This window comes from Acanthaster planci, linkage group LG14 (genome assembly GCF_054643075.1).
Source record: "Acanthaster planci isolate LZ-2023a linkage group LG14, COTS_SCS, whole genome shotgun sequence".
Lineage (NCBI taxonomy): Eukaryota > Metazoa > Echinodermata > Asteroidea > Valvatida > Acanthasteridae > Acanthaster > Acanthaster planci.
In genome coordinates, this window is record NC_141790.1 from 11,674,102 (window position 1) to 11,917,201 (window position 243,100).

At 41.8% G+C, this 243,100-nt stretch overlaps 22 protein-coding genes and 2 long non-coding RNA genes across 41 annotated transcripts in view; 10 read left to right on the forward strand and 14 right to left on the reverse strand.

The window, feature by feature from the left end:
• Positions 1-2,785, forward strand: part of zrsr2 (zinc finger CCCH-type, RNA binding motif and serine/arginine rich 2) — a 5,847-nt gene extending 3,062 nt beyond the window's left edge. Inside the window, exons 6-10 of the mRNA XM_022243019.2 lie at positions 315-421; positions 615-828; positions 963-1,128; positions 1,217-2,339; positions 2,596-2,785. Of these exons, the coding sequence (XP_022098711.2) occupies positions 315-421; positions 615-828; positions 963-1,128; positions 1,217-2,339; positions 2,596-2,707 (1,722 nt within the window). The 3' untranslated portion in view covers positions 2,708-2,785. The remainder of the gene's footprint in view (positions 1-314; positions 422-614; positions 829-962; positions 1,129-1,216; positions 2,340-2,595) is intronic.
• Positions 2,786-8,287: 5,502 nt separating this feature from the next.
• On the forward strand, positions 8,288-15,666 carry LOC147796855 (uncharacterized). Its single transcript, XM_087145895.1, has 8 exons — positions 8,288-8,502; positions 9,537-10,562; positions 11,065-11,203; positions 11,405-11,569; positions 13,008-13,159; positions 13,318-13,394; positions 13,600-13,828; positions 14,474-15,666. Exons 1-8 carry the CDS (start codon positions 8,376-8,378, stop codon positions 14,533-14,535), a joined length of 1,977 nt encoding a protein of 658 aa, XP_087002021.1. The 5' UTR covers positions 8,288-8,375; the 3' UTR covers positions 14,536-15,666.
• A 1,168-nt stretch (positions 15,667-16,834) lies between these two features.
• LOC110983589 (allatostatin-A receptor-like) lies at positions 16,835-21,734 on the forward strand. Its single transcript, XM_087146038.1, has one exon. The coding sequence runs from the start codon at positions 20,036-20,038 to the stop codon at positions 21,026-21,028; it is 993 nt and encodes a 330-aa protein (XP_087002164.1). The 5' UTR covers positions 16,835-20,035; the 3' UTR covers positions 21,029-21,734.
• A 1,075-nt stretch (positions 21,735-22,809) lies between these two features.
• LOC147796856 (proton-coupled folate transporter-like) lies at positions 22,810-28,142 on the reverse strand. Its single transcript, XM_087146037.1, has 6 exons — positions 27,499-28,142; positions 24,518-25,522; positions 24,155-24,289; positions 23,627-23,710; positions 23,358-23,517; positions 22,810-23,172 (listed from the first exon to the last, which is right to left on the reverse strand). Exons 2-6 carry the CDS (start codon positions 25,476-25,478, stop codon positions 23,061-23,063), a joined length of 1,452 nt encoding a protein of 483 aa, XP_087002163.1. The 5' UTR covers positions 25,479-25,522; positions 27,499-28,142; the 3' UTR covers positions 22,810-23,060.
• Positions 28,143-31,401: 3,259 nt separating this feature from the next.
• Positions 31,402-37,223, reverse strand: LOC110983553 (NXPE family member 3-like). Its single transcript, XM_022242876.2, has 8 exons — positions 36,784-37,223; positions 36,360-36,410; positions 36,134-36,202; positions 35,725-35,787; positions 35,261-35,355; positions 34,436-34,993; positions 34,200-34,252; positions 31,402-33,932 (listed from the first exon to the last, which is right to left on the reverse strand). The coding sequence occupies exons 1-8, from the start codon at positions 36,877-36,879 to the stop codon at positions 33,127-33,129; spliced, it is 1,791 nt and encodes a 596-aa protein (XP_022098568.2). The 5' UTR covers positions 36,880-37,223; the 3' UTR covers positions 31,402-33,126.
• Positions 37,224-37,797: 574 nt separating this feature from the next.
• On the reverse strand, positions 37,798-41,432 carry LOC110983555 (NXPE family member 1-like). Its single transcript, XM_022242877.2, has 6 exons — positions 41,287-41,432; positions 40,886-41,067; positions 40,317-40,444; positions 39,470-40,039; positions 39,222-39,274; positions 37,798-39,096 (listed from the first exon to the last, which is right to left on the reverse strand). The coding sequence occupies exons 2-6, from the start codon at positions 41,057-41,059 to the stop codon at positions 38,294-38,296; spliced, it is 1,728 nt and encodes a 575-aa protein (XP_022098569.2). The 5' UTR covers positions 41,060-41,067; positions 41,287-41,432; the 3' UTR covers positions 37,798-38,293.
• Positions 41,433-42,460: 1,028 nt separating this feature from the next.
• On the forward strand, positions 42,461-55,203 carry LOC110983603 (sodium/hydrogen exchanger 9-like). The gene is made up of 15 exons (XM_022242970.2): positions 42,461-42,979; positions 43,659-43,879; positions 44,211-44,288; positions 44,523-44,599; positions 44,797-44,897; positions 45,044-45,149; positions 45,308-45,434; positions 45,941-46,046; positions 46,135-46,337; positions 47,473-47,584; positions 48,260-48,413; positions 50,138-50,192; positions 50,440-50,522; positions 50,914-51,007; positions 51,568-55,203. The coding sequence occupies exons 1-15, from the start codon at positions 42,634-42,636 to the stop codon at positions 51,769-51,771; spliced, it is 2,067 nt and encodes a 688-aa protein (XP_022098662.1). The 5' UTR covers positions 42,461-42,633; the 3' UTR covers positions 51,772-55,203.
• A 253-nt stretch (positions 55,204-55,456) lies between these two features.
• LOC110983559 (uncharacterized) lies at positions 55,457-65,172 on the forward strand. 4 transcript variants are annotated; one of them, XM_022242888.2, is made up of 17 exons: positions 55,457-55,563; positions 56,517-56,623; positions 56,855-56,968; positions 57,326-57,440; positions 57,648-57,684; positions 57,895-57,998; positions 58,166-58,261; positions 58,372-58,406; positions 58,736-58,874; positions 59,170-59,317; positions 59,846-60,070; positions 60,320-60,435; positions 60,701-60,792; positions 61,025-61,659; positions 62,064-62,453; positions 62,646-62,759; positions 63,211-65,172. In XM_022242888.2, exons 2-17 carry the CDS (start codon positions 56,565-56,567, stop codon positions 63,465-63,467), a joined length of 2,676 nt encoding a protein of 891 aa, XP_022098580.2. In that variant the 5' UTR covers positions 55,457-55,563; positions 56,517-56,564; the 3' UTR covers positions 63,468-65,172. The 4 variants fall into 4 exon arrangements, with proteins under 4 accessions (XP_022098580.2, XP_087001775.1, XP_087001774.1 ...); XM_087145649.1 differs by having other exon boundaries at positions 62,646-62,841; positions 63,211-63,310; XM_087145647.1 differs by lacking the exon at positions 55,457-55,563 and adding an exon at positions 55,609-55,821.
• A 7-nt stretch (positions 65,173-65,179) lies between these two features.
• On the reverse strand, positions 65,180-94,919 carry dhx33 (DEAH-box helicase 33). 6 transcript variants are annotated; one of them, XM_022242893.2, is made up of 23 exons: positions 94,803-94,919; positions 75,429-75,698; positions 74,441-74,491; positions 73,808-73,879; positions 73,389-73,442; positions 72,871-72,926; positions 72,475-72,592; positions 72,274-72,372; positions 71,707-71,792; positions 71,298-71,386; positions 70,834-70,916; positions 70,641-70,738; positions 70,179-70,277; positions 69,997-70,071; positions 69,715-69,805; positions 69,450-69,515; positions 69,154-69,242; positions 68,803-68,869; positions 68,479-68,583; positions 67,320-67,453; positions 66,596-66,662; positions 66,142-66,251; positions 65,180-65,676 (listed from the first exon to the last, which is right to left on the reverse strand). In XM_022242893.2, exons 2-23 carry the CDS (start codon positions 75,621-75,623, stop codon positions 65,595-65,597), a joined length of 1,986 nt encoding a protein of 661 aa, XP_022098585.2. In that variant the 5' UTR covers positions 75,624-75,698; positions 94,803-94,919; the 3' UTR covers positions 65,180-65,594. The 6 variants fall into 6 exon arrangements, with proteins under 6 accessions (XP_022098585.2, XP_022098582.2, XP_087001778.1 ...); XM_022242890.2 differs by lacking the exon at positions 94,803-94,919 and adding an exon at positions 76,693-76,848; XM_087145652.1 differs by lacking the exon at positions 94,803-94,919 and adding an exon at positions 76,747-76,838.
• On the forward strand, positions 76,872-85,582 carry LOC110983560 (scavenger receptor cysteine-rich domain superfamily protein-like). Of its 2 annotated transcripts, none has more exons than XM_022242889.2 (13): positions 76,872-77,008; positions 77,601-77,721; positions 78,333-78,553; positions 79,080-79,200; positions 79,391-79,585; positions 79,851-79,991; positions 80,156-80,321; positions 80,812-80,981; positions 81,178-81,507; positions 81,899-82,225; positions 82,738-82,919; positions 83,313-83,442; positions 83,785-85,582. In XM_022242889.2, exons 1-13 carry the CDS (start codon positions 76,895-76,897, stop codon positions 84,030-84,032), a joined length of 2,466 nt encoding a protein of 821 aa, XP_022098581.2. In that variant the 5' UTR covers positions 76,872-76,894; the 3' UTR covers positions 84,033-85,582. The 2 variants fall into 2 exon arrangements, with proteins under 2 accessions (XP_022098581.2, XP_087001777.1); XM_087145651.1 differs by lacking the exon at positions 76,872-77,008 and adding an exon at positions 77,023-77,177.
• Positions 90,498-92,272, forward strand: LOC110983563 (beta-4C adrenergic receptor-like). The gene has a single exon (XM_022242894.2). It carries the CDS (start codon positions 90,635-90,637, stop codon positions 91,631-91,633), a length of 999 nt encoding a protein of 332 aa, XP_022098586.1. The 5' UTR covers positions 90,498-90,634; the 3' UTR covers positions 91,634-92,272.
• A 424-nt stretch (positions 94,920-95,343) lies between the features above and the next one.
• On the reverse strand, positions 95,344-99,227 carry LOC110983588 (UDP-glucuronosyltransferase 2C1-like). The gene is made up of 4 exons (XM_087145654.1): positions 98,232-99,227; positions 97,382-97,604; positions 97,067-97,286; positions 95,344-96,819 (listed from the first exon to the last, which is right to left on the reverse strand). Exons 1-4 carry the CDS (start codon positions 99,150-99,152, stop codon positions 96,555-96,557), a joined length of 1,629 nt encoding a protein of 542 aa, XP_087001780.1. The 5' UTR covers positions 99,153-99,227; the 3' UTR covers positions 95,344-96,554.
• A 6,184-nt stretch (positions 99,228-105,411) lies between these two features.
• On the reverse strand, positions 105,412-108,894 carry LOC110983587 (UDP-glucuronosyltransferase 2C1-like). The gene is made up of 4 exons (XM_087146046.1): positions 107,866-108,894; positions 107,286-107,508; positions 106,971-107,190; positions 105,412-106,690 (listed from the first exon to the last, which is right to left on the reverse strand). Exons 1-4 carry the CDS (start codon positions 108,790-108,792, stop codon positions 106,438-106,440), a joined length of 1,623 nt encoding a protein of 540 aa, XP_087002172.1. The 5' UTR covers positions 108,793-108,894; the 3' UTR covers positions 105,412-106,437.
• A 1,547-nt stretch (positions 108,895-110,441) lies between these two features.
• On the reverse strand, positions 110,442-111,817 carry LOC147796857 (UDP-glucuronosyltransferase 1-2-like). Its single transcript, XM_087145816.1, has 2 exons — positions 110,802-111,817; positions 110,442-110,450 (listed from the first exon to the last, which is right to left on the reverse strand). The coding sequence occupies exons 1-2, from the start codon at positions 111,726-111,728 to the stop codon at positions 110,442-110,444; spliced, it is 936 nt and encodes a 311-aa protein (XP_087001942.1). The 5' UTR covers positions 111,729-111,817.
• A 1,756-nt stretch (positions 111,818-113,573) lies between these two features.
• Positions 113,574-115,753, reverse strand: LOC110983586 (UDP-glucuronosyltransferase 1-2-like). Its single transcript, XM_022242940.2, has 2 exons — positions 113,760-115,753; positions 113,574-113,630 (listed from the first exon to the last, which is right to left on the reverse strand). Exons 1-2 carry the CDS (start codon positions 114,684-114,686, stop codon positions 113,574-113,576), a joined length of 984 nt encoding a protein of 327 aa, XP_022098632.1. The 5' UTR covers positions 114,687-115,753.
• Positions 115,737-121,071, forward strand: LOC110983599 (UDP-glucuronosyltransferase 2B17-like). 2 transcript variants are annotated; one of them, XM_022242961.2, is made up of 5 exons: positions 115,737-115,848; positions 116,065-116,326; positions 118,755-118,977; positions 119,251-119,470; positions 119,790-121,071. In XM_022242961.2, exons 2-5 carry the CDS (start codon positions 116,120-116,122, stop codon positions 120,079-120,081), a joined length of 942 nt encoding a protein of 313 aa, XP_022098653.1. In that variant the 5' UTR covers positions 115,737-115,848; positions 116,065-116,119; the 3' UTR covers positions 120,082-121,071. The 2 variants fall into 2 exon arrangements, with proteins under 2 accessions (XP_022098653.1, XP_022098652.1); XM_022242960.2 differs by lacking the exons at positions 115,737-115,848; positions 116,065-116,326 and adding an exon at positions 117,288-118,372.
• Positions 120,451-155,979, reverse strand: LOC110983600 (uncharacterized). Of its 2 annotated transcripts, XM_022242965.2 has the most exons (5): positions 155,685-155,979; positions 141,134-141,216; positions 134,301-134,376; positions 124,735-124,857; positions 120,451-121,955 (listed from the first exon to the last, which is right to left on the reverse strand). In XM_022242965.2, the coding sequence occupies exons 4-5, from the start codon at positions 124,855-124,857 to the stop codon at positions 121,299-121,301; spliced, it is 780 nt and encodes a 259-aa protein (XP_022098657.1). In that variant the 5' UTR covers positions 134,301-134,376; positions 141,134-141,216; positions 155,685-155,979; the 3' UTR covers positions 120,451-121,298. The 2 variants fall into 2 exon arrangements, with proteins under 2 accessions (XP_022098657.1, XP_022098656.1); XM_022242964.2 differs by lacking the exon at positions 141,134-141,216.
• A 7,216-nt stretch (positions 155,980-163,195) lies between these two features.
• On the reverse strand, positions 163,196-164,237 carry LOC147796858 (uncharacterized). The gene is made up of 2 exons (XR_015427663.1): positions 163,639-164,237; positions 163,196-163,492 (listed from the first exon to the last, which is right to left on the reverse strand). It is a non-coding gene; the product is annotated as an uncharacterized LOC147796858 (long non-coding RNA).
• Positions 164,238-169,171: 4,934 nt separating this feature from the next.
• On the reverse strand, positions 169,172-179,839 carry LOC110983625 (uncharacterized protein C5orf34 homolog). 4 transcript variants are annotated; one of them, XM_087145646.1, is made up of 10 exons: positions 179,707-179,839; positions 178,703-178,853; positions 177,461-178,440; positions 176,864-177,071; positions 176,636-176,701; positions 176,181-176,372; positions 175,892-176,040; positions 175,548-175,652; positions 175,211-175,251; positions 169,172-171,355 (listed from the first exon to the last, which is right to left on the reverse strand). In XM_087145646.1, the coding sequence occupies exons 2-10, from the start codon at positions 178,760-178,762 to the stop codon at positions 171,123-171,125; spliced, it is 2,034 nt and encodes a 677-aa protein (XP_087001772.1). In that variant the 5' UTR covers positions 178,763-178,853; positions 179,707-179,839; the 3' UTR covers positions 169,172-171,122. The 4 variants fall into 4 exon arrangements, with proteins under 4 accessions (XP_087001772.1, XP_087001770.1, XP_087001768.1 ...); XM_087145644.1 differs by having other exon boundaries at positions 175,892-176,037; positions 178,539-178,853; XM_087145642.1 differs by having other exon boundaries at positions 178,539-178,853.
• Positions 179,840-180,006: 167 nt separating this feature from the next.
• rubcn (rubicon autophagy regulator) lies at positions 180,007-197,617 on the forward strand. Of its 4 annotated transcripts, XM_022242966.2 has the most exons (21): positions 180,007-180,449; positions 181,225-181,387; positions 181,870-182,092; positions 182,525-182,631; positions 183,502-183,525; positions 186,598-187,597; positions 188,529-188,638; positions 189,108-189,360; positions 189,558-189,623; positions 190,067-190,180; positions 190,860-191,044; positions 191,587-191,661; positions 191,875-191,916; positions 192,877-192,950; positions 193,147-193,211; positions 193,357-193,595; positions 193,827-193,888; positions 194,212-194,365; positions 194,506-194,599; positions 195,183-195,258; positions 195,916-197,617. In XM_022242966.2, exons 1-21 carry the CDS (start codon positions 180,403-180,405, stop codon positions 195,995-195,997), a joined length of 3,255 nt encoding a protein of 1,084 aa, XP_022098658.2. In that variant the 5' UTR covers positions 180,007-180,402; the 3' UTR covers positions 195,998-197,617. The 4 variants fall into 4 exon arrangements, with proteins under 4 accessions (XP_022098658.2, XP_022098660.2, XP_022098659.2 ...); XM_022242968.2 differs by lacking the exon at positions 191,875-191,916; XM_022242967.2 differs by lacking the exon at positions 183,502-183,525 and having other exon boundaries at positions 180,008-180,449.
• A 345-nt stretch (positions 197,618-197,962) lies between these two features.
• Positions 197,963-203,473, reverse strand: LOC110983585 (prolactin-releasing peptide receptor-like). Its single transcript, XM_087146101.1, has one exon. It carries the CDS (start codon positions 202,848-202,850, stop codon positions 201,894-201,896), a length of 957 nt encoding a protein of 318 aa, XP_087002227.1. The 5' UTR covers positions 202,851-203,473; the 3' UTR covers positions 197,963-201,893.
• On the reverse strand, positions 203,474-208,332 carry LOC110983584 (galanin receptor type 2-like). Its single transcript, XM_022242938.2, has 2 exons — positions 207,318-208,332; positions 203,474-204,194 (listed from the first exon to the last, which is right to left on the reverse strand). The coding sequence occupies exons 1-2, from the start codon at positions 208,276-208,278 to the stop codon at positions 203,860-203,862; spliced, it is 1,296 nt and encodes a 431-aa protein (XP_022098630.2). The 5' UTR covers positions 208,279-208,332; the 3' UTR covers positions 203,474-203,859.
• Positions 208,333-219,477: 11,145 nt separating this feature from the next.
• On the forward strand, positions 219,478-225,689 carry LOC110983642 (uncharacterized). Its single transcript, XR_002598755.2, has 2 exons — positions 219,478-219,637; positions 222,065-225,689. It is a non-coding gene; the product is annotated as an uncharacterized LOC110983642 (long non-coding RNA).
• On the reverse strand, positions 222,806-233,820 carry LOC110983641 (photoreceptor-specific nuclear receptor-like). Its single transcript, XM_022243064.2, has 6 exons — positions 233,452-233,820; positions 232,164-232,397; positions 228,391-228,804; positions 227,624-227,973; positions 227,216-227,339; positions 222,806-223,038 (listed from the first exon to the last, which is right to left on the reverse strand). The coding sequence occupies exons 1-6, from the start codon at positions 233,453-233,455 to the stop codon at positions 222,806-222,808; spliced, it is 1,359 nt and encodes a 452-aa protein (XP_022098756.2). The 5' UTR covers positions 233,456-233,820.
• Positions 233,821-243,100: the final 9,280 nt, after the last annotated feature.

Genomic DNA, 243,100 nt, shown 5'->3' on the forward strand with positions numbered 1-243,100 from the left:
TCTAATGACATAAACTTGTGACATTTTGTTGCATTTGTTTCTTTAAGACCTGTAAAAAATAGTCACCTATCTATCTTGCATGTATCTTGCTACCTTAGGTCATATGTGTCATTGTTGAGCATTGTATCCATTCACCATGTGTATTCTATCATCTGATGTAACAATTCAAGTGAACTGTTTCGTACAATACAAGAAAACAAAAACACATAAAGTTCCTGTTTTGAAATAGTATAAAAATCTGTCATGGTTGTATTTATTTTTACTTCTGTAAAATGCTCCCAACGGTGGATCCTAAATTTGTGTTAATTCTTCAGGAAGATGGACCGACGCATAATCCAGAAGCACCACGCCAGCCACAACATGTCAAGCAGGAACCTTGCTCTTTCTTCCGTAAAACTGGAGGCTGTCGCTTTGGGGATAGGTATCCAAAAGCAAATTGTTTCTATTTTTTGCTCAATTGAGCTGAGGCATTGCTTACTTCACTTGTTTTATTGAAAGTCTCACATCCTTTTCTGTCCAGTCTTGGCTCTGCATTATATCTGCCTGAGTATCATTCAGCACCTGATTACCCACTGGACCTTAGCATTTCTTTGATTTCTTGCTTAAATTAACAGGTGCTCCCGCACCCACATCCCACCTGAAATCAGCGCCACCCTCCTCTTCCCCCACATGTACACCGATTTCACCCTCGAGCAGAGCCACAGAGATGAGTATGACACTGACATGGGCTTGGAATATGATGAGGGAGATGCTTATGAGAGATTCTTGGAGTTCTATGATGATGTATTACCAGAGTTGAAGGACTTTGGAACGGTAGTTCAGTTCAAGGTACAACATGATCAAAAGCTTTGCAGAAATTATTCCCCAAATTTTGGTCTTCCCTCTAAGAATGACCAAACGTACTGAATTTGGGGTTGTTGTGTAAGGAAAGGTGGCATTCCAAGCAGTTGTTATCTTTCCAGGTGTGCTGCAACTGGGAGCCTCATCTGCGAGGTAATGTTTACGTCCAGTTCAAGACCGAGGAAGAAAGTAGCAAAGCAAGGGAAGCTTTCCACGGCAGGTTCTATGCTAGCAGACAACTGTCATGTGTCTTCACTCCAGTTAACAGCTGGAAGGCTGCTATATGTGGTAGGTGTATCCACAGCCTTTCTGCTGAGTAGATATTTACTTACAGAAAGAATCCATTCACAAGGTGTTTCCTCTCTTTGAATTTTAGGCATGTTTCAGCAGAACAAATGTCCACGTGGCAAGAACTGCAACTTTCTGCATGTGTTTCAGAACCCGAACCGTGAGTTTGCAGATGCTGACAGAGACTTCCAGGGACTCAGTGGCAGAGTTGGGCAGAGTCAGAGAGGCTGGAGATACGATCGTGACAGGAGTCCAAGGAATCGTAACAGAAGTCAGAGTAGAGAGAGAAATAGAGACCAACGACGTAGAAGCCGTAGTCGAAGCCGACACAGAAGGAAAAGGTCAAAAGAACGTAGCAGAAGCAGAGAACGTAGACTCCGATATTCTTCATCAAGAAGGCACAGATCTAGGAACCGTGATAGAACTAGGAAGAAAAGATCTCGAACCCGTAGTAGATCTCCAAGTAGAAGTCCCTATCAGTCATCCAGAAGACATAGGTCAAGAAGTGGTAGTAAGTCCAGACAAGGCTCACCAAGAAGTCCTGAAAGCACTGGAATGAGAAGCCAGGATCAATCATCAAAGCACAGCTCCAGGAATCAATCAAGACACAGAGAATCAAGAAGCCCTAATCATCCTAGAAAGTCCAGGTCCCGAAGTGTCAGTCCCCCCAAAAGTCAGGGCATGTCCAAGAATCAGAGAAGTCATAACAATCCAAACGATGATAAACAATCATCATCTGACAGTGATGATATTAACCATGCCAGGACCGAATGCCCTGAGAAGAAATGTAAACCAGTCCAGGATAAATCCAGGATTCAGCACCTTGAACTTAGCCCTGGAGAGACCCTGAACCACGAAGTAAACACTGATGGCGAACTTCGAATATCGAAGGTGGAGTATCAGCAGCAGAGTTCAACAAATGGTGATCATTATAGCAAAGTGTTGAAAACGTTCACTGATAGACCCCTTGTCAAGTCTGAAACAGCTGATAGATTGGAAGAAGATGGAGAAATGTCAGCTGATGAAATGAAGCAAGATTTATCTAAAATCCCTGGAAGTGATTTTAAGGCAGCTGAAGACACAGGCCAGTCTGACCTGCCAGAGAAAGGTAGTAGAGCTGGACTATTCTGCTCCGAAGGGGGGTCAACGGGGGAAGATTCCGAAGGAAACTCAGAGGATTTGTCTAAATCACTGGATATGAGCAGTTCAAGGTAATATTTTCAGCATACTTGTATTTTGCCTTTCCGGGCTTTTGAGTGGAAAGTAAGATTGAGGCTTAGCACGAAACCTGGAACATTTGCTTCCAGGGATGGAAAAGCTGATCAGTATTTTCCGATGTAAAAAAGTGAGTGTAGGAGACACTTAGGCTCCATATCGGCCAGGTTCCAACTTGTATGAGACATTTAGAAGACGAGGCATTCTTCTTATCTCTGTGTAATACTTAAATCATGTTTCTTTGTCGCACAGATCACCAAGCAAAGAAAAGCATCCCCGTCATGGCCATAAAAGGAAACACAAACACAGTCACAAGAAACATCACAAGAGACGCAGGAGATTGTCACCACCTTCAGATGTTTAACCCTTGACCTAGATAGTAGCCAATTAAATTACAGCAAAAGAACATGGAAATTATCCTAATAAGGCTACCTAAATTATGTTTGCTTTGTGGATTTGTGTTTGTTTCTTTGTGATTCAATATTCATGAAAATATGAGCTGTTTTAAAAGTGGGATACAGTCTTTTTATATGTATATTGTATGCTCCCAAGAACTCTTGGTATCAATTTTCTTAAGATGCAGACATAAACAGTTGAATTGGTACAAGGCTTTCAAGATCCACGGTGCACAGTTGATTGAACGACACTGAAGGAGGTGAAGGAAAAAGGGATAACACGGGCAAGTGGCAGCTAGTTTGTTCTTTAATGCAAATATATCCAGACTTGCCGTGAATGGCAGGCTAAGTGTACATATTCATACACAGGATCATTCACAGAGACATACAATCCAGTCAAAAACAAATGGTTTGCGGCTGAAATATACAAAAAAAACCAAAAACCGAAAAAAACACCAAAAATCAACGAAACAAGAATGAAACAGCTTCATGATAAATTGATCGTCCATCTACGATTAATGTAAAAGTAGTCTCAGTTGCCACAGTTCGGAATTCAGAGAGATATGCTCAGCTCGATATTCATCGTCGGCTTTTGTTCAGTGTAAAGGTTTTAAATAAAGGAGCAGTTACATTTGTGTGTCTCCACCAGTTACGGGTACAAATTGAAATATTCCCCCAAATGTTTAGGCTGTGTACCATGTTCCGTACTGCGTTTCGGTTAAGCCATCTGAAAATCGCATTAAATTCACTGAACTGCTTCACGAAACGGGCTCGTTGCATTAATGTCCAGGAGTGAACGAACACGATGACCTGCATAATTTTTGTATTGAGTAGCGTTTTGTTTCGCAAGGAATTATCTGCATGTTGGCCATACAGGTATGTTTTCAAATGATCCACCTGGCCAGCCTTGGTTGAAACCATCCTGATCACAATTGGGCCATCTGGGGCAACTTTGTCCCCACTAGGTACATGTACTCTATTTCCAACATGGCTTTCAGCAGTGACCCTGGAAAGGAAACTCACCGGTACTGTATCCAATGCAACTGTCTACAGCGAAGAAATGATTCTTTTTTTCATGTTTTCAGTACATGTGCATGCACTTTGCCTTTTAATCATTCTGTTCTTTATTTTGGTCTTGTACTTATCAACAAAAAGGAATACATGTACTGCATATTGGTTGGATGGCATTTAACCTTTTACCTTTGAAAAACTCGAGCTCCCCTATCGATACGACACACCGCACAAAATTGGCTCTTTTTTAATCAGTGTTGTAGTCGAGACCACCACAAGACCAGGCACAAGACCAGTTACAAGGTCCTTTTATATAAAACAGATATAAATTGACACTAAAATGTTTCAGGTTCAGCTTATTTGGATAATCCTCCTTTTTAAATTAAGGCGACCCTACGAACTAAAGTTTTAATATTTTGGGGCACGGTGCGTAACTGCCATTTGTGGCGCATTAGTGTCGGAAATTGATTGGGGGGATGACCTGCCCAGCCATGAAACTTTGAAGTGCGGGGAGCGGTAGACATCATACAATATATATAGGTCGATGTCCATGATATTGAAGCACATCTTTAATATGTATTCAGAATGACATATTTATGGCTTTTCAGAATTGTTTTCTGGGCCCTTTTTGAGTGACATTAAATTCATTTTAGTCACTGGGAATCAGACAAATTCTTCACGATTTTGCTTTCAATTTTTTGCTCACCATTAAGATGGGGATGATTCATCCCTCCCTAAAAAAAGTGGGCATATACACTGTACATGCATTGGGGACTATCCCTCATGGGATAGTCCGCCCACTCACTTGCACAGCGACTCCTCAATGCAGTAATCAAATGGATGACGTCACAATTGAATGACATTTGCACTTCCCTTATCCAGTTATCAGGCCTCACTGAGCAATTACAGTTGCCGATAACTTGAGCAAACTGTCAAGTGTGGCGTCGTGAGGACGGACTTTTTTGCGCTTGGTAGACTGGATATGTATGTGCAAGACGGCGGACATGTGGAATTTTCGTCGTGCTGCTTGGGGATTAAGGCTTCCCTCTTGGCTGCCATTTTATTCAGCCATTGCCAATCTTTGGTGGATTACATGTTTTACATCCCGCAAATCGCTGAAGGTAAATGATATGTGGCTAAACCAAATAACTGGACGAGTTTTTACAGTATGTAGTACGGTACCACCACAGAGGATTAAGAATCTTACCCCGTTGCCCGCGATCTGACTGCGTCTACGTGTTTGATAGTGTTCAACAGACTTATAGATGTATAGGATATATATGCACATGTATACCGGAAATCACGCCCCTTTTTCAGTAACCTAATGACAATAACCTAAAGGCTTTGATACGACCACCTAAACACGGCCTTTTACGCGGAAATTTTCGGCTGAGTGATGTCATGAACTTTTATAATTAATCAAACGAAGCTGTTGATTGGCTTCCCGAAATGTTTGGGGAAAGGAACAATGGGGGAAAAAAAATGAAAATCATAGGCACTGCCGAACAAATGTGCAAGACTTGTGTTTGTCGTACACCAGTTTGGTAGAGCCAACTTCTAAGTTCACATTCGTCACACGAGATGTATTTGTGACACCAAGGACGAGGAGTTATCAGACGAAACTTTGCATGTAAGCTAGGGATGGAGTAGAGTTTGGAAGCGCAGGAAGTAGCTACATGTTGGCCATACAGCTATATTCCATTCAAAAGATCCATCGGGAAAGAATTGGCTTAAAATATTCAATTTCTGGTCACGAAACAGGAGAATGCAGGGTACGCACTTGGCGCACCGCCTTCTTTTTTAAGGGAGCTAGCTAGGCACCTTTTTCTTAATATCCCAGTTGTGTTTTCTTTTGCTCCATTTCTGTTATTAAATCCCTGCATTTAACAACCACAAAGACAGCAGTTGTCACTTAAATTTGAGTTCAACTCTAATTCGTACTTCTAACTTTGTCGTATGTCGCCGGGCGCCACTCCGCCTTTTATTGCGTTCGCCTCAAACCCTGCGCGCGCATGCAGCGATCACCACTGAATACAGATTGCACTGAACTAAATTGAAGCCCTGTTGAAGACAATGTAAAATCGACCGCGTTTGCAGCCCCTTGCAAGCAAAAAACAAAGTGTTTAGCGGTCATCCAGCTTTCAATTTTTAGTGGGTTAACCAATGAAATTTTATTTATCCACCAAAAATAAACTCAGCCTACCCTCCAGAGTGTGAACGATCCCAAGTCTGTCAGCAGCCATTTTTAAATGACATCCCTCCACTTGTTCAGGCTCTTGGGACAACTTTTCAGTAGCATTTTTCTATGCTTTGCCCTGGGATGGGAGCTCTTGAATCTAGGGAGTTCATTCTGGGCCACTCTTACACAAACCCACAATTTAAGATGGGCCACAAAATCTCCTCTTTTTCAAATAATCTGTAGGGGTACTTTTTGAGCGCGATCGGCCTGTTGGAGAATTTTCCTTGATTGGGCAGTGCACCCACAGCAACCAAATAGTCCTATTAATTGAAAAGTTCATAGGTTTGGTGTAACATTACTTCTATTATAGTCTTTTCCTTGTGTTTTTGACCTGTCTGTGAGCACTGATGTATGATTCAAGATGGCGTGGACTTTTCGCTGCGCATCCTTGGGGATTATCTTCTCCGTCTTGGCTGCCGTCTTATTCAGCCATTATCTATCTTTGGAAGATTACCACACCCCACAAATAGATGAAGGTAACTGGTACGTGGGTATAAAACAAGATATTAGACAAGATTAGTTTGTAGAGCATGCGGTTATAGTCCCGCCATTTCAGTGTATTATTAGTAGGAGTAAATTAAAACATTACATAGAATACATGTCTCATAAATAAACTTTTCATTGACATTTTAGAAAAACACATTTGAACTATATTCATACTCTCCAAGAAGCAGCATAAAGCTTTTTTCTCCATATTTTCATATTATTTGGAATAACTTTTAATTTTTGTCCAATTCAGCCAATATTTCATGTAATCCTCAAGCTACGAATAAGTCTTGATTAGAATGCAGAGCCCCTTTAATCTAGCCACAACCACTGACTAGAGTACAGCCTGTTGAAAGACCAGTATTTCCAAGCTGCCCATAGCCCTGTGCAGTAAACTGGATTGCTTCGTGTCCATGTTTGTGTCGCCCAAGCACTACTGATAAGTCTGTGAACAATCCTGGTCCTTTTGAGCTCCCGTACACCAGAAATTGCTATCTGTTTTCCTTCCTCCATGGTATTGGTGTGGATGTGAAGCAGAGTGGCACGGTCAGTGTAGTGGGGGGGGGGGGCGGAGCGTCTGTGGCCAGAGGAGGGGCCAAGCAGTTATTTCATCCGGTAATTAAAGTCACGCCTGAAAGCAAAAGGGACAGTCAATTGCTGTTGTGTAATTGTGCTGTGTGTGTAATTGTGACCGTTATTATTGTAGTTATACACCAATATTATGCAGTGTAAGGGGGGGGGTGCTGATTGTTATTATGGCCGGTTCATCTATGCAACAGTCTTCGGCGGCTCCACGTAAGTCATAATCATACCTGCCAAGTCTCACGCATTAGGCGTGTGACACTCGCATTTTGAACGAATCTCACACTCACACGCATCAAGCTCAAAATCTCACGCATTCTGCAAATGATCACGATAATTCACAAAAACTCACGCATTGGACAACAAGGTCGGTCGCGTGCATCAATTTGCTCTCTACATACTGTACTGCACGCACGCACTGCATTGTATTTGAGTATAGCCTTCAGTCAAGGCTCACCTGGACACAAGGCGCACACATGTGGAAGACAGGCTGTGCAGAGCGATTAGCAAAGTTCGTGAATTGTGTGCGTCCTGAGTTTACGTGTGGAGCTAGTCACCACGCGCGCCTTGACCAACGACTGTGCACTACTGATAACTCACGCCACGTGCAGTAGGCCGTCTCCGAAACCGACTTCTAGAGCTTCGGCTATGTCTATTTTCTAGGCGTCTCCGCGAAGAGCAAAGACCTGGACCTCGGTCTGAACAACAGATCCGGATGCAGCATAAATAGATCGGCAACGAATGCTGTACTGCCGCGCTATAAATTTTCCGTTCCGTCGTAGACGAGCGTTGTAGAATGTAGTAAATGGGCTGTGCACTCAAACTTTTTCCAAATGTTTTTATTGACATTTTGTATAAATGTTAACTTGAAAACATCATTTGCACGACACAGTTGAAAACATATCGCAATGTGGTTTACTTTTGTGATTTTTAAAAAAGAATTATAACGAGCCCCGAAGAGATCCCAAGCATTTCATGCCTCAGTTAACTTTCATTTGGTTTTGATGACGTCACCATGAATAGTTTATTCAAATTATGACGTCACGATATTATTATGCATTATAATGGACGTGAGTTTCAATCGGACAAAACAATCTCACGCATTGGAATTTATGATACTTGGCATTATGATAATGCCGGGCGCCCCTCTGCCTTTTGTCAAGTGTTTGACCTGCTACCAAGTACATCACAGCATGCACTGTTGAATACAGAAACTAAAGGCCTATAGGAATATTCGTAGATGAACAAAGTGTGGAGTGCGATCATATCTATTACATGTAGCTATTTTGTTGTGTTTGACCTGTCTGTGAGCATTCAAGATGGTGGTGACTTGGAATTTTTGTTGCGCATCCTGGGGGATAATCTCTTCCCTTGTGGCTCTTGTCTTATTCACCCACAGCTTATCTTTAGAAGATTACATGTTTTACGCCCCGCAATTGGCTGAAGGTAAGCACAAAATTTTAGACAAGTTTGTTCAGCTGCCGTTAGTGTCCACCATGAAGTAATAGTTATTGGTGTCCCGCGATCTAACTGCTCCAACGTGTTTAATTAACAGCGTGAAGAACTGGCTTCAAACGGTTGCAGTTTGCGCTGTTCCAGCGTAGAACAGTTTTGTGATGTTTTTGCGTTTTTTTTTGGGGTGGGGGTATTTTGTTTGTTGTTTTTGTTGTTTGGCTGCACGCCTTTTGTTTATTAGTTTGTTTTTTTTTTTTAATAGCTGTAAAATGGACCAGTTCTTATTTCTTGTGCCGCTTGAGAGATAGATTTCTAATATCGACCGTTCTAGCAGCGGCGATTTTTTTCGAAAATTGGGGGCGGCTGCGGAGTTCATATAAAGGCTGTTTCACTCAGTTACAGCTGCGTTTGTTTGTGCAGGGTGGGAAAAAATCAGCGGGAAAAGCCTTGCAAAATGATACTGAGTTGCAGTGGGGATTTTGGCTAGAATGCGCTTGATCTGAGCGGGCTGCTCGATAGTTGGATGAGTAATATCCAAGACTCATAACTCAGTGGATCTCCTCGCTGCGTAGTGATGTTCCGCAGTATACTGCAGTAAGAACTTAATATAGTTTGAAATCGATGCCTCCGGATCAACTGAATGAAAGTACAAATCCCTACACTCTGCAGCCTTGAGGTGTTCTTATATCATCCTCTCCTTTGCCCAAAAGGGCGCATTCAGAAGCAAAATTGGGGGGGGGGATGCCGAAAAATTCTGGAGATATTTTCATATAACTTGAATACCCTTTCCCAGGGGTGGGGCTTTTGAGACGTTTTGGGAAGGGAGGGAAATAAATAGACCAAAAAATTTGCCTTTCGCATTGAGATACTATTAGAAAAAAAGCAAACTCGAGCTCCTATTTTTAGGTGGGGACATGATGCCCGGTTCCATCCCTTTTGCCCACGGATATAATCGCTGAACTGATTGGAAATTGCCCTTTGTGTGTTGATAATTTGGGCGTATATATCTTCCTGCACGAAACCAGGTGTTATAGCGATTCTACTTCTCATATCGTCCCTGATCGCCTTCCACATCTCGTCCCTTCGATGTTCTGAGAGCCACACGCTAACCAGTCTACTATTGTCCTACAAACGACACCAAGGCGAACGACTAGCCACGCCCTTCATCTGGGCAAAGGCCAACCACATGTGGAAACATCCACGAGAAACCCAGGAAGATTTGATTCGAGAGCTGACTAAGCGACATGCTAAGACGGAGTACGGGCGCAAGAACCGTCTTGAGGAGATCCAGTCCTTGGATGATCTTCGTAAAAAGCATCCCCTGACCACCTACGATCACTTCAAGGATTACATCCAGCGACTAGCTGACGGGGAGGAAGGGGTCTTCCTTGACGAGAAGCCCATACGATTTGGTGTCACCTCTGGAACCACCGGCATCGCGAAGAAAATACCATTGAATAGCTTCTTTATGGACGGGGATTTCCAGAGCCGACAAGTTGCACGTTTGGCCACTTACCAAGGCACTAACACGCCAAGCCCAGTCCAGAAGCGCTGTTTTCTCTACACCCATCCCAAATTCTCACTTACCAAAACTGGTCTGGTTGTTGCTCCTTACACCTACATCCATCATCGGGACACCTTACGTTTATCTGATCTCAGCTCCCCTCCGCCGGCTTTCACCATCACCCATGAGCCATCTGCGGTGTACGTTCACATGCTGTTCGCGATAGCTGACCCCAATCTGGCTCTGCTGTCTACCATGTTATCATTACGGCTGTTTCGAGCCCTTCAATATCTGGAAGCCAATTGGCCAGCAATGTTGGAGGATTTATCTACCAGTTTGATCAATTCCAAGATCCTACTGGACCCCGATGTGCGCCAATCCCTCGAAGACTATCTCAGACCAGACCCGGCCCGCGTCTCTCAGTTGAGGAAGGAATTCGAAAAAGGTTTTCATGGCATAGTGAAGAGAATCTGGCCTCATCTTGTCGCCTTGGAGGGACTTGACATCCTGGATTGTCGGAAAAAGCTTCAAGAAACATACAGCCCTGGTAAGGATTAGCTTTGAAAGAGACAGTCATTGTCTGTGTTCTCGAATGCCTTATGCTCTAACAAGGCATCATAGTAAAAAAAAAAAAAGTCGAGATTTAGCCATAGTCGGTAACTAACAATGTTTATCCGGGCACATGCGCAGTCACATTTTTTTTAACTTGGAAATTCTTACCTTAACAAATCTTAGTCTGATTTTGCGCCGACGTAGTCGTTCTGACTCCTTTTTCACGAGGCGGGAATCACACCGTTTTATAGTTTGGGACTTTTACCGAAAAAAGTCCTCTAGACCCACAAATCAGGAAAAAAAAGGTACTACTTTTTAATTATAATCTGGAGTCAGTTTACAAATAACAAAGAGAAAAGTTCATATTTTGTTTGACGAAAAAAAGGACGACAGCTACGGGGGTGTATTATGTGACGTCAAGATGTGCGTGCTATTCACATGACCACCGAACTTGCTTGGGATTTCTTAGGAATTCTCTAACTCTTTGTTTTTGGAAGGAGTTCCTTGTGTCAGCTGGGCATATGGCGGCACTGAGGGAGGACACCTCTCGATCAACTTAATGATACATCAGAAAGAACCACAATATATTTTCTTGCCTGGTTCAGCTGTCTTTGAGTTAATTCCAGAGGAGAACTGGTATGACTAAAATATCTTAAATGATCAAACTATCATTGAAGTAGTACTGTTTGAGTATTCTTACTTTGTTTCTATGTACAAGGCTTATTGCATCAAAAGGAAACAATGGTAACAAAAAGTACACCAAAAAGAGCTACGTACTGTAGATGATCGAAATGGTATGAACCAAAGAGTTCCACAAGTCCTTGTTGCTTTTTGTAGTTTGGATGAAGATCCCAAGACTCTTCTCATTGATGAGGTGGAAGTCGGTGCGAGATATGAACTGGTGATGACCACGCGCTCTGGACTCTACCGCTATCGAAATGGAGACATTATTCAGATTGTGGGATTTCACGAGGACTGCCCTGTAATGCGCATGCTCTACAGGTATTTACAAATGAGCGCGTTCGAATTCTTTCCTCTCGCGAAGTCTTGATAGCATCCGAAGTATGTGGTAATGGGTTTTACTACACCTCATATATATTCACGAGCAAATTGGCCAATTTCACCTCGCGTCAGGGAAGTAGAAATGATACGCGACCAGGTGACGTAGCTGTGAGTATCCACCTCGGTGCCGTGCAATAGTTTTTTCTGGTAGCATAAAAAAATCCCTCTGGAACCTTCCGCGTAAATATGTTGTCTTTGTCATGTAATCCTTACGGAGCCAGGTTGGAGTTGTATCCTAATAACTATTACAGTAAAGACCCCAAACGTCTGTCAGCACCAGACTATCGAAGCCCTGCTTCTATGCACATCTGCACTCCACTATCATTACGTGGAAATTTAGCAGCTGAGAAACCAACAATTGCGTCTGTGAGTACAAGTAACGTGAGATTTCTGTTTGAATATTTATGAAGTGTATTTAAACAAATACAGCATGGTTTATTTCAGGGAAATTGCAAGGATTACTGCTCCCTCGGCGTAAGCTGACCTACACCTCGGGACCTGTAATTCCCACTACTTCCCCTCGAACCGTATTGTATTTGTATAATCCAAGTGCCATACTGGGTTAAAGGTCCCGCAGATATTAAATTTTAAAAACAAATTTGAACCTACGAAAACAATGGATATTAACACGCACACACATATATGGCTTTTATTTAAGATTACTTACTTGATTTGAGCTAGTTTGCCCCAGTAAGCAACCGTACCCTGAAATGATTTCAACTGCAGCGATTTTCATTCGTATTGTGTGGCAAGCGCAGCCTGCCCGATGCGTCCTGTTTAATATAACATGTTGACTTCACAAACTGCTTAGTTTAGTGGGCCAATGGCCCAATGGTTGGGTTGTTTGATAATGATTAAAAGCGGTATTTTTCCAGCAATCATAACAACGTCAAATTTCGGGGTTTTTTTGAGGTGTCAGCGAATAAACCGCCAAAATTTTGAATTGCATTGGGGCATACTTCCGCAAGTAGCTTGCTTGGCGGCGTGTCGGTTGCTGCCAGTCCTGAGTGGGCGGGAAAAGTCTCGCGAATCAAATTGCAGTCGAATTTACAGAGTTAAGTAACCCTACATGCTGATTGACAATGAAACAAGATCAGACATTTGGGATTGCAAAGACTGACAAATTAAGCAACGATTAGCTTGAAATACTAACTCGGAAAAAATGGAGGTACCCAACCTCCAACTTGAGACAGTTGATTTCCACTCATTTCGTTAAACTGCAAGACACTTCTGGAAACATTACCTGTTAGGTTAACTCCGGAAAAAAGAAACCCTGTCAGAAGTAAATATGTCTCTGCAAACTGTTGGTCAGCAATATATCAAATGAACCGTAGCCTATAGCCTTGTGGTACAGTTTTTCTTGTCCCTGCTTTTTCAGGAAAGGAGAGTATCTAAATTTGGTCTACGAGAAATTGAATACCCAGATTGTCGATGAAGCCATAAGAGTCACTGTTGAAAGTTGGTCTAGTGGAATTGAGCTGGTCAACTGGACTGTCGCCGAAAGCCCAAGATATGATCCTAAAACCTCGGGTAAGGTGAATCAAAAGTATCTCTATATCAAACCGTCTGGATGAAAGAGCATTTTGTAATGCTTACAAAATACTTCAAGGATACACTTGGAATCTGAAAATTTAATGGAAAACCTCTATCCTTTTGTCTGTCACTGTTTCCATTTTTCTTTCTGATAGAACTGTACTACATTTTCTTTGTTGAGATCGATCCTGGCGAGGGGGAACTGAGTGTTACCCAAGAACAAATGGCCAAGGTAATTGTGTCCAATTTATTGTCATTTTCTTCTAGCAGATTTACAACTCCATTTCATGAATTCAAAATGGACGTGTAACCGTATACACCGTATGTAGGGATAGGGTTTGAAATTATTTAGACGAAGCAGAATTTAAACACAGTGGTTCCCATTTTGCAGATTGTTCGAAATTGGGAGCTCTGATGTCTATTTTGTTTTCGTTTAGGTTGACGAATGCCTCCAGCAAGATAATTTCGACTACAAAGACTTGCGTGAGTCCAGCATCATTTCTAAGGCCCAAGTTAAACTTGTCAAGCCAGGCACCTTTTTGGAGTTGCGGGACTTTATTGTGTCTCGTACCGAGGCCTCTGTCAACCAGTACAAGACACCACGAAAGCTGAGAACACGAGAGCTCATAGAGTGGATGATGGAGCGGGTGACGAGTCTGGCGCGAGGTAAAAATGCCAAGCAGTCTTCGTAAGGCACCCAATGAAGAAAATGTTTTGCAAAGTGTACCAAATAACGCTATGGCATTTAGCACAACCTCCCCTAAAATCATTATACAAGCTACCTCCCAGTCTAACAGGATTTTACACTGCAATAAATTAAAAATCAAACTTTACTTTTATCCAAAGCGCACGTGGTTAAAAGAAATTAAAGGAGATCCTTTCCGACCCATGTCCACTTAAATGTTATTGTACTCCAGGGTGCTATATGCACCATGTGAATCGCGGGCTGAATTGCGAACTACCTTCAGACGGGTCTTGTAAATGTAGGCGCCTACTTAAAAGTGTCTCACTGTGAATCGGACTTGAAAAGGTTTTTAAAAGAGGAGTTTTAGGTTTATCGAAGACAAAAGTGAATAAAACGTGCACCAGATAAGAGCAAGTGACGTTGAAATCTGTGCCCCTGTACATTTTCAATGAGCCGTTCAAGCTTGTTACCTCCGCTTGCCGTTTATGCACATGCACTTAAAATAGAATTTACTGGTAGTGAACTGGTAATGCAAATACACTATTGACACAAGACTATGAGAGACTTTGCGCTGGAAGGTCAAAGGTCTATCATATCAAACGTGTTTGCATTCTATTGCTTTATAGGGGGTTTATATCTTCAAAAGGTTTACTCAAGCTTATATTCCGATATCGAACAAAGGAGTTGAACTCTTGGGGATGGCAAGCCTTCTTTCCTCGCCTTCCACCTCTGCGGTCCGGGTTCGACTTCCGGCCCAGTCAAGTAGATTGAGTTTTCAGTCCCTACCTGACTCCGTGGGTTTTACCAAGACTGTTTCTCTGGGGTTTTCCTCCCACCCCTGTAACATCTTCTTACTGTCTCCCCAATACTGATGTCGGTGCATGTGAGTCGTATGGCGGCTGCCCGAGGTGCCCTTGTATGCCATCGGCTGAACCACGTTTGCGTGTATTCATTGTTCTTGTACATCGCATTTGAACATATCTATATGAAATCTGTGCTTTATAAAGGAACAAATAATTATAACAATACCTGAAAGATGGCTATAATGTAAAACTTTCATTGCTGGTATGTACATGTACGCACCATCCAGATATTGGACAAAAGCGTCGAGCAACTATAAGCTCTAGCGCAGTGTCCTCAACGGGGGATTTATTTCGTCAACTTGCCGAGAGGATTTGGCAAGTCACTGATCTAATACTCCAGTTCACGTGGCCTCCTTGTATGCACTAATTTTAATTATATATTTTTCTTTTTGTGAACTTTGCATTCCTTATGTGAGTCAATCTTCATATATAAATGTGAGCTAATTTAAAAGTTCTTGGGAATCTTTTTAGATAATACTGATAATTCTGTATATTTTCATCATACACTTTGGATATCATTGTTTTAAAGATGCAGGAAAAATCTGAATTGGTAGAAAGGAATCTTAAATTTCTAAGGTAAAAGCTTTTACTTGGATGACATGTTTGACACGTGGGGGATCGATTGTTAAGAAGGGATATTATTGGACAGTATCTGGTTGCTTCTGAATGCAGATATTCTGCCCTGAATGATAAGCCCAGTGCACTGTGTTACACATAAATATTTACAGAAAAAAATCTGAAATAAAGCAATAGCCATCTGCTTTAAAATAAAATAGTAGATGAAGAAATTAACGAGGTTTTATCAAGAAATTGTTTACTTTTATTTTGCTGTAAATTTTACGTGGTTGTTTCATCTCAAGCCTTAAAAGAGTTTAATTTAGTTTCAAATAAATTCAGAACAATATTCATCCTCAGGTTCTGTACAGTGTAAATTAAAAGTTACATAAATAATTATAGCTTTTTTGTCTGTTTAAGTTGCACAAGTGAATCATTCCCCAAATTTAATATTGATTGAGACTTATACATTTTTGTGTGGGGGTGTATGGGGTGGGGGTGAGTTTGTATTTCCATTCAAATGAAAACTCTGAGCGATAGAGGACAGTAGGGTCCCCGATTCACTGACGGTTCTTGATTGACAGTCGTGTGTGGAAGTGTTTGTTGTACAGCAATTCAAGGGTCGTATTTAATTCACATTTGCAACACGAGACTGAAAATTTCTGGCTCATTAGCATTAGAAGTGCCCCTACAGTATGTTTTGAAAAAGGAGATTGTTTGGTCCCCAAAATGGTGAGATTGTGTGAATCGTTGCCAGGATCAACTCCCTGGGTCTTTGAGCTTTCATATGAGGGCAGAAGGGCTGAAAACTACGGTTGAAAAATGGTCCTAATTAAGTGCCCCAGAAAGTTGAGGGTTGCCACTTGAAAATGGCTGCAATTGGAATTCAGAAAAATCGCTTTTCGGGGGGGGGGGGTTAATTCTGTTTTGTGGGAATAATTAAAAATGTAATTGATTAACCCACAAAAAAATCGAATAGCAATTGAAAGATTAGGGACTAGACAATAATTTCATGTGTGTTTCTGAAATCTCAGGGATGTTGGCGTGCATGTTATTGGGCCCTGATGTGCTGATTTTACACTGTTTTCAATAGGGCTTGAATTAGTGGACTGTACCCCGAGACGTGTACGTGACACGGTAAGGTCAAGGGGACAACAGAACGGCCTTTACCTATACGTTGCATTAATGATTAAAGGGATGTGTGGTGTGTTGTAGCGGGAGAGGAATTAGTTACGTACGTGTTGGCCACTCCGCGTTCAAATGATCCATGCAGAACACTGAGCATTGGCTTTGCTTTAGACCAATGCTGTCTTGATGCATCAATCTTTAGTCATGCAGCGCAACGAAAGGGGATTGAGGAAGGAGAAGAGCACTGGGCGTAAGCTCCTTTTGTTATTTGCATTCATGCATTCAAGTACCTTAAGGCAGCAATTGCCACTAAATTGTGTTTGGGATGGATCTGATTAGGATATATGGTCGTAAAATAACACCAGGCGTCCCTCTGCAATTAGCTGTCACATGGTGTCGATTACGCCACCCTGCTTTTCAGATTTCCATGGCCAGGTAAGTCATCCCCCCGCCTTTCCTCATCTCGTCCCTTCGATGTTGTGAGAGCCACACGTTAACCAGTCTATTCTTGTCCTACAAACGACACCAGGGGGGAGGACTAGCCACGCCCTTTATCTTGGCAAAGTCCAACCACATGTGGAAACATCCACGAGAAACCCAGAAAGACGAATAGATGACATACCAAGACGGAGTAAGGGCGCGAGAACCGTCTTGGGGAGATCCAGGCCTTGGCTTCCTCTGACCACCTATATGATTACTTCAAGGATTACATCCAGTGGCTAGCTATCGGGGAGGAAGGGGTCTTCCTTGACGAGACGGAAGCCAATATGATTTGCCATTACCTCCGGAACCACTGGACTGGAAATAAAATACCTTACGTTGGTTTCCTGCTGGTGATGCCCTTAGCCTGAACATAGAACGTTTGTCAGTCTACCGAAGAAGCAATTGGCCACAGGAGCCCAGTGCAGAAGCGATTAATTCTTGCTGTAAACCCATCCCCAAGGTTGGGTCACCAAATCAAGCCGCGTTGTGGCTGCTTCATACGCTCTTTAACCCACCGGCCGGACATCTCATACCCTGGTTCGAACACAGCTCACCTCTTGCCGCTTTCACCATTTCCAATGAGCCGACGTCGCTCTACATTCAAATGCTGTTCACGATTGCGGACCGCAGTCTTGGTATGTTGTGTGCTGTGTTTACATCCGTTTGCACCGCGCCTTCAGTGTCCTCGAGACCGATTGGTCAGCGATGTTGAAGGACTTATATAACGGTGTGCGCCAGGCTCTCGAGGACTACCTCAGACCGGACTGTAGCCTGAGTGTCTCATTTGAGAAAGGAATTTAAGAAAGGTTTCAAGGAATCGCAAAGAGAATCTGCCCCTGGATGCCATAGACATCTCAGGATTCCGCAAGAAACACCAGGACCATTATGCAAAAGGTACCACTTGTTCATGCATGCCATCGGAAACAAACCTCAAGGCCATTTGAATGGATGTTCTCGTCGTTTTTTATATGGCATAGTTAGAAATTGAATTTTAAGCTGCTGCATTCTCTACCGCTATACCGTTCAGGGGATATCATCGAGATTGTGGGCTTCCATGAGAAATGCCCGCCCTACCATATGCAATACAGGTAGGTTGTCGACTTCTCTATTGGCATCTATCATCTTTGCGACTCGTTGAATTCCTTACTTCAGCCATAAGGTGTAAAACATCAAGATCCATAGATTGAGCGGATTGGTGGAATTTAAATGGGGCTATCTAAATAAAGTTAGTGTGTCGATAAAACAAAATTGTCAAACAAAAGTCTGTCTCCTCTTCTTCAATGAGTACCGGTAATGCGTCATGTAGAGTTGAAGCCTGGTAGTTCTTAGGACAAGTTTGGATGTATGCAACGCGAGTGGGTCCAGTAGTAAGACAGTTGGAAATGTCAACCCTGAGCTGGACCAAGAGAGGGCGCAATTTTCAAAGCAACGGAAGCTCCTTTGGTGGGAATTGCACTTCGCTGGTTTACGAGCGACCTCGAAACTTACCCGTTATGGTCGGGGCGTTGCTACAAGAGAAACACTCCCCACCGACCTGGCTCTTTTCAACTAATAAGGAGGTTGCTTCTGCTCCAAGCGGATAGCTTCTTCTCACTCAAAATAACATAGGATTTAGGAACGCTTACGTTGCAAAAGTCGACGTTACTGTACCTTTGTATTGACCGTCTTTAAGGTCTGTTTTTAATTTTGTTGAATTTACTTTTTGAAATAAAAAGAAAGATGAATAAAGAAGAAATTGTACATCACATTTTTAAACTTTTAATTAAATAGTCAAGGGAACCGGTGGCGTAACTAAAGCAATTAATAAAATTTAGCACCCAGCCGTTTTTCCTGGGTGTGTTTTCTTTTTTTCGTCTAAAAGAGTGATACTTTTTTGTCTATGTTGCATTTTGATTTTTCCCGAAAAGAAACACCCAATTTTCCTGAAGACTGCCAGCTTTGGGAAGGATGGAGAAATATTTGCTTTGATATTTAAATGAAATCGTCTCCCTTTTCTGTACAAAATTACCTCCACCCAAAAACTGATGCTTAATTTGAACTATGTAATATTTTAGAAAGTGGACTTTGTTTCACCAGACACCACTTTGTAATGCCTCACATATTTGATCCAAGATGTCTCAATGTTTTGTTCGCCTTATTTTACATCAATGATTAATCTTTAAAGAGCACTCTTAGCGACGCCAAGAATCAAACTTTAATTAATTCAGAGCTCAAGCAGAATGATTTCAGGTACTTGATATCAATTTAGAAAGAGTGAGAAGATGTTAATTTTGGTGTGAGCACTTTTTTATTTGAAATGAGATAGTTCAATCTCCATTGCATTTAGACTTTATACTTCACTCGAAAAAGATTTAATACCCGCACCCTGGCTCACAGGAAACATCAGCAATTATTGAAAGCCATGCGGGGAGCCGTAGTCCCTAGACACGCAAAAAAGGTTGCAGTTTAATCATTCACCCTATTTCAGACTTCATCCAACCAATCAGATTTCCGATTGCATCAAGCGCCAGTGTGGTTCTCTTTATAGGATTTGCTCTAACCTGCTTTGTGTGAGTATCATAGTGGCCCTGCCCGTAGCAAAACACATCGTAATACAGAGCATTTCAACGAGAGAATCATGCCAGAGCATCAAATTAAAACACGCTGGAATTAGTCGCATTTCGGAGTGACTATCGCTGGGACGCGTGGCACTCTAATTGCCTGGTAACTCTTTCATCAACAATTGATCGTATGCAACAAAGAGATATTGCGTGACAAAGAGCTTCAGTCGGCTATTGAAGGACCTGAGATAAACTGAATTCGTGGACATGTGCACCTAAGCGTTATTCATTTCTGGAAATGACACCCAAGAGGATAACTTCCTTTTCTTATTGCAAGGATCTCCAAATTCCAGATTGATATGCCACAAATTAGTTGTTAATGCAAGGATCAGCTGGAGTTACGTGGTGGTAATTTGAGCCCAATTAGGATAAAAGGCTTGGATATTATGCATCTACCGTAACTGGTCCATCAGCAAGTTGCCATGAAAACCAAATCGATTTCTTTAGCAAATGTTTACCACCTCCAAACTGATACGCACTTAGATCATGCATGCGTATAACGTCATGTGGAACCGGTACCTTTCAAATTGAACTCTAACAACTTGGGATTCGAAGCAAGATGGAAGGAGATCTCGTCTTGAGAATTGTGCGGACCATCGTGGGATGTCTCGGTATCGTTGGAAACGGTCTAGTCTGCTTGGTCATCGCTAAGGTGTCCGTCATGAGGACTGTTACAAACGCTTTCATCTTCAATCAAGCTGTCATCGACTTGCTCGCCTCGCTATCCCTGATCATTAGCAGTAACTGCTTCTTCGTGATGCCCAGTGACCCAGCACTCGCTGTCTTGTACTGCTATATCTGGGAGACGGGCTACTATCTCTGGGCATTCTTTGTCGCTTCCTCCTTTAATCTCGCGGTGCTCACCTTAGAACGTTACGTTGCCATCGTCTTCCCGTTCAAATACGTCAAGCTGTTCGGTGCAAAACAAGTCGGCTTGATCATCGCTTCTGTTTGGTTGACCTCCGTGGGATACAAAGCCTACTTGTTCACCACTCGAGAGATCACGGACCACAAATGCCTGCCTCGAGATGTGGCGGCGCCGGAGCTGCTTGGCGTCGCTACCATTTGCATCGAGTACTTTTTCCCGCTGGTCTTCATGGGCTTCTGCTATTTCCGGATCATACTCTGTTTGAAGCGCGGGGCGGCTCGTATCGCCCAGCAATCTTCCTCGCCTCGACACGGTGGGGAGTCGCTCAGGGGCTCGCTGGTCCGAGCTAAGCGCAACACCATCAAAACATTGATAATGGTCTTCTTGTCGTACACGGTGTGCTGGTCGGCCAATCAGATTATCTACCTAATGTACAACCTGGGCTGGCCGCTGGATTTCACGGGCACTTTTTATGTCTTCTCAGTCTCTCTTGCCGCCTTCAACTCTTGCATCAACCCTTTCATCTACTCCATCAAATACCGTCAGTTTAAAAGAAGCGCAAGAATCTTATTGATGCCTTGCATCCCTACCCGGAGAAATCGCATCGCGGTGGCCTCAACGTCATTAAATATTGCAACCAGAGGACGAGGAGGTTCCCGAGCAGTGCCAAATGAACCTGGCTGAAATCAAGGCAACATGCTGCAGAACTGGTTTGCAAAATACCCTCTAAAAGTCGATCTCATGTTTTTTCATCTTCACAATCAGTTCATTGTGTACATTTATGTAAAATACTCAACTGTGTATCACAGCGGAATGCCAATACTAGATTGTTAGATGAAAATTATGTAAGATTAATTGTTCAGGGTTTTTTGAAACAGTTCTTATGTATACTTTTATATTATGCCGGTACTCTGACTCGTTTATTGTGGAGAATCAATGGTCGATGAAACTGGGCACAGATGGTATGGTATTTTGTGTTGCAATTGTTGCTTGTTTACATTGTCAGCGACAAATTGGAAAGTGTCCGGTTTATTTGGACAACCGCCACGTAGCTACATCTGAATGCAAACATGGATTACCTTTAGACATTTCAAAGTGGGGCAGTGCTTACATTATGTGCGGTAAAATATTTTACAGAATTTACGGCACTGAGGCGAGAGCCTGTTTATAGGGTGACATAGTACAAAAAAGGTTTCTGTGATTGACACGTTGGGTGGAAAAGGATAAAACTAATCACACAGACATACTTGACAATTCTTGATATCCAACGATTTATTAAATCAGGATTGTAAAAATATCATATTTGGATCAAATAAGTCACGATCCACTTAGTGGGAGAATTTCCACACGAACGTTCATTAAAGCAAGTAGTGTGTTTGGAATAATAAAAGGTAGGGTGCGTGACGCTTATTCACAGTGCAAAAATGTAGTGCAATACCATTTTTAGCCGACTCATGTCAGTTGTACTCTGCGGTTCATTAAATCTACAGAGGTCGATAATGCTCGCCCGTTTATGTTGATTGCCTCGGGGTTCACTGTGGAATTTTATTATCGACGGGGATGTGGGTCCGGGTTCTGAGCTTCTAGCTTTAATCCCTTGGTACTGCGCTCGTGATGTTTGGCTCATTTTAAAATAACACGCAGTGCGTCAAGTTGGATTATAGCGGTTTATGGTTTTCCAAGTTGAACAGATGAATTTAATGAAGTTGTTCCTTGAATGTTGTCAAAACTGTAGCCAATCAAGGTTTATATCTAGAAATGCTTAGAGTATCACTACAGCAGAGACAATGGCCTTTAGAATTTGGTCGCAGATATCAATTCTGACGGCAGCTATTGGCAGTTAGTTTATGTTTCATTTTAAATAAGTGAGCTCATGACATGGAAATATTATACAACCAAAAGAATTGTCTCAGACGAAAAGAAAGAAATATGATCTTTAATATATTACTCGGTGCCTGCGCTAATCATAGAATTTAAGAAATACGATTTTAATGAGTTTTCCGTCTGGCCATTTTTCTAAAGTGCATTCCCGCGAGTACTTTATCTTGCAGCCGGATAATACTTGAGACGATTTATATGTACATAGGCTTGTTATGATTCATTTGTCATCTAACGTCCATTTCAGAACTTGTTCACGTGATTTCTTCTAACAACCATGTAGAACCAATGGACAGAGTTGAGAGCAAAGGCGTCCTTTATTTTGTGTGACGCCAAAGCGCTGATAAGCTTTCTGGTTTACTGATGTATGGTTTACTGATGTTTATCTTATCGTCAATTCAAGGCAGGTCTGTTGTTGAAATAAAGCACTTAATGAGGTATTTTTGCCGTGAAAAGTAATTCTGTATGATGTGCATGTAGCTATATGAAAAAGATTTTAGTTTTTTAAGTCCTAACAAGCTTTAATAACGTTATTATTTCCAGTGAGGATGTAATATATATCACCTTTCCATGAATCCAAGTCTTCAATGCTTGCATCTCGACATTAATGACTCAACACTGATGGAATACTCGATGAGATGAGTTTTTTCATGGTATGAAAATCTACAAGAGTACGTTCTAATATCCATTCATATGTAAATATACCACGCTTTAGGAAATCCTTGATATGTCATTTAACTAAACCGAGCCAAAATCATGAAATGTTTATATAGATTATATTTGTGTACAGTTAAATGCAACGTTTTGCGTTAGACGGTTGGCAGCGACCAAAATACGTTTATAAATTGGCCACATTGTGAGTACTTCTGTCGAATTTATGTTCAATGCCGCTCCCTTCTCTTGCAACGTTTGGCTGAAAACCATCCTTTGGCTCCAAAACGTGCATTACTCTGGAATACAAAAATGGAAATACAAAAATTACAATGAGAGTTTTCAGAAGCAATGGTTACAAAAACTTTGCTTGTGTATGTTTAAACCGATGACGGTGTGCCTCTTTAGGCAGATAGCCCCGAACGTTTTAAAAGAGTTTAATTTTCCTCAAAACTTTGTCATTATTTTGGACTTTAAAACTTACATAGTGGGTATGAAAACGAGTCCTGTTATACCAGCCATGACGAAGAAGATATCGACAGCGTGACCACACTGGACAACTAAGGCGTACGTGTAGCTCTCAACCACCAATGAAACGGCACACGATGAGGACACGACCAGTACGTACATCGAAAATAATGCCCCTAGTGAAATAAGAGCCAAACATGGACGGTGAGTATATGATTTTACCTTGACCAGTGCTCTTCGCAAGAGCGTTGGTGACTGCATTCAAATATATCATGTGTTGCTCACCGTGGCTCCTTTGTGCAACCAATTTTGTCATCAGAGAAACGAACACAGGTTGGGAAATACCGTAGAAAAGGCCGCCCAAGGTTGCTACAAACAAAACCAAACAAAAAAAGATGAGGCACATTTGGTCCTACGTATAGGCCTACTGTTCACCCTGATGTAACTATGTAACAATTCAATTTTTAATAAAGGAATGGTTTGTAAACTAAATCTGTGCTCTGGTAGAATTTAAACTTCTAGTCACAAATATTCAGATTGGCCCAGTAATTGTAATAGTTTAAATTAGAACCAGTTTCGGTGTGTCGAAACCTTCAAGTTATTCTTTGATAATGCAACGTACAACGGCAGTCGATGAACAAAATCTATTCGCTGCTGCTGCACGAGCAATGTGTTTCCTTCAATTCCTTATCCGTTTTTTCTTAATTCTATACAAATTTAAATTTGGAGACTGGCTATACATGGCAGAATGTTATAACATCACTTCCAGGAAGCGCAGGCATTCGACCCTCCCCCATAATTACTGTCTCTCACCTCCATAGATCAAGACTTCGTTCGTTGTAGCTGTCGCTGTTATCAGATACTGTGCTACTCCACAAAAGGTACTCAAGTAGAGGATCCAGTAATCGGAAGCAATTTTTTCAAAAAACCAAACAGCGAAAGGTGCCACTACGGAATAACAGAGGAAGATGAATCCCAATTGTCTTCTATCTTGGGTCGGTTTATTGTTATTAACACCTCAAACAAGACTATGCGTATATTGAGTTGAATATTGAAAAATATTCAATCCATATAGATAATAAAACTAATAACAAACAAAAAGAAAAGTCGCCATTGGTGTTTAATGAATGAACTGTGAACTGAATTGGTTTCTGAAAGGCTCTGCTAGAGAAATACCTGTTGCATTCGGTACCCCGTACCACAACGCAAAAGTGCCGACAAGTGAGGGCGTCCAACAGAAAGGCTGGCCCAGTGCATACAGATTGACGGTATTCTGGAAGCCGTAAGAGACGAAGTAGAATGACGCCGAGCAGATCAAGTCCAGCACGAGTCTCCACCGCCGTCCTTCAGTGGCACCCACGAAGAGGTCCTTGATATCTCGGGGGATTTCCCTCAGCAGGTTTCGGAAATCGACAGCCTTCTTATTTGTGGATTCTTGGATGATACATGGCGGTAACATCCACAGGAGAGCGAGCAGAGCGAAACAACCGATGATTGCATAGATAATAGTGAACGAACAGAAGACGCCCAGCAAACTGTTCAAGATAAGAGGGGCCAGATATACAACAATATACTGAATGCTGTAGATTGCTGCTAACGCAACGGCCCTCTTCTTGGGATGCACAATATCTGTTGCATACAGCAAACTAATCGAACTTAGGAGAACGAACCCACCAGAGCAGCCATACACGGCAGAGCCGATGAGAGTGTAGTAAACAGAAAGCTCGAGGAAAGATACAAGTACGAAGGTTGCGGCCATAACCAGGGGACCGAGGCATGATAAGAGGAATATGGGCCGGCGACCGGTGAAGTCAGACACCGCTATGAGAGGCAAACCAGTCAAGACTGGAATTAGGTCTGTCAGGAAACTTTGATATGTTGAAAACAGAGCGGTTTCGGCCTGGATTTCGGTCAGTTCGCGACTTGTGTTGGTGGCAACGCAAGCGTTACCATCCGCGGGAAGCGTGAAGTTGCGTTGACGGGCGAAGGTGCAACGCACAAACTGAACGCTGAGTGTTGCCATCACTGTCTCACCCGGAACTAAGATTAAAACCTGAAAGATGAGAAGAAGCACCACTGAAATCCAAGTGGGCCTAACTCGGACGCCAAGTAGTGGCGTGTCCTCCGAATCTGGCATACTGTGACAGAGAGAGCTGTTGCTGCGTCGGGTCACTGCAGAACCTGAAGGGGGAATCCATAACAAAAATGAGAACAGTGACTCGGCATATTCTGTGACATTAAACTATTTCTGTGACGTCACGCATTTGTTCAGAGTGTAGTTTTTACGAATCTACAGCAAACTGTAGATTACGTTTACGAATAGCCGTATATCCGTAACAATATTGAGCCATTTCATGCAACAGCGTCATTTGAAATGAGTACCGTTCCTTGACATGTCATAAACTGATTTTATTGATACCATTTCACCTTACTAAATTCTACACTATTCGAAAATCAACTGAACTTTCGGTTGATTAGTTTTTAAACAATGTATTGCTGCAACAGAATAAAATCACAGCGAACCTAATTCTTAAGTTCTTAAATCTGGCTTTAAAAACTTGTGCAAGCTAATGACCATCAAGATGGTCTTCAGTTAAACGCTGGCTTCATATTCATGTGTTTCACATTCTTGTGAAAATCCCGACTGCAAGAAATTATGTCTGAAAAGGAGGTCACGTACGACGTGCGTCATATGCATATCACAAATGTTGATCCTTTTAAGGATATAATTAAGTTGCGGGTTGCAGCCACCCGGCCGGTTGCAACGGTTTCACATTGTCATGAACATGTACACTACGTATTTTATGCGTTCTGAGCATAAAATGGATGATGCACAGAGCGTTCTACGTGATCTCCCTTTTCCAACTGCCATTTTCTTGCTACCGATACTAAGACAAAACGATACGGGCGTTTCACAATAGTGCGCCTCAAAGAGTTAGCAACGTGTTGGCCAATCGCAGTGTGCGTTTCGAAAGGGTCGACAGATTTGGCGCGTTATGATTGGCCAACGTGTTGCAAACTCTTAGAGGCGCACTCTTGTGAATACAGTCGCATGTGAAATCAACCTTGAATTATAAAAATAGAAGCACGGAAGCGAAGCGACAATACCTTTTACCAGTAGTTCCGGATGCATTAGGGAGTTACAGCACGTAATATGTTTCCTTGCACAACTCAGTTTTGCTTATTGGTCAGGGTCATACACTGGAGCACCAGTGAGCTTTTGTGATGGAAACGAGACTTTTGCTGGGTTATTTTGCGAGTCAACGATCTTATGTAATCAAATATGCAGTAGTCTTTTTCGAGCAGTGAAATTTCGCTTATTTTCTCACTTCGTGCAAAACAAATCATGATATTCTTGCAATCGGGGGGTTTCACAAGAATGTCAAACATATCAATATGGAGCCAGCGTCGAACTAAAGGCCATTCTGATGGTCATTAGTATGCAAAAGTTTCTTGAAGCCAGATTCACAAACTTTAAAATCAGGTTCGCTGTGATTTTATTCTGTCACAGCAATACATTGCTTAACCGATAGTCCAGTTGATATTCGAATAGTGTAAAATTTAGTAGGGTTAAATGGTGTCGATAAAAATTAGTTTATTTGTGGCAAGGAACGATACTCACTTCTAATGACGCTGTTGCATAAAATCAATATCTCTTTTGAAAAAAAAGTTGTACTTTTGGCTTCATCATGTGTGTCATTACAAACGTCCATTGCAAATATATACCGTATATGGCGCATATCTTCAGGAAAACCCTACAAGAAATATTTTCAACGTTTTATGTTGTACTCTATGTTGGCAACACGCGATACGGCGTCTCCGTGTGAAACCACGGCATGCACAAGTATCGAACACTGGCTACGGCCCTCCACCGCTGTCTCCTTTGATCAAAATGCGAAGCTGTATCGCAGAAGACAGGGCCGGATTATGGCTACCCCTATCATGCGCCGCCCCAAACAGTGTCATGTATTAACTGTATTGATCAGAGCTGGGTGAATATATTTTCAAGATGTTTTTTCAAGATGGGTGAATATACGTGACTGACGTGCAGTACACTAGAGTCTGATTGATATGGGTATTCTCATAAGTTGTTGTGCAGGCCTGCGAGGTTACCCAACTGTGGCTTTCAAAAGTTCACGTACTCTGAGCGATCTTACCTCAATCACTGCCACATGAAAAGAGAAACGGTTGAAGTATATAATACCTCCTGGTTCCAGTGTTCAAGTATGTGCTGTACACTACTATGCGTTACCTACACATGGAACTGAAACGCCAGAATCCCACTGAATGCTTTCTCCCTTCAATGGACGGATATCGCGGTTCAGCGACTACAGGACTGCTTTGCATGCAGAGATTCGGACATCTTTGTGGACAGTTCAACAATCTTGATGAATGGACTGGTCGTAATGATTCTGTGAGGAGATTTGCATTCCAAAGAGAACTGTAAAAAGATCCCCTATTGATAAATCCTGGTTAAACTGAGACAATACGTGATAAACTTTGTGCTCAAAAGAAGGCTGCATTTCGGTCAGGTGATGTTTTGGACTTTACGAGGCCAAGTACATGTATTATCTTTTCACCCGTATTCTGGTATGGAAACTGTACCGTGGATGTCAGGAACTGAATCAGTCTTGTTGTGAACAATGCCAGCAATATAATTGGTGGTGATCTACCTTCTTTGGACAAACTTCATGAAGCTTGTGTCCTAACGAAAGCGAAGTCAATTATTGCAGACACATCTCACCCAGATGTAGGTCAATCCGAGTCGATTCCAACCGTACCTTAAACAGTTTTTATCCAAGCGCTGCATGTTTATTAAATGACCAAGTGTGATCTCATGTTTTATTTTTAGTTTTATGGTTCTTTCTTTAAATTTGTAACCTTGTATTGTAATTAATGTTAATGTGGGGTTTAATTGTTTTAATCAGTCGACGCTATAAAGCGTCGTATTGGGATCCCGCTATAGAGTAGTTGGTTGCCACCAAGGAGTCTGTTAGAAGAATGGTGGTCTGGGCGGCGTTCAGGCAGAGATTTCTTTATGAAGGGATTGATACGAACCTGTGCGACAAGAAGTCAGTGATCGGTGTTGGCAGAGGCTTCAGCACCGCGATAAACCTGGAAGACTTCAGGCATCTCCGGTCGTTGACAAGTATGTGGTCAAGCTCTTTGGCTGCGTGACCGTCATTCGATATCCAGGTGAGTCTGTAAATGTTCTATGAGCCTGAGATGGCTGGGCGGTGAGCAAGACCGAAGGAAATCATGCAAATTAAGTTTCACTTACTGCACCGTGGCCAAAGTTTCCAACAACATGTTCAAAGCCAGACTTATCGGAACCTGAAACCGCGTCAGAGTCTCCGAGTACAATAAACTTGTCATGGCGAGGAACAGAGGAGGCAATGAGAAATTAGTTGACCATAAAAGGAATCCTTGTCTGAGTCACAGGCAACCTCAGAGGGAGCATACACGACAGTGAAGGTGCTAACCCCATGCCGGTGCTTGAGTGTGACAGACAGCAGACGTTCGGAAATGGCCTGCCAAGACAGTATGCAGCCGCTGGCTGTCTTATTGAGGAAAACGGCTACACCAATGGTGTGACCGGATCCACCGGAAAAATGATGGACTCGTGACATACACTCATGGTGCCCTTACCCGGAATACGGGCCTCTGTGAGCCCGGCGATCGAGGTTCCGAGCCTACACATGTGAGAACATTTCCTGTGGCAATTCTTGCAACATGTCGAAAATTGATTTGGCCTCCAGCAAGGTCCCAGTCGATGAATGACCTTCCCGAGGGCTTTGAGTCGTTCATGTCATAGAAGCTGAAGCAGCAGGGAAAGGTGAATGGATATCAGCAGAAGCAGGGGCTGGAAGCCTGGTGCTAGTTTTCACTTGATCCAAAGGGGAGGAGGTTTACCCAACTATATATCCTTGGGAAGGGGAAATGGTAGCGCAGTGGAAGAGCCACACAAACCGACACAGGCATGGTACCTCCTCCTAATCTGGCACACACCGTTGGCAGCAGGCTCATCCGCTGGTGCAAAAATCCAACCTTAATGTATATCTCCCCGGCGCAAAACCATCTTTGAGCTGTCCGCAGTACCCACTGCTACATCCGATTCGAACGAGCCAGCTGACACCGGCAAGCTCGGTGGTCGAGTGGTTAAGGCGTCTGCACTAGTAAGCAGGAGGTCGAGAGTTTCGAGTCCCACACGAGTGCGCTTGTGGGTTTTTCACAAGCCCTCGGGCCATACACTGAGCGTACAGTGTTAAAAAACACGCCGGGCAGGGCAAAAATCCAGAATTAAAGGAACCAGGAAATAGAAAATTTTTTATAAATTTTACTAAAAACCCTTGAAATTGCATCTTTGGGTTTCAATTAACCTTATTTTATTTTTTGTTGTTGTTGCAATTTTAACCCATATTTTGATGGTTTTTTTGTGTTTTATGCTAATGCTATTTGCATATTCATGAGAAGAACTATGATGTCATCCAAGGCACCGAATCTCAATGTTGCACTGATTTGAGCACAGGAAATTTCTATATTTTTAACCACTGAGATGGCAGATTTCATTTTCTTTGGCAATTTATGCAGTGTAAGTATATGGCAATAATCCAGCAACATCTTTTTCACAGAAATGTTCCCAGTTAGAAAATTTGGGGTTCACAATTTAAACATGAAAACACGCAACCTGAACCATGTCTTCCTGGATTTACATCAAAGCAAAAGCGCCCTCACTTGTCCGGAAATGCTTGGTCGATTTTTAATGTTTGAAAAAGAGCACCATTCAGTTCACGTAACTCAAACAAGATGACAAACAGTCTTCATACATGGAAAAAGAGTACAGAAATACACAAAAATTGATTCTAAGAAAACTTCATTTCCTGGATCCTTTAAGGAAATGGAGCTGCTCAATTCTCCACACCACCCAGCACATCCTAATTCTTTCTTTCCCCTTATCTCGACTATCAGTCTGTCAAATAAATCGTTTCAAAGACAGACACGTTCAACCACACTGTGTCGATCCCATTGTAAATTCTGGACCTGCCCTTGATTTAAGCAAGTAAGCGAACACTCTGAAGCAATGGTATTTCATGGTGCACTGCTAAAACTGTGCTGTTAAAAACAAAGCCTTTGGTGTTATCAGATGACCACACCATAAGATGTTGCTTTAACTCCTCTTGTAATACTTTACACACCTACAAGTGTTAAATGCACTAGAGATTGTTACGAGTAACAAAGTGTTGGAATAACACCAACAATTTTAACACCGGTGAAATGTGTTGGACTGATTCTCCAATAACACTGGAGGTGTTAAATGTAACGTCACAGTTTTTACAGTGTGCCACTGTTCGAAATGTCTTTTACGGGCAATTCACAATAGTGCGCCATCACGTATTTGCAACGGGTTGGCCAATCACAACGCGCGAAATCTGCCGACTTTTTCCCAACGCGCTTTGGTCGATAGATTCACGCACAAGCACAACATACACAAGCAGATTTTTTTGTAAGCGTTGCTTCTGAAATATCTCATTGTAATGTTTGTATTTACATGTTTTTTGTTAAATTCCAGAGTAGTGCACGTTTTGGAGCCAAAGGATGATTTTCAGCCAAACGTTGCAAGAGAAGGGAGCGGCATTGAATATAAACTCGACAGAAGTACTCACAATGTGGCCAATTTATAAACGTATTTTGGTCGCTGCCAACCGTCTAACTCAAAACGTTGCATTTACCTGTACACAAATATAATCTATATAAACATTTCATGATTTTGGCTCGGTTTAATTAAATGACATATCAAGGATTTCCTAAAGCGTGGTATATTTACATATGAATGGATATTAGAACGTACTCTTGCAGATTTTCATACCATGAAAAACTCATCTCATCGAGTATTCCATCAGTGTTGAGTCATTAATGTCGAGATGCAAGCATTGAAGACTTGGATTCATGGAAAGGTGATATATATTACATCCTCCCTGGAAATAATAACGTTATTAAAGCTTATTAGGACTTAAAAAACTAAAATCTTTTTCATATAACTACATGCACTTCATACAGAATTACTTTTCACGGCAAAAATACCTCATTAACTGCTTTATTTCAACAACAGACCTGCCTTAAATTGACGATAAGATAAACATCAGTAAACCATACTCAGAAAGCTTATCTATCAGCGCTTTGGCGTCACACAAAATAAATGACGCCTATGCTCTCAACTCAGTTCAGCGGTTCTACATGGTTGTTAGAAGAAATCACGTGAGCAAGTTCTGAAATGGACGTTAGATGACAAATGAATCATAATAAGCCTATGTACATATAAATCGTCTCAAGGATTATCCGGCTGCAAGATAAAGTACTCGCGGGAATGCACTTTAGAAAAATGGCCAGACGGAAAACTCATTAAAATCGTATTTCTTAAATTCTATGATTAGCGCAGGCACCGAGTAATATATTAAAGATCATATTTCTTTCTTTTCGTCTAAGACAATTCTTTTGGTTGTATAATATTTCCATGTCATGAGCTCACTTATTTAAAATGAAACATAAACTAACTGCCAATAGCTGCCGTCAGAATTGATATCTGCAATCAAATTCTGAAGGCCCTTGTCTCTGCTGTCCTTGTCTCTGCATTTCTAGATATAAACCTTTGTTTGGCTACGGTTTTGACAACAGTCAAGGAACAACTTCATTAAATTCATCTGTTCAACTTGGAAAACCATAAACCGCTATAATCCAACTTGAGGCACTGCATGTTATTTTAAAATGAGCCAAAAACACGAGAACAGTACCAAGGGATTAAAGCTAGAAGTTCAGAACCCAGACTCATATCCCCGTCGATAATAAAATTCCACAGTGAACCCCGAGGCTATCAACATAAACGGGCGAGCATTATCCGCCTCTATAGATTTAACAAACAGTAGAGTACAACGTGACATGAATCATGACTTATATGATCCAAATATAACATTTACACAAGCCTGATTTAATAATTCGATGGATATCAAGAATTGTCACGTGTGTCAGTGTAATTATTATTATTTTGTTTGGTACTGTGTCACCCTAAACAGGCTCTCGGCTATGCCGTAAATTCTGTAAAATATTTTAACGCACTTGGCATCAGTAATGCCCCTCTTTAAACTGTTTCAATCCATGTTTGCAGTGACTACTTTAAGTCATCTTGCTGTTAGTGCTGAATGTCAACGTGTCAGTACTTTTGAATTGGCCGGTAGGCTTATATGAAGCAGCAGCAATTTGTCGAGGCATTGCCTTGATGCCAGGCTAGACTTAAAGCCCCCAGGGATAAATGCACTGGAGAGCGTTAAAGGTAACACCAAGAGTGTTGAAATAACACCAAAGTTTTGACACTGATGAGATGTGGTTGACTGGTCCTCCGATAACACTGGCGGTGTAAAATGTAACACCACAGTTTTTGCTGGGTATAAATAAAAGGGACTGACCTCCCCATTATTCGAAATGTGCTCTCGTTGAAACCTATCTCGCTCGTGCGTCAAACCTTATCCTGAATGAGCGTTGGAGTTTCGTCTTAAGAATCCTAAAATCCTCTTCCATTGCCTTGATTTATGGCACTTAATTACGTTCGTAAAGCTTCTAACAAGACAGGGCAGCCACCCAAAGTTATTTATTAATACACACACTGAAGCATTTTATTACAAATGACAAGGAACACTTGGGAAAATAATTCTTGTTTTTGACCTTTACACTTCTCAAATAATGTGTTACATTATTTCAGAAGGCCCTTCAGTACTGATTGCTTATTGCTGTCTCTATCCTGTATCGCCTTCACCACAGACGTAGGATAAAAATATGCTGAGTTCACCTTGTATCACCTCAGTGGGCATGTGAAGCTTCTTGCTGGATGGATAGCCAACATTCAAGTCCCACCGATCCAAGTACAAGGCTCCTGATTGGCTGAAGGCATCTTCAAGGATCTCCCCCATGTTGTGGATAATGAGGTCATTGACATGAATCCGGGATTCCTTGTTGGGCTGGCTGAGTGGATGCGGACCGGCTACCACGACCTTGGCGGCCGGGCAGTTGGTCTTCAATCTCACAACGGCTTCCCTGAGCAACCCTACGCGTTCCACGAAGCTCTCTCGGGTCCACCGGGAGAAATGTGCCCATGAGCCCATTGCCACGACGTAGTTACACCCCTTGTTCCTCATAAAGTCTAGGATATCTGCCTCAAATATAGGTTTTAGGTGCGGTGTACCTTTTGAGCTAAAGGTCAAAGATTGTAAGAGGAAAGTCAGCGAAGAATTAAGCGAGGGCAGCTTGATGTGAACATCCTCATCCTCAGAGGCCCTACCAAGAAAGGGGAAACCCATCATTCCTGACAAAATCTCCATCCATCTCCGCATTACAGAGTCTCCAAGAAAGAACACCTCCTTCGACCTGAAGCACTCGCCGATTTCTGAAGGGTTGTTCCAGCTCTCTTTCGTCCTGCAAAGATGGGAGTGCCAGATGTTCTTCTCCCAGTAACCCAAGCCGTGGCTAGGGGAAGACTGATCGGGCTGGCAGGCAGGAAGACTTTCCTGATCTCTCATCAGCTTCTTCCGTCGGTGTTCAGACGCTGAAAATGATCGTGATCGAGACAATGTCATCGTTTACAGATGTTCCCTTTAAAAACTCACTTTGAGAGCTGGTTTCCCTGTTTCCTCAAGAAACAAATCTTAAGAGTTATTACACCGTTTCTGTCTTGAAACTACACGTAATTTTAATAGAGGAAGGTAGAAATTCAGTGTAATTTAATTAAAGAAGACGCTTTCAATATCAAAATGGTCTACGTCTGTCTATTTTCAATTAAAAAGGTTACGAACCTGAAACATGTCATGCGTACCTTTGATTAAAAGTTTGCTCGGGCCACGAGTAAGTCTCCTTTTAAAATAGTCCCTGAAAAGCGGAGTCAAGAAAGAGGGAACATTAGTTTTCATCAAAACCAAATCAAAACAACGATTTTTGTTATTATATCCATATAACCATACTTAAGTCAAAGCAAATGAGCCATCATTCAATGTGCTTCATTCTGATTTGCAGAAACTTCGAGAGGATAACGTGAACTATTAATAAACTCACCCAGAGAAAACTTGGTAGTAGTTCCGGGTGAAGCTTTTGATTCTGTCATTGACGGCAGTAAGGTTAGGATAGAGGGCGTTCAACCCGCTGCAAGGGATCCCCTTCTCTGGGGCATCACACACCAACACTGTCTGTCCCATAGCCTTTGGGTACGTCATGACACATTCGCTAATCAGAGGCACGTACTGGCGCCTCAATAGGCATCGCCTGTCTGACTTTATGGTCGAATTTGGCGCCATTTGAAATCGACCTGTCCACTCCACCCGATCCCGTTCGTTCCAGATTACACTGGTCATCACTGCAGCCACGTGACTAGGGTGCACCAGCGTGACTTCAAGAGCCACGGAGCCCGGCCAGCCCACCGTGAAGTACGCGCTGTAGGTACCGTTGTCGTGGTCCATGATTCGGCCGGCTGTACCTGAGCTGTTCTGCTTGGTGGCTAGGGTGGCAAACCAGAAATCGCCCCCTTCTTCCCGGTCTTTGCTGCGACTGTCTCGTGCCTGGATTACCACGTGCAGTGTATCTCCCAACTGGACGTTCTGTCTATCACCTTTAATTCTGTGAGTAAAATATTACTCTTTCATTAATCAGAAAAATAAATGCTGGTAAAAATCCAAGACAAATGGTTAATTTTCGCCACCAGTTCCTCACCTTAAATGGTCATACAATGATGCATGAACAGACGAAAGACAATTCTCATTAGGGAAATTTACAAGTAATGATGTATGTCAATACAGTAGTGAAGAAAATAACCCACTTATAATGAAAATATGACGCACAATAATTACCTTATGCCAGCGACTGTGCAGCCAATAAAACACTTACCTGTACGAACTTTTGGTAGAGCTCGTAAGTTTACTGACATCCCGCAAGGCGTATTCCTCCGGATAAACTCGCCGGATAGCATCGAATTCCACTCTCTGTATAAATGGTTACAGATTCAAAATCGATAATGTTCATTCCCCAACGTCTTTCTGAACTGCAAAGTTTCCAGACTTTTCCTCCTGTAAATGATCCCGTTTTCTGACGCTACAGCGTCTCCAACTAATTAGTGTGTGCTGGCTTTTAATCAGCGTGCCAACCTTTTGAGTCCGGAGGCATGAAAATCGTCCCAATATTATACCTCTTTCTCTTCCCTCGTGGAACACAAAAGCCCTTCAAAGGACCATGTAATAGAATTATTTTTACAAGCCTTGAAATGACACCTTTGTGTTACACTTCAATGCCGTCAAAGGTAACTGTTCCTTTAGCTTGCGTTAATATGTGAAGTTTAGTAACGCGTACAGCACCTCCTCTTTCGGCTGCGCCTTAAACTCGCCATCTACCGGGGGATCCACGATTTTCAGTTTGCTCTACAAGTGAAAGAAATACAAAAACATTCCATTTAGATGATCGATATTTAAATCTTGTCTAAAAAGAAGTCCTTTTGCGTGTAGGCTATATGTGCTTTGCAAAAACTGTTTAAACGGGAGGAAAATTCAACATTTTTTCCAACTGCCACTTTGAAACTTGGAAAAATCAGCTTGTAGTGGCCAGATCTTCGTTTGGCTCAGCAGAAAATGAGTGCGACATTTTAATGCGTTTGATTTCATTGCATTATCCCGAGAAGGGGCACTGTTCAAACATTTACAGTAATTTTCGACTATGCTACGAGCAGCAACCTGGCACATGTACTAGCAACTGCAAAACAAAGCGAACCTTCTGTCTCAGAGACACGTCTCTTGTAATATCTTTGAGCACGCTGAGACCTCTCTGACGATGTCCAGTCTGAAAATTATAAAATAAAACAAAACCATGTCATTTTAAATGAAGGTTACCCTGTTCATTTGCCTAAAGGCCTGACGACCTAAAACCATTATTTTTACCTTATCCAAGCGTTTTTCATCCCTTCCCACCACCACTCACGGCCACTTTCACTACTCACCTTTGCTCCATACTGCTGTTCCGTGTATCGAGTTGCCCCGTTTACCATCATCTAAAAATGAATAAAATGACAACTTCGTTAAGCATTCGTTTGATTTGATCATGGGTATATTATTTTAAATACAGCTTGGTCGAATCTTTTTGACATGATATGTGTTTTGACTAGGCACGATGCCGTTGTGTACTGCGGTCGGTATATGCTCAATAACATTGAGCTAAACTCATTATAATATACAAACCCTGATTACCTTAATCTCGAACATTACTGTATTTAAAACGATTAACAATGGCATTTCATCCATAAGCATACGCGTTATCGACACCGCCACACACTCCTCGTTTGTCGTCTTATATGATTACGGTAACATTATGCAGGCCTCAACTAGCAAAATTTGGTTACATCACATGAGCACATAATGGCTTACCCATAAGCAGTAGATAGACACAGCGCCCGTACCGAAGACCATCATCGCTACCCACAGGATCTTGTAGGAAATACTAACAGTAGCCGTTAGCCTCATTCTCAGTCAGTTGTCGTCATTCAAAGAACAGCTGAGTTTTCATATTCCGCGCTCAGTCAGCCCTAACCATGAAGAACAACAGTACAGACCGTGGGCCTAAGCATTGACGATGGCTATTCTACATGATGCCAGCAGATACCTCTCTCCGTTGATATCGAGACCACCTTGCGACCTCAGTGGTTTTAGACTCAAAAGCACATTACAGACTCGAAAGTTAAGGTTCGACAAACACGTGTTGGTAATCTCAAAAATGGAAACAGAAAAGCACGTATACCTGGTACCACTCTTCGACTGACACAGAACTCGCTGATAACTTGTTCCAAAACGCACTACGGAATGGAATGGAGTTAATAACCAGCCGTCTAGTTTAGTATTCGATCAAAGGTCACTGTATAGTAATGTGGGATATTGTACAAACAGTAAATATTGTGGACTTAACGGCAGCGCGGCAATTGCTTGTTGACATTTCAAGCGATGAAATACAGTGTAGTGGTTTCATGTCCCAGAATTTTTTGTGAGAAGTACAAGTATAAAATCCACGGTCTCCAATATACAGGTGTTTAGGGGCTGTTGAGTAATGCTTAACCTAAACAATGGTTCGAAATAATCCTTGCAAATTGATATCACGCGCAAAACCTGTAATTTATTTCATTAAAGTGATCCTGAAGCGATTTGCACGATATCAATCAGCACACTGAAGGTTGGATTTTACCTGTTTGGGTTTGTTTACGAATTATAAGACATTTGGGATTTCTACTAGATTAGTTAGGAAGCATAAAAGGAATGCTGCTGATTCGGCGCTTTGCTATTTTCAAATGACGTGTTAAAAATTAAATCTATTCTGTATGTTCGGTAAGTTATTAAAAACAAACCATACAAGTCTGACCAAAAAGCAATAGACAACACGACATGCAAGACTGAAGCTGTACGGCATTTATTGCTATAAAACGCAGCATACTTCTAGGCTGCTATTTCAATTCAAAGAATATTATATTCATATCGAACAACACCAAGCCGAAGCTGACTGTTACCTTAATTTCAACTTCTTTGTATCCCAACATGACATACAGGCTATACAATAACCATCGATGTGCTCTTTTGAATTGAAACATTTCGAACCACAACCTGAGACTTTTATCTGGTTAAGCTCCATGCATAATTTAGCCTTGCCCCTTTTGAGAGAAAATTCGTGAAACTATACATGGAATCTTCCCAAGTCATGCTCGTTTTTCTAGCTACTTACTTTTTCCTCTCTGTTCATTTAGACGACTAGTTCCACTGCTCTAAGACAACTAGAAAAACAGCCATCTCGCTATTTTTCCTCGGAAATATCAAATGCCCCATTGAACAAATATAGTATACACAAATCAAAATTTGCATACACATGTGTATTTATCTTAAACGATATTTCAGTTCATTCAGTATACTTTTTTCGGTTCTGACACACGTACGACATAAACAGATTTACTCCCTGTTGAATAACCTCATTGGGCATGTCTCTCTTATTCGGGCTAGGGTACGCCAACCCCATGTCCCAGACGTCAAGGAACGAAGCACTCGAATACCGGAATATCTTTGCCATTAAGTCCCTTATCTTCAGCAGCAAGATGTTTTCGGCATATGTGGATGATTTAAACGTAGTGTGCTCCACTGGATGTGGACCTCTGACAACCACTCGTGCCTCGGGGCACCTGACCGTGAGGCGTTCGATTGCGTCTTTCATGAGGTTCAGTCGCTCAGTGAAACTGGCGCGATCCCAGTTTGTATCCGACCACGGACTCAACAGGACGATGTAGTTACATTTCGTATTTTTGAGGCTGTCTAGAAGGTCCACCTCGAACTGCACTTCCTCGAATGGGACTAGAAATGAGGTCATCAGCAGGGGACGAGCCTGGTACAGAACGGATAGGTTTAAAGACGGGTGATGGCGGAAAAACCTGTAATGGGCATCGTCGTTGCGCAAGAAGAACTTTAACCCGATGGATTCTTGGAATGCCTCAAACCACTGGCGGGCCGTCGTGTCACCTAGGAAGTACACCTCTTTGCCTCGGAGGCACCAAGAGGCCTCCTGGGACTTGCTAGCGTTGGCTCCCCACTGAAAGTTTTGGCAGCGGAGGGAATGCCACTGATCGTTTAGCCAATAACCCTCCGAGCTGGGGGCTTTAAGTCCAGGCCGGCACGGAGGCAATGCTTCGACAACTTGCTGTCGCTTCATACCTGCCAATTCAAAAGTAGAGACGCGTTGGCATACAGCAATATAACAGCACTAACAGCAAGACGACTGAATAGTCACTAACGGAAGAACTCTTCATTCGCATGAAAGAGCTTAGAAGTTTTCCTACCTTCAATTTTGATGTGTTTCGGTCCATCTTCAACAATCTGCATTATGTTCTCGCTGAAAGGGAAATTTCAAAAACGACATCTAACTTTTTCAACTTACAGCATGGGTAGATGTCAAGTATATGACAATAAAAACTATCATAGAGGTTATCAAGTTATTAAAGTACTGTATAGCACCTTTATAATGGCGACATTGCAACTAGTATTTCCAACTGCCATGTCGATATATATGTATATGTAGTTTTCTTACTTATCAAATAAGTACTCCTTGCCCTCGATCAGCTCCGAGGCAGCCAGTTCGATCCGCGCATCTAGACTCTTGAGGGCGTTCAGGTCGTTGCACGTCCATCTTTTCTTGTCGGTTGGCTTTCCGCATATGAGGAGAGTCTCGCCGATCTGTTTCGGGTACCAGTACTCGCACATGTTGCCCCAGTCTGTCTCATTACGTCGTAGCACGCACGTCTGTGTGTACTCTTTGTTTCTTGGTTCTCTCTCGGCCTTGTACGTCCCCAGCCACACTACTCGATCCTCTGCCGGCCACACTTTCTGCTCCACGAAGGTGCACGCCTCTTTGGGATGCACCAGGATTATGTCGATTCTGGCCACGCCCTCCCAGCCGACGTAGAAGGTGACTTCATACGTGCCGTCACCATTGTCCACCACCTTACCAGCTGTACTTGCTTTGGGATTGAGCGAGTTCAGGGTAGCATACCACATGTCCCCGCCCGTCGTTGTTCTTTTTCCCGCTACATCTCTAGCCTCGATCACCAGCCGTAAAATGTCTCCTTTTGAAACTACCAGGCCACTTGAATGATCAAATCTGTGCGAAAGTTCGAAACAAAAATCTAAATTTATATTACTAGGCCTACATGTATTTCGATGGTATGCAGGTGCGATCGAGTCTGTATTGTGTCTCATCTGGGTAGTGATGCCCCGGATTCGATAATAAAAGTCTGACGAAAATCTTGACCTGGGAATTTTCGGATTGGGCATACACGACCCACGCATGGCCCATCGAGGAGAGCAGCGACGTATACGAAGAAAGCATGATGCTTTACTAATAATGGAAGAAATCTTATTTCCTACATCATGCTTACCTGTATATTGAGCTCTGTGCATGAGTGATGTTTGATGGACTCTTGAGGGTCTTCTCTTCGATGTTCAGTCTGTGAATGTTGTATTGTCCCATGTGCCAGGCTTTCTTCAAATCATCTATCGAGTGGACCTATTTAAAATGTGCAAAGGGGGAAAATGTTGATGTACAGATTTGATGTGCAGAAATCTCTGGTTGCCGCGATTTGGGTGGCAAAATCCTCACTGTGTGCTTGTGTGCATATGTAATAAGCTTCGATTATCCGATTCCACAGAAAATGTATGCTGAATAAAGGGTTTCTTCTTCAATTTCCCGTACTGTTAATGCAAAAAAAAAATTACGGCATATTCTTCTCTTTTGTGGTAGCAGAAGACCCTCTTTAAGTTTACGGTGGTTTTTCTGACATTCTGAGCATACTGGTCTACCAATTTTACGCTTTTCCTATACTGAGACTGGATGCATTATACGCTATAGACGTTCAACATACATGCTTCTAGTTTTCAAAGTATAGCCTACAGTTGAAAGGCATGATAGTTTCTTAAATGTCACGGGATTAAGATAGTAAATCTTTACCGTAGATCTTGGCGAGAGTGCGTACAGGAAGACGAAGGTGACGAAACAGAAACACAGCAAGAGGAGGACAACAAATCTCGACTTCCTTGGCAACGTGGTCAAGAATTCGGTTTCTTCGTCCATCTTGGCCAGAACGGTCAGTCCCTTCCAGGAGAACTCTCGGACCTGCTCCATCTAAATACCTTGAATAGATGTGATCACAGAAACCCTGCAATGGCGGCAGCTCGATTCACAACAAACGAACTCGGTTTTGAAAACACTTCCTAGCTTTAGACGGCTAATTTTTGTCAGTAGGAAAACATGGCAGTGTAAACGTCAATTGCCATTTCGACGGCATCCAACAAGATTCCAATCGGTCTGTTTGGACAAATGTTCTCAATCTTTTGGCTTCAAGTACTTACGATCATCATCAGCATCATAATTTGACTGAACAAGACCGGATTTCCAGCATGATCACATACAATAACATCTGCTTTCAAATGAATATAGCGTGACTCAGGCGAAAAACACTGAGCTCGTGCCGTGGGTGTGCAGTCTGGAGGGTACAAAGTCCATTAGGCTCACAAACGGCTGTTTGTAAGGAATGAAATGCCTCACACACAATGTTTACATTGTCGGATTTCACAGGACTCGGGCAACTCTTCAAGTGTGATATTAAAAGAAGCAAAAATTAATGAACTTATGCTGGTTAAAACTTTACTGTTAATAAAGAGGGTGTCAGGACCTGGAATACTTGAATTTGTCCGGAAAGTTAACAAATTTGAGATGTTACTGATACCTTCAAGGTGGATACATTAATTATCAAACTTAAACGTGGACCGGCTTCCCTCAACCTAAGGTTGCACTACACCAACTACGCGCCCATAGAAAACAGTGCAAAATCAGAACGAAATAGCGCCGCCTGTTGACTCTCGTGAAGAGGTTAGCCTTCGTTTTTCACTGGAAATTCAAAATTATGCCTTAAAATCACTTTTTGTTTCTTTTTTTTATTGGGGTTAGCAACGAAAAAAAATTTTATTCGCCTTTCCCCGAAGATACCTCCTAAATATAGTATTGCGCTCAGCTTTGAATGTAGCCGCTCGCCTCTATCCAAAATAGGTCCGCAATTCGTCGGGGCTTTTTGCCAACGCCACCCCCCCCAAAAAAAAAAAACTGAACCAAATTTTATTTTTAATCAACGAAAAAAAGACAAATTTTGTGTCTGTTTTATGTCTTCCTGAAGCGTGTAGAAAGTCCTCAAATAATAGCCTTACTATCCAGCAGAAAGGCCATGATCGATGCTGGGTTACCGAAAACATGTTCACATTAGATCTAGCCCCCCCCCGAAATTTGATTCTGGATCCACCCTTGGTAAGGCGGGTTTGGGGAATAAAACGAAAATAGGTATGCTCTTTGATTCAGTGATCTCAAAAGCCATTTTGTTGGCTAGGGCCTAGGGTACAGGGTGCGTGACGGGTGTCCAAAAATAATTATTAAGTTTTTTCAAGTGAGGGCGCTCTGCCATCTCGTGATACTTTTAATGATGTGTCATCGAAAACATAGATTAGGGGTTTCAAAAGGGCGGAGTCGTGAAAATGTTATTTCCACGAAGTAGAGAAATATTAGAAATAGTCCAGACATACATTCATTATCTTGGATTTGGGAAACGATCCATCCCAATGTGGCAACAAGTTTTTGACTTATGATCACTTGTTTCCCCAAACCCAGTTTATAAAATAATGCAATGTTTTCGTATCTCCTTTTAGACCATGCATTCTACTTTCGGAGTGCGGCATCATTATTCGGTAGGAGGGGTTCGTGACAAGATGGCGATTCACAGGAAAATTTGTTCATTTCCTCTCCCAAGATTGTCGGCTGTTTTCCTCATTTTGGCACGTGCTCTTTGCGCTCAAAGTCAGACGACAGTTCCAAACGAAGATATTAAATGCGACCCAGAGGAAATCGAGGAAGATGAAGTTTTGAATCAACATCGATATGATAGCTTAAATTTGTTGTTGTTTCTGTCGCTTCTGGTGTTGACAATTTTGACGATCTGGCTGTTTAAGGCCCATCGATTCCGGTTTATTCATGAGACAGGCCTAGCAATGATTTACGGTAAGTTGTATGAGAAGACCAGTATTCCGAAGTTGCCTTATGAAGACTGGTGAGATCATGATTTGTTGATAAATTTTGCCATCAACCATTGCCTTTTCTTTCTTATTCATAGTTGTGATAGATTGTTTCCTAAAAGGGAATTAGGGCCAAAAGTTGGAGATTTCCTGTCATATTGGCCTGGGATCGACCAGCTGTGCATCTGTGCAGAGCAATCAGGCAATAGTGCACATTGGCCAATCGTGCCATATAACCATTCAAATCTAAAAATTAAGTGAATAATAAACACTTATTAGTACATACATGTACAATGTACAGGGCAGTAGGTTGCATACAGTAGTCAAAGGTTTATGATGGTTGTGCCAAATATCCGAATATTTGATCAGTTATCAAACATTTGAATATTATTTTCCGAATTTGAATATTTTAATGCAAAATTCATGATAAGAAAGGGAGAATTTTCTTTTGTTTTAAGCAGATTCAAATGAAAAGCGACAGAAATCTTAGAACAATTAAAAAATTAAATTATTCATTAAACAATTTAAAAGGAATAGAAATTTTCAACAGCCCTATTGGAGGACTTGGTGATAGCTTGGCTGCCTTGTTCCAATTCATAGCTTGCGGTTTGTTTTTGTACAAACAAAGAAAGGGGGAAAAGAAAACACCAGTTATTTTTTCACAGGTGCTGTGGTGGGCGCCATAGTCTGGAACACAGCTGAAATCAGCGGCCAGGTACCATTACGCTTTGAAAGCAGCGCCCCGGAATGTGATGTCGTGAAAGCCAGCTCTAGCATACATGTGGCACTTCGGTATCCTAGCAACGATACCCTTACCTTCCTGTACAGCCGAAAGGGTATCATCAAGGAAACTAATTATTCCGTACCATCTGCATTCGTTGAAAAGGTAAAGAGTTTTCCTCGGGAGTACTGTTTGTTGCAGAACTTAAGCTTAATGTAGTGTGTGCTCTTTAACGTGAAGGCACCTGTCAAAGGACTTATTGGCTGGCAGTCCAGACAGATCAGAGTGTCAGTAATTTACAAAAAAAAGCCTGAAGTTCTGATGTATTTATTTCATGTTGCAATAAGTGTTAGGGAATATGCATAGAAACACGTAGACATGGATGTGTATACAGGCATGGGCCTGTCACCCACGTGACACAATGTCTATAAAGATTTTTTTTTAAATGCAGTTCACTTTTTTGAAAACTCATCTATGATGTGGCTCTTGTCCGTAGGTGAACTTTGACCCGGAAGTGTTTTTCAACATGTTACTGCCACCTATCATCTTCTACGCAGGCTACAGCCTCAAACGGGTGAGTGTGTGGAGTGATCCAAACAGTGGCAATTGCAAACTCTCGGTGTCGGACTAAGTAAGAAAAATGCCTTCTGTGTGCTTTGATCATGTTGTTTTGGGGGAAACAGCTTGCTTGAAAATGACATGCTTGTTGCTTCTCTTTAGTTCGTCTGCTGTAATTTGTCCGCATTATATTTTACTAAATCAAAGTGTAAATTGAGAATTGATGAATATGATATTGTCTTCTCTGCAGCGTCACTTCTTCCGCAATTTGGGCTCAATTCTAACTTATGCCATGATTGGAACCGCTATCTCTTGTTTTGTAGTTGGGTGAGTGAAAAGTAACTTCTGTTCATTCTTTTTGCAATGAAATTTTTGGATTAATACTGACCTCTTTTCTTAACCCCCACTGAATCATTAGCAGCAGTCCCAACAGACCCAGGAGGGATCAAGTTTGTATCCATGCATGTGGTGCAAGATCAAACAGAACTTTTTTCCAAATTTCTTCTACATTTTGTCGTTTGCAGAGGCATCATGTTTGGTCTGGTCTCCAAGGCAATGGGACGGACAGATTTCAGCCTCCAAGACTCGTTCCTCTTTGGTGCTTTGATCTCGGCTACAGACCCGGGTAAATTTGAGAACTGAAGGGTTTTAATGATAGAAAGCCAGAGTGCTTTACAGGAAACATCGCATATTTGTGAAGCACGAATACAGCATGTTTTTCATGTAAGATGTAAGTATTCTCATCAGCATCAAAACATTCCTCTGTTACAGTGACTGTTTTAGCAGTATTTCAAGATCTGAAAGTCGACGTGGACATGTTTATTCTGGTCTTTGGAGAAAGCGTTCTTAACGATGCTGTGGCCATCGTCCTCTCAAGGTAGGAAGAATGACATATGCTTTGGCTGACGGGTCTTTTGGGGGTTTGGAAGTGAGGTACGACTCATTCCATTTGTGACATATGAATATATGTACGTGTATACCAGACTCATTGGTATGTGGTAGACCAGACAAAAACCCCTCCTTTTGATTCCACAGGACAGTTCAGTCCTATGAGAGCGACACCTTTGAAGCTGGTCCCATCTTCAAGTCTCTGGGAATCTTCATTGGGGTCTTTGTGGGGTCGTTTGCCATTGGATCGGTCATGGGAATCATAACAGCCTTGATATCCTTTTTACTGGACTTGAATTATTTTGGCTCGGTAATTCGTCACTTATACCCACTTACTTCTCAGCCAATGGAGGCAGAGAATCTGTAACTTCTTCACACTTCGTGACATGCGAAATATCTTTGAATTCTCATTGAAAAAAATGGTATTTTCTAGATATCCAAGCCCTGCCGGGTGTGTAACGGCCTCTAAGTTGTATAATTTTGCAGAACTACTTGAAAACAAAAGAAGACCCTTTCAGATAACTCAAATTTGAAAAAAGCTGCTTGGGAAAAATACAAGTTTTGGCATGCGAAATCTTTCTGAGCTGCTGAAAATTGTGTAATCTTTGGCCTTGGATATAGGCTTCTGGCCATGCAATTCTGAACGTTCTGTGCTTTACAGTTGAGATGTGAACCTGTTACCTACGAAAATCCTGGTCTGACACACAGTAATGACTTATAACTGTTGAAGCAGAATTTTCATTGGTAGTTGGGCTACTTTCCTTAACGTACTCTTCTCACGTCACAAAATTCACCCGGATCCGTGACTTCCCTCTACTTGAGACTGGCATCTTTTTCATCATCTCCTACATGTCCTACCTGATCGCAGAGGCTGCTCAACTAACTGGTGAGATGAACAGCAGATGGAATATCCAAAATATTCTCTCGTGCCAGCAAATTCAATCTAATGAGCTCATCTCTTGTTTACCCGGTAGGAATCGTGGCGGTGCTGTTCTGTGGGATCATGCAGGCCCACTACACCTACAATAACCTCTCAGAGGACTCCAAGAAGCGCACCAAGGAGGTGTCAGAGCTGACCCAGTTCCTGGCCGAGAGTTTCATCTTTTCCTACATGGGCATCTCTATGTTCAACCCAAGGAACCAGTACTGGGACGCTGGCTTCATCTTCTCTGCTATCGTATCCTTCAGAGACTGTCCAGAAATCGGATATCAATGTTACTGTCATTTTTCCCCTTCTCAAGGTTCCTACAGTCATGAAAAATCCTGACAACTCTTGGGAAAATGTTTTTTCTGGAAAGTCATTTAAAAAAATTGGGAAAAAGAAGAAGGTTTCCCAGAATCCTGTTGTCAGGGAAAAAGTTCTGGAAATCAAGATCGTGATAGGGATTTTATTAGTCGCTTTTGGTGTGATAATAGAATAATGCTACATTTACAGGCTATACTTGTCAGTCTGTAGTAACGGATATGACAGTCATCTAGTTCATAATACTTGTCATCTGTAGTAACGGATATGACAGTCATCTAGTTCATAATACTTGTCAGTCTGTAGTAACGGATATGACAGTCGTCTAGTTCATAATACTTGTCAGTCTGTAGTAACGGATATGACAGTCGTCTAGTTCATAATACTTGTCAGTCTGTAGTAACGGATATGACAGTCGGCTAGTTCATAATACTTGTCAGTCTGTAGTAACGGATGTGACTGTCGTCTAGTTCCTAATACTTGTCAGTCTGTAGTAACGGATATGACAGTCATCTAGTTCATAATACTTGTCATCTGTAGTAACGGATATGACTGTCGTCTAGTTCCTAATACTTGTCAGTCTGTAGTAACGGATATGACAGTCGTCTAGTTCATAATACTTGTCATCTGTAGTAACGGATATGACGGTCGGCTAGTTCCTAATACTTGTCAGTCTGTAGTAACGGATGTGACTGTCGTCTAGTTCCTAATACTTGTCAGTCTGTAGTAACGGATATGACAGTCATCTAGTTCATAATACTTGTCAGTCTGTAGTAACGGATATGACGGTCGGCTAGTTCCTAATACTTGTCAGTCTGTAGTAGTCGATATGACGGTCGGCTAGTTCCTAATACTTGTCAGTCTGTAGTAACGGATATGACGGTCGGCTAGTTTATAATACCAAACAACTCTCCTTTACAAAATGACATTAAATGTAGTTGAAACTGTCATGTGCATTGTAGTCCTAAAAAGTCCATGAAAAGCCACAGACTTTGGTTTTCAGATATTTGAACCATGGTTTCCGAGCAATTTGAGTTCTGTTTTTGCCTTAACTCAAAAGTGTTATCAGTTTGCCATCCTCGTTGGTCGATGCGTCAATATTTATCCGTTGTCCTTCTTGCTAAATCTCGGTCGAAGGCAGAAGATACCATGGAACGTCCAGCACATGCTCATGTTTTCAGGTCAGTGAATTACAGCAACCATTGAATCCTTGACCTCGAATCCCATTTCTTGACCTCTGACCCCTGACATGTATGGCATCAGAAAGATGACTGCCACTTCACTACTGTAGTTTTGCACTGTCATAAAGTGAACACAGTAACACACTCTCAGCCCGATGCATCTCTGTACAGCTTGCTACAGTTTAAGGTAAAGCTTGATCGTAAGTTGAGGTGTGGATAGGGCATGAAGTTTGCGAATAATTAATCTCAGTGTGTGAAGTAAATTGGACATTTTTTCCATAGAATGTCAGTGTCCTATTGCTGAATTTCAATTCATGTAGTGGAAAACTGTCCTGTGTAAAAGTTTTGCTCAATCAGGTATTGAAATGAAAGTGACTAACATTAAGCACACATTCAAGGCTACTTTGTATTCCATTCACTTGCTGTTTCTGTTTAGGCAATGCAGTTTTCCCATACAGAGACTTTGAAGTAACCCCTAGCTTATTTTTCTAAGCATTGTTATTGCAACTAAGTTCAGAGTCCAAAGACATTATGCTGCCATGCATCTTTTTCTCTCTTCTGAAAGTGATCAGTATTCAGTGGACATTTGGCAGGCTAGAAGTTAGCAGTAAATGAAATTGAAACTTCCAATAATTGCACAGACTGTTTTTAGACATGATACATTTTTCCCTGCAGGTTTAAGAGGGGCCATAGCCTTCGCTCTAGCCATCCGTAACACCGCCACGACGGCACGGCAACTGTCGCTAACGGCAACCCTCGTCATCGTTCTGAGCACCGTGGTGCTGTGTGGCGGCATGACAACGCAGATGTTGACGTGGTTGAAAATAAGGTACATCTTCATACAAAGTCTTCTAACGTTTATCCTGAATTTTTTGTCGGACAAAATTCAGCACAAAACAAAATGCAGAAGACGAGCCATTTTAAATGAATATTAACTGGAATCACAATCATTTCACCAGAGCTATCATGATCCTGAAAATAGAAAGTGACAGGTGCAGCACTCTTTGTTGTGTGATCATTGTGCTGTAGGCTCTTATTACCCCTGATCACCGGGCCTTTGGACAGTCCTATTAACCTCAGCTATCGCAAGAGTACCTGACTCAAGATGAACTCCCTGGTATTTCTGAATACCACAAGCACCGCTTTTCATGTACCTCGCTGCTTCAGCATTGTTTTGCCAGTGACGCCTCTCGAGAGAATGCTTCAAAACTCTAAATATTCCTGCGCTGTTTTGAAATGATTGTAGAGATTGTCACCATCTAAAAGGACCGGTGGTTCTCCTGTTGGCATTCATAGATCAGTGTTCCCATTTTGGGGCATCTTGGGTTCTCAGGCTGCTGTCAGTGGGACTATAGTTTGTGCTTTGAATGTGCAACAAAGCTGTGTCTGACGGTATACTTGTTTTGTTTTGAGTTTAGCGACATTGTCATGCCCAGATGACCTCAATTTTTGTTACCTCACAATTTCTGTATTAACATTTTTCCACAGTCACATTTCTTCTGCCGCTAATCAAGTTGGCTAACCGTCTCACTGCCTTTCACTGAGCATTCATTGCTTTTTAACCAGTTGCATATGGCACATTGTATGTGGGGTAATGGAGAGCTTTCATGAGAAACCATCTTGAAGGACAGATGTGTTATTTAGAATGCTGAATTGCTGATACAGTAATAATTTTATAAGCATATGGGAATCATAACTTCTGGCAAGGAGCGTGAGCTTATACTTCAACATGTCGCATATCCAGTCAAAGTGCCTTGGAGCAATCAGTTCACAAATATCACGCAATCGTCCTTGCGTATGTCTTGCAGAAATACCCCTGGTTGTTGGTATCCAGCAACTTGTCGTTAAGACCAATCAAACCATGATCTTGAAGAAATCAGTTCATGTAGATTGTCATGGAAGCTCTCTAACTGTGGTGTTGTATATTAGGACAGGTGCCCTCTGTTGATTGCCGGCTTTAGCTCGCACCCCCCCCCATAGCCCTAGGTTGTTTGTTGAAAGGATTGCATTGCGCAAGTCATTGCAGTTGTGAGATGTATCTATTTTTATACACCAAAGTGCGTTAATGGGCTGCCGCAGATTTCAAATAGAGCGCCCTTGATGTTCCTTATCACAGCACCCTCAATTTCCCCATTCACAATGATGTCCACATACACCAAGGAGCCATCTTCATATCACTGCTAAAATGACTATTAGACACACTGATCACAATCTCCTCTTGAGAAGCACAGTTTATCTTGGAAACCACTCACCTTCATAAATTGTTTTGCTTGCTGAAGGCATCGAGCCCAACTTTTCATGTGCCCTGCGGATGTGCTTTGGTAGCAGTTGTATGAAGTGGTTCCCTTGTGTGGCTGGTATCGCCATGTCTATCTCTGTCTTCCTCTCTCATTCTGTCTCACTCGTGCATGCGTGCCTTTGCTATTAACTCACAAGGGTCTCAATCCGACATTCGGGGTCGTTCTGGGCAGACCCCGGTGAGCCATCTTGGAATGCCGTCATGGTTGTTTCCGAGGAGGGAGGCAACTCAACTTCCACTATGATTGTTTCTAGGGTCGGGGTGTCGGACGAGGATACGACCCAGCCCGGGATGCAGGTCGTTGGGTCGGTGAGTGCTTTGAGCAGAAATGCTGGATCATTTGTTGCATCGAACATCAAATACCGACACATTTTGGAAAATTGGAATTTCGAAAAATTAAAGTGAAGCTTTCAAAATAAAGTATTGTTGGTTGAGATTTTATAATCAGACTAATTGGGCAAAAGATTCAAATTGAGAAGTTTTTTCCTGAAGTCTTACGACATTTATCATTTTTAGACTGTGAAAGTAATCTGTAGTGTCTAATTTGTCATTGTAGCAGCAGACTGAGCATGACGTAAGATTAAGGAAGAGATATGAACAAGCCTGGATTGTGAGACAGTGGTATGATGTAGACTACAAGTATCCTTTGGGAAAAGTATTTCACTTGCATTGGATTGAGTATTTAAATTGTCATTTACTGGTTTTGTCCCAAACAATTCATTTCCTCGACATATTGACTGTTCTGCTTGTGATGTAGCTGTCAATGGCGTAAAAATTTGAGCACTGTAAAAGTGATGTCATCAATTGTATAAACGCCAGTTGTTAAGTCTGAAAAAAATGGAAGTGTTGTCGTTTTTCCTGTCTTCTGCTTCATGTATTCAACGATTCTTTGTTATTAATTTTCAGAGGTTCAGCAACGGTTTATGCAGTTGTTAATATTTGTGTTTTTTTCACAAATGTCCAACTTATGCTTTAGCAAGACCTCCACCTTAAAAAGTGTAAAGTAACAACTCCTGAACCACATTTACAGATTTTTCAAACCCATCTTCACAAGGAAAGGTGCAGATCTGAAGGAGACACTACCTACCTGCTGTTATCCCATTGCTAGATGTCTCACTGTGAGGGTAAGATCTTGGTTTCATTTAATACATCCCAAGAAATCTAGGCTAAGAATAATGAATATTTCTTTCCCAAAATGCCTCTGCATGAACCTACCCCTGAGGTACTTTATTTTGTAGAAATCTGTTGAATATTTCAATTTTCTTGGGGAATCAACTCCCACTAAACGTAAAAGTACCTGGGCTCTGCTTGTACCTTCCTCCGCCAATCAAAACTTCATAATGAATAGGGGCGAACTATAGTTCACCACCAAGTGGTTGCCACAGAGTGGCCATTTTTCAAATATACGGTTGACGAAAGCGTGGCCGCCTTGCTGCAATTTGCATTTGAGCATGTCAGCAGACGTCTTGGGGATATCTTTGGAGGATCTTCTTCCTCGACAGACATTGATAATAATTTCTCTACGCACAGCCGGAGAATAGAAACTCTTGACATTTCCCACAATGCACTGAAAAATGGCTTTTTTGTGGCAACCTCTGGATGGCGCACTCTGATTTCAGTTGCCGTTGTCATAAAAGATATCAGAATGTTAGTTCTACACATCATGTTATTCTTTTTCCCCTAGGATGAGCACATTGATGAAGACAGCGACAGTGACTTGATCCTGGAGGATAATAGCTCCTCTGCAGAGCAGCATTCGACCTCCCAAACCGACCCAAACCAGACAGCCAATCACACGGAAGATGACACAGGATTGGACGGTGACCTAGGCCTGGGAAACATTCAGATTAAAGGCCTGAGTCTACAACAGACACCCACTCAAGTATAAATTGGAAATACTCACGCCAAACAAATAGTAGTATCTATAGTGTATTGTGCTTGTTATTTTATGGTTTTTTTGTATCATGTTATGTTTGCAGATATTCTTTAGGAAAACTTGTATTGCCAATTGATTGAACTTGATTAATTTTGTTGTCAGAGAGGCTTGATTCTTTGACTGGGAGACGTGAAGAGGCTTGATGGTGGCAGATAGATGGGTCCTTTTCCACAGTTGTGCACTTGCTTGCCCACTCCCAGAACTGGCAACAGACCCAATTTGTCTGCTGCCACTAAGTGTCTCAAAGTCTCCCATTAGTGTGTACACACAGACTAGTCTGGTTCCCTGCCCCAAAATTCCCTGACGACCCTTGATAAAGAATTTTAGGTCAGGCATCACCCACGGATATAAATTGATATGATGCAAGGGTTAGAGGTCACAAGTTGAAGCCCGGATGTTTTCGATTTCATTCCCTTACTTGGTGGGTTCCAAGTCAGCTGAGTGTTCCCTTATGAGGCGCACTTGAAAAAATCTCAGAAATTTCAAAATCATACATCAACATGTTTGAAATTCTTCAATCAGTTCTTGTACAGCAACATTCCCTCCACGCACACACCAATCAACAAGTAAGTTGTTTGTAACTTTGTTAATATATACCAATGCATGATTGTCGACGGTTTACGTTCAACAAGCCCACCTACCCGACAGGGATTAACCGAACATCAACGGTACCGTTCGGTACCGAACATGCAGAATGTAGATGGGACAACTTTGGAATATTTCGGCAATTTCCGGAAAACTGGAGGAATTCCTCCAGTCCTGGTCACATGACATCGGGTGATACCAGACCCTTGATTCGTCGTCAGAATCATCGGGTCTGGTATCCAGACTACACACAGACATAAAGAAATTATCCATACTTGTGAAGACATGATACTGTTGTCTAAAACCAATCATTTTAGATCTGATTATGAGTCACTCATTTTTAACCTCATGCTAAGGTTCTTTTGTGCCGTCCTTCAAATATTTTGTGAATCCACAAGCAAGCAGAGCTTTGCTCAGATCCTTCGTGGTTTGATATTGCCAAAAGTCTTTGTAAATGTGCAACACATTTATCATAACATATCATGGCCAATGAATCATGTTTATGTAACGTTGCCCTTAGGTGTGTTTGATAATATCATTGGTTGTGATGTAAGCACTCGGCAGCATTAATGACAAGTTGTTTGTAACTGAACTGTAATTCTCAGGTTTGGGTTTTGCTGGAATGGAGAACATCCAAGTGAAACCAAAGTATTGTATAAAGGCAGAAAAGAAGGAAACTTGACAAAAAAGCTTTATTCTTTTTGTGAATTTTTTAAGGATTAAACCTGTTATATATTTCATTTTAGTTCTCGAAGTTAATGACATTTTTTAAGACTTTAGAATTCGTACCTCCCTGTCCTTGAACCGTTTATGTTTTTGTTCTTTTCCTGTGAAATTCATAGTTTTGCCTATTTTGCTTTACTTGTTTAATTACTTGCCTCTTACTTGTTCAAAAGCGATTCAATTTGACTTCTTAACTTGACTTGACATGTTGGATTTAGGGGAAGGTTTGTGTCACTAAAAACCTTTCCTAGGAGTAAATTAAAAGTCGAAGTTTAATTCACAGTTTGTCACCCCATTTGCTATTCTTTGAGTATCATTATTTTATCCCCCTGCACAGTGATTTGTTATTTAGTTGTCATTCCATTCACTGTTCCTCAAAGCCTTTACTTCATCATCCGCTCAGTCTGCAGAAAGGTCTCGCAGAAATAATGTACTGTATGTAAATAGATTTGTGCATACATGCAGATTGTGTCCAAATGACTTGGCTGTGGCTTGAAATTACACATGAGATATGGTAATGGCTGTAGCCTCATCCCGTAGAGTCGTGTAAATTCAAGCCGCATCCAACTTTATGTGCTATTAGCATATGTCTCGCTATTTTCTATTTATCTGTCGACTATGTAGCCATGTATCTCAGCCAAAATAATGGCTTTCAGATTAAAACTGAATGAAGTGTGCTTGCCTTTTCATTTGGTTTTACGTTGATATATGGCAGTGTAATTACCCAAAATGATGAGATGTGTGTACATGTATATGACCTTGGGTTATTTCTAGTCGCAAATTAAAAGGAAAGAGGAATTGGTAGACTAGTTTTTACTCTTCTGTATGCACAAAAGAACTGAAAAAAGGAAAGCCTTTAACAACAGTCCTAAAATCCCCCAATCTTCGTATGATTTTACTTACACTTTAGGAGGTTAGTGTTAATTAGTAAGTGGCTCTGCTCTAGCCTTCTGTTATTGTGAACATGGTGAAGGTCGTAAAGATGGAGATCCCTTCTCCAATGGCTATTCTGATTGGCTGTCAGGGATATGCATATGAATGAGAAAGAACTTATACAGATGGGAAAGGACACTGTTTTGACCATATGATATGTGTGCATCTAGGTATAAAATGAAATGATGAAAGCAGCTGTGTACAAACAAACTGCCAAGGAACAGTTTATGAATTTCACTTCAATGTTACCAACTCCACTGAGAGTTGACTTTTAGTTACTATGGATTATAATATTATAATTATTCATAACTACCCGACAGATAGCCATTTCTATTGGTTGAGAGCCCATCATATGGCTGGTCTTAAACAGTTGATAAAGCACCGGCTGGTTGTGCATTGCCTTGTGCAGTAAGTGCCGCACGCACACAGGCGCCATATAAAGGAATTATTTACAATTTCTCTTGCGAAGAACATACCATAACATGGTCAGGGGGTGTTTTAAGATACTGCATTAAAATTCCTTAACAACCTCGTTGGAAATTTATAATTGTGACTCTAAAGGTCTTTATGATAAACAGTCAGGAAAATGGAGGCAGTATCCCTCAGCTTTACCGTCCTTGAGCATTATGAGTTTCCTTTGTCCTGATATAGTCTTAACTGAACATTTTTAGACCAAACAAGCACCTATACAGTTCCCAAATTGAATGGATGGAAAATACCGGAATGGGATGTGTAGTTGATCTTTTCTGAATCATCACAGTGCTAAGCCAGAAGCCACATTTTGCAACCATTGTCTTTCTGATGTTGGTATGATCTTGCTACTTTTATTATTAAAAAAAAATTGAAAATCATGAAAAAATGATTACGGAATGTTTTCAGAGCTCAGTACATGTTACGTTGGGTTCCAAAGCTCACTTGTTATATCTATCTATGCATTGCTATGTAACGGTAGAAAAGGTGTCCTGAAGTGATTAATTGAGCTTAATTATATGGTCATCATGTGACAGTTGTTATACTAATGTGACACGGTACTTTATGTAATTAAATATGCATTGCTTAGTTGTTAACACATTGTATATATGAAATGTGAATATTGCTATTGTAAGACATGGCAAAAAAATAAAATGTGTTTGTTTATGCTAATGAGTGTGTGTGTGTGAATTTGTGTCAGTTGTCATTTTGAAAATAAATATTTAAGATGTCAATTTGAAAAGTTATAAATGTCCTGGAATGTGTCACTGTGATAAACCTAAATAACATTCTTTGCATGATTTGTGTAAATCTTTATCATTGTCAAATCAATCATTTAAAAAATATTTGAATAAGTTTGATCAGATAGAGTTGCTTGACTTTTTATGAGACGTTTTACGATGACATCATGATTATTCATCGTATGCAAATATCAGGCGCCATTTTGAATGTTTTGAATCACCTGGCAGCGAAATAAACTTCCGATCGTTGTTGGGCCATTCACGGATGAGAAAATTGTTTTCGTTTCATCGGGTATGTTTTAATAGAAGATTTTATTGATGTTTAAGGATAGTTTCACCTTCTTGTTAAACGTACTTTTGCTGTTATTGCTCAGGAAATCTTAGATTGCTGTCTGATGATGTTCAGTTTTCAGGAACGTTCGGGAACGTGGGGGAAATCAGCTTATCTTGTTTATGCCAAAAGCTTGTATTTCCGACAGATAGGCAACCCTTGTCAGATTTTATTTTGAGTATAAAAGCAGTCAATACGGACGGGGACAACTAACATCAGGTATTGTATATTTGGGGACCCTGTTCCTATAAGAGAGACCTACACTTCAACATGTTTGGATTCACATGGTTTATGTAGACATACATGGTAGATGAGTCTAGGCCGAGGTCTGTCTTAGTGACTACTCTGACAATGTTTTTTCAATTAACGCTTGGCAAATGATGGGGGATTCAAATTTGCATGGCTGGTTTATAAGAAAGTCACATTTTCTCACATTCTTAGTCACCATTTCCAATAAAGAAGAAAATAGAAATAGGGTCAGCGCAAAAAGAGAGTGTTGCCTTTGGATTTCTTGGGAGCTGACCAGTTTTACGAGATTAAAATTACCAAAAGCCGAGTGTCCCCAAATATGCAATCCTCCAACAGTCACCTGACTAGATTTTCCTGTAGCGACATATTGTAATTAGCCATCATAAAGGGAGAAAGCATTTTGGTATTGTCAGCCCTCTAATGTAAAGTTTTATAGGTCCAGTTTAGACCTAGCACTGAGCATGCCCAATGCAATATTCCCAATACTAGCAGGGTCGGTAAATGTTTTAGGTCTTACATGTACGTGTAAGTTAGTCTTTACATATACATTAACTGGTTAATTATTAGAAATGAATGGCAGGCTTAAGGGTTTTGGGCCAGCCGCTTACTGTCAAATGATGTCCAGATATGGTTATGGAACTCTTTCCTCTTTTTTTTTTCCAAAGGAGTAGAGAGTTGAACTTTGTGCATGAGAAACGTTTGACTGTGGTAACATGGCAAGCCTTAGGCCATTCAACACATCCACCAAGGATCCAACTTCCTTCAGATTCAGGCGAGTGATGTTACATGTTGCTTGGGTAACCAGAATGTGGCCTAGCTTGTACTTGTCTCTGTAAATGATGGGCTATAAAAACAAAACTACCCCTCCCTAAGGGACAAAGATTACCCTGGAGAATAGACATAGACTGTTCAGTGTTTATCAATAATGTTTATTATCATCCCTAGTTATTTTGTTACAGGCATTTAAGCAAGCAACAATTACCTGTATTTTTGGTGTATTTAGGAACCCTCAACTATCATCCAAGGACTCGGAGCGCTTGGATACTGATAACTACAAGATGGAAGCTCGACTAAGAGAATTGAAACTAAGCATGAGACGACAGAAACAGGAGAGGGAGTAAGTAGAGTTGTGACAAGACTGTACAGTTGCTCAGTAGGGGTTGGGCTTTAGATTTAGTTTCAGGGTTTTATTTATTTTATCTACTGACCTGCTATTGTGGTGGGCATGAGCAGAAATCAAACCTGAGGGAAAGTGGTCATTACTCGTTGGCACCAGTGGTCACTTCATGTCCACCCCCCAGGCTTTACAGTGCTCGTCCTTGCTAACTGCTTGTCATCGTCATGATAGAACAATCAACAGCCAAATAGACTGGTTACTCGGAAGTTCCCTCAGAAACTGTCTTGTGTTGTAAGCAAATCCTTGACTTTCCTGCCATGAAGAGTGTTATATTTTGCCGTGTCTTCGTGGTGACAGGAACATGCATTCTGATGGATCTATCTGGTCTTCTGGTAAGCCAGGCGCTGTCACAACACACGGCAGTGACTTGTTGAAGAAAGAACCAAGCAAGCCCTTGCACTCTAAAGGAAAGGTAGGCTGTGTAGATCTCGGAAAGAAATGTCATCTTAATGTCTTGGTCATACCTCGTGTGACTGTCAACATGTAAGAAATTTTTATATCACGTTTAGTTTGGCAGATTATAGTCGTAGTGTTTCATGAGCATCAAACTTCATTCTCAACCAAGCTTGACCATTGAATCATGATTGTTTTTACTGAGTAATTTTTGCTTTCCTTTTAGGCTAGAAAAATCAAGGTGCTGAAGGATTCACCATTAGGTAAGAGTATGCTGATGGGTAGAGTTGGAGATGCCTAAATTGACTTCTTTGTGCAACGCTGATAATTGTTTCAATGATCCAGTCTGCAAGAAGACTGCTTTAAACTTAAAAGAATGCTGCTTTCCATTCAAACTTGTTATCAGGAAATTGATTGGATGCGTCTTTTGTTTGAATCAGTTACACTTTTCCCTTACATTTCACTGTCTTTAGATCTTCCAAAACGTGCGCCAGTAGCACGTTCTTTTTCTGACTCAAGTCCACCAAAGTTGAAAGGACCAGCTTGCGGACAGTGTGAACACAAAGCTGTTGCCTTGGTGAGTTGTCTAAAGCTTTTTGGCCGCTTTTAACCCTGTAAACTTCGCTGTGGTTGTGATGTATGAACCAGGTTTTCTGATGAGACTTCAACTTTCAAATTGAGGTGCCATGTTTGAAGAATTTAAGGTTTGGTTTTGAGTTAGAAATTTTGTTTATCCTTCTATAGACTTGCATGGAATGTGGAGAGAACTACTGTACAAGTTGTTTTGCCAAATTCCATCTGAAAGGAGCCTTGAAAAACCATCGCTCTGTGCCCTTCCAGGTAAATTTATGAAGTAGGTGGTCTAGTATTTGGACATCCAAACTTGCAGAATTTGTCTCAGATTTTATTTGTATCTTAATTTACAAGAAAACTTGTTTGTCTTGTTACAGAAACACAACAGCTCATCTAACTCCAGTTCTCTTGAGTAAGTATACTTTCTCTAACCTGACTGGCATAAATGTTGCTAGATTAAATTTGGAGAAGAACGTTTGAATCTTTTTGATGCAATTTTTTTTCTATAATAGTTTCTTGTTAATTTAGGAAACAAATCAAAAGTATGATAAGTGTGTGATCCACAGACCAATTGCATTTCTAGGTTTCATGGCTTCCAACAAATATCCACAGATCAAAGACATTGATTGGATGGATCTCTCCATAGGTCACCAGTCTCAAATCCTCTTTTAATTTGACTTTTCCAACTGGCAGTTGATTACTCTTTAATTTGATCAACTGATAACGTCTCTCTTTCTGCAGTTCAAGTAACGGAATGACACCGTCCCCCAAGAGCTCAACAGATAGCTTACTCCTAAGACCTTCCAGCGCAAGCCGCAGGACCACCACATCAACAGATGGCATCTCTGAACAGGTTAAGACTGTCCCCATCAAACTCAAGGTGTGTTGAGAATATTCTGGAAAACTGGGAGGTTCTAAGAAGTAGGGATAGGCTGAAAAACTTGAGGTACTTGTTGCGACGCAGTATTTTGTACAGTCAAGAACATGCTTGTTAGTTTAAACAGATTCCATCTTCCAACTTTTCTCCTGTTGTTGTAAGCACACATCAGGTTTGACTTTACCCATTCGCTTGACATCATATCATATCTGTTTTATTCAGCAAGATGTGTTCTTTATATACATGTAGATCCCTTTCACGTTACCATCGACTGATTGAATGTTGTATCACTTCCTAGGCCTCCAGGGAGATGGAGGGAGGAACCTTTCTCCAAGGCACATTCAGCGAGGAGGAGAGCGCACAATCCTTTGCCCAAGCCTTAGCAGAGTGGAGAGCTGGCAGACAGAATGGTGCCCCGGCTAGACAGAAACAGGAGGTTAAGACAGGTAGAAACGGCGGCCCTCCCTGACAGTTCCATGAAATCACTCAAAAGGGCTCAGTGCTTGGTGAATGTCTGATTTTGCAGCGGCAACATTCTATAAATTTGGGGTCCAATCTCCTGTGCCACTGTCACATCTGATATGTGACTTTGTAAGTTTAGAATACATTCTTGAATTTCCAAAAGTGATGAAGTAATGTCATTTACCATGCCAAACAAATAAAAATGTTTGAAGTCAATTACATGTACATTGACATTTCTGTGTTTAAATTAGACTGGAGTGGTGTAACGGGCACACAAATATGTCCACTCCTTGGACCCTAGATTTATATAATGACCCAGCATGACATAAGTGGTCAAGTTAAATTGATGCAACATGCCTCAGCTTAAAGTCCTCCATTGCCAGAATCCCAGAATATAATTTGGAATAATGTACTAGTTTATTTCATTTGAATACAATCTGTCAACATTAGTAAGATTGTGGTACTGTCTTCTCTAAAGGCACAGAGTGACGGATTTTTGTTCTTTACTGCAGAGAGCATTGCGAGTGGTACGTCCACCGAACCCCAGCCCATTGAGATCAAATTTCAGGAAGACACGTCCATCACCTACGCAGATAAACTACTCATCAAGAAGCATCGCCGCACGGAGCTGTCCCCTTTGTCTTCACCTCGACTCTCAGGCGATGAGACAAAGGAAACATGCTCACCGAGGCAAGAAAACGAGATGCTGACAAATGGACAAGTGGACAACTTTTCAGGTACTTCCTGGTAGATTCAAGTTGTCATAGATGATAGAAATTTCTGTATAATTTGACATGTTTTTGATAATTTATTAATTGGTAGAGGCATTCAATGGTGTGATTTGATGAATTATAAGTGAAATGTGTAAACTACACATTTTGAACCTCATTAATAAAAGCAGTCAATAGGTCCGATTGTGAAACACAAACATGAAGGAGTAATCACAAAGAAACGTTTTAATGATCACACCTGTCGTTATCTCGCAGATGATGAGAGTGAACTGCAGGAAGAACACCAACGTTACATTGGCATCTTTAGTAAATCCAAGACACCAGATGAAACTAGACTAGAGAGTGCCCTCTCCATAGTTGAAGTGATTGAGGTGAAATTAGAAATGATTCTTCCACAGCTGCACATCTTTTATAATTTGTATCACTCCTGTTAGCCTGACCAGTAAAAACCTGAACGGTTCCTAAGTGATGTCTCTCTGAAGCTTTTGTTTTTGTGTGCTTTTTATTTCTATGAACATTACCTGGTCACGATCCTTCTGACGACAAGTGCCATCGAGATGCTGTCTTTAAACAGGTCCCTGTGCACTATTCTTGCAGAAAAGTTTGAGACTATTAAATGCTTCTCAATCTTCCTAGGCCCCAATTAATGACGTCACGGAGGTGGGTTCAGTGTATAGTGTTGAAGAGGTCAATGACCCCAAATCACCAGCATTGGATCAGTTTGCAAGGTGAGGAGTACACTATGTTAGTCTCCTTTTTATATTAAGTAAATGAAAAGTAATGGAAGGAATTATAAATGGTTTGCATGGTGGCCATCTTGCAGGCCAGTGCTTTTGTTCCACAAGGTATGCATGAAGGAGATTTCCCTGTGGAACAAAAGAACTGCCTTGCAAGATGGCTACCATGCAAAACCTCTATTGGAGATGAAACGTTGGTGAGCTTTGTATTTGTGTCTTTCAGAGGGGACAGTACCTACACACCTTGTGACATCCACAGCCCTGGAACACCAGCAGAACCCCTAAACACACAATCAGAACCCTTAATAAGATCCGACGAGCTCAAGACTTCTGGTCAGTCATCAACAAGGTTATCATCATTTCAGAGAGAGCAACACCATCCAGAAAGCAAGCCAACAAGACCTGGATCAACTCCGCTGAGAGGCAACCCCACAGGCAAGCAGACGACAAACAAACAGCAGCGTTCAACGCCTGAGCAGTTTGATGCCTCCATGAGTCTTGCATCCATACGCTCCGCAAGAACAAAACCCGCCCAGGAGAAAAGTCCCACCAAGCTGAAATCCAAGAGTGCGAACCCCAGAGCAGCAAGTAGACCATTAGCAGAGACCTCGGGACTGAGAGATGCTCCTGAAAGCAAAACACCAGTAGGGAGCGTTTCGGGACTGACAAGCAGCCCATCCAGGGAGCTCGTGACAACCAGTCATCTCTCCAGGCATCCTTTGTATCAGTACAAGGCAGGTCTAGGAGATTTCTTCCTGGCTGGGATGGGAGGAGAGCAGGTTGATGTGAGCACAGAGGTTGGCAAGGATGGTGGAATGATGACGCCCATCAATCAGCTTCCAGAATGCTCCTACAGGGGTATGTGTACACACATTCTGAGAATATCCCACTACAGAGCAGTGAACGCAAAGAGATTCCTGTGCCAGATTTTAAATCTGAAGTTCTATCTTTTTGAGGAAAATCGCTCTCATTTTATCAAACAGAGGCAAGCTCTTTTCTGAACAAAGCCATCTTTAAAGAGAATGCTTCAGCCAGCAGCCTGTATAGAGTACATTTGTTTCAACGTAGCTTTTCGGCAAGATTGCTGTAGAGGAGATATATACTATGAGTGTCTGCTGCTAGGGAGTGGTTTTGCAACATTTGTTTTCACAGCCGATTTCAAAACTACCCCTTGAATGGCACAGATCAATATTACAAGTAAAAAAAAATTACTGTGGGATTGGTCGATGTCATCTTTGCAAACATGTTTCTGTCTTTTACAGGTGCTGTAACTTCATGGCGACCAGACAGCAGCCTAGCAGTCGCCAGGCCAACCCTCCACGAATCCCTCCAACCCTTCTCCCCGTCTCCTCCGCCAAAGAGCAGTCGTCAATCCCAACGCAGTGCTGCCAAGTCCCGCCTTGTCAAGCCCCCGAGGGCCCAAGAGCCCGGGGGCGCGGAGATCCAAGGTCGCATGGCAAGACTCAAGGGGGAAGGGTCTGGTGCCAAGCCACGCCCTGATGCGGACAACACCATCTCCTGGGTACTGAGTGAGGAGCTGTCCAAGAAGGGAAAGAGATTGAACAACAATAACAATGAGACAATAGGAAATGAAGCACAAAGCACTGAGCAAATGGAACCTGATTGCAGTAGCAGCCGCATCGCGGTGGATGGTGAGTTTTTACCGGACATAACTCTTAACCTTTCTCCAGTTTTACTATTCCTAACTTAAAAGTATCATTATTGACGGCTTTCTGAGATCTTGTCAGAATTTTCCTCATCAGTTTGCTTTGGTGGTCCCGAAGCTTGAGGGTGGTCGGTCAGCAAATCTCACATCTAATTCCGAGCCATTTGGTATCTGGCAGGAGACGACATGACGGTTTATGACAACGTGGGCAGGGATGATACGGAGATGGCTGATAAAGAAACCCTCGAGCAATTGACCTGGGAGCTAGCCTCACAGTCCGGTAGAATCACAGGTAGTCAATCACTCAGTGATAGTTACTGTCACCGTGATGTTAATTAATTACAGCACCTGTTTTGTAGGCAGTGAGCAAATAGGTAGAGTACCCTGGTCATTGATCATCAGATCATGGTTCAATCCCCACTTTAGTTATAACTCTTTTAACCTCCCCTCAAATTGTATTTTGCAATCTCTTCCTCTTATTATGAAAGCCTTTTTTGGAATTTAATTTGTTTTCCCCCAATTTTTTTACCCATTCTGAATCCTCCAACAGCCAGGCGGCGATGTAGCTGGGGTACAGGGCACTTGGGAAGCCTTCATTTTCTAGAGGGGGCACTCGGTGGGTTTGGTCACTGTTAAAACAATGACAAAGTGGACTATCACTCCATCGTTTACCGTTCTCTTATTCCTGAGTAGCCAAGACCTGATGGGATATTAAGCAAAATGATGTTAATTACTCATTGCAGCGGATGGTCGTCTTACCAGCATGAGCCTTCCGGATCCCGACGATGACCACGACAATGCTGATGACATCTACCGAGAGAACAGTTTCAGCCAAGACGCCGAGCTGGGCATCCTGCAAGACGACGGCATGGGATCGGGACTTAGCACACCCTACGACTTCCTGACAGGCGAGAGCATCAGCTCCGAGGAAAGTGACGAGGACAGCCAAGGTTTCTTGGAGATGCAGAGATACACAGCTGAGGTGCAGGCATTGAATTAGTCAAGGCTGCTGAGTCCGGGTACTTGTAAATGCCCTGTCTGGTTTTTCCTTGAAGCAACCCCGAGCCCTTGTCCTTCGTAGTAGAATCATGTATCCAGTACCATTTCTCGTCACTCCTTAAGGACAGGCATTAGCTTCTGAATAGTCAGAGTGCCAGAACACTCCACAAACTGAGTGGGGTTTTAGCCAGCAGTCTTTAAATTTGCTTTGAAGTGAACAAAACAAGGCATCCAAGTTTCTGACATTTTATTTATCCAAAATTTATCAAAATGACCAACAGGGTTTCTGGAAGACGTCAAGACAAATTCCTGGCTAAGCCCCTAGCATTGGAAAGATAATGACACGTAGATCTCTAGCTCAGGAAAACAAAGTACACCTTTTTACCATGCTAAAATCAAGAGAAAATAATGCTGAAGCAGTTACACCAAAAGCTGGTTTGCTGATATCCATTTATTACAAAATTTTTTTACCACGGATATTAACTGCCGTACTTGCAGTTACATGTACCAAAAGTTTTCTCTTACAGAAAATCCTCCTTTTAACACCAAAAATACATTCACTTAAATACAAATTTTACATTTGAATGTTTGAGGGAAAGTTACGTTTTTGTTAACACAGTCCAAAATTGGACATCTGTCAGGTCTATTGTTGGAGATCCGTCCAGACTTCACTTCACTGTCTGTGCATAACATTTACTGAGAAACAAGGTCTTCTGCCTGCAGAGAAATTCAAACTTAAAAGGTGATAACACGTACATGTATACACTGCTTTCTCAAAATGTTAAGGTTTTCCGAATGTTCAGGTTGAATATTGATAGAATATATTGCTGTTTTCTGTGACATTATTGTTCTTTACACACTGATTCCATCCCTTGTAATTGTTGGATTTTGTTTTCTTTCATTCTGTCCAATTTCTTCCAAGAATGAGGTACATGTATATAGAATGTTGCTGTTATTCTGTGTATGAAACGGAAAGTGTTTAAATTATATCTGAATTGAAAATAGTTAGTCCTGACAATAAATAGTTCTTCCTTGTACTGAATTCCTACATTTTTATGGACCAGAAATAGCGTGTCCTTGATGTCCATTGCAATGGTACTAAATACAATTGAACCTCGTTAATAAGAGCACTCTTAATACAAGATTCTGCTTACAATGAGGAAATTGTTAGGTCCCACTCCTTTGTTTTGCATTGTTTTCATCCCGGATAATGCAAGGTTCCTGTATATAACAAGGTAATTTGCCAAGTCCAAAGAACTCTTTTTAACGAGGTTCGACTGTAATGCTTAATGAATAGGCTGCTTTCATAGTTATTTGAATGCAAAATATATTGCAATGAGTATCATCAGTTCCAAGTTCCATATTTTGCATACACCCTAGGGGTTTGTAGAGTTTAGGATACAAAGTCATTTCAATAACCTCAAGATTGACTGGATATTCTTCTAAAATTGGGACTGTGCTTCAGCGTTGTCTAGTAAGAACGAGATAACTGTACATTACGATTTCACTGTAGGCGTATAATGTACATTGCGTACTAAAAGTTTCGTTGCAGTAATTCCAAGTTAAGACTTCCACTTGATTCCTGTTCAGGTATTTTAGGAAATTGAATTCCGTAAAAAGTGTACATCAAAAACTCTAATCCTGTGCTTCGGACGTATGGAAAGTGTTGTATTTTCGTAGGTGAAATAAACTACATTAGAAGAAGAGATGTGCTTCATTCTGTTCATGTTTATAGGACAATGAGGAAGACTGAAATTCTCATTTTAGATTTGAAGAATAAAAATGTGTGTGAGCACATAGGATGTGAAATGGCTTGCAGTTAGGTCAAGGTCACTATGCCCTGGGCACACCAGCAAATGCACATCTGTGGTGTGAAGGCACTTACATGTGCTTGCACTACAAATTGACAAAAACTGAACTGTGAATCAAGGATTCGGGATGACAGGGTATGAATCTAAATTGGCTAATCTTGTGAGGCACTGGAAAGTTATTATGGTTTGACATGGGCCCTTGTCAACAAAGCTGAGTTTCCATCGTATTTGGGTCACCGTGCATCGAACATTTTCTCTCCCCGAGTATAAGCTCAAGTGGTTAAAGAATCTAGGTCCCTGTTCTTCGCATCACCTCATCACCTGTTCCTAGCCACTCTCTGTCTGAAGTAATCTGGGGCGACATCATAGAGCCACTGAGGGTCGATGACACACACATTTCTAGGAGGAAACAAAAAAAAGTTACCCCAATTATCACTGGAACGATGAAAACCCGGGAGAAGATTGGAACATGTTGATGGTTCAAGAAATTATCCTGGCCGGGATGGTTTTGAGATCACATCACCTGTGTGCTGCAAAGAAACAAAGTGATCACTGTTCAGAGTTTTTGCTGGCTTCATTCGTCACTGGTCTTGTGCTTGCTTCATTTCAAACAACTGTTCTCGGTGCTTGACGGTATACTTCATTATACAATCAAGGATGCAACAAAACAGTGGCAAAACCATATCCAAGGCTCTGGTTCCTATTGGTCAACTATTGTCCAAGCAATAGTTGAATAATCAGAGTTTATACTTGAACTTCATAATGTACTGTAAACTTTTTGTGGCATCACGTGGGTTAAGGAATACAGAGATGCTGTTAAGGTTTAGATTGGGGTGGATCAGATGAAGATAGGCATGAAATCACCTCATGTAACACTTGGTGGTTTGGACGAGTTCACCATAAAGGAGGTATGCTGGTTTGCATTGGAAGAGACAGGATGAGGGGTGGATGCTGACTGTCTGCTTGCGATCAAGCTGCAGGAAAGGTAGAAAATATACGTCTCACAGAAAACTCTGGTTTAAATGGCTGAAAGCAGAGTTGGGAGGGTGTGTCATGATGCACCTCATGCATATGCACAATGTGGCTAGCTTTTAATTTGATTGACAGGTGGATGATGGCGGCAACATGATTTTTGCACTGCACATTTGCAGCATACAAACTGTTGGATTTCCAAAACAACTGACAACTTCGTTATTAAAGAACAAAATCATTAAAAGTCACCCTAACAAAGTCTGTTCAGCTGAAAACAAGCTCAGACTGGAGAATTTCAATGGCTTTAATGTTTTTAGCCTAACTGATGATGTGTAAAGTGGCTCACTGTGAAGTACGTGCCATCTCTCTGCAACTCAGCAGAATTCATGAACAGTCCCTGAACAAGGCATTTCCTGAAAGACATGAAGGGAAACAGCAGTGTTGTAACGAGTCACTAAATTTGGTGACTCAAGTCATTTTAACATTGTGACTCGAGTCATGTCATTAGGTCAAGTACTGAGCTCAAGTCAGGTACTGAGCTCGAGTCAATTTGAGTCACAAATTTTTGAGCAAAACACAATAACACAATTACATGCAAGTCATATTTTGGTTTGTTTAGTTTCATTTAGACACACTATGTATACATCCTGTGCTACGTATTCACAATCGATATAAGAGCAGCACCGTAACTCTGATTTCAAATTAGGTTTTTTGCCAAAAGAATTTTACTTTTAATTTTTTAAGACTTGAGTCTTATAAGCTTGTACTCAAGTCAAGTCTCCATGAGAGATTTGAGTCGAGTCATTAGGTCGAAGAGACTCGAACTGAGTTGAGTCATTTACCCATCAGGACTCAAGTCGAGTCATTGAGTCGAGTCATTGACTCGAGTCATGACAATTCTGGGAAAAAGTTGAATATCTGATGCTGGAACACAAATACCTGAAACACAATCACTTATTCAGACCGGAAGGATTAAAGTAACCAAAACAATTGGTAAGAATTATCCTAGGAAGGAATTGATCGCATGGAGTAGTCTTTTCAGAATCAAACTTAAAGAAGAAGCCCATTACCTGACTGGCGTGGTGTCCTGACCACATGACATGATGGGCAAACCAGCCTTGACACACAGGTCTCTCAACTGGGCCCGAATCTCCATGGCATGCCGCATGTTACGTTGATGCACAAAGTTTTCAAAACACCACTCCTGTAGGGACAGATTCAGAGAAATGAGGTACGTCACGTTCCGTCCTTACGGTGACTGACAAGCCACAGGGTTTTGTTTTTGCAAACAAACCCCCAAATTTTACGTTGTGCTGACTGACGTGCTTGGGCAATGTTAACCTTGTTACTCCCAGGAATTTGATACTAAGTACAGGAAAAACCCTGCTCAGCAGATACAGGTTACCAATCGAAATGCACGGTTCATGAGTGGTTCTCGGCAGATACAGGTTACCAATCGAAATGCCCGGTTCATGAGTGGTTCTCGGCAGATACAGGTTACCAATCGAAATGCCCGGTTCATGAGTGGTTCTCGGCAGATACAGGTTACCAACCGAAATGCCCGGCTCATGAGTGGTTCTCAGCAGATACAGGTTACCAATCGAAATGCACGCTTCATGAGTGGTTCTCAGCAGATACAGGTTACCAACCGAAATGCACGGTTCATGAGTGGTTCTCAGCAGATACAGGTTACCAATCGAAATGCACGGTTCATGATTGGTTCTCGGCAGATACAGGTTACCAATCGAAATGCACGGTTCATGATTGGTTCTCGGCAGATACAGGTTACCAATCGAAATGCACGGTTCATGAGTGGTTCTCAGCAGAATACCAATCGAATGCACGCTTCATGAGTGGTTCTCAGCAGATACAGGTTACCAATCGAAATGCACGCTTCATGAGTGGTTCTCAGCAGATACAGGTTACCAATCGAAATGCACGCTTCATGAGTGGTTCTCAGCAGATACAGGTTACCAATCGAAATGCACGCTTCATGAGTGGTTCTCAGCAGATACAGGTTACCAACCGAAATGCCCGGTTCATGAGTGGTTCTCAGCTAAGTTTTGCTCAATATCTCATTGTATTTACTTATATTTTCTGCTTACAAGTTCCATGGCAACAGGTCCTGGACTCTTGCAGAAGCATTGCCCAAGACAATGCTCACATACCTTCAAAGACCACCCTGTTACGATTTTGAAACCAATTTTAAGATTAATTTGTTCCCCTAACCTTGTTTCCCTTGACTGCTTTGTAAGCTCTGTACATCGTCAGCAAGGTCAAATGATCACCCTCACTGGATTGGAATTTTCTCCAAGCAACCAAGGCAGCTTCCCTCTGTGATAAAAACAGTCAAAGTAAAATATTAATCTCAAAGTTCAAAACGAATCTCTTTAGAACAATAAAGAAATTTACCACTCGGTGGCAAAATAAAGCAAATTCTAATCTCTGATTACCTCTGCTGTTTGTGACTGTTCAAGACTTCTTCATTTTGGGGGTTGAAGTTGACGTTCTTCAAGTTTATTAATCTTCCTCAAACACTCATCTCACTCTTACCTTGTTCTGAGGCGAGTGTTGGATCGACTCAACAGACAGCAAGGACACAATGGTCAAACTTTCCTCGCTGTGATGAAAAAAACAGATTCAGGTTTTCAAATATCACAAGAAAATTCCACAATTTAAGATTATGACTTAGTTGAAACTGTTCATGTCAGAAATCACTCTAATTTTTACATTCCATGTCATTGGAAAATTTCCAATCTTCCTTCATTGACTTTTTCTCACTTCTCATCTTGCCAACAACTTTAACTGCCTATTTCTGAGCTTTGACATTTTTACAGCAAACTCACAAATTTCTACGCTATTCTGAGTATCAGTTATTTTTACCCAATGTTTTCTTCAACTTACAGACAACCATGCTGCTTGGAAGCTAGGATGACTCGAGCAAGTCTAGGTTCCAGAGGAAATACTGACATCTCTCGGCCAATGGGCATCAGCTAATGACAAAAAAATTGACTTCTGAATATTCATACCATTATACATATCCATAACCTCACACTCCTATACATGTCATGGATATTCAAACCACACACCTCCATCATGAATAATTGTAATATGCATATTTCATACACACTTCCCAACCATATATTTTTATCTAATCTGATATACATATTCATATTCTCATACACATTCATGCATCTGACCTGTTGATTGTTTTCCTTATCCACAGCACCTAACAGTTGCAACTGCTCCAGTGCACTGTGTAGAGACTGCAATAGAAGAAAAGAATACAACTCAAAAGGCTTAACAATAAAATAATGTTTAGACTAAATTTTAATAGAACCTGTGAATGGCAGTAAAGCGCCCTCGGCCGTCTAGGTGCATACCCGATGACCAATTTAAATACTGCAGAGTGCTTTAGATCATACCTCATTTTAACTAACAATTTGTACAGGTGTTTCTTCTCACCTCTTTTGATGGAGGGTCCATGAAGTCAAAGGTCAACACGTCACATATGTTCAGAGCAAGCAGCTGTAACACCACGTTAGCAAGGTTACATCTGCAGTTTACAGACCAAAAAGATGAAGCATAAATCCTTCTATAAAACACCCTGAACCAAACGTAAAACCAACAATAATGAATTTGCTTCAAAACAAATTGAGCACATATGACAAAGGGTCACAGTAGATAGTCTTCCATGCAGCCTGTTCTTAATTTCATGACTTCTAGTTTGTGTTTTGTTCAGAGTACCTCTGTATTTCTGGAATAGTGTTGACGGGCAGACGAGAAAACTCACTCTCGGTGTACAGTCGCCAGCAAGTGCCACTGTTGACAAAGAGTGAACGGTTTTGTTTAACAGTTAATCTAAACTATTACTGCTTAAATAGACAAAAGAGTGCCTTCTATGGTTCATACATGCAGGGGATACTGACCTGTCCTCTCGCCCTGCTCTGCCCGTCCGCTGCCAGGCCTGAGCCTGAGAGACCCATTGAACTTTGAGCATATCCAACCCACTCCCTGGCTGGTAACTCCTGGTCAAAATAAATCCAGCAGGAACAGATTTAAGGCAGTGAAAAAAAGACAACTGGCCCATTAATATATCAGCTTCTTGAAACCTGGGATTCTCTGCTGGAAATATGAAAATACAAAATTTCAAGCGCACCATTCTCATCCACGTAAAATTAATTTGAGGCCCTGGACAAAAGATTCACAGATAAAAGAGGGATTGGTGATTTCATGTCAGAAAGTTTGATGGAAGTATAAATAAAGTAGCTTGAATCAGGAGCTGGAAAGAATCAAGTAAGTGGAGATTATCAAGCTTGTTTACTCTTGGTTTAAAGCTTTCAGCAGATTCTAAGGTTGCGTTATTGAGAAAGACAACCGCAGTCACTCACTTTGCTTTGACTTTGCCAGTGTCTATCACATGCTTGATACCTGGAATAGTCACCGATGTCTCCGCGATGTTGGTGGAGAGAATTATCTTTCGTTTGCCCTGAAGAAAAAACAAGGAGCAGTTTGAAAATAACACTGCTGATTCTTCCAGCCAGCCTAGAAAAACAGGAATGAAAGAAAAGTTCTAAAACTTACAGGTGGAGTAGGCTGGAAGACTTTCAACTGCAGATGTGATGGTAAGGCTGCGTACATGGGAGTTACAACCAGGCCAGGACAATCTACATGGTGAAATAGCATGGAGGACAATGTTGAGAGAACGCTAGACATAGAGATGCCCTCATTTCATGAAAATGTTTATCACGTACTACTCCTGAGAGGTTTATAAAAGCTTTAAAATAATATTCATTCAACCTCTACAGGACTCTGGGTACATTAGGAGTAACATTTTAGGAAGCATCTTGGGGGTGTGTGATCTTGGGACACAGACTAGAGTTTCATGATCAGATAGAAAGCCTCCAACAGCTTCCAAGGCAGATCTCGACAAGGTCCAAAATCTCTTCTAGACCTTGTGAAATGGACTTGAGATTGGGCATACCAGGATAGGCTTGGGTAGGTAGGAGGGCAGGAGTGAGTGCAGGGATCAGAGGTAGGTCTCCTACCTGACGGAAGGTCTCTAGCAACTTCTTTGATGGATCTCACAAGGGTTTCGATCTCCTCTTGACCCGTCAGAAACACCAGCATATCCTCACTTGAAATGAGACAAAATAAAAAGAACAGTACCTGGTACATTCTACTTCTGTATAAACAGAACACAATCCCAAACAGCTAAAGAGTCACTTGATTGATTTTGAGAACTACATGTCCTTTTTACCCAAGTTATCAGTTACAACAGGGGATCGTCAAGAGAGGTTTACAACAAGTGTATACGTAAATGGACAGAAAGAAGTACCGAATCCCGTCTGATTCAAAATGGCAGAAAATCACAATACAAAGGCATTTTATGAGTTTCTATGACGGCATCTGTTCGTTCTGTTAGATGCTAAGTGTTTTAATCTTTCTTCGGCTCACCTCGCTGGCTGCTTCTGATGAATCTGAAAGATGGCCACCATTGCGGCAAAGAGGTAGTCAGTCTGGGACTCGCTGGAATAAAGCAACTACAATCAAATGACAAACATGGCAGCCATGTCAACTCTGACTCCTGACAGTCTGACCTTGTCCCAGTGAAGCGGCTGCGGCTAGCTATAACCAGCCTGTGGGAAACACATGTAGCCACTACCTGCAGGCTTTTATGGCTGCAGGTATCATCTAGCCACAGCCAGGAATTGGGACAAAGCCTCACTTGAAGGATACCATTTGCATACTTCATAAGTGAGCTTACATCCAGCCCAACTTCTCTCTGGTGTGCATAGCCGGCAGCTTTCCAAATCTCCTAAAATCCTGAACTGAGCATAAGCCATCATCAAACTGCGCTACGTAAGGTAACAGTTTATGGTATGTACAGTCCTCAATTCAAGGAAACCCAGCCATTCCGTCAGATTGGAACAATTTAGGCTAAGCTTGGGGATAACTTGGATCTTCTACAACAAGGCAATGGCAAAATGTGAGAACACATAGCTCTGAGAGATTGGTTCCAACCTGTATTGGGTGTTGTCTTCCTTGAAGGTAGAGAACAGGAGCATTGTTGAAGTACAGGGAGAAATGGTCGACGTCCATCGTCGCAGACATGACAATGACCTTGAAGAAAAAGGTGATGAGGGATGCTTTTGGAAACACTTGTAACATTTCAGTCATCTTTATTTTTTCCATAAAAGAGAGTTGCTGGATGCCTTGCCTTACCTTCAGAGTTCTGGCCTCGTTTCCAGATCGTTGCTTCTGTGCCTTCTTGACAACACCAAACAGGACGTCGGTGTGGACCGTTCTCTCGTGAGCTTCATCTAAGATTACAATGCTGTATCTGACAGAGAGATGGAAAAAGTTTACCCAGTTATAAAATCGAATGTGTTAACATGGCAAGTCTTGTCTGTCTTTCTGAATGAAATCTCTCCTATAAATTGAACAGATGAAGAAGGTAGATTTAGGTTTTAAAAATTCAGAACAAAAAACTCCAAAACAAAGGATATTCTTCGAAAGATCAAACTCCAAAAGCAATATAGCCATTTTCAATTCAACAAACAGAACCATTACCCCTATTTGTCTCATGCTCTTTTTTTGAGAAAATGACCACGTTTGTACCTGGAAAGTTTAGGATCTAAGATGGCTTCTCGTAACAGCATGCCGTCCGTCATGTACTGTAAAACAAAAAATGCAACTGGAATACTTAAACCGCAGGAACTAAATTGCCTCAACAAACTGACAAAAAATACATACTGAACTCCCAAGCTGACAAAAAATACATACTGAAATCCCAAGCTGACAAAAAATACATCCTGAAGTCTTTGTTCAAGAAGTCCCTTTCGTGATCAGTTTCCAAATTGTCCAGTTAAGTGAAATACAAATTGACATCAGTGTACATGTAATTATGTGTCACTAGATAAATTACTCAAATCCAGAATGACCATTTAATATTAAAATCATTACTATAAAAATTCTTAGGAAAGTAGGACGCCTGTAGGCTTGCTTGTAAACAAGGCAAGTGTTTTTTTACCAGCATGCAAAAAGTTGAACAGAATTAACCGGCCTCCAGAAACTTCCGAAAGGGGGGGGGTGTGTTGGCATTTAAATGTGAGAAGCAGTATACAGGTACAATGTACCTTAATTTTGGTCTTGGCAGATGTCGTATCATCGAATCGTACACAGTATCCAACCTGTCATAGTTCAAGATGTACAGTTAGTGTCTGTCGCAAGGGAAAATCTGCTAAGAGATAAGTCTTCAGTAAGCTAGAAAGATATTCAATATGCCATGCATTGTCACCATGGTTTCATAAATAATAAGAAAAGGGACTCTACAACTGAATTCCAACACATAACTAATCAAGAACTACAAGTTGCAACAAAAAGAAATCAGAATTGGAAGTACGACATGTGAAATATTTGAAATTCATTTCCTTCTGTGGAAAATTTAAGGCTAGATGTGTGCGCACTTTGGATATTTAGTAATTCCCAAAATACACATAAAAAGAAAATAAACAAGACGCCATCGTTGCTTTTCAAATTGTGGAACGACACGTACCTCCTCTCCAAGATTTGCATTCATTTCTTTTGCCACACGTGTTGCTATGGAGATGGCTGCCACACGACGAGGCTGTGATTGAAAGGAACAAAACAAAATTGAAATTAAGTGCTGTGGAGCCAAGTTTGTCAAGAGTATTGACGTCCCAACTCTGGGAAAAAAGCAACGAAGACGGCCAATGTTCTTGTGAAAACAACTATGGTTGCAGAAGTAGACATTTAACTTGCAAAGTTCCATTCGACATGTTTTTCTTAATTGATTTTTTTCAAGAAAAAGTGAAGCCCTACACCAAGCTCTAGCCACAAGATTTGAAGGGGCCATACACAAAATTTAAAAAACTAAAAACTAAAAGGTTATAAGAAACATACATGGACATGCACCTGCATGTATTCTTGAGGACCTGATCTTAAAAGTATTCCAAATATTTTCAAAAAACAAAATAAAAAGTCATTATTTGATAAATGTAGAAACATTTCAGGGACTCTATACCAAAATGTTTGTCTTACTAGCATTTAAAGCAATTCGTCCAAATTTATTAAAAACATCATTACTGATAGACAAAATGAAATGCTTGTTTTCAGGCAAAGTTTATGAATTTGAATAATTAATGAACTGTCCAAATTTGTCACATACCTGGGTGCAAGCTACCATACCTCCTTTACATACGTTGCCTTCAACCAGGTACTGGGACAAAAACAAATGGAAACGGTTTGAAAAATCATACTTACAGAGGGATTTCACATTAGCGCCATCTGCATATATCTACATTGAAAGCGTTGAAAAGTGTTGAACTTCATCACACGCGCCCGCGGAGTCGACACAGTACATGCAGTATCCGGTTCGAATGTACAACGCCACTTCAGTTTAAACCACGCCCACTGCACAAGATACACGACCATCGCAGGTACGTTAGTTCGTGGTCAATTGCCGTTCTTTTTTCTTTTGATTTTAAGTGTCAAGTCATCCTAAAAGACTCTTTCACAAATATTTGCAGCCTGAAAAGTCTGAATTTAACAACGTTTACGTATTTTGTGTCTTGACTCCTTACTTTTAATCCTCTGATCATATTAAGAACTGAAGTTGAATACATACAGCCTCGTTTTCAAACGCGGAAGTGCGCAGATCGACGCTAAATGCGTCATATTTAGATCCCTCGATATGTTGCAAATTAACTCCCTGAGTCTGACAGGGAGTGCCAAGTTTTGCCACAAGCACAGACACAAGTTTATAATTAAACCCTAACCAGGCCCACTGCTCAAAGTAGTCTGGAGATATGACACACAGAACAGAGTGACACACAGAACAGAGTCAAGGCACCAGGTAAGTCTTAGGACTAGAGTTTATCTTTTGAAGGAGTCATGGACTTCTTTCATCTGCCAATCTATTTTCTTGTATGGCTAGGGCATTCTTCTTACTGTTTATAGTTGTAGGACTCACATGAACTGAGTAGTTGGAGTCCTGAGTTTCTGGATCAGTTTGAATGACCTATGACCTGTGAATATGGGGAGTGACGTATGGTCCATGAGAGGCTTGTGTTGTCAGGGGTGGGGGGGGTGAGGCAGGAGGACAATAGTGGAAGAGGGTAGGAGAGGAGCCTGATGGCTTGATGGATCCATTCTACCTGAGGGATCTGTGTCGTCTTGCCACTACCGGTCTCCCCAATCACGATGGAGCTGGCATTCTTCTGCAGTTCTCTCATCAGTTTCCCCCTGGCTGGGTAGATAGGCAGACTACAACGATGCTGGTACAAATCCTGCAGTTGCTCCACACCACTGTCTTGGGAGAACTTCCGACGTTTGGGTGTTTCTGAGTTCATGATGGTGCCTTGTTTGATTTTCCTTGGTTGATCATTCGCAGGTTGTTTCCTCACCAATGGTCATCTACATACTTACTAATTTGAAACAAATACAAATTGTCAAGCATTTTTTAACAAGTCTTATCAATGTTGACCATTAAGTTAACCACATTTGGTGTGTGCAAAATTTTCCTGAAAAAGAGAAATCATGATTTTGATTCATCAGGGCTATTCAGTGTCTCATCTAGGTTGCACTAGGAAGCCATCTAAGCAACCTGTCCTAGGGACAGGCAAAAATTTGACAGGTAGAGTTTTTTTCTAGTAAAAACGTCAGCACTTCTGAATAAATCATTAGATTTTCATCCAGAGCAGTGGGCACAGTGGAAATATGGACTCAGAGAGCATCCAAGGGGTAACAGTTTCACAACTTTTGCCAGGGAGACACATGGTGGGAAAGGACAAACACGAGTCAGAAAGGTTAATCCTCCAAAACATTTACATTATAATATATACATAACACCCCGTGCCTCAATCAGTCGAATCTTGAGAGTTTTATGTCAAGTTCATGTCTCCCTACAGACAAGAGAATGATACTATCGGCCTAGATGCAGCATGGACACGTGATGGAGGAAGCCATGGACACCGCTACAGCAACTGTGATAATGTTACGCCCCAACTACAGCGTCTGTCCCAACTATAGTTGTCCCAACTATAGTTGGGACAGTCCCAACTGTAGTGCCCAACTATTGTTGACCAATTTCTACAGAAACTTTCTCAACCTTATCCAAGTTTATACATTTTGCAATTGACACAGTTCATCTAAAATACGGCACTTCATCTATGACATTGACACTGTAAACAATATCACTTTGGCACATGCTGGACATATGTACAATGGACCCCTGCCATGCCTATGCTGTAGTTGGGCCGGCCCAACTATAGTACTCTAGTTGGGACTGTCCCAACTATTCAACCACGCCCTAGCTCAACAGTTTATGGCGTGCGCATTGGCCATGTACTAGGCCTTGGCCCCATTTCAGATTTTGGTCCGAAATTAACGGCTTATGAAAGCATTAATGATAATCTTTACTTGTGGAATCGACATAATCTCCTCTGATGAATAACAAGGATACACTCTATTTACATAAAAATTCATCCACTTTCTCCAGATTCCCAAATTCGAGCTATGAAACTCGACAGGACTTCTTGACTGGCTGCTCTCCAATGCCACCTACACATACAAGGCAATTGTCCTTGCCTGGACTCTTACCATAATAAAGTCGTTGAAGTTTATGACAACAGAGCACCAGTCTTTTTGGGCGTTGTGTTGTTGGCATTCGTGCTTTACTTTTGCTTTAGTTTTAGGCTACAGTACGCTACGTTTTTTAAGGTTAAGAAGGAATCGTGTGAGTATTTATTTCTTAAACGAGCGTAGCTAATGTTGATTGTCCACAAAGGAAAGTTAGCTACCTAAAGACTGAAAATTCCACCATGTCCATGAACACGAGATTACTAATTCTGTGCCTCTGTTGCTAATTGAAGATGGATTTGTGACGGTCATGACCACTGATGACGGTGTGTTGATGGTGATTTAAACCCCATTAATTAAGTTGATTTATCATTATCAAAATCAGTGATATCATTTCCTACCTCCATGGTTGATGCTATGGGGAAAAGTGAAGTTGAATTGTTCTGTTAAATGTTGTTGGCTTCTTATTTTTGTAATCATATATTAAACCATGGATCTTCCATGCATGATTAAACATATCATCTAACTTATCATTCTTGGATGTCCCAGAAATTGGATGAATATTTTTCTGAAACAAAATATTTTATAGTCCTGATTTGTGTAACATAGGGCCTAAGTGTTGTATATTTTGGCTCAAACTGCCACCGTGGCCGCCATATGGCCTCTCTGATTACATTTTTTTCAGTGCTTTGTCGTGATGTTTTTACCCCGGAAAGAAATAATGAGCTATACATTTTCCTCTCGTGCAGCAAACATATGCTATGCATACAGCAGAGTTTCACTGTTTGAGGAAGTGTGGTTATTGTTGTCTAAGCTTGGTCGTACTTCTTGTCATCACATTGGTAATTTCTTCTAGTGGACAGAGGATAGGTGAGTGAAGTCGCAACGTTCTAGGCTCTCAGGTTTGAAGGGGGAATGTTACTCTCCGACACATTGCATTCTAACTACAGCATCAGGTCCAACTATTTGCTATACAGAGCTATAGTTGGGCCGTGACCTTTACTTTCAGTACAGCATCTGTGTAATGTTGTATTTATCATCATGCTCACTACTGAAGACCCCTGATATCTGTAAGTTTCATTAAAGATAATCATCAGTGACCAAAATCTTCAAAGTACAAATGAAAGTTTAAAATTACATCCCCTGATGAAACATTTTTCAATATCAAGACTTTCAAGCTCAAGACCTAATCAGCTTCAAGAAAACTAGGTCTGGTTGTTAGATAGGGAAGATCTCCACACCTGTTGATTGTCATTCCCAGAACTTTCATTGTTCATTTCATTTATCATCAGGACTGGGTCAGGTTCAGTTCAAGATAAGTTGAACTTTAAAAAAGTAGATTTTTAAAGGTATAGGCCCCCTCATGAAAAGCTTCCTCTGAAGGTTACTAAAATTGTCACCTGAGTACAAATCAACACCAAATAAACATTGTTGGAAAAATTTGTTGATCTGAATGTTCCTGGTGGTTCCTTTTTCTCCAGACCAGTTTGAGGTTCGTCTTTCTGACGGGATCCTAGGCCCTCATGAAGGAAGACTGGAGGTGTATTATGCATTGGGAGATAGTTGGGGCGTAGTCACTAGCACGGGATGGGGACTTGCTGAGGCCAATGTAGTTTGCAGACAACTCGGTTTCTTGGCTTCATTTCCTGCCGCTGTGGGTCATACATTCAGCACAGATCTACGTACGTCTGTTGTGGACAGGGTCAGATATAATTCTTATGATTTCCCATCTCTTTTGGTGTTATTTATTTGTGAGAGATGCTTTATTGTTCCACCGCTAGAGCCGATCCAGGGATACCCAGTGCGAGTCATAGCCCCCCCCCCAAAAAAGAGCCCTTTTTTTCTAATTAATGAAAGCAAAATTTTCGGTCAATGTCATTTTCCTTCCTTAAGAAGTGTGTATTAGTCCCAAATTTTAGTTTTACAACTCCAAAAGGCCAAAAAGATTACATGCACATGAAAAATTTTCAGATTTTTTTAGCTCCCTGCCCCAAAACACATTTGCCTCCACCTTGACAATTTTTTTTCTGGATCAGTCTTTGTTCCACTGAGAATCACTTTGAAGTTCAAACCACCAAACCTGCTTTTATGAAACAGAATATTCCATTCCCAATAACGCAATTCAACAATCCACCCTTATCAAGCCCGACAGCCTCTCATCCAGCCCGTCACAAAGATCACTGACAATGCCTTCAGTCTTTATCGGTTCCATTTTTTCTCATTTGTAGATTAAATGTAGTGGCAGTGAGACCCGACTGGACCAATGTGTCAACCGTGGATGGCTGTGCTCTGGTGATTGCTCCAGCGACAATCATGTTGGGGTCAGATGCCTCACAAAGGCGTTACCACGTATGACTGACCTTTTTTGAGAACATCGTATATAGGTCTAGCTTTAGGACCAAGCTCATAGTTGTGTTAAGTTTGGGTTAAAAAAAGGCCATCCTGTGAACGGAGCAAGATAAACATTTTGGTTATCTCACGTTTTTGAAAAAGGTAAAAAATATATTTGAAACTTAGCATTTTTGGTTATATCTGACAGAACAACTCTACCAGGTGAGGTTGACAGGCAGTACATCACAGTTTGAGGGTCTCGTTGAAGTCAGATATAATGACTACTGGGGTCCAGTCTGTGGTACAGGGAGTGCATTTGACTTCCTGTGTGCAGTTACCATCTGCCGACAGCTAGGCTATGGGCCACCAAAACATTACCGGATCTTGAGCGAAACAGACCCAGGTAAAGCCAACTAACAGTTGAGAATGCTGACTGATTCATTTGGGACTCTGTATAAGTGAAGTCTTTCTGTTTACATGTATGTTGTTAGATAGTCAGAACTTTTGTTCAGATTCTGTGAGTAAAATGACATTTTGCTGGCAAAATTTGTATAAGTATGAAGTCAGGTTGGTTATGTCATGAAGCCTGTGTTTGATGTCACCAGATATCAGATACTTCCTCATACTGACTGAGTTTGGTTTTTGTAATATTTCTCTTTTTTCCTCAGAATCCAGGCCCAAATTGATTCACAGCGCCTCATGCCACATGTGGCATCGAAGCCTTTTGGACTGTGAAGTGAATGGCGCTGACGGAACTGTCTGTTCACCATCTCACCCAGCGGCTTATGTAGCCTGTAACAGGCCCGCAGGTACCAGACTTACTTTATGCGGTCATATCTGGCCACAAAATTTTGCTCACGTTAAGTTAAAAAGGGGAAATCTGTAAGTTCAGAATTCACTTTTATTGGTACGTATTTTGAAATCTGTCGTAAATGCCGTTTTTGTTTAAATACATTTGCAATCTCATTCTCAGATCTGTATCCCCTCTATTTGGATTCTCTCTCAAATCGATATGAGGGCGCTGTTCGCATTTACTCTGACGGGCAGTTTGGAACCGTTTGTAATACAAATTGGACCCTGACTGAAGCTGAGGTTGTTTGCCGTCAACTGGGTTACGGTTTGCCTGTTGGACCAAATGTGTAGGTCATTAGTGTTAGTGACAAAGCCCCCCCCCTCTTTGAAAAATGCCAAGATTAAAAATAGTTTAATCCACCAAAACAAAATTTGATACCAGAGCATAGTGTCGTATAAGTTTCAGTGTTTCTGATGATTTTTCATACAATTTGTGCATCTCATTTAGCTGAGCACTTATTGCGCGAATCAATAGTTAAATGAACGTCCATCTCATCAACTTCCATTTTGCACCGATTTTATATTTGTATTTTAAGACCCTCAAAGATAGCCATAGAGAAAGATTTAAGGGTTTGAAGGCCACAATGGAACCCCCGTCCTCCACCATGAAAGAAAAAATTGAAAAGTTGTACCACAAAAAGAGAAGACTGATTTGTTTTGTAAAGTCCACTGTCTTGAGAAAGACTTTGGTTTCCTCCCATATAAGGTTAATTTTGTACGGAATCTCACTTGAGAGTTTACCTCTGTTGCTTTGTCAATATTCTTTGATTTGTCCAGTCCTTCAGAGAATCTTGCCGGACCAAGTTACGAGCCCATTCTACTTGATGCTGTTCAGTGTGACAGCGGCGAGTCCTTCTTAGCAGAATGTAGCCACAAGCCATTCAGAGACACCACCTGTCAGAAGCAGGACGAGGCCTCGGTACAGTGCCAACGGCCAGAGCTAGAGGGTTAGTAGATCATGGCCTTATCCTTGAAAAGTCTTGTTTCAGGTGCAGCATTTCTACGTACTCTATCTTGGTTCCATTTTTTCACTGAAGTTAAGTCAAGTGCAACAACAGTTTGCCAAGAATACTTTTGTTTTATTATTTGCAATTTTCCCAAAAAAATGTAAAATTGTAATTTGTGATTATTTCCATTGGACAGATTTTAGCCTTCGCATTGCTGATGGTAATGCTTACCAAGGTAGGTTAGAGGTCGCCTTTCGTGGCCAGTGGATGGCCATCTGTAACGACACCTGGGACCTAGCTACAGCCAATGTCTCCTGTCGTCAGATCGGCCTGGGGCCGGCTCGCTCAGTATCGGCAGAGTTTGATTTCCAGCCACAGTTTGTGGTGTGGAATGAGGTTGCTTGCCAAGGAACGGAGGAGCGATTGGACCTTTGCAAGACCTCTCAAACTGGCCAGTACTCCTGCAGTAGTGGCAAACCCGCCGGAGTAACCTGCAGTCCTTACAGAGTGCCCAACCCAAATGCAGGTAGACTATGAAAACAGAGAGGACTGGGTAGTTCCCTAGCACTTGAAATTGGAAAGAATTTTGGTTTGAATAAACCCGTTGAAAATAAATGTGTTCAGCAGAAGGTTTAGGAGGGGAATTGATTTTTCCAAGCTGTTGTTTCGAATAATTAGGACAGGCTGAAATCTGCCATTTGCCCTGTTCAAATGGAAATCGATTGAGCCAATGCAAAATTGTTTCAGAAGCTTATGTGTACATTCCTTACTGGCCAAAGACTTGAGTAAAACAGTAAATATTTGTCTTCATTTCTCCAATATAAAGCTGCTGCTTAAATGCAGAAAATCTTCTATTTTCCCAGGTTGAAGAGGGCCTGATATTTAAGACCGTTGATCTGTGTTTTTACCATGCACAGATAAAATACGTCTGATTGCTGGGATCCTGCCACACGATGGGGCTGTTCAGCTCTACAAAAACAGCATCTGGCAGGCCGTCTGTCCATCGGGGTGGGATAATAGGGATGCAGTCGTTGCATGCCGGCATTTGGGCTACCACGGCGCTGTACACAACAATGCATTTAATACAGAAGGCCCGTTCTACATGGACAACGTAGCGTGCCAGGGGTCAGAGTTGAACTTGACCAGTTGCTCTCACTCTGTCTTGACCCCAGGGGCAAGGTGTGAGGGCGACATTCAAGCAGGTGTCACTTGCAACCCGTTTACTGGTATCAAAAGCCTCACAGGTACAGCTTTGTTTCATATTCCGATATGTAATTCAATTTTCATATGTTACCAGAACAAAATATTTACTGACAATTTTCTCTCTGAAAAATGCGTTTGACTCAAGTTTGAAGCAGCATCCAATGACACTACAGTCAGTTTCTGAACTTTGAAAGGCTTAAAGCCTTGGAAAAAGAGAATGAAGAAAAGTTAACGTTCAGTTTCAGAGGAGAGGGGAATACATGTACCCTGGGTATAAATTCCAGGGAAAACCCACAGCGTCGGGTGAAAACCAAATCCACACTTTAGCCTTGGTAGGATTTGAACCTGGGTTGCACAGGTGAAATGTGATGGAAGTACCTCCTTATCACCCTTGCTTATGGTCGTTACAAACCTTTGACATGGTAACAGAAAGTGCAGTGAATAGAAAGAGTAAGCCAATGGTGATGTTTCACATAGGGATCAAAACTACGTAGAAGTCCGCCATTTTTGAGTTCTCATTTTTTTCTGTGACAACCCTAACCCTCCTCATCAGCTACAACTCTTCGTCTCGTTGGAGGAGACACCTTACAAGAGGGGCAACTGCAGGTATACTTTGCTGGTGTCTGGGGCACAGTGTGCAGTGATAAAGCATGGGACATGAATGCCTCCCATGTTGCCTGCCGTCAACTTGGTTACGAGCGAGCTGAGAAAACTGGTACCGGAAACAAGGAAAAAGTGAGCTAAATAATAAATTGTATTAAATTCAAATCCAATACTTTTAAATAAAAATTAATACTGAGTAATTTATTTATCTAGTCCTAACCTCTGAAAAAACCTTTTTGTGAAGGCATCTATCATTTTTCGCATACGATCTGGAGGCAGTATCCAAGAGTATATTAGATGAATTTTGCTCGTATTATTTAAAAGAAAACCCATTTTGGGGCAATTACAAAAGTTTCCCTGATGTATTTTTGATCCAGTATGTTAGATCCTACCTGTCGTAACTTAGCCCTTAAATCATCATCATCATCAATTCGTGTTTGGTGTTCTCCCCCTACAACCAAATTGCTCTAGAAGCCGCATGTAGGTCACACCTCCGTTCAATTGATGCTTTTCTCCATTCCACAGGGGATGGAGTTCTTATTGGGAAGAGTGGAGTGTTTAGGGACAGAGTTGATGCTGTCAGCTTGTGCCCATGCTCCGTGGGGGCAGGTTAGCTGTCCACCCAATCAGGCAGCTACAGTCGTTTGCAAAGATCGTAAGTAGATATTTGTGAAAAAAATCTGTTTTGTGCGAACAGGTTATGGCTGTTCAGCATGGACCAGGCTCAAGTTTAACTCTTGCCACAAGACATTTGTTCACAAAACTGTAGAAAATTTCCAGAAAAATATCAAGCCACTGAATTGTCCACGCGAATATAAGTGAAATAATAAGCTATGAATAATAGAATTGATAAATTTGGATGGCTGGAGAAGATAATGGTCTAAGGTTGAGGCCAAATTCTTAATACCAAAAGGATTAAGCTTGGGGAGTTTAGACGAGGCATGAACTCAGTGCTGGTATTTGCTGAGATCGTCATTCCTTGATGTTTGTTCTTCAGGTCCTGGCCAGAAAATGGACAGCGGGGTCAGTGAGTGGTTGTACATCGGTATCGTGATCGCTGTCATTGTCATTGTCCTGATCAGTGTCTTGGCCACCTGCATCACCTGGTCTATGAAGAAGAAGAAAGCCGAGAGGAGGATCCGGGAAGGGCCCGACCATCACAATGTCCGACATGAACACCTGGAACAAAGATCCGCTGAGCCAGAGGCCAGAAGGCAAGAAACGGCCGAGACAAAGATGTTGTGAGAGTACCGCTTGAGGTAAACGCCTGTAGCATCTCAAACTTAATAAGAAATGTGAGCATCCAGGCAAACACAATCTATGGTACTACCCAAACTACCTTGTTAACAATTCAAATTGATTGAAATACAAGTCTAGTGTGAAACCATTCCGGGGGGAGTGTCATGTGAATATGATATAGAATATTTGTCAGCTACTGAATGTGATACATTGTGTTAAAAGTGAAATGAAATAAACCTAACCGAAATTGAAAGTGAAAATTACTGTGTTGCAGAATGTTAACTATATTTTATGACTTATTCTTTTTATAAAAACCAGTAGGTGATCCACTGATAATATTCAGATAACTCAATATTATGCAGACTCCATAAAGACTAATGAAAGCCATGTTTGATTCAATATTTCATTCTTTATTCATTCCTGAAGATGTTCTGAATAAAGAACGAAATATTGAATCAAACATGGCTTTCATTAGTCTTTATGGAGTCTGCATAATATTGAGTTCTTTTATAAGATTGCCATATCTTTTGTAATACCAGGATTTTTTTATAGTAGTCAAAGTTTATGTAAAGTTATCATATGTCATTGCTTACATATGCCGTTGTCACGGTAAATGTTTGCTGTTTAAAAAGCAGAAATATTAAGATACATATATGTGTGCTGAATTTTTGTTTCTGTTTATTAATTGAATGTTTTGATGTGTAATGTTGATGCTAATTTATGCTCGGCATTAATTTAATTATGCATGAAGTTGGTTTTGTGTAATGAATATGGTCATTGTTAGAGTTTATTCAAGTTTATGTAATTGGACTGTGTGATCAAACAGATTAGGATGTATAATTTGTGTAACACAAAAGGTTTGTTTTCCAATCTTTTGAATGCAGTACGTCATTATGTCGAAAGTATGTGGAGGTGTGAAATACAGTATCCGCCTCGATCTCGAGTGTTCATTTTGTTGGTAGCGATGCGATCGTAACACGTTCATTTCATAGTCGTGCGTGAACCAGCGAAATGCGGTTCCGACCAAAGGAGCCTCCGTTGCTAAGAAAATTGCGCCCTCTCTTGGTCGTGTTTGAGGCTCATCACGTGTTTACATTGCAATTTCTTCGCAAACAGGTTTTATGACAGGGTATTCGTGGAATGTAATTTATTCACTTTGTTGATAATTTAATTAGGAAATACATTGCTTCGGTGCGTGTTTAAATGAAATCTTCATTTTTACTTGAGTATCTACACATTTTGTGACTATTTATGAACATATTTGAATGCATACAATGCATGTTCATGATTGTTAGCATATGTTTGATTATTTGTCACTACCTTTCGCATGATTGAATTTCTTGTGTGCCTTTATAAGGCAAAATATTCGTCTTGATGTCTTTCAAAAATTATTTTGTTTCCTTATTTTGGAATGAATACAGTGCCATACACCCTTGCCGCATGCTACGTCTTTCTGTTTGCAGTGTATATATTTCAATTTAAACAAAGAATTCTAGTATCAGAGCATGAAATAAAGTATCGTTTACAGTCATGGCATGTAAGACATTTCAATTTAATATTTGCCATTGCGTCTTCATATTATTCCTTCTGCATGATATTGGTACATGTTGTGCAAGTCATGGCTTTTTTTCGGTCAGGTCCACGGTAGATTGGACTTTATGCTTCGCCAGCGCTACAAGGGCGAATGGGGGCGCGCAACGGGGCTAAGTTGGCCCCCCACACACACACACCCATCCCCCACGCACACACCAAAAAGAGCTCTTTTAATTAAGCAAAAGTGAAAGACGAAGTTTTCAGTTTTTTATTTGCATTCTTTCAAAAAGCCTAAAAGCTCCAAATGTCTCATCATTCCGGCAATAAAAGTTTACTCGAAAAAAAAATTTTTCCTCTCCCGAAAACACCCCCCCAAAAAAAGTGGTTCTGGTTCTGTCCTTGCGCTGGGATGGATATCTCTCTGGCCAATAAAATAAACTCACGACTGTCATCAACCGCAAAGGGTGTGAGGGTCGGTTTGTGTTTAGACGCTGTTCAACTCGCTAATGGGCGCGTTATAAAACTGGCCAGGTTAGTATCCGGTTGCAAATTTGATAAAGATTTGAGAAAGTGGTCAATCCGAGGGTTTGTTGCTAATTGATTAATGGACAAACCGAGCCTGCTCTGGATTACAATGGATTTAGATAGGTCCATTTTGATATCTTAAAGGACAAATTGAAATATTGCATGTTTGTGGCTGAAACGCAAAAATCCAAACTAATGGATGACTTGCACTGGAAATGGAACAGGTCGGTATAAGGGGCCTCGCCTAAGCAACGATAAAAGCGTGATCGGGCCTTCCATTCACGGATGTTGGCCCGTATGTCACAGAGCCGATCGTTGATAAATCCCTTTGACATCTATACAAAGGGATAATCTGAAACTTTCACCTGAGATTGTCACAATCAGTATCAGCGGAGACCAGACGAAGGCAGATGTTTCCCTTCAAAACGAGGCTCTTTGAAGATTCTTAAGAAACAAAATTAATTACGATTTTGTTTGTGACTGCCAGGCTTGTTTTCATAATAGGGATCGTGATGGCGCACATCCGTCGTTGACAGTCGAAGCTGCATTAATGATGCAAGCCAGCTTGTTTGACGACCGATCGAGCACACTCAAAAGAGACTGACGGGACCACGCTATGCGATTAGACTCGTAATGCGTCATATATTCCAGTCATGATGTTAATACAAGAAGCAATGAAGCCTGAATGAGTGCACTGGAGATAGCCCGTTCCAAGAAAAGAAAATGGATTGGCTTCTTCATAACATCGATGGCGATTACAGACTTATATAAGAAACGCTGTCTGGATGTTTCAATCGGATTATCCTTCATGTTGTTGTCGTTTTGTTTTAATGACGCTTTCAGCTACTCAGGCTATTTGAGCCAATAACTGTACGATTATTGATAACCATTATTATTCAACAGCATCACATTACGGAGTTAGGAAGGAGGTCTAGTTTTTGAGGTAGGAGGAAACCGCCGAGTACCGGGCCGGAGAAAACCCGCCGCGTCAGAGCGGCGGTCGGAGAGCGACTATGGACTGGAAACCAAATGCACTTGAAGCCTGGGCAGATTTTCCTTCATTCATATTGCTGCATATTTTATCTCACTATCTTTCCGTAGGTGAAAAATTCGGCTACATATATTGTACATGCCGTTTGTTTGTTGGTTGGTTGGCGTGTTTGTTTGTTTGTTGTTTTTTTCTCTGTTAATTTATTGTATTGGGTTCCTCCAAGGCCCACTTCTGAGTGTTTGACAATAATGTTACCCTACAACTTAGTACAAGGAAGGATTACGCCTAGGTTTTGGAGAGTTGTATGTGCAGAATCTGGCAAGAAATTCTCCGAATCAGCCCGGCTAGACCGGCGCGCCGGATCCAAGAGTTTTCACTATGCACGTATTAGCCTTTCGTCAAGGCCTTCATGGCTGTGTGTAACTGCAAAGCGACTGGACCGGAGACCACATGCCCAAGTGGCGCAGCGCCACAGTGGTCCACCTCACCTGACCATCCAACGATGGAAGAATTCCTCTATGATCTTACTCACCCATAAGTCTAACGAGCAGGGGGACAGACCGTCCCATGGTACCTCCAAGCTATTCTTTCATCCCAATATTTCACTGACTGAGGTCTCAAATATCCGGAACTACGTCTCCGTGCAACAGGTCCATGACATGTGTGATTCTGATTTATTTCCTTGAAATTTAAAACCACGGGCCACAATACTGACTCGAAGACTTTCGATTTAGACAGGATTCCGAGCCGTTTTCCTTTATGTAACATCGGATGGAGTGAGGCGTCCATTGAGCTTATTAAAATGGTGTTTTGGGGAAAGTCGACCCGTTAGCACTTTCAGTGCTAGATGCCATGGGTGACTCCAGGAATCCGTGATCCGTCAAGTAGAAAATAACCAACTCATTTTGCTCTGGCCTGTGGTGCAGTGCCTTTGTTGAAGCATGGAGGAAGGTTCTTTCCTCCATGGTTGAAGCTTATGCACGGATGTTCTGTCGGGGAGAAATGAGGTTACGTGTTCTAGGTATAAACACAGCTACAACGAGACTTTGAATAATTGGAGCCAATAAAATTAATGGCGCAACAAACATGAGCGTAAACCCATGCTCAGTACAAATAAATGAAGTACATGTATTATGTAATTCCAATTGCAAAATTTCGTAAAAGGCTCGCGTCTTATACGGGCTTTTGATGATAGCATCTCCCATGACGCCATTAAGTCGACTTCTCATGCTATCCAGGTAAAGTTGCAATTAAAGAATTCCTCCTAGTTTTTTTTTACAAATATACCCCGGCATTAAATGATTAATACAGCCTTGAGAGAAACTACATCAGACAGTTCAAGTTCTCAGGGGTGACCTCCTCAGCGAGACATTTCGACCGGAGATAATGCCACTACGCTGACAAAGTATTCATTCGCATTCCAGCTCTTGATGGGAAATGCACATTGCGACCCGGTCCTGATAAGTTACGCGGTTAGTGACCATTCGATATACCCTTAAGCTGGAGCTGGACTTGTGTGCTGGGATTACAGGTTAGTAGTATTGGCATGCGGTTCACGAATGATTACGGTTGCAATTTTCCGCCTGCATGCATGCACAGAAAAGGGGTAGCCCTCCGCGAGTTAGACACGTCGTCTGAATCGTTCTCTTTAAAACAATGCGATTAGCAATTAACACCGGTTGAAGTTTCTTCCTTTTTCCTTCCTTTCTGTCTCTCTTTTCCTCATTGTACACCAGGCCTTGCTTTCATCTTGGTTCCATTGGTTTCTCAAGCTATGTGGTCACTTATGACATCTGGAAATGGCATAAGTGAAACGAAACCTTACCTTGGACTATTTTAATTTCAGAGCCGCAAAGCAAGCCTGTGACACGTACTATTCATCATCAAATTATCTATATACTGGCCGTTCATGGTGTTGTACTTCGATCGACATCACGCCCACTGATCGCATTATAGATTATGGCCCGGTAATTATGAGCCGTTATAAAAGTCGATACTATACTCAGAAATGCCGCCGTTGCAGTCCCGCTAACCAGTCACGTACATCAAACAAAGAGGGCCCAACGACACGATGGCCCCCGTGGTCTGAGAACGGTGAGTCAAACCGTGGCTCGAGGTAGAAATATTTGAACAGTTCCCAGAAAGCAGCCCTAACTGGGACACAGGCGAGTGGTGGTTCATTGTGACCACGTTTATAGAGCGTCGCCTTCACAATGGACGAATTTTTGACAGCAGTGTCGTGGGTATGGGACGGCACGTATTGTGTTTATCCCACTTTCCCACAGGATTATTGTGTTCTTCGGGGACTTCCTGCTCTGAGGTATTCGGCCATACCTCTCGAAGCAGCCAGAACAAAATTAGACCATGTTTACGAGACGAGAAGCTATAAGGATCATTTTTGTTAATAAATACTCTCTTTGTTCGTTATAGTTTAACCAGGACCACACTACGTAATTACATCATAATGGGATTAAGATTAAAAATAATAACATTATGTGCATGTTGAAACCAATCTCCATATAAAATATAAAACAATGTAAAGCATGTATATAGGTTTCTTATTACATGAGCAGAAAATAATGAGATAAGAAAAAAGAAAGAGGTGGGATGTAAATAACATTAAAAAAAGTAAACCGGTCAAGGAAAGCGTGAAGGGTTTTTGGCCAGTGTCTGACAAAATCTGTGTAAAACATTGGGGTGCAATTCCATCAAATTTCACCGTCCTTTCAGAACCAGACGGATCAATGTACATGATAATTTCTGCGTCAAAATGTTCCAAATCTAAGTTAACTTCAAAGTAGAGATTTCTCCTTCTAAGACCACATCCTTTTGAATCAAAAGTTCTTCCCTCTTAGAAAAAAACTAGACAAAAGCAGTTTCAACCACATAATCTGAAGGCTCAAATTTCAAGTCAGAAATCATCTAGCGGAGAATTCAGATCAAGTAACGCCGTCAATGGTACCGATAACTAATTGCATTCGAGAGTGTACACGGCATACGATGCAATTATACGATGTCGTGTCGGTACTTTAAAGGATTTATTACTTGGATGAAAGAGACAACACCAAACAAAACGTCATGAATGTGCAGCCTGGGTGCCATTGATTTATTTATTATTCCTGAACATTGGCCCCATGGTTACTGAAAGAGGGGAAACAAAATAATGTGTAAAAGGCTGAGAGTGAAGATAAATCATCAAAGTCTCATTATGGGAGGGATGTCTTCCATTACTGAAATAGCAGCTTCAGTAATTGGCAATTTCTTGCCTCGCCCCTAAACTCTTGGAGTACACGTATTCCCGCCTGTCAACCCATGCTTATTAAATTTCAATTAATTCATCATGACTCCATTAAAACTTAATTCTTCAAAGACCTTTTCCGAGAATCCTATTCCCTCCTTAGGGGTAACAAGACTTTTTTGTAGTGGTTCCACTAGCTATGACGACGTCATCGATTATTTGGAGGCTCTTAACGCTGTGGAGTGAGCGTTTATAAACCAAGCAACATCGGAAACTCCACCGCATGGCGCGGCCACAAGTCAGTTTGGATTCAGTCGAGTCATGAACGGGACAAACTTGACGACTGAAGAAGGCAATGTCGGCCTGCGGGTGGTGGAAGGTGTCACTTTTGTGATCATTACCCTCCTGATACTCATCGGCAACTGTCTGTGTCTGCTTGTCCTACGACTCGCTCGGAGCATGAACAGCGTGACCCGGGTGTTACTCATCTCACTCACGGCAGCTGACCTGCTCATGGGTACGGTCGTCGGCGCCCCCATCCTCGGCACGGTCATTGCAAATGAGTGGCCTTACGGGTACGTCTTCTGTGCCATTTCGGCCTCCGGGAACCAAATCTGCGCTACCACGTCTCTGTTTTCACTTCTCTTGATCAACGCTGAGCGGTACGTGTGCATCTCTCGCCCCTTGAGGTACTCTGAGATTGTCACGGTCAATCGCGCCCGGGGAGCTGTTGTCTGCGTTTGGATCTTTGCTCTGTTCTTGGGTCTCTCAAACTGCTTTCTCCCGGGCAGGGTGGCCAACTACCACGAGTATCTTCACTCCTGTTTTTTCGACCCTTCGTCCGGTAATCCAGACGTCATGGGCACGCTGTGCGTGATTCTCTTTGTCTTTGCACCGTTCCCAGTCCTCATCTTGATGTACATTCGCATCTTCGTCATTGCCCGACGACACGCAAAGGACATGGAAGCTCGGGCCATCGCGATGTACGAGCAGGCTCAGCGACTCAGCCTCCAGGAGAACGGACGGATCAGCCTTGACCAGGGACGCCGGCGATTCTTCCCAGAGTACAAGGCGGCCAAGACATTCGGTATCATTACTTTCACGTACGCTGTGGCCTGGATGCCCTTCTTCTGCATTGTCATTTATGAGAACCTCACCCTTACCAAAGCCCCACGTGGTTTGACTGTCACGGCAGCGTGCATGGCCCTATCCAACAGTTGGCTTAATGTTCTCGTCTATTACGTTCGCAATGCTCTTTTCCGTGATGCAGCGAAGGACATATTGTCGAAATGTTTCCATGACAGACTGCACAGGTTGTAATCTTTTCACTTTTAAAATATCATTTCTTACGTCAGTTTTAATTTGACGGAACTTTTTCTTGAGCTGATGGGTTACATCTTTGATTAATTTAATATAGATTGAATTTTTGATCTCAAGTCGATTGGTTCTAAATTTCATGATGAACGACGCATGCAAAATAATTGTCTGTGGAGGCATGCATTTAGACCACTATATGGCTTTTTTGTTGCACGCGTTCAGACTTTTAACTGAGACAAGTCAGAAGATATAATGAACTGCCACATTGCCAAGCTTCAATACGGAACTACAAAAGTGATGAAGACAACAACAGTATAACCCGCAGTGTGAACGAACAGAATGAAATAAAAATGGCGACTGTTTGGAAGTCTTTCCTTTCACGTAATAGAAAGATGAACCCAGTGTATGAAGCCTATATTACTAACTTGCGACCTTACATCGGCTACAAAATCCCAACACTAAAAAGAAACCCGCATTTTCCACAAGAACTATATGCCTATTGGACTGTATTTTGAACCATGCTTTTCGGAATTCTGTTCCTCTTGGGGTTCATGGAGTAGTCACAGGCTTTGTGCTATTCAAGGTTGACTTAGATTGGCACTGTAATTTCATTTTGATTAAAAGACCTCTGCGATAATTGAATTGGTGCACGAGTGTGTTACTCTCTCCAATGACACATCGCGTATACAAGGCTCATTACTGACCACTACTGGCTTAATTAGATTTTTAATGTCACCCACGGTGTTAACTAGTACTCCTGACGACAAAATGACCGTAAATCCATCATAATGTTAAGATTTCTTGACAATGCATTCAATTAAAAGATGCATGGCCCTATGGTAGAACCCATGCCTTTTAGGTGACGCACTGTTGCCAGTGAAAGTGATATAACACCGTTTAATAGAAATTCGCCCACGTCGAACCAAAACCTCAACTTTTTCCCCAAAATTGCGGTGTCAAATTGGTGTTAATTTAACACCCTGGGTGTTATTAGAGGATTACATCTTGCCTGTTATAATCCTTTGATATAACACCGCTGGTGTTAAATTAACCCCACACTTGTTACAATGCAGTCGCACACGGTTTATCGTTTGGCCAAAAGAAAGGTTGATACATTTGCCAGATGGAATTTCATGCACTTTGGCGAGGGAAACCTTACTCTGACAGTGATACATTGTGACACCGTGAAAAAGTATAACCATTTCCATCCAGTGATGTACTAACATTATTTATAGATATTTGAAGTGATACTGGCAGTCATCATAAATTCAGGCTTCTTCATAATGGTTACGTTTTGTCATTTAAATACAGGTTTTTAAAAGTCTTTAATAGCTTTTTAGTGGACTTTTTCTGTGAGCTATTGTGAAAGATTGACATAAAGCCTCTTCTCAGAAGTTGTCCGCTCAACTTTTCCTCTTGAAATGCCAAACAAAATTGTGTTGGCATCCGGAAGCATCCTTCCCATGGTAGAATCACAATCGGGATGTACTGATGTGAAATGAATTCGATTCGATGGAATGCTAAAAATATTTTATTAGTAGGCGCGCCAACACATTATGACACAGCGGATAATTACAGGAATTGGTAGTCCAGAGAAGGAAACCGTTATCATGGCTGACATTCCCGCGATTACATCTCTAGAGGCGCGCGTTTTCCGGTTTGGAAGGCCTATCTGATCGGGTCCTTTGTAAAGTTCAGATGGCATGGGTTATAAACACACTATAGTGTGGATTTTAATTTGATGTTTACCAGTGTTTGCGGGGATATATCATTTTTCTCCGGTAAAGTTCGGCACAATACGCATGTTTTTGCAAGGTAATGAGCATTCCACTAGGCTTGATTCTTCTTTCCTTGTTTTTTTGTATTTTTAACATAATAAGCATGGTATATCTTCTGTACTTCTATTGTAGCAGCATAGTAAACTCACCCATACAAAGTACAAAATTTTGTATGACAATTTCAGTGTATGACATTAACTTCGGATATAGGGGGCGGCCTCCAGAATTAGGGGACGGGCCAAACTCGGTTTTGTTTTTGAAATATGGATTTTTATGAGCCTTTCAGACTGTCGGGAGTTGAGACTACAGTTGGGTTTTTTCAAATGCTTTTAGAAGAAAGGGATTTTGTTCTTCAAAAACAATGAAACAATTTTGCTCATTTTTGTGGGGGAGGGGCTGTGGCCCTCTTCCAGCCCTGCCCCCATCCTTATTTCAGATGAATGTTACCGAACCGTCTGTACTATCAGATGTACACCCTTCACATTTCTCTAAGCGTGCACATTAATCAACAAGAAAATAGGCCTACAAGGAAAATAAGGATACCATGATATTGGATAAAACCAATGTTTGCAACTGGTCTGGTGTACTCTACTCTCCTGCCTGTCTATTTCTAGAGCAACAAGGTATAGCTATAGGCTTAAAGCATTTCTGCACCTAGAGCAAGCATTGCGTAATTAATTGAAACAGGTGGCAAGTCTTGGAGAACACACCGAGTTGTTCATTTTGCCAAGAACGTCATTATCCAAAAGTCTGAAGGACAATAGGTCCAATCTACCGCTGATCTTTCAATTTGCCAAGAACAATGAGGCATTCATTATTATAACGGGCGTGATTGGGCTTAATTTGAGAGCCTACACTGCGATGAGAATAATATTTTTTCTTCCCTAATTAGCTAATTTATGTGGCAAACGCAATTCTGATTGCTGGATTGGCGTGAATCTACAACCTCAGAGCTAATAACACCCCCGACTTATTTTTCCATCTTGGAGTAAAGCTGCATTCAGTGAGAGTTCGACTATGAAAGCCCAGTTAGTCTCCGCTCAAGCAAATAGTGAAACCTGAAGCCGATTGAGATGAAGGTACCGACCAACAGTACAACCTGTAACATGGAGCTGGGTATTCTTTGGCGTTGAATACAGCTATTGATGTAAGCCAGTATATATAGGTTGGTGGCGCTATTTAAGAAGCACGTGGCAACTGAAATCGCACGAAATTGGCAAGAACGTTTAACGTGTAATTTTATTCTTCTACTCTGTGTGTTTCTTTTCAAACTTTGTGGCAATTTAATTTCAGTTTAACCTTACCTTTAAGTCTTTGTTTTAAATATCCATAATAGACAACATTAATCATCACGGTATAACTTTACAGAACAAATCGATCTTTTGGAAACTTACCAATCGATACTTCCCAGATGATATTTCCAACGCATGCATTTTCCAGACGATACGATTTTCTATGGTGACCGAGGGATTTCGTTGAGTAAAGATGTAATTTCAACTTGTTGTAAACGTGACATAGTCTTCATCTGAAGAGTGAATGGTGGTTCCCCGTATGAGCCGCTCGCCAACTTGCTTGTTGGTGATGTAAAAAGTCCTCAACTCAGTACAGTCGAGTCATATCGATAGCATTTCATAACTTAGCATATTTCCAAGGAGTCTTGTAAGTAATATATATAAATCTATTTGAACTTGTCGGGTAATGAAGACAGTCTGTGCGTCCTGCGATCCACTGATGGTGCTGACTGCATGCCGTTGTGTGATGACTTTGCATGCACGAAGCACGTCACAGGGAGAAAATAGTTGTGCACCCAGTTGCACAATTAACGGCTGTAAGCCAGGAGTAATATGGCTAGCCAAGGCTGGACCAAAGATCGAATTAAATCTCGCAGCTCAGAACGTCAGTAAGAACATTTTGTTCTCTTGGACAATGGACAAGAATGGTGGGAGGGACATTGTTGAAGTCAGAGAAACAACTCCAAAGATGGAGATTCTTTGATTTGAATAGACTCACATGCTTCGCATTCTCCCTGATTCCAATCAAAGAACCTTCATTGTTTTATTGTTTCTGCGAGCGGAACCCAAATGCCCATTAAGCAATTTGCTATTCAACTAGTTTTCTCTTACAACGTTGTCAACATTCCACTAAAATCCGCGTGCATACTTCGGGCAAAAGCAAAGCAAATTTGGCCTCACGAAACATTTGCAGCGAAATTCGCCAAGTCTAGTTGAAATGTGTTCAGCTGTTGCAAATCTACAGCGCGAATATTTTGACCTGACGTGACGAAATTCTCGCTCTTTTACGCTTTTATTCGTAGAAAGTGTAAACCACAGTTTTGCATTTTATTGTGAAATACTTCCCTAGGTTACCAGCTCGGCGAGATGGTCACTTGGGCCAGGCCGGAGTATATAGGCCCCCCTTATCTATAGTCCGTATCTGGAGGTTCTGAAACGGAAATCAATTTGCTTTCCGTTTATTGATCCAGCCTCTTACTGTTCTGAGTGACCAACGCTCAGTAAAAGCAGAGCGATAGTTCAAGCCAAGTGACTGGCGGACGGACGGACGGACGAATAAACACATCTAAATTCAACAATAAAACAGGCCCGTGAACGTATCTGGCAAAATCAAAAGGTTCATTTAAATACCGAAGAAGTCCTGCCGACGCCAGGCTACGACCCCGCCCTTACTAAGCGGAGGCCTTGTACCAACAAGTAAACCAGGAATTAGTCGAGGCCGGCCATTAACAATAACAGCTTTGCAAGTGTTTTACGACCGCAATCATAACCAGTGATGAATATCTTATGGCTTATTCCGAAGGATTTAATTGACGACGATTCACTTCTCTCATCGTTTATAAAGAGAACCAGCATAGATCTAGTGCATTTAAACGCAAAATGTCCGTATAAATCAAAGCACCGTACTTAAGACCAAAGAAGTGGCGAATAATACACCCAAACACCTGCATATCTATCTACCTATAGGTACCAGCATAATACACAGCGACGGAAGACATAAATTGTCCTATTTTTTACATGCCTGGGTATCGTTGGTCACACGGATCACAGTAAATTAATAAATGCTATACGACCTCTCAAGGTTTCTCATCCTCCGGCATGTTGCAATATTGCAATGTTTGCAGATAAAAGTTGTCAATTGCTCCAAAACATATTTCTACGAAACACTGCACAAGCCCTAGCAACACAAAAGCACATGATGGTAACCATGACGACAATGATTGCTATAACATCCAGCAGGTAGTACTGAACGAACGATAGTTGCATAGCGCGCGGCTTAAGGTGATCTGTACCGTGTCGCACGGCATACTCCACCCAGTACGCCACCTCTTCCAGCCCTGTCATTGGCGAAGCTCGATCGCGGGCCATCGCAGACATGCGCAACGCGGTTTCCTTGTACCTGTGAATGCAAATGGGAAATAGAGGAAAAAGAAGGGCTGAGGTTGGCATTGCAATGACCTCTTGATTACACGAGGAAATCAAGTCCGATTTTCAAACTGTTAAACGGAAACAGAAAGCGTTTCCAAGCAATGTGAATTCGAAATTATAGGCACTCCCACCTTCATTCGTTTTTAAAATCCTTTCATACCGATTGTAATCCAAGGCTAGAATACGCTCTTGGAATTTGAAGATGATGTCAAACTCACGTTTTGTTATAAATGACTTCCACTGTAGCTTCATAGATAGATCGTTCTGTCAGCCGGCGAACATCAAGAAGGACGGCCATTCCTTTCGAGTGTAGTCTCACAACGTTATCCATTTGGTCCCCGAAGACTGGGATTCCCACAACTGGAACGCCGTGGTAAATGCATTGGTGTAGACTGTTCAAGCCTCCATGGGAAATAAAAGCTCTCATATTTGCGTGACCTGCAGACAGAAGGGGGAATGGACTGAGTCATTTATTGACGATTTATTTTATTTACCCTGGGTAGAAAAAAACCCACGCGTTTATTACATCTTACCAAGCAGATCATTTTGTGGTAACCACTTGACAACCTTGGTGTTGTTGCCTAGAGTCTTGGGCAGTTTTCCACTGTAACTCCAGGCCACCTTCTGGGAAAGCAGCGCTAGACTTGAGGCGATGCTCTCAGCTTGTTGGTCCGTCAGTTCATCGCTTATCAGAGTGCCCAATGTCATAATGACAATACCATGTTCACCGGCGCCATCAACAAACGACTGCCACTCCTTTTAGAAGAATAAACAGATCATTCACATTAACGGACCAGCTTTTTCAAAATTGTAGATGTTATACAGATTAAATATGAAAGGGGTACAGAGATATTCATTAGGACAATGCCATGATAGCACACAGTGGCGGCGGATAGGAAACAGCACCGTTTTAGATGGGAGACTGGTTCAAGACAAGGCAAGCCCGGTAAGATACTGAGGCAATCCGGTATCAGAACGAACACGTTTTGACTCAAAAACCCCTACTGTTAATGCCTAACACTCGGCGATCCACCCCGGTGCTCTTTGCAAGGGCTTTCCGCGAACATCTCCGACCATCTTGACACACTGGTGAAGGTATATGGGTCATTTCATGATGTTGGGGCACAATTTGTGACGGCGTCCTTGTTACATGGGCAACTGTTACCATCTGTCATGACCAGTAGAGTAGGTCATTTACTCGCTAAAACTAACACACATTTCTGTATTTAGCCTTGCAAGATGTTCATCAATTTGGAATCCACATGCAGAGAAATAGCTGTTCATTTTTACAGAACCTCAATAATGAAATGAACATCGTCACAATTCTTGCCCCAACCTCATGGAATGACCCATACATCAAAATCGTATCGTGAAGCGAGTTACCTCATCAAGTGGTTTGGAAGGACCCGTCAGGACACCGCCGACGAACTTGACGTGTGGACTGAAGGGTCGTGGGAAGTCAAACACAAAATCGGAGTTGAAAATCCACATGGCCGCTTCGGAGAGGAGCTGGCCAAAGTTGGCATCTGGTCTGATGTTGCGCTTACGCAAAACATCGTCCATTGGTGTCAGCATGTAATGATAATAGAAGTATCCCGTGACCAAGTATAAGAGGGCGTTTGTTGTGCGTTCTCGGAAAGTCATGACATCGGTGAGCGAGCTCAGACGTTCGGGCATGTAGGCTGAATAACTTGGGTTGAAAGCAAAGCGGTCATGCTGCGATGGTACCATAGAAAGCACGCTGTAGTGAATGCACGGCACGTTCAGAACTTGGCTGAGAATTACATGGTATAAAGGCACCATATCACCGATTATCATGTCAAATCCTACTGTCTTTAGATTCTCGATAACTTCCTTGTTTCCAAGCATGTCGTTGATGACGAAACTGGACGCTTTGAAGACGTCAACCTTTTTGCCACCGAGGCGCTTTTCTATCTCGCGATCCTCGGCTTCAGTACGATACTGCAGGGCCGAGTTGGCCTGGCTGTACCGCAATTGCTTAAAAATGTATCGCCGAAGGTAAATGTCTGCGTCCTTGTGGGACACAGACATAAGCTTAAAGAAAACGATTCTAATCTGATCGGGGATTTCTATACGGCCATGCACGTATGTGTTGTAGGTCTCCTCTTCGATAATGAGCCAGACTCTATTTCCTCGTGCGGACAAAGTCTTAGCAATCTCCAACCCAGAGATCAAATGACTGGACATTCCAGCGGTAGCAGCGACCAAAATCTTGCTTCCCAATACCGGTTGGAATATTATTGTGCTTAAAACAAGGAAACCTACGGCCCGAAACACAACCATAGTGAATTACTTCAACTGTTGTACAGAAGAGTTTGTAGCACACTTTTCGCCTGGTACCCCTGTCTCTTCTGAAGTGATCTCTCTCCCTTCATTCCTCAAATGTGGGCTGTTTTATCCTAGGTTCCGTGTTTGCTTAGCATAATACAATATACCCATAAATATTTCAATGCTCGCCGCATTTTAATATTAAAATTTACAATTTTGAATTGAACTTTAACCCTTTCTTGACTTTTGGGTTGTGTCCAATCGGAATACGAATTTTACTGTTCATTTTAGTTTGCAAATCCTGGCATATAAGGTAGGGCCAGTTCAATGCAGATTTAACGGATTCAAAAACGGGGTTAAAATTGGTAATGATAAAATAATGGATTTAACAAATTCACATTTTACCCAGTTAACTTGAAGTAAATACTTTGTAAACGACTTGAACTATGCCTTCTGATAGTTTTAACAACAATTCATGACCAAAACAAGTAATGGACGTTGGAATAAGCAGTACTTTACTATACCATGCAGGTTATTAATACTACGTAGCTGGTATTTCCGCGTCTAATTACAACACAGGGCGAAGATTCAATGCACGGCCAGGGCTACTACTTGAAAGAAGTGAAAACAGATTAATCTGCCGGAGGAGGAAGGGCAGGTTAATTTTTTGATATCCTTTGCAACATTTCAATCTATACCCTTCGCTGTTGGATTTTTTGGTGCTTACTTTAATTATTCGCCTTCACGGCACGTAGGATACAACAAATTACATAAGATTCGACTGGTAAAGCACCCAACTCATGCTTTCACAATGGACTGAGCGAAGAAGCCTGTAAGTGACTCTGAAATCGCAAGACTGATGATGACATACTCAAATATCTAACTTCTCATGGAGTCACGTTTATTGTGTACTCTCTACACGTGTAAATGCGTCAATGTAAAGCTCCATGTGGGCACTCCACTCCAATGTACTCCATGCATAATCAAACACTCCGTGAACTGAAAATGACACTACTTAATACATATTTGTAAAATTAGTAATGCCAATTAATTATCAAACAATGTACCCGTCGGATAGATGGATTCAGCCGTGGTTAAGTCTTGTCTCATTCCCGTACATTTAATGTTTGTATAGTCCTTGTCCTTGTCACTCCCAGGTCGGGGTACAAAAGCTTTTAGCCTCACCTAGTTATCTAGATGTTGCCCTCTGTTTTTGTGCTCAAGTGTTAATATTAATTGTTCAGTGTAATAATTTAATTGTTTAAATGCATTTTGAATCTAATAACGTACATTTTGTCATAATCAAATGGGACAAGATTGCACACATGATAGGGAGAGACTGCAGACAAAAATTCTACTTGTGCTCAAGAACCAGTCGTAAATACTGTTAGGACCTAAATACATGTATATAGTAGACATGATTCAAACCCCCCCAGCAGCAGTACATTTAAACTGAGCTGTTCCTGTGGTGAACCAGTTATAGCGCCCTCAGGATCGAGAACTGCCTCCCTCACGCCGCGCTCGTGCAAATAGATTTGACACTCACCAAGAGCCTATACTCCAGCCTGGCCCAAGGGACCATCTCGCCGAGCTGGTAACCTAGGGAAGTATTCCACAATAAAATGCAAAACTGTGGTTTACACTTTCTACGAATAAAAGCGTAAAAGAGCTAGAATTTCGTCACGTCAGGTCAAAATAGTTGCGCTATGAATTTGCAACAGCAGAACATAATTTCAACTAGGAGAATTTCGATGCAAATGTTAGGTGAGGCCAAATTTGCTTTGGTTTTTGCATTTGCCTGAAGTATGCACGCGGATTTTAGTGGAACAAGGAAAGTTGACAACGTTGTAAGAGAAAAGTAGTTGAATAGCAAATTGCTCAATGGGAATTTGGGTTCCGTTCGGTTGATTGGAATCAGGGAGAATGCGAAGCACGTGAGTCTATTCAAATCAAAGAATCTCCATCTTTGGAGTTGTTTCTCTGACTTCAACCACGTCCCTCCCTCCACTCTTGTCCATTGTGCAAGAGAACGAAATGTTCTTACTGACGCTCGAACTGTGAGAATAGATTCGATCTTTAATCCAGCGTTGGCTACAATCCTGGACAAATCTCGTTGAAACATGCCTCCCCCCTCGCCCCCTGTCAATGTTGTTTGTCATTGAGTAAGCCGGGCCGAATCTTGGTCCAATAAATGACCGCAACATGTCACTGAGTTGAAACATTTTGTGCAAGTTCCTATGGGAATGTCTCCCAAGTGACCCATTTTCGGTAATTATAATATCCTAAGTAATTGTCTGTACGGTTATCAAAGTCATCACTCTACACATGCTATTCTTAACTTTGTCGATAAAGTAACAAATGCTCTAGATAACTCTGAGCACACTCTAGGGATATTCCTTGATCTTTCAAAAGCATTTGATACCATTGACCATGATATCTTGCCATATAAACTCTATATGTCTCATTATATCTTGCTATATACTCTATATATCTCAGTACGGTGTACGTGGGGTAGCCCTGGAGTGGCTCAGAAGTTATCTTTCAAATAGCAATACATTTCTGCAAGTAGCTTAATTCAACTCGAATGACTCTAAAATGTGGGGTTCCACGGGGGTCAATATTGGGTCCGTTGCTTTTTCTGATCTACATTAATGATTTTGTTGCATCATCCCATGTATGTTCATTCATCTTATTTGCTGATGACTCCAGTTTATTTATTTCGAATAGCAATCTTTCAACCCTCGTTAATACAGCTAATCATGGGCTGAGATTTATTTGTAATTGGTTTGCAGTCAACAAATTGTCTCTTAATATTAAAAAAACAAATTTATGTTATTTAGTACACCTGTTATAAACTTCCAATAGACATTAAAATAATGTGTCCATGGAAAAAGTCGATTGTATTAAATTAATTTCTGGGACTTTATATCGACTCTAAATTAACCTGGGTCACACATGTAGACTACCTTTCTAAAATTATTGCAGGAAATATAGGAGTTATCAATAGAATCCAACATTTCATCCCTCCTGTAGTTTTAACTTCCCTTTCCCATACTTCAATATCATTGTATCTTAATAATGGTGTTCTCGCATGGGGAGCATCCTCCCTAAGTAATCTTCACAGACTTTTTCCTTTTTCAAAACGAGCCGTATGAACTTTACTGATTTCAAGGCTCATACTGATCCTTTATTTTCCAAACATAAGATGTTGAAAATCAAAGACATTTACTTTCACCAGTTAGGATCCCTTATGCATTAATTTGTTACTGGTTCCGTACCATCTTCAATTAAACTGCTTTTCACCAGGAATCTAAATGTTAATGCTCATTATACTCGTCAAAGTGCAAATTTTCATCTGTCATTAATGCGTACATCTTTGGCTAAAAAACAATCAAAAATGAAGGACCAAGATTATGGAACTCTTCGAATGAGAATCTGAAAGCCTCATATTTAATGATTGGTATTAATTATTATTGACTGTTGAATTGATTAGCTTTATAATATAATCTCCTAGGGTTCTTATTCTCTTATTTTTTATTTCAAACTTAGGTAATTGGTAACTGACATGCAGAGTAAGTGTCTTGTCTGTCTAGTGTTTGTCTTTTGTGTGTGGTAATTAATTAACAGTAACTATAAATGCTTTAAAGGCCCACAATCATAAGCTTTGCTTTTTAGTGGATACCTCCACAGCTTTCCCCGTATTTAAATAGTGTCTGAAAATTGAGATTGTATGTATGCAAAACTGTGGAAATAAATGAACAAAACAGTGCACAATGCGGAACAATATTATCTGGGAAGCATCGATAGGCAAGTTTCCAAAAGATCGATTTGTTCTGTAAAGTTATACCGTGATAATTAATGTTATCTTTCATGGATATTTAAAACAAAGACTTAAAGGTAAGGTTAAACTGAAATTAAATTGCCACAAAGTTTGAAAAGAAACACACAGAGTAGAAGAATAAAATTACACGGTAAACGTTCTTGCCAATTTCGTGCGATTTCATGGGCGCGTATTTAGTGCAGTGCACCCGTGTCGGTCCGTGGTAAGAGCGGGAAGGCGCTGCCTCAAAAACTCAACTAATCGAGGTCCTGCAGTTGCCGCGTGCTTCTTATATAGCGCCACCAACCTATGTATACTGGCTTACATCAATAGCTGTATTCAACGCCAAAGAATACCCAGCTCCATGTTGCAGGTTGTACTTTCATTCGGTACCTTCACCTGAATTGGCTTCAGGATTCACTGTTTGCTCGAGCGGAGGCTAACTCGGCTTTTATAGTTAGTCTCCTTAACTTCCCCTCATTATTCATGAGTCATGACAACAGGCAATTCATTAGGAGATATTTCCATGAAATTATGTGTGGACTAGTTGTATGTTCAATGAAATGAATTTTACTGTTAATGCAGATGAGATCACCTTCAACTTGAATGAAGAATACTGACCACCACCAGCTTTTTTCACTTCGACTTTTCTTTTGTTAGGTAGGCCTACACATTTTGAACTACTAATGCATGTGCCATCATCTCTGACAATCCTCCATTTGAATCTGTACTTGATTATAATGATTAAATTGCTTCTTCAAAATGGGAAAGGAATGAGGATCAGTGTGAGCTGGGTTATTTTGGTCTATCTCGCACCGAGACTCTACGTCCCCCTGCAAGGACTCGGCTGTAGGCCTACTACCATAGTTGCAACTTGAATTGGGCTTGACATTGGCCTAAAGATAAAGACACATAGGCTTATCAAGTCCTGGTCTAGACTAGGACCAGACTACTGGACTCCCAGTAGACTGGCCTCAGTCTTGAGCTAACCAAGGCTATGTTGATATTTGGCCTAGCCTCCAAATCCAATAGGCTTTGGTTGGTTGGGCCTAACGTTAGGCCTACTTTGTTACGTTCTGATGTTGGACGTGTTGATCAACAATGGTTGAGGGCCTACTGTTTGATCGGGCTCTTGTTTCACAAACAGCAAAAAAAAAAAATCTCAAACTATACTTGTTCATTGGAAGAAAAACTCACAAATTGTGGCTGGTAAGGCGAGCCGAAGGCTGTACTTCCTGAGGAAACTTACGGAGTTCTGAGTGGACAACAGTACCATGGTTCTGTAGTCGGTAATACAGAACAACGTTCTTACGTTTAGCTTTTTGTGTACCTTTGGCAACCTATGATCACAAGAAAGCATTAAGAAGCTTGAAAGACCAAGGAAAATTGCTCAACGAGTAATCCAAACAGATCTTCCTTCTATTTGTAGTTTGTATGAGAAACGCATTCTTTTGAATATTCATAGTATAACGCATGATCCCACACACCTACTTCACGCTTGTTTTAACTACAACTGGTCAGGTATTCGACTGTGTTCCTAAGACAAGTCGTTGTCGTTTCACGCAGTCATTCCAAATGCCATCCATGCTTTCAATAGCAACGTAAAACGAGAAGTTAAGGTTTTCATTGTTACTGTGACGTAATCTGTTATCTACTAAGCGCGTCTCCCACTGTAGCGTCTTGAAGGAGTTGTTTATGGGGTTCCCAGCGTTCGTACTGCTTTCTGTTTCTTTTTAAATATTTCATCCTGTAATATCATCCAAAGGTTAGGCTGTAGGAATGTCTTTGGTAATTGTATACTTAGTATTTATTTGTTTTAATTTTTTGTCTTTTTGAGGTTAGGGTGTGTTGTGTCAGTTTGTGAGTGTAAGTTTTGCTAGTATCTTTTCTTCATTTATAATATAAAATTTGACTGTTCGACTGAATGTGTTACTGAACCCTGGCGAAGAGGGCTTTGCCATGAAATTCTCTCTCTTTCTTGGCGCAGGAGGCCAATTAACTAGCTTTAGGCCAAACCTATAAGCTCTGCTACCGCCTTGCCGGATTCAAACATTTCAATTTTTAAAGTTCAACACGGTAATAGCACGGCTTTAACGCAATAGCACGGCTTTAACGCGATTCAGCTCAGCAAATTTATTCGACACGGCAAGCCCTTTAGCATGTATCGTTTCACCAAATGTGCATCATTGGATTACTTATTAAGTAATTTACGTGTTGACTCGAAGATTTATCAACAATTTGGCTCTAATGATTGTCTGATTATCTAAGGAAAGGAGACAGCTATAATTCCTTACACATATAATTATGCAAGTCTTGGCCACATGTTCGTTTAACTTGTTTGATTGGTTGTGCGTGTGTTGAAATTGCAAGTCTGCTATATACATGTAACTGTGCCAAGGTGTAATCTGCTTAATTAGGTTTTCCTTTTCCCTTTCTTGGTATACTGGGGGGGGGTTGTTTGCACACATGTTTATTTCACCATTGCCCTAAAAAGACACAAAGTAGTACAACACTATACATAAAACATCCCATAATCCTTTGCTTATAATCGTCACTCAAATCCTATACAAAAAAAGACGGTTGGTCCAAGGCGTTCAGTTCTTCTAGTGTTTGAAAAACACCTAAAGACGTTATGAAACCGTGATCCTGAAGTCCAAGTATTAGACATTGTCAGAATGTTCGTAGTCTTGTCTTTTTTTTATTGTGTCATTTTTCAGACCCCACCCGTACTAAGCGGAGGCCTTGTACCGGAATTGGTGAGTCGAGGCCGGCCATTATAACAGCGTTGCAAGTGTTTTACGACCACAGATGAGTATTTCATGACATAGTCCTCAGGATTTATTTGTCGATGATTCACGTCTCTCATCGTTAACACAGAGAACCAGAATAAACAGATCTAATGCATTTAAATGCTAAATGTTCGTATAAAATCAAAGATACCGTAGTGGTGACAGACGAAGTGGCGAATGATACACCCAAATACCTGCATATCTATCTACCTATAGGTACCAGCATAATACACAGCGACGGAAGACATAAACTATCTCATGCTTTACATGCCTAGGTATCGATAGTTACTTGAATCACAGTAAATGAATAACAGTTCATACAATAACTTGATAAAATATTCTTTTTCGAGATGTAACGGGGTTTTTTTTTGGTCATGGGAAAACTAGCCCTCAAATCATATTGTTTTACCGCGCCGAAGTTCAGCTTTCGTGACCAATGAACGCTTAATTACGAAAGAGCGAGATTGAGATGTGAGCCCAAAGCATCGTTTAAAAAATGTCATTGGAAATTTTGGAAAATTGGATGTGTGACCAGTGGGGAGGGGGAACCGTCCTCCCCTCCCGCCCAAATGTCTGTGATTTCCTATAAAACTAAACAGGACTGACGTCAGGAAACTACACCTATACGACCTCTCAAGGTTTCTCATCCTCCGGCATGTTGCAATATTGCAATGTTTCCAGATAAAAGTTGTCAATTGTTTTTAAACATCTTTCTACGGAACACTGCAAAACAAAAGCACATGATGGTAACCATGACGACAGTGATTGCAATAACATCCAGCAGGTAGTACTGAACGAACGATAGTTGCATAGCGCGCGGCTTGAGGTGATCTGTACCGTGTCGCACGGCATACTCCACCCAGTACGCCACCTCTTCCAGCCCTGTCATTGGCGAAGCTCGATCGCGGGCGATCGCAGACATGCGCAACGCAGTTTCCTTGTACCTGTGAATGCAAATGGGAAATAGAGGAAAAAGAAGGGCTGAGGTTGGCATTGCAATGACCTCTTGATTACACAAGGAAATCAAGTCCGATTTTCAAACTGTTAAACGGAAACACAAAAGCTTACGTTCCCAAACAATAAGAATTCGAAATTATCGAATAAGGCACTCCCATAAGTGTTTTTAGAATGAAGATAAATTCATTCAGTTTAAAATCATTTACAACTTATAGTAATCCAAGGCTAGAATACGCTCTTGGAATTTGAAGATGATGTCAAACTCACGTTTTGTTATAAATGACTTCCACTGTAGCTTCATAGATGGATCGATCTGTCAGCCGGCGAACATCAAGAAGGACGGCCATTCCTTTCGAGTGTAGTCTCACAACGTTATCCATTTGGTCCCCGAAGACTGGGATTCCCACAACTGGAACGCCGTGGTAAATGCATTGGTGTAGACTGTTCAAGCCTCCATGGGAAATAAAAGCTCTCATATTTGCGTGACCTGCAGACAGAAGGGGGAATGGACTGAGTCATTTATTGACGATTTATTTTATTTACCCTGGGTAGAAAAAAACCCACGCGTTTATTACATCTTACCAAGCAGATCATTTTGTGGTAACCACTTGACAACCTTGGTATTGTTGCCTAGAGTCTTGGGCAGTTTTCCACTGTAACTCCAGGCCACCTTCTGGGGGAGCAGCGCTAGACTTGAGGCGATGCTCTCAGCTTGTTGGTCCGTCAGTTCATCGCTTATCAGAGTGCCCAATGCCATAATGACAAAACCATGTTCACCGGCGCCATCAACAAACGACTGCCACTCCTTTTAGAAGAATAAACAGATCATTCACATTAACGGACCAGCTTTTTCAAAATTGTAGATGTTATACAGATTAAATATGAAAGGGGTACAGAGATATTCGTTAGGACAATGCTATGATAGCACACTGCGGCGGCGGATAGGAAACAGCACCGTTTTAGATGGGAGACTGGTTCAAGACAAGGCAAGCCCGGTAAGATACTGAGGCAATCTGGTATCAGAACGAACAAGTTTTGACTCAAACCCCCTACTTTTAATGCCTAACACTCGGCGATCCACCCCAGCGCTCTCTGCGAGGGTTTTCTTCGAGCATCTATGACCATCTTGACACAGTCAAAATCGTATCGTGAAGCGAGTTACCTCATCAAGTGATTTTGAAGGAACCGTAAGGACACCGCCGACGAACTTGACGTGTGGACTCAAGGGTCGTGGGAAGTCAAACACAAAATCGGAGTTGAAAATCCACATGGCCGCTTCGGAGAGGAGCTGGCCAAAGTTGGCATCTGGTCTGATGTTGCGCTTACGCAAAACAGCGTCCATTGGTGTCAGCATGTAATGATAATAGAAGTAGCCCGTGACCAAGTATAAGAGGGCGTTTGTTGTGCGTTCTCGGAAAGTCATGACATCGGTGAGCGAGCTCAGACGTTCGGGCATGTAGGCTGAATAACTTGGGTTGAAAGCAAAACGGTCATGCTGCGATGGTACCATAGAGGTCAAGCCAAATTGAATGCACGGCACCTTGAGAACTTGGCTGAGAAATACATGGTATAAAGACACCACATCACCGATTATCATGTCAAATCCTACTGTCTTTAGATTCTCGATAACTTCCTTGTTTCCAAGCATGTCGTCGATGACGAAACTCGACGCTTTGAAGACGTCAACCTTTTTGCCACCGAGGCGCTTTTCCATCTCGCGATCCTCGGCTTCAGTACGATACTGCAGGGCCGAGTTGGCCTGGCTGTCCCGTAACTGCTTAAAAATGTATCGCCGAAGGTAAATGTCTCCGTCCTTGTGGGACACAGACATAAGCTTAAAGAAGACGTTTCTAATCTGATCGGGGATTTCTATACGGCCATGCACGTATGTGTTGTAGGTCTCCTCTTCGATAATGAGCCAGACTCTATTTCCTCGTGCGGACAAAGTCTTAGCAATCTCCAACGCAGAAATCATGTGACTGGACATTCCAGAGGTAGCAGCGACCAAAATCTTGCTTCCAAATACCGGTTTATGTTGGAATATTATCATGCTTAAAACAAGGAAACCTACGGCCCGAAACACAACCATAATGAATTACTTCAACTGTTGTACAGAAGCACACTTTTCGCCTGGTATTCCTGTCTCTACTGAAGTGATATCTCTCCCTTCATTCCACAAATGTAGTTTGTTCTATTATATAGGTTTCGTGTTTACTTAGTACACTATACCTGTAAATATTCACTACTCATGGGATTTCAATATTTAGTTAACCTTTTCTTGACTTTTGGGTTGTGTCCAATCGGAAGGCGACTTTCATCGCCTGGTACATAGAGACAAGACAAGCTCAAAGCAGTGTTAACGGGATCCAAAAATGTTTATTGTACACTGTGGTTTAGAACGAATAGATGATGTCTAAGCCGCCATTGTTCGAAGTTTCCAGGGCCGTAACTTTTGTGCGTCTGCAATTTGAATTTTGTTTTACCACTGTGGTCTATGGTACGGTCACATAGTCTGTTTGTAAAATGGCAAGGGAAGATATTTTGCATGTATTGTACTTACCATTTACGACCAATTATCTGTGTGAAAATACAGAGGAACAGGTTTTCACTCGGAGTCACGCGCTTTGTTAAGTCCAACATTTTCATTGCATTTATTGACCTTTGGGGTAAAACGCACCCTATCATAGCGGAACAAAACGGACCTTGCTCCATTTGACCCAAATGGTTGAGAGCGAGCGGTCAGTTGAAGTGCATAAATACATATTCAAGTAAAATAAGATAAATTATCTGATCAAATCTGAAAATATTTCAATAAAGAAATGACCAGACCCCTTTCGTTAAAGACTGATCTTCAGGGAGTAGGCCTACGACGTTTGTGAAATATTAAATTGCATGCCTTACGTTATGCCTACTGTTGTCTAGAAATAGTGGATCGAGCCTATGCCAGCTACTCTTTAAAAATTGTGAACTGGATCTTGCCCAAGCCAACTGCTCTTTAAAAATATTAAGTTCTCACCTATCTTACTCTTGTACTGTGTGTTATTGCTTTGAACTGCACTACATGTATACATGGCATACGAGAAAGCACACGTTTTATAATAGGGAAAAACGGCACAAGGGTCCTTTTTACCCCACACGGGTGGTCCGTTTTCCCCTACCTATGGTGTAAAAAGGACCACCGACATGAAATTATAAACTTCCCTGTAACTATGGCAACGCTTACTCAACATGCTTGGTTCTTGTGTGAAGATCAGCAAATACAGTTGCGGTTTTGTACACTGATTTTTTAGGCTCTTGGACGTTTGTTTTTAAATATTAAAGGTCTTCAAAGTTAAGGGTACCGTGGGACGACAAATTTAATGCACCGCAACTCCGCCAGGGGTACTGATGGAAAGAAGTGAAAATAGAGTAATCCCTTAATTGGGACGAGGTAGGACGGGATCCCCTTTTGGGGATTCCTTTTCTCGATATCCTTCGAAACATTTCAATCTGTACCTTCGCTGTTAGATTTTCTTGTGCTTGCTTTATTGATTCGCCTTCACGTCACTTAAAGGATAACAAACTGCATAAGATTTGACGGGTATAGCACCCAACTCATGCTTTCTAAATAGGATTGGGCGAGGAAACCTTATTGTTTTATTATGTACATCGCATAGGTCCTGTAGAAAGCGGCTCGTGGGGGGGGTAGAGCCTGCCTTCCTTCCCTTTTGCTGTTCTGTTGAATGGCCCCCTTTGATTCTACTGGTACTGGGGTTCGAGGGAGAAAATGAATGTGAACGGTCTGTTTTCAGAAAATAAAGTGCTCTTTATGCTTTGGAGTGCTGGTATACATTTAAGTTGCATTTAAACACCTGTTCTTTTTACAGAGTACTCTCAGTCAACGATATGAATTTGTCACCAAAGGCAATCAACTTACGCACTAGTAATCTCAGTCACGTCAGGGAGTTTGGAATTGACAGAGTGGCGTGTCTACAATGCCAAGAAAGAGAGGGAACTTCATGAAAGGTACTCTCCAACAGAGCCTTTTCATGAAATTCTCCGACTATAGTAACATTCTGGCAAATCTATACTGAAAAATCTTATCATGAAGCAAGTTACCTCATCAAGTGATTTTGAAGGACCCGTAAGGACACCGCCGACGAACTTGACGTGTGGACTCAAGGGTCGGGGGAAGTCAAACACAAAATCGGAGTTGAAAATCCACATGGCTGCTTCGGAGAGGAGCTGGCCAAAGTTGGCATCTGGTCTGATGTTGCGCTTACGCAAAACATCGTCCATTGGTGTCAGCATGTAATGATAATAGAAGTATCCCGTGACCAAGTATAAGACGGTGTTTGTTGTGCGTTCTCGGAAAGTCATGACATCGGTGAGCGAGCTCAGACGTTCCGGGACGTAGGCTGAATAACTCGGGTTGAAAGCAAAGCGGTCATGCTGCGATGGTACCATAGAGGTCAAGCCAAATTGAATGCACGGCACCTTGAGAACTTGGCTGAGAATTACATGGTATAAAGACACCATATCACCGATTATCATGTCAAATCCTACTGTCTTTAGATTCTCGATAACTTCCTTGTTTCCAAGCATGTCGTCAGAAATAAAACTCGATGCTTTGAAGACGTCAACCTTTTTGCCACCGAGGCGCTTTTCTATCTCGCGATCCTCGGCTTCAGTACGATACTGCAGGGCCGAGTTGGCCTGGCTGTCCCGTAATTGCTTAAAAATGTATCGCCGAAGGTAAACGTCTCCGTCCTTGTGGGACACAGACATGAGCTTAAAGAAGACGATTCTAATCTGATCGGGGATTTGTATACGGCCATGCACGTATGTGTTGTAGGTCTCCTCTTCGATAATGAGCCAGACTCTATTTCCTCGTGCGTACAAAGTCTTAGCAATCTCCAACGCAGAAATCATGTGACTGGACATTCCAGTGGTAGCAGCGACCAAAATCTTGCTTCCCAACACCGGTTTATGTTGGAATATTATCATGCTTAAAACAAGGAAACCTACGGCCCGAAACACAACCATAATGAATTACTTCAACTGTTGTACAGAAGCACACTTTTCGCCTGGTATTCCTGTCTCTACTGAAGTGATATCTCTCCCTTCATTCCACAAATGTGGTTTGTTCTATTATATAGGTTTCGTGTTTACTTAGTACACTATACCTGTAAATAATCAGTACTCATGGGATTTCAATATTTAGTTAACCTTTTCTTGACTTTTGGGTTGTATCCAATCGGAACTTGGCGACTTTCATCGTTTATTTTAGTTTGGAAATCCTGGTACATAGAGACAGGACAAGTTCAAAGCACTGTTAACGGGATCCAAAAATGTTGATTGTACACTGTGGTTTAGAACGAATAGATGATGTCTAAGCCGCCATTGTTCGAAGTTTCCAGCGCCGTAACTTTTGTGCGTCTGCAATTTGAATTTTGTTTTACCACTGTGGTCTATGGTACGGTCACATAGTCTGTTTGTAAAATGGCAAGGGAAGATATTTTGCATGTATTGTACTTATCATTTACGACCAATTATCTGTGTGAAAATACAGAGGAACAGGTTTGACTCGGAGTCACGCGCTTTGTTAAGTCCAACATTTTCATTGCATTTATTGACCTTTGGGGTAAAACGCACCCTATCATAGCGGAACAAAACGGACCTTGCTCCATTTGACCCAAATGGTTGAGAGCGAGCGGTCAGTGGAAGTGCATAAATACATATTCAAGTAAAATAAGATAAATTATCTGATCAAATCTGAAAATATTTCAATAAAGAAATGACCAGACCCCTTTCGTTAAAGACTGATCTTCAGGGAGTAGGCCTACGACGTTTGTGAAATATTAAATTGCATGCCTTACGTTATGCCTACTGTTGTCTAGAAATAGTGGATCGAGCCTATGCCAGCTACTCTTTAAAAATTGTGAACTGGATCTTGCCCAAGCCAACTGCTCTTTAAAAATATTAAGTTCTCACCTATCTTACTCTTGCACTATGTGTTATTGCTTTGAACTGCACTACATGTATACATGGCATACGAGAAAGCACACGTTTTATAATGGGGAAAAACGGCACAAGGGTCCTTTTTACCCCACACGGGTGGTCCGTTTTTCCCTACCTATGGTGTAAAAAGGACCACCGACATGAAATTATAAACTTCCCTGTAACTATGGCAACGCTTACTCAACATGCTTGGTTCTTGTGTGAAGATCAGCAAATACAGTTGCGGTTTTGTACACTGAATTTTTAGGCTCTTGGACGTTTGTTTATAAATATTAAAGGTCTTCAAAGTTAAGGGTACCGTGGGACGACAAATTTAATGCACCGCAACTCCGCCAGGGGTACTGATGGAAAGAAGTGAAAATAGAGTAATCCCTTAATTGGGACGAGGTAGGAAAGGATCCCCTTTTGGGGATTCCTTTTCTCGATATCCTTCGAAACATTTCAATCTGTACCTTCGCTGTTAGATTTTCTTGTGCTTGCTTTATTGATTCGCCTTCACGTCACTTAAAGGATAACAAACTGCATAAGATTTGACGGGTATAGCACCCAACTCATGCTTTCTAAATAGGATTGGGCGAGGAAACCTTATTGTTTTATTATGTACATCGCATAGTTCCTGTAGAAAGCGGCTCGTGGGGGGGGGTAGAGCCTGCCTTCCTTCTCTTTTGCTGTTCTGTTGAATGGCCCCCTTTGATTCTACTGGTACTGGGGTTGGAGGGAAAAAATGAATGTGAACGGTATGTTTTCAGAAAATAAAGTGCTCTTTATGCTTTGGAGTGCTGGTATACATTTAAGTTGCATTTAAGCACCTGTTCTTTTTACAGAGTACTCTCAGTCAACGATATGAATTTGTCACCAAAGGTAATCAACTTACGCACTAGTAATCTCAGTCACGTCAGGGAGTTTGGAATTGACAGACTGGCGTGTCTACAATGCCAAGAAAGAGAGTGAACTTAATGAAAAGTACTCTCCACCAGAGCCTTGTCATGAAATTCTCCAACTATAGTAACATACTGACAAATCTATACTGAAAAATCTTATCATGAAGCGAGTTACCTCATCAAGTGATTTTGAAGGACCCGTAAGGACACCGCCGACGAACTTGACGTGTGGACTCAAGGGTCGGGGGAAGTCAAACACAAAATCGGAGTTGAAAATCCACATGGCCACTTCGGAGAGGAGCTGGCCAAAGTTGGCATCTGGTCTGATGTTGCGCTTGCGCAAAACAGCGTCCATTGGTGTCAGCATGTAATGATAATAGAAGTATCCCGTGACCAAGTATAAGAGGGTGTTTGTTGTGCGTTCTCGGAAAGTCATGACATCGGTGAGCGAGCTCAGACGTTCAGGCATGTAGGCTGAATAACTTGGGTTGAAAGCAAAGCGGTCATGCTGCGATGGTACCATAGATGTCAAGCCAAATTGAATGCACGGCACCTTGAGAACTTGGCTGAGAAATACATGGTACAAAGACACCACATCACCGATTATCATGTCAAATCCTACTGTCTTTAGATTCTCGATAACTTCCTTGTTTCCAAGCATGTCGTCGATGACGAAACTCGACGCTTTGAAGACGTCACCCTTTTTGCCACCGAGGCGCTTTTCTATCTCGCGATCCTCGGCTTCAGTACGATACTGCAGGGCCGAGTTGGCCTGGCTGTCCCGTAACTGCTTAAAAATGTATCGCCGAAGGTAAATGTCTCCGTCCTTGTGGGACACAGACATAAGCTTAAAGAAGACGATTCTAATCTGATCGGGGATTTCTATACGGCCATGCACGTATGTGTTGTAAGTCTCCTCTTCGATAATGACCCAGACTCTATTTCCTCGTGCGGACAAAGTCTTAGCAATCTCCAACGCAGAAATCATGTGACTGGACATTCCAGAGGTAGCAGCGACCAAAATCTTGCTTCCCAATACCGGTTTATGTTGGCATATCATCAAGCTTAGAAGAAGATAACCTGTAGCCCTAAAGCCCCCCATAATGAATATTTTTAACTGTTAATCGGAGAGGACGGTTCATGCCTGATACCGGCTACAATTGTCTCTCAGAGTAATAAGACGTGGGCTGTTTTAGCGTTGGTTACGCGTTAGCTTAGTATTACGCAACATGCCCGCAAATCCTCGTATGCTTACGGCATTCTACCCTTCATTCTAACCTTGAAATGAATCAATCTGTGAAAATGTATTTACTTTTGGGTTGTGCCCTGGTCACTTTCATCGTTTATTCACAGTTAACAACACGCAAACCTTGTATTAACATTTTAATAATACCCGCCGAGATCTGATAATGCCGGCTTCCTAAAAAAAACGCTATGGCACCCGGATATGAGGCGGATTAATCCGGGCCGTTTTCCAATACTCAACTTCGTCTCCGTTTCAGGCTTCGTTCCCAAAAAGTAATCCCCGATTGTGGGCCTGAAGCGTTTAAATTACATTGAATTACTGTAATTTTTGGCTTTCTTGCATCTTATTTGATGTTTTGTGGCACTATTAGACTGATTACTGTGCTTACCGCTTCAAAGTCAGCTAGTAAAAAAAAAACAGTTGAAGCCTGAGACGGAGCCGAAGTTGAGTATTGGAAAACGGCCCATCCCTATTGATCAAGAGTCTGCCTGCGACGTGGCACGTAGAATGCACCACGCGCGCGCCAAGTCCATATATATGGAGAGTCTTCTGGATAACATGCCCAACAAATATACCATAAAATGAACAAGGGTGTTCGGGAAAATGCCAGTAAATACCCAGAACAAACTCGTTGGAAATCTATCATATATTGACTTCTTTTGACTCACTAACTAAAAAAAATGTATTAACGAACGGAAATAAATATGTGCTTGGCCGGTCTTAAACCTTGTTGAAGGCCGGCAAAGCAGACATTAAATTTAATTCTGTCTGTTTGAGTCCTGGTATTGGTACAGGGGCACGATCTGCGCAGTCGTAACGGGATCAGTATGATTCGACCTCATGACATGTGAAGTGTAACAAACTGCATAAGATTCGACTGGTATACCACTAAATTCATGTTTCCACACTTTAGTAAGCGATAGACCCTTAGCGTAGTGTCTGTAGAAAGCGTTTCGTGCCGGTGCATTACCGCGTGGTTTCCTTTCTTTTCTGTGATTTACTGTCCCTGTCTTTGCTGGTAGGGGCGTACGAGTGTCAGTGTTCTGTTTGTTATTTTTTTCAGACAAAACTGCTCCTTACGCTTTCGAGTGCCAGTAGCCATTAAACGAGCATTTAAAATCTGCGTGTAGGCCTTGTGCTAATTTGCGGTTTTTGTCTGCAAATATATTTGTCTCCCACCTGCACCGATTTATAATTTATTTAGAAGTTTGCTTTCACCTTCACCATGTTACAGATACAAAGAGGCCGTGCAACGTTACTCTGCGATTGCAAGGGACCGTGTCACACCGATGACAGCGCTGGAAGAGGTGGCGTACTGGGTGGAGTATGCTGTGCGACACGGTACAGATCACCTCAAGCCGCGCGCTATGCAACTATCGTTCGTTCAGTACTACCTGCTGGATGTTATTGCAATCACTGTCGTCATTGTCACCATCATGTGCTGGTGTGTCGTTAACGTTGGTCGATGCCTGTTCAGAGGATTCACACCACCTGTGGTAAGAGTTCCGGGTATCCCGGTATCCTAAAGCCAGAACAAACAAAAATGCTTAGAAGATCTTATTTTTTTCTAAAAAATTTCATAAAACAGAAGAAGTTTTAATTCAACGGCGCTTTGCTTTCAATCTCTTTTGTCAATTTTGATTCGGTTGTAACTATTTCCTCTTTATTTACAAACAAGTTTGCCTTACCTTTCCTATCTTTTGTAATAACAGGGCTATTCTATTTCAAGCTACAATCTGTATGACCAGTACAATGGTCCATAAAAACATCAGCCAGTCGTCAGTTAACCTTAAGTTGAAATAATATGAATAATAGCTATCTTTACAAGTGCTGGGCATGCGATAGGACGACCTCAACGTTCTATCGTTCACCCGCTCGCTTGCCGAAAGTGAAGCTCGACAAGCCGTTGCGCTTTCCGAAGGTCAAACTGCTACCGAAAGCACGCTTGTCGTCCTGAACCAGGGCGTCCTCGTCGTATCTGTCAACATCTGGGATAGCCCTCTTGCCGAAGGTGAAACTGCTGTCAAGTCCCGCCCGTTTTCCAAAGTTAAAGGACGAGAGGCCTTATCCACGCTTCCCAAACGTCATGTGCGCTTGGCCGGTCTTAAACCTTGTTGAAGGCCGGCAAAGCACACATTAAATTTGTTTCTGTCTGTTTGAATCCTGGTATTGGTACAGGGGCACGATCTGCGCAGTCGTAACGGGATCAGTATGATTCGACCTCATGACATGTGAAGTGTAACAAACTGCATAAGATTCGACTGGTATACCACTAAGTTTCCACACTTTAGTAAGCGATAGACCCTTAGCGTAGTGCCTGTAGAAAGTGTTTCGTGCCGGTGCATTACCGCGTGGTTTCCTTTCTTTTCTGAGATTTAATGGCCCTCTTTTTGCTGGTAGGGGCGTACGAATGTCAGTGTTCTGTTTGTTATTTTTTTTTCAGACAAAACTGCTCTTTATGCTTTTGAGTGCCAGTAGCCATTAAACGAGCATTTAAAATCTGCGTGTAGGCCTACTACACAGTGTACTCGGGTCCAAGTTTGCGTTTTGTCACTACAGGCTATCGACTTACACATTATCTCAATCACATCAGTGAGTCAAGAATGGACAGAATGGCGTATCTAAAGCCAGTTTGTTGGCTTCTTGCTGTGACTATGATCGCTGATGGGTTATCTTCTGAGCGAGATTTTAGAAGTAAGATTTTAGTCACTGCTCCAAGCGTTACATGCAGCCACCTGTTTTCATCCGCTGAGATCGCAAGGACCTTGTCAGCGAGGGGAAATGATGTTTGGTTTCTTATAGATGAAGAGTTGTATGATCGTCACGCCGCTACCCTTGCGTTACCAGAGCAGATGAAAGTGGCCTTTTACAAGACTGCTCTTTCTTATACCGAATCAGAGACTTACGTGCGGCGTTACGTCTCCAAACAGTTACGAGACAGCAGCGCCAACACCGCCAAACAGTATCGCCTGGAGGCCGAGGATCGCGAGATACAAGAGCGACTCGGTGGCAGGAAAGTTGACCTCTTCACTGCGACGAGTGTAGGCACCGATGATATTCTGGGAATTGAAGAACTCATGCGGGGTCTGAAGGCAGCTGGCTTTGACATGATCGTTGGCGATTATACCGCACAGTTCTACGTGATTTTGAGTCAAGTGCTGCAAGTTCCGTATATTCATATCGGCCTAACGCCCATCGCACCCTCGCAGCACGACCGCCCCGCCTACACACCGAGCCATCCAGCTTACGTCCCGGAACGATTCAGTGCAGTGTCCGATACCATGACCATCCGGGAACGCCTGAAAAACTACCTTCTTTATTGGGTCATGAGTTACTCTTATGATAAATACGTGTTAACGCCATACGACAAGCTTCTGCAAAAGCGAAACATCCGACCGGACGCTAACTTCTTCCAGCTTCTGACAGAGGCTAAACTATGGATCTTTAATTCAGATTTCGTAGTGGATTTCCCGCGCCCGCTCAATCCACAGGTCAAATTTGTAGGTGGATTTCTAGCCGGTTCGGCCAAGCCTTTGAACCAGGTCAGGTTTATTGATTCCGGAATGTAGATTTTCAAACTGTCGAGCAGGGCTTGCTAACTATGCTATGTTGTTGTTAGTTACAAGGGTGTGGTCGAAATTAAACTTAATAAGATGACGAAACCAAAACGTGTGCCAACTTAATTTCTATGAGGTCAACTAGATATTCAACGTTTCATTTACAATATGCCAGTCTGTTTGTAAAGTTGAAGCAAGGGAGATAATCTTACCCTTGTCGGTTTCGGAGTAACCCTTATTGAGGTCAATATATTTCATTTTAAAATCGGTGGGTTTTTCTTTTTTTTTTTGTTGTTTGGTTTGTTTGTTTGTTTGTTTGTTTATTTATTTGTTTGTTGTTTGATTGTTTTTGTTTTGTTTTTTTAAGGAGTGGCAGTCGTTTGTTGATGGCGCCGGTGAACATGGTATTGTCATTATGGCATTGGGTACTCTGATAAGCGATGAACTGACGGACCAACAAGCTGAGAGCATCGCCTCAAGTCTAGCGCTGCTCTCCCAGAAGGTGGCCTGGAGTTACAGTGGAAAACTGCCCAAGACTCTAGGCAACAACACCAAGGTTGTCAAGTGGCTACCACAAAATGATCTGCTTGGTGAGTCTCACAATATTATGAAGATCAGGGTGGGGTGTTTAAAGTAACATAACTTTTCACTCGAGGAAAGCAAACGCATAATTCCATCGAGAGTAGTAAACTATCAATCTTTTGCTGGTTAAATATTGCTATTGTAATTGGAAAATGTGGAATTTTCTTATCATTTCTTGAGTGACTATCTGTTATTCTGTTACTATCTTAACATTGGCTTTTTTTAATAAAAGAAGTTGCCATAGAGTAATTCGACCCAATTTCGCTACTGCTTCTAATCAGGTCATCCGAAGACAAGAGCTTTTATTTCCCACGGCGGTCTGAACAGTATTCACCAGTGCATATATCACGCTGTGCCAATGGTGGGAATCCCAGTCTTTGGAGATCAGAAGGACAACTTCATACGTCTTGGCGCTAAAGGAATGTCAGTGCTTCTTGACATCCATCAACTGACAGAACGGTCCATCTACGACGCCACTGTGGAAATCATTTATAACGAAACGTGAGTCAAGAAAAAATTGCTGAAATAATTTCTGAGGTATTTCCATGTTAGGGCTCTTATTTCCGCGTCTTGCAGCTCTGACACAGAAACAAATACACAATTTTCTAATATCGGTGAAATAACATTAATAATATAACAACAGTAATCTTGTTTTTTTCTCTGTATTTTCCAGTCAGCAAACAAAAGGCAGAACAGAGTTGATATCGTCGTGGCCTTGTGCTAATTTATTTGCGGTTTTTGTCTGCAAATATATTTGTCTCCCACCTGCACCGATTTATAATTTATTTAGAAGTTTGCTTTCACCTTCACCATGTTACAGGTACAAAGAGGCCGTGCAACGTTACTCTGCGATTGCAAGGGACCGTGTCACACCGATGACAGCGCTGGAAGAGGTGGCGTACTGGGTGGAGTATGCTGTGCGACACGGTACAGATCACCTCAAGCCGCGCGCTATGCAACTATCGTTCGTTCAGTACTACCTGCTGGATGTTATTGCAATCACTGTCGTCATTGTCACCATCATGTGCTGGTGTGTCGTTAACGTTGGTCGATGCCTGTTCAGAGGATTCACACCACCTGTGGTAAGAGTTCCGGGTATCCCGGTATCATAAGTCGAGTAACAGGTATTTAACTTTATTTTAATTGAGAGAATACGCGTTTGCAGCAGCAGCAGAAATGGAAGCAAAGGGAAAGAGAAAGACACAGATACAAGCATTAGATTTTTAACGAGTTGAATATTTTGCAGCATCCAAATTTTGTGATGCCGTCTGCCCAGCAACAGCTAGTGCGTATCTGAAGAAAGTGGCTTCAACAGCCAGTCAGCTCAGCCAATCCAAATCGTACAGGCGTAGTCTTTATCATGTAGGATGGGATATCGAGCACAATATCCAAACTATATTAAATCAGAATGCAAGATCTCGAAAGAAAAATTAAAGTATGAGACAAAATGTACAAATCAATAAAATGCTACCAGACGCGTCTTTCTTTTTACTTAGACGTCAAATAATTTTAATAGTTAGCAGAAGCTTCTGTCAAGCAGTTCCTATTTTTGAATTTATATATAAATCTTGGGAGGAAGGAAAATTTCTTGAGAATTTCATTGATTAATACTCTATATGGACTCCAAAGTGGTCTTTGCCAATAAAGTGATAAAATTTAAAATGAACATTAGGCAGGAAATGTTTATTCAAAATTTAGTTTCAAAATAGTTTAGTATTAATGCCAGTTGTCTATCATGATTATGTTCTCTTAACGAACAGTACTGTAGTTATTGTAATAATTCCAAACTGACCAGTAAGCATGCGGTTGTATTTAAACTAAAGCTTCGCAACTCATTTTGAAAAAAAAAGATAGCATTGTGAATGACAAAGTTAATCTATATTTGTACATTTGATTGCTTTATCGCATTTAGCTGATGATATCATTTATGTAAAGTTTACGTATAATTACAGTACTGTAGAATTTATTCAAAGGAATGCAATCCAATCCTTGGCTGGCTTTCTGACCCTAAAGCCAGAAGATCTTATTTTTTTCTTTAAAAATTTCGTAAAACAGAAGAAGTTTTAATTAAACGACGCTTTGCTTTCAATCTCTTTTGTCAATTTTGATTCGGTTGTAACTATTTCCTCTTTATTTACAAACAAGGTTTGCCTTACCCTTCCTATCTTTTGTAATAACAGGGCTTTTCTATTTCAAGGCTACAATCTGTATGACCAGTACAATGGTCCATAAAAACATAAGCCAGTCGCCAGTTAAACTTTAGTTGAAATAATATGAATAATAGCTATCTTTACAAGTGCTGGGCATGCGATAGGACGACCTCAACGTTCTATCGTTCACCCGCTCGCTTGCCGAAAGTGAAGCTCGACAAGCCGTTGCGCTTTCCGAAGGTCAAACTGCTACCGAAAGCACGCTTGTCGTCCTGAACCAGGGCGTCCTCGTCGTATCTGTCAACATCTGGGATAGCCCTCTTGCCGAAGGTAAAACTGCTGTCAAGTCCCGCCCGTTTTCCAAAGTCAAAGGACGACATGCCGTATCCACGCTTCCCAAACGTCAAGCTGCTGCCGAAGGCCCGTTTGCCGAAGGCGTAGGACGAGAACGGGTCGCGTCTTTTCTCTGGGCCCCACGCGTCCCGCTTGCCGAAGGTCAGCGAGTGAAGACCGCTCATGTACGGTCCACTGGAGCGCTTGCTGGCATCTAGCTCTTCCTCCAGACCGGTCAGCTCTTCATCTCGCTTAGACACGCTGTACGGGTTGACCTCAGCCAGTTCTCGCTTCTGGTACTGGTAGGGGATGAAATACTGCCCTCTCTTGCCAAAAATGAAGCCAGTTGGCCGGCCTGGCACGTCCGTTCTCCTACCGTATGGGTAGAACGGCTGCTGGGCTGCTAGGTCTATCTCGCGTTGCCTGTCGCTTACATCCCTCTTGGTGGCGCTGTGTAGATGCTGCTCGTCATCCATCATTCCATTTACGTCTTTGAAACCATGCTGTATAGAGCACACGTAAGTGGGGAAAAATAAGAAAAAAAATTAAAAGGTAAGAATTTGGAAGATTATTGAGTAAGTTAAAACATTTCCGACTGTAACCAGCAGTAAAAGAATGAAGCATAGAACGCATGTCGCAATGCAGTCTATCTGACGTCATAGCTGCCAATTAGCTCCAATTACTCTGCATGCTGAGCACTTGCAACACGTCGTTGTTTGAGATGGCAATCAGCGTACTGCCCAGCTTAATTGTTATCGGGCAGATTTTCCCCCGAAACGTCCGCTGAAACAGTAATAATTACCCGAGCATGCTTCTGTCGGGCCGTGTGCGGTTCCTTTCATGTAATGGATGCAATGGCGTCGGTCTATCAAAGCCAGTGTGTATATAAGTGTGTGCCTCGAACCTCTAGGAACCAGACGACAATAACAGAGGACGGAATGGATCCCACGGCCATGTGGCATGTTAACTTCACTCAGACTCACCACTATTCGCCTGAGGGTTGTGAATACATTGGCGACGAGCAGTACGTGTTCCTCTCGACTAATTCGTATTTTCACAAAACAAGGGCCTGATCAGTCGAATTTTTGTAGCTTGCAGGCGTTTTTAAGAACCCAATGTTTCTCATGAATTCCAGATGCCTTGATTAAAATTTCAGAGCAACCAGCAATTGTTTTGCTTTCAAGATTACCCAGATGATAGCAGTAAATAGGAAGAATCGCTTTAATAATCACACGTTTTTGGCCCGCCAACACTCAGGGCATAACGTTATTGCTATTACACGGCGATTCCTTAATGACTGGCTAAATCGTTGGACCTGTCGGGGGCTCTTGTCTAGGGGCCGAAACGGCTCAGCGTGAATCGCTGGCAAATTACACGTTTTACCCGCGCCGCACCACTGCACCACGCCAATTATAATCAGGACAATATCCGCCTCGGCCGCTGCATGCTGGCGGCATTTGGAATTACCCTCCAAACCTATTTTCATTTTGAGCCGTGGAAAGCCCCGAGTTAGTCCTGCTCTCAGTTCAAATGCTTTCAACGATGTAGGACAGAGTCTAGGGCGAGGAAACGACCCGTGTTAACCCCACACAGTGCTTAAAATTGACGGGCACCAGTGACGCAGTCCCGAAGCAATCGCGTGTGAATAATTATTATATATTTGCTCACGGCCATTGAAGTGAGTTAAAGGCTGGTTTGAGCGGCATGAGGGCTTAATCACATCAATATTTCGCACATGACTTCAAGGAACCTGACCAAAATGCCGTCAGCGTCTGCCGTCTGTGCACCGGAGTGAATTTATTGGTTAATATTTACAGAATAAACAATGGCGGGCGAGGGTTTAATCTGGTTGATTTCCATTATGTTTCTGAACACGAGCATAAATCACTGTGTTGTATCTGAATGAGAGCTGAATTCAGTGAAGAGACCAACCATCCGTCGATACAAGAAAACAATTGGCTTAATTGCTTTACCCCAAAATATAAACAATGTCCTCAATTTGAATCTCTCCGCATGACTTGTTCTTTAAAACAGAGGTCCAATAAAAGTCACTCACGTACGTTTTGTTGTGTGCCTTTTACAAAGGGGTTCGTCTTCAGAGTTAATGGAATCAGATTGAAAGGTATATTTCTCTTTTGAATGAAACCAGCATATTTGTGGTCAGTGATCTATAGTCTACCTACACTTTTTAAGTCACAGTCGTAATTTTGCTTATTAGGGTTGGTAAAACCACGGCTGGCCGTCAGTATAAAAGCCAAAAAAAGTAAAACATCTCACTAAGATATCAAATCACCATTGATAAATTCTGTCAAGATGGACCTTCTTTAAAAGTAATGGAGCAATTAGCATTTCAATATTGTATCGGACACAAAGCAAGGATGATACTCTGTAGACTTTGGCTATATTCATAAGAATGCTTGGTAATAATGAGGGATAATGGGATAAGCAGGTGTTGACAAGACAACGCTTTGTCTCAAAAGGATCAAAGAAACAATTAGGCCTTATCAGCAAGTATCCATAGTCACGGATTCGAGGGGTCAAGATTTGAGCATAACTCGCCACCGCGAATACGCGGGTTTCCGTCCCCGTCACGTCGCACGTACGCGGCGTCCCCACGGCCCGCTCACCGCAGGGTGGGGGGTGGCAGCACAATGTGCGGGAAAGCTTTACACAGCTCAAGGGCCGATCACTTCAGTTCAGAATGGCCCCATCAAGCCTGAAGTGACTGAAGAGCCCCCATGGCCTTAATACACACTCGACCAAATGCCTTCGGTCCATGATTGGCAGAAGGCAGTGTTATTATTGCATCGATGAACAGGCACAACCTACGTGGTTCAACTTGTTGCGATAAATCGCACTCTCAAAACTGTGTTTAGCAATATTTTTGAACATGTTGAAATGCGAAAAATTTGATGTCCAATTTCTAAACATCAATATCCAGTGGCTAAACTCTATATCCATCAAAATTCTAAACACGTTCAGCAATTAAACACGATGAGAACTGATAGAAAGAAAGTGTTTAGAAGGTATAAAACGGCTTTTTGCATTGACTTTTTTACTGTCCGGTTTATCATCACTGGTCTGGAGACCGATTTTCTGTGTTTGGTTTTGGAAAATGATATTCCTGGTAAAAGTCATAGAAGGATGCACGGTACCCATGCCTTTCTTTTTCTGCAACTATCAACGCGCACACTCTAATGGCACAAAGAGTATAACGCGTTGATATCAACTTGTTACATGGCCTACTGCATCCCACTTCTGCTACCAAAAATGAAGTCTTACCGCCCTGTCAGCTGGGTATAAGTCCTTGAAGTCCTCCTCTTCCTCCACATTCGCGGCATCTTGACCAGCTGACCGGCATACTAGCAGGCTGACTATACCAAGCAGGGCTATGAGTCTCATCATCTAAGAAATGAATCCAAGAGTAAAAACGAGAACTCTTTAACACGAGGCACACCACTGATACCCACCATATTTGTGGCAAGCCAAGAGCAGGGCGTGGTTTCAATTCTTGTGTACGGTCATTTTGTTTCTGATTCAATATGTCACCATCACAAAACATGATGAAAAGTGAGTATATTTATGGATTTTGGCGCAAAAACTGCTGAGCTCACTTGAAACAACACAACAAAGCCTGAATGAATAGAAAATGAACCACATTTAAAACAATTCTGTTGAGACAGTCACTTAGAAGATGAGGAAAAGATTGCTCTTTATAGAAATCGTGGAAGAAGCAACTCTTGGAAGAACAATTCCGTGAGACCACATTAACAAAGGCTTATACAGATGTTCAATAATGATGTTGGAATGTACCTTTATACGTGTTGTACCCATTTCAAAGATTGTTGACGTGTCAAAGTTAGTCATTCACACAGCCTTGAGGTCTTCCTGTTTTGTTTTGTTTTGTTTTGTTTTTTCTTATCAGTTCTGACAAGTCACGCGCGAATGGCTCCGGTACCGAAAACTTTGAAGCTTGTGTCGTAGCCCGCGCTGGATCTTGTACTGGGCCGCGCAGCGCAGCCATGCGTGATTAACTCGTCCAAGCGATCGATACTATCGCTGTTATCTCCTGCCTATCTCGTTGAGGGCTAAAAGCATTATTTCAAACCGTGAGGGAATCAAAAGATGTCCAGACCGTCGAAAGACGGGAGGAGTAAATGTATCTGATGACGTCAATGAAACATACCATGGGGCACATTGGCAAACATCATTGAATAAGAATGTAAGAATGGTGGCATTTGTTGCTCAGGGAACATAGTGGAGTCTCACCAAATGCCCACCTCACGAGAGTATACCATGCAACGACTCAAAATAGTACCACACTGTACCGATAGTTGGTTGTCTGAAATCGCCTTCTGAGTTCGCTGAACACGCACGTCACGCACTCGTCAAATTTCGAGTCACTCTGGACAGTGATTTTTGCTATGTTCGTCAGGCCGTCGTCGCGTATACGTAATGAAGCAAGTTGAATGCAAAACGTATTTGTATGTTTGCATTTAGACAACTACACTTTTAGGCACTTTTAGACACCATCCGGCGTAAACACGTTGCGCAACTTCTCAACTACTGCGTGGTTGCCGTGTCTTCAGACAGTCGCATACTTTCATGTTGTTTCTAAGTCCGCCAAAATACGTCATAAGATTCCTCAGGATTCCTCAAGAGTTATTAGTCTCCTTGGACGGAGATGACAAAAAAAATGCTTCCTTCTCCTTTTTGGGGTGAAGATTTCTCACAGATTCCCAGGAAACGGTACGACAAAGCAAACACTTAAGCTGAAAGGCAGCCCGGAGCTACGGCGGGAAATTCTGGGAATCCCCAGCGATCCGAATGAGTAGTGCTCGGTACTCCAATGAATTCTCAAATGACGTTAATCAGTCATAGTTTTTCATTCTAAATTGAACGCTCTGGTAAATGTTGTCGGAACCAATCAGTATTGCGAGTTGCTTTCCTATGGCGTTGTAGGCATGTTTTTTTTTATCTAACGCGCATTCATTTAAGTACCTTTAAGTTGGAGGGGAAAAAAGATTCAACTTCAACACTCTTAATGGTAGGAGCTGATTTTGGCACAATGAAATTTTAAAAAGTTTAATAGTATAATCAAGAATGAAAAATATCGATTCAAAATTGCGATACAATACATGTACTGCAATACTACAGATACTAAATTTCATAGTCTATTTGACGAGCAACGTGTACTAATAAAATGGGGACGCTCCCTATGCAAAGAAGACACGATAGTCCTCAGATAACTAGACGTGTTTTCATTGCTTGTGGTGCGACTTCACTAGGGATCTTGCTAGATTTATCAGGTCCTGGGGAAAGAAGTGATATTACTCAGTAGAGAAGTGCAATGACATGATATTTCTTGATTCTAATCTACGCTGTCAGGCATCACATGTTTTTTTTTCTGACAGAGGAGGGTGTTTTTCAGTAATAGTACAGAGTACGTTGAAGTTCCATTTTCTGTTATCTCGAGTTGTGGCTACGGTGAGTTCCCTTCAGGACGTTCAAAAATAATCACACCTAGATATACAGCGACTATGCGCAAAAACGTAGACTTAGCGTGTTCTCAACGTTTCTTGTGCCCCGTACAGTAACTGTTTTTTTTCTGGCTCAAATGTAAACTATGGCAGGAAGAAATGATGTGGTGTACACAGGTAGAGTCAGTATTGTAAGGTATGCGTGCAAAACAGCCCGAGTAATTCTCATACCACTAAATGAAATTCATAAGGCACCCCAATGAAAGCCCCATGACCCATACTACCCATTGGCGCGGATGCGATTGCGCACAAGCAGTTTCAAGTCCTTTGCCTGACAGGGAAACGTACCTGAGCATGGACGCCTGATTCAACCTAAACAGCGGACCGTAATTGTTTGGTTTAGAGGGCGTAGTCACGCATGCTGTGGACTATGAGTGGGCTCAGGTCCAATCATAGAACCATTTTGCTGAACTTGAACATCTGTCGCGCAGTACAAGTAAAGTATAAAAACAGTCCAACTTGTTCTCTCAATATTACCACTCGATCTTTGAGTCGAGATTCAGGGTCGGACGATAACAATCATCTTTATATCTTAGCCTCGTATACTCTGGAGCTGTAAGACATTGACGATGTTATCGTTCTTGCTGCGGTTACACAATCAATAACGGTGATAGAATCGAGAGAAAAGCTTTCAAGAGGGCAAACATGTTTTTTTTTTCTTCCCCTGAGCGGCTGCCTCTTTCTGTCAACCTCGTAATGCCGATCAGGCGTGAGGTGACGGAGCGAATTTGAGAGGAATGGTGTGTCCTTAACGCATGCTGAATGAAAAACAAATCACATTCAACATGTTATACATCAGTGTTATTGTCAAGTCCGTCAAATAATCTCTCAAAGTACCTTGCAAGTCCATACATCAAAAATCCCCCAAAAGCCTTTGAAAAGTCTATCACATCTCCAGCAGTGTTAGACCAAGTCACAAGCTATTCAAATAAACTGTGATAAAAGCATTCCTTCGTCGTCATCCGTTGCTTTGCCTGTGGCTAGACTTTGTAAAATGGTTCGTGATGCACTCGACTATAACACTTGGCAAGTTCGATCAGCTACAATTGGTTAACCACAGGCCGATTTTGCCTGAAACCCGGTGTATATTTCATGCATAGGTTTACCAGCCAAAATCGATCGACCACTGGGTGACAATCAATCGCTGTTTGAACTGGCTAACTGGAATACGTGTAGCTTTGAAGTTTTCATTCCGATCGCGAAACACCCTGAACTAAACTCTGTTAAAAAGCGCAGTATTTTCAAAATTCGTACAAAATAATTGGACTTAAACAAAATCAGGAATGCTTCTTTCTAATTCCGCTTTTGGCTCCCACACAGATGCTTCCTTTCACATGATGTTCTTGTAAACTTTAAGATTAACATTTTAACATTTTTCTTCACGCAGTCACTTTCAGCTGGAGACTAAATCGGGACATATTCATTTTCCGCCATTCATGTCCAAACATCACAGGCGTGCAAATGTATGAGCTATCTTCAGTTCCAAGTGTATATGTCAAACAATTGAAATTGGACAGTTTAAAAATAGATTTTGCATAGCTTCCAAAAAACGTACAGTTATTGATTGAAACGGTTAGTTAAAAATCGATTGCCATTCCTGATCATGACCAATGAGGCGTCCTTACCTAAGAGCTAAGTCTACCAATGTATATCACAGTTTTTTCTCTCGACGAGATCGTTCGTAAAGTAAGTGCCGGAAAGGACTGCTTTAGAAGAGAGAGACATTTCCTTTTACGCCTGAGTACGGCCCAACCTCCGTAGAATCATCCATTTAAAGGATGACTCTAATTTGAGGGAAGCAATGGCGAGGCAGATAGTCCAAAAGTACCACTGACTTTTTGAGCATGCACTAGCTATAGGGAAAAATGGCTGACTGACAGTGGATTGGACATAATTAATGCAGTTAACTATCTTTATAGGTTTAAAATGGATGTAGGATGACAATTAGTTATCAAAATAATGAAGAACACGCAGCAGTGATGGAAGCTATAGTAATCAACGTGATGTGGTGGAGGCCCAGTGCTGATACAACGCTGTCAAACAAAATAACCGAACGGAAAAATGACATTGACTGATAATGGAGGCAGTGGTTAAAATGATCCAATAGTTGCTCGTGCTGAACGGCAAAGACGTTGTTGGGTCATTTAGGGCAAGCAGCAGGTTTGGAAGAGTTGATAGATACGAGGGTATGGATGGTATAGGCTAAAGTTTCAAGTGGTGGTTCTGATGGGGGACGGTGCTTTCCTCGTCCTGTTAATAGAAAGACGGTATAGGTAACAATATTACTCTGGCTGGTGTGATCCACTGTACAGTGGGTGCTGTGCCTAATTCCTGTGACATTACAAAACGTCAATAACGAGCAGAACACGAACGGCGCGACTGAAGAAAAGCTACAAAAGAAAGTGCGTCAGTGTCTCCATTTTATCGCAGATAGGATGCCCATGCTTTTAAACAGTACCTCCACCGGTACCAACCCGATCGCAGACTGAGTGCATGAGACGGATACGCGGGGGAAAATTAAATGACAGGCGGCAATCACTCGTCCACATCTAAAAAACAATCGGTGGAGGGCAGAAATAGACTGAAGCCAACGCCTGAGGTGTTGCTTTCTTTCCATTAAAGCGCCTTACGATAACTCAAAGAGAAAGAAAGGAATAACGGCGGTACAGCGTTATCCATCACCCTCAGTCCTCCGATTAGAAGCGAGTGAGTTGCCTCTGTCAAGAGTAGTTGATCTTTATGACCCCTCGTGGCGACAAATTCTGAAACACTTTGTGTAAGGTAAAGTAAAGTAGGACAGAAATCGGTCAATTTTTGAGGGGTACGAATCGCCTATTTTGGCATATCAGCTCTATTTTCAGATGCTTCACTTTTCAGAATTATTTAGTTTTCCAGAATTCTTTAAGTGGTTCATGTAAACGCATTGCACGGTTGACTGAAGTCTTAACAAATCATTATTGTCAAAAGGACAATCAGTTACATTAATAAGCTTTTACTCCATAAATATCCAAGGCATAATTATAAAATTACGGTGTAGAACTGAACTCTTTCACACCGACTTCTCTTTTCAGCCCTTGTCTTTCCAATTCCTTTTAGTTAAAATAAAAGCCATTTATCTCCGGCATTTTTTGCAGTCCCATAAAAAGCATAAACAGGCAGGGGTGCTTTCATTTATTAGAAAGTCATGATGGTCACCATCTTTCACAAAGTCATTCAAACTTCCTGCTCACGTCTTTATGCCGTTAAGGAAATGGGAAAAGGTGTAGCAATGTCTGCCTCGAGAAAGTCATCAAACAAAATGTAACTTTCATAAACCTTTATTTAACCAATGAATGCCCACTTCCGGGCACCATACGTCTATAAAGAAAATTGCGTCAGACTTGTTTTGTGGAGCAGTGCATAAGAGTTATCTCATTCACATAGTTAAGAGTGATGATGCGTGTTGATGAAATGATGTGTTGATTGAAGTCCGTGTTCAACACGGTATAGAGGCGCGGCCTTAAATCTATTCCAAATCGATTGCACGTTACTGGGACAGTAACACGCACGCACTGTTTATCAGTCTTTTTCGCCCGGCATAAAAATTCATGACAACCCAATTTCCACACAACAGCCTCGCAATTTAATTTCCAGACGTTATTAAAAACGCATTTGAGAGGGCGTTTTATCTCCGACGACACCCTCCTCTCCCTCGCGCTCCACTGAGGTGGATTATTGGCAGAAATAACGCGCCACATTCAATTCAAGTAGGCAATAATTGTATGAGACAATATTTGCCAGCGAGCAGCCGAGGCCCATTCGGCAACCGCCCGCGACGACCGTTTGAATGGTGATGTCCCCTCTTTAGGCACGATAAGCCCTCATAATATTGGATGCAGGTGTAGACCTAAGTCATCTCCTGATGAATACCAGCGGTATGGCGGCCGTTGCCGCTTCCAAGGAGCCCGATTAACTCATGTTTTCATTCCGGCTCTTCTTGATGTGAAAGGCACCGCTTCGGATGCCTGGGATACACCATACCTCACAAATGAGAACTAATAATAACTTGGTAACCAAAGAAAGCAAGAGCGTAGTCATATGGTCAAACGGGAAACGATATGAGAATGCACACATACACTGTCAGATCTCATTCTAAAGGCATGGCATGAGATCTGGTGAGACTTGACGGAAACTACTTTCGTCCTTGACATTTTAGTTTTTTGTCTGCAATCGTCTTTTATCCGTAGGCAAAGGCGAGGCGAGTCATATCCTACAGACTGACTCTGAGAATAGAAATGATAAATCTTCTCGGGGCGCACCTTGGAAAGAAGCACGCCACTGATCTTTCCAACCTCGGCACATCTTCTTACTGATTACAGCGATAAGAATGAACCAGGAGATTTAAGTCAATCTCTGGAAGGGAAGACATCGGATTCTGGAAAGCGGATTTTCAGACGAACGATCAGTCGGCCCCAAACTCAGTGGGCGATCTGATAAGTGCTCCGTGGGGCTCGACATCAAGGACCCGCCCTTTTCTTGAAGTCAAGGACGGACAAAGAACCACGTCAAAAATATTCCGTTTCTGCAATACCTGACGAAACATATCCTGGATGGAAACATACCCAATGAGCTGAGACTGAAAAGATCACTTTCTATCCACTAAAAATCAAGCAAGACGATTAAAAAATTCACCAGGGTTCATAGAAAAAGATTTGTTGTTAAAAGACATCCAAGTTTTAACCTCCGTGGAACACCGGATGGGACAGCTGTTAAATGTTGCACCAAGATTCATTCTATGCTTTATTAAGTGAAATGACAGAAACAAGGCCAGCTTCCAAAAAAAAAGGGATTTGGACGGAATGAAAAATTTGTAAATTATGTAGAATAAGCACATTAAAATCAGTCGTATGACGTAAATCGTCCTGCTGCGTTTATCGTCAAAAAAGTAATAAACAAGTAGTCGGTCGAAGTGAAAATTCTGTAAACTCTGTAGAATAAGCACCTTATAATCAGCCCTATGACGTAAATTGTCCTCCTGCGTTTATTATCAAAATATTTACAAGGTAACTTATAATCTGGACAGTGTCTAAAACAATATGCCGGCTTCACAACTCACAGTCCGCTATGGAGGACGTCATAACGATGTCTGCTATCCACTTCCATTGATCCACACGCATAAAGGCAACTGATATGTCTTTTTTCCAAGGGTGTTAAGATATTGCTTATTTGATCGAGGCACCATAAGCCAACTACCAAAAAAAAACGCGTGGATGTAATAATGCCTGGTGTTCATCGCCAAGAACATACCAATCGACCGGTCTGTCCTTCCAAGTAGGGAAGAAGGCCCCTTTGGGATTTCCATCTCTAACCACCGCCGGCCCACTCTCTGCTCAGAACGAAGAAAAAAACAGGTCGACGTGGCATGTTGTGTTGTTGTCATTACCGGTACGTGTTCATTATTACCTTTCGTCCCCTCGCCTGATCTCCTCCTGACGAGAAATGTTCATCGGTTTTTTTTATCACCTCCGGGCGAGACATCCCCATTGGAGTGCATTAAGAGCACGTGCAGAGATTACATATGTATCGTAAATGAAGTTTCCAGGCAGATTGCTTCTAAAGAGAACTATAAACGTAATGGTTAGAAGGGAAACCTACTGCAAACTACATCCTTCTTTAATGTCCACACCAGAAAAAGTTTCATTATATGAATGGTTGACTCTTTCCCCGTCTCACACTTCTCTGATTCAGGTTCGAAAGCAACTTAGGCTGATATGGCGTCCGCAATGTTAGCCGTGTTTGATTCTAGATTCTTTTAGGCCACGTGTATAAGCTGTCATTCCCTCCCTTAATCGGGTCCGGGCGAATCAACCCAACCAGAATGCTGGTGGAGGCCTACAGCATCTCCATCGATTCCCGACAACCGACCCTTGATATCAGCAAGCAACGCTCAGGGGACCCATGCAGCGTCCCCGCCTGCACGTCAGAGTTTCCCGTTGAGGTTGTTTATATTCGGACAATGCTAACGAAAAAAGGAGCTGGGATTGCGGCCGTTGATTGAAAACGAACGTTTACATAGTCATTCGAAATTTAATTCCGGTTCTCAAAGATGACTCGTTTTTGTTTTATTTTAGCTGTAAGTTGTGACTCTGGGGGGGGTAATTCAAACTTCTTCAATCTGATTCGCTCAGATCTTAAACCGCGCAACCTAACGTTTTACCTGCAACACTTGTAAATTTGTTGGCCTTTTTGGACAATAAACTGAGTTTTAAACATGGCCGGTGAAAGGAATGAATGAGGAAATTAGCATGGTTTACGCTTAATCTTCACTTACTCCCCGTCAAGGTTTCCAGAATGGCCAGTTTGCACAAGAAGATTGAGTTGGGTAAAAAAAAGTCTACGATTGGTGGAGGGCTCGGGTTCACGAGCCGAACGAATCTTTTCAAAAACACCTTGGTGAAGTCAACAAGTCACATTAGAATAATACTTTAATGGCAAGGCCATGATGTAACAAGACCGTAAAAAATGATGTGGCTGTGCGTAAAAACAAGATTTAACGACGTCAAGACGGTATCTATACTGCCACTCGGCCGCAATTATTACTTAATGGAGCGCACTGATAACAAAACTATAATATTCAGAGGACATTGCTGAGTTAAACAAGCAATTAGGTTAATTAATCCTCAAGTCTAATGATAAGTCTACATGCTGGAGCAATACTGCCTATAAGTGACAACAATGTACATGTACGTGTATACTGTTTGACTACTTTTAAAGGTACACCTGTAAGAAGGCGGAAAACAAAATATGGACAATATACATCAAAAGGAGACTCTTAATTGTTTCCTTTTGTGATTTGTCTCACCCTTTGTCTTTTTATTGTTGATCAAAAGAGAGAATGTAGGCATACATAAGTTTGCCTGTCATGGAAAACTTCTGAGGAGCTCAAGGTTTGGTTGAACTTTGAGCAATTGTCCATTATGTTTGAAAGGTACTGCTAATGAAAGCCCTAATTTCGGCCATGATAAATCATTTCGTATGCTTTCTGCTCCTGAACAGTAAACAATTGTTAACAGCATTTGGTACCTTGGTGTCTCCTTCATCAAAGACTCTGTCACAGCCAAAAAGCTAACAGCACGCACCAGCGCCGTTGAAAGTTCCGGAGGCAAACGTTGCACAGATTAAAAGCGCGCACCGCCAAAAGCTGAGGTCGGCTATTTTGCTAAAGAAATTTATGCAATGAGAAGCTTGTAGACTGTACCTGGAATACTACTACCGTCGAAAAGTACCATTCGCTCTGGAATCGGAAGTTAAATCGTAATAAATTCTTACCTTGAAATTCAGGTTCTTGGCTGTAACCTCTCTAATCGTTTTCGACAGTAATTCTATCCTTTTTCACTTCCTCAGTCTGCAAGAAATCAGAAAGTTCCGCCTTTATAATGCAAGCTATAATGCACGCTCTATACCGCGTGCTCTGCTGAATGGGTGCGTTGTATTAAGCGACGTATAGACCACAGACCATGAAAACACTACGCCGTTTAAAAAATTTATTAAGAATGCGTAGGAAGGGGCTTCTATGGTTCCACAGAAGTAGATGTGCAAGTAAATGCCAAGCTTCATTAAATGTGACAGGTAGGTCTAAGGGCTTGCATTGAAGCTAAATGACTAGTGGAATAACAGGTATTAAGCTACAATGGGCCAGTTCGGTATTCCAAAAAGGTGAGGTCGGTCGAGAAAACATCACGTGTTTGACCACTCGGATAGGGCAGATCTGGGGCCCGCCTGCCGCTGTTCCCGAATGACCTCGAACGCGCTTCATTTTAGGAATGCACAGTTGGAATACCGAATTGGTTCATTGATGCTATATTGGCAACTACTTCGTAGTTACAATACTGTGTCACATATTCACGCCTTGTGGATAGTACATTTGAGTACAGTGAGCAGAAAGGCATCATTAATATGCGCACTGCATCGCTGATCATTGGGCCTTCTGACATTCAAAACTTACTAAAGATTGTGGTTTTTTGTGCTGTCATACAACCTTGACAAGCCAAAACGACGAAACGTCCTTAATAATTGTCACTCGATGACGCTAACACGACACCTCTAACACAATTTTCCAATTACAGATGTTGTCATGCGAGGCGTGTGTCGCATGATGGATTAACACTAAAAGGCCGGTGTCAGTTCGTGTTAATAACACCGTACGGCGTTTAGCAAGAGCGTACACGCAGATGGGGCTCTAAGCACACTGCAGATCTCGTTAGCCGAGGAGAGGCAGCTTGGCTAATTTCGCGCCAAATTGACGGAAAGAGAAGGTCATTAGCAGCTTGGAAACCACCTGATTCCTGCTGAAAAATGTCTGGCAACATCTGAGGCTGTGATTGGAGAGAGGATGTGATTTGTAGATGCGCTACGACACGAAAATCAGTGACGAAAATGTGGAATCAAATCGAGGAATCCATAAAACATTTCAAATGTCATATCCCTTTTCATCAGTCCCAAGGAAAATCTGATTAAAGTTTCCAGCGTAAGAGCATAACCAGAAACGACGAAAGTAGCTCCGCCTTTAAAGAATTAAGAGAAGGTTTATGTATGGGTTGTCTAGCGACCATGAACGTTACTTATTTGTAAAGAGGTTGTACTCTCACGGGCGTCGCTAGACCAAGCTGCCATCATCAAATTTTGTTGACCAACGGTCGGCAAATTTCGCGTGTGTAATAGTAGTGTGATTCCCCAACCGGACACTCACGCAGTCCCGTCCTCTCCCCTTCCTTCTCCATTCTTTCCGACATTATTATGATTTTGCCAACATAAGTGACTAACGGGGGGGGGTGTTATAACCCCTACCCACTTTTACGACGCTCGTGTATACTCATTTCCAATTCTACACTGTCCTTACTTTATTATATAGCATTTTCGACTGAGGGAAGCAAACAATGTTTGATGATTTCTGAAATAACGCTGTAAGCAACTGATAAAGTCCGTGTTACCGACTCGGTAACAGAGTGTTGTTGTTGTTGTTGTTGTTGTTGTTTAAATAAACAGGAAAAACTAACTTCGCGACGGTGAATATCGGCCATCGTACAGTTAACAGTGGTCTTGGTATATGAGAGTGGTGCAACATTGACTAATGTGCGATAGTTGGCACTTTCCCCCTTTTTTTCATTTTAAACCAGTCTCTATAGGTTATTCTTGCCACTCACGACACCTTGTCGTTGATTTTAACCACGAACTTCGGCCCACCACATGAAGTCCTGCACGTGTAATTCCATCAACACGCCGTACATCAGCGATCAACTACACATTTACGCACATGGAATACGAAGCGTGTATGACCAACTACGCTCGCAATGTGCCAGGAATGATAAAATATTAAATTCGCACGAGTCGCTGTGATGGCTGCAAATGAGCCCAATAAGATGGGCCCATCGTGCGACCAAGTCAAAAAGCATCCTGTTTATAAACAGATGATAGCAGTGGGAGACTTTGGGACGGTGGGGACAAACCCGTCTTCTTATTTTTTCTGAGCATGCGCGCACAGTTCTCAGCAAGCGTATATAAGACCTTGAAAAAGGACTGGTATGTCTGCTGCCACCAACGTTTCAAAGTCTCCCATACTATTAGAACGATGTAGTTTACTGCCCAGAGATTATGCTTTTAACCATAACAGGTGACTGCTGTGAAGGGGAGAATTGTGGATTAACGAACGTCTGTATCAGACTCGACCTTTTGAACTCTCTCTACGAAGCAATAGCTCCTACCTCCATGAAGTTTTTGGTAGGAACACGTGTTTCTACGCCAAAGTTTTCAAACTGTGACTGTTTTGTCACCGATCGCTACAAGGCTGTGATTACTGTTTTGAATTGCTGTTTACTTCGAGTGAATTGTGAAAACCGTTTAGAGACCAGAAAAATGATAGTTTTACTTGCAATTGACATGAGGAAGGTCAATATTTACTTGCGGTATATGTCGTACTCTGCTACATTACCAAAACTCTGTGTGAACCATCACGGCACCCATCCGTGAAGTGTTTGATATTACATGCAGCAGCGGAGGGAATTATCCCAGCAGCTTGGGAATTCTAAACGGTTCACTAGCGCCTCTCCCGCCCCATCCATCACCCTTGTGATTGGAGTATAACACCTCGTTAATTTGACACCAGGGACAAAAATGCCCCAGTGCGAACATTAGACGTTAAAAGCTATCATGCACATGCCCGTGTGTCTTTCTGTGGGGGTTCTTTAAAAACGAACGCGGGAAGCAAGCACCTGCGACGTGCTTAAAAACTGCAATCGGACAATTTTGAAGGGTGAATAAAATCCACTTCAGCTTGCGTCTACAAAAAGGAGGAATGTATTTACTTGACTCTTAAGGAATATGCCCTTAGCGTATTGAACCCGATTGGCGATTGGAAAATCATGTTGACGGGATGGCTGTTATTTCAGCAAACGCCAACGAGAGGGGCACATTCATTTACTAAATGGATGTTCGGAACTCTCGTGGGAGGGAGACGACCGTGTTGGGGTAATTTTGCCAGGCTGTTTGTGCTTCAAATGCACGACTCACGTGAAGTCTTACATCATGAAGCCTGCAATGTAAGCTCTTGACGGTCATCGATGAAGTGGAATTCCCTTGTACATACACTAGTTATAGGCCTGTAGCAGCTGCTATACACGCAAGATGGTAACACTCATTAATTCTCAGTGTTCCGTTTGCACTGTCCCATCCTGTGATAGTGCGTTTACTTTGTTAGAGGCGAATTTAGAGATACTAACAACTTCGATGTCATATTTGACATGTTTGCAGTTGCAACGTAGCGGAAAGCCAACCGTTTGTAGAATCGATACACTCCAGTCTTCAGATTTATAGAAGTCGCGTATTTCAATTCTAATTTCAAAAGGGCAAATGATTCCTGGAAATATAATCACTCTGAAATATTGTCAGCTTTTGAATAAATTGAGCCAATTTAGTCATGCTAACCTTAAAATTTGCGCAGTTGAAATTAAAAGAGTTGCGCGCATGTAACCAATGTCACCAGAGAGCACTCGGTAATAAGAAAGGGAGAACGTGCTGTTCTATTGAGATTTTAGCAAGCGGGTGACTCTTGCGTCAGTATTACGTATGTTTGCTACCAGACACCGATGTCTGCTCACATTAAGTCGAAGAAATGAACCAACCAATCAGGTCTTGTTTAGCCTACCATATTGCTTTGGTACCACACATTGATGACAACCAACCATTATTTTTCATTAACTTCCTTCCGGCTTGGAGCAGCTGTACCAGCAAGTAGGTGGGAAAATGGTGTGAACATTTCCTCCAAATATTGGATACGGAGCTGGAGACAAGGTTTCCAAGGAGACAGTGATGTAGAACTTTACCAGACGACGATGACACCCCGTGAGCCTTGCCATTTGCAATGGCCCAGAAACGTACAAAAAAATCTATATTTATCTATTATTAGGAACGAAACTACCATTATTTTCACGTACATTGAGACATCAGTCACTTTGAGAATGATGACACGATCCAAACAATAATCTAAATTCTAATTTAGAATAAGAATAAGTCTTCAGTTTTGCACTGTTAGCTGTACAGAAAACACAAAGTTCAGTGTGTTGAACCTCCAATCCTGCGAAAAACAATAAACAACCCTTTTGTACTTTTAACTAAGTAATTATTATTAAATAAGTAATGAATATTTTAAAAAATATCTGGAGAAAAGGTGAGCTCAATCTGTCTCCACTGGAAAAGGCAAGACCTTACACGACTAGGAAAACGCACTTGTAAGTCAAAATAAATAAAGAATATCAATCGCTGATGACGCATGACAAGCAATTAGGCCTACAGACAAAAATGTTCGCTCCTATTCGGCGATCGTACCGCGCGCGTCTTTCTTCTCGATCTCGTGCGCTTAATGCGACCAGACGTACGAAAAGATCTCGTGTTGCAGTGATGCGCCTGTTAAGTGATACAGGGTAATGTAGCGTGAGATGCCGGTGTTGGATGGATGGACGTGATGGACATGGAGACAACGCTGGGCTGAACCAATGGCGGACCCAGTTACCTCCAGATAAAAATTTTTAAGACTCGTTCCTCTGGCGTACCTTACAAAAACTAAGTGTACAAGATGTCTTAAATTATTGTTGTTCGTGACATCGTTACCCACGTTAATCTTACAACGCTTTGTTATAAGCCACCACTATTCCCACGTGCAGCTACTACCTTATTTCATTTTATATTTCAACAGACTGGCTGACAGCCTTTACAAGAAAAGGCCACTAGAAATGAAACTATTTCAGTCGGAATGGATCGGTTCTCAGTTCACAAAGGACATGGCAAGGTCCACAGCAGTTTATTATCCCTCCTATAAAAACAGTATTCTTAATAGAAAACATATACCTGCTCCTGTCTTGTAGTCTTTCTTAAATTACGATTCTGTTTTCGGCGCATGGACGAGTGGGTAGTGTTACACTTTGACAGAACAGTGTAGTCACTCTTATCTGGTTCGTAAGTGTGGTGTCATTTCAATTTCAACCACGCCCACTGCACATAGGGTTACATGCATTGATTGCCGTTTACGTGAAACCATGGAACCGGAAGCTAACGCGCAGCTTCAACGATCGTCCAATGGGAGCCTGCAAATAGTGGCGCGTCTGCCTTTGTGACGAAGTCACTTACGGACCGGATGTCACGTATCCGTTTTGGGTGAATGCGTAATTGTGAATAACAGAAGAACATAATTACCAGTTACCTACCATCAACTTCTTAAATGATTTCAAATGCATGGACAAATACCAAATGCGCCGGCAAACTCTGGCAGTGCAACAGTAGGAACGGAAAAGATCGGAAACAGCAAGTGCTTGAAGGCCATTCTGCACCTTTCCTGCTACAAGGACCTGGTTCTGCGTGACTGCCAAAATATTGCACGGATTCTCTGTCTTCTTCAAGACAAGACGAGAGTCGTGGAGAGAAATTAAATCGAGGATCCCGAGGCAGCGTCTAATTCGAAGCTTTACGTGAATCCGCGAGAATAATCGGGGACGGTTGCACAATTTTTTATCCTGTTATCTTTGTCGAATCAGCCAGGGAATATCTGACTGTGAAGAGGAGTCACTGAAAACCAAGTTATATCCTCGCTGATGGTAGCCTCTGATTAGGTTCGACATAGGGGTTTTATCAGCGTGTCTAGCCACTTTCTTTCCCCTGTGGCCTCAGGGCAGGATCAGCTTCTGGACACGCTATTTAATTGATGTCACCGTCACGATTTTTGGAAGTTTGACTTTGATGTCCATTTTGGGGGGCTGTTTGTTGCTTCTAATTCGGCCAATATGAATCAGATAAAATATCTGGGATTACATTTTTTATATATTGCTAGGAATTTTATGTTGGGCAGCTCGATGCTGATCACATTATTGGATAGTCGCATCTCGTTTATCACGGTCAAAAAACAGACTCAAATCCAGATAAAAAAAAGATGAAAAAAAACGGAATGCCAAAACACTCTCAGATGAACGCTCTTGAATGTGACACAAAGTCTGATGCATATAAAAACCTTTCACAGTGGCAATCTACTGTATGTGTTTTGATGGAAACCTTCTCTGTTGCGAATCAATTTCAGCAATGAATTAGTTCGCATTCGATGATGTCTGTGTTCGAAAAAGTACGTGAAGGTTGAACGACATAAAAGAATAACCCCTTGACAATGGGCCAAGCCCTGTAATCTGATAAATAGCGGGTGTAATTTCATACTGGGATAAATCGACGAGCGTTTTTCTCGATTTTGCTTCGGGTCCATAAAGGTCAGGCTTTCACGATTACCCAGTCAAACGGCACGACCTGCGCGTGCCTCAATTAAAGATCACAGTTGCACAACGGCAACAATAACCGGAGTTGCCTTACTGGACAATGTTTATGAACAGGAAACGCCTATGAAATCGCCGCGGGCTAAGAGATTGGACATCCAACACGGTAAACATCAAATACGCCGAGAGGGTGGCGGGAACCAGGTCGTTGCGAGGACATTAATTCTATTAAGCCATGCACCTGAGTCATTTTCCTAACCCTTATGATAAATACTATACCGACGCTGGATCTGTGCAATATATGATGAGATATATCAGTGTCAAGATGAACTCTGGTTGTGAAAACGGAGCTTCACTGACCTGTATTAGATCGAATGTGTCCCGGTGTGAGTCGACTTTGACAACCTCGGACCCAGAGTTTTGTTTTATGAGTGTACTTGTACCTGGAGAAAAAATCACGACTTTTTAAATCATAGAATATATTTTGGCGTATCTGTGCGGGGTGATACACTCATGCAAACTTCCGACATTGAAAAATGTTCTACAGGTCTCATCCCTTTCTTCCTTAAACCGTTCATCAAAATCACCGCATCTGCTACATGAGACTGATCAGCCTGAGGGCAACACGCATGGCGAGTACTGTGAGCGCTTATTTAAAGTAACATCTGGACAAGCGCTTCCGATTTTTTCCGAGGCTAGAGTTCTTTCCTCCTCGGCTGTTAATCCGCGTGCGACCATCGCACTACGTACACTAACCCCTTCAAAGTTTCCTCTTGATGTTCCCTTCAAGACGCTTGGCTTTATAAGCTCCTGTGAGCAGTCTGTGTTGAGGCAGCATTATCGTGACATTCTTAGGCTGATCCAACGATCAGCCGGATGTTCTAACGTTCACAGAGACAAGAACACCGCGAGAGTACCCATCCCTGAGATGTGTTTAGTCTAAGCCCAACCCTGGTAGGCCACACAAGACGCTAATTACATTACCACTGTTAACTTCTCCGAAGCTAGTTTCACACGACTTCGGTCAAAAATCCACGCGATCATTATAATTCTGCTTAATTATGAGGAACAACAAAAGAAAAACTTCCCCACTTGAAACCTTGGAATAAGTCTGTAGCAAAAGTCTCCCAATAAAAAGTACACGTATATAGTCATTGGTGGTTTTATAATAAATATATTTTTTCAATTAACTTTCTAAATTATTAACATAACACAGGTGAGAAGCAATTGACCAATTTCATGTCAGATACGCAAAGTGCTGTGTAATGTAGGACAAGACCTCACGAAGGAATTGCATAGGCCTTTTACAAGGAATCGATGTTATGTATGAGCCACCAAGCTGGACCAAGAGAGAGCGCAATTGTCCTTGGGAGGGAATTGCACTTCGCTGGTTCACAAACGACTATGAAATGCATGTGTTACAGTCGCGTCAGCTACCAACGTAATTAACATTCCAAAGTAGGACGGCTCTTTTCAACCGATGAGGGGGTGCTCCTGCTCAAGGCGGACAGCAGCGGGAAGTTAGGCCGCTTTTAGGTTTCTACAGATACCGCACCTTGTACTCTTCAAAACTTCAAGTTCGAAAACACACCCAGGTGCCCATGACTTCCACGAATGTCTGAGACTCAAAACCTCTGCAGACAGAGGATTATGACCCTTACCTACCGGATGAGGGACAACCTTATCAACCATCGGGGCCAGGGGGTACCACACCACCACGAAAGAAAGAATTATCGGGTTATGAGGGAGCGAACGGGGACTGGTTCGATCTTCGTGGGGTGATTCTTATCGAAGCCCCCGGTGATAGAGTGAGACTAAGCACGATTCGTTTAAAGAGGTCTGGGAAGAAAATCCATTCAATACTTTGCATTTCAAGCTCCGAATGTACGTACTTCGATGAAACAATTTGTTATACCAGCTTAGTACCAAACCATGACAGCCGAAACCTTCTAAATACCAATATGACCTATTGTACACCATCCGATGTTGGACTTTGAAATGCAGTCGCACCAAACGGTCAAACACGCTCTTTCAAATTAATTTCTTTTTCTCAATTTAAACAAAAAATTGCCAACCAATATCTTTTGGGGCGTTTTTATTTGCATAGTATTATGGTAGACCAAACTATTAATGGTATGCAATCCCTACTGAGCTTCTTTGCTAGGAAAACAAGTAGAAAATTTGAAAAATGGGTGTCTGCTCGGCTTTGTGTGGTAATGAATTGTTCATGAAAGTTCCAACCATAATGTGTTTTCTGCAGTAGTTTGATGAATGCCTCCTTTAAAACACGAAAAGCTATTGTCAGAGACGTACGAAGCACTGGAGTATAAACCACATTGCCCCGATATATGAATGTAAGGGTAATTATTTTTGAATAAAACATGCTTTACGGTAAAGTATATTGCTGTAACAATGGTGGAAAATGAATGTGCTTTCAATATGTCATTTCATTGAGACAGTTGTCATGGATGAAAGGCATCAGGCTGTCAGCAGACAACCTCTTTGCATGAATTGACTTGGTGAGATTATTAATGATCACAGTCTGCTTTGATCTTTCTACCAAATGGCATGAAATGTTTAATAATTCATCTCTCGTGCTTTCCAATCCATTGAATGCCGCCAACGGTGCAACAATTAATGGTCTCAGGGTTTACAGAGAGGATGGAATAACGGTCTGCTACACTGCGCACCACTCAGAAATGTAGAAATATCAACATATTTCAACTTCAGTAAATTATAGGTTTTAACTTCACTGCCAACAATTGCCTTCCTTTCCTCTTCTTTTTGCCTTACAACCAAAGATCTGGCGCGTTATTTACACTCTATTGCAACACGGCGACCGAAAATAGATGCACAGCAATCTGTAATTTTCGATCACTAATTCAGACTTACCCCAGAGAAAATTCCCAACAAGAAGAACAGAACAGTCCTGCCATATTTCCAGGATCATAAACTGGCGTTCTGTGTTTTTTATGCGCACGCAAAACTGGCGGTCATTTTTAGGATGAACCCCCAAAACACAGCCGGTCATCAACAGTTGTCCCGTCCAATCAACGGATCTGAGCAAAATGGACGGCATGGTCTACAAGAGTGATTGATCTTCCAGTCAACCGCGCTTCGGGCTTGAATTTTGAGGAACTCAGCCAGAGCCAACCCGAATCCCCATGGTAAAAACATCGAATGCTAAGAACTGGAAACTTAAGAGTTGAATGGAAAGCAGGCAGCATAAGCCACTATATTTTCAGGCTAAAAATGACTGGACCAAATCTTCAGATGGCGCCTCCTTTGGGGACGCGTCTGTTGAGCTGCTGTGGTACGAACCATAGGGGATTAACTTTACCTCCCCACGAAAGACCAAACTCCTTACACCGACTTTCAAATAGGTTTACATGTACATGAAGATAAATGGTTTGTATTATCGATCCAGCTGGGGTATTTGTTCTACTCTCTCCCTATTCTATAAGATTAAACAGAAATGACAGAGTTAGTCTGATGGTATTTTCTAGCTTGGATTCTTTCCTTAACGCATTGCCCATGAATTTTTAACACAAACTCTCTTGGAGCTGTCAAGAATTAGTAAGCTGAGAATCTTACTGAAACAAATCCCCAATGCATACGACAAAGATTCTGCTGTGATAGTACAGAGTTCAACTTCCACAGTTTGGTATAGTTTCTAGTTAGTCAAGATAAACACTCCAAAAAACCACTTCTTAGTTATAACAGTGGTTAATCATAACTTTTGATGTTGGAAATTATTATATCGTCATCACTTTAAGCGAAGGCCAAATGATTTTGCACAGGGTACAAGAAGAAATGTTGATTTTTCAGTGAAGCTAGAGGCACACAGCTGCACGCGCAGTTAGCGAATATTAGCGTTTGAATACGCAGTCTTTTATTATGCGAAATTAGAACGGAACAATAATTCGCAGTTTTCATTTCGAATGAGAATTGGTACTTTGTAATGATGAAAATCTATCCCAGAACAAGACCAAAGACCCCAAGAGGCACCCTTAAAAAGGGAATAGGATACTCCTATGTGAGTATTAAGACGCAGCAAATAATCCTCGCAGTTCATATCTGTGAAAGTGTTCCATTAGTCATCCGTGTTTTCAACAGTAATCGGATCCGACGCAGGCTGAGGACAGTCTTGTGTCTTCATTTGATACCATGGCAGTCGATTGTCTTAGTATATTTCACTCGACACAATTTTGTATCTACCAGTAGGATCTAAAGCACATGGTTTAGGCCTAGGCCTGGATCTTGCAAGATAGTCGAATTTGGCATAAGGAGGTGATTGCACAGACCTATCAATCAATCTTTTCTGCTCGTTTGTTTGCTTGTTTTTTGTTTTTCAAATGAGGAAAGAAACAGTACATGAGATTTCCAAATAGGAAAACCACCAGCCGAAATTTACGCAGAGCCATGTCAGAGATAGATGGACCTTTTGTCCGACATGTTGCAGGAATTTGGACCTCCTTGGGCATTCAATGGTTTCAACAAAACATCTACATAGGGTTTTCAGTACTTTATGACCAGTCAGATCCACTGTGAAGCATTCAACTTCTCGCTCTCCTCTAGTCAGATCAGTGATAACTGAAGTACATCTGAACCTGTTTATGTGACAGAAGGCAGGTGCACACGCTACGGCCAGTAAGGATGACTTATTGTACGTCATAAGTCAGAGACAAAAACGGGTCTTTGGTATCACTGGAAAGAACCTCTATGATTGATGACCAGCAGAGCCAACGCCAGGTGGGCGAAAACGGGGGAAATGGCGCTACCCTCGGGCTAGAAAACCGACGGACCAAGTCGGCGACCTCTTTTAATCTGGCCATGATGACGGCATATACTTCATACGATTCTAATTTTGAAGAACGTCTCATAATTATGAAGTAGCCATTCTGTGAGACTTTACGTGATCTGGCGGCGGGGTTTACACTCCCTGCAGGCCCTGCATTTTGGATAACCAACACGCGCTAAGATGCACGCTCCGTTGGGATATATACAAAATTAAAAAAAAAAAATTGCCGAGTAAGCTCACACGGTTCTTCGCAAACGACACTCGCGTTACAAGTCCCATACGGGCAGAGATAAAATTTTGACAGCTAAAATCAACGCCCACAACTGCAACGCTTTGAGAAATGTCAGTTTCGATATCCTTGGACTCATCTTTGTCATCCCAAGATTTTCTGGTCATTTGAACTGCCAACAGGCAGGCCCAACGCAGAATAAAACCCAAAAGTTTCCTTCTCATAGCTTCTATATTTCGGCTGACGAGGGAGGTAGGCCTAAATTAATTGCAAGGCTTGCATTCATTATTATAATTTATATCATTACAACCCAAAACGGGCAGGTGATTCTAGAAACTAACAACGTCAAATGTTTATTTTGAGTGGAAATTGGTTTCGCTCCGTTTACGTTTCCACAGCAAAAATATCTGTCATGTTTTTGGCCATTCCCGTCATAAAACATTTTGCTATTTTGAAAAAAACTGCCAACTTTGCTTAGTGATGTAAATATTCATAACGGAGAATATTTCAAGCAGAGACAGCCGTTAGCCTTGGACATATCAACTCCCCGCTCTTCGATAAATGGTATCAAATTGCTTTGTCCTTTCGAATGCATACCCTGAAGTCACACTTCAGAACACCTGGTTGAGTAGAAAAAATCCCGAAAGATTGAATGTGTCTGGACTGGTAACAATCATAGGTAATGGCCGATTTCAATCATCCTGAGGGACATGTCACAACACCGTCTACATACACCGCGCTATCGACGTTTTGCTCCTCATACAATCCACAACAACAACAATGTCGCCCTTGCAAGCTTGCCTAAACCAGCAAGGAGCATCTAGTGTGCATGCTTGCCGCTGGTGTTTGTGGCGATCGTGATTAATTTCCAACAACGGGATTTCTCGAGCGCACGAAATGAGCGCGGTATACAGAGCCCTTTTAAAGGATTGTCAAACTCACCAGAAAAGTGCATATTATGCATTCGGTTCCGATACAATTTGATAGTGTGGCAATATGAGACGAATTAAGATATAGGCCTGCTCCCATTTCCGCGTAACTTTATGCGGAGGGTTGTAAATGTGTACATGCATGCAAACCACCATATGCAAACCTGTCAAGGTATTCGTGTTTGCCACTGTTGGAAGATATTTTGATAACTGGTCCTTTTTTCCGTACTTGGGGCAATCGAAGCATTTCTGTTTGATTGTCATATCCTAAAAACCGTCAATAAAAATGAAATTAGCCTCACCAGGAACAGATGTTTGTGAAAACAACTTACGCTAATATTAATCCTTGTGCGTGTCGGCACGCACACAACAAATATATTCATTCCAACTTAGTCATCGTTCAATTTGAACAGCTTGCCCGAAATCAAATGCTATTTCGTCTAAATTCCAGCCACTTTAAAAATTCATATGCAGAAGTGGCGCCTGTCGGGGGTAGCTTGTTAGGTCACAAATCGTGGTCCAAAACAGCCTGGGCTCTCAATCTCATCATTTTCTATTCAACGAATTCCAGCGTACTACTAAACGTCCTCTCTCTCTAATCCAACATCCAATTTGGCCCCGACCTCTCCACCTCAGTTTAATTAAATCGATTTCAAAGATAAACGGGCCTCAATTGAAATAAAGTCTGGAGGAGGAAGGCGTGAATGTGCCCGCCCGGGTACTGTTAGTTCAACCACGGTAGGTAGCGTTTGCCATGACTATTATTTACTTCTGATACGCGGATAAAGGCTTCGTGGACCTATTTTTCCGGGCGATTGGCCTCGTATTTCAGGTTGCGTTATTTTCCTCCTAAAGGGTTGGGTGGTATACGCTGTATATGCTGCACGATTTGGCTCAGTTCATGCATAACCTGTTTAAAGCCGTCACTGTGATAATAATGACAGAAAATATCCACTAACGGTTTTTGTACGTTTACCTAAATACTCCTCTTAGTCGCTGAGCAAAAGTTTCATCGGGACGGTTATTTTACTGGATTACAGTGTAAAGCAAATCTTCAATTCTTCGGGCTAAACTCGATTCACAAATATTCAATCAATCTGTTTCTGTTTGGTTTTTAAAATACAAAGGCATCTTAGGTTTTCTATATTGTGCTTTCTCTTCGCGTGTAGCGGCAGATATGGATAACTCAGCGCTGTATCACTCGCTGTTTGATATTACACTATAAATTGCACGATCCACTTGACGGATTGTCGGCGACATTTGCCATTTAAGTTAATCAAAAATATTCTTCACCGGCAAAGAAGATCCACGTTCGGTATAGGCACAAATCCATTTCTTTTCTGGCATGTAAGTGCAAGTACCCCTTACTTAAGAATTGATCCCGCGCAGACGAAGCAACATTTTCTTTTCCATGTTTTCCGACTTGGAGCGGGTGTCATAAAGATGTGAAAATCCGTTGCTTCAGTTATTTTTCCGTATAACCCAGCTGCGTTCCAATCTACTTTCATTTCCGGAGGAGGACACACCTTGTAACAAAACTGAGCTTTGAAAGGAAGAGGGAAGGACTTCAACTTTGCCAAGAGGGACAAGCACGAGAGCGATCCTCAGCTAATTTGTCAAGGAATCGTACGTACGTACGTACGTACGTACGTGGTCAGACAACGCTTAAAGGCCAGCCATCGTAGGATGGGAATTGTAGCAGATGTATGGCATGCCTAAGCTGACAATACTGACCTTTCAGGCGGACACGAAACCATTTTCTTACTCGCCCGGGCGTAATCATGACTACACCGGACAAGTTTGGCCCCTACGGCGGTCCATAATCTTTCTAAACTGTATCGCCTGGTCGTGCAAACAATCATCGGATACGTCTCCGACACAACTCATCCTTATACAAACTGATGACATTGCTATCAGCAAGCGCGTAACACGAGTCTAAGTCAATGAGCACGTCAATTATTAAGTGATGACTTTCTGGTCAACGTCGGGGCTTAGGGATACTGTCAAACTCAGCAAACTGTACTCAGTTAATGATTGCCTTCAACAGAGGGAAATCCTAGACGCTGACGCGGCTACCTTGACGAGAACGAAACATCTACGTTGCATGGGAATTCGTAAATGGGCGCACTAATGTAGCTCTGCTTCTTGTAACTGTCAGCCTGCCCAGATAATGTTTCGGTGCGTAATTGCGCGCGAAAATTAACACGTGTCAATTCTTTTGTGCAACTGACGGAAGATGAACTTACGAAGTGCTGCAACCTACGCTCTCCCGCATGGGATAACCGACGAGGCCTGTTACTTCATATTGTCTTGTGACATTTATAGTGGAAGGATATGTTTCAATCACGGATGTAAAACTAGAACGCAACACTCCAGACTGTCAGACTTGAAGGCTCTTTTGCCGATTGACAAACGTACAACTGCAAATATGGGTTTCTAACTAACAACAGCTTTAGCTTGCAGCAAAGTAAGGATGATGCCACATCGTAGACAAAGGTTGAGCGCGTGACTGATCAATAAGAGACATACTCGGGTATAACATACATGTAATTGAATACCTCATTAAAAGAATTAGACAGGCCCAACTCCACCATTTTGGCCTAGGAGAATTAATTGGTTTCTTTTGCAACTCCCTCAAAAATCTTCAGTTATTTTTCTGTTGAAATCAACAAAGATTTAGCTAGAGTTGGGCCCTTCTTTCAAATAGGTTTTCAATTAAACATATACAGTATATTAAACATATATCTGCATATACAACACGCGTGAGCCAAACGCCAGAGTGATACGTATACATTAATATGTGACATTTACAAAAACTATGTAGGCCTAAAGTAAAAGTGAACACGGAACCTTTAGTGACGTATTGATGAATTAACGTGGCTGCATAGTGCCTGTAGGCTTATACTGGTTTATATTATATGAAGAGTATGATGATTGTCGTGAGGACGGTGCATAAACTCCTCTAAAGATGTATTTCTTAAGACCATGAGCAGGACCTACCGGTAACTGTTTACAACCGGAAAAGGGTACATCTTCAGATGTGAGTATGTTTATTTTTCTCTACGGTTCTTTGTTAAGGAGGCGGTTTGGGGTTACACGTCTTTATTTTATAACTTTGGCGCTCCAGGGGAGCGTGCACGCAGGTTATACCAATCCATTATCGGTTATTTATCATCATCAATCTATTCCATTGTGTCACATGTCCCTGTCAAGTAAATATTGAGCTTTGTTTCTGAAACCACACTTTACCAATTCGGGCTGAATCACAATCCGAGCTGCGGTTGTACCGTAATTAACCGATGCAGTCACTTTTATGGCGTAACATTAACGTTTGGTTGCCGTGCAAGGATTGACCAATCAGGATCAAGGATACAAAGTCTCCCATCAGGAGACAATGGAGTATAACGGATACTATAACCCTGGGTATCATTATATTACAGTCGCTATGACGCCATCAATTCAGGCATTGTGCCAAACTATTAAGTATCAGTTCACTACTTTACTCATTTCCCAAGCACAGGTATGATACCCGTTAGGTGGTTTTAAAAGTTTACGGAGGTAGCCTACACTGTAGTGTTTGTGTTTGTGAGCTAGTAGATCCGTAGTAACATCACCCGACAGCCACAAGAATGATAACAGTAAACTAAGTAAATCGTTCGCAACCTGTACCTACACGTCACATACCTGCATGTTAGCAAGCCCATGAAAGCGTCAGAATGACAAGGTAGGCTATCCCTTGACGCGCTAAGACCAAATTGTGTGAAGAACTCATTTGCTCAAATTACACTGCTAAGTGTAACCACTCGGCTGATTACTTTACCTACAAATAACTGCCATCCACCAAAAACATTTCTATAAGCATGTTCAGTGTAAGAGCACAATGAAAGTAACAGCCTCATATTTGTGAAACTTTGAAAATTCGCGTATAGAACATTGACGGATCACAACACGTTATGCGTAATCTCTGAAGTAAATGTTTCTTTAACATCTCCATCAGCCCTCAAGGGGGAATATTTTGGGAATGTCTGTATAGGGAATTTTGATTTTCCAAGCACGAGGGGTCCGAGATCGCTCACGTCACCACCGTTCCACGGTGGGTCCGAACTGAACGCTGCATGCCGACCCTAGCCAGATCACAAAGAGGCGGAAAGCAGAAACTTTATGGCAAAAGAGGAGAGCTTTTGCCGGAGTCGAGCTTGTTTCATCCATAACTCTATGCCAGAAATACCCAGCCCCAACCTCCCTGCACCACCAAAGGCTGCATGACAAAATTGACAGCGTTTCAAGTTGAGCACTCTATACGCGCATAACCCAATAAGTCCCTCCATATCGTCTTGCAATCTACTCCAATGATTATTTTCGTCCACGAAGGATAAAGGTTTCTCAGTCTTTCTCCTTCTAAACCAGCCTCATCCCCAGTGAGATCGCGTGGCTCTGTTGCGAGGAAAAACATGTCATTGTACTTAATCAAAAGGGGCCCTATCAATTCCGCTGTTTCGCATAGGTTCAATTGTCAGGTAATATTGAGAGTGGCCTCGCCTTTGTCGATAGTCCCTGGAGCCTGGAAATATTTGGGATGAAACATTAACAGGAAGTGGCATGAATGTAAACCCACACAATAAATGCATCCGCGATATAGTCAGAAATATATGTGACACCTGGTTTAGCTTACAAATGGCACTGCAAACACAAGAAATGCCCAAACAGCCCTTCGGGAAATTCTACTGCAGTCGGTTGACTCATAAAAAAGCCTTTGTAAATATATATATATACTTTTAAGACATTATCACTAACCGGTATTTTTTTTCGAACTGCTTTAGTACTTATGGCCTTCAAATAATTGTGCAAAGCATTTTAAACAAAAGAACAAATATACGAAGTATCTCAGCAAAACAAAGAGGGTGGTTCAAATTATCCTGTATCTACAACTCGCTCGTAAGCGATACGGTTATTGTCTGTATAACGTTCTCCATTCTCCTGGGCGCGCTAACGAAATAAAACCCGAGTAAGCATGCTAAAAACATGAAGTGCAGCCCTGGAAAACCATTACCAAGTAAACATCATGCCAACATATGGATCGACCTCGCACGCACTCAAACTTTCCAAACTCGGCACAGCCAGTGCTTAAGTGCTTGCTCGAAATATTTCTAAAACTATTAGTCAATGCCTTCTACATATTGTGCTGAATAAAAGACTCTAATTGATATTTTACTTTTTTAATAAAACACTTCTAAGCTAAAACTTTTCAAAGGTGACGCGCGAACAAAGAACAAAATTTACAACCTCGCATTTCTTATGTCATTAATTTGCTGGGATACCATAACAACGTTACGGGAGCTCATTAATACGTATCTGGATGTAAATTACTCGCTGACAAGTAACCTATTGATGTCATATATGAAATGAATTAGGGTGGGTTTGGGCTGTGGTAATGTTCTTTATCTTGTGGGTTTATATTATTACGCAGTCGTTAAACGTGAAAGCTCTTTCAAACAAAATGGTTCAATTTACCAAAAACTCGTTCATAACGGCCATTTTTGCTATTAGCATTTAGCTTTATTTCCACAGAGACCACGTCAATAAGATTGTATGAGCTTGACCTAAGGCTGGGAATTCCCTTGCGTGAAAAATAATCTGGCCATATACATGCCACACCGAACCATTAGCAAACGAAAGAAAATAAATTTACCCGTTAAAAGAGAAAAATAATGGGTACTAATTTTATTATTTTTTGTCTTACTTAGCAGGTAGAATTCTTCGTCATTTCTTTTTCAGTGATCAAAGCATACCGCCCCAAGGCAAAATTAATGACTTCTGACTTCGCTGTCAAATAAGAACAACGAAAGTACCATAAAAATCAGTCTACTTATATCGCTTTGGGAATACAATTTCGATCTTTTATTCTCATGTCTGTCCTTATATGTGAAATACTACATCATTGAATAAGTTTCCAATTGGAAGCTGATGAGGAAATGTACCTGTTCTGCAATACATGGTGAGAAAATTACTTCATCTTTAAAGTCCAGTCGTTAAAATGGGAAAACGAAAGAGTAACGGTTTTAAATGGTAACTATTTTGCCACTAGGATAGCAGTATTAAGGGAAACTAATACTCAATTGCACGGCAATAACAAAATTCTTTGAATTTCTTATGTTTAATACCAAAAGGTCGACGGAAAAATGTTTCCAAAAGCAGACGGTAAACCGTATCTTTGCGCCCTGTTGTAGCGTCTTCTGTCTAAGAGAGTGCACGTGAGGCCCCTCCACATCATCAAATACCCCATTAGAACAGTACCGTAATGACCTTGTACCTAGCCAAATGGAGACATCAAGCCGTTAGAAAGCCTCGTCCTTGTTTCCTCTAACCTTGTAATTACCAATCTATTCAATGATTTTTATTCATGACATTTTGGTGAACTGCTGTGTGGCATATTTGCGTGAATAAATGACTTCATATTTCAACATTTATATCCGTATTTTAATATACTCTTTAGCAATTCTTTTTCCTATGATAAGCAGTTTTGGCTAACATGTCCCATTTTCGTGTTTTTAATGAAAGACAAACACAATGAAAGTGGCCATCTGATCCCAAAGAGATCATCACCATTTGTTTTTCTCTATTCATTTTTTTTTATCACCACGACAAAAAGTTGGGAAATAAAACCTTACAACAGATACCTTGGTTACCCTGAGATGAAATTCAAAGTTTGCCGCGTTTTAAACGCGGCAATACGCGTCCTTAAATGATATTCTAAAAGTACCATCCTTGAATCTACTTTACCATGTTCAGTGCAGCTGCAAACGTTAAACGGGGAAGAATTTCAATTCCGCCTAAGCGAAATATTTTCAATTATTATTAGCTATAGGCCTACAAGCAATCATTTGCAAGGAGTTATACAGAGCTTATGATTGTGTTATCTTTCCTTTGAATGACTACTGAGTTTGTAATTTGGCGTTGATAATTAAGCTTCAGGTGCCCCTATACAGCTTAGGGAGTTCGAGAAAAAAGGGAGATTTGGAGTCAACCACATCCGATTCGTCTAGTTATGAACAAGTTTCAGCGCGATAACCACATTTACACAAGTAAGCATAAATGCCAACCTTTAGTCTTTGCATTAGATTATCCCGGATGATACACCCCCATCCCCTGATCACAAAATATAAATTCATATTTCATGGATGCCAGTTGTTTTGCTGTCCTTCCCGTGAGCCAACAGCATCTGAGGCTATGGCCCATTTTGTCCGTGCACCAACGTTTTTTATAAAGTCGAACACGCAACGTCAGAGGTGACAGAGGTATCTGTGCTTACGAGATGCTACCACTATGCATGTTATGGTCCTGGATCGCAATTACCGACTTCATATTTCCCCACCAGCACTGGGCATCCCTAATGTGCGCATTGACTGTAAACCACATCTTGGAAGAATTGGTGCGGATACTAATGCACCAAAGAGAGCGTGAGAAGAACCTCTCAGCGACGTTGAACGGCGGGATTCAGAAACAAAGACAAAAGTCGCCCTGAAATGTCGGATAATATACGGGCAGTGAAGTTGTGCACGCGTATATCACCTAGGTAGCAGGTAATGAAATTTATCTTTTGTACATTCTTCAGACACGTTTTCACACAAGTGAACACGCCTCGCACTATTTCAGCATGCCGAAGGGTGGACCTGATGCGTTTCAGAAAAACACTGTCATAACAGCCAACTTTGGAACCCACAAAGCAGATTTTATTTCAACCGAATCTTCAAAATCTTTAAATGGAAATTGCTTCAATAGCACGCTTATTCAAAGGGTTTTTACTAAGCTACCACTTACTTTGTACCACAATACACTCGACGGAGAGTCGGATTACGGAAATGTCATACTGTGCCCCATTCCAAATCTCTTCAAACGGGCTCTGAAGATTGGGTCTTCAATTCCAGACAATTGCCGATGACTGGAGTTTAACACATTACTTCTCGGGGGTTCTCCTTGCATTTCAGCATATGCAATGACAGTCGTAATTTGTCGTTGCGATTAATAATTGTGAATTTAAAGACACTATTTTAATTCAGAGAGAAGGCTGCTTGTTTTGCTACCAAAATGACCAAAAATATGGAAAAGAGCACATCAAAGGACTAATTAAATTGCGCACCTTGTCACGGGCCTCCCATTGCATTTTGCCAACCAAAGTGAATTCCAATCGTTTCTCTTTCACTTTCCTTTTCATCCAATGCAAATACTGCATAACTTCCAAAAGGAGTAAAAAATGTATTTAAATGTGTCATTACACTCTCTAATGACAGAAAAGTAAAGAGTGCTTTAATATGTATCTTTAATTGGTTACTAATCTTGTCAGTAATTTTTCAAACGCTGTTTTTTAATATGAATTCCACAAGAGCACATAAAAAGACCCAGTCAAACTTTCACAACTTCTACGATCTTTGCCTTCTGAAAGAAAGCTATTTTGGCCAGGGGAATCTTGGCCACGTCCTGCAATGTGGTTGGTTAGCAGCTCACTAAATCGTTAACACGACTCTATATCAAACCCTCAGTGGCCAAGGGCAAATACAAAAAGTTTAACCAAATTGTACCAATGTACAAGCATTCGCAGCTTGGCAAAGAACGAGCTTTGTATATGCCGGGACATAGGCAGAACGTGACTTTAAACTTTTTCACAAGAAAGCTTGAAATTACATTTCGCCCCAAACCTCTCGAATGGAAGCTTTTATAGAAGCAGCGACGTGCACAATATACAAGCAGACCCGCAAGGCCACCTTAAACTTTCACCTTGAGGAACATCGTAAAATACTCGGGCACCGTATGTGGCTCTGATTTGCTTGATAAAGTCATTGAGACTGGATGAGGCATGTGTCTTTAGTCTGACTTTTATAATCTCAAGTGCAGGCGTTTAATTTTTGCACCGAGGATCAGTAATTACCAATTTATCAGGTCAGCAGCTGCACTTACCTTATGCGTGACGTGCCTGTAGTACGTTTCACAACCAAAGCCTTGTGCCTCCCGGCTTGCAAAAAAAGAGACTTGACAAGAGCCAACAAGCACAGTGAAACTTCCAAATCACCGCTTTCTTCCACTTCGTCGCCAAAGTGTTGGACAGAACCGACAACACCGATTGGTAGCTTGCTGTATTATGTCGCACAACACCGCAGACGATTTGTCCGTGCGCAGTGACGTTTGCCCCCCTGTCTGAGCCGCGACTGGCCACGGCACGGTCCTTAAGAGTCGTTCTGCTCCCAGCCTCCCTGACAACTGCACATGTAGGCGGGCGACCCAACGTACGACAAGGACGTCACCTGGCGGTGGTGCGAAATCTTCTCGGTTCCGACGACTATTCGGCGCAATGAATTCATATCAAAATTGGTTGGACGCGTCGGACGAGTCGCCTCATTGGTCCACTGGCTAGTTGTAGCAAAGGCAGTGAGGGAAGGGCGCACTTGCGGTGCATTAACAAAAGAAAAACAAACTTATGTGGTCCAAATAGTCCAGCTGGCCATGCCTGCATGAGACTCGGCATCTCAGAACCCCTAAGTACAACAGATTCTCTCAGTGGAGAAAACAGTGACAAATTATTCCAGCGATTCTGCCTACTATTCTATAAAGCAACATCTAAATGGAGGATCGGTTATCATAATGTTTTGATACAACAGCTTCGTGTGGAGAAATGATGGAGGCTATTCACGCGTAAAATGGAAGTGGGAGAGCCGAGGGCGATGAATTCTTCGGCGATATACAAACACAAAATCTTTACTCCGATGTGAGCTAGACGGTAAATTAAACACAAAACAGCCGTCTGCATAAGCTGTCAACTCATCCCCATCGTATCAACGTAATCCTTTTGATAACTCACACGGCACATCTACATTCAGAAAACTTGTACGCCTAAAGGTGTACAAGGTTACCTTGACAACGAAGGAAATATTTGCCATGGGACAGCGAATCAATCTGAGGCTTGAAAGACATTCGTTTGAAGGAGAATTGGAAATAGAAACAGCCAATTGTCAAAGTTGACCAGAATTCAACCTAAGATTTTAGTGCGCAAATACAGGTATAGGATATCAGTTTTTCCTCGTGACGTTTAAATTAGAATTTTTTCAGGCCATGGCCTTCACAATCTTGTTCGATTGAAACGATCGTTCGGTCTAAGCGATGTACTTGAAAATGAAGAGACCTTTGACTTTTCAGATGGCCAGAATTATTGTTTGAATCTGTATGGATTGCAAAAAAGATGTAGGATTAGCCTAAATAAGTAGAGTGTGGTGTAGTTCGATAACCAGAACTAGAAGCCATTACTGCGGTGGCACAACGCTCGTGGACAGATGGAACGCGCGCGTTGCATGCCTCTTCAACTAATAGGGTGTCGAGATTTGTCAAATGTACGTGCGCGTCAAGCTGAAGAATGCGCATGTGAGTGCGGCACCACTACAGTCACGGCGTCTAATCTGACTAGTCTTTACCCACACCAATTCAAGTGAGGCACCTACTTCCCTTTGAAAAGCCATCTGCTTCTGGTCTTGACCTGAGGGGCCAACCTTCAAGGGGACCTTTGAAATTTTTACATGGACCATCTCATATTTCGTTTGTTTGTACATTTGTTTAACTCACTTGAAGGGTTCAGTGTTGGAGAGTTCAGGAGGGGGAAGCGCTTATAATGACAAATACACTGATGAGCAGTTAACACCAGCTTCTGAATTCGGCCACTGCGTTGATGGAAAAGAGCCTTAGGAGGCATTATCATCTTACACAGGACAGAAAAGACACCCAGTTGGCTGCAAAACAGCCAGCCCTCAGCCTTAATGCCTGCATAAAAAAGAAATCTAGCACTTGCAACTCGTGTTTCGAATTGAGACAACCAGCCAACACATTCATTCCGCTATCAATTTTCATGTGCCTTTGATCGAAGTGGATTTCAAGGGATAGGAGAGTTACCGGTGGATCTGTTTCCTCTCTCCCTCAGGAGGCAATGGGCTTGCACTATAAACGACTCTGAACAAAAGCGACGCCAAAAGTTCCGGCTCGTTGGGACGATAGCCAAGGGACAAAGACAGCAATTCCCGGCCAAGTGTGTATCACTATCACCAGGATGTGTAAGGAAATCGATACGGCAAAGCCTAGATTCAAATAATCATTACAGGTCTATTTACTGGAAATTGATTTCAGTAATTTATAAGATATAAATACCGACCTCAGCTAACAACATCGACAAAACCATATCTACGAGCAATAACTATAGAGCCTCCCTAAATGCAGGTCAAGAAAATCCGAGTCCATATTCAACAGGTACATGTGCTTGACTTTCCTGAGAATCCAAGACTCTACTTCGTAGGAAGGAGGCAACAGTAAGCCAATAAACAGAACTTCTGAGCGGCGAGCTGAAACTAACGTGACATGGCTGCTGAAACTTTGTCCAAGAACAATCGATGTGATGACAAAGAGAGAAACTAAATCGAGATAGAACGATCAAATTCCGCATTTCAATCAAATCTACACCAAAACCGAAAAAAATTGTCAGTTAACTCACTAAATTAAATTTGATACGTTTATGTAAAGCTGATTTCATCTAAACCCATGAAAATTGAGGAGTGTGTCCGATCCAATTGCGTCACTAGGACTTGACCAGCGTCGCAAGAGTACGGGGGCAAGAAATGTTAAAGATCGATGCAAAATGTCAGCGCTATCTATGGTCGGACAAAACTTCGATCGATACCTACGTTGGCCTATTTTGCTTCTCAACATAACAGCGTGGAGAAAAAAAAATCAAAACTTGTTTTCATTATAGCAAGTAAGCTTTATACAGTTCCGTCTCCGGGATCAAAATTTGAACGTCAAAAGTTTAGCATTGCCATTGTTGAACAGAAGCTTAAGGCATTCTTCAGAATAGACCCCTCCTGAAAATGCGCTGATATTAGCATTCAAATTCGTTTTGAAAAATCAAACCATTTATGCAGCACACATTGCACAGCAGGTGGTTTTTCAACAAAAAAGCCAAAGACGTCGACCCACTAAAAGCAGTTTTCTTCATACGATAATTTACCAAACAGTGGTTAAAAGGAAAAAGAGAAAGGAAAGCAGCCTGAAGGATATAGAGCTTTCTAGTTTGACGCAGATCTTTTTTTACATTGCCAAGGGTATTTGTTTCCCAAAGAACTGCGTTGAATGTTTGTTTGAGAAAGAAAAAGATGGAATTTCAGCCACGGTGACATTTAATCACATTTCTGTGCCTCTTCGGGCGCTGCGCCCCTTAATTACTTCTAACCCCTTCGACATCGCGTTATAATAGTCAGTCCTTTAATAAAGGAATTCATTTGCGCCGCTCTCGGGAGAGACATTAACTAAAATCCAATTTCCAAGTGCAGAAAGTAATAGCGTCCATACCGGTACTCGATGAATTGGTAATGCATTTTCTGCAGTCTCAAATTATGGAGCTACGCAACTACGTACATGGCATCCTTCGTTTAAGACTAAAGTGGGACGTGACTGAATGGCAACAGTGACCGTCCGCTCCAACGTTACATGTTGGTAGAGTATTCAAAGACGCCCCTCTTGGGGAAATAAGCATTGCTATAAATTTAAAGCCTTCCCCCATTTCCTGGCAGTTCATCGTTTTTATGTCGGAATAACTCCAATTCCGTCGTGATCCAATTCTTCACATCCGATTCCAAGACCCAAGAGGTGCGGCGAACGATGCACTTATGTTTGTTAATACTGCTTCTGTCAAACGGTTACTGATTGTGAGCAAGGGGTAGTGAAAAAAGACGAAAATCAAACTAAGAAACAAAAATACTGAGGTCTATACAAACACCGAAACATGCAACGATATGGGTTTTAGATAAGCTACACGTGACATTTTAAGAGGCAAGTGTTCCATTGCACGTGCTCCTGTATGAAACAAAATCACGTGGTAACGTAAAATGATTGATACCTTAGGTTTAAGGGGAGAAAGTATAATATCAAACATAAGATAAATGGCCTTAATTAATTAACTGTTTAGGTCTCTTGCTTTTAACAAAGTCGTGTGTCTCCAAGGCACCAGGTCGGGCATAGTACATTGTGTTCTTGTTTTTAACCTCCTGGTTTTGAGGAAAGGCATCACTCCAACGAGGCAGGTGTTAACCTGCAGCGTTCAGGTCGCGAAGGCACTTATCCGGATATGATCATAAATTGGAGAGGCACACGCGTGCCTGTCTCTGATGACACAATTCACGTCGGGTCAAGCCATTACATGTCCTAAGTGGAACGGTAAAGGGATGACATCAAGCATTCTACACAAGCCCGATTTTGAAGATGTGGATGCCATTCACGAACATCAAGAGTTTCCGATTTCTCGAATCAAGTTCGATTTCAAAAACTATTTCTCGCACGGACGTAATTAGCATCACTTTGCGATTAAAACAGGGGCCCGAGTTTATACTTCAATTTGAAGATGAAGGACTTTTAAGGGAAAGAGAGCCACTTTAATGTGCATCGGTAACTACTCAGTGAGGATGAACTTTTGAAAGCAGTTCGACAAGTTTGATAAATAGGAGGCACTGCCCGACATTCAAACCGGTTTCCATGCACCTGCCTTGGAGACCTTGGATTCAGCTTCACAAGGGCTATTTTCATCTAATGCCAAGCCCACAGACGCATGTACCATTTTTCTTGTGATTATGAAAAATGAGTGTAGGGAAGTCGAAAGAATACTTTCTTTAACTCATCGAGGAAAAAACTCCAAATTCTGTTTCGTTTTCATGGACAGCTGTTAGAGACGTGAAACGGAAAGACGTTCCCCATGATCTCGAAGTCAACAGAAAAAAGGGGGAAAAGAGAAATATGTAAACTGGAAAGTTTCTCGGTCCTTCAGTGGAAACCAGCTTTACTTTTAGAGCACCATTCTTAATGTTGAACATGTATTAAGTCCCATTCAATTCTCTGCGACCAAAGCAGATCGACAAATTTCTCATCATCAGTTGCTACTAAGCAAATGGAGAAAGTGATGTAAAAAGTTGCGCATGCCAGCCATGGATGTCTAGGTTGCATACCGCGCGTATAAATTGTTGTATTAAATAGACACTCAATACCAGAAAGTAAATAGCATAAAAGGCGGCTCAGCCAGGGACTAGGCGTCCTATTTATCAACGGGCTATATCATAAGACATGGCAAAACGCTGGTGGAGGATGCCTCCAGCTCTCCGTGGGATACACAACATTCCATGTTTGGAGTGTTGGCCAGCGGGCTACGCACGGCTGATATTTTGCCTTGTCGGTGTCACACGTGCGTGAATTGGCGAGGATCTCACGACCGTGGAGCGAGAAGAATCTCCTCCCACCATACCCATCAATTACAGCCGCTGACGTTGGCCAGACAACTTCAGAAAGGTTTCTTCTCGATTTTTTTTTTTACTTTCAGGGTTAATGGATATTTTCACGTATGGATATCGACACAAGGAGCGAGGCGCCGGCGTGACGTCTGCCGATTCTTGTAGTATTGTAATAACCGTGATGGTTGGATTCGAATAAGAGGGTGTTGGACGAGCACACCCTGGGCCTCGTCTGTACAGAATCCCCTTCACTCAAACGGCCTTGTGCACTTCCTGCGTCATATTAACGCGATTTGCCAAAGATTTCGCTTTCGCAATTCGCCTTGATTAAAATGAAACATGTGAGCACCTCAAAGTGTCAGAAGCTGTCAGGAATGAGGTCAGATAGGCCACAAACAGGGGATCTAATACCAACTAAGCCAGGTAGATTGTGTTCTGATAACTGCTTTAAAAGCAATTTCATTTGAAAACCAGACGGGGCAGAAGACCGAATGTGATAAAGGCTTATGAGTGACACCTAGCTCTGTTGTAGACGAAATTGTGAAAACTTGACTGTCGTAGTGCTCCACGGCTACAAGTCTTAGTGTTACAAAACAGCCTCGTGTGAAAGAAGACTAGGCCAGATTACTTGGATGTCAGGGGAATACAGCCAAAGCTTCACCCTCGCAATGCAAGTAAAAAAACATTGCGTGTGTCTCACAAAAAAGGTTGCTGATTTTACTATTTGAAAATTCCAGGAGTTCTTTTAATTTAACCCAGGGAACACTAAAAAGGTGTCAGTTTTGATTAGGAAATTACATGTAGCCTTATCAAGGTGTTTTTCAATTGTTCGGAAGTTCCAAAGTTATTCATGTAGGCCTACTTCAGAAGGTGGGATGCTAAGACAACCACTGATTCACACGCAGCGGAAGCTGATTTCAAAATAAAATGTCGAATTTAAGGGACAAGTTTGGGCAACTTTGTTCGACTAATCATGACAAGTTGATCAATCTGCGTCCCCTCCCTTAAAATGACGCTTAAACTCACGAGAAAACTGCAGTTAAACAAACCTGAGACACGAGTATAATAACTGTTATCTTTTATTAGACACCGTGTTTAATACAGACATTAAAGGTTTACGTGATTTTGGCGTCACTATTTTGGCAACATTCCTTTAACTCAAATACCGAAGCAAAATGTGGCTACCTTCAATCCTAAGTTTCGTCTCCTTCGCCTTTAAGTCAATGTGCCTTGCGGGGAACTGATCTTCACATGATTCATTGCCCTTAATCCACGTCAAAGAAAAAACCGTCACCTTTTTAATCTATACAGCCTAACTCCCCACGAGCCAAAAATAAAACCCTCAATTCTATACGTGGTGGGATGTTTGGTGAAACAAACCCTCGCCCTCGTGAAATTTATCATCTACAGACCCCGTGAATATCGAGGTTACCACGAATACATGGCCAGGTAAAGTGCGGTTTCACACTGACAAGATAAGTGGACAACCATCGATCCTTAACCCACTCGTTGGCCCATTAGTTTCCGCCGACTCGTATCGTTACACAGAATGCCGATAGGATGCCACTGTGCTGATCCAGGTATCTCGTTCATTTCAAGGTTAGGCCACCTTTCTCAGATTGTAATCTTTCGCCTACGCATTTTACTGAAACAAAATATGTAATGTAAATACATGTAAACACACCAAGACAAACAGAGGGGTCAGATACAAAATCCCCGAGAAACACAAACCTTCCTTGTCATTATACTGATCTGACTTGTAGCATCTGTTTCCGCATCATGCGGGGGTACTGTACCGTGGTAGCTTGCTTAAAACTCGAATAAAAGTTTCTCGATGAGTAATACTGATCATGCATTTTTCTTTTTTGTGCAATCGTTCATTTATTAAATGATGTTGATTGACTAATACGAAAAACAAACCGCATTTTTTTAATCATCTCCTGATAATCGGAAAATTTATTGAAGTATACACAACTAATTTCTTCTACAGAATAAACCATACCGATGAAAAGTAATGTATCCGACTCTTTTAACCGGTAATCTTATTAAGCCCGATTAACTTCGTTCGATAGATGTCACAGATGGAATGTGAATTGTGGGATGGCGTGGTTGGAAGTTGCGCAAGCAAGACATTAATAACAAATTGACAAAGCAAACCAAGTGTTCAGAACAAAATTACAAATGTAGTTTTAATTCTGTGAGGCTTTAACAGAAATCTTCAGAACATATAATCTTCAAAATAAACGGAAAAATAAACGAACATGAATGAATTGCGAAACGAAATGAACAAGCTTTTGCAACTGCAAAAAGCAAAATCAATTGAAACGTAATAATGATGGACAAAATTAAACAAATTGTAACTTATATACAAATCCAAAAAGAAGAAAAAAAAACAAACAAACAAATTAGTGTCGATGGATTGCCTTCCTCAAATCTGAGCTGAGCCCAAGCCCGAAAACCCTGCGTGTTGGAAACCAAAAAAAACGACAAACACGCACTTAGCAAAATGAAACTTTTGATTGCATCAACTCAATTAAACATAAGGAAAGCATGCAAAAATGCAACAAAATAAAGCCATGCAAACAATTGAACAAAGGTTAACTTACAGGAAGCTCGAGAGTGCCGGACGTAAAAGCCCCTGGTCTTAGCCAATTTGAGGAAGTGTACAGATATAAGTAATTAATTGACACGAATGGTGGGTATGTGGTGGCGGTGGTGGTGGATGCTGGAAGGATTCAGTGTAGCTCCTGCGGTAGCTAGCTGTCCGGTAGTCTGTGGCCATCAGAGTCACTGTTGCCAGGCCGTCCAAACACCACCACTTCCCACCGTGTCAATGTGGCACTCTGCCGAAACTAGGCATGCTAATCCTTATATACCCACTATTTACACAATAGGTATTTACCCCATTCAGAAAGATCCAATTAAAGTACAATAAAAGAACACTTAAGAGCTGAACATTACAATTACAAGAATTACAAGGGTTAGGAATCTCAAGACTGGTAGGCTTGATTGAGGTATTCAGCCCAGAACAATAACCACTGACCCATTCTGTGTTAAGTAGATCTACAGGTGCTATGCATTCCTTACATTGAATTCTTAATAATGGAGAATCTGGCATGAGTTACAAGTCCCAAATAAAATAGACTTCAACATTCATCACCAACTTTTCTTAATTAAAAAAGTATAGTTGGGACTATTGACAATAGATATCGACTATTTTTAAAGCACTCTTTTTGTCTATCCAATGGAATCCTCTCTACTAGGGGTACGGAAAGGAAAAAAAGTTTCCCCTGCATACAGAATGTTTTGCCTGCATGTCCGTGTAAAAATCAAATAAGGATAGATTAGACTTATCCGCGCTGCGGTATAACCCCACTGATGAAAGAAACGCTGAAATGATAATTGATAAATGAGCGCATGTGGGTTAAAGACATGCATCAAAATGGCCTAATTCGAAGCAGTTTCGGTCCCGTTGGCGTCAGAAGGATGTTTTCCCGGCTGCTTGGGGCTTTTAATTCCAGTAACCAACATTGTCTCTAGGGAATACTCACACAGAAATCCCCATTTTTCATTAAAAATGATTTTGATGAGTAACATTTTTTTAGTCTTAGCCGAGGAGCCTCACGTTATGTGTCTCTGCATGGGTTCGAGACATAGGCAGTCATGTTCTAGTACGAGTAAACCTGCCAAAACGGCTGTCTCTGGTAGTGCGATAGATGTGAAATCGTGCTTTATGAATTAACGGCCGAATGGCGACGGCTGATGACAAAATTTGAAAAGCCAACATATTTAATCTTGCCAAGTGATATCGAGCATGCACGAGAGGCATTGTAGGGTTGACGGATAATGGTGACGTGCTAGTTTAATAGCCAACAAGACACATAATGCCAGGACACAATATACGGTAAGAAAAGGGGTTAAATCGCACGCAAAATCATGTCCATTCGTCGACCCTGGCCAGATGTCCGGTTTGGCGTTAACTGTTTTAGTTCTTTCTCTGGTCTGTGTGCACTGTTTTCTCGACAGGGAGTAAGGGAGATCCTATACCAATGATGTCTGACGGTAAACCTCGAAACGATTTAATTAATTGTTACAAATATTGACGACATATCCAATGGCCTGGTTTACTAAGGGCTTTTATGGAAGATCTACGAAGACTGAGCGAAAGCAGATTAACACCTTTTGTAACAGTGCACTACGATGTAAAAAATAACAAGTCAAACAAAAGATGTTCACGATCGAAATCGGGAACAGCTAAATAGACATTGACAGCTTTTTACATCCAACTATTCTCCAAAGTCCTGGGTGGATAGAGGAATTAATCTGACATCACGAGCGAACCATCCTCCGGCTCTCACCAAGGCAACCACGATCCGATCAAGAAAGGTGTGCCGACACTCCAAAGCAAACAACGGAAATAGGCCCACATGATACATGACTTTCATCATGAGGCCGGCGACTTCCAACTGCCCGCCCAGGTCTCCCGAGGCCTTGACCAATTGTTCTTGGGCGTTAAGTGGCGTCACCATCTTTCCCCCTCAGCCAAGATAACACCTGTGTCCAGGGAAAAAGTCATTTCCTGGATGCATGGATTGGGTTCTCTGGAAAGAGCCGCCACGTGTGAATATGGAGTAGGGGGCAAAATAATAGTTGGCCATCCTGCACGTAAACAGATGGTTATAAACACAACAGGTGCCAGCTTCCACCAACATGTGTGAAAATCGTGGTGTAGGAAATAGCAAAATATTAACAAAGACAGATGTATCTCACACCTTCCAAAATGCAGGTATTCAAAGTACCTCTGAGAAAACAAAAGGAAAGTTAACTCCATACCCTAAATATAAACCCAATGGCTAATAACGGGTACGGGTGCATGCAACAGGCTGATGCTGATCACATTATTGTAACCAGACGAAACATACAATCTCAGTTTCAAACTGAAACAAATATTTAGCGATTCCAACAACTTTAGACGGACTTGGAAGACATATCTTAATGTAAATAAAGCCAGTCAAACACAGACATTTCTTAGTGGTTTTGTTGTTGCTTGCTGTCTTGCTTTTTGTTGTCTCTGTGTAAAGTTTGTTTTGTCCAGGGCTTTTCAATACAAGCCTCCCGGCTTCTGAAAAAGCCCCATATTGGTTTTCCCTTTACTTATATATTTCTTTTACTCTATCGTTCTTGATTTATTATTTATACTGTTATTATTTACTTTTTCTGATCTTCACTAATAGGAAAATAAACGTCATACTGAAAAAACTACTAAATGAAGGGTCGGTGCAGCTTTCAAATGTCAAGAAAACTCCTGAATCCATGCCACATCACTCACAAAATATACCAACTACTAAATCTTTCAATAGATTCATCTGAAGTCAACGCTTCGGCAAAAAATTCGGCAAAAAAATATCAATTCAAAAAGACATACTCACAATACACTTCCTAAGCATTGAGAGAGACGGAGCTTGAACTAAAAAGTCAAAGTTCATTCTTGATATTAACAGCAAAGACAAAATCACAATGGTAAACACGTCCAACGATAACTAACAGAGCCAAACATTTCCAACGATGCATCGGATCTGAATCAGATGAAACACCTGACCCGCTTGTGATTTGTTTAACCGATGAGTGTCAGACTTCAAAAGGGAAAGAAAAAAGCTGACAGGGGCCAATGGTTTGCTCTTTTATCTTCATTAAGAATTCACGCCAGAATAACGGGATTATGAGGGCTTGATTAATAGCCTATTGTTGGCAAAATGTTCAACGAGAAGGTCAAAAATGATGGAACAACAAACAAACTGTTCTCACAAGCGGGTTAATAAAATGAGTTTATCCGGCCGATACACCCACCTAAACTTCGTGGGCTGGCTCTCTCAGGTTCTACCGACAAAGGAACCATAACAAAACAACGGTGCCAGATTTAGCTGAGACAAATTTGACAAAGACGGCAAAAGCTGAAGGGAAAATGCATCAAAAGGTCCGTGCGTGGGCTCCCTCGACCGGTCCGCCAACAATCACCAAGGTAAAGACGAGTCTAATACATTTTTGATGTGCCCCATGTCAATATATGTTCCGTGCGTCCCCTTTGAACAAAATACCACAGATTTCAATAGACTGTCGCCCATAAAAGGTCACTGGATATCTTTCCAACGACACCACAATTGAAACAGCGCAGTATGATGTAGGAATCAGTGTAATCCGAAACTGTTGTAAGAGGCTGAGAGTTTATTGAGAGACATTTATAAGGCTGAACAGAGAAAGGAAACGCCATTTTACCTGTCGCGTATCCCAATTGTCCTCTAGAGCACTTTGCGGTTTGAGCACATTTTCTTGCAACCCACAGAGGTCGGTTACAGAATATAATAATAACCAAAATGTCGTTAATTACCGAGTTTTCTAAAGTGACGTCATTCCTCAAACGTTGGCTTTGGGTTCTGCTTCCAGGCTTTTAATCTAAAGCCCATGCATAAGGTTTTTGATAGATTGCCGTAAGTTATTTTTTAAAATTTATTTTACAAATTTATCATTTGGGGGGGGCAAAAGGTTTAAATCTAACCCATAAATTTGTACATGTACAATTTTCAAACAACCAAGCCAGCTGAAGAAGGGCGTAGATTAAATCGGAAAATCTGCTTAACGACAGTCCAGTTGTTCAAGACAAAAGCTTGGTCAAATTCTCTTACGTAGTTCGATGACTCATTCAAAAGTGCCCTTACAGTTTGCAACAGGGATTCAAACCACTAGGACCTAACAGCCCAAACGCGTACATGAAACGAAAACCGGTATCACTTGCAGTCAGCATTCTTAAGACGAATCTCAAGTTCCTTCATGTTTACGTACGCCAAGATTAAGGTGAACATTTGAATATCGTAATACTTTCAACCGTAGTACGCCCATGTGTCGACAAAATTGCTCACCAATATAGTTCTTTTGAAATCACACGTTGTGACACCTAGTAGGCAGGAAATGCCGAGTACTTGGTATAAGGACAAGCATATTCATAATACGACAAGATCAAAAGCTAGCCCATTAAGACAACCTGATATCACTATGAACAGATAGTCATCAGTGCATTAACGGATGCGCGACACAAGTGAACTGGTCAGAGTTCGTTGATACGAAAAGCGCGCAGGTGTGTCGTTGATGCCGGCCGAAACGAGCTGAACCCTTGTACGGGGTTGCACTTTGCTTTCCCGTGGCCACAGCCCTATAGGTTGAATGCTAGAATGAATTATGCTTAGATCCAAATGTCTCTCAGAGGGAAGACATTTTTGGATGTCACAATCTGTTACAGTGATTTTTTGTTCGTTTTCTTTAGGATGACGACTGCCTATAGTTCCTGACCGACGAGTGGTCGAAAAACGCACCTGGAAATAGACTGGTGCCTATAATCGGACGCTAACACAACAACAAAGAACACACTAAAACACAACAAAAACTGAAACACAAGCAGAGACTATTCTGATTGGAGGCTGAGAAAACAAATTTTTCTCGCAATGTGAACACAATACTATAGATTGCGGCAGATGTTGCTTTCCTTTCAATTTTGTAGCAATTTACCCCAAGAGTGCTTTTAAGAGAGGGGCAAACCTTGTGTAATCAACACTAGGCTGATATAATCTGCTTGGCGAAGACCAATTTTGTTCACGGGTCAATACAAAGACAGTAAGGTTAGAGAATGCACAAATTATTCCCGTTTCGTTGACGCGTATAAAATGTTCTTGCCACAGCCGTTTCATTTTTAATAGGTTGGGCCTGCGGAATCAATTTTGGCACAATCTTGAAGTAAACAATTACCGGCCAAAATCGATGCTTACCTTTCATAAAAGTACAACCGAGAAAAGCATCTGCAAGCATACAGGGTATACTAAAAAAAAAAAAAAAGACTGTGGTCACTGCTGCTAATGAATAGGAAAGTTCGACATTTCAAGGTCATCTGAAAACAAAGCACGCGCATGAGTTGCAGTGTGGCAGCGGTGATAGGGCAGACAATCGTGTGCGCGTGCTGCTGTTCCCGAATGACCTCGACGCGCTTCACTTTGGGCATGCGCTATTGGAATACTGAACTGGCTCAGTACGCATTTGTGTTTAATTTCTTCAGGTGGAGCAAACACTTATTTGTAACGAGACAACACTGAATCCTCAAGTTTGACGCATTCTGATTTATTTTATTGAAAGATTCTTAAGCCTATAAGGACCGTTAAAAGGGATGCCGAGCCTACAGTTGTCCACATTTCCCTTTAATTTGATCTGATGATGGCCACCTTTCCTTCAATTTGTCAACCGCGACATGAAGTTCTATGACCCAATGCATTCACAAATTGGTATCTACGCAAGGTGTTGACTACATAGTTTGGGAATCGACCCCCTAAGGCAGCTAATCAGCCCACGGTCCATGCATACAAGGTTAATCAACCAACTCGAACTTCAATATTTCAAGACGAATGGATTCAATAGTCACGTTGTAACGCCTCGTATGACCCGGGGCGTTGGCTTTCATCGATAAGTGGAATGTAGTTATTACAATGCTGCTGACGATTATGTCAGGGGGATTTACAACTACCGGTTCCTGGTAAGTTATCATGGCCCTAGAGCTACACTGAATACAACAGGTGGGCAATCAACGCGCAGTTTTTGTAGAGACAATTAAAAACGTTCGACATGCAAAATTTTTACAAAATGAAATTGACTTCAATCTACTGCCTAAACTTAAAGAAAATGCGATACACTCCAAGTGGGATATGAGACTGGCTCACTCGGACCGCGTCCTGACAAGAACTAGGTCTAGCCCAGATGATGAAATTCAACAAACACAGCCGTGGCTCTCGAATGTCTCTTTGGACGTGGCCTCACCTGACGCAGTGATTGGCATACCATGCGTGTGCATTCATTTACACGCGCGTACGGACATACTCAAACGCGTGTACTAATAGCACGCACGCAGAGCAACCAATGATTTTAAAGGCAATATACCCAAACATGCGGCATCTGCGCACCAGAGGAGCGCAACTTAGTGTGGGTGCACTGCTGCAATTATGTGCTTCAAACACATCCATGAAAGTAATGTTCGGCATGTCTTGGACTAGGGCATTATATTGGTGTGTGAAATCCATACGAAAAATGACAAATCACACGCATGTTTCACAGGCAGACTTGCCAGTAAACGGAGAAAGTGCAAGTAGTTCACATTTCACATGAACGCGTCACTACGTTTCTTAAATTAGTACAGCCTTTGAAGCTCAGAGAATGGTTTCTATTTTATGACGCACGGAGGCCAGCAATCACAACATCGTGTAAGATTCCGAATGTTTCAATTTTGGATGGCTCCGAAAAAACAATACATATCAGTATCCAAAAGTTTGCAAGTAGGCTACACAGCAGTCATGGCAGCGATTCCTTTTCTATGGGGTATTGACTATAAACCCTACATGTACTTAGGTCATGCAGATTGCATACTTTAATGATACCAGGGTACATTCGGGGGTGCAGCAACCCCCCCCCCATCAATTCTATTCGGCAAATAGAGCTTTGGGCGGCAAGTGAATCCAAAACCATAACGTTGGCTACAAGACACGAGGCTGACAAACAAGTTACAAGTCGGCAAACTGACTCTGGTACACCCCCCCCCCGAAATGCCTTCGTTACGCCCCTAGGTATATTCCCTTTGAAATTGTTCCAGATTAGTCCGTTTAGAACACAGTCACTCATTGAAAACCATTTCTAAGTTAGAATTAAATTCCATTCTCTTATGGAAGTGATAAATTTGGCCCTGCACGTAGGCCTATGACGTTTCCAGCTCGTGGGTACATTGTGTATGTTAATCAGAACACAACTTCTTCCGCTTGGCCGTATCAAACTTTGAACAGCTCCCTTCGACTATGTCAAATGGCTTCAGGCTGCGGGAAATAACACACATGTGGACTCCAGTGACTACCCTTTTTATAGGCAAACGTTACATGTACTTGTAGCTGTATGGCTGCTTACATCCGGAAGAGAGGCTTAGTCACTTTTGGGCTTACAATGCTCTATGCCAATGAAGTGTATGGAACCGTCATTTTACTGAGAGCTCACCAGCTCCATTCTCAATCAGTCCTCAAAACTTATCCAGCAAGGAATCGATGTTCTGGATTGTGTGACTGGTCCTTCGGAGTGCGTCTACAACAAAGTCGGGGGCTGTGTCCGCTAAGGTAAGGTCATCCGGTTCATCAGTTGGCGGCACACTCCTGCTTAAGACATCCCTGGAAAGAGGACCGTCCGTCCGGCTAATGTCACCCATATCGCCAAGTTTTCGATCCGCATCAGGTAAAAGAGCAATATCAAGGATATCTGACCAGCAACATGTCAGGAAAAAAAATCTAAAACAGTATGCTCCAAAATGTGTCTGGGTGACCCATCTTTGGCATATTTATACATGTAACCTTAGGCAGTAAGACACTGTAATCATCTGCCATTTTCCCGTAAAAATGACTTACAAATAAAGAGTGATGTGTCCATGCACTGCAATGATAAACCTACGTAACTTTAAAGTGTCATTTCGGATACTTTTACTGCAATTCAAGTCTCACACCTGTTTTCGTTCATAATATTGCATCGCCATGATAGGCCCTATCTGCGCCAGAGGGCACGAATCTAGACGTGCTTATATCACTTCCTAAGTTTTTAACCCTTCGTAACCTACATCACATCCCCAAAACTCTTCTGCAGTCTGCCATCTCTGGTATCAGGCCATGGCCGAATCAGGTATTATTTTAAATGGGCTACGTTTTCGTTTTTTCCCCAATACAAAATATGCGCACCGCAGTGAGTCGCCGCGCCATAGCCATAAAACACGCAGAAATTACACATACAACATTCACACACAACTTGATGGTGAAAAAAGATCAAAGGGGTACGAGGGTGTGGGGGAGTTTTCCTTATTCTTTCTTTTTTGGGGGGGACTGTTAACATTAAAAACCACAACTAAGTCGACTGTACAGCAATTACACTATTTATTTTATAAAGGTTTACCCGCATTCATTTAGCGTGGGCTGAGATCTTTTCATCTCATCTCACTGTGCCGGCGTTCAAAAGACTATGCCTCCCGCAAATGGCATTAAACATTCTGGGGTGCAAGCTAATAATGACAAATTCATAATTCCGATATTTTGAACAAAGAAAATAAGCCGGGCAAGAAGCTTCTTTAGCGGCATTCTGATTTGTGTATTTCCTTGGAATACACTCCATTCGGTGACTCTCTTTACATCCGCCCCCGGTTCTGTCCCCGATCTTTACCCAAATATCATCTTGAAGGTGCTCCAACACACGAATCATCTCAGAGGCAGGGAGATAATCATCTCTGCCCGCCCGAAGGAAAACAAGCAATGGAATGCTTCGAGCTGCTGGGTATAGGACCTTGCATGCTGCCTTAATAAGCTGTGTAATCGTAATATAGGATTCACAGTGGCGGTATTCAAGTTTAAAAAATACTTCTACAACTAGGCCAAGGTACGTGGATAGGCTTGTCGAGATCAAAGAAAGTTTGAATCTTAAGTCAAGAGAAACACAATATAGTGTAGGAGGCCTAGGTCAGTGGCTAATGCGAATCACTTTCGGAGAGCTAGAGAATGTCGGAACTTAAAAGTAAAACATTGAATTTGTTAATTTGTTTTAACATGTCAATTTTGCAAGCATTTTCTACAGCACAAAACAAGATTTTTTAGTCTGTCGTCGGCTTTTCCAACCCTTTTTCATGGCAACACAGAATGAAAGGAAAGCTACAGAAGCTTCAGGAACACTGTAGGGAAACTTTAATACGTGCGATTACGAAAGCAATGCCACCTCAAATATTCAGCAGAAAAACATATACCTGAAAACATCAAGTTTCATTTTACTTAAATCCCAAATGATACCGGTACCCTGGAAAGGAGGTTAGGTATCAAGATTGCATCGCGAACGTTTGAAATCTTATTAATTTTTCGTGCATGCAATATCAGAGAGAGGGTTGTGCTTTTGTGTCACATGGTGCCAAGGGAACACATTGGTTGATGCAGACAGAGACATGAAGGTAGCCAACGTGAGAAGGAAAAGATCGTGAGTAGGAGGGGTACCCTCGGGGAAATTAATAAACTTAGTTTTTCCCCATTTTGGAGGAGAGATCCTAGACGGTTTGTGGAGATAAACCAGCGCACATTTGGCCTACGGTGACTTCAGAGGGGACAATCATCAAAAATAAACTTAAACACATCATTAATGAAATCGACTATGCGCACATTTTCGATTGTTCACTACATTATAGAGACGTTCACTACATTGTAGAAAAATTCAATACATGTATTGACATTACTGTTGACGGGGAGACTTGGAATTCGCGAGGGTAGCACTGCGTGTGTCGTGTCAGGCGATGTTCTGTTCTGAAGGGGCAACTTGGACGGGGGAGGTGTTTGCAAGTGGTGCAGTTTATCATTGCACGAACAACACACAAAGAGAGCATCTGGGCAACTGGGCAAACAGACGACTCGAACAGAAATGAGTGCAACGCATTGTGTAAATTGGTCATATGGACTTACAGGGAGAGTTGTCTATGGACCAATATGTTGGCCTAATGTGAAAAACTACACGTACAGTGTATATATACCGACACATACGTTATCATTATGTACATACATGTACACTGTAGGTTAGAAAACACATGGGTTGGACAGCTGTTCGGGGGTTGTCAAATTTTAGTGATGAGGAGTTTTCTACTACATTGAATCACCAAAAACAAGATGTAACGTACCTGGCATTTTGTTTTCTGGTTTCACAACAGGATTTTGTTGCGTTTAAACTATTTCATCATCCAAACTGAGCTTTATCGTCATTCCAATTTTGCGTTACTAGGGGTAAATTCTGTTTTTAAAACTCCACCATGCAATCCCCCTTCCCCGTCTTCAGGCGCTATTGGGCTTTCATACTTCCAAGTCTTCTCCAGGCATTCGTTATGATACATGTATATTGTTCTAGTCTAGTGCAGATACTGGTTGAAAATGAAGAGAAAGCTTTCTTTACCGAAAGACACTTTTCATGTTAATGTGACGCCAGCAGTGATTGGTTTTACGCATTTGCGAACCTCTCGGTAAAACCTATGGGATGGAATTCGATTGAGGTGAGCAAACGGCAGGTTCAAACATATAGGATAGTCAAAATTGGATATAGAATGCATGTATTATGGTTTATCTTCCAGATGAGGCGTACGTATTGGCTGATAACAATTTCCAGCGAGGTTTGATTTACTGTTGTTTTCCATAATGAGAGTGACTAACGACATTACCCTGGAAATCTCACAATCAGCCGAAAAGTAAAATGGCGAGTAATAAGGCAGAGGAAAATTTGATGTGCTATTCCACATCCACTATAATGACACCCAACCCTGGACATGATATCTTGTTAACAGGCGCACCTGAGACCACTGGGTTCGTTTGCATGTATTTTTTTAAGGCATGTGAGAAAAAAATGCAGATCTAAAACAAAATCAGAAAAAAACACACTTCCAAACATTAACATCCATACATGCATTCTTAGCTTAAGATCATCAGAAACACAAGTTTCAAACATATTTTCCTTCAACCTGCGATATATAGGCCTAACTGAACTAACGTCACACGGCTAATAAATTGAATCGACCTAACTGAAGAACAAACGCGCGTTAAAGTACAACTACGCAATTCAGAAGTTTCGCAATTTCCCATTCAAACACGACTTCTGCGGTCTGGACAAGGATTTTCCTTGAACTATACAGTTTTATTTCGTCGGCGACGTCAGCTTCAGCCTTGCGTATTAAATCATTGCATGCTCATTCCCGGAAAAATGCGTGAAGACTGACGTGCTGAAATGAGTGATATACATCTTTAGATTTGCGAGGGGGGCAGTTACGTCTTTCGTTGGTGCTATAAACAAGTAAACAAAACAAGCGCACATTCACTACAATCTTCTTTGTAATTACCCCCCCCCCCAGCATTTGTTTGACGACTTCTATATTTCAGCTCTGCTGGTCTGGTTTTTGCAAAGTTACTACGTGTATTCCAAATGGCAATCAACAGCTGTACTACCCCGACAGCTTCATGGTCCTGATTCAGCTACAGAGGGCGCAATATAAATTTACAGCACAAACTTATGCAAAATATATGCTTGTTATCGTAACAATTTCACAAATTCAAAGGATACACCCAAAGCATTTTATTTTCTGCAGCTCTTTCCGGACAGCCCTGATGAAGGGAAAAACGGAGGTTCAACATCATTGACAATTAGTCACTCTTTTGACAATTACATGTAATATTATTTTGATTTACTCAAAAACATTCATAATGAACACATTGTGTTTGAAATTTTGCCATGAATTATTGACAATTTTTGGTGTTGGGGGGGAATGTTGTTAGATATGCTGGTATATATTCATCTGTCAGTTAATTTTATGAATTGAAATTTGATGGGATGGGATATATGTCAGTCTTGGTTGCTTTCTGGGTATGTCAGCAACTACCATTAGTATATTAATATTTACCAATCATGCTGGGATAGAGAGGACTCATTAATTGCGTAGAATGCGACTCTTTCTTCGGGAGAGCTTGCTACCCAGGACGCCCACTCCACTGCAGCCTTTACATACCTGCAAATAAGCAATGACCACAGATGAATAAGAAATCATTTGAAAGTTACCTCTTTCCTAGGGCAAGCCAATTGGTGGCAATGGTATATTACATACATGAACGAGCGCTGTTCCTCCAAGTCAATGCTTCACCAGAAATCAATTGTAATCCCCCAACAGATCTAGATATCATATTTTGATAATTTGAAGGGATAATCTAATACCCAAACGGCTCTTGAATCCATTACAGCATCCTTTACCTTTCATATTCTTGTGGATTGTCAAGACAGACTAGTTTATAGTCACCGTTTGGTAAGAGAAGCTGACAGCAACCCTTCTGAAGAATGGACTCAAAACACGACTTCCTTATTCTGGGAGCCGGAGCCACTGGATGATTTTGCACATTCTGCTCAAAGGTAAATTGAAAAGGAGAGAAACAGTAAACCAAAAAGTCTCACACAAGCTCCATTTTGATATACTTCTCCAAGAAAAGTGACCGGAGAAGAAATTTAGAAAACTAAGGACAATGATCCACGTGGATTTACGAACCTTGTTCTGATGTTCGCCATTTCCTTCAACTCGATTTCTGAAGTCCCATTCCATGTCAAGGGTGGTGCGGTCACTGAACACCACTCGGACCTTTCCATTTGAGAAAGCAATAAACTGGCCAAGACCTTCAATCTTGCTCTCCTCAAGGACCACCGTGGTATTTGGACTTTTAAGCAGCCAGCCAGAGTTTGCCTGCAAGTCAGAATTGAAACTATATTTACTCTTCATACAATTTCAAATCAAATCAAAAAGTCTGAATGGCTTGATAAAAGTAACATACATGTTGTACAAAACAAAACATGCAAGAAAGTTTGGAAATATCAGTTACAAGTACAGTACATTTAAAAGACAGCATGCAACTACGTGAATGGAAATATGGGATATTTTGCAAATGTTTGTATAATTTTTCAAGTCAAAATATATCATACTCAGATGAAATAAAAAAGTTGCATTACCTTCCAACAGCAATTTTCTTCTCCAGATATCAAACCCAGTTCTGCCTGCATTGTATTCTGCAAGAGCCTATTGAAAAGCATTGAAATCGCTCGATTACAATGAGACAACCTGACTTGTCCTTTTTTTCGTTAAATTTTATCAAGTATCCTTAGAACAAAATCTGTGCCAAAGAAAATGGTACATGTAATTAAAATGACATGAAAATTTGATGAAAAGAATTTGACTTCCCTTGAGGCTTTTCTTAAGACTCCAGCAATGGAGTACTTAGCTCCTGGACAATCTGGTGGTGGATTCCTTACACACAACATTCTTTCATCAAGACTTCCACCTTGTGGGATAATATGTGTGAAGAACCCGCCTTTTCCACCTGTTGACTTGATGACAGTGCCATCCCCCGGGTAGATTTGGACGGATGGATGAGGGGTCCTGGACAGCCTGAGTCAATGGCATGCAATAAAACGACTATCTTTGGTATATAATTACTTTATTAGCTCCCAATGGTCAAAACAAAATTTTATTGTTCTTTCTCTTTGAAAAGACAAGTTGAGTAGTGTGAAAATCACATATAAAACCAAACCAAAAGGCAAAAAAATTATAATACAGCTCAAGAACTTCTTTAGAAAGGATTCAATCTAGACATGAAAGTGCTTTAACTGAATTAACCCTAACCCCAAGCATGTATTAAAATCATATTGGACTCAGAGGATTGAGGACCGCTTTATGGAAATACATGTACAGTGTACCATAGTTACATCAATGCAGCGACCTGTTATTGGTCATTTTTATGACAGAGTCATGTTGTCCAGCTTGCTGATTACACATACCTGAAAATGTGTCCATTAGAAAACCAAACTTTGATACTCTTGCCAACAGGAATGTCTTCCTCTCTGAGATCCACTCCTCTAGCACTTGCATCTTTCCTCCACTTATGGAGGTGGCTGGCCCCACATGAGAGTGGTAGTGGATCAGGGAGAGGTGATGTGACAAGTTCAGCATCCATCAAGGGTTCTCCCGGAGAAGTTGGCCCCTGGAGGATCTTTTTGTCTTTCTTCTTTCCAATGTTAACATCTCTCACAACTCTCCTTTCTGCAGGGTGTTTATCTGAGGACCCAACATCAGCTTCAAATGACACTTTTAACCCTTTCTTTTCTGGAGGGGTCCCAGAGTTCTCTTCTGGGACAAAATTCAAAGCCAAATGCAATGGGTGTCTCCAGCACTCTGGACAGTGTTCAACTGCGTGGTGCTGTACAACCCATGTGTAACCATGCTTGATGGCAATCAACTTTTCAATTGCTGGGCTTTGACCTTTTACACCTTGAGGACATTCCATCTTACTACAGGAACCTGTATCATTTTCATCATAGCCATCAGATGACACCTGACTGCAATATCTGAAGCATTTAGATTTCCTAAGTGACTCTTTCTCTTTGACTAGAGTCTCCATGTAAGGGCTGTCCTGTACACAGACAGTTTGGGAGAACTGCTCTGATGAGCCCCCATACACTACTCTTTCAATATTTGAAGCCAAGTCCATCACAGTTGTTGGTCTTTCGTCATCTTGTGGAATCCTCACAGACTGTCCTTGAATGAACTTTGCCTGCCTTTTCACTGGCCTCTTCGGAAGTTCCTTTTGACTCAACTTACAGAGGAACTCTACAGTGAACTCTTGTTTATTTGCTGAGAGGAATAAGGAGGCGCACTCATCAATGGATGTCACTTTAACAGAACCATCTGCTTGTGTTTTCCATGGAAGGTTTTTTGCATGTTTTGGCCACTTGACAGCCTTGATATCTGCAAAAAGTTGCTAAAATGAAAACAAAAAATCAGAAACAGTTATAGCTATAACAATGTTTGCTATAAGGTACAAACTCACATGTGATTTGGAAACAGCCAGATTTTTACCAGTATTGTTTCATCACACAAAAAGAGATGACAAAGATATGGATGTTCAGCAAAGCGGTTCCGGCATTCGAGAGCTTGACGGACTTTATCTTTAAACTCGTTTGTGGCAAACTCTGTCCTTTGCTGAATTCTTTTTTCTCCACCAAGGGCATGCTGCCCTTTACCAGTAGGTTGTTGGCACACGAAACTTGCACCGCATGGAGACAGCTCCAGTTTAGTACCATCAGAGAAAGTCAGCTCCGTTGCATCATTGCTAAAGATGATCACACTTGTCAATGCTGCAGCAGGTTTGGAAGTCATGTCTCTTAGGGTCAACTAAACAGAAAATCCGGAAATGCCAACATATGTGTATTTATTGTTACTTGTGAATATGACATTCAGACACATATTCAAAATGTGTAAAACTCAAAAATTGATAAAGAGGTAACAAAGTTAATGTCAACCAAAACTATGATAACGATTTTACTTTCAATATCATACCCCACTGTAGCCTACATGCCATAGAATCATTATACATAAAACCAGGAACAGTCTATCTAGAGTAGTATGCTATTTGCTAGAGAATTGTGAGAACCTAGCCAAGGCCTATCATTTGGATGGGGTCAGGAAAGCAAAAGATAGGAGCTGTGTTGCGATTGGTCAAGCTATCACACAGCTGGCAATTATTGATAATAGACATGCTGCTGATTTTCTGTAGTGTGGATGGGCAAAATGCTCAAGAATTTCACCATTTTAATGAGGATATAAGCCTAAGGTGAATAACCCCCCCCATCAATGTCTGATAATACTTTTCCAAGAAGGCATGTACATATATGAAATTTGGTTGCAAAAATAGCGGTGACGGAAGAGTAAGTTGGCACAATTAAAACAGCCAAAATGTGTTTAGACCTATATGGGTGTTTGTACATGGCTATCTGTAAAGTTTGTAAAAACCTTACAGTTCGAATGGTTCTGAAACGTGTGAAAGTAGGCCCTACCACTAGCCCAGGTGGACTCCCTGACCGTACTCCGTCAGTCGTAATGAAATGAAGACAACGTCCAACCTGACTACCCCTAACACATGTCGAAACCAGGCAGCCTTCGGCTTTATGGAGGAGGTAGCCTAGGTAAAAATACATGTAGGCCAACTATTTTCCACCTTGGACATGTTAAGCACGAGCTAACTTACCTCATAATAGTCTTATCTTTCTTGAAACTCAAGAGTAACTGCTGGCACTCAGTCCGAGTGCTAAATGCCGGGAAGGATACCGTGGCAGCGCAGACGAAAAGTCGTCAAAATTACGCGCCAGTCAGTCCAAAAAGGCACTTGCAACCTTTTGTTATGGTTTAGTTCTTATGACGTCTGGGAGCCAGACAGTACACGTGACCTTTAAACTTTATACTAGGTAGTCTGCTTCACACCTCCGCCCATTTTGGGATAAAATACACGTTAGCTCATTGGAACTTGTCCCGGTTGAGCGGCTGTAACCAGACTGACTATTAGAGGCTAATATCTGCGTTGAACGTTGAAGGCGAAGGTCACACTCGCACATCGATCACAGTAATCGTTTTTTACGGATAACGAGGAATTTTCTCGTCACATTACGGTCATCCATGATAACTGCAAGATTACTCAACATGCAAATGAAGTTTTAAGATGGCTGAAGTTGGTCTGTACTGTCTTACTCTTAGGAAAATCGGCCACCAATGGTTTGGATCAACCATCAGTGACTGTGTCCGTCATGCATGTTCGTGTTTGAGAATTATTAGATAGATGATACGCAGTTTGCCAAAAAAGCAAGATGGCTGATTATTTCCGGGGTAGGCCTACTAAGACTAGAGCCCTTTGAAGTTGTAAGACCAGATTGATCCAGTTTTGAAAAACATGTCGGACGAGCAAGGTCGTCATTCTAGACTCAACGAAAATGACAGGTAAAGTCAAAGTGTGCTGTTTTCATGTCTCATGGTTTTACTTTTACGAATTTACAAAAACAGACCATCATCTTGATCATCAGATCATGACATCACATCAGTGACGATTGTCATTTGATAAGTTTGACTGAATCATTATCATGAGTACAGTTATCGATGTAGTGACTAATCATCATTCAGCTTGATATTTTAATTTATTCACTTACTGAGCACAAATTCCATGCAGAAGACCTGTGTTTAAACATGTTGTAGGCCTAGGGCCTACTTGAAATTGAAAAAAAGAAATTAAGCCTAGGCCTACATAAAAATTACAAACAGGCCCAACTGAGGGCCTATGTAGATGTAGGCTGTAGTAGACATGCTTTGTAAACTTTTGACAGGCTAGTGTTAACATGGTCAGTGGTCAAGACAAGTACACAATATGGTCCCCGAGTTGGACCAAGAGAGGGTGCACTTTTCCTGGCCATGCAGACTCGTACTTCTTTGGTAGGAAGTGCACTTTGCCGGTTCACAGACGACTATGAAATGCACGCGTTACGGTCGCATCGTTACCAGCAAAATGAGCGCTCCTGACCAACATGGCTCTCTTCAACTGCTGAGGGGGGTTGCTTTTGCTGGAGGTGAATAGTTCGCAAAGTACCATATTTGATGTGTCATATAATTTTAAAAATGTGTCATCAAGAATTTCGTTCTGTTCCCATGGAATCGCCCAGCCAGAGGTTTAACAAATGTGGTTAATTGTAGTTGACTTTACTGGTTGTTGTGATTTGAACAGCCATCAACAGCACCAGCAGCTGTTGTGGGGGCTCAAGTTCACCGTTGAGGGGTTGTTAGCAGCGCATACTACCAATGTGTGGTCTACTTACGGTGGACTTACAAGGCTGTGTAACCAAATAGACAAAGTCATGCGACATGGTCTCAAACAGCCAAAGGGAGCTGTAAGTTTTCAAATTTGTTTTCTTGTTCAGATATGAATGTTGTGTAATCTGCACCTTAGAGAAGCAAATTAGCAAAATCATTTTTCCTTAACAATTGTCTTGAGTACCTCTAAACCCTCCTTTTGATGCAACAGTCACAGAATCAAGTCAAAAAATCGTTCTACTTGATTTGCCCCAATACGCAGACACATTTTAACTGAAGATAGGACATCTTTGCATGCATCTTTGCATAGGAGGGTGGACATTTACACACATGCATGCGCAGAATTGTGCTACTGGATATGTACTTCAAATTTGTAACAACGAGGATACTGGATTAGTCTCTGCCATCAACATCCCCCCCCACCATTTTGACACACCATGTTGTCGGTACATGTATTTTTACAGTAGCAATTACAACTGATCACTGCAAAGTGAAAATGAGATGTAACCAAATTCTGATTGTACGTATCATATGGACCCTGAATCATTTGCTTCTACAGCCGTACTCATCAATGAGTGGAGATTACTGGGACTTTGTCATGGGGTTGCGTCGTCTGCAGCCTGTGCTAGCACCCTCTGTCGATCGTTTGCACAGACGGTCTACAGAGCAGGGCATGGATGCAGGAAGTTTGTGGCTTCACACCAGTCTGGAGGCGCATACCCTCGCCAGCCAGCTCAGGCTCCTAGTGGACGACAAAGAACATCTCAGCAGATATTATCATGGTGAGTGGATGTTGCTTGGTAATCCACAGCCACTTCTATAGCAGGGTAATCCATAGCCATTTCTTGGCCGAGTAATCCACAGCCTTTTCTGTGGCAGGGTAATCCAGAGCCATTTCTTGGGCGGGTATACATCCACAGCTGTTTCTGTGGCAGAGTAATCCACAGCCATTTCTTTGACAGGGTAATCCACAGCCGTTTCTTGGGCGGGTATAAATCCACAGCTGTTTCTGTGGCTGAGTAATCCACAGCCATTTCTTTGACAGAGTAATCCACAGCCATTTCTTGGCTGGGTAATTTACAGCCATTTCTGTAACCTTAGCTTCATATCCAGCATTGGCTGTGCTAACTCCCGAAGCATCTCATGATTTTTCCTGACCTTTCCTAATAGCCTCACTATCTCATTGGATCTCTCCTCATCTTCCTCTCTGCCAGATGATGCCTTTCTTTGTAGTGAAGCCCACTTCAAGGCACTGTACATTTGCCTCCAGTCTGTAGAGCAAAACAATGCTTCACTTCTAGCTGATATGGATCCAATGCTGGTAAGTCTTGTGGATTTGTTTCTCTCTATTTACATTTATGCCCCACCATCCTGTATATCAAAAAGCCTGAGCTTGTTGGATCTTTGAAGTCTTGCCTGGGAATCACAATGTATGTTGTGCTTTGTAAATTTGCCCAAAATGTGCTTTCAAAAGTACCCTTGATTGCTTATGATAATGTGAAGCATTTAAAAGCTACGCAGGTTGATTAAAAATTCCTTCTCTTTATAAATGAACTCATCGTGTCAGACTGATTTTAATCGAAACTGAAGGAATTTATGATATACACGTATATTGCAGAATTTGTAGTGAAGATATTTTTACAAATCTTTTTATATGTCATGAGTTACGGCAAGAAAACCCTTTTTTACTCAGAGAGCGAGTTATTCAGAATAGATCATTTCCAAGGGTTAACGGGCTACCTCTGGTTTACTGGTTAACCAGAGTTAATATTTTAACTGTGGTTCAATGACTTCATATCAGAATAGTTTAATCAACTAAAGCACATTTAAAAAGATATTCATTCATGTAAAGTCTGGAGCCAGTTTCATAGAGCGAGAAAAAACCTTGCTAAATAAACAAAGGTTTACCAGCTCAAACTTTATCTGATAGTCATGCTAACCAAAAACCAGCTAAATACAATCCCCAAACAGTATATACCTCACATGGAGTTTTGGCTGGTTACCTGATTTAATCAAGTAAGGTTTTCTCAAGTAAGGTTTTGTGCTTAAGCAGCTCTATGAAACTGGCCCCGGTAGTGTGCAGAGATACCTGTCGTGCTTTGTCCACTAACCTTCCATTCCAGAGGCTTGATAAAGCAAAGAAGTGAATTTCATGTTGAGTAAATTATGTTTTTTCTACCTGACATGTTAGCTCTCTTGTCTGTACTGTCATGTGGTAAGTTTTTGGCACAAGTTTTGATGTTTCAATATTGTTTTTGGCAAACCTGAAGTTTGTTGTGCAGGTCCTGCTCTTGTGAAACTTTTGTGTATGTTTGTTTTGCTAGTAATTTCAGAAAAGAAGTGAAAAAATCGCATAGACTCACAGTACCTACATAGATTAGCATGCTGTGTGCTTAGTGGTGATGCATCTAACATCCATGTTTGATGAAATTTTGCCTGGTCAAATGCCTTGGCCTCCAATATCCGCCCCGAGCTGAAGTGTAACCCCAATCGGCGAAAGAAAGACAAGTGGTTACAAGCGGATTCTTGCACACGTTCTGCGTGTACACAAAGGCCATACAAGCCAGAATAAATTAGTTACATGTAGGCAGAGTGCTCCGTGTTGAATGCGCATGTACTTGGGCACCTCACGGCGCGACTATATGGTGAGTGCCCAAAAAACATGCCCTGTATTCAGGTATTGTTCCACTTGGAGCGGATCTTCTAATGGTCTTAAGGTTTAGTTGGAAGTTTTTAGGATACTTTTTAGCCCGTTACAGTTAAACATGTTTCCAGAACGTGCTATCATGTCCTCAAAACTACATTCCAAATCTTCGTCCATGCGTAATCTTCCTCCGGTGTTTCTGTACTTTCTTGGGTCATTATGTTTAAAGTAGGAGATCCATTGAATCGTAACTGATAAGGATTATAAAAACATGATTTTCTTTGGTTCAATGTATATGTACATGTACCTTCAGTCTATTTTTAGAAGTACGTGTATAAGAGTTCACATGGACTTCCTGTGTGTGAAATGGATCAGCCTTTGAACAGCCTCATTGTATTGGACTTTGTAACTCTCTGAACCTTTGGCTGAGAGTTTTCCTAAATTCCAAAAGGTTTCCCTTTGCATGACAGTCTGGGTGTCATCTATATATACATGTAGAATTGAAATATCTGCCCGTCCGTTTCCAACCAAGCTTATAAACAGCCTGTCCGCTCCCAGACAAGGTTCTGAAACTCACGCCCCTATCATGCCTTTGTGCCATATGGCCATATTTCCTCTCTGCCCAGGATTTTAAAAGGATATGATGAGCATGTACATGTATATGTGAAGAATTGTTCAACAGTGTGATAGACACATGAAAAATATTGGGGCATGTACATGTAATTCTGAACAAGCAAAAACTGCCCTTCAACAGGTGTTTTTTTGCCAGTCCTCAAGGCGGGCGGTCAGGTGACTTGATGAAACAATGATGACAGTCCATCCCCTTGTTCTTTTTCTACTGAGAATCCCTCCCCCCAGGAAAAAAATTATCTTAGTGGCTGGCAGGTTGGGTTCCACCAGCCTGAATCCTACAAAGTCTTTCTAAACTGTCTGGTTGATTTGGAAGGATTAGTAAGGGTAGTAGCAGTTAAGGATTTATTTATTCCTACTTTCAATTTCTCTTTAAGTTTTATGTGGAATACATTGAAAGAATCTACACTGTTGAACTTGTAACATGCTACACTATTACAGACTAAAAAAAATGAAAGTTCATGAGATGATGGTTTAAAAATTGTAGTCTTTCTGTCTTTTACTTTTGCATACAAGAATAAATGATATTTCACAATCTGTTATCTATTGACATATAGGTATCTGGAAATACCAGATAAACAACATGGATGAAGCTGAAGTGCTTTGTCTCTCAATTTCAGGAAATCACTCTCTGTCCGTGTCATTTTGAACGGAAAAAGTATTTCGCAATGCTAGAAAGAATTTCTGTTGCACAAGCACATGTCCAAGTGGCCATAACTCAATTTTTAAAAATATTTTCGTGCTGATATAATTGTTAAAAAAGTAAAGATACATTTCACAATGCTTGATGGAATTTTCCATTGTAAATGTACACGTCCAAATGCCCAGAGCTCAATTTTAATGCAGGCATCATTGTTAAAAATTAAACTGCTTTTTTGTCTCTAAATGCACATTTTGGAGACCCCAATTGATAGATCCATTTAAAATCAATGCCACAAGAACACTTTTGGGTCATTCCAGAAATTAGGGGTCCGGTGAATTAATGCAAATTACCTACCAAACAAATAGTAATAGTTTGAAATCAATTCTGGTGATATTTCCCTGTCAAATAACAAAGGTCAGATGTAACAGGGACACAAAAATGTTACACTTTTGGAGCCTTAATTTCTGGAATTACCCACCTGGAAAAATCATTCATTCCTTGTGAATATAAATGAACCTGTTTCAGTGACCCAGCATATTTTTTTACCAATCAGCATACAATTGAAGTTAAAGTGAAACAGGTGTACATGATATACAAATACATGTACATGTACATTCTGTGTGCTGTAACATGACTACCTGTACATGTGACCATGGGTACTTGTACATACTGTATGTAAGTTTGCAACTGTGTTTGTGCCAAGTACATGTACATTGTACGTGTATGTTGTACCGTACTGGTACCCCTGTTATCAATTAATGTTGCAATATAATAACGTAATATGAAGGCAAAACGTGAGTCAGCAGTTGTTTCTTATGTATTGATCACCTGTTGTATTTTTAGGTAGAATTCATGAGCATGGTTTGACCCTGTCGGTGTGGCTGTTGTATTCATGTTCAAAGCGTTTTGAAAGTGCAGTGTATTTGCAAGGGAAATGACAATTATTGCAATCTGTGTTGGCTGACGTCACAAAATCTGTCTTGTTTAGCTTTCACTTGAAAGTACCACCATCACATTAACCAGCCTTTGTACAGCATTCATGCCTGTAGAAGTACAGTATTTCCCTCTTTATTTTTGACTATTATCTACATGCATGCACGCGTACCTGCAAATTAAAGCTGTCTACCATCATGCATGACTGCCTCTGCATCAGAAACTACAATGCAAATGGAGTACTAGTCGTAGTTGCATTGTCAAGTTTGCTTTTCTTCTCTGTGTCATGCGCTGTTAAACAATAACAATGTTATGTTACAGGACATTGAGGTATGATACATGTACTTGGATGCTTTCCAAGTTGTGAGACGCTTGTGTATTGATGTATTTCCTTTGATTCAGGTTGTTTTTTCACATCGCTTTGTGTTTGGCTGCAGTTGCAAGACAGCATGCCGTCGGCAAGCAGTGGAATGAGGCGCTCATCTCTTGTAGGCCCTGCGGTGGACAGGAGCAGTGTTGACCAGCCTCACCGGAGGAAGGTTTCAGCGGAGGAGATTCAACCCCCAGCCTTTGCCTCGCCCAAAACTGAGAGTGTCTTGTCGACATCTGATGAGCATGCTCGGCCAGACCCACAGACCCTTAAGAGGCACCAATCGGAGTCTGCTCGCACGATGCTGCTGTCAGTATTGGGCAACTCCAGTCCGAACGGGTCCATCTCAAGAGACACGGACCAGCTCCCCAAAACAGTGAACGACCCCTTGATGAATTTGGAATTCCCCACCAGGGACGGCACCACCTCCCCACCCCGGAGAAAAATCCTAAGGAGGGCCAGGACAACGGGCGATTTACTGGTGCCAAGTTCAGTGTCTCAGAACAAAGAACCCAAACTGCCATTTGAGTACAGCTCCTCACCTCAAGCTGAGAAGCTCCTTGATAGTCTTGGGAGTAGCCCTCTCGAATCCTTACATGAAGAAGACAGTACCAGAGAAAACTGTCAATGCAATAGCCAACCAGCCTCCCTAGGAGATTCAACCAACCAGAGGAGTGAAATCTCTGAGGTCAAGAGCACAGACTTATTAAGTGAAACTACCTGTAGCATCTGTGGAAAGAAAAGACGGAGCGAGATGAGCAGTGTGAGTAAACTCTTGAGTAGGACTTCTTCCAGTTTGAGTCCACCACAAGCGAAAGGCAGCATGTACACCAAATCCGGCCGACCACTGAGACACTCGCAGACCAGTCTGAGCCTAGCAGGGAACGCTGCCAAGAAGAAGAGGCTCTTAACTCACTCACGGTCACAGTCAGATCATGCCATCAAGCCGCCGCTAGCATACATGGCAGAGGCTTCAGCAGGCATCAGATCAGCTGATAAAACCAGCAACTCCTTACCAGCAGAAAGCCACCTTGTATCACCACGCAGAAATAGCTTACTGGACTCGGGTAAAACTACAGTGTTTCTAATCCGTGATTGTTCTTTTCCAAAATGGCTCTGAATTTGAAGGGCCCTGACAGTGGATTTGATGGATTAGTTCTCCAATGCAGTTTACTGTCAAAGAAGTCCCCATATATGTTACCTTTTGAAATTTTAGCTCCATCAGTTTCCAATGTTTTCTGAGGAGACAAGATGACACTTTCACAAAAACCTGGCCTCATGTTTGGCAAGTAGATACTTAAAAGAGAGAGCTTCATTGGCCTTCATAGTCTTAAAGTTGAAGCCAGACACCCACGACAGGGATGAAGCCAAGATTTGGAAAAGCCCCAATACATGTAGTTGCTCAAGCAGATCTATCCTCAGCAAGTTGGTGCTCCTAAATTGGTGGGCTTCACCAAGCTATTTCTGGAAAGTGGCTTGTTCAGATGTACACGTACCGCTTGCATTATCAGCAGATTTCTTTTATTATATTGTAATGCGTGTATGAATGATTCATGTAAGGCACGGTACTTTATAGTCATTTTGTTCATATCTGAACTTTCCTGAAACCATCTCAGCTCCCTTTAGACTACATGTAGCCCCATGCTGCCATATCAGGCTCAAACATCTGAACACTGAAAATACATCTACCAGTACCCAATCAGGTACCCATTTACTCCTGGGTGGAGAGGGAGGCACGTAGGGCTAAAGTGAGTTGCCCAAGGTAACAACTTGTAACCACTGACAAGTATTCAATCCCCTGACCCTATGATGAGAAGCTACAAATCCTAACCACCAGGCCAAATGTCTTACATGTACATGTTTTGCTGGAAAGGGTTGACGAGTAACTGTTTCAGCTAGACAGAGATGAATCATGCGCTGCCCTTGTGCAACAGGTGAAGGTCTCTGCCTCATTTTTCAATTAACTTGTAGCACCTTGTGCATAATTCTGATTTGCAGGTGCCATTTCCCCAGCCACAGAGTGCTATTTCCCCCAGCCAGCCCAGGGACAATCTCTAATGAGCTTCCTGTCTTCCAGAGACTTTGAACGAATCCCCGAGTTGGACAGGGTATGTCATACAGTGTTGGGATAGCAGAATACAGCTGTTGTAATGTAGTCAATGAGAGACATCTAAATACTTTCATTTGTCCTGTATTCAGATGGCGTGAAATAGATATGTTACTGAATCAGGATAAAGTACAAATGGCATTTATTATGCCCCATAAGTACATGTAGTATACAAGTAGAAGATACTGCTCATGTTGTTATATTCAAATGAGTGAAAAATTATATAATCTGTATTTCTCTGATTCAGTGTTATTTTTCGCCAGCCTTTTCTTGTTTCTCGAACTGATGTTATACATTGAACATACAGAACATTTCCTATTAATTCCAATTGAAACTGTGAATTGTATTTGTAAAATCCTATAGGGATTGGATCCTCACTTGATCCCATGAAAAATTACCTTGAAGAAGTCCATTGAAGAATCTGGTGTCATACATTGATGACCACTTAGCGAATTTCTTCATTGTTTTAGGAGAACGCCCACTTTAGCATATCGGAAGCGATCATTGCGGCTGTGGAACAGATCCGATGCAAGCAGCAACTCACCTCAGTCTCAGATCATGAGTCAGATGCATCAGATGAGGAGATCCAACACCTGAAGCAACGCATCAGGCTGCGACGTAACGAGAAACGACGGGACAAACTGCGGGGTGGCATTCGTCAACTGGCAACATTGGTCAGCGAGAACAGGAGTGACAGTGGTTTAAACACCTTGACCAGTTCAGGTGAAATTTTTTGGGTCAATTTTTGGACCGCTTCATGATGAGTTTCATACTCGTTTATGACTAGTTGTCCGCTATGATTTTTTGCCCACTATGAGAGAAGGAATTTGTATTACGTTCCGTAGAGTTTCTTTAAAAAGGCATAATGAAGTTAATGAACGGAAACCATTTTTAAAAATCTTGTCTTTCTGTTGTAACAGCCAGCACACTAGCTTCAAGCAGTTCTAACAGCACACCTCGAGATACAGCAACAGAAAGTGGAGAAGGTAATTACAAGGTTAAAGGTTCCAGCTCTATGAAATTTTGTGTCAAAACCAGTTTCTTGATCTTTTTTAATCCACAAAGATCTCACACTTGCTTTTTTTTTAGTTTGGCAATAACTCTCTGTTCCAGAATTATTCTGTATTTTTAGCAGTCTTTTTTGTCGGCAAAGTTACTAAGATTGTGAGATGGGGCTGAATTGCCCCTTTCTGAAAAGGTCTACTGTGTAGAAAGGATGCCAGTGGAACTAGATAGGGGACTTCAGAATTTTCTTTGAGGTAATATCGTTAAGTGAAGCCCAGCTGGTTCTTTTATAAAAGGACACCATACAAAATGCACAGCAGGTAGTCTAGATTTGAGCAGCTGAATCTTGTACCATTATTGCACCTGTTCTGTGGGACTAATTAACTGATTGTTCACCAGCTGTATTTGGATTGCTTTACTTCAGATTCTTCAGACACTGATTCTGTGGAGGATCTGGACCTAGCTGATCCCAAACAGTCTAACCTGCAATCTCTCCAGGCAATGGGATTGAGCACATCACTGGCGTCACTCTATTCAGGTCAGATAAAAAAGATCAAAGGTCAAATGCAATCAGGATCACCATGCTGTACTTGGCATGACGCTGTAGTAGTGTTTATTTCCTCTGTTTACTTTTGGCTGTTGTACCAGAAAGGGAACTGTTCACCAGGTTGTAGTTTTTACTCAAAGCAAAGTTTTGTACACTCCATAATGTTTTATTCTTCTTAAGCTTTCTTTTTCTTTCTGTAATTATGACTAAATTGTTTATTTGGGAAGGTTAAATCTTAATAATTGATCATGGTAATTGCAGTGGCTCCTAGAAACTCATCAGTTTTTGATCAAAATGGTATGAGCATGGTGACAGTCATGGGATATATCCTTTTGTAATTGGAAGTTTGATATTTTAGCTTGCATTCTCTTGGGCGATAAAATTCCGTACGGAGTCTGTTTGCCAAAGTCTGTGACAATAATTGTTTAGTCTTATTATGAGTTCAAAATAACAAGAGCTTAAAAGTTTGCTTTGTCATTGCAAGGATTTAATTAAGAGCTTTTTTTATTCTAAATACATAATATTTACCTGTCTGTGGAGCTCTGCAACATCATTGAAACCAAAATAATGCATTTGATCAATATCAAGTCAGCAGATAAACGATATGGCATCAAACTTTCTGCATATTCCTCTCCTTCCAAACTGGCTCTGCTACTTTGTCTTCCCGCAGATGCCGACATTGCTAGGGTGTCTTCCCCTATAGTACCGCCTGGTGAATTCTCCCCGACGCCAAACAGCAACATGCTGTCGGCAGAGTCTGTCGCCCTGTGCCTTCTGAGCAAGTTCCCTGCCAAGCAGCTTCCAGCCGCCTCCGAGCTGCAGTGGTTGGTGTCCGAACAAGATGCACCCCAGGCAGTGAGTTGCTAGCTTACTGGGGTTAGCTTGGGATAGAAATTGGGAGATTAATCTCTTCCTTCTCTTATTCAAGAGGCCATTGGTTACAGAATGTGTATTGTCACAGAGCACTTTTTGAAAAATATTTCTTCAAATATTGCACAAACTTTCAAAGATTTTGCCTGACTGGGTTTTGCCAGTTGTTATATGTGTAGATTTTTCTTGGGGGGGGGTGCCACACCCTCCAAATCAATCAGTTGTGGATGAGGATGTCTTTGCCACTGTTCAAAACTTTTAAAAGCAAAAGACAGTCTAAAGCCTTTCAGTGAATTTCAGACATTTGGAGTCAGGAAATAGACATGATTGATTACTCTCCAGAGCTGGTTTTGATATTAAAGTGGCATCAAGAACCATTTTTGGAACGGTGTTTAGTTTCCATGTTCATGTCATAGAGTATCTATTAAGCTCACTGCGATGTTAGTTGATTTCATACATGTACATGTATCCGATTGTAACCATTGACTTTCTGAATGTGCTGTATCTGAATTGATCTTCTGTTGCAGCTGTTGCCAATGCCTAAGTCTCTACCTGTGTCTCCTGATGACGGTGAAAATGCTGACATATACACCAAGAAAAATGTAAGTGGTTTCACAGTTGGCTTGGAAATTTGAAACGAGAACTCTAGCTCTTTATATGCCAAGAAAGAGTCAGTTGTTTTATCATTTATCTTGTCAGTTGCCGTGGTTATTAGTAGTGTTGTATGGAGTGGATATTTTTCATCACTTTAAGGATTGTTGGAAAACAATTCTGCCTGATCCTGACGTGGTCTTTTTATTGGGTCATCTTTGTAGATCAAAAAGACTTCTCTATATCGCAGTCAGTCTTTCGATCAGGTAAAGGAACACGTTTACAGGCTGCCACGTTCACGGCATTGTAGTTAGTGCATTAATGACCCAAAATGCCTGTCTCATGCTAATTCAACTCACAGAGCACACTCATCTACTGCTTCTTACTTCATTAATTGCTTCCATTTTCCAAAAACTATCCGATGTTTTTTGGACGAGGAAGATTATATCTACGTGTGGGTGAAATGCAGGCACGTTGCAGTTGGTACTCCAAAGAAATAATTTAAGTCCTTAGCCTTGAGACGCCAGAGTGACTAGTTTATTGTTTGTCTGCAAATGTATTCAACATGTGAAGGAGACAGTTTGTTAGGCGACTTAGGAATGAACTGTCTATGTCCCCACAAAATCGGTTTAATAACGAGCGTTTCTGCGATGTTGCTTATGCCAAGTCGTGCCGTCACAAACATACGCATGCTGCTGTAGCTTCCAAGGTGATGTCAAGCTGATATGAAAAAAACAAACAGCCAGAGAGGAACTGTCTTTTCGAAAGTGAGGATGGAGTCTTGTCCCCAGAGTCACCTCAAGCTTCGTATAGTTTCTACAATCTCACCAAAATTCTATCACCTGTCTTTGCTTAGAAAAAATGCCATTAACTAGCAACAGTTTACCGCTTGTAACAGGTGGGTCAGCTATTCTTTTGGCTGTCGAATTTCATAACTTCATGCACTATTAAAGCATAAGTCATGTGCACCATATCTGTTTTCCTCTGAATACGTGCTTTTATTTTTGAAAAATACCTTGCTTTATGTAGAGATGAAGTACTTTTCTTTTGTAATGCTCATTATCAAAGCATAGTGTTTGTACCCTTCTGAATTTTTCTGATTATAAGTTCTTTTTGCAATTATAAAACTGAAAGGAGACGCTGAGATGTTTTACAGCTTGGCCAAGTTAGTCTGTGCTACACCAGTTCAATGTATTTCCTGAATTTTTGATTTCTCTGAATTTCAGACACGATTACGCGGCAATGCGGATTGGGCACCACCCAGAGCTCAGATCATATTCAATGTCCATCCTCCTCCGAAGTAAGTAAACAGAGTTGATGCGACTGCATGAATGTTGTCCTGACTGCACCTGCGTAAGCCTACTCACTTCCTCAGTGATTGGCTTGATTCTTTATGGCACCAGGGTATTTCAGAGCTTACAGTATTTCATGACAGAGCTTGACTGCCTGCTGCCTCCAGCTTTTCAGTTCCTGACTTTTTTTCCTCATTTGTGCAGGAGGAAGGTTCTAGTTGCCAAGCAGAACTATCGCTGTGCAGGTTGCGGAATGCGGATAGAACGAGGTAATACCCCTTCCCTAGTTTCTTGAAGTTCCAGATTTTTTTGAGTTGTTGAACATCATGTCCTCCATGCATTTTATTTTCCACCCAAAAATACAGCAACGATTTCACTTCCTGGATGTGCATTCCATTTCTTGAATCTGAACAGGTTCTGTGAAGAGATTGAGATACTGTGAATACCTGGGCAAGTACTTTTGCCACTGTTGTCATAGCAACAGCTCAGCAGCTATCCCCGGTCGCATCCTGCGTAAGTGGGACTTTCAGAAAGTTCCTGTCTGTAACTTTGCAAGAGAGCTACTGGAGAAGATGCACGAGGACCCGTTGTTTAATGTCATGGATATAAATCCCTCACTCTACCGAAGGGTCAAATCCCTCAATACATGCAGAGTAAGTCCATTGCCAATTTTTTTCAGACGAAAGAGTGCATTGAACATTACCTTTGAAGTTGTTGTACTTTGCTTTTCGGAGTGATTCTCTTTTTTTTGGGGGGGGGGACTTTTTTATTCCGAGGGGAAGACACAGCAGTTGCTTAATGAATACATGCTTTCACCTGCTTACATAAAGCCCCCTCGTGACTTCTACAGCTGTAATATGTTGTTGGTTTTAATATTTTTTCAGGAACTGAGGATGCAGCTTTTCTTCTTGAAGGACTTCTTAAAGACCTGCAGACTAAGTCAGAGGTACAAGATTGTAGATGATACTCGCTGACACTTATTACTTGGCAAGCAAATGTATTTTACTTGGTCTGAATTGACTAGGCTTCTGGTACTTGCATGTCTCTCAAGGTCAAGATGGAGACAAAACCCTTGTTTAAGTTTACTCACAGAGTACAGCTGTGTTCATATGTAAAGTGAATCAGCTAAGTAGTTACTCATCCATTGAGTCAGTTTTACTCAATTGAGTAAAATGAAACTCAATCATTTTCTCTTTCACTGGATGATAGTATTGTAGTCAGTGTTAGTTTTTGACTCTCATGAGTTCTTTATATTTTATTCTGACTCAGTCTCCAGGCCACATATGAGTCCCAACCTCGCCATCTACTCAACGAGCCCCACCTGTACTCACTGAGTGACATCTACCGAGTACGCGGTGGTGAGATGGAGACAGACTTGACACAGCTGGTAGAGGATGCAGTCGCTCACGTCAGTCAGTGTCAGGTAATGGCTGCTTGTACACTCCATGTTTTTAACTGAATGGGTACAAATTGTTTGGATCATCCTCAGAGTAGCACTCATAAAACTAAGAAGTCAGTCGTGAGTATTTCTGAGCGTTCTCCCTCTCTCTGTTTCCTCGACAGTTGTGTCAGGCCAAAGGCTTTATCTGTGAACTGTGCAGCAATGATCAGGACATTATCTTTCCCTTCCAGCTGCTGAAAACGTATCAGTGTCAAGGTCAGTTGTGTCATGGGTCAAAGTTCATGTAGTCGTGTACTGGGCATTCTTGCAGTTTTCTTCTCTAGAACTTTGAAGTTTGGAGTCAAATAAATCAGAGGCCAACTCCTATGAGTTACATTTCCTTTTTATAAGATTTTTATGACATATTAAAAGAGTTTGTTCAGACTGACAAACTATATTGGAAAAAAAGATGAGGTGATTTGAAGTTGGCACATAAAGAATGAATATACGAGGAGTTATTTGTAAAGGAATGGGCTAGAATGATGAGTAATCAAACAAGGGCTTTTAACTGTGATCATAACAACCTGGAACTTTTGTCTGCCTCAGTAGGCCTCATTCTCATGACCCTGCTCTGCACATGGTAAAACCTCTCTCATTTTCACAGTTATTTCAAGCACTGAGTTCACTAACTGCAAACTTTGCTTAGACAAGTGGAAATTGCATCAGCATATCTAGTCTTGTGAACCTAGCGGGTGTATTCTGCTGTAGCTTAGCAGCTCTATCACATTGATGTTGGACTTCTTGATGTTTTGGTTTGTCAAGTGCATGGTTTACGCGCATATATATTTTCGTCTTGCAGGTTGTTGGGCTTGCTATCACAAGACCTGCTTCCTGACCGTCGATTCTTGCCCCAAGTGCATTCGAAAAAATGCCAGGTAAAGAGTTCTTTCATTCTTTTGGATCAGGAATTCAAATGCAGTTATCTAAAGTCCCGAGGCCATACTTACCCCATTATCCTTGCATGTTTAAACATTTAAACAAGAAAAGTTCCAGATTTTCCTAAATGTTTAATGGAACCGCCCCTTTTAGAGGTTTGATGTTTTGATTGATGTAATCTGGCGTCCATGTTTATTGCAAACGATGCCTGTTACGTACTGTTGTTTGTTTTCATTTTTGTCATCCGTGTACTTTTTGAGAAAAAAGTGGATTCTTAAATAACAAACATTGCTTGTTATAGATGCCCCAGCATCAATCTGCATTTTACATAGATTGAACCATTTGCATTGTTGAACTATACAATTATGTATGTGTGAAAACACTGAGGTAGGTGACGGCGGCCTCTGTAAACAGTATGGGAAAGTTTTCTAAACATTCTTCACATTGAATGTAAATTCCTTCCCTTATTTCAGAGTAGCTTCTCATGGTTTGATTTTGAGATTGTTCATTGCCTTGGCTTTGCCTTCCTCAAACAGTCACTGCACTAAAGAGTCTCTAGTTTGGGCAGGTTCAAGAATGTTCGAAGGAGAACCTGCAAAAGTTCCAAATAAATTGTACAAAGGACCGGAATCCAACGCTTATTGTTCATTTCATAGGAAGATCAGCCGAGACTCTAACCTAAAAGGAGGCATTTTTAGTGACGAGGAAGATGGTGAGCAAGCCACCGGTAAAAGGTGATCTCCTGCAAGAGAGATAAAGAGAGCGATGTCGGAGGCATCTCAAGGACAGGGAGGGAGATGTTCTCCCAAGTAGGGATGGCAAGATTACAGGAAGTCATCACCCTTCTGGAATGGGAAACATGTCTCTCCAAGAGGAGGTCAATTGAGCACCTGTTTAGCAATGAGATCAGAGTGGTAGCTTCATTGGAAACCTGTCAGGGATGCCTGGTTGACTTGCTCATTGTATTGGACAGTGCTAAGCACTTTTGGGTATTTCCAGAAATTAGGGGTCCAAACGTGTGACATTTTTGTGGTCCTGCTACATCTGACCTTTGTTATTTGGCATGGAAGTATCACCAGAATTGTTTTCAAACTATTACTATTTGTTTGGTAGGTAATTTGCATTAATTCATCACTCTTGGAAATTAGAAAATGTGTTCTGAACTTACACAGTCATGTGTCAGGTGTGACTGGGACACAACAACAAAAAATGGACCCCTAAATTCTGGAATTACCCCCCTTTTACTTCAAATGTTGATGAGAGATGTTGCAGGGAGAGCAAAGGGGCGTTCTCAAGGTCACATGAGGTGAGAGAGATGGTTCACTCCCCCTCTTATCTCACCCCCTCTTCCCCTCCCCTTCCTGATGGGTAACTCTGAATATCAGCCCTGTTTGGGGATTGAGCAGAATCCCAAATTGCTAGGATTTTAGGCTACGTTTTTCACACCCTTTTACTGACAACGGGCCAATAGAGCTCGAGGGATACCTCTTCATCAACAAGCTCTACCGAGTTATATAGGAAATAAGATCCTTGCATGCCAAGTCGTTTCCTGTGCTTTTACATACATCGCAATTAATTGTGACACATTCCAAATACATATGTCTGTTATTCGTAATATTTTGTCAACAAATTACTGCATGAAACCTTCAGAAGCTATCGATCTAGGTGGATTTTCTATCAGTTCATTTTAAATAATGTCCAACAATACTTAACACCAAGCTGGAACTCCCTTGAGGGTAGCTTTACTGGCAACAAATCAGAAGCATTAGGATTGTCTATTGTTCTTATAACGTGCCCTCCCAGTTGATACTGTGCCAACCTCACCCCCATGCCTGAAGCTTTCGACGGGGCTGGCCTCCAAAAGTCGGAATCAATTTTGAAGGTCCTGATGACTTTCTGGAAATTTTGGGGACTTTTTTTTATTGACTGCAGGAATCTTAAACAATTTTCTAGAAGTCTTCAAACCTTGCAAACTATTCAGCACATTATCCACGGACCTTGAAATACTTAGTCCGTAATCTGGAACAGGACTCGTATAATTTAAGAATTGTACGGCTGCCTCAACACACACTTTTTTTATTGATCTGTGAAATGATACAACTCAACACCACATTAAACAATCAAGAAATAAACTTTATAATTATTTAATAAGTCGTTATTTATTCAATGTATTTTCACGTGTTTTGAGATCCTCAGTACACTACTAGTGTCTTGATAATTCGAAAACAAGAATTGTTCGTTAATTAACAGGATATGATTTATTAAATGAATTAGTTTATTACATATATGTATATTTGATGAAACATCCATAATTCATCAATAAATACGAAACTGAAGTTCAGTCAGGTGCCAAGTGGATACCTGTGTTTCTTGTGTTTTCATGGATTTGCGTTTGATTGCAGAATCTTTAATCACATCGGCTCAAAGCTTTTGCATATTTTTGCACCCACGGTGTAACCGGGGACGAGCAGGCACGAGCGTTATGCCTTCCTGCAAGAGCTTATCCCGTCTGCATGGAGGCTACGGTTGGCATTGGATGGGCATTAAATCAGTGGCGTAGCCACAGGGGACCTGGTGCCCCCACAGTTCCCGCCCCCCCCAAAAAAAAGATGAATGGATATTGAACAAGGCTAACAGAAACTCCTCCCCCCCCCAAAAAAAAACACTGAAGGCTGGTGCCCCCATTAGATGTTTGTGCCCCCCCCATTAGTAAAAGCCTAGCTACGACAGTGCATTAAGTGGATGCGTAAAAGCGTGTTCCAGGTATAACCATGCAACACAAGCGTCCGTAATTAGATGGGTTTTCTGACCGATTGTTTTTCTTTCTAAAACAGGCTCCAAGAAGCAAGGAGCATTCAGAATAAAGGGATAAATTATTGGAAATCAAGTGAGAATAATTGCTAGATAGAACCTTGCTTAATCAAAAATAAGTGAAAACGTGTGTATGGTGGATTATACTTCACTGAATGCATATGCACTTTTTATAATAAAGTACTTAATACTAAAATATCCATAATTCTACAGTACACTTACATGATGAACGTTTTGAACCTGGAGCCATGTTTGATTGCACAAATGTGCGATTCCCTTGTAGGGATAATGTTTATGTCAACACATTTCCGTCGACAACAAAGTAGGCCTAACACAATTGAATACATTCTTGGCACAACAAAAAGACTACATAAAATTGCTACAACATTTTTAAAAACCTGTCCGTACAGTCAACGAGTCGCTTATTTCTCGGGACTAGGTTGTTATCTGAAACGGTTATTTATTTTCTACTCAGTTTGTTTCTAAACGATGACGTATGTGCTAATAGCTAGTCTCTACCCAAGTACGTGACACCATTGGACAGGTGCTTTAAATTAATTTCCTTCCGCATTCCGCAATTAAGTTTGTGCACCTCAAGCACCACTGCGAGTCCAGGGTAGATAAATAAAGCAGCAGTAAGGTGAAAACCAACCAACTAATTGGCGCTATATATAGTGCTCTAATGTAATTAATTCAAGTTAGAGGACAACAAAGGTGCGATCTTACGTGTGATTGCTTTGTCCGAGACTCAAGTTTTATATGAGTGCAAAAAAAATTAAATTTAGAATTTCTATCTACGTTTTTATGTACCGATCGCTGGTCTTGATGACAAGAAATTACTTTTCCAATAATTGGATTATCCTTGTACCCTTGACAGTTCTATCCTTAACAACGGGTATACAGTCACCACGTTTTTACAGTAGTGCAAGTAAGAGTGACAGACAAGTAATTAAAGAAGTTTAGTTTTTGAAGAGACCTGAGCTAACAAGTTTGTTCTTAAAAGATGCATTAGCTTGAAGTACTGATGCATCCATGAACACATGGGCTAGGCCTACATACCGTAGGTATGCTACTTGTCATACCACGGCCTTGAAAACTGTATTGAAAATATATAGCGCTTTTAAACTAAGATCAAAGCGCTCTCCATTTGTTACACTGGTTCAAGTTCGGAACGATACCATTCAACAAAACACATACTACAACCTCCTCCCATGTTTATGCTTATCACATCGTGATATCGTAGACTACACCCGACCCAAAGACCAACCAGAATACAAAGCTACATGTAGACGAGTAAACAGTCCTCGTCACTAGTCCATTCAAGCAACAATAATGGCCCTACAAATAGCAGATCAGGCATTGGTATGAAACCGAGGAGTATAGGGTCACGTAAGATCCAAAGAGATCGATCAGGGCTTGGTTGAAGATGTCCAGCCATGGCAAGTCTAGAGGTATATGTAGTTGTCTTGGCGAGTGAAAGATCAGCTCAAAGGCAGGTAATTTCAGTTGGTCACTTTTTATCTCAGCTGGCCTATAGTTTAATTTTCGAACTCTTTATGTAAGTGCTCTGTGACAATCAAAAATTCTCCGACAACGTTTTCTTAAGATCGGTAAATTAACACAGTGCTCTAACGAAAGCGTCCATGAAGGATTGTTTTTTAAGTTTTTTCTCTGTAAATTTGTAAATTTTGGGAAAGATTCTACAGTACAGGTTATTCAATATCAACATGAAATGAAGTGAAATGCGTAGGCCCAACACCTGAAGCTATGTTACAGCTACTGGTGCTTTTAGGAGACTAGGGCCTTCGTGAATCTGGTGCCTTTGTACCAGCCCAACAGCTATAATGGTGGCATTAGTGTGCTCATCATTAATTGTTTATCAGGCCAGCTTTTGTCAGCCATTTTATGCCAGGACCAAAGTAACTCACTATTGGGCGCTGGTGAGAAAGACATGCACCAGAGTTTACACTGTAAATGGATTGTGCCTGGAAGCTTCTCGTGAACCCAATTCACATTTCTGTCAAAGGAAATTTTGTGTGTTTCATTTTGGCTGCAAACTAAATAAAGTAGAATTAATGTCTTGGTATTATGATTATTTCTCTCGTACTTGCCTAAACCGTTAAGCTACACTGATATATTAACATCTAGGAGGTTGGTTTTGCAGTGTTCCAATATGAATACCCACCTATCCTTGTAATGTGACCTTTATCAAGCAATTTTCCTATTGTGGCTGGTACTAACAGTAGAAGTTAGGGAGTCCACACCTCGTTTTATACCCAAAGAACATGAGTGCCTCCACCGGGAACTGTTGTACTTGATGGCTTATATGAACGGGTTGAGGCAGCAGTTCAGGGAGACCATCCCTATCATTAGGTAGAATATTACAGGTGATGTGAAGTCCACCTCTACGCAAAGGCTGAAGAGGAAAACGTTAACCTCGCTGGGTGTCCAGCAAATGGCATAGATCACAGAGACGATCAGAAGGGTCTTCAAGATGTTACTCCAAGCTCTCTTCAGAAACTCTCCCCGGCCATCGGGAGGTTTGCCGGTAAACGGACCTGTATTCGCTGGTCCGGGAACGACACGCTCAGTTACCCTCTTCAAAACAGCTATGATGTGGATGTAGACGACCAGCATGACGATGAAGAGTATAAAGAACTTCCCTACAAAAACAAACACTCCAAGAGCCATTGGGTGGGCTACCGGGTTAAGAACGCATTCCCCGGCCTTATCGTAACGGAGATATAAATATGACGGCTATGGTTTTCTTACGAGATGTCAGAGCTTGGTACTAGAAGGGAATACTATGACCAGGTACCTCTCCAGAGTTAGAATGACCAGGTTGAACGTGGAGGCGTTAAACAGACCCATTGAAGCCAGTCACCCACCTAAAGTGAGCTGAGAAGAAACACCGTAGGCCCGCCAGGTATCAGGTCTGGGATGGGAATGACGCTTAGGAGCAAGGTCATTAAAGACCCGAAGAGATCGATCAGGGCTTGGTTGAAGATAAAGGCGTTGGTCAGGGTGTGCATGAAGCGAACTTTAGCGATTGCCACGCACACCAGAGCTTCACCACATATCCCGACTATTCCTACAAGACTGAAATGCCTGTGATGCTTGTTCAGCCATTGTGAGTTTGTAAGTAGCTCAGCAACATCAACAGTCGTTGAAGAGATTGAAGTAACCGATGGAACGCCGTGAAAAATAGTCTTATCTAGTCCCCGAATTAAATGAGTATTTCAATGTGCTTAAAATTACTGAAAAAGTCAATGTCAAATATGAACAGAAGTGACGTTACTGATTGACTGAACACATGCGCTTTCTGTATTTGTGTTGACGCACAAGTCTGCTCTAAGTAGGCCCTATACTTCTCTATATATTTTCGAGATATCTTCTGACAAATACAGTATCTGACCAATTGATTTAAATTAAACGAGTCCTGATCAGTGAATTCTACTTCAGTGAAATTCACTGCAATCAAATCTGTCGCTAAAATTGTCTGGGATTGAGACACAAAATTTATGGCCCGCCTTGGTGCAAGGGCCATTGAAAATGTACAGGGTTGCGATTTTGATGATTTTCTCTCCCGTTTTCAGGCTTTGTTCAGTTTTTTCTTCAGAAAATCCCATTAAATCGTTTTTGATATTAGTTTCTAATCTAAGCGGGATTTTAAGTGGTCTGTATAAAGACTTTACAACCGTCATTTTTCCTGTGCGCGCGAGATTGAGCGGGAAAAATTAGGATGTTTTACTGACAACATCTCGAATAGGACATTACAATGTGAACACGAATTCACACGATCCTACCAGAAATTTGACTTCATTCAAGCCCTTTCTCTATCGTAGCCACTAGTTACTGTCGCAGATGGAGCTCTTTCATTTCTCTTGAAGAGAACCTTAAGTGCCTTTTGGAACTGCTTATACTTGATGGCATATATAAACGGATTCACACAACAATTCAGGGCGACCATCCCGATGGACATGTAAAAAATGGGCGATGTGAAGTCCACTTCTACGCCAAGGTTGAAGAGAAAGAAGATGATCGAGTTGGGTGTCCAGCAAATGATGAAGGCTGAGGAGACTATCAGGAGGGTCTTGAAGGTGTTACGGCGAGCTCGCATCAACGACTCCCCTTGGCCCTCGGTACCTGTGCCGGTAGACGGAACTGTAGCTGCCGGTCCGGGTTGAATTCTGCTAGCTCCCTTCTTCAGAACAACGGTGATATGGACGTAGACGACCAACATGACAATGACGGGGAGCAGGTATCCCGTTAAGAAAACAATGCTGCCTGGAATTTGTGGGTAAGCCACTGATCTCAACATGCATTGCCCAGCTTCATAGTAGCGGAGATATATACCATAACCAGACAACAAAAAAGCCGAGATCCAGGTACCAAGAATGGCTGCTGTAGCCACCTTTTGCGTAGCTAGTACTTGATACCTGAAGGGAAACACTATGGCCAAGTACCTCTCTAGAGTAAGCATGACCAGGTTGAATGTGGAGGCGTTGAACGGTGCCCACTGGAGGTAATCATTCACCCAGATTGAGCAGAGTAGCACGCCAGTGACCCCGCCAGGTATCGGGTCTGGGATGGGAACGACGCTTAGGAGCAAGGTCATCAACGACCCGAAGAGATCGATCAGGGCTTGGTTGAAGATAAAGGCGTTAGTCAGGGTGTGCATGAAGCGAACTTTAGCGATTGCCACGCACACCAAACCATTACCACAGATCCCGACTATTCCCACCACAGCCTGAAATGCCTGAGTTGCTTCTTCAGCCATTGCGACGATGAATACAGCCAGTCGTATACATATCGTTCAGATGACGGCACTTTTATACTTCTTCAGACGGAGCTGAACCTCAAGTTTTAATTCAGAATAGGGTGAAATTAGTGAAGGGAAAATTTATATCTGGCTGAATTTCCTTTTTTGAATATATCATAGTACACACTCATTCCTGTGGTGCTCGAAGATTTCTTTACAAAGTCTTGTCAAAACAATATTTATTTGCGAAATTGCCTCGAGTCAAAAGGACAGAGTGAATAAAAAACCTACAGCACTTCGTATTCGGAGGCTGTTGTAGTTTCTATAAAAAGTACGCATTATGGAATTTTGGCAGATAGGCATCCGATATTCAGTGAAATCAGTGTCCTCTAAATTGATTTGGTCGGATTTTCTCCTCGAATTCCATGCCTTGGCGCTTTGATGTAACATCAAAGCGGAACGATGGTGTAAATTGTCAACGTCAAGTTCAGAGAGCCGAGCAATAACAAGACAAATTACATCCTCACGGAATTCAATGGCAGCCACGAGGTTTTCTATGGTGAAAGAAATACCCTCAGTAGCATTACTATACATGTACTCTAGCTAATGCCATGGCCAGTTATACTCCAAACTGACCCTATAATGGGAGACTTTGAGGTGCTGATGACAGGAGACATACCGGTCTTCTTTATAGACTCGTTCACTAATAAATTCTAATTTATCGTAAGTATGTGCATAATTGACATGTGAAGGCAGACAGCGGCCCATGGAAAATATGCTTATTCGCTTGTCGCTCAGCGCCCGACTAGGGCCCTGGGAAGGGCTGATGATGGCTTGGGATTGTGATTGGCTACATTGTGTACGACATGCAACAGCGAGGTTATCACTTGCTGTTGGCAAAGCGTTATTTGATTTTTTTTGGTTCGCTAATGGCAATGGTTTGGCACGGGCAAAGTGTCGGTATATGAGAAAAACATGGTTATCTTGATCAATTTTAATGAACGAATAAAGTGAATGGAGAATTTTTTCAGCAATGAAGACAAAGAAGACAAAGAAGAAATATGGAATTGATAACCGCCACTTGTACGTCGCTCTTGTACTTGATGGCGTAGATGAAGGGTTTGACGCATCTGTTGGATGCAACCATAGCAACTGACACGATGTAGACGACGGAAGTAAAATCCACGTCTACACCGAGGTTGAAGAGAAAGAAGATGACCTTGTTGGGCGTCCAGCAGACGGTGAATACCACGGAGACCAGCAGGAGGGTCTTGAAGGTGTTACGGCGAGCTTGCATCAGCGACTCCCCTGGCCTTCGGGAGCTATGCCCGTCGACAGACCTGCAGCTGCAGCTGATCGGGGCTTAATTCTACCAGCTCCCTTCTTCAGAACCATTGTGATGTGAATGTAAACGATGAGCATGACGTCGACAGGTAGAAAGTATGTGACTACAAACACAGCTACTCCAAGAGCCTCTGGATTGGCCACCAGCATCCGCTTGCATTTTCCAGCTTCGTAGTAGCGAATAACAATGCCGTAACCGATGAACAGGCATGCTAAAGCTCAAATAGACAGCATTGCAATAACGGCATTCTTGCAAGTACCGAGCACTTGGTACATGAAAGGGAAAACAATCGCCAGATACCTCTCCAACATCAGTGCTACCAAGTTAAAAGTGGATGGAGCGAACATTACCCACGTGAAGTATCTTGAAATCCAGAGCCTGTAGAGCAGCGCCCTGTTGATACCCGGAGGTAGCGGGTTGGGGATCCCCACAAGACTTCCAAACAGTACCAGCAACGAGCCTAGGAGATCGATCAGGGCTTGGTTGAAGATAAAGGCGTTGATCAGGGTGTGCACGAAGCGAACTTCAAATTGGCGATTGCCACGCACACCAAAGCATTATCACAGATCCCAGAAATGCCCACGATATTTTGAAAACTTGTGAGTGCATGCATGGTTTTCATCGGCCATGTCGTATACAAGCTTGCTACACATGTCAGTTCAGACTTACCACCACATAACCCCTTGCTTGCAGAGTGGCAAATGGTCGGCTCTACTTTCGGCAAAATTCAATGAAGGTCATACTGCTCTTTTTAAGCCATAGTTTGACTGTGATATGAACAGACATGCTGATTTCCTCGGTGTCAGCAATGTTGTATTGTGAGCGCTGAATCGTCTCCTGTCGAGATTGTAGCTGTGACCAAATTTGACACTGATAGGGCCTACACGGCACTGTTTGTTTAGATGGAATGCCTCTTCGATCAGCGGGCCCAAGTACGCCTCCATTAGGCAAACGAACAATCACTAATATACTCGATTTCTTCACCGTGACTGCGGCGTATTGTAGCAAGCAAACTCAGCATTTAGCAGGGGGCCAAGATTTTTCATTTTGCAGATATAATACATCCGACTTTCCAAATTGTACGTATCTTTTTGTAGTTTCGATGTCAAACTCAACCTCAAATCATAGTAATTTCTATACGTGTCAGAAATGAATTCATGCAATGACGTAAACATGAGCTGGATGGGGAATTGTTGGGGGAATGACTTGCCCGGCTATGGAAAATTGTAAAGCGGGGGGGGGGCGACTCCCCGATTTTCATTTCAAGCAGAACTTCAAGATCAGAATGGCTTTTTATTTATTTTCCCTCTTTGAGTGTTGTTCGGAAGTCCGAAAAGTTCATTTTATTTTTTTTCTTACCACGAAAAAGTGGATTGGGGGTGATTCAATGGGGGTGAGGGGTTATATACCCTTGCCCCGGGATTTAATCTCATGAAATCAAACTTTGATGCCTTCAATTTTCTTGTGATGTGGAAGTCTACCCTTATTGTACTTTTTCCTGACCGATGGAAGACCCGATGTGTGTCGACAATCACCAGGGCTCATTTAACGTGAAGGCTAACTCCATTAAGCTGGAAACTCTACTCCTAGATGCACGTTATGTGCTGTCCCTGAAACAGGTCGACACAGATTGAATTTGTCTCTTTATTTACGGCATATTGAGAACCGTCTATTTTCCACCAGTCTATTCATTTTATGGTAAATGCAGATGTATTAATATTTGTTCTATCCTAATGATATTATGTGGTTTTAAATTTTGTATTCTCTGAGACAAAAATTGAACATAAAAAGGACATGCATGGAAATATATTACGGCAGCTGAAAACGAAAACATATCTTGGCTTGTTTTGGAGAGCTCAAGGGCATATTCCTATCCAAGCATTCGAAGACCATGAAGTAATATCAGAAGATTAAATGCTAATTGATTCAACTCTCAATCCATAATCCCTCCCATATTTTAATCGTGAATTTTATTGTAATCATACTTAATCTAATCGTGTAGTTATAAGTAATCATCAAATCATGTGCACAGGCATTTTGTACAGATAGGAAGTCAGTGCAATTTCTTGCATCCTATGGTCAACGTATTCAGAGAAAAAACGGAATGCTTTGCTTGATTCGACGATGTTTACCTCGAATTTGTGAGATTTGTGGAGAACCTTACAGATGTTTTTTTTTCAAAGCTCGGAAGTGGATTGTGAATAGATCTAATCTCGGATTAAGGTTGGATCTTTGTTGGCAGGTTGTTCGTTGCACACCACAAGGGCAGGGCGTCACTGCTTGTGTACAAGAATTGCGTTCACCTGTACAGGGGACAGTGTGAGTAAATTTATCATGATGAATTTACCTTCGCAATCTGCAATGGAGGTGTGCACCATTAACTCCATGTGAGGCACCTCAAATTTCATCGGGAAACTAACACGCATCCAGAATTTCTAAGACAACCTTTTTTTACTCAGACACTTTGTGTCTATTCCTAACACGTCATAATTTATCTTATATAATCCTGACTCAGATTGTTTAGATAAATATCCTGTACACTAAACAACCCAAAGGGGGCGCTTGAGAGAGAGTAACACCACTTTCAGATTTTAGAACCGAAATGGCTGTTCATCATGTGCAGTACATCATGCAGCTATTATGTACCAATGGTACATGCGCACTGACGCCATAGATCTCCATTTTGAAACGCTCTGAGTTGAGGACCCCAAGGCTGCCAATTTTTCTATTCTTTCTGAAAACGAAAAGACAATGAGACACCTACATCTTAAACTATTAGCTCCGATATGGATTTATAACCATCCATCAAGGCCCACTATGGTGCAGCCAAGGAGGTCAGAGTATCATAAGCTAGTTGGAGAGGGATATCTGTCCATTTCCCCCACCCCAACGACAAAACACAGATGCACCACTAAGTCAAATTTTTTCAAGTACTTTAAAAAAGTGAGTTCATCAGTGCGATCAGATTATACATACTGTGCTGATTGGTGATACAGATATTTAATAGTTAGCAACTGTGGTCGTTAACTCCTTTGAAACTATATACTCACAATACTTTCAGTCCAAATCTAACTCTTCGGCTGTGGCTCGGCCTACGCGTTAATATTATTATGGAGAGCTCTCAGCAGTATTCGTGGTTCAATCGTGGGCAGTAGCGACGGTCGCCAGTGTCGATTCGTCTTCAATCCCGCCTTGTCTGCCAAAGAGAGTTTTCAGAGCTTTTCGGAACTGTTTGTACTTGATGGCGTAAATGAAGGGGTTCAAGCAACTATTAGTAGAAACCATAGCAACAGTAACAAAGAAGATGGTAGAAGTCAGGTTAACGTTGACACCCAGGTTAAAGAGTAGGAAAAAGACCTCGTTGGGCGTCCAGCAAATGGTAAACGCCACAAAGACCAGCAGGAGAGTCTTGAAGGTGTTACGGCGAGCTCTCATCAGCGACTCCCCCTGGCCTTCGGGAGCTGTGCCGGTAGACGGAACAGCAGCCGCTGGTCCGGGCTGAATTCTTCCGGCTCCTCTCTTCAGAACGACGGTGATGTGGGCATAGACGACCAGCATAACAATGACGGGTAAAAGAAATGTCACCGCGAAAACGGCGACACCCAGAACTTCCGGATGAGCCACGAGTTTCTGCTTACATTGGCCGCCTTTATAGTAGCGAATGAACACGCCATAGCTAGTGAACAAGAAAGCCGACACCCAGACTATGACTATTATGATTAGAGCGTTTTTGCGAGTACCTAGCACTTGGTACCTGAACGGAAATACTATGGCCAGGTACCTTTCCAAAGTCAGTGCCACCAGGTTAAAGGTGGACGACACAAACAGCGCCCAGTTGAAGTATCCAGAGAGCCAAAGTCTGCAGAGCAGCACACCATTACTATTTGAAGGTAGTGGGTCTGGAATCGGCACCAGGTTGTTAAGCAAAATCATGAAGGACCCAAAGAGATCGATTAGGGCTTGGTTGAAGATAAAGGCGTTGGTCAGGGTGTGCATAAAGCGGATTTTAGCGATCACCACGCAGACCAAAGCATTACCACAGATCCCAGTAATGCCTACAATGCTCTGAAAAATCGTGAGTGGTAGGTCGTTCTCAGCCATGTCTGAAGTTCTGCAGAACTGCCAAGTTACTAAAACGAAAAACGCAGCAAATACTTTGCAGTCACTCAGTAACGAATGCAGTTCTTAATTAAAAGAGAGCAAGATCTTTCATTTCCCCGTTTGAAACGCTTTTTTTCAACGCTGTTTGTTACCATAATGGTGTCTGTGCTGCGGCATAGGCATACGTAAAAGAGTTTAGTCAATTGGTTTTCAGTTTTGCACGGTAAAATCATGTAGGTAACCATGACAACGTACCGTTGAAACCGCCCAGTTGTCGATTCTATGCAGCGCTAATGTAGAACATCTAATTATCTTGCTTGACTTATTTCATTTATTTGCTTGTCAAAATGCCAAATTTGCTTAGTGGCGTACCTTAAATGCATCGACAGAGCGCTCACGGAAAACGCGCTTAAACGGTGTCGCCCGCGCACACTGTAAAGAGAAGTTTATGACTGTTTCACCTCTAAGAAAATTGAATTTGAAATCATCCCCTCGCCTTGAATTTACTATCGTGGTCAACAAGCCAATTTTTTCTCCTTCCTCTAATTGCTGCAATAACCTCCACTACAGGATATTTTAAGTTGCAGGTGCATGGTGGCTAGCTAGTCTCGTTGCGATAATGCTAGTTACCTGCCGTACATTTTGCCTCTCAGATGGAATTATGCATGGCCTTCATTAATGGAAATGTATTTTTGAGCAAGGGCGGCACAAAAAGCACGGCAAGAACAAATCATTGGCAGTGAATCATCTATCGATTGATCATTAATATTAACATTTAATAGATAACAGACTGTTTAGAAAACAATGAGATCTCACGTGAAGTTTATTTATAATTTTAAAAATGAATATACTTCAAATCTGCAGACGACAAAATCACTACTTGTTCTAAGTCTGCAATTTTAAGTTAATTTCATTATGGAATGTCATCCTTGGCACGCAGAAACGTATGACCATCATGTCATCAAGCACATATCAATGGAAAGGTTTTCATGGAGTCATCAGTAAAACCAGAAAACAATTAACCAATAATTAGGACCAGGTTGATCTTTAGATTACAGTATTAGACACAAACAAACATGGATATCCTGCCCTGCTGCACGTTAAGATATGCTGAGTTTTCACTCAATAAAAAACACACCATAGGTGTACATTTATATTTTCATGGGTACACAATTTGTTTATTCCGATCAGAAGTAGGGGTTGACTGAGACAAATACGGCTGTCTGAAGTTTGTCTGAATTTCATGTTTCAGAGGCACTTTTCTCAAGTTTGGCTGGTACCCTGTCTGTTCTTGCACAGGTAGTCATACGCGCCTTGTCTTACCTACTGTCTTCAAAAGACTTGAACAAAATATACATGCAGGACCTTCACTCCTGTTTTGATTGACTATGGAGATAAGATAAACTAATTTTCCATTTTTATTAGCTTCGACAGTGAAAATTATCGGACGCATTAAACCTGTCAGAATGGCAAACGTTCTGCAAAATAAACCACATCGCCTGACCGTAATGCTAACCTTTAACAAAAGGCAGCAAGAGAACTCAACGCAGTGAGTAGAAGTGAAGTTTGTACCTTGCAATCCCGTTGCCACTTAGTATAGTTTAATTTTCTTGGTCGGTTTTATTAGAATTGTTCGTTGTTATTAGAAGTGTTAACAGCCAAATCATTACATTGCAATGATGTCTGTGTTCAGCATAACCATCTCCACTTTACCCTCACTGTCAGTTGTGTCGTTCATCAATGTTCGTATCGCTGTGGTTTAACGCAGGAGGAAAAATGCCTGACATCAGGCCGTGTATAAGCGGCCCATGACGGGGCAGTCGCTCCCCCCGAGAGCCGGGGGAAGGTCAGGGAGAGAGCGCACTGTGTCCACTACCACCCTAATGATCGTTCGATTGATGCAAGGAGTCCCAGTTATAAATACGGAATGTTTGTTTTGTCCTAACCGCTGGTATAAAGAAGAATCTCGAGGCTAACTTGAGTTGGAGTTCTGAGGATATTGAAGGGAAATGCCGCTACATTGTATTCTTGACGTCACCATGGACTTCTCATTTATCATTCCAAATTCTCTTATCATGGTACACACGGAATCTGCAACATGAATTCCCGCCCTTTTTACCTTTCGATGGTCTTTGATGCAGGCACCAAACCTTTTAGTTACCCGTGTTCGCTGGTGTCAAAATGCCATTGATGAGTGCCGAGCAATCACATTTCGCTAGAGTTTCCTGTGAAATGTCTATGTGTGCATGACATGTACGAGGGATCTACAAAGCTGAAATCTTCTAGTTTTGCAGTTAAAAAAACCTTCATATCGTAGATAAATGAAGACACTAGAATTTTGTTGATATTATTTTCTTTGTTGATACTATTTGCCTAACAAAATTGCCTTCGTCTACACTTTAAATAGCGACCTCGTTCTGACGAAGTGCGTATAAAGTAAAAATTTCTAAGTGTTGCCTCAGCGTTATCCAAATGTGTTGTGTAGAAATACAGGTAGATCTCTGCCCATTGAAAATACACGGGGACACGCTGACACGAGACGTACTCGTAGCTTTCTTTTTCAATTCATTCACGTGTGTGACAAACCATCCCCTGATTTGGTACTGGTTGTACATGCGCAGAGGCCATCTTTCTAACTCCTTTTTTTGTAATTTAACTGAAGTCTAATCGGATTGGGTGAATGGTTAGATTCATTCACATCCACACTGTCACTGCCTGACACTTGTGGCATAGTAGACAAGAGGAATTGATTGGTCTTCATACCCGCCAATAAAATCACTTGAATTTAGAAAGACCTTACAGTGCTAGCTGGTTTGAACGATTCATTTAGAACTGTCGGCCGTCAAAAGATCCACTTTGATTCGTGAATCGTTGGTCATGCGCAGAAATGTCTTTTGATGCTTACGCTACAAGTCCTTGTGTTAGTTTGGTTCAACCTGCAAAGTATTTATAACGAATTCGCCCCCGGGTGACAACAACCCGAGAAGGTCTATGGCTAGAGGGGGGTATTAGTTGGGCCGAAGGGACAGCACCGAGAGAGATACACCTGGAACGGGGGGAGAAAGAGAGCTTGTCTGTCTGAATAGCCCCGAGTCCGAGGAGCCTGACGTAGTAGCCCGAGCAGGGCAGTGACTCGTGAGCGGGGAAATCGGCGCTGCAGACGGCCGCAGCCAACCGGCAAGGCGCCGGTGTATAGGCCCCCTACTCGTCCCGCTCGTGGACGGCTCTGCATTCAGCTGGCGTGAAGTGACGGGTGAAACTTCTGGCAGAAGTGTTTTTCTGCTGAAATCCTAGCCGGTTGATCCATTTGCCCCCGCTGCCAGAGTGATCGAGAGTCTTGGCGAACGCAAGACAGGCCGGTCGATATTCGACGGGGACAGAGCGAGAGAGAAATCGTTTGACACGAGGCAAAGTTCTCTTACTCAAATCAAGTTCTCTGGCGGGCGTAGAGTTTCTATGCCCTTTCGTTGCCTACGTGCGGGCGTGGTCCTTTCTTTTTATGCATTGCTTTAATGATTCAATCTTGGTTCTCGATCACTCTGCATGACAAGACTAAAAGTTTCAGAATTTATTAAAACATGAGGGGCATTCTGAATACGAGTGATTCACAATAGTGCGCCACCACGAGTCTCCAACGCATTGGCCAATCACAATGCGCGAAATCTGTCCATTAATGCGCATTCGGAAAGGGTCGACAAATTTCGCGTGTTGTGATTGGCCAACGAAATGCAGACTCTTGGGGGTGCTCTATTGTGAATTGCCCGTATTTTTTCGCTACATCAAGACATAAAATTTAAAAAGATGAAGGGATCTTGCATAAAAACAAACGATATAAACTTTACATTAGAGAGAATCAACTCACGGCGTTTGATGCGCTATACTCCAAACTTGAAACTCGTACTTCAAATAAAGATTGTGGGGAAAACCCCCATGTGATAGTCATTAGTGTTGTAGTCGAGTCAACAACAAGTCCCTGCAAATTCATTAAGAATTACCCATATCATGCTACTCCAGTTAAACAAAAAAAAAGCTTTCTCTGTTATTTTTACCATGTCAGTACTTCTAACGATCTTGCTGCTGGACTCGTGAGTGGTTTGAGATGGCCTGTGACAGGTTTTGGGATGGACATAAACGTGTGATCGCTGCTGTTCTTGAGTCTCCTCAGTGACACGGTGAAAGTCTGCTCGAATCAACAAAAAGACTACATACACTAACCACTAATCCACTAACAAAATTTCTAATCCACATCATAAATGACTAAGTTAAGCTCGTGGAAGGAGGTAATTTTCCAGGGAAAGATTTTGACAAGTGTCGATCATGGTGGTAACAATTCTTTTCTCTTTTAGAGGCCACTGATTTTTTTTTATGTTCGTGAGTTTGCCCCTGCAATAAAAGTGACGGGAAGAGATAAGATTTTTCTTTTCAGGGAGTAACAGTACACGATTCATTGAGAAAATACCCCATAAGAGCTGTAAAGACCTCGACTTGTGTCTAGGAATTAATGTATATCACATTCATGCATGTCACATTTTATGAAAATTGTAAACCCCGAGTTCAACAAGCAATAAACGAGACAGTGAAAAATGTTCACTACCCCATTTAATAAGGGTGGGTATATTGTTAAGCAACATGCAGCCGGTACAGGCTCTTGCAACAGGAAAACAAAAAGACAAATGAAGAAAACGAGAATTTTGGAGTGGTGTAAGTCTAGCCATGATGTTTTGAATGTGGACAATTGAATTACACACAAGGTGTATCGCAGCAAAAACGAAACGGCTAAAATATCGGTTCTGCTTGATGCACTAATAAAGAAATTATAGCTGCTTTGCTATCCGCAGGACTATGACAAACCAAATACCTTAGGCACTGCAATAACAGACTAACAAATCTAGTCAACTGATATTCTGTTTCTATTGTAATTCTCTCACCACTGAGACCACTAAAATTGCACATGAGAAACAGTACACCTAGTGGTGCTGTGGAGTGGGTAATTACCATGGATGGGTGGGGAAAGTGTTCAGTGATACCTTGGTTTTATCGCTGGCGAGCAGGTGCCGGGAAGTTCTGTCAGGCACTGGCCAGATCAATGACTAGAGAGCCGGCCGGGCCTGGGCTTCGCCTCCCGGGTAGTGGCACCCGCGGCTATGGGGCCCCGGCCATCACCCGAACCCGCTACAATCGTCCCATTCCCTTTCTTTCTCGGCTCGGCTGAAACATCAAAAAATTGATCAATCTCTCGGCGTTTAATTTTGGTGAAATCTTATCCGACTACAGTTATTACGTTTTCTCCCCTTTTCTTGTCTATTCCCCCCCTTTTTTTTTTTGCAAAATCCTTGGTGAGTTGCGGGCACCGAGGACAGTGGTGCAGTCGGCAGAGAAATTATTGTTGTTTCTGCAGACGCGTTGAGGATTAAAGCCGGTTGGTAAATGAGCCGACAGACTGGTCGGAATATTTGGCATAAGACATCTTGGCAAGGCCCTCAGGAAGGGAAGATAAAAATAACAGCTCTTAGACTTGAGGAAGATGTTACAGACACACTGTCTCCTGAGAAGAAGAATCTATCGATAAAACTCTTATTAAAAACTGTCTACCATTGAAGGGGTGCTTTCCCAGTCCTCTCACGCCTCACATTTCACGCTGCTGTTATACACCTGTTCATTTGAAGGAGAGACAACAGAGTTGTAGAAATTTTGATGAAGAAAATACGCGCAAACACTTGTAAAGGAAATTCATGAAACAATGACAACACAGAATCTCCTCCTAGGATAGCAGACACATGGATACGTCCTTCGACAAGGATACGAATTATTTCTGTATAAAAGGAGGCTACTTTGTATCATTAACTCTAAGGGATCAGACTTTTTTAATTTGTTGTATAACACGAATTGATCTGTCGTATTTTTGTATTTAAAATTGCCAAATTAGACACAAAGCATTTCCCAAAATGAAACAATATCCGAAAGCATTGGTCATTGAATGCGTGAATCACCAGGCCATATCCAACTCATTGTTTTCGTTATTAAGTGCTTTTGCCTAAGAGGCCGAGTGTCGATTTTTTTTATATCCTTCCTTCTCTCTTTTCCCGCAAAAAGTAAAAAGGGCGGGAAAAGAAACACCGCTTGGAGTGTTCTGGTATATGCTGCCTATCTGTGTACATTCGTCACCAATATGAAACGCAAGGGGATTCGGTACGCAATCTAAATTATTATTGGTGTGCGAATCTGATACCGATGTTTCCCCGGGCCACACTTGGGTAGAACGAAAAGTAATTAAATTTTTTTGGAACAATAATGACAAATGTTTGGCCGCAGGCCATGGGTCTTTACGGTCGTCCTTATTTGATACCCTCTGGCAGGTGCGTTGGCGATGTTGAAAATATCTTTGCCAACACCGCAAACTCCATCTTTCTTTTTCTTTTTTTTTGTCCGACAAGTCCCCTAGAAAGCTTAGTTTAGATATTAGCAGATAATAAAGTCCTGTAGGTGACGAATTAGACAAATGCCGGTCATTCAGTTTGATGTGCAACTCTTCCGAACACATGGTCTTGTGGCGGCATTTTGGACAGATCAATCTCTAGGGGCATATTGTCGAATGCATTCACAAAATGGCCCATTCACATGCTACCTATATACCCCCAATGAAGTATAGGATTATAGTTTTCGTATATGGGATGTGCTGTTAACATGTCTAAGTGTGCATGGATTTTTCCAAGTTTAATAGGGGCCCTGACGAAGACGTGAATCCCAGTTTTATCAGTAGTTTTGCTTTTTTTCAGATTTCTTTTAATCCAGCCCAACAGTTTTGACAAACATATCCTTGGCGGATATAGAGACCCTCGATTTTTAGCATCATATTTAAATCATACACCTTCTTTTTGTGACCCGGATTACTAATATAGTAATATCTGTTATGGATACTTCAAACTTTCGTGGTGTAAAATTGACACTGTTAGTGTTACAGTCATTCTTTTTTGTCGCCTGTTTTTCCCAGCATGCGTTTCTATTCTTCTACCGAAGTACAAAGTAGGCTAAGGAACTAGGTTAACATATTTCAAATAGCCCGGGGTAATTCCTTGACTGGCTAGTTTGACCAGAGTGCGTCCGAGTCCTGTTACGGCCCGTCCGATCGTTACGAAACAGAGAGAGAGAGAAGGATTGCAAATAACAGGTCTGGAGCGAGCATATTCGAACTCCATTGTTGTAATATTTGTCTCCTGCATGACTAAGTTCGAAATATAACTCATGACATTTCGCAACTTATCTACAAATTGTTATCGTTGTAAAAAATATTGGAAAGGAAAGCTTTTTGCCTTAGGTTGGAAAAACCACAGATATCTTGGAGAAAAGTCTTTTGATCCGCATAGGCCCACTCTGCAAGAAAATTATGAATTCGACAGCTCAGCCACATTCAATCAATGTATCCTCAAACCATTTTTATACTAAAAAAAACCACAGGTTATATTCTTAAACAGCAAGTGATTTGATGATAATAACCACTGAGAAAAGTATGCATTGTGTGAAGAATAATTGAACCACATGGATTACGAGTCCACGAGGGACATTTTGCAGCGGAGTAACTCATAGGAAGGGTACCGGCAATTCGAATCACAATACGGTCAGAATTGGTGGTCGGACGCGCTCCGGTGAATGTCTGCAGAAGTAGACGGATTTCCAATTATGATGTCTTACATTATCAGTTCAGGTTAAATGTGATTAGAGCCAAGGGGTGTATTTTATCGTTGTTGAATTCACTCTAGATTTAAGAAACGAAGAAAAAGGGAATCTCCAAAGCACTGTCAATTCTAATTTACAGTTCCTATTTTTTTTAGTCTTGGTTCGTCGTCTTTTGTCATTTCTGTTGTTTTTCATGTCTAAAAATTCAAGTTTTTCCGGTCTCTATTTATCTCATGTATACTGTCCTCTGAAAATAATGAAACAATTTTTATTTAAACTGCTGTTTTGAGTGCAGCGATTCTGCGTTTTATGACATACGAATGCGAACATACTCCTTTTTATTCAAGTCGACATCAAGTAGGCAAGATTGAGCACAAACTTAGCGCCTTTTGGCACTTCTTCATGACTGCAAATTGTGCGTAGCACGAATGAAATAAAAAAGGGCAAAACTAGTTTTTCTTCCATTAAATGAGTAGAGATATTTTTCGTAGAACATACCTTCACTCTGTCAGTGCATGTACCGTTCAATATCGACATTGAAAATATCAACTAACTGTAATAAAACAAATACAAAGCAAAACAAAACGAAACCCTGCCAAACCAATACGATATCATCTTGAGACTTTGTATTACGTGCCATTCTCATTCAGTTAAACCACTAATTTGATGTTGAATTGAATTGACATCTAGGCCTCTCCAATCGTGAGTTTTGCCGTCTTTTCAGAAAGACAAAAATATGTACTAATTTTTTACTGTATAGTCAAGAGCCTGAGTTGCTTGTTTAAACACATCCCTACTTCATACTTCCTATTTTCCAATCAGTCTGATAAAGTCTTATGTACAATACCGCAAAAGACTCAACGACACTGTTCTTTTTTGCGTAATCCAGGGTTGAGCGCAACTCTACCGAGATTGCCTACCGGCTTCAGGTGTTTCCGCACGGCGGAGCACATCACTACCCAACTAGTCTCGTCAACTGTCTCGGCGCAATTCGTCACCGCGCACGGCCCTCACACATTGCGCTGCTGGGAATAGTTGAAATATACAAAGAAAAAACGTTGCATTCACATTGAGTTTTCTGAAAGCTTTTTGAGACGAGATGCTCAGAGACGAGTCAGTTCATTATACTTTCTATCGAAAGTCTCCCCTCCCATAATCTATCGAAAGTCTCCCCTCCCATAATGGAATTACCAAAGCATTGTGTAACTGGAGATACATACTTTTCCTATACACCTTCTTGTTCTGAATAATAGCAGGGACTATACTTCATCTTGCTTCAAGAAATAACCAAAATCTTCATCTTATTCAAACCTCTCTCCAAGGAAAGGTTTAAACATACCACAGTCCAGATTGTAATAGGGCGGCCCCCGTCAAATCTCCTACACCCAGCCCCAGAAGTTCGGGTTCTCTTAACCCGTTCACCATCACCGGTACCTGGGTCTTTCCTGGGTAGAGTGACCAAATAACTTGTTTCGTGTATAGTTGAAGTTCACTTCATTAGTTAATAATTCATTTTTTTAAGTTGGGCGTACTTAGAAAGTCTGGATATGTCTCAGGCGTTTTCACGATGTAAAAATCGGCCAGTCGTCTTTGTCCTACCGAGCACAGGTCAGAGATGAAGTGACGGACCACGTGCGTTTTTTTCACTAAAGGGTGTCGTCTAACGGGATAAGGATGTCTGAATCAGTTGACTTCGAAATATAAACTTATTGACTATTAGACACAAAAACTGCGATGGCATCGCAATTACATGCTCATTCTGCAGCTTGACGCGCACGTGCATATGGCAAATCACAGCACTCTATTAGTCGAAGAGGCATGTAACGCGCGCGTTCCACCTGTCCACGAGCGTGGTGCCACCGCAGAAATGGCTTCTAATTCTGGTTGTCGATATTACACCGAAAATTAAGCAAAAGGTATCTTTGTTTCAAATTTAGTTTTGAGTTCCTTGCATTCTAAACTTATGCGATAGAAACTTGACCGCAGTGACGACTTTTGCTTTGTTCCAAGGGTGCAATGGCAATCCTTTCTTTACCTCCACAAATCCACACCCAATACCTTCTATTGGTTTTGTGAATAGCAAAGCCCGGGAGATACTACATTGTCTTTTCTTACCCGATGATTGCGAAATTATACATTTTGATACCATTGTCTGTATTACACAACTGATTTATTAATAGCAGCATGCTAAATTTACTTCTGAATGATTCAGTGTGTTTTGAACTGCCTTCTTCCTTCATCTGTTATTGCAATTACTTATATTAATTCCATATTCAAGCCTTTCTATTGGTTTTAGCGATAGGCCTTTCTTTAGTACAGGTCTCCTTTGCCCATTTCCTTAGCGAATGTATATATATTTAGAGTCTGTAATGTACAAAATGATTGATATGTCTGATGCAATTGAACAACTTGGGTTTGTTTTGAAGTGAAGTTCTTTTTAATGGGGTACTTATACGCTTCAATAGAGAAGTTGGCATCCGAGAAATAAAATTATAAAATGTTCTGCAAAGCTTTGCCCAATCATTCACAATAGTGCGCCTCCAAGAGTTTGCAACGCGTTGGCCAATCACAATACGCGAAATCTGTCGACCTTTCCAAACGCGCATTGGGTCGACAGATTTCGTGCATCGTGATTGGCCTACGCGTTGCAAACTCTTGGAGGCGCACTATTGTGAAACGCCCATATTGTCCTCAGGCTGACGGTTGGGCTTCAATCATGATATACTCAGATTTGAAATACTTCCCTACAAAGTGACGTATAGGATAGTTTTGTTGCACCACGAAGTAACGTACCGTCGCTAGACGCTTCATAGAACTGATCAGAATATGTTGTTGTTTTTTGGGGGTTTTTTTGGGGGGTGTTCTGTTTTAATGACGCTTTCAGCTACTCAGGCTATTTGCACCAATAACTGTATGTTTATTCATACACTTTATTAATCAGCATCACATTACGGAGTTAGGAAGAAAAGTCCAGTTTTAGAGGCAGGAGGAAACCGGAGTGCCCGGAGAAAACCTACGAGAGCAGATAAGAATATGTTGTTGTTGTCGTTTTGTTTTAATGTCGCTTTCAGCAACTCAGGCTATTTGCGCCAATAACTTTACGTTTAATCATACACTTTATTAATCAGCATCACATTACGGAGTTAGGAAGAAGGTCCAGTTTTAGAGGCAGGAGGAAACTGGAGTACCCGGAGAAAACCTGCGAGAGCGAGTATGGACTGGAAACCAAATGCACTTAAAGCCCGGGCCAAGCCGGGACTCGAATCTGGGCCTCATTGGTGCAAAGCGAGGAAAGAACCGCTACGCTAACCGGCTCCCCCCGCTGATTAGAATATTCCTTTTCCTCGTTATTTAAACCTTCCTATATGCCCGTATTACGTAACCTTGAAACAGCCATGCGTTACACGAATTCCTAAGACAATTGTTCCCCGCTACACTTGGAAAAGCGCCAGAAATAAGTATTCTTTTAACTGCACTGCGTGCACTCAAGCATAAAATAAGACTCCCTACAAAGAAACAAACATTGCCATATCTTCCTGTGTCTCTTCGTCTGTGCATCACGCTACCTGTCGTTTCGTTCCAAATGCAGTGTGTTTGCCAAGTGCTTGGATGTGATTCAGGTTACTTTTATGTGTTATGCTTCAGCTACAAGGGACGACCGTTGCCGTGCCAATGGTGTTTTCAGGTACATGACGCAAAACCTCTATATATTTCTCTGTTAAATACATGTTGAACTTAATTGGTTCTTTCCTGAAAAAGAGTTCCGTACTCGGACGGCACTCGACACCCTGTGCACAAACCCAATTAGACTGGTCTGAAATATTCTAAGTCAGTGCTTTCTAACTAAACGACTTGGTTTTTTCCCTCCTAACTTGAACTTTTCTGGACATGTTTTTGCTTTCTGATGGCTAATAGGTCACTGGAGGGAATGATTACTGGCGTCTGTACATGGAACACTTCCCTTTCATGCGCAATGTTGTGTTCAAACCTAATGGAATTGATTTGATTTCGCAAGCAATCTGATGAGTCGCCTACACGTTGGCTTAGGCCTATTACAGATTACTTAGAAATGTTGAAAAGAGGCCGGGGAATTTTTCTCAGTAATAAATCACTTCATCTATTGCAAAAGCCAAGACAGTCATGTTCCCTAAAGCTTTCTCTGATTGAATTCCGACTTCCGGCTAATCAGATTTTGTTTTCATTTTTTTCTCTCATTAGTACGTAATGATTTGTTTCATTTCAAATTTGGAATTCACCTCACAATTTCTTGTATCTCTTTAGTCATTTGATTAGTCAGCTGAAGCAAATTTAGTCGAGCAACTTATGTGGAATTACAGACGTAATACACGTTTTTATCCCATGAAATTCTCTGAGAAAGAAGTTAGTAGCAAAATAAATGTTTTGTGCTAGGACAAGTTTCGTCCTGGTGGTTGAGGTATAGCCCTACAGTTACGGTCGTTGACAATTAGCCTATAATTTGGTATTTGTCTCAATTGTGTGATGTGATTGTGGATGGACATGGATGTCTCAATAATTCATTGCTCATTGCTTGAAATGATTCAGTGCAACAAACAACTATTTACAACACGTCTTTCGCTTACGCCAAGTATGAATGGCGCCCCCTTTTGAGCTCACCTCGCTTTGCAAAAAGTGCGAACGTTATTCTGAATCTAGATGCTGAAGTTACAATTCGCAAAATCCGTTTTGCTAGGACCCAACAAATAAAGTGCTTGTTTCAGTGGCATTTTATCTTTCCTTTGAATTGCTTCACAGTGGTGTTTTTTATCGCTTTGCCCTCGAGTCACTAAAACGGATTATGTAAGAAACTGACATTCATTGATTGCAGTGCTAGTGCTTTTTATCCAGAACTATAGGTAGGGATACATTTTATCAGAAAATCGGAAAAACTTTGAAGCAAGTTAGACACTTAAGTGTTCCTCATGCAGTTCCCTTTCGTTAAAAATGTTCAGAGTAGATCTCTCATTTGCTTTCACTTCTTCCTTGTTCCCTCAGACGGTACCAGTGTTTCTATGAATATTGCATAACATGACACACCCAGAGACGGAGACGTGACAAACAAATAAACGTTCATAACAAGATTCCGCAATGTTTTCTGTTTTTCTCCTTTGATTTCGTTTAATAGTCATTTCTGAAAACAATCTTTCGTTCATATTTACATGAAATAAACAAATATGCAAATATTTCCAACTGTCATCTTTCTAAAAGTTGTAGCACAAACTCATGCTTTACATTTGCAACAAAATCGCATGTAAATTAATTTAAAGCAGTCGTTTACTGTTAGTCAAATGCAAGAATTCACTTAAACGTAAGTTTTCTAGTAAGTACTATATGAGTAAAATCATATCAGGAAGCAAGACATCTTTAATACTTCCAACATGGTTTCTCTTATACAATCTCATTGCACACTATAATCACATCTTCACACGAAATAGCGCTAATTGCTTTCTCGAAATATCTCAGATTGTCGTTACAAATTGATCTGAACGTATTTGTAATTGTTATAAATTATAAATAGTTCATTCTCGTGCAGAATAAGCTGAAACTCCTTGCGTGCAAAGTCGAATAGAGTTTTCCACAAATTAATGATTTCTTTGGCATTACGAAAACTAACTATTTTTTATAATAAATGGAATGTATTTTAAATCTAACAAATGGCATATCAAGTAGGCAATAAATCAAAAATTACACGTAAATAAAGTCCAGCATATCTGGGCAGTGTCTGTTCGGTTTCATACGTAAACCTTTTCACAATTATCACAATTAATATAATTAACTGCATTATAAATACGGTCATTTCAAGAATCCTTTCACCCAACTGTTTGTTTGTTGTGGACAAATCATTCTCAATATTGCACTTACTGGCGTGAAAACTTGACGCCTTTTGGTGGATATATTGTTTACATCAGCAAAAGAGACTGATTGTCTTATAAAGAAGGGGCCAGCTTTTGCTGTTTTTGTACTAATGCCCTTCATCCCTCGCCAACGACTGACCCAGCGACCATGACATTTCCACATGCATCACAACTAATGCATATTTCACTTGCTTTTTCTGTTAAATAGTAAACTAACAAAAACATGGTCTCTTTTCCAGGTGTTCATACCACCACAGATCCAATACGGAAGTCACAGTTACCAACAAAAAGTGCAAGAGCAGAGCCTGCATGGTATCCATCTATGAGGAAATCATGCAGTACCGCCAAGAAGTTGACATGTTATTAGAAGGTAAGATATCTCAAATTTGCATTCCTCAAAAATGATAAGCAAAGTCACTAATATGACTTTCCCGCCCTGTGTCCATAAATATTGGTGGTAAAACACCCACACTTGCATGTTGCCTCTTTGTTTAATCACAATGACCACAGATAGCACACAATGCGTTCCTAGCCTCGCATCATCGAACAAACCTCAAGAGTTTGATCATACCAAATAATGACGCCCGTCAAGAGTCGACCGAGTTTAAGTGATAATTATACAGGTCGTGATGATACAACTGTGACACGGTAACAGAGCTTCGTAGGTCCTACCAGTTTATCTCCCCCTGTACGGTTTCGCAAAGCCAATGATTGAATTTCTCTTTCCGTGACCTCGAGTGGTGATCCTCATGATGTACCAACCAACTCTAGCGATTTCCATGCAGTCGGTGAGCCCGATAGAAGGATCGTAAGTTTCAAAACGATGCCCGACTATTACAGTTACAAGGATTTCATCTCAACTGAGTTCGTAGTAACGAGAGTTGACTGTGTTTTGGAGTGCTAAGACTCATAACAATCTTCGAGATTCTTCAACCGGACAGAACGGGGCGGCTTGTGAAGTGGAGAGGAGACCCCGAGATCTAAACACGGTCCAAGATCTTGTCAATCTGGACGTTTCCCAGAGTCCGACGGAAGAACAGCTCCTCAAGGTCCTCCCCCGTCACACGCTTGAGGGACGGCATCGTCAGCAGCAGCTTGCCAAATCTCGCCGGACTCTCGGGGTGCACCACGTTCTCGTACTGCGCGAGAACGACCTGCGCCTGGTCGCGGAAAAACTCCACTTTGCTCTTCTCGCGTAGTGTCTTTGTGGTATCTGAAACAGTCAAGAGAAGAAATTGAAATAAACTGAATGCATACAATTTGTAGCTCAAAGCTTATGCGAAATCGTACTTCCATGTCAATGTGAGTTGTTGTTTGTGTCTTGCTTTTATGCGCTGTTTTGGTTTAAACTAAAATGTTTAAGAGCTAAAGTGAACAGTAGCAGATGTTTAGACAACACTTCCTGCTTTCGTTAATATTTAGATATTGAATAACTGCGGCAAAGCTTACGGAATGCGGCCATTTTTTATTTTCCTTTAGTCAAGCGTAATATTAAGATAAACAACTTGTCATAAGTGTCAAATATAACATGGAAATATTAATCGTTTCGACCGAGACTATTCGTCGAATATTAATGAACAAAATGAATGAGACTGGAAACAAGTCATGGACTTCTCACTGGGTCTTTTGAAGAAATGAATTGTATTGACAGTCATACACTCAGTGTTACAAGCTTGACGGGGCAAATTGAGTAAATATTTCTGAACGCGTATCGGTCCGTTATGGACGAAACACAAGCACGGTCACAGCAGGGTGAGTCTACAGTGTCTAGACACACACAACAGACCACCAACCCAACAAACATTCAATTGGGTATTTTTCTGATAGTCGTACCTGACGCCTAATATAAGCTTTTACTCCGTGAAAATGAGGTTGCGCGCATCGGGGGGGGGCAAAATATCTTGCTTAGCGTCTCAGCTGTCACCTCATACAGAGACGAAGAAACCAGCGCCAACGGACCAAGAAATGATATGCAACCAGACATTTTGTTACAGTTTCTTTTTTTTTCTTTTTTTCTTTTTTTTTGATCGCTTTGCCAGCGGGGTTGGGGGTTTTTCCCCCTCTGCTAATTCAATTAAACAAGGCCGATTAACCGCATTTTTATTACGCGGCATTTTCTCCCTTTTTTCTCGGATGGTGGACTGCCGAAGGCGCAGATAGGCCGAGAAACGGAACCCAAATTGAGCTTGCCACGCCTAGCGTGGTCGGGCCTTCAAACAACCTAAGGGGTCGCTGAATAAACCCGTTGATCGGGCCATTTGGCGGTTATTAAGGTAGTGACCGATTTACTTGACCGCGAAAGAGTGATAAGTGGTATCACTTTGATTGGTCTGATGAGCGAATCAGTTGGAAGACAAAGAGACCTGTGGTCTATATATATAACTGAAACGAAAAATTTAATGTTATATTAATTTAATAAAATGATCGGATAATGAGATCTTAATTTAAAATTTAACATTTAGATATGTTCGTGTCTGTTTTATGAATAAGTTATATCAAGATTAAGTGAACTTGTTATTTTGAAATCAGTCAAAACTAACTGGCTTTCCTGCATGTGACACTGTTGTCTGTCAAATTCTTCACATTTTGTCCTTTTTAGAATCTCCTCTTAGGCCTCACAATTTTTTTATCTACATGGAAGTTCGAGAAAACTGTTATTACACACGCTAAAAATGGATTTTGTCGTTCACACCGTCGTTCAATTGTGAATCATGGTTGTCCAACCACCAAAGTGTACTTTGTAGGTCACGCCGGGCTACCGGCGTGTTCGTGTCAGAATTGTGCCGGGTCGCGTGTCCACTCCGACGGCACGCGCTCGATGAAAGCATTACCAACTTCGATACAAGTCAACTAACATTTCTGACGCCCACAAGACAAAAAAACTCCGATTTGGAGGTGAAAAACCCCTGCACGTGGCTGTATACCGCAGGGTCTGGACTTCAGCCGCGAACCATGCTAGAAAGGTCACTAAATCATGTTTGTGACCCAGATTCTCGGCTTAACAATCTGGAGGAGAGACTTTGTTTCGTTTGGCAAACTGGCTTTTTGACCGGCCCATTGATGTTTTACGACTAACACAATGTCCTTTCTTTAGTTGTCTATACGGACGTTTGAGGGCCTTTGTCAGAGTTCAATGAGAGTATAAGACAGTAGTCAGTAGACACTGGGTTTGTAGCTCTATGGTAGACACAACCAGCTTTTTCAGATCGGATTATCTGCGGACATGGGCCGTTTGACGTGGGCGCTTTTGACGTGCTAAACAATAACAAACATTGCACATTTGTAATACTAACGGTGTTTTCATTCAGAATACAGTTCTACAAATAACATGATTATCCAAAGTCACTTGGGAAAAAATATCATCTTCTGTGCACTTGCCCTTTGATGAATGTCGATTCTAAAGCATATAGAGCCAACGACATAGGGCTGGCTAGCTCCGTTGGTAGAGCACCGGTACGGTATTCCGAAGGTCGCAGGTTCAAATCCCGCTCCAGTCAACTTCTTTAATTATTCATCTTTATAATCATTTATAAGCACCTAGCCAGTTGCCCTATAGAGTTCGATTCATGGCATATCATCCAGATGGAATTGTTTAAATTGGGCATTCCGTTCTTCGATGTATACAGTATTTAGTCATTGAAAACACCCAATGTGAAATTAAAATCTTCCCATTGCAACCTGTTATATTCATAATGAATTGTAGCTTCTAGCTACTTGTGCATGTACCTGTTTTCTGCTTCTTGGTGAATACTTAATTTTTTGAAAACTTTTCAATTTTTTTGTTTAATTTGTGGGATTAGAGTTGTAGTTTGCAGAAAGTATAAACCAGCAGAAAGAATAGAAAAAAGTTGGAAGGTCTGTGATTTTCAGCGTGGCTTTATATAATTCCGATCCATAAACATTGGAGAGCCAATCTTACTGTGATATATTTGAGGCTCTCTAGAGGAAAGAGAAGAAGAAACCTTTCCCGTCCTACAAGAAAATTAACGCCTATGGCAAGGTTGCCGCCCCCTTTTTAGTCACTCAGCCCTGGCCTTGCCGTAGGGGGTATCTCCCCAAGTGCCAACGGAAGTTGAAACAAATTACATTGTACCAACACTTGGCAGAGAAGCACACCGCGAATTCCGCCGCTCACACGGCATAATAATTCTCACCAAAGAGCTGACCCAGAGTGGAGGTACGGCCTGAAGGTGACGGGCGAATATCGACGCGCACGCATTGTTCCCCCATCCGACACTTGAAGTTGAAAGAGGCCGATGTTGACAAAAATCAGTTCAAAAATGACTTGGAAATCCGTGTCTTTCCAAGGCGGGATGTTGGTAGTCCAAATTTAACCCGCAAGAATTACTCGAGCAATCGAAATGTATAAGATGAACAGAGACGTATTTTATGGCAAGACCTCTCGGAGGACGGGAGTTTGACCTTTAGGTTTGAACGAATCGCTGATGGGTGTGCACTTCATTTGTGTACGGCAGAATCGAATTAACTTCATTCTCTAACGGTAATGGTTTACGCCAATGGCTCTTGGCTGAAACCAGAATGTATTAGAGATAACGATTATGAGTCGCATGGTCAGGATCGCAGCAGGGATAGGCTTCATTAAAACAAAGCAGATGTGAAGACTTTGTCATCTTTGTAATGAGATTATTTTAAGGGGATCGATGCCTGGGACATTTACTCCGGTATCTCGAGGCAGTTTGGGCGGGAAAGGACGGGACATGATGGTTTTTGTGGCGCCGCGTAGTCTGTGGTGAACCGGCCTGATGATGTAAGTCAAAACGTCTGAGAGCAGGTTTTCTGTCCACGCTTCTGGGTAACAAAATCATAGGGGAATGTCCGCATATGGTTTGATATGTTTGTTACCGTCGCTGCTGATGGCTTTGTCACTGTTGTCACTGCTACCATTTTGTCCCAGTGATGTTGTCATTGACTTTCCTGCTATGACTTTAATATTACACGTATATATCTTCTCGACGCAGAAATACATCTTGTTATATTTTTGGTGTGGTTGTGACTTGAACTGATTCATGTGACAATACATGCAGTGGTTGCCGGTTCTGAATTGTTTTGGGGCAGTTAGTGTCAATGAGTCGCCGTCGTTGTCCCTGTCGTCATTTTGCTGGTATTATCAAAGTTGATTAATTCTACAGGTAGAATCGTGAAGGATATTCCTGTCCGAGTTTCAACATGTAAAATAATTGCAAGTTAAATTGGCGAACGAAGGTCTTGGCCTATAGGGATTTCGGGGGAAAGCATCGATGTTCTGGCTCAAATCGTACTGTGTATTGTCTGCGTGACCCAGCTTTTGGCTGCACATTGAGGGGTTGTTTCTGCAACTGTACGGACATGAAACAAGCGTCAAGTTTCTTCAAAATGTTGAGATTACTCACCCGGCTTGAAGAGGACGATGGCTTCCAAGGAGGCGAACTCGTAGGAGCTTAGATTCAAGGTTCTGAGCCGGACCGTTATCTCCTGAATATCGTCGATGATTTCATTCCTCTGTCGTATGGTCACCTGTTGTGGAAAAAGAATTGTGGAATACATAATCGTCTGTCTTCTTCATTGGTAGGCCTGGTGCACCAATCGCTACAGGTTTCTTCTAATTAAGAATACTTAAAAAATTAAGATCCCATTCTGAAAAAAAATCTTGACATTTGGAGTACTTTGACTTTCTGTCTTCAGTTGGTTAAAATTGATTGGCTCTCCAATGTTTATTTCGTGTTCTCCTAAAGATTTTAAAATATTGCATCAAAAGGCCCCCAGTTAAGCCCAAGAATATTTCCAGGAGAAGAACTAACCGAAGAGTCGTTTGAGGTGCTGGGTAGCCCACCTCCTGCACTCTCCGATCGGAGGTTGGAATGACTAAGCAGGGCACAGAAATCCACCCCTGGCCAGTAGGCGGCGTGTAGGAGAAACAACTCGTTCCAACAATCCTGCAACACAGAGATCTGGTCCCACGTGTCGAGGGCCTGGAAGGGCTGTACGGAGCGGGACGTGCGTACGGCATGGACAAGGATATGCGTTGCTATCTCCTCGATGGATGTACTGGGTGAAGGTGGAGCGGGAATGGTAAGGATAGGAGCCGTACCAGCCGGTCGATTTGCCCAGGGAAACGGGGGCCGATCCGAGGACCGCTTGGCCAGAAGAGCTGATAGGAAACGGAAACAATGATTGGACATATCATTAAATGAAAGCTGAAGCCAATAGTATTTGAGATTTGACCAAGGAGTATTGAAAATTCGTTTGCGAAATTTGGTTTGTTATCCCTTTTGTTTTGAACATGCACATGTTTACAGTTTCGATACTTACAGGTAATGCCCTTATTAAATTAGGTCACGCATGTTGTCAATCATGAAAACATGCTACTTGGTAGACTTCACTTTAAATAGAAACGGGTTGAGTTTTGTGTCGATAGTAGTTTGTCGTTAATAATTATTGAACAAAACAGATTCGATTATTTTATAAAGAACATTACGCCTTTATTAATGATTATTAACGGCGATGAGATCGAAAATATTCCCGAACTGATTTAGAAGAAGATTTTGGTCATTAGTAATACACCAACCTGCTCTGTCCTCCATCCTCAACCCAGCAAACTGTGACGGTAAAGTTGGCACTAACACCCTGTCGGCAGCTCCGTCGAACGGTAGGGTGGGCGACAGGTGAGGTGGAACCCCGCCGGGAAACAGCCCACTCCTTACCGCCACCACACGGAATGCGCTGCCCGGCCCGCCGGCAGCATGGGCGGCAGCGGCGGTAGCCACGGCCGCCGAATGCTCCCGCCAGCCCGCCGATTTGCTGGTCCATGGTTGGAAAGGTCGAAAGGACGGCTTAGGGTTGGACTTGGCTGCCGCTGCGGCTAGCGCACGGGAGTGGCTGACGCTGCCCGCACCCTGACAACATAAGTCGCTGGTGGATCCACCTGCATCCGGCTTGGGTTGTGGCTTTTTCTTTCTGGGTCCCCGCTCCTCTTGCACCGCTAGCAATCGAGATAACAAAAGTATTTCTTATTATTTTGGCTTATTGTTGTTTAAACAGAGTACATGTAACTAATTTAAGCGCTCTACCATAACGTGAACCATGGACGCATGCGTAATAAAGACAATGACCCTTGGAAAAAAGATCGCAAAAGTAAGATGAAAGTTAAGATAAAATTCGTGTCTTTACAAACACTGATCTTCACTTCCGGGTAAAGGCGCAGTATTTTTCTCAAGGGAGTCATTTCTATGTGTGCGGATTCGGTCCCAGATTCGAAAATGAAAAAAGTATCAGCCGACGGTTTCCTGATTCATGATGATTACAATACCACATGTAATGAAACGTGTGCAGAGTGCATGTTACTTGCTTTCAACACGCAAGTAATCTTATTTACGAAGTAAGAAACGAATCAAAAAATGAACGCATAAAAATTGATGAAAGAAATGCTGCCCACTCCTTTGCTGGTGACACCCCTCTGTGAATATACTAAACAGACGTACTATAAAATACTTCGAAACCTGACCAACAAGAGTGGTTGGAACTTTATGTCCCTTTTTCTTCTTTTATTAAACTAGCCTTTTTTCGTCACAAGCGAAATTGTATTGAGGTATTATGTTTCTTTTAAAAGAGTTAATAAGAAACATATATTTAAACATTAATGAGGAATATAACATCTGCACATTAACCGTCATGGTCAAATTTTACACCTGTACAGACTTTGACAGGAAAAGTCATCGGGTCTTTGTCGGTTACAAAAAAAAACAGGTACAAATTTTGCACTTTTTGTTATGTTGAAACTGTCTTTTTATCGCTTAACTGTTTATTTCCGGTCAGAGATACTCGTGAACAAGCTTTTTGCCAACAATATTCCAACATGGTGTCATTTCTCTGCGCTAAACAAGACAACTACATATAGCACTGTGTATTGGTGTGAAATTACAATCAAAACAGGACCATTTAGCGGGGTATTACTTGCTGTAATGAACTTGCGCCCTAACCATTTACACCTCGAGTTTTGACAAATAATGGAAGAAAGGAGCGACAGCGCCGGCCGCTGCTGCGCAGCTGCATAAAATAAACTGAACCGCTCTCGCTCGGCAGCTAATCGAGGCAAAGGATTCGTTAGAACACTACATCACGGCCTTACTAACGCTCAAAGTCATTTGGGAAAAATCTGTCCGGTACGTGACGACGGCACGTTTTGTGGTTGAGGGGCGACCGGCGATCGATTAGCGGGGACTTGTCTCATTAGGTGAAGATAGAGAGCAGTCAGGAGACAGGGAGAGAGGGGGCCAAGGGTTGCAACTCGATGTTATCCCCTTTGACGGACGGGACGGGGTGCCGAAAAGGAAATTCTGTGTAATAGTTGACGCGAGGGGGACTTCGGTGACTAACAGCTCGTCCTGATGAAGGGAAAGGCTTACGCCGGCCGGGATGGATCCGTCAGGTTGATTTAGGGGCCGAAGCGCGGCTCTGACCCAAGAATTCTAACAACCAGTGATCTTTGATCTTTCTCCCCGTGTCGCCTGGGCCCTGACACGTGCACGGCAACACCTCTCTTAGCTCGACACTCTGGCGTTTTGAAGGGGAGCCCAGCCCGAAATACTACACCCTTAATGCTCAAGCTGAACAAATTTCGACCGCGCCGCACGCGACGGCGTTATGTACAGCCCTTTCCACCCGGCTAGCCGTTGACAATGCCGGGGTGCTGGCGTGCGTTCGCGTGCCGTGATTTCCCCCTGTCCTTAATCAGGGGCCTGTGAATAGACAAGCGCTGTCGCGAGCGGGTCAGTTAAACACCGTATCGCCGAGAGGTAACAGCGGGCTTACAGTACAAAGACTTCCCCCGTGAAACGCTACTGGTTCACTTCCACGTCTTAGTGTAAATAGAGACACCAACATCCCCAAAGTCTCAAATCTCACGGCGGTTTTTTGTCCTTTACTCGGATGCGTGTGTTGTAGGCCTAAAGTATAAGATCCAATCCAATTGTTGATTTCTTAAAAGACAGCAATTTTGCCCCACCGAGCTGTGGCGAGGGCACATTGTGACGGAAACATCTGACTGCTGACGCTACTGTTTTTTAATTGCATCTCACTCAGGTTTCATTGGCGAGTTCTCCTCCCTTAGACTCGGGGCTTTCTTCATTTCGTACGGGAGATCCTCCCGCTGAAAGAGAGAGCTTCATTTTAATGAGGCGTCGCTTAATTCAGCGCTCTGGGAGTTGCAACCGATGTTAATTCTGTAGCATAGACTTCTTCCAAGAGCATGAGCACTTTCATAAACAAGTGTAAAATACATTTGAAGATGTTGAGTTTGGATAACATTTAAGAATTACTTAGGTTTTTATGGATTACGCTAATGTTGAGTCGAAAGTGGACTAAATATTCTGCTCTTTAAATTACTTTTAAAATTTTTGCAACATAGTGGTCACCAGAAAGTCCAAAATAATTTTTAATCGCTTCAGTGCCCTAATATTTCGGCTCTTATCGTCAATGGAAGTTCAGCCATCCAGATAACATTCTCGTCGGTTGTTTAAAATTTCCCGCTGTTTGCAGCTGAAATAAGGTATTTGGTTACTTTTTTTAAAATATAATAATTTAATACTGTCTATTATATGTCATCCATTGAAGTATCAAATTTCACTGGAAACCAGTATCCTTGATGTCATGCCTGTCTTCAATACAGCTGGTTGTCAGAATTTTAATGGATGTTGAGAGATGGTATGTTTTGTCTGGTAATTGTATCGATGTTTCCCTACTGGATTTCCTTAGACAAACTGTCACAGTCTAGGCTTTGGTTGATGATGAATTTGTGTCTTTTCTGCTTCACTTTAATAACAGAATAAAAAGGATTTTCTGCATATTTTTCCGATATATAAATGTCCATCGATTTTAAATATTCTACTTTCAAATCACTCCATTCACCACACGTTACATACACTGGGCTTTTGGCCTGTTTTTGTCCTTTAAATTAAGAAATCTTTCTTAACTTCACTTCACCCTGTCAAAAAAATCATGTTTTCCTGAACTAAAAACTACTTTGAAGAGACGGCATTATGTAAAACTCTAACCAGTTGTTATAAAAGAAACCAATAATTTCGAAGATTTGAAGGAATCACCATTGGCGTCAGCATAATTGGCTTTTCGCCGAAGTTGACATATTTTTCTCGTGTCTAATCGAAGTAGTTTTTAGATTACACAAAACAGTTCAATCTTATTCAAGAAATCCTGGCATTTCATAATGCCCAAGTAGATAACACGCATCACGTAATCTCGTTCTTTTCTATTTCATAATTACTTTTAACAACAAATCCAAGAGGCTGTGATAATATTTAATGAAGTTTCGGGCACAAATCTTACCATTCTTGTTCATGTTGACGGCGAAGCATTTCTTAAGTCGGCAATAGGGGCACCAGTTTCTGCGCGCCTTGTCCACCAGACAGTTTCCCTTGCCGATGCAGGTATACCGCATGTTGCGTCGTATACTCCGCTTGAAGAAGCAGCTACAACCATCGCAGCAATACACGCCGTAGTGTTTGCCGTAACTCTTATCTCCGCAGACTTTACAAGGCACGGGGTTTGGTAACGTGCGACCTGTTGACAGAAAACAAAACGCATCATAACTGTACTCTGATCTTCTTGATTTTAGATTGTCTTGGATATGCAGGCCTTTTGGTGGATTATCAAGTGATGAACTTGATTGACACACATAAAAATGAACATAATTGTAAACAAGAACTCTGCTTTTTAATACAGAAGCAACCACCACGCATCTTGTAAACAGAATCTGAAGGCTGGGAACATTCCTTGGGTCCCTTCTTTTGTTGCCTTACGTGAATTATTTCCCACTGAGCAATTCTTGTCAAGTATGCAACATCAGTGTGATGTCTCTCAAGTTGTTTCATACAACCTGTCACCGACACTATAAAAGTCACATTCACTGCTGACTTACAAAGATCCCGTTGTCTTATATCAGCGATGAGTTTTAGATTATGTGTTTCTCTCTGCACACAAGTCCTTTGATTCTTTCCAAGTCCTTTGATTCTTTCCAAGTCCTTTGAAGGTAACCTTTTTTGTAGCCACGTGAGAGTATTGATGTGTCTCTATTGCTAAATTATCTCAAAAACTGCGGACAGTCTATGATACTCTACCAATCTTTCACTTTCAAAATTTTCAGTTTTCTTTCCTCTTTGAAAAAGGTTCAACTCAACAGTTTGTGCCGAAGGGCCTATACTACTAACTCAATTAAATTTTAATTTGAATCCAAAACGTTTGCTTTTAACTTGATTGTCCTCATTTTACAACTTAATTTAATCTAATTGCAATCTTCAATCCAACAAAATACTCTTTTTTGTCTGATCCATAAGGTTATTTAGATCTTTTTTTCCTATCCAATCACAAAATAACAAAACATTGCAATCGGTGGCAGATCAAAGAAGTTTCTAAGCCATCAGAAACAAGAAAAGTTGATCACGGAAGAAAACATGTAGGCCTAAGTAAAGAGTGTTTGCTGAATAATATAAGTATTCACAAATATCTTCAGGATTCTCTAAATCTGCTTTTAGACATAGGGTATACATACATGTATCATTCACTGAAATTAAAATTGGGAAAATGATTGCTATGATTCCGGAAAGATCTGACTTACCCATTGCGGGTGGTTCTCGGATGAAAATAAATAAACAGATTCGAGATGATAAACTCAACTCCAAGAATAGCCGACTGTAACCACAGTGGAGGATTGAGGCAGCGTGGCTAAAGGAGAAGTTATCCCGGGAGATCAATGCGAAGTCTCGGCGGAATTAGCTTTGGCTTCGCCGGTCGGTTCCCGTCGTGCCGTGTGAGTGACTCTAGACATCAAAGCGCGCTAGCTTTCAAGACTGCAGTGACGGTGGTGACTGACTGTAAGCCAAGATAACCGAAAGAATGAGCCGATTCATCAACCAAACCAAAAAAGGAGAGGACAGGATAAGCTTTCTGAATCCAAACTTTTTCACTTCGGGGCTTTTGGGGAGATGCTCGGATCCGACAGCCACCTGCACTCCAGCTGGAAGACGGCGATGGGTGAGTGGAGGCCCGGAGGGATGGTCGGCGGTTGATCGAACGGCTGCGCAGCCAGCGAAAATCGCAGCACTGTTTCGACCCATAGCGTGCTCTCTGATCTATCGTCTTGCCTAGCTTCAATAACGGGATAATTTTGTTTAATCAGTTGCCAATCGATGGCAAGTGCTTGCCAGAAACGTCGCTCAACTCGAGTCGTTTGGAGGGGGAAGAACATTTTTTCATTCCCAAACCGAAAGAGGAGCCAGTAATGAAAATGCAAGGGAAAAAAAGACAAAAAGGAGGGAAAATGCATCTTTTATTGAATCGGTGTGTGCAGAGGAATAGGTAACCTGTCAAAATGTCACAGGACGACGAGAAAACGCATTAACCCAATGAAGAACGCACGTTAATGTGCGTTGCCCAAGCTATTATGTTGAACAGCCTGAGGTGTTAGGGCGTGGTGTCATCTTACAGCAAAGAAAACAAAACATTGGTCCGTGCATATCGTTAATTCCCGTCAATCGACCGACAATTATTTTGACGCGCTGTGGACAAAGATTGTCTCACCAAAATATAAACTTGGCGATACGACCCAACGTCGCCATGCCTTGATGACGGTGTGCGCGGTTCTTAATCGTCTGCTTTATTGATCTTTCTCTCCTGGATTTGTTTTCTATCATAAGAAGGAAGCAGACAGCATGGTATAGGTAGCTGCCCTACATTGTATGTAACAGGTTTCTGTTTGGGGGTACCTGTGAGGGATCCAGTTATTGATAGAAAGAAGGTTTTCTCCGGGCGGACAGATGATACCGTTGCGGTGGAACACGCTGCGTCCCCCGGGGGGCCCGATGCTGTATAGTTCGGCCTCTACTCTAGTCACCGAATGCATCCCGATCATGCCCACTGGGAGAACCGAAAACAAGGGATTGAGGAAAGTGGAGACAGTCAGAGACGGTTACCAGCTCATCTTTGTGTTTGCCAACTAGAGCCCCGAAGAGCCACGGACCCGGTCGGTGCTGCAGTCGCAAGCAGTCCGCGCAACTTGACGCCGACGCCGCGGACGGATCGACCCGTGTGTACTTCAGCGTTGATCATAATCCGTCTCTAGCCCGTGCAATCAGGCGGGATTCACGGCAACTTTTTTAAGTTACAGATGCTGCTCGTTTTCTGGGAAATATTCATGTCAGGCAGATTTTGTTTCAGGGAATGTGTTTATTTACATCGTTACCCTTTCCAGACCCTTGCTATTTCATGTTTACTATGTAACAAACATAAACTTTACAATGAGTACAAACTTCACTTGGAGGTTACTTCTACGTAGGCCTACGTCATAACTGCCTGCTTGTATCATTTGGTTGTTATTACGCGTGGTTTGCACGGATAAAACAGTAAAATGGAACACTCGATAGTTTTCCTTTTTTGCTACGTTTTCTGTCGAGTGTTATGGAAATAGATTCTTCCTCATACTGAATGCATTGCTTGAAAAATCTCACAAGCCATAAGAGGCGACCGATGAAGTAATGGGAAGAGGCTGATCTGGCAGGCCTCTCCGTTGACATTTTTTTAAGTAGCCGTAGCCTTTCCCGGGCCGACTACGCCAGTCACTGACACGATCAATGATTGGACGAGCCGTCTTGTCAAATCTTGTCAATATCACAGGCAATGGACGTGCTACGGTGCCCAGTTTCGTTGAATGACAATGGAGTAACCTGCAGAACTAAGGCTTGATGAAAGTTGCAAGTAAGGTGTTTTGGTGACTGCAACAAGAAATATGGATGTTCGTATTCGAAGGGGCAAAACATCACAGGTATTTGTGCCATCTTAGATACAGGCAGGAAGCCCGCCCTCTGGTGACACAAAGACAAGGCTGAGTGTCTTTTTAAAAAACTGTTGAATCATGAATCATGGATAAGCTCCTAACTGCCACGGGGACTATCTGTGAGATAGCGGGTATTACTGTCATGATGAAATACAGGCCTGGGTAAAATGTTTCCATGCAGCATTACAATTTTGTTACAACATAACATCTTTTTTTTCAGTTTAATAGTAGCGCCACCTTCAGACTTTGGATCCCAAATGGTTCTTCATTATGTGTTCAGTATAGCATACAGCTATTGTGTGTTAATTGTCCGTGTGCGCTGAGGCATAATCCACCATTTTGGTTCCAACAATTGAGACACTCGTGTCGCAACTATTTCTATAAACAGCGCCGCCAGGAGGACGTCGTCACCTGACGTTTCTTTTCTTCTTATTCCAAGGGTTCTATCATGTTCGTCAATTTATCGACTCGTGTGGATGCTAACATATAGAAAAATATCGAGATTTCATGGTGATGTTCCAAAGAACATGTCTGCCCTAATCTCAAATTTCCTTTGAGTGTAAAAAACAATGATTACAACAAGGAGAGTTCTGAGTGAGGGGCTCAGCCGTGCGCAGTAACCCAAAGGTACAGCGGTGTAATACCTTCCCATTGCTCGTCAGCCCTCGGGCTCGTGCTGTAATAATTAACTGGGGGAGACGGGACCGGCCACTCGCTTGGTCAGTGGTCTGCTCCGCCGCCCATGCTGGGTAGAACTAAGCAGCAATTCTGTCGAAACACTGTAACTCAACACTTGCAGTGGACACAAAACACACACAGGAGAGTTCTAGGTCTGTGTTGGTAACCAGTGGAAGTAAGGCAGCATCCGAATCTGTTGTCTAGAGCTAGGTCTAGGTAGACAGTAGACCTAGCCGTAGCCCTGGAAGCCCGTTTCGGACACGGCCTAAGTGTCACCACAAATGAAAGGTCACTTCTTGTGGGGACATTTTAACACTGCTGCTCGAACTTAACTTGTTACCAAACTTATCTCATATCATGTTTTACTCTCACTTGACCTTTTCTCTTAAAAAGCAAATGTAATAATGCCCCGAGAATTTTATACACTTTTCTTATCATTCCTTTTAATCCATTTATTTGAAGTACCATGAGCGATTTTCGAACAGTCTAGTGAGGAACATGTTCCTTTTTTCCAAGCCGCCAGGTAGGCCTATCGCTTTATGCGGTTTTCTCCCTATTCAGATTATTACGTGTAGTCATTGTTTGGCTTCTTGATAGTTGAACTCTAACTCCTAATTTAGAATTTTTGTTTTGGTATTTTAATTAAACACATCCTTTCTAAATAAAGGTTATGCCACATCTAGAAAAAACCCGTATAATGTAATCCGATCGTATCCCATGCATCCAGGAAAGCACTTAAACTACCCAAAAAACTAATAATATCTAATTCAATCACCACCAGCCCAGAATCCCTTAACAAACCGTCGTTAAATGAACCCCTAGATTAGCTTGCCATCGTAACAGCGTGATATGTCAAAGATGAATCAGTCACTGGATAACGAGAGGGCAAAATGTGGCCACTTTTTTGCTGCCCTTCTCCGTCGTTTTCCCCCCACGCGCCAATTCAATCTTATCCCCTGTATATTGTCTGTCGTGTCTCCAAGCAATTAGACTGAAGGTATCGATCCGTGGCCCAGGGATACAAAGGTGTTCCACGGAGGTTCTTTGGGATGAGTTGATGGAAGAAGTCTCATGTCGATTATCATTCCAAATTGCTTTGAACTTCTAATTTTGGTAATATTTTGTTTCAGTATGTTTAATTTCAACTTCTGAAGCACTCCGGATGCAAACTATAATTTTTGCCATTACTTTGAAACGTCCGTCGGGTAACTTTATGGGCATTTAACTGACACAACACCACTGTTCTGAATTCAGTATATTTTGATTTGGACTCCAGAATTCACTTGGCATAAACAAACAATTATAGTTTACCAAGAAATTGTGGAGGGGTGTATATTTTATTTAGGCCTACATTGTATACAGCTCTTCGAAATAAAACAGAAAACTTGTACGGAACAGGACTTATTCAGATTCTCTTTGATATTTTCATGTCATGAACTTTGTATCAATTTTTACCCGCTATTACTCAGCCAGAGCTATGCTTCTCTCGCCCTCTGGCGACCTGACGTTAGGTCGCTTGTCTGTTTCGACAGGCCATCACCAGCACGCGTAGACCCCTCATCATGGCACGGCAAACGTCTTGGTAAACCGTAAAGATTGGTCGGCAGGTAACTCCACGCGCTCCCGATGATGTGTTCACTTAAATCTAATGACATTTTGATTTTATTCTCTGGTTCATTAGTTGACTGAGTCACGTGGTGTGTAGATCGATGGAATTACTGCCCAGTTGTGATAAACAGACCCAACAAAGACTTTTAATGACTAAAACAAGATGAAAATATGAAAACGCAGTCTGTCGTTTGATTATGCTAAACCTGTTGATGAAACAGCGCAACGACATTGACACCATGTTAACCTCGGGGAACTCAACAAGCAAACTTCAATAGGAGGAAGGGTCGAAAGCTGAAGTCGGAATTTCTGAGGATTTCTGAGCATATACCTGTTTGTTAAAATGTTCGGTATTAATGATTTGCAAGCCATGCTATTGTCCAAATTGATGATACGATATTCAAACTAAACTGACCATGAAGTATACTTAAGACGTGGCTTGTCGGGGAAGAAAAAGGTATGTAAATTAATAACTTTGGTTCGGGTTAGGGTCACAATTTTTTTGCTAGGGTTCCACTACATAATCTTTTACCTCCTTGCACTGAACAATGTTAACTTCGAAAAATATGAAGAATTCTTTTCTCATCATGTCTGTCTGGTCAATGGAATTCAATGGTGCTTCTTATTTTGGAGTTGAAATAGATTGATTCTAAAAGTCAGTGTGGAATTGCGCATGAGGGGAATGCGATATAATTTAAACTTCAATCCGGGGTTTGTGTTTTGTATTTTGCACGGAAATGACGACATGACCTCTGCGAAGCGGCCGTTGTTTTATCGACTGACCGAGCCAGAGTCACGTAACGACGGTTGGGTCAGCCGTCAAGCTCTGGGGCAGAGGGTCTAAAGTTTCCCCCTTCTCTCGTGCCTGCTGACTCGCTCATTTCTTTCCAGAGCGCTTTGCTTTCCGCGGGATTGAAACTTCCATTCCCGTAAGATCAGGTGCTGCCTTAGGGGACACACGTAGCGAGATGTGCATCACTCCCTCCAGCTCACTTGCGCTTCTCAACTGCAAGAGAAGAGAAGAAACTGTGCTGAGCCTCGCAGTTTGTTGAATTTTAAAACGTGTAGATCGATGGTGTTGTGTCCACTGAGCGGCTTTAAAACTGTACCAAGGGGAAAGGGGCGAAGACAGTGAGCGGTTTGGCTTGTTTGGGTCGCGGCTTTTTTTTTACTTGGCGAGGGGTTTTATAGGATGGAAATGTCCCTGGAGTAGATTCGGAGCAATTCACGAAGGGCGCTGGGACTGACATGACGGATGACAAGCCGGGGACTCGAGGACTTTTCAAGGAGTCTCGGTAATATGGAGAGAATGACAGCCACTGCCACGTGACATCTCCATCAATGTCAAGCCCAGACACTGATTAAAAAAAACAGGAGAGGGAAAGAAGAAATCCTTCGGATACAGAGAGGCAGCGCGAGTGAGAGGGAGAGAGTGGGTCGGGCCAAAGCGCGGTGTTCTACAGTCCCCCAACCTCTGTATGAAAAATCAAATGGATTATGATTAACCAGTGTGTGCGTTCAGCTGCCGGGGCCTCGCGTTGAATGGAGGCCGTGGACGGGAGCCGACCATTCAGCCCTCGCTGAGATCTCGTCATTTATTTCCTTGTGCTTGTTTGTGACTCCTGACGCGGTGGAGAGGCGAAGCTGTATAAACAACCCCTCGGCTTCAAGCTTCTTCTTCTCATACTGCCCCAGCTCGCCCTTCATCCATCTCTTTCTTCTTTTCTCTCTCTCTCTTTCTCTTCTCATTTCTCTTCATACCTACCCTGAAAACACAGGCACTTGGTGAGCGTTGCCTCCGATGGTGCACCTACATCTTATATCACGGTTCGCGCTTCTCCCCTAGGCACTTGAGGGTAAGATGGACGCGTCTTGCAGCCCACTTCAGGAGACATGGGAGCAGCGGACTGGAGCTCAAAATGCACAGCCGAGGGAGTGGGGGGAATATTACCCGCTGCGCTCGGCGACTCGGTGGGAGAATTGCCTAGCCTGGTTTTTGCCGCACGCCGACGTCCCAGCCTGACATTTGGCATTTTCCTCCGACGAATGAGTTTGGAGTGATTCGAATACAAAAAGCCGATTTATCACGTGAATACGATCTCGTGTCTATGCAGAACGACTTTGTCAATGTAATTCCGCAGATTTGTTTTATATACTGTAGTTAGCCTTCAAATTCAAGTGTTTTGTTGTTGTTTGGGTTTTTTTTTTCAAAGGGACGTGATTCTATAAAAAGTAACACTTTAACAGAAACTTCCTCCGTTAACTTTGAGGTCAACTTTGCTTAGAAATTACTAAAATCGAATCAAAACTTTTCAGCTTCTGAATAGGATTGTTGAAGATGCAACCATAAACTTCATATGAGACCAAGACACGTCTGGAGAACGCTGAGACAAGATTTGTAGATTGGGTGCTTCATGTCGAAATTATGGCGCGGCTGTGGTTTAATGGCGCGGAAATGTTTCAACGTCGAGCGACAAATATAATCTAATGATAGTTTCTCATGAACTGATTCGTGCTGTAAAGCGGAACGTTTCCAAAACAAAGTGGTGTGCGAAATGCACTACTTCTTTAGCTTGGACGAGGAGACAGGTCCAAGCTATGTAAGGTTGAGCTCATAAGAAGTCGCGAGGTTCTGGAACTGTCATCCTGCCGTGTTCATGCCGGAGAGGAGAGGACGAAGTAAGGAAGGAGGAAAGAGAGAAGACGAGACGATGATTGGGGGAGGCTATTGCTGAGGCCAGAATCGAGGGAATGGAACGGAGACAGTGATAGACGGTGAAAGGATTGTGGGTTTGTCTAAAGCCATGGCGTGAGATTGTAGGCCAATAGTTGAAATCGGATTGGACCCTTCCCGTGACAGCCTGAAACGTCAAAACTGGGGCAGCACAAGTCATGTTAAGTCAAATTTTCGCTGACAGATCACACATTTTGTGTCGCCATCCGACTTTTTTTGTTTTGCTTTTTTTGTTGAGAATAGCGCACTAAGGAAATTGTATCGCCGTAGCGGTATGTTGAAAATTAGTTTTATTACAACTGAAATTCAAAAACTAATGTCAGGATCTCAGTTACACATGTCGGAAAGTATTTATTAGAAGTCTGGGGCTCGTCATTTATGAAGACCACAAAAGTGGTGTTAGTTTCAAAAAGGATTTCTCTGTTGCACTTTTGGACAGTTGGTTCAGAATGTTTCAGATTCTACATAATATAAATTTATATTGAACACTGAAATAGTGTCACCCAAATCGTATAGTTCCTGAATTTCAAAGATAATTTGAGATGATGAAATGTCGGGATAAGATGGAAATCATGTCGTCGAGGATTGAGAGCACCGTCGCTCTGCGTTAGAACAAGCATAATAGCTAGTGCGACTTATAGGAAATGTAATGGCGTCAGGCTCACCGATGTGTTAAACGTGCTCCCCTAAAATCCCTTGGGAGTCCAGGTGGGCCCTGCCAGGAAGGCTGTTTTCCCTTAACCGGCCCCTCTCCCTTCATCGATCGCCTGCCCCACTTAAGAATCAATTAATTGGGCCAATCTTAGATTTATCGAATGACACAAGGGAAATTTTGAAGCAAATTAGACACATTTTTTCTCTCCCTGTCTCTTATTTTAATTCCTTCATCTTCTTCCTCAAGCGGCGGAAGGAGAAAATATACCGTTCGATGTTTGTCCAACGATGTGTCAAATTCTCGAGAGCCCGAAACTCTTAACTCGACCGATTGAGGATGTGCAGGTATTGATTTCCGTCCTGTGGTTTTTTTTTCCTTCTACTTTCTCTTCGGTGAGTGGAGTGCACTGATCTTCTGGGAGATTCCTAGAAGAGAAAAAAAAATCTCCCCGCAGTCGGGGGGTCAGGCATTAGTCAAACAGTCATCCTTGCTAGTGTGACTTGATGTCGAGCTCGAGACTACTAGGAGTCAGATGGGAGGATGGATGCAAGATTCTCTAACTCATCTTGCCATTGGGGAAGCTGCAAGTCTACATCTTTGGACTACACATCCCGAGGGGAAGATAACGTCCAATGGACCTGTAAATCCCAATCAGTTATTAACAGCTTTGCTTTGTTTGGGATATTTTAATATGGAGTTATCTCAACCTTAACTCTTTTCTTACAGTTGTAAAAGTATGTTGTGTCGTTTTAATAACATCATTTTTGTGGCTCAATTCGCTTTTAAATCCCTCCACCTTCCAAGACGATTTTGTTATTCCATTTTGCAGAGAACGAAATGGATATCAACAACGGTATATCCACGGTGATGTGTATTATGAGCCTTCACGCCCTTAACTCTGCCCGACCCCACCCCAGCGTATCCCCTCACCTCGCAGTTCTTCCAATCAATCCAACCCCGTTCTTCATCCTTCTTAAGGATGCGTTCAATCCGGCTCGGAGATTCCCCCCTCCCCCCAGCAATCAGTATTCCCCCATCCTTGCCCAACCCCTCCCCGACGGCTGACAAAAGTGTTCCTCACACTTCCACCGTCACCTCCAGCGTTAAGAGAGTAAAAAAAATGGCGCTGCCAATGCACTCTGCTCCGACCTAATTACATAAACGTTGAACAAACCATACATAGCTAATACAGCCATGTTTGGCGACACTTACACCGTTCAGTCGATAAATCCATTAGCCGAGGGATCTTAGCTGGAATGTACGGGGCTCAGATGTATACGAAATGAACACAAGGGAATTCGAAATGTGTCTCAGGAAAAACCATTAAAAACCATGAAAATGTATTAGTTTTCAAATTAGGAATTTTAAGTGTAAACAAGGCAGAACAATGAGATGTGTGCGCGTGATCAACTGAAGAATTTCCAATGTTCTATAGAAAGATAGAACAAAGTTGGCCGCTCCATGACACCAACAGGAACATACCATTGAGAAGTATTTTTACACGCTATTCAGATTGTGTACATGCTGTTTAAACCCTTAAGCCTCTCGATAAAGGGTTCGCAATTCTGATTTATATTAACTATCTGAAGAATGAGGGCTGTAATCTCGCTTTTTCTCGTCATCCTACGTTTTCCATCGTCTATTTGCGCGACTTTGGGAAATGATTTGCCTGTTTGTGTGTACCTGTAGGACATGATGTACATAATCCATGCAGCCACTCCACCAAGCTAAAATTACCCTCCGTACTCCCAGTACACGTA

Coding starts and splice junctions, on each gene's coding strand:
- rubcn (XM_022242966.2), top strand. CDS start 180,403: ATGTCGGACGAGCAAGGTCGTCATTCTAGACTCAACGAAAATGACAG. Junction 183,526..186,597: donor CTTGTCTGTACTGTCATGTG/GTAAGTTTTTGG, acceptor GTTTGGCTGCAG/TTGCAAGACAGCATGCCGTC. Junction 188,639..189,107: donor GAATCCCCGAGTTGGACAGG/GTATGTCATACA, acceptor TCATTGTTTTAG/GAGAACGCCCACTTTAGCAT.
- dhx33 (XM_022242893.2), bottom strand. CDS start 75,623: ATGAACTCAGAAACACCCAAACGTCGGAAGTTCTCCCAAGACAGTGGT. Junction 66,663..67,319: donor CAGGACACCACGCCAGTCAG/GTAATGGGCTTC, acceptor CATGTCTTTCAG/GAAATGCCTTGTTCAGGGAC. Junction 66,252..66,595: donor GAGATGGCACGTACTTCACA/GTGAGCCACTTT, acceptor CCTTTCCTGCAG/CTTGATCGCAAGCAGACAGT.
- LOC110983584 (XM_022242938.2), bottom strand. CDS start 208,278: ATGGCTGAGAACGACCTACCACTCACGATTTTTCAGAGCATTGTAGGC. Junction 204,195..207,317: donor CGTCGCTACTGCCCACGATT/GAACCACGAATA, acceptor GGTAGAATTAAG/CCCCGATCAGCTGCAGCTGC.
- LOC110983587 (XM_087146046.1), bottom strand. CDS start 108,792: ATGGTTGTGTTTCGGGCCGTAGGTTTCCTTGTTTTAAGCATGATAATA. Junction 107,509..107,865: donor CTTCAAAATCACTTGATGAG/GTAACTCGCTTC, acceptor TTCTTCTAAAAG/GAGTGGCAGTCGTTTGTTGA. Junction 106,691..106,970: donor GAAGTCATTTATAACAAAAC/GTGAGTTTGACA, acceptor TTGCATTCACAG/GTACAAGGAAACTGCGTTGC.
- LOC147796857 (XM_087145816.1), bottom strand. CDS start 111,728: ATGGTTGTGTTTCGGGCCGTAGGTTTCCTTGTTTTAAGCATGATAATA.
- LOC110983589 (XM_087146038.1), top strand. CDS start 20,036: ATGGAAGGAGATCTCGTCTTGAGAATTGTGCGGACCATCGTGGGATGT.
- LOC110983586 (XM_022242940.2), bottom strand. CDS start 114,686: ATGGGGGGCTTTAGGGCTACAGGTTATCTTCTTCTAAGCTTGATGATA. Junction 113,631..113,759: donor CTTCAAAATCACTTGATGAG/GTAACTCGCTTC, acceptor TTGGCATTGTAG/ACACGCCAGTCTGTCAATTC.
- LOC110983588 (XM_087145654.1), bottom strand. CDS start 99,152: ATGGTTGTGTTTCGGGCCGTAGGTTTCCTTGTTTTAAGCACAATAATA. Junction 97,605..98,231: donor CTTCCAAACCACTTGATGAG/GTAACTCGCTTC, acceptor TTCTTCTAAAAG/GAGTGGCAGTCGTTTGTTGA. Junction 96,820..97,066: donor GAAGTCATTTATAACAAAAC/GTGAGTTTGACA, acceptor TTGCATTCACAG/GTACAAGGAAACCGCGTTGC.
- LOC147796856 (XM_087146037.1), bottom strand. CDS start 25,478: ATGCCAGATTCGGAGGACACGCCACTACTTGGCGTCCGAGTTAGGCCC. Junction 24,290..24,517: donor CGGGGTACCGAATGCAACAG/GTATTTCTCTAG, acceptor GTTATTCCGTAG/TGGCACCTTTCGCTGTTTGG. Junction 23,173..23,357: donor CTCGTTTTCATACCCACTAT/GTAAGTTTTAAA, acceptor TTTGTATTCCAG/AGTAATGCACGTTTTGGAGC.
- LOC110983585 (XM_087146101.1), bottom strand. CDS start 202,850: ATGGCTGAAGAAGCAACTCAGGCATTTCAGGCTGTGGTGGGAATAGTC.
- LOC110983553 (XM_022242876.2), bottom strand. CDS start 36,879: ATGAGGCTAACGGCTACTGTTAGTATTTCCTACAAGATCCTGTGGGTA. Junction 34,994..35,260: donor TCTACCAAAAGTTCGTACAG/GTAAGTGTTTTA, acceptor TTTTACTCACAG/AATTAAAGGTGATAGACAGA. Junction 33,933..34,199: donor GAGCAAACTTTTAATCAAAG/GTACGCATGACA, acceptor GATCATTTTCAG/CGTCTGAACACCGACGGAAG.
- LOC110983560 (XM_022242889.2), top strand. CDS start 76,895: ATGACAACAGAGCACCAGTCTTTTTGGGCGTTGTGTTGTTGGCATTCG. Junction 79,586..79,850: donor CTTGAGCGAAACAGACCCAG/GTAAAGCCAACT, acceptor TTTTTTCCTCAG/AATCCAGGCCCAAATTGATT. Junction 81,508..81,898: donor AGTGCCCAACCCAAATGCAG/GTAGACTATGAA, acceptor TACCATGCACAG/ATAAAATACGTCTGATTGCT.
- LOC110983555 (XM_022242877.2), bottom strand. CDS start 41,059: ATGGAGCAGGTCCGAGAGTTCTCCTGGAAGGGACTGACCGTTCTGGCC. Junction 39,275..39,469: donor AAGGAGTACTTATTTGATAA/GTAAGAAAACTA, acceptor TTTCCCTTTCAG/CGAGAACATAATGCAGATTG. Junction 39,097..39,221: donor GAAACACATCAAAATTGAAG/GTAGGAAAACTT, acceptor TTGAATTGGCAG/GTATGAAGCGACAGCAAGTT.
- LOC110983603 (XM_022242970.2), top strand. CDS start 42,634: ATGCATTCTACTTTCGGAGTGCGGCATCATTATTCGGTAGGAGGGGTT. Junction 44,289..44,522: donor CAGGCTACAGCCTCAAACGG/GTGAGTGTGTGG, acceptor TCTTCTCTGCAG/CGTCACTTCTTCCGCAATTT. Junction 46,338..47,472: donor GCTTCATCTTCTCTGCTATC/GTATCCTTCAGA, acceptor AAGTGTTATCAG/TTTGCCATCCTCGTTGGTCG.
- LOC110983600 (XM_022242964.2), bottom strand. CDS start 124,857: ATGATGAGACTCATAGCCCTGCTTGGTATAGTCAGCCTGCTAGTATGC. Junction 121,956..124,734: donor TATACCCAGCTGACAGGGCG/GTAAGACTTCAT, acceptor TGCTCTATACAG/CATGGTTTCAAAGACGTAAA.
- LOC110983641 (XM_022243064.2), bottom strand. Junction 228,805..232,163: donor CGTCAACATGAACAAGAATG/GTAAGATTTGTG, acceptor CTCGATTGCTAG/CGGTGCAAGAGGAGCGGGGA. Junction 227,974..228,390: donor GAGGATGGAGGACAGAGCAG/GTTGGTGTATTA, acceptor GTTTCCTATCAG/CTCTTCTGGCCAAGCGGTCC.
- LOC110983625 (XM_087145642.1), bottom strand. CDS start 178,838: ATGACTTCCAAACCTGCTGCAGCATTGACAAGTGTGATCATCTTTAGC. Junction 178,441..178,538: donor TGTGTGATGAAACAATACTG/GTAAAAATCTGG, acceptor TTTTCATTTTAG/CAACTTTTTGCAGATATCAA. Junction 176,373..176,635: donor AAGAAAATTGCTGTTGGAAG/GTAATGCAACTT, acceptor TCTGACTTGCAG/GCAAACTCTGGCTGGCTGCT.
- LOC110983599 (XM_022242960.2), top strand. CDS start 117,434: ATGGACAGAATGGCGTATCTAAAGCCAGTTTGTTGGCTTCTTGCTGTG. Junction 118,978..119,250: donor ACCACAAAATGATCTGCTTG/GTGAGTCTCACA, acceptor GCTTCTAATCAG/GTCATCCGAAGACAAGAGCT. Junction 119,471..119,789: donor GAAATCATTTATAACGAAAC/GTGAGTCAAGAA, acceptor ACCATGTTACAG/GTACAAAGAGGCCGTGCAAC.
- LOC110983563 (XM_022242894.2), top strand. CDS start 90,635: ATGAACGGGACAAACTTGACGACTGAAGAAGGCAATGTCGGCCTGCGG.
- LOC147796855 (XM_087145895.1), top strand. CDS start 8,376: ATGGTGGTGACTTGGAATTTTTGTTGCGCATCCTGGGGGATAATCTCT. Junction 13,160..13,317: donor ATATGATCCTAAAACCTCGG/GTAAGGTGAATC, acceptor TCTTTCTGATAG/AACTGTACTACATTTTCTTT. Junction 13,395..13,599: donor CCCAAGAACAAATGGCCAAG/GTAATTGTGTCC, acceptor GTTTTCGTTTAG/GTTGACGAATGCCTCCAGCA.
- LOC110983559 (XM_022242888.2), top strand. CDS start 56,565: ATGGCAAGCCTTAGGCCATTCAACACATCCACCAAGGATCCAACTTCC. Junction 56,624..56,854: donor CCAACTTCCTTCAGATTCAG/GCGAGTGATGTT, acceptor TGGTGTATTTAG/GAACCCTCAACTATCATCCA. Junction 57,999..58,165: donor AACACAAAGCTGTTGCCTTG/GTGAGTTGTCTA, acceptor ATCCTTCTATAG/ACTTGCATGGAATGTGGAGA.